A 270,450-nucleotide genomic window follows, 5' to 3' on the forward strand; every position below is an offset into this window, starting at 1 on the left:
GAAGAGGAGAGACACCAGCGCCTCCTGGTGGAGAATGAGGAACTAAAACAACACATAGCAGAGGTATGACATATCATAACTGTATTTATGTACAGACAGCAAGTCTTTGCAACTTATCATAATTGGTGGCTTTCTATCTGGTTGTACTCTCAGGTTTAACACCACGTTTTATGCCAGGGATTGAAATTAAGGTAGTGTGGAAGAGGGTTTTAAAATCTGTCATTCGTTTGTGTAGAAAGAACTTTGCTGCATTTTTTTTTTATGTTGAGATGGCTTACATAAGTATTTTTTCTTTTCATTTTTCATTCCTGTAATATCTTGGGAGTAGATAATAACATAACTTATTATTTACATATGTTGTCCATCTGAAAAGTACATTAGCTGAAAAAAAATCCAGTAATCATAAATTTTAAAATGGAATTCTGAGAGTGGTGTAGTAAACTTTTTTTCCATCAAAGGCTTGATAACATGGCTGGGTTTACTGAGGGTGATGGCTCAGTATTTTCTGGGGGAGATCAATTACACTGTAGCTACAAAACCAACCTTTAGTCGGAGATAAACTGGCTATTAAGGTTATGAACTTGCACTTGTGCACAGAACTAGGTTCACTGTGTGTAGGTTGTCCAGTTTTGTCTCACTGTATGTTGTGCCATTTTGTCCAACTCTAAGCTATGCTGTTTTATTCCAGTGTTTGCTCCACTGTTTTGTCCCACAGTAAGATGTGCCATGTTTTTCCCACAGCAAGATGTGTTATAATTTGTCCTACTGAAGTTTATGCTCTTTTGTCCCACTGTAGGTTGTGCCATTTTTTCCAGTTGTCAGTTCTGGCCTTTTGGCCCACCCTCAGTTGTGCCATTTTGTCCCACTGTCAGTTCTGGCCTTTTGGCCTATCATCAGCTGTGCCATATTTTGTCCCACTGTCAGTTCTGGCCTTTTGGCCTATCATCAGTTGTGCCATATTTTGTCCCACAGTCAGTTTTGGCCTTTTGGCTCACTCTCACTTGTGCCATTTTGTCCCACTGTCAGTTCTGGCCTTTTGGCCTATCATCAATTGTGCCATATTTTGTCCCACTGTCAGTTCTTGCCTTTTGGCCTATCATCAGTTGTGCCATATTTTGTCCCACTGTCAGTTCTGGCCTTTTGTGCCGTATTTTGTTCCACTGTAAGTGGTCCTGTTTTGTCCCAGTGTATCTTGTACCATGTTGTCCCACTGTAGGTTGTGAAGTTTTGTCCGACATATGTAGAGCAATTACTAACACTTTGTACTTTTCTTTGCAGAGAGAGGACAAAATCCGTGAGCTAAATCGGCGAGTGTTGAGCAAATCCCAGCCAAAGTGCGTCACAATACAGACAGAAGAGAGTTCTGACATCCTGGCAGATCACAACCCACACCCAGCCAAGACAAATGCCTGTGTTGTGTCTTTTACAAACTTATCTCCCTTGACAATAGGCGGTGGCTCGCCTGATGATTTAGGCGTATCGATCGACGCCGATTCGGGCCTCGCCAGCAGTTCAATGGCAAAGAGCTCCAAAAATTCTGCTTCAGATTCGGAGCCTTACTGCTGACTAGAGGCTGGGAATGTAGGACGGCTTCGGAAGGGTTGTGCGACATACAAGAATGAGACAATGGACGGTCTTTGTCTGACCCCAGGTTTCCGCACGCTCCACGAAACGGATCTCTGATGACACAGCGTTTATGATGAGCGCTCGCACAGCAGCAAGGTCTTACATTCCCACTCATATATAGGAGCTCAACAGTTGGGCAGAATAGCTCTTCAGGAATGAAGGTGGCAAAGGTTGATAGTACAAAATGTAACATTACCATGGCTTTATTGGAGAAAAAAAATGTTTTGCTAATATTCTGCAGATTCTTGATGAAAATTTTCTTGGTTTTTGGGTAGACCAAGACATCTCTCGTGAAATCTTGAATGATGTAAAATAACCAAGGGATAAAACTTCATTACAAGATCAACGAGTTGCAAACATGGATATTATTCAGTCTCAGAAAAGGGTTTTCACCTAATTTGATATAAATATTAGCATTCTTTCTTGTCAGTATTTTTTCACCAATTAAGCCTATGGGACAAAATGAGAACACTAGGGAAATTATCAGAGCATTTAGCAAAGAGGTTGTAACAGTGGTAATCAAATTTAGCAGACAAATTATGTTTGTACAGATATGTGGTAGACTGCACTACTATCTTCTTTGCATAAGTTGGCTATATGCCAATTCTTTCCACCTTCTTTACCTCCATCCCTGGAGAAGACCATTTGAGCCCAGTTGAGCGTTCCTGCCTAGGCGCATTTGTATTTAATGTAACGAGATTAAAGACTTGTACAGAATTGCCTTTTAATACCTAGCAGAATGTTGTCTACACAGTACGGAGTGTGTTTGATATTTCCTCCATCAACATCAATGTACAAAAACAACAAAGCGACACAATCACGACTTACAGCTACTTTGTTGCTTGGATACATTTTCTGGATGTGGCAAATGTGTTTAGAGCTGAGACATTTACCGTGTAACTTGTACTTGTATTAATTGGCAGTCATGTTTCTGTGTGCATGCCTATATATATATGTCGTAAAATGAATGAAGTATGAACGTGACCCTGTGCTTTCCAAGGGTCAGATGAGTCTGTCATAATAGGCTGAGTTTTTGGGATTTTATCCAGTTTTAGAATTCTAACTTAAATTTCAAAAATCCTTGTGGAAACCGCCTGTGAATTTTTGTGCATTTAGGAAGATAATATTTCATTGTGAAATGAAATTACCTTAGTCAGCTCAATACCTGCAACTATCCAAGAGTAGTTTTGTCTTTGTTCATGTGAGATGTTAAGAGTATTAAAAAAATAAAAATGTGTCCTTGTCAAAACTGCAAGTAGGAAAATTGGTACTAGCAACAAACGAAGAACAGCCTCATCTCCATGTATATAGGGATACAGAATATCTGCGTAGACCAATGCAAAATGGTTTGATTTTTTCTGTATGTCTTAACCCAGAAGACTACATCATTGTCAGAAAGGCTTAGTACATATAAATTGTGTTACATGGACTTTTTCGTCTTGAACAAAACTGATATCATTACGTGCAATTCCTCTGGTACTTGATTGTTCTGACTTGCAAACTTTTTTGTCAGTATTTGTTGTTAGCGGCCGCTTTTGAACCAAAGATAACATCTAGCCATCATTAATAATTTAAAAAAGAAGTGTTCACAAAATGTGTTGTGAGTGGCAAAACTTCTTGGCAATTATTAAAGATTAACAGAATTGACTCTCTGTTAACTAGCCTACCTGTCATGGTAGAAGCCTTCATTAATGTATAAAGAATAAAAGTCAGTCACACAATCATGTAATTGTTAATCCGGTTTCAGCTGGTACAGAACTGGTTGAATTCGGTCACAACCAGTATCACTTGTAATATTAACCTAGATATTTAACCTTTCATGCACTGAAATGGCTGCCCTGTGATGTATGCAGCAGCTGTTAAAGACTTCCCACTAAGATGAAGAAATGGGTAAAAATTGCTTGGAAATGGTGTAAAGTGGTCATCCTAAGGTACCATTAGTGTTGTAAGGTACTATTGCGGATGGTTAGATGTGCTATAATTGTTTGGATCCACGGTGAGTAATACACACATTCAGGTGGTAAAGAATGCGTATTTAATGTGTATTTAGACTCTAAATGTTTTGTAACCTTAACTGCTTTCAAACAGATTTGTGACTTTTCCTCTTTTTGAAGGAATTCATTACATGATGTTTTTTTTTTTTTTGTTTTTTTTTTTAAAGAAAAAAGGGTTCTGTATTTAACTTAGAACTTCTGTAAAGTTACAAAAGCATGGGGCGTATAAGGTAGATCCCTCTTTTAAATCCCAGTATCTGTCTCATCAGTGTCACTCAGCATTCTATATATCAGGTACATTGTAGACACTCCCATTAGTTCCGACCATAAAGCTTGAGGTACTAAACCCCCAAGGTAAGGGCTTTAATGCTTGGAGGATAATGTTGCATTCTTTGTTACCTGGTCATTATCCCATCCGGGAGCCCTAGCATGCAGACGTGGCATTTCCATGCCACTGTTTCATGACTCTTTAAAGACTGACCGGCTGATCAGAGCCCACCTCACCAGACCACTAATAACCGTCTTCTGGCACTCAGACTGGATTAAGACACGCGAGCTCTTTTCTGAAGTCCATTCGCAAGGCAGCGGGAGATTTAGGTAATGGAATGTAACACTGTTGCAATATGTATATTAGTAAATATGGATTTTTAGTGTGGATATGGACACGCCTCATTAACTAGCTTATAGAACATGAAACATCCCAGCTTTGCTTCCACATTAACATTGTATTTCTGAAAGCTAAGCTCGGGAAAATGGAACAGATGTCAGATCTAGCAGCATGTAAGTTTTGTTAACAGCATGCAAGCTACACTAGCAGCATGCAAGCTTTGAAAACAGCATGCAAGCTTTGAAAACAGCATGCAAGCTTTGTTAACAACAGGTAGGTTTTATCAAAAGCATGTAAGCTATATTAAAAGCTTACAAGCTTTGTTCTCGGCATGCAAGCTTGGTTAACAAGAAACAAGCAAGCGACAGGTATATTAACAGCAAGCAAGCTATACCAACAGCCAGCAATCTATCTTAACAGCATACAAGTTTTTTTAACATGCAAGTTTTAAAAGCATGTCAGCTTTAGCAGCACTCCTTCTTTAATGGAGTGCAAACTTATACAGTGTGCAAGCGCAGGCTTTAACAGAGTGCAAACTTTAAAAGCTTTTAACATGTAATACATCCATTTTAACATGTAATACATCCATTTTAACGTGTAATACATCCATTTTGACGCGTAATAAAATACCGTTTTTGTGGTAGGACTGGAAGAAGATGAACCACAGTCAAATTCACAAAGTTCTGTACGGAGATATTTTGTTTCCCTCTTGCATGAGGCCATCAGATAGCGCATGACGTCTTCTTGCTTGAAATTCTTGCAAGTTTTGTGACGGCGCAGTTTGATTTATACATTTTATTGTCGATAGCATCATTTTATCGCTGCAAGTAGGCCTATGAGAAACACGTAAGATTTCCACCTGACACCGGGCGATTTTTCATAGTATGTGTTGAGGTGTTTCTTTAATTTTATGAGACCCTGGGTTTTAATTCCAGGTAGGTAAGAAAAATCGTGAAATGTTTGGACCGCGATGAAATATTGATGCGATTACATTCTCCACAAATATTAACGATGACAAAAACAACAAAAATGGTGTTTTAGGCAAACTTGTAAAATTTTTCACTTTCATTCAGTGATAAGGTAAGTGTTACTGGTACTTCTTGCACCGGCTTCTTCATTTGGGGACTTGGTAGAGGCAGGACTAGAGAATTTGAAATTAGGGGTCGAATGCACATCCCAGCAGGAATTGTCACACAATAATTTTTTGAAGGCTTATTTTTTTTAAAACAGACAAACTCGTTATTAGGTTTATATCTAGACAAATCTGTCAAAATTTGATTCCAAGGAGGTAGGACGTCTAGCAGAACCAAAGCGTTAGAATGGAAATTTAAATTTTGAATTTTTTTTTGAAAGTCATAAATGGCCTGTTGGAATCGGCTGCATGTATCTGTTTTAGCTTGCATCAAAAGAATTCTTACACTTTAGAATTGAGTCAGGCTGTATTGTCAGAAAAATACTCCTGAATGGTCTTCTGGAGAAAAAGGTCTGAATTTATTTTTGTTTTCAGATTCTATTCTGAATTTGCTTCTCATGTGTTAATGTGTTGTATCAACATTTCATTCAACTGAGCACACTTTAAAAATTTAAAATTTAAAAAAAAGTCTCCCAAGCATGCATGCGGAGATCCTTACAGGCGGATCTTTTTAGTTCTCGTGTAACATCTAAGAAAAATCTGAGATATTTACGTTAATATAATACTTATATAATATTTGACGTTATCTCATGTGAGATATGATAATTTAATACATTACGTTATCTCATGTGAGATATACGACAAAGTAATACTTAACATTATCTCAGGTGAGATATACGATAATGTAATACTTAAGCGTAATTTCCAGGGTGTATCACTTTCATAAAAAAGAACTACATCAGCTATTGGTATCTATATTTTCTTTATTTGATTGTTGTTTTACGTCGTACTCAAGATTATTTCACTTATACTACGGCAGCCAGCGTTATGGTGGGAGGAAACCGGGCACAGCCCGGAGGAAACCCACAACCATCCACAGACCTTCCCCCGTACGGCCGGAGAGGAAGCCAACATGTGGTATCTCTAACAACTGGTCATTTTTTAAAAGGAGTAGCAGCGGAACATAACGGAGTAGTCAAATTTTGGTTATTATCGTTATTTTGTTGTTGTTGTTGCCTGAATGCGGAGATTGAGCATGATTTCTTAACCAGATCTTCATATTAGTGTAAGTTACATCAAAATGTCAATAATAGAGCAAGCTTTGGGCTCGTGAATTAAAACAAAGTATGAAATAAAATTTAAAAAATAAACGCTTTTAATACCGGTAATTTGGATATAACTCGTAAGTATATAGTGGGATTTTTGTCTGATATGGTTTCGTTACATTTATTTATTTTACAAGCTGCTCTTGTTACATTGTTACCTTGCTATAAATGTTACCTTGTTATGATTGGCTTTGTATACAACGTTATTTGTTGTAAATGTCTGCATTTACAGGAATTGTTTTGTGTCGACTAGTCTTTTGATGGTATTATTTCAGATATGTTTTAATATTTAAATATTTTATTGTTATCTATAAGTTTAATGGTCAGGTGTAAACTGTTTTTCCATATTGGGTGGGCAGTGCGATTTTACCCATAAAACCGTCGTGCAATATTGGAAACTTTTACGTCTTAATACAAAAAGCCAAATGTTTATGTAAGATGATAAAAATTTACACTTTTTGCATCCCTTATTTATGATGCAATCTCACTCTTTGTAATCAAGTTATTCAACCGTTTCTTCATTTGAACAAATGATTATGGTCTAACGTTGGGATTTTTCCAGCCATATTGTGGCGATTTATTACAGGCAAAACCGGATTGTGGATTCTTATATGGACAAGCAGCTTAGCGCCACTTGCCCTTCCTTCACCTAAAAATCTGAGTGCGGCTGTGTAAGTGTCAAATTCTTCAGTGCAGCGTTAAACATCTATTATATTTAGATATACCCAGTATACTGAGCTGATTTCCCTTATATAAACAGAGGAACTTGTGCTAACAAATCATGTTGTCTTGTTGTTCAAGACAGCATGAGATCCAGACTGGGAAGGATTTGGTTTGAATCTAGAATCAGAAACCTGGACAACATTGTGGACAATTGGCAAAAATGCTTTTTAGGGGTTCAAGTGCCACGGTTTTAAGTTTAGTGCTATACCTGTTTTATTTGGTGAAAGACTAGCCCAATCCTGTAAAATAGAGACGAAAAAAGAAATTATTCCAAGCTAAACCCTCGAATCAGTTTTACAATACTGTGATATTTCGTATCTGTTAACATCTATCCAGTGTGGAGTTCGGACCTGTAACTTTATTCGAGCTGTATTCCATGTGTTTCGTCATTTCGTAACCATGACCACAAAGAGGCACGACCTTCAAGAGCGAGGTAACGTGTACTAAGAAATGAACAATGTTTTAATAGATGATATGCAAAATTTCACTTTCATGCTAGTTTCGTGGAAGTGCAACGCAGGGCTAGTATACAAACAAGACAGAATTGAAAGGAAGCATCGCATTTCTAATGGATAACAACATTTTCGCTAGTAGAAAAGAAAACAGGGCATCTCTAGGTAAATTTTCTAATGTTCATCATGCCACGTTATCAAATGAATAACAAAAGTTGGAAGCCCCTTTGTGATGTGAAAGCTAGTTGTATATGAAAGCTGTCATAGACGCGTATATTAAACACAGTTTTCATTCAGTTGATAACGGTGTGCCGACCTTTGTATGATTCTGCATTAATTTCGTAATTTATAATTTAGTGGTGGTTTATGTTGAGCGCGGTTAATTCACTTTTTGGAATTGGTCTTGCTATTCACATGTTTATTATGACCCTTAGATTCTACATCGAAACTGTCCTGCAAAAAAACAATACTCAACTGTAGTTATCCTTCAGAAAATAAATTCCATTAAAATATGCTCAGATGAAAAAATGTCCCTGTTGTGAAGGCTACACTTGTGCAAAAAGGATACCTGCTGAATGAAAGCCAGCCATAAAAATAATGCTGTCAGTACAGTGTTACAAGTAATAGAGTGCGATGTTTTCATTTGAACTGTTTCAGTAAATATATTATTTTAATATAATCCCAGGCATAGACCCACGAACAGCTGAGATGTGTTGATGTAGTTGGGTGGACCCATATTTTTCAAACGTCTTAAGACATATGTCAAAATTTCAGACACAGCTACAATTAGAATGTTTCGCTCTAGAAAGTTTAAAATTTGTATACCGATTCTTTACTGCCGAGCAGTGTACAACGTGATTTTATGGCATGAATAGATGTGCTTCTAACACTTTTAGCTCATGTGTACACTCTTTACTTGATTTGATTTGATATTTGGACTATTTGTTGAATTTGTTTATCACATTTTCAGTTGTTACGTATGGTATGTGATTTTAATATATTTTTGTTTTCATTTTTAAAGTTTTACCGTGGTTGAATATTCTGGCTTACCTGTTATTGTAAATACCTATATATATATACCTATATATATATATATATATATATATATATATATATATATATATATATATATATATATATATATATATATGTCTTCGTAGCTTGATAGTTAAATTATTGTTATTATGTACACTGCTACCTTTTATGATATAAAAAAAAACCTGGTGTTGGAGTTCTATACATTGGGCAACATATGTTAATAAAGACATACGTTTTCATATCCTCTCGTGGATTGTCTTTTGTTCACTACCCTTTTATTTCTCTGTTTATTTAACTATTTATGTGATTGTTGTTCGACGCAGTACTCATACCTTTTACACTTAGCAGTAAGAGTCTGGCAACAACCTGCGAATGGTTGTGGGACTTACCGTACTTCTGCCAGGTTGAAAGAAAAAATGGGGTATAAACCATCAAGCTTTGGCAAGTAGCTAAGAGACTCCCCTACATACTTGCTAGCCATATGGGTGTTGGTGGAAGATGAGTGGTCTTAACCAAATCCAACGCTGTGCAAACAGCTCTACTCAGCACTGTTGACTAAGATTGGACAGTCAAGGAGCAATCGAAAAAACTCCCAAGACTGGGATTGGACAAGCAATCGAGAAACCTCCAAGACTGGGATTGGACAATTAAGGAGCAAACGAGAAGCCTCCAAGACTAGGATTGGACAATCAAGGAGCAATCGGGAAACCTCCAACACTGGGATTGGACAAGCAATCGAGAAACCTCCAACACTGGGATTGGACAATCAAGGAGCAATCGAAACCTCCAAGACTAGGATTTGACAATCAAGGAGCAATCCAGAAACCTCCAAGACTTGTATTGGACAATCCAGGAGCTATCGAGAAACCTCCAAGACTGGGATTGGACAATCCAGGAGCTATCGAGAAACCTCCAAGACTGGGATTGGACAATTAAGGAGCAAACGAGAAACCTCCAAGACTGGGATTTGACAATCAAGGAGCAATCGAGAAACCTCCAAGATTGGGATTAGACAATCAAGGAGCAATCGAGAAACCTCCAAGACAGGGATTGAACAATCAAGGCGCTATCGAGAAACCTCCAACACTGGGATTGGACAATCAAGGAGCAATCGAGAATCCTCCAACACTGAGATTGAACTTGCACCTCGTGTACTATAGCCGTTGGTGTATCGCTGGACATTCAATGTTGTTCCCAAACATCAGAAGACAAACGTCTGCATGCAACAGACATTGTCTCTCCCTCATTTCCTCTCACGATTGTTATTCATTTGGTTGTTCTTTGAATTACTAGTATCTATTCTACTCCATTTGTCTCTGAATTCTCATTTTCCATCCCCGTTATTTTGGCATTATTCTCTTCCATTCTAAAGTATTCGACTATTGTAGTCAATATTTTTCTATATGTAATAGCCTCTAGTTTTTTCTTAATAAAAAATTCCACTGTTTTGCTAATATAAGTAGAGTGTTTATTGTTGTTTCGTTGGCTATGCCTAAAAGTACTGTGGCATTGTTAATGTTGCACGTAAACTTGCATTCCTGCCTTCGCCACCTTTCAAAAGAGGACCAGAATATTTTAACTTTCACACTGGAGAACTAAATGTTCAAAGGTTTCTTATTCTTTGTTACAAAGTTCACAAACATCATCCTGTTTCCTACCAATTTTGTAAGGATACGATTTTGTAGGACATTTTGCACCGAAAATCTCTTAGTCTCGTACCTCCAGTACTTTTGAAACGAGAGAAAACACTCTATCATGTCCATGTAAATGCATGAATAGTGGCAATTTACACGACCCCTAGCACCATGGCTTAAGCAGAGTTAGGTTAAAAAAACATGCAGTGATGTTAATTGCGACTTATTAGATGTCACTGGTCTAGAAAATTAGACATACATACTTTGCCCTCTACATATGTTCGTTGGCTATTTGTTTTCCTATGATTTTTAAACCAAGGTTAACAACAATGCTCTTAAACATCATGTGTAGTTTGATCGACATTTTGGACAATTTAAGTGAGCGCAAAATAAATTTCAAGAAGAGTAGTGTTCTGCTGCCGACAATGAACGTCGATACTACTTCCCAAATAATCAAACGTCTTTGATTTTCAGCAATTAATGGCTTACGGTCGGGCCATGAATTGTCTGTAGGTTGCGGCAATAAACGGTCTGACCCAAGCAGTGTCCCGTTCGAGGTCAAAACAGCGTGTGGATCAAAATGGTTGCTTTTAGTTTACTTTGTGGTTTTCCACACTATTATAGTCAATGAGAAAGTCGACAAATATGGGGACAAAACTTTTGTCACCAGAATCTAGACGTCGAAACATTCGTAAACCAGCTGTCAACCATAAAGGACGTTCCTGTAGAAGTTCATTTGGTACGAGGAGTCATTAGATGTATCTACATACACTGTGTCTTCTTTTGGCAGGGCGAAAAAAGTGCCAAAGTGCCGTACAAGTTGGGGTAGATTGTGAAAGGCATTTTTGAGGCGTATTAAACGAAATAAAGTAAAACTAGAGCATCCACGACAGTGTGATAGTTGACAAATGGTCATACTTAACCGGTGAAATACGGCCTCTTGAAAAGTTACACGCCCTCGAGTACTTTGACTTAATAATGCGGTACAAATAACGCATAGATGTTAATTGCAATTTGTTACACGTCGCTGAGACGTCTAGAATTACTCCAAATGCCACGTTGTCATCACACTTAATAAGCAATACCATGAAAACAATGCAAAGGGACCAGGCCTTGGGGATGCCTACTTCACCAGGAATATAATATGAAGGCCAGCAGTCTAGAGAGTAAAAGTAGAGCAGTGACGACAGTGTGATAGTAGTACAGCATGGAGAGTAAAACCAGAGCAGCGACGACAGTGTGATAGTAGTACAGCATAGAGAGTAACACCAGAGCAGTGACGACAGTGTGATAGTAGTACAGCATAGAGAGTAAAACCAGAGCAGTGACGACAGTGTGATAGTAGTACAGCATAGAGAGTAAAACCAGAGCAGTGACGACAGTGTGATAGTAGTACAACATGGAGAGTAAAACCAGAGCAGTGACGACAGTGTGATAGTAGTAGAGCATAGAGAGTAAAACCAGGGCAGTAACGACAGTGTGATAGTGGTACAACATGGAGAGTAAAACCAGAGCAGTGACGACAGTGTGATAGTAGTACAGCATGGAGAGTAAAACCAGAGCAGTGACGACAGTGTGATAGTAGTACAGCATAGAGAGCAAAACCAGAGCAGTGACGACAGTGTGATAGTAGTACAGCATAGAGAGTAAAACCAGAGCAGTGGCGACAGTGTGATAGACGTACAGCATAGAGAGCAAAACCAGAGCAGTGACGACAGTGTGATAGTAGTACAGCATGGAGAGTAAAACCAGAGCAGTGACGACAGTGTGATAGTAGTACAGCATAGAGAGTAAAACCAGAGCAGTGACAACAGTGTGATAGTAGTACAGCATAGAGAGTAAAACCAGAGCAGTGGCGACAGTGTGATAGACGTACAGCATAGAGAGCAAAACCAGAGCAGTGACGACAGTGTGATAGTAGTACAGCATGGAGAGTAAAACCAGAGCAGTGACGACAGTGTGATAGTAGTACAGCATAGAGAGTAAAACCAGAGCAGTGACGACAGTGTGATAGTAGTACAGCATAGAGAGTAAAACCAGAGCAGTGACGACAGTGTGATAGTTGGCAAATGGTTAGACATATTACCAACGAACGGGGGGCAGGCTACAGTAAACTAAATATATACAAGCCAGGAGAGCATAAAGTCGGTCTATGCTGACAATTGATAGTACAGGTATAAAAAAAATATATAGGGAAGACAAAAGCAAATATATTTATAATATAATTAAAGACGTACAGTACATAGAGAAAAGCCAGAGCAGCGACGACAGTGCGATATCTGGCAAAAGGTCACATATTCCCAGATAAGCCAGTGAGTATAAACTTGACATCAAATAGCATTACACCACAATACTGTGTAAGCGTGATGTTAAAGCGTTTAATAAAATTAATAATTGTTAAATAAATCACGTTCGCCTTTCATTTTTGAACAAGTTACAGAAGAAACATTTTTTATATAGCGATGTGCATATAACTTTATATACGATGGAAACTGCCAAGATTAAAACATTCCTCTCATTGAAATGGTATTCAGTTGAAATGTCCGATTGTGAAACTAAGCCAAAATATTGTTAACGATTCTGCGTAAATCTTCATAAAAACTCGTATTCGCTTTGCCAACGAAAGCCGCCTCAAGCTAAAGGGGGCTTTTCAAAACGGACACGAATTACCCCTAGCCATCACTCAATACGTTTAGCCACCCACACCTCTTACAGAAGTCGCTCAGATCTGACTGGTTTATGGCACTTTCTATTGCCCCACTCTGAAAGGATGCCTAATTAACGAAGTGATAAATATCCAGATCAAAGAATACACCGCGCCTAAACCACGACACATTGCCGCGGGCAGTTTGAGCTAATCATTCGACGATTGAAATGAAGCTACCGAACCGAATAACGGTAAAAGCAATGAATTGTCAAATCCATTGATTTTTACGACTCCTTTTTTTTATCTTAGCAGTACTTTTATCACCTTCGCACGACCCTTGTCAGTTTGTGTTTTGTTATCTTTGTATTCTGCCGCTGGTTGTATGTGACAAACAAAATAACCTCATAGAATTAAAGCTAAGATCCAGAAATAAAGGAATGCAAACATCTCAGAAGCATGGAGAGTGCATGACCCATGTTAAATTAATGCTGCGTCCTTGTCGCAAAGAGCATCAAAGATTTTTAAAGTAACCCGAAAGTTGGCCAGCAGATAACTACAGGGCCGGTTTTTCAAAACTGGTTTAAGCCTTAATACCAGATTTAACTTAAGCCAAGCCGTCAATTTTGTAACATTATATTAAATAGAAGAATACATTCTAGCATTTACATAAGCAGTTAGCATAATATCCTAACGGAAGCAAATTAACAATAGGCTGGATTTCACCGGTTACTTGTGACAATTTGTCAACTATCACACTGACGTCAATAATCGCGAGGCGAAATTCCCAAAACGACGTCTAACACAAACCTCAGAAAACCTAAGAAAGTATATGAAATACGATATTAGGGCGAAATCCTACAAAGAGAAGCAGTCAGCAGCATTCACTGATGTTGGAAAAGCGCAAGGTATGTTCTGGGCGAATGAGTGAAATCAGTATTAAAATCGTGTGACATGCTATCATATAAGTTAAAAGTATATAATAGTATATAATAAATTACGTATCTCAGTAGCACTTTAATTGCAACTGTTCATATATCGAATGTGGCGATCTACTTCAAAACGTTGGAGATACGGTCCCTAGCCTTGGGTTAAGCCGAATTAGACACAATCATGAAGTAGAGTACCAGAGATTCTGGACGCTCTGTCTTATTTACTTACAAGAGAATTATACTCGTTGTAAAACTTAAGAAACTTAGAGTGAAGGCGATTGATTGAATATTTATTTATTTCATTCCATTGGTGTTTTACGCCGTAAGAATATTTCACTTATACGACGGCGGCCAGTATTATGGTGGGTGGAAACCGGGCAGAGCCCGGGGGAAACCCATGACCATCCGCAGATTGCTGCATGACCTTCCCACGTACGGCCGGAGAGGAAGCCAGCATGAGCTGGACTTGAACTCACATCGACCGCATTGAGTGAGAGACTCAAGGGTGATAACGCTGCGCTAGCGCGCTAACCAACTGGGCCCAGTTTTACAAAGATGTCGTGCATGTGCGATTATCGCACATATATAGGACTTAGGTACGATGAAAGTGACGTACAAAATACCGTACAACCAAGGTACGATAAAAAAAAAATGAAACTGGGCCCAGGTGAGGATTACTCCTTAACAGTTTCTGCATATAGTCGTATTCATACGAGTACAGGTATAGGTCAACCAAAAGAGGCACAATTTGTACCCATCTGAATTTCTATGACTACGATCAACATACGATTGACAATATCCTGATTAAGTACTAAAATCTAGACTTTGTTGTGTTTTCTTTAAGCCAAAATGTTATACTTACAGATCACATTGGTTTCTTCGAAACCAGTTTATCTTTAATTTCATAGAACGAATCAAGTTATTTGTTATCGCCGAATTCCACGAGGCGGGGTACTTTTTTCCATGTGTATGCTATACTTCTCGGTAGGCGTCGAAACTTTAACAAATCATTGAACTGCATGGTTAACGAAATTTCACACACGATCTTTTAACCCATAAGAACTATTTTCCTAGAAACCCTGTAAATTGCCGCCGTCTGTCTTTCTGTGATAAACAACGATGTCGGGGATGATTGCATGATAAATTATTTGTGCAACTTAGCGATCAAAACCTGAAGAGCTTTGCGTCGGTTTTGCGACGGCACAATTTCCTGACTCAAGTCGATCTTGTGGTGTCTGGCGTTATCTATTTGACAAATAGGAGAGGAATGCTGACAAGCCCTCGTTGGAAAATAACGGCCATTGCGCGAAAAAAAAATCATCCGCCTGTTATACAAAAGCCTTCACACAGCAGCATTGATTATCTCATAAATGAATCGGATGGAGAGAAAACACGCCATACGCTGCATGTAATTCGCAATTAAAATAACACGCGAGAAAACAAATGCGATATTGCCATTTAACTCAATCCTCACAAAGATAGCCCACTGTAAATGTCGAAGTCGAGGGACCGAGGATCAAACCCGGGTATGGTCGCACCAAAGTACATTCCTAGTTGTTGCTGTGTCGCTTGGCGCTCAGCTCTGAGAGGTTAGAGCAAGGAAACCAGTGTCATTATAATGTGACTATGTTGGGTGTCATGTCATGGTGTCTGTGGCATGATGCATGAGTGGCGACAGCACTTTGGCGGCCTGAACTCGCCCATCAACGCGAAGACGCAGTATATGTACTGGAGGGCCCAGTTGTGGGTTTGCTGTCATATAAACGTGACGTCAAAGAAGGTCAGTTAACTAATTTGGCTATATCTTGAAGTTTCATTACATGGTCCATTTGATTGGCGCGTTCGGAATCTTCCATTTGCATAAATAACAATTTGAGGAGGTGAGTATCTGACTGGTTAATGATGGGTTGGAATCAATGCGTCGAAAAAGACATTCGTATACCAGGCGTCAAGCAATAAGGAAGTTTCAGGTCAATAATCACAGGGACAATTCCCAAAACTTTCGAGTAGCCGTCGGATCAAGGTAGTCAACTAAGAGATATATAGCAGCTTAGAGATATGCGTAGTGCACGTGTGGCTTGATTTAATAAAACTTGTAGGTGACTTGCCAGATGAACACCCAATGATCATGGAATAGTCAGGATCGCTCGAGGCTGTATTGAGGTACAAGACTCGAATCCAACGCTCGCTGCAGCCTTATATCAGGAGGTTTGTTAAGCATATATTTTATTTCAGTTTGTAATATTCTTGAGTACGGCATAAAACACCAATCAGATAAATAAATAAATATTTCAGTTTGAACCGACCAATCAGTTGGGGAGGATTCTGTTCAAATCTGAAAATAAAGATGGAGTTTCTGAATGATATATACATCCTTATCAAAAAAGTCAAGAAGGCCATAAAGAATTTTTAAGAATGACAGGGTACTGTGTCCTTTGTTATTAATTTAGTTAACCGATTGAGATTGCTTTTTAAATATCATGTTGCTTTATGCCATTGATTTACATGGCTGAATTAGGGGGCCTCCGTGGCTCAGTTGGTTAGAGCGTAATGACCCAGGAGCCTCTCACTCAATGCGGTCGATGTGAGTTCAAGTCTAGCTCAGGCTGGCTTCCTCTCCGCCGTACGTGGGAAGGTCATGCAGCAACCTGCGGATGGTCGTGGGTTTCCCCCGGGCTCTGCCCGGTTTCCACCCACCATAATACAGGCCGCCGTAGTATAAGTGAAATATTCTTGAGTACGGCGTAAAACACCAATCAAATAAATAAATAAATACACGGCTGAATTAAATATATAGCCATTGTAAAAGTACGTGTCGACTTTTTGTTACTTCCATCGTGATGTTCTGAAAAATGTTTTCATCACTGAAAACTGTTGACTGCTTCTCTTTGCATCATTCCTTCTTATTTTCGTACTTTATATACTTTCTTAGTTCTTTGGTGGTTTGTGTTATACCTCGGTTTTGGGATTATTGAGCTGGAATGTTCTCATTGGTTAACGGCTGTTGGTTTTGACCAGCACCACACGACTCAGTACCTTTCAGCACACTACTCAGAATGAATGGACTTAAAAGTAAAGTTAAGAGCTGGAACACAACAAAGCTCCTATCACCAACTAGTGACCGGAGTATCGTATATGCAATGACAAAGATGTCCACCAGAACTTGACAATTAGCTTAAAGCTATCTCCATCTACTACCGGAAGTCAGGCGTGCTGGTCAGGAAAGCTTCACGCTGGTAGTGTTACTTAAGCTGTCCTGACTGACAAATCTCCGCATAAGCTGTCCCCCAAGGTTATCGACACCTGAATCGTCCATCTCTCTTTGTTCTCTTCCAGACAAGATAAGAGCTTGGCCCAACACAACACAATTATGTCGTCACTAATTGATCGATGGATTGATTTATGGCTTGATTGATTGAAGTTTAACGCCGTCACTTTGGGTCACGTTTTCCAGGCTTTTCTCACCTCAGACAAGTTGATGTGCTCACGAGAATAAATGGGTCAATTAAGCCTTTTGTAGTGAGGAAGGTCCATCGGTTTATCAGTCTGCAGGGTGATAGCTGGGTGAACCGTTAACTCACATCCCTGGCTTGTCTCTGATACGTCGGGTGTGGAAGCTCAGACTATGGAGTCAATTTATAGGCTTAAAATGAAACATTAGGCGGTAAAATATTCTTCCAAAATTTGTGTTTCATGATTTTAAACCAAACTAGTATAAAGATAACTCAAGGGAACCAAACCTATTACAGGAATGGACAAGCCAATATTTATTTATTTATTTATTTATTTATTCCATTGGTGTTATGCTGAACACCGTATGTTTTCACTCTGTCTTACATATCTGTTAATTTTTACACAAAGCCTGTTGCCAGTGAGGCTAGAATGCACTCTGTTATTGCAGCAGATTATTCCGTTAAATATAACACGCATATTCTATTAATTAAACACGCCGGCCTTCGACTGAAAAAATATTAATCGATGTCGCTGATGGCCGACGTAAAGACTCCACAAATCAACCAACAGAATATGGTTCAAACTACAAATACTCATTTGTGCTGACTATGTGTTAACATGTTATTGCATTAACATGTGTTATTGCTTCGAACACCAATAGACGTACATTTACAGCACAAAATATGATACAATGCTTTGTCCATGGGCATGTTATAAATAATATTTAAATACGTCGTAGAAGCTTTCTACAACGTCATAATAAGATCTGATGTCATTCCTGCCAGTCGTCTTAAACGCCTAAAACAGTATGTTTTCATGCCATAAATATCACGACTTTTGACGTCATAAAGTGTGAGACGAAATTATTGACGTAATAAATGTCGGACGTCATAAACGACTGACGTCATAAACATGTAGGTCTCGCTGAACAACCGAAACAGAGACCTCGAATTTGGGATCGAAACGTAACGACAGACGTGTGTTTACCTTCCACTACGACAAACAAAAAGGCTATGGAGAAAAAATTAAATCGAACAAATGAAAAAATTCCTGCGCCTTTACCTCGTAGAATCAGAGACCTGCGGCAGGAGTTCGATCACATCGACCGACCTGTGATGACGTGGAAGAGAAGGTGGAGCGTTAAAGGTAAGGTCAGATAATCGATGAATTGATCGGATCAGTGAGGGATAATACTTTGTGTACTAGTTATGTAAAGAACACACTGAAATGAAGTATATATCAGATGACAAATATTTCGATTTAGTTTTTTAGAATTTTTCCAACCGAGTAAAATGCCTAGAGTAAAATACCTAGAGTATATCGGTGACGTCACATCCTTATGTTTGGCATGAAAAAGTTCGTTTCAAGGTCCATTCGGTGAACGCGTTCATATTTCTGTATGTTTATGCATTTTGATTGATTATATCTAGCAGTTAATGTGTGTCACATGTCAAAAACGTGATGTGATGTCACTGGTCCCAATGTGTTCAGAAAAGGTCACCGTAGAATCCAAAGTTTCAAATGCAATGAAAAAAACGTCAAAACAAAAACAAAAAAAAAACAACTCCTTTCCTAACTAGTGTTCATTGGACTTCAATCTGACACACACTTCGTGTTAGTGTTGTCTTTGCCTTTAAGCTGAAACTCACTTACTTATCATAAATAATCTGCATTCTCTCGTCAGTCTTTCGTACATGTAAGCCTGTATATTTATTTATGTGATTGGTAATTTACGCCGCGTACTCAAGAATATTTCATACGGCGGTGGCCAACATTATAGTTGGAGGAAACCGGACAGAGCCCAGGGGAGACGCACGACCATCCACAGCTTGCTGACATGAGCTTTCATGCATGTAACTTACTTCTTTATTTCATTTGGTGTTAACACACTAATACAACTGTGTGTAGGCTGTTATACCAAGCAGCCTACCTAGATGTTCACTTTTGTCGAACTTTTGGTTTATATTGATTTTACATGATTTACTTTTTTTAACACAAAGAGACACATTAATGAAAGGAATTATTTATTATTAATCATTTCTTTTGATTTTTATTTGATTTAATCGTTTTCTTGAAGAACCGAGTCCGCTGTCGTTGCCCTCGAACCAAATTCAGTTTCCATTAAGATTGCCTCGTATCTCAAGTAGACCTAACTTACCGAAGCCACCCCCAAAAACCGAGTCACACGCACCTTTCAAAGGTAAGTGAAATAATGTGTGAGTAAAATTAACAATTCTAACCGTTACAAGACAAATGGTGAATCTTTCATGCCTGAATACGTCGGTTCCAAGCTGAACAAAAATCACACCATTCTCTACTGTTAGCAATAAACTAGCTATCTGTATCACTGTAACACAGCTACAGACATAGAGATAAAGTCACGTGTTAAAGAAAAGAATAGAATTGCACATGGGTCGGAACAACTTCGCTAAAAACATTAATCTGTTAATTTGGGACAGAAAGTCTGTTGTCTGTGTGATGTTAAAATAAGAAAAAAGTAACTCCAAATATTGAAGTGATATTATTAGTCTACATTTCGGTCACTATGCTGGTGCCATCATCAGTAAACATATATCGTGAAGAATATATAGGCTTATACACATTTAGCTGCGTAGGTATACAATGCATGCAGGCATAAAGACAAAACAAAGGATGGTAAGTTAGAAGAAAGGTAGGAATGTTTGAGCGTGAATTACATAATATTAAGCTGGTGTAAGAGGCATTGCATGAAATACTGAGGAAAGTAAAATAGAATGAATGGTTGAAGCCAGAGTTGAAATTGCCGGGGATTTGGGGGGTGGGTGCGTGTGTGTATCTGGGTGGGGGGAGGGGGGGTACAATGATGCAGAAATAACAAAATAAATAAAACAATAGGTATATGTGAAAAAAAAAAACAGGGAGAGTCAGGGAGACCCCCAGGTAAAACTGACAAAGGGCGATGGTTTCCTCTGGCCTCCAATTGCCCGGCTTTTCTCCACTATGATACATTCAGTGGGAAGGTCTACCAGCAACCTGCGTATGGTCGTGGGTTTCTGCCGGGCTCTGCCCGGTTTCCTCCCATCATAATGCTGGCCGCCGTCGTACGAGTGAAATATTCTTGAATACGGCGTAGAACATCAAATAAATAAATAAATAAATAAATATTATATCTTCATAATTGCTTGATTTCGTACCGGTAGTCAAGATTTTTTAAATTATATGATGGTGATCGTGTTAATGAAAACTTTAAAACATTCGACCTCAATCAAAAGTATATACTGCATTATGCCTTATTGTACAGCTCACAATTTGGGTTACACCATCTTACCGCCAATTCGAAAAGAGTCTAAACGGGACCCAAGGATGAGGAGAGAAAAGAGGGCTTATGTGGACAGATGGGATGCTAATACGGATGTAAGAGAGTCTGATACGGACGAGGAGGATCACGGCCCGACCACAGGTAAAAGCAATCAGATCAGTTCCTCTGTTTCATTCTCATTAGATACCGTGAGCAGATTTTCTTTCTCATTTGTTACTTTGATGATACCTTGGCTGGTTCCTGCATCTGACGTCGGATGCAGGCACGCAGAGTATTGTTTTTTTTTTTGTTTTTTTCCCCCTAATTATATACTTTGAGCAAATGCTCTGTTTAGTATGCCCTAGTATACTTTGAGCAGATCCTGTGTCTACGTTTCTCACATGATACTTTGAGCAGATCCTGTGTCTACGTTTACGCACCGTTTAGTCTCTTGATTCTGTTTTCTTTCTCACAGTATACTTTGAGTACAGCCTATTCCTATTGTTTATTTTCTGATGAGATACTTTGAACAGACACTTTGTTTAGTTTCTCACACCAGCTGATCTTAAGAAGAGAATCGGTTTTCTTTCTCCAAGTGTATCTTGAGAAACTATTATTTTCTAATTTATTATACTGGTTTCTCACGTCAGACTTCGAGCATTTCCTCTGTCTACATTCTCACAGCATTTGAACTTTAGAACAGAATCTCCTACCTTCCTGTTTGTTATTTCAGTTATCTCAAGGTTTTATATTTAAAACCTTTCTCTTTTCATTATTCGATACTATAAACACATCATTTGTTTGTTTTCTCGTTTGATACTTTGAGCAAATTCTTTGCTTACTTTGTCTTGTAATACTTTAAGCGGTTCATTTCTCGTTTGATACTTTTAGCACGTTATGTTTACGTTCGTGTTTGATGCTTTGGGCAAATTTTATGCTTAATTTCTCATTTGGTACTTTGGGCAAATCTTATATATGTTTTTTTCCTATTGATGAGCACGTCATTTGTTTACTTTTTCATTAGCCACTTTAAGCAGATTTTGATACTTTGATACTCTGAGCAAACTCTCTGCTTACTCTTGTCTCGGTGTTTACGCAGCACTCAAGAATATTTCACTGATACGGCGGTGGAAAGCATTAGGGTGAGATAAAACCGGGCTAATCCCGCTGTGCTGGTGGGCCTTCCTACGTACGACCAGAGAGGAAGCCAGCATAAGCCCTGGCACGCTAAGGTTCCACAAGTTCCATCTTCTTTTACCTACCATTCCATTTGAAACGTTAGGCAGTTCGTCAATTTATTTTCGATCTTGATACTTTGAACACATCCTCTGTTAATTTATATTTCATTTGATTTCTTGAGAATATCTTCTGATTAGGCTTTTTCACTCGTCCAAACTGGGCAAAATGAGTATTGTGGTTGCGCTCGGCGATTGCCCGTCTCGATAGTTGCTTTACACACTTTATAAGCGCGTTTAGTTTTGTATTTGATGCCTTGGGTTTTGTTTACTTTCTCATTTGATACCTTGGATTATGTTTACTCTTAAATTTGATACTTTGGATTTTGTTTACTTTCTCATTTGATACTCTGGGCTTTTCTATACTTTCTCTGTTTGATACTTTGGGTTTTGTTTACTTTCTCATTTGATACTTAGGGTTCTGTTTACTTTCTAACGTTTTCATTCGATGCTTTACGCTCTGCTTACCTTGTATTCCATAGTTTCAATAAATTGTGTCTACCTTTCCTTTACAAATGTAAATCAAAGTCTTTAACAATATTCTAAATTAAAACTTATTAATTTTCTTAAACGGTTTCTCATGTTCTTTCAACTTTCAAACATCCTTTGCAAATGCTGTTCACGGTATAGATTTCCATATTTACATACATATACAGTCATGAAATAAAATGGAAATTTTGTTTCTTTCAGGGCTATTTTGGGACAGAGATGACGGATAAGTATGCTGAGGACAACTGTATTGTTTATCCGTGTTTCATTTCAAAACATCCTGTGACTCGTGCGCCAATAAAAGAAGCTTCAACCCATTATACGCATCATGCGGCTTTGTCTTTACATTATATATATATATATATATATATATATATATATATATATATATATATATATATAGACAACTTTTAAACTAACATGTACAAGATTTGGATACTGATTTCATTTATTCATCTAGAAATTCCTTCGCCTTTCCAGCATCAATGGAAACTGTTGACTGCTTCTCTTTGTCTTAATTTCGTACTTCATATACTGTCTTAATTTTGGTTTTTGTTGAACACTGTTTTGGAAATCGATCTTGCGATTATTGACCGGGAACTTCCATTAACTGACGGCTGAAATACCCCTAGATTTATTTTAACGATGTTGAGCATTGACGATTTCAGGACAGTATCTGTGCATAAGAAATTTGACCATCCCATTTTTCATTTTCATTGGCTTATTTCTGAATTTGACTTTGATTCAAAGAACATGCATAGCATTAAAGAATTTTAAAAATACACGACAACGGTCATGTGCCCGGAGAGAACCACCGCACTTTGACTTGCATCTGACGTTATCTCCTGACTTGAAACAGCAACCAATCCGGTGAAAAATGATTGGTTTGTTTTGAGCCGGCGAAGATAGAACCGGAGGACATTATGAAAGCCATCACAGCTTGCAAAGTATGTAAAGTCATAACTATCTATATGACATTCTTTGTCACATGGTGCTTTAAAAAAAACATAGACAAAAACAGAGACTGGAAAATATCGTTGTTTAATGACGTTATCAGAATGGGTCTGCACATACATATTTTACACAGATGAAATCATGTACAACACAATTGTCTCCAAAGCTCTACCATAAGCTATATACTTCACGATCTTTATGGCAAGTAAAAAAAAGTTTACACGAAGTTTTTACAAATATACGATGCAGCAGTGTACCTTTCGCTCAAACTCCCACCCCTATACTTTCGAATGGACTCCTCCATAATGTGGTGACAACCAGAATATCCAATGTACTATGTGGAATAGATATCCCATGTGTAGGCCACCTGTTTACAGGTGTCCGTTTACAAAACACATGACACTGTATCATATCTCTAGCGAATGTGCAACACACAATCAAACAATGAATATTACAAGTTTTCTTTTCTTCTAGACTCTCATTCAAGGTCAAGTTTCTTGGAAAAAAAAAACAACTTGAAATTGAAACCGGTGTTAATTGATATTTTAATTGGGATGGACTTTTTTTTTTGGTAAATGTACATGTATTTAACAGCAGTTACAACTATGACTCCAATATACACTTATAGCCATATTGAAGATCGCCAACACAGAGCCACTAGTCAACATGCAGTTCATACAAACAGTTCATATTTATTTCATTTATTTGATTGGTGTTTTACACCGTACTCAAGAATATTTCACTTATACGAGGGCGGCCAGCTTTGTGGTGGGAGGAAACCGGGCAGAGCCCAAAGGGAAACCCACAACCATCCACATGTTGTTAGCCAAACAGCTCCTACAAACAGTTCATACACTGAGTAAAAACTACACATGCCTCCCGATTATAGACACGTGGATTCTTACAGAAAAGGCAATCCTGTAAATAGTAAATACATGGACAAGACTCTTTAAAGTTGCCACAGAATACTCCAAATATGTGTGTTCAAACTAACACGACAATTTTTCAAATAGTGAATACAGAGAGAAAGGTTTAAAGTTGCCACAGGCAATACATGCGTTCCTACCAAGAAGGCCATCTTGTAAACTGTGAATATGGACAGAAAGGTTTAAAGTTGCCACAGGCAATACATGCGTTCCTACCAGGAAGGCAACCTTGTAAACAGTGAACACGGACAGAAAGGTTAAAAGCTGCCACAGAAAATCCCTGTGTTCTTCCGCGAATACTTGGACAGGAAGGTATACGGTTGCAACAGACTCTTACACAATACGTGTGCTCCTACCAGGAAGTCAATGTTGTAAACAGTGAACACTGAAAAAAAATTTTACCACAGAAAAGGCATGTGTTCCTGCAGAAGAGTGAATAAATATAGGCTGGAAGGTTCAAAGTTGCCACAGACTGCACACAATGAAAGGTCTTAAACAGAGAAAGCAAACTTGCAAACACAGAATACATCATCAAAAAAAGTTCAATGTTGCCACATTGCCACGTTGTTCAATGACAGCACAAAACGTTTGTGCTCACAGACAGAGAAGGCAAACTTGCAAACGATGAATACCTCAACTGGATGGTTCACAGTTGCCACATAATATCCACAATGCAAGTGTCCATACAGACATGCCAGAGAAGGTAAACTTGCAAACGATGAATACCTCTACCGGATGGTTCAAAATTGCCACAGAATACCCACAATGCAAGTGTCCATACAGACATGCAGGAGACGGTAAACTTGCAAACAGTAAATACATAAAATACAGGTCGGAAAGTTCAATATTAAACGCCACCAAATATTTGCAATTAGAGGTCGTTACATGGCAACCAGTATTCCTTAGAACTAGCATACTAATTATGATATCGACTATACGTGATGACAATGTTGATATTGCATTCTTCCTACAGGTGAAACACTTATTAGCCCGAAATACATCGAATAGGGCCTTTATATCAGCAGAAATTAAGAACATGTATCTGACATTGCTCTTTTCAAACATGTATTAATTTTTACCACAACAATGAAGATAGCTCCCAACAATAGGCCATATCAAGATTATAAAAAAAAAGACTACGGCAAAACCAGAGCAGTGAAGATATTACGATAGTTGGCAAATGGTCTCAAAGAAGGATTTAGAAAGTTGCCATGTATATTTCGTTATAAGGTAAAAGCATAACCATATAAGGAAGTAACCAATGAAATAAACTTTCACTAACCATTTGGATTGAGCACGCATTTAATACTGGAGTGTATGGGGACCTGTCAAACACCTCGTAGCAGGACACTGCCATCATTTTACTAACGTCAATAGTTCCTCTTCCAGCTCACTGTACTGACGTCACATAAGAACAGAACGGTGTTACAGCAGAAACTGATACAATATAACATTGTAGACGTTAGGCCACAATCCAGTTTTGACATAACAATGGCTCAAAGCCCTGCTTTAAGCAAGCACCTTACGGGGTCCACCTGATGTAGACAACGCAGGGGGGTCCGCCTAATTTGGTTTCTTCCAATACTTTTAAGTTGTTTACAATGTTTTATCATCATTCAAGTGATTTTCTGAGAATTATATCATACACTTGAATACAAATTTGAAAAGAGCAAGGCCAAATCTATCAATATCTTGTTAAACAGTCTATAATTTTATTCGAAAAGGAGATAAAATTAAACCGTCCTTCAGATCTGCCAACTTCTTATCACAAAAACATGTTCACTTTGTACATACCACAAATTATAAAAATCAGCTGTAGCATAAACTTTTTCTCTAGCTGACATACATGTAAAAGAAAACACACCCCTCTATTCACCTGTCCTTGAAATGTGACAACTGATGTGTGCAAATCTGATTTAAACAGCTAGATGAAGGAAATGATCAGTATGATGAAATGGCAAGGAAATTAGAAAACGTGAGAATCTCATCTGAGGTAATTTACTGGATACAATTGTCATGCTTGTGCGATTCTCAGGTGAAAATGCATTTGGGAGTGCAGGGTAGGGGACTAGACTGAAATACATTGTATTTCCCTTTAAATACATGATTCCTCCTAAATTTGATGACACCTGTCAAGTGTTACTATGGCATCAATGACCCTGTTCCAGGTAATTTTTCTGTGATTTCGATCACCTGACTGCAAACATGTCTGAATGGTTGGATGAGTATTTCGTCAAAGCTATAAAAAAATCTCCATCTAGAGTTAGCGTTTTGATTCAGTGATTATGGATTAAAACCACTTTGGCAGTACTACAACCAAAGGATGGTGAAGCTTGTCAGCTTTTTGAAGCTTGTTTTCACCTTAACATGAAAGGCAATAACACAATAAATGATGTAAGCCCAAAACAGAATCCACACATTTTACTGCTCTTCACAAGGGATAGTGGTAGTGTGTTAGGTTTACATTGTCAAATACTGTTCTTCTCTATACATACATGTACCGGTAGATGATGACGTAATTGCACATTTAGTTTTCTAGTTCTGTCAAATTCTAACATGCCAAGAATATCTTGTGCAAAAAAGTGTTTGTTCAAGAACACAATTTAAATGATTTGTTTTAACCTGTATTAAGTGTTCACAAACATCTATTTTCCTAAAATCATTTTTTAAACTCTGACTTGTATTTTGTGGATGAAATGGCAAGATTTTATGAATCAATGAAAACTTACTACACATTTAAGCCTCATAATGAATTTAGGCTGTCCTTAAAATTATTTTCCTTGGATACAACCGAACCAACCTTCCAAAACAAGAGCCATGCTCTAAGTTTTTATTGGGTTTTTGACAAGTTTTTCTCCTAATGTTAATTTTTTAAAATTTCTGATCTTTTCCACTGGCCTTCAAAAGTTAACTACCCTACCGAGATACCTTACTTCTTCTGATAGTCAAGCAAGGAATTTGTTTTAAGAAAAGCCATAATATGTTGAGCCAATGATTTAAATATCAACTACTGTATGGGCATGTAAAATATACTTTCTGAAGAATAAAAAGGCCTTAAAATATTACTTGCATGCCAAATTAATCAAACTTCATAAAAAAACACTATTCAATGGCCATATAAAGTTGATGAGTTCATCATAATCAAGATTAAAATGTGTCACATGAAACATGCTAATCTTTCGGTGAAACATGGCAGTTCCATTCAGCCTGATGATGTCCTTCCAATATTAAACGAAAATATTTGAGTACATACATATCGCAATAATGCTGAAAAACAATAAATCATTACAAAATTGCTCAAAATATACAAACAATGCAAAAAACCTGTGTGAGTTATATATCAGCAAGTGATCAGACAAAACATACTATAAAAAAAGTCCTCACCAAAGTATGCAAATGCTTAAAACACAACCTGAGGTTTTACAGCAAAGTAATCTTTATGATCAAGCTCCTGTTGGCTGTTTCTCAAAAGGGACTTAAGACGGTCGTAGACTTACGCTCATCTTAAGTCATAACATTCACATCACCATTTCTCAAAACAAATTTACCACATGAGGCGTTGTAGGTCGGTCGTAACAATGAAAAATGTGCAAACATGGCCCACAGACGCCGAACTAAGCACCTGCCTGGACATTATATGCACGTTTCAGTTACCCGCCAGAGAGAATGGACCGGAGAAGTAGTCGCATATATAATCGCCTTTCGTCAAAGTTTATGATGTTGTTGTTGTTGTCACTACGTCAGTGCATGTATATTTTTTTACCTTTTTTCATTGAGTTTCATTTCTTGTCCAAAACTAAATCGCTGATAGGTTGTATCAGTTACACCCGTCGGAGATATTTAAGATGTGCTTTGAGGAACTGACGAAGTCAAAAACGTTAGTCCATCGTAAATACCGTACGCTGTTGTAAAGTTGTAAAGACACTTTTCAGAAACAGCCCAAAAGACAGGAGAAAAGGCCTACATGTAATTTCACTAAGAATAGGCCTACCGGTACATGAAATGTCTTAAAATTTTATAAAACAGGTCACAGCTATCAGGAATAGGGTTATAAATTTTAATGATTTGGATTTTTTTTTTTTTTAATGCTGTGCCAATCCAGCTTGGATCTGAGTCACCATTTCAGTTAGGGAAAAAAAAAAAAAAAGAGGTTCATTCACTGAGACACTTGGTATTATTACATCCTACGTGCAACACTGTCTAGGATTGAGAGCGCTAACATTACCACTATTTACTGCATGCATAATGGGATGATATGTATTCCAAATTTAATGCTTTTAAGATCACGAAGAAACCTGTTTTCATCCCGTACACCACACTTTTGACACTTTGAGTACAGCACAGGCGACAGGGCCGAGTTCCCGGTTAGAGAATGTAACGATTCAGAGCTGTTAATATGGACAAAATACGTATGCTGGGAACATCACCAAATGATCTCAGAGCTATGGTGCCTATTCGCATGCTATGTACAATGTAAGTCACAGTCTACAAGCCTCCAACAGCTAAGCGCTACAAAAACTGCACTACAAAATTGTTAGTAAAAAGTCTTCCAAATCATTTTTTGACCTACATGCACTGTCATTCTTAATCTTTTCTCAAGTTTGCAAGGAGTTTTACAGCATTTTGTGACGGTATTATTATCTGCAAACTAATAAAATTATACTTTTTTTGAAGCTCTAAGCTGAGCAACCCAACCAATACACTCTTGTCTTCAATACCAAATTGAAAAGGTGCTTAAATTCCACAAATAGTTTATCTTTCATATGGGAAAAGGTTGAGCAATTAAGGTACTTACTGTTAAGGTACTTAAAGCAATAACTTGACAGCAGCCGATTAAGCATAATACAACCATATACGTAAGTACGTGTCTAAAATGTACTTCCTGAAATCTGCAATAGCATTTCTTAGCTTACATATAGCACTGCATTCCCCTGCCCTAAATAACCTAAAATTTCGTCCATGGCTAAGTTGCTCATTTTTAGAGATTCTGGGAGTTGTATTGATTTTAGAAAGGTGCTGTGAGAAGGTAGGAAGGTATCTGGAAGGTAGGATGATATCACAATGGGAAGATGTAAATTTTAGCACCAGAAGTAATATCTCATTTGCCTTCAAAAATGCTCGTTTGTGGTTGAATTTTTAGGTCATTTAGGGTATATAGATGTAGCCATATAGATGGGTGTATAGAGATATAGATTAGTGTCATAATTAACTGGTGTTATTACTTTTTTAAGGAAAGCAGCATGAAGTTACAGACATGTAGGTACTGAATTTAGTGCATGTACATACAGCACTGGGGTACATGCAGTTCTGCATTTTTTCTCATAATTTTCAAATGGCTCCCTAGTCAGCTTTGTATAAATCTTCGTTCCTTTTTAGCTGAATAAGCTAATAGGAGCCACCAAAAGCACACTTTGATTACCCTTCCAGTTTACATGAATAGTTGGTATAAGACCAAGACAGACACCTCTGAATTGTCTTTGGTTAACCTATCAATTTGCTGAATGTACATTTCTGAGGTTGCATGAAGATAAAGACAAGACTGGGGAAAAAAACGGCCTTAATAATTCGGAGTTGTAACAAAAAATCCTTGTATAACAAATACTTTGTTACAATATATTCTGATACAATATACAACCAGTCAATTGTGTTGAACAATACAGATCATCAAATCAGTAGACGACTCTGGAAAACTAAACATCAGTCTTCAATGAAAATCTTCAAAAAGAAAACTTGCTTCGGGGAACATTCAAAAGAATCCAAAATCGGTGGAATTTTCACGTAGAACGCACAGTAATTGCATCACAGCAACATCAGGACACGCCACATGAAAAGTGCAACAAATAAAAAACACCCTTCCAAGTGAATATCACAGATGTATTTACAGGACAGAGACGGGGTCACAGAATGTGACAAACCCACATCATGCCAATTTGCTCTCGGGGTCTCTTCAGGTATCTAAGTGACATTGGTTTGAGTAAGATTTGAAGCACAGAAAGGTCTAGCCTTAATAGATGTCTGACAGCATCATTTATTCCAAGTAGACCACTCATCCAGGTCACCTCTGGACCTACATACAGACTCACTCACATAGGGGAATATTGCATTGCCCAGAATAAGCATAAGAAACGTTGATCTAAAACAAAACCTAAAAAAAAAAAACATTAACATGTTAAAAACATGTTAAGCAAATGAAGCACTGTATCGCCGCCTTATATTTACTTTCTGACTATGAGTTCCTGCAGGGCCCGTATGAAGGCGCGTTGTCAGCGCAGAACCCAGCGACAGTTTTGATGGTGCGCTGTTACCCCCTGGAAGGCGCAATATAACTGTTCCCACCGCGGCGATTCCATCGTCTGTGGGCTCCACAGCAATGGGGGCAAGGTTAAATGGGCACTCACGCCCGGGGGTTGGATTGCTCCCCGTATTCGACGGATCCACATGATTGGTGCGGATTTTGGGAAGCCGATTGTTTCTTCGTGTGAACGCTGGCTGTAGGCCTGTCACAGGTTCTTGTTCTATGTAAACGAGGACACGTGCAAATGGTCGCGACGCCATGTGTTTCATTTCCCGGGCGCGCTGCTGGCGTGTTCGCCTGGCGTCGAATGTCTGCTTCACTTTCCACAACAACACACATTTGGCCAAGAACAGGAAAAAACAGGAGAAAAACACTGAGAAGAACACGAAGAGATCTATATGGGGCTGATCCTGCCTGAAGTACAAGCTCCCGAATGTCTTGTTGCTGGAAGTGATGCCGCGGCTGCGCAAAATCACATAAAACCTAGAGGAACGTAAGTTATGGACGTCCAAGGGCAGTGTGATGACCAATCGGAAAGTGACGTTCTTGACCAGCAGCAGAGTCTTGGCGTAGTCCACTGTGACAAACGTGTTGAGCTCGTTAGCCTCCATCTCCAGCTTTCTATAACTGCTCTTGTCGTGAGAGCAGTTCACTATGTTTCGCCGCTGCCCATGGAAAACCGTGTTCTGACCGGACATTAAATGGTAGTTGGGGTCGATGAGAACTGTGTGAAACCCAAGAGGGTCAACGTCCACCAAGAATGTGTCTTCACACGGCGAGAAATACACATCTGCAGCTGAAAAGGAAAAGAAACAAACCCAAATCAGAAATGACAAGTACTTATGAGATTCTCTGATACCTGAATTGATGTACATGTAACCAAGTTTTCAGTGGCATGCCACTAGTTCTGTAGCAGATCTCTAGCATTCCACTGCTATTCACCTAGCCTTCATCTGCTGAGAGAGCAATAATACTGTAGATGGCCTTGGTGCCAATAAACAGTTAATGCCAACTGTGAGGCCATTTCTGCAGTCTATGTACTGATAATCACTCATCTTCCTCCAATATGGTTTACGGTTTCGTTGGCCCGGGGGTTAGAGCGTGCACCTCAAAGTCGGGAAATCCGGGATCAAACATGGGTGGTGTCATCCAAAATTTTACAAATGGTACTAGTTGCTGCCTGGCTTGGTGCTCAGCACTGATAGGTTAGAGCAAGGAAACAGGACTGGTTGGCACGGTGTCAGTATAATTTGACCGGGTAGGGTGTCACGTATGGCATGATAATTTGACCGGTCAGGGTGTCACGTATGGCATGATACATGTACTTCAGTGGCAGCAGAACTTTGGCGGCACTGGACGCTGGTGCTACAAGAAGATACAGTGTATGTACACACACCTAATGACTCGATGTCGTCATATGACTGAAATTGGGAAGTAGGACATTACACCCCAAGCATTCATTCCTCTCACATGATTTGCATATCTCTATACCACAAGTGGGAAAGTTTATCAGTTACTCGCCAAAGGTCAATGGTTTACCACTGAAACTTAAGTTTCTTCAACTCCTAAAGCAGTCATTCTATAAAAGACAAATTCCTAAGTATGGCATTAAACCACTATCAGAATAATTAATATGTAAGGGTAGCAGCTTTCCACTCCTCATGGGAATTTCACTTTAGCTCATCTAGTAGATCGATGAATTTTGAATGTGGAGAAAAATACCCACGTTGTCCTTGAGTATGGCATTAAACCACAATCAGATTAATAAATATGGCATGGGAGCATCTTTTCCAGCAGCAGCTAGTAGGGATTTTCATTGTGGCTCAGTTGTTAGAGTTAGAATCCTGTTGACGTGGTGACCATAGTTCAAATCCCGGTGTGACTCACACAGCAAATCTTTCAAATATGTCACAGTCGTTACTCACCTCCCATTGTGACGTCCACAGTGATGCGGATGTTCACATTAAGGTACTTGGGTTGCACCGAGAAGAAGACGGTGCGGCCCTGGTGCAGCGGTGGGGGTTCGGGATTGCACCGATTCTGTGTGACGGGATCAAAGCAGTAGTCTTGTTCCATGGTCATGTGACGATAACACTGGTGACCGTTGATTGGATGACCTAGGAAGTACTCCTTACAGCTCGAGCACTGGATAAAAAGAATGAAAACAATAGATATAACTATTTCTGAGTGCCCAAAATAAATAAATAAATAAATAACCACAATGGTGAAGCAGCATATGAGGTTGCACTATAGTGTGAAGTATTTATTTATTTCATTTCATTGGTATTTTACGCCGTACTCAAGAATATTTCACTTATACGACGATGGATAGTGTGAAGTAAGATCTGCTACATCAAGAACTGTTATTTATTTATTTATCTGATTGGTGTTTTACACCGTACTCAAGAATATTTCACTTATGTGACGGCGGCCAACATTATGGTGGGTGGCACAGGCCGGGGGAAACCCACGACCATCCGCAGGTTGCTTGCAGACCTTCCCACTTACGGCCAGAGAGGAAGCCAGCATGCGCTGGACTTGAACTCACAGCGACCGCATTGGTGAGAGGCTCCTGGGCCATTACGCTGCGCTAGCGCGCTAACCGACTGAGCCACGGAGGCCCCCTCAAGAACTGTTAGTAGTGCAATGCCCACAATGTTACAATGCACTGGTTTCTAATGTAAGAGCACACATGTATACTGGTTTTAATGTGATGTCATTATGATGAATTGAGAAAGGAACGTTTGATGTCAATAAAATGGCGACAGATCCTGCCTTTTGGCATACGCTGGGTTCTCAATAAAATGGCAACAGATCCTGCCGTTTGGCGTTTGCTGGGTTCTCAATAAAATGGCGACAGATTCTGCCGTTTGGCGTTCGCTGGGTTCTCAATAAAATGGCGACAGATTCTGCCGTTTGGCATTCGCTGGGTTCTCAATAAAATGGCGACAGATCCTGCCGTTTGGCATTTGCTGGGTTCCCAATAAAATGGCGACAGATCCTGCCGTTTGGCGTTTGTTGGGTTCTCAATAAAATGGCGACAGATCCTGCCGTTTGGCGTTCGCTGGGTTCCCAATAAAATGGCGACAGATCCTGTCGTTGGCGTTTGCTGGGTTCCCAATAAAATGGCGACAGATCCTGTCGTTGGCGTTTGCTGGGTTCCCAATAAAATGGCAACAGATCCTGTCGTTTGGCATACGCTGGGTTCCCAATAAAATGGCGACAGATCCTGCCGTTTGGCATTTGCTAGGTTCCCAATAAAATGGCAACAGATCCTGCCGTTTGGCATTTGCTAGGTTCCCAATAAAATGGCAACAGATCCTGCCGTTTGGCATTTGTTGGGTTCTCAATAAAATGGCGACAGATCCTGCCGTTTGGCGTTCGCTGGGTTCTCAATAAAATGGCAACAGATCCTGCCGTTTGGCGTTTGCTGGGTTCCCAATAAAATGGCAACAGATCCTGCCGTTTGGCGTTTGCTAGGTTCCCAATAAAATGGCAACAGATCCTGCCGTTTGGCGTTTGCTAGGTTCCCAATAAAATGGCGACAGATCCTGCCGTTTGGCGTTTGCTGGGTTCCCAATAAAATGGCGACAGATCCTGTCGTTTGGCGTTCGCTGGGTTCCCAATAAAATGGCAACAGATCCTGCCATTTGGCGTTTGCTGGGTTCTCAATAAAATGGCGACAGATCCTGCCGTTTGGCGTTTGCTGGGTTCCCAATAAAATGGCAACAGATCCTGCCGTTTGGCGTTTGCTAGGTTCCCAATAAAATGGCGACAGATCCTGTCGTTTGGCGTTCGCTGGGTTCCCAATAAAATGGCAACAGATCCTGCCGTTTGGCGTTTGCTAGGTTCCCAATAAAATGGCGACAGATCCTGTCGTTTGGCGTTCGCTGGGTTCCCAATAAAATGGCGGCAGATCCTGCCATTTGGCGTTTGCTGGGTTCCCAATAAAATGGAGACAGATCCTGCCGTTTGGCGTTTGCTAGGTTCCCAATAAAATGGCGACAGATCCTGCCGTTTGGCGTTCGCTGGGTTCTCAATAAAATGGCGGCAGATCCTGCCGTTTGGCGTTCACTGGGTTCCCAATAAAATGGCAACAGATCCTGTCGTTTGGCGTTCGCTGGGTTCTCAATAAATGGCAACAGATCCTGCTGTTTGGCGTTTGCTGGGTTCCCAATAAAATGGCAACAGATCCAGCTGTTTGGCGTTTGCTGGGTTCCCAATAAAATGGCGACAGATCCTGCCGTTTGGCGTTCGCTGGGTTCTCAAAAAAATGGCAACAGATCCTGTCGTTTGGCGTTTGCTAAGTTCCCAATAAAATCAGGATGACATTACAATCCAACTGATAAACGTGTTCCTGTACATGGGATGGTCTGGCAGCAATCTGTGGATGGTCATGGGTTTCCTCTGGGCTCTACCCAGTTTCCTCCCACAATAATGTTGGCTGTCATTGTATAAGTGAAATATTCTTGAGTATTCAGTGTAAAACACAAATCAAATATGTAAATAAATTAAAGCGCTTGCCCTTCAATCCCCAAGTCACAATCCCATTCTCAAACAGAGAATTTTTTCTTAGCATTCCTCTGCTTCAGAACCTTATCAGGTAAAAATCGGCCATTGATCAGATCTTGCATTTCACCAAAATAACATATGTCACAGGTGAGAAAGTTCACTAGTAAATCACCCTAGGTCTGCGGTTTACTCTAGTTACCTCATGATGTAAAACTGATCACGATGGCATGAACCTATAATTAGCTTCATTACTACTTCGCTGGACATTAGCTGTCTACCATCAGAAAAACAGGTTTCCTCTGATACAGCACACATGTACAATCTGATAGTGAGAATGGTCAGCAATCTGAGTAATTCTATACCTGTAATGTCTCACAACTTGCAGTTAACATCACAGCATTTTTTTTAACCTAATTCCGCATAAGCCATCGTGCTATGCTACTATACATACATGAAACAGAATAAAACCCTAACTGAGCTAAGCTGACAAGAGGCTATATTTCACTGGATACATCTGACAATTTGTCAACTATAACACTGCCGTTGATGCTCTGTTTTTACTCTCTTTGCTGTATTGTAAGTCTTTAATCATATGGAAAGAGTACCACACGAGTGTCTTTGACAAAGCATATCAACTGCAGGTGAGAATGGCAAGTCATGGAGAGAGTACCTCATGTCTAGCTCTTTACCTGTTTCTGCCAACACGGTTTCTTCTCCTTGCTATCCTTGTTGCAGCTCGTCTCTGTGTTGTTTCGGCAATCGCAGTCCTCACCTGTCAGCTCATTGCAGGTGGCGCTGTGCCCATTACACTGACACCTGCAATCAGGGGAGATAACAACTGCTGGTTAGCTTGATTGTTTTGGGGTTTCCAGTCGTTTTTAACATTATCTGGGTGACATAATTCCGTGAAGTATGGTATGCCAGTACTTAACCAGAAACAGGGCTGGATGAGTAGGTTATCTGAGTAAACACTTACTTGAGACAGGGCTGGATGGGTTTGTTATCTGAGTAAACACTTACTTGAGACAGGGCTGGATGGGTTTGTTATCTGAGTAAACACTTACTTGAGACAGGGCTGGATGGGTTTGTTATCTGAGTAAACACTTACTTGAGACAGGGCTGGATGGGTTTGTTATCTGAGGAAACACTTACTTGAGACAGGGCAGTCCGAGTTGGTTATCTGAGTAAACACTTACTTGAGACAGGTTGGATGAGTACATGCAGGTTATCTGAGTAAGCATTTAACTGAGACGGGGCTGTCCGAGTTGGTTATCTGAGTAAACACTTATTTGAGATGGGTTGGATGAGTAGGTTATCTAAGTAAAAATTTACTTGAGACAGGGCTGTCCATGTTGTCTCCCTCAGTAAACACTTACTTGAGACAGGGCTGTCTGGGTTGGGTATATGGGTAAACACTTACATGAGAAAGGGCTTTATGAGTTGATCCTCTGAGTAAACACTTACTTGAGACAGGGCTGTCTGAGTAAACACTTACTTGAGACGAACTGGATGAATAGGTCATCTGAGTAAACACTTATTTGAGACAGGTTGTATCATTAGGTTGTCCGAGTAAACACTTGCTAGACAGGGGTGGAGGAGTAGGTTATCTGAGTAAACACTTATTTGAGACAGGTTGGATCAGCAGGTTATCTGAGTAAACACTTATTTGAGACAGGTTGGATCAGTAGGTTATCTGAGTAAACACTTACTTGAGAGAGGCTGTATGAGTTAATTCTCTGAGTATACACTTGCTAGAGACAGGGGTGGAGGAGTAGGTAATCTGAGTAAACACTTATTTCAGACAGGTTGGATCAGCAGGTTATCTGAGTAAACACTTATTTGAGACAGGTTGGATCAGCAGGTTATCTGAGTAAACATTTACTTGAGAGAGGGCTGTATGAGTTGATTTTCTGAGTAAACACTTACCAGAGACAGGGGTGGAGGAGTAGGTTATCTGAGTAAACACTTATTTCAGACAGGTTGGATCACCAGGTTATCTGAGTAAACATTTACTTGAGAGAGGGCTGTATGAGTTGATTCTCTGAGTAAACACTTACCAGAGACAGGGGTGGAGGAGTAGGTTATCTGAGTAAACACTTATTTCAGACAGGTTGGATCACCAGGTTATCTGAGTAAACATTTACTTGAGAGAGGGCTGTATGAGTTGATTCTCTGAGTAAACACTTACCAGAGACAGGGGTGGAGGAGTAGGTTAATCTGCATAAACACCTATCTGAGACAGGTTGGATGAGTAGGTTATCTGAGTAAACACTTGAGAGAGGCTGTATGAGTAGATTCTCTGAGTAAACACTTACCAGAGACAGGGGTGGAAGAGTTAGTTGTTTGAGTGAGCGCTTACTTGAGACAGGGCTTCACGGGTTGGTTGTTTGAGTACTTACTTGAGACAGGGCTGGATGAGTTGGTTGTCCTGGCGTATCCTGAAGTATCCCACAAGGCACTTGTCACAATGTTCCATGGTTGTGTTGTGCTGACATGACAAACACACTGCATCTTCTTCCTTGGGGCCTGTCCTTATCTTGCTCAACTGCAACAACGACACCTATAATAATTGAACACCGCATCTCCGCATGCTGTTTCATGCAACTTGATCAGTTTTACGAATGTTCTATTCCATCAAATATCTTTCACTTATTGGTACTTAACACTAAACAACTAACATTTTCAAATAAATGTTGGCAACAGTTTTCTTCCTTCTTTTGTATATCTATTCATTTATTTGATTGTTGTTTTAGGCCATACTCAAAAATATTTCACTTATATAAAGGCTACCAGCCTTATGGTGGGAGAGTCTGGGGGAAACCCATGAACGTAAGTAGGCTGTTGGGAGGCCTTCCCAAGTTCGGGCGGGGTAAGAAGCCAGCATAAGCTGGAATTGGGAACTCATAGTGTCCGCATTGGTGGGAGACTCCTGGTTCATTGTCCCGTGCTGACGTGCTAACCCGATCAGCCACGGAGGCCCTCAGACACGGAGACCCTCAATTGAGCTTTAAGTGAATGGTCCAGATTCAAAAATTTGTTCGTTCGAAAAAGAGGCTCAAGTGATTTTACACAGATAGTGGTTGCTATTCAAATCTTGTTCTAACCAGCTTTGGGTAGACCACATTTTTTAAGTATACAGACCTGATTTTCACTAATTCTTTGTGAGGCATAGTCAAGGCCATATGCTATGCTCTCTTCATAGGTCACGCAGAAATCTGTATGGTTATTGCAGAACTCTCGACAAGAAATACACGACTTCCCATCTCTGGGATCGCCCACAAAAAATGGCTTACACAAGCTGCACTGGTGACCCTGTATTTAGAAGGATGTTCACAAAAAGGTTTAACTTCAAGAATCTAAAAATAAATGTTCTAATTTATGTTTATATTTGTTTATTTCATTGTTGCTTAATGCCACACTTAAGACTTTTTCACTTATATGATGCAAGTTTAATGGATAGAGGAAAGTAAAATACCTGGGAAATACCACAGGCCTTTGGCAAATTACTAATGAATTTTCTCACACATGATGAACGCAGTTATGCACACCATATTAATGGAGACATGTTTTTCTACTCCGTCAGTGACAAGTAAGCCCATGATGTACAAAGACACAAACATCTGTTACCCAAGGAGGACATGTAGTTTCTAGCTTCAGGACTGTCTTACAGAGTATAGCCCAAAGCTAACCTGGACACTCCTCCCGTAACCCCCAGCTTCGCTCATATGGACTTGCACGTGGACAATTTCAATAAAACAGTAATCCAGCCAATTAAACTTTTGAATTGGGCAAACCAAACTAACATCTGGCATGTTTAGAATTTTTTTTTTCAACTTGGGGCAGGGTGATAAGCCGTGAAAATTTGATCCCAGCCAACATTCTGTAACAGGGAATGCAATTCTTTTACATGCAGTTTACATACCAACATAGCAAAAATATTGTGTCCTTTAAGAATTGCATGCCCTGTAAACAGAATGTTTTCCGCAGCACATCACCCACCCTGAAGGTGACAAAAAAATTCCAAACATGGCGGACGTTAAATTGGTTTGCCAGATTCAAAAGTTTAAATGGCTGGATTAATATTGAAAGATTGTTTACCTATGCCGGCTTTCACGTTTACAGTCTGTTCAGTATGTTTACATCAGGGAATTGGTGGATAACAAAAATAAGGTAGGGTTCAAGCCATTGTTTTTATTGAAATTGTCTGCTGTGAAAGTCCACGTGACCCAAGCTGGGCGTTACAGTAGGAATGTCCAACTTAGCTTTGGTCTAATATAATACTGTAATTCTTCAACCTTTTCCTGTGATTGCAAGGTGCTTGTTCAAGCACATTCTGTGCAGGCTGATACAATTACACTTTTTGTAAAGCCCTGAAATTGGCCAACCTGACCAATGTAATTTTGCAGTCAATGTAGATAATGTTATGAAACAGATACAGCAGATAAATAAGCCACTGAGAAAAACTTGCACAACACAACAACAGCAGCAACTCTTACCATGGTATTGTTGGAACAGCCAGTACAAACAGTGGTTTCATTTTCACTTTTACAGTTGCTGTGCTTGTTACACTGACACTCCACGGAGCAGTTCCGTCCGACCCAGCCGAAGTCACAAGCGCAGTCGTCTGGGCGGACACATCGTCCCCGGATACAGCCTTGGTTACACTGGGGTACGCACTCCAATTGACTGCAAATTAACAAGCAAATTCAGAGCATTTAGTACATACTTGTTATATGTCAAATCTTTTGCATGGAGCAAGCTGGTTTTCAAACCTGATTTGAGGTGCTATAAAATGAACCAGAAAAAAACATGAACAAACAATTTCCTCTTTTGAGGCTCTCAAATATCGATCCATTCTAAACATATTTGCCGTCAACGGATGAAAACTATCATAGATCTTCAGATTTTTCTGAATTTCCTATTTTTTCAAAAGGTTTCTGATCATATAAATATGTCTTCAACAGGAAAACTTGCTTGTACAATTCAAATTTACCACAAATCAGATGATTTTTTTTTCTTTTATACCCTCCTTCGACATCGAAAAAAAAAATTGATTCTGTTCCAACAATTAAAACTGTTGTCTATAACATATTGTTTTTAATAGTGGAGCTGATGAGCCTAAAACAACAGATCACATTCAATTATGGCAGACACATTCACTGCCTACCCTTTTTACTTCCCATAACTCTCAAATACCCAGCCAGCTAGAAAGCTGCAGAGTTGTCTCCCTTACCCTCCGGCCTTTTCGTATCCTTGTTTACAGACACACTGGTAGGCTATGGGCGTGTCCTGGCAGTCTTCCGTTTCATTATTACAGTTATGATGGTTGTTCTCACACTCGTTCTCCGGCGGACATTTCATGAACGACCAGAATATGGGGTCAAGGAACTGTAGTGAGCGGTTTGTAGCCGCGACTGAAACATATTCCCGAACAACTTTTAAAAAACTACTGTATTCAGCAATAAAAAAAAAAATCCCCCATAAAGCACATTTTTAGAAGAAATAAGGTCATAGAATATTACTTTTGGTACTCAAACTTACATCTTCATAAAGTACAATATCACAATAAAACACCTTTTTTAAATCAATAAAGAAGCCATGGACCAAAATTCAGGTTCTTTCATGTTAAACATACAGCAACCTAAATTGGCCGTGGTGATAAACAATGTAATTCTGACATGCAACCATTTTGTTCATTCGACAAGGATGTGACAATAGTTGATGCAGTGCATTTTGTCATTGTGACACAAATTTTGAAAAAGGGAAGTAACTACTACAAATAAGGCCCCCATTCCACAAAGTGATCAAAGGCTAAGCTGAGGGTAACTACTTGGAGGGAAACAGGGCCTGGTTCCACAAAGTGAGCAAAGGCTAAGCTGAATGTAACTACTCGGAGGGAAACAGGGCCTGTTTCCACAAAGTGATCAAAGGCTAAGCTGAACGTAACTACTCGGAGGGAAACAGGGCCTGGTTCCACAAAGTGAGCAAAGGCTAAGCTGAATGTAACTACTCGGAGGGAAACAGGGCCTGGTTCCACAAATTGATCAAAGGCTAAGCTGAACGTAACTACTCAGAGGGAAACAGGGCCTGGTTCCACAAAGTGATCAAAGGCTAAGCTGAGGGTAACTACTCGGAGGGAAACAGGGCCTGGTTCCACAAAGTGAGCAAAGGCTAAGCTGAGTGTCACTACTCAGAGGGAACCAGGGCCTGGTTCCACAAAGTGATCAAAGGCTAAGCTGAACGTAACTACTCGGAGGGAAACAGGGCCTGGTTCCACAAAGTGATCAAAGGCTAAGCTGAACGTAACTACTCAGAGGGAAACAGGGCTTGGCTCCACAAAGTCATCAAAGGCTAAGCTGAACGTAACTACTCAGAGGGAAACAGGGCCTGGTTCCACAAAGTGAGCAAAGGCTAAGCTGAACGTAACTACTCAGAGGGAAATAGGGCTTGGTTCCACAAAGTCATCAAAGGCTAAGCCGAACGTAACCACTCGGAGGGAAACAGGGCCTGGTTCCACAAAGTGAGCAAAGGCTAAGCTGAATGTAACTACTCAGAGGGAAATAGGGCTTGGTTCCACAAAGTCATCAAAGGCTAAGCTGAACGTAACTACTCGGAGGGAAACAGGGCCTGGTTCCACAAAGTGATCAAAGGCTAAGCTGAACTTAACTACTCAGAGGGAAAAAGGGCCTGGTTCCACAAAGTGATCAAAGGCTAAGCTGAACGTAACTACTCGGAGGGAAACAGGGCCTGGTTCCACAAAGTGATCAAAGGCTAAGCTGAACGTAACTACTCAGAGGGAAATAGGGCTTGGTTCCACAAAGTCATCAAAGGCTAAGCTGAACGTAACTACTCAGAGGGAACCAGGGCCTGGTTCCACAAAGTGATCAAAGGCTAAGCTGAACGTAACTACTCAGACGGAAACAGGGCCTGGTTCCACAAAGTGATCAAAGGCTAAGCTGAGGGTAACTACTCGGAGGGAAACAGGGCCTGGTTCCACAAAGTGAGCAAAGGCTAAGCTGAGGGTAACTACTCGGAGGGAAACAGGGCCTGGTTCCACAAAGTGAGCAAAGGCTAAGCTGAGGGTAACTACTCGGAGGGAAACAGGGCCTGGTTCCACAAAGTGATCAAAGGCTAAGCTGAATGTAACCACTTGGAGTGGTGATAAACAATGTAATTCTGACATGCAACCATTTTGTTCATTCGACAAGGATGTGACAATAGTTGATGCAGTGCATTTTGTCATTGTGACACAAATTTTGAAAAAGGGAAGTAACTACTACAAATAAGGCCCCCATTCCACAAAGTGATCAAAGGCTAAGCTGAGGGTAACTACTTGGAGGGAAACAGGGCCTGGTTCCACAAAGTGAGCAAAGGCTAAGCTGAATGTAACTACTTGGAGGGAAACAGGGCCTGTTTCCACAAAGTGATCAAAGGCTAAGCTGAACGTAACTACTCGGAGGGAAACAGGGCCTGGTTCCACAAAGTGATCAAAGGCTAAGCTGAACGTAACTACTCAGAGGGAAACAGGGCTTGGTTCCACAAAGTCATCAAAGGCTAAGCTGAAAGTAACTACCCAGAGGGAAACAGGGCCTGGTTCCACAAAGTGATCAAAGGCTAAGCTGAATGTAACCACTTGGAGGGAAACAGGGCCTGGTTCCACAAAGTGATCAAAGGCTAAGCTGAACGTAACCACTCGGAGGGAAACAGGGCCTGGTTCCACAAAGTGATCAAAGGCTAAGCTGAACGTAACTACTCAGAGGGAAACAGGGCCTGGTTCCACAAAGTGATCAAAGGCTAAGCTGAGGGTAACTACTCGGAGGGAAACAGGGCCTGGTTCCACAAAGTGAGCAAAGGCTAAGCTGAGGGTAACTACTCGGAGGGAAACAGGGCCTGGTTCCACAAAGTGAGCAAAGGCTATGCTGAGGGTAACTACTCGGAGGGAAACAGGGCCTGGTTCCACAAAGTGAGCAAAGGCTAAGCTGAATGTAACCACTTGGAGGGAAACAGGGCCTGGTTCCACAAAGTGATCAAAGGCTAAGCTGAACGTAACTACTCAGAGGGAAACAGGGCCTGGTTCCACAAATTGATCAAAGGCTAAGCTGAACGTAACTACTCAGAGGGAAACAGGGCCTGGTTCCACAAAGTGAGCAAAGGCTAAGCTGAGGGTAACTACTCGGAGGGAAACAGGGCCTGGTTCCACAAAGTGATCAAAGGCTAAGCTGAGGGTAACTACTCGGAGGGAAACAGGGCCTGGTTCCACAAAGTGAGCAAAGGCTAAGCTGAGTGTAACTACTCAGAGGGAAACAGGGCCTGGTTCCACAAAGTGATCAAAGGCTAAGCTGAGGGTAACTACTCAGAGGGAAACAGGGCCTGGTTCCACAAAGTGATCAAAGGCTAAGCTGAATGTAACCACTCAGAGGGAAACAGGGCGTGGTTCCACAAAGTGAGCAAAGGCTAAGCTGAATGTAACTACTCAGAGGGAAACAGGGCCTGGTTTCACAAAGTGATCAAAGGCTAAGCTGAATGTAACTACTCGGAGGGAACCAGGGCCTGGTTCCACAAAGTGATCAAAGGCTAAGCTGAACGTAACTACTTGGAGGGAACCAGGGCTTGGTTCCACAAAGTGATCAAAGGCTAAGCCGAACGTAACTACTCAAAGGGAAAAAGGGCCTGGTTCTACAAAGTGAGCAAAGGCTAAGATGAATATAACTACTTGGAGGGAACCAGGGCCTGGTTCCACAAAGTGATCAAAGGCTAAGCTGAACGTAACTAGTTGGAGGGAACCAGGGCTTGGTTCCACAAAGTGATCAAAGGCTAAGCCGAACGTAACTACTCAAAGGGAACCAGGGCCTGGTTCCACAAAGTGAGCAAAGGCTAAGCTGAACATAACTACTTGGGAGGGAACCAGGGCTTGGTTCCACAAAGTGATCAAAGGCTAAGCCGAACGTAACTACTCAAAGGGAACCAGGGCCTGGTTCCACAAAGTGAGCAAAGGCTAAACTGAATGTAACTACTTGGAGGGAACCAGGGCCTGGTTCCACAAAGTGATCAAAGGCTAAGCTGAACGTAACTAGTTGGAGGGAACCAGGGCTTGGTTCCACAAAGTGATCAAAGGCTAAGCCGAACGTAACTACTCAAAGGGAACCAGGGCCTGCTTCCACAAAGTGAGCAAAGGCTAAGCTGAATGTAACCACTTGGAGGGAACCAGGGCTTGGTTCCACAAAGTGATCAAAGGCTAAGCCGAACATAGCTATTCAGAGGGAAACAGGGCCTGGTTCCACAAAGTGATCAAAGGCTAAGCTGAATGTAACTACTCAAAGGGAACCAGGGCCTGGTTCCACAAAGTGAGCAAAGGCTAAGCTGAGTGTAACTACTCAGAGGGAACCAGGGCCTGGTTCCACAAAGTGATCAAAGGCTAAGCTGAATGTAACTACTCAGAGGGAACCAGGGCCTGGTTCCACAAAGTGATCAAAGGCTAAGCTGAATGTAACTACTCGGAGGGAAACAGGGCCTGGTTCCATAAAGTGATCAAGGCTAACCTAAATGTAACTACTCGGAGGGAACCAGGGCCTGGTTCCACAAATTGATCAAAGGCTAAGCAAATGTAACTACTCGAAGGGAACCAGGGCCTGGTTCCACAAAGGCTAAGCTAAATGTAATTACTTGGAGGGAACCAAGGCCCAGTTTCAAGAAGTGGCGTATGACATTTTTTCTATCGTAAGATGTTTTGTACGTTTGTATTACTGTACAACAGTCCCATACATTGTCGTACATGTACCACATCTTTGTAAAGCTGGACCAAGTAAACTGCATCCTTCATTAAATATATCCATGGCCATGACAGAAACAATTAACTTTACCGCAAATGAGCCAAAATTTTGTCTGTTCTTAAGTTACTCATTTTGTCCGCTTCTAAGAGTTCTTCCGATCTATCTTAGAAAGGTTTGTTTGGAGGGTATGTGCACAGTAGCCTGATGTCCCATCAACAAAAATGTATGATTCAGCACGAAAGACAACAATGTATGGCTCTTATCTGCCTCTTAAAATAAACCTTTTCAGAGCAAAATTTTACATCATATCCTTGATGAAACAGAGCTCTGTGTAAATGGACGGAAAGGGTAACAACGAGTAATTTTGTGTGATAGCTTTCAATTGATTACTACAACAAAACCTATTCAAAGCAAAACAGCAGCCACAGACAATTAATGTGAACAGTTTTAATTTGGGCTGATCAATTGATTGACTGATTGAATGTTGTTTGATTTTTGGAGTAATGATGGACCCAACAAACTCTAGAATGGGTGATGCTATCTCAGAGTGGCTGTATGCATGTTATCTCCAGGAAACTTCATGTAAGCACACACAAGAGAGCATCACCAACACCTTACTGTCACCAAAAGACACCCTTGCTGTTCCGAAGACAAGACCAGGGAAATTACAGAAAAAAAAAAAAAAACAAAAACAGAAAGTCCTTTCCGACAATGCAATTGAAGAGAAGCCTCAAGTGATTTTGTGATTAAAAAGTAAACTCCTTGACAAGTGGGCTATGGCCTGCTCCCCAAAGGATTAAATTTGCGTGTGATATTTACTTCAGCCAAAAGAAACTTTGTGGAATTAGCTACAAAGCCACAGGCAGCACTACTATTGCTTCTGTGATCTGTCTTCACTCTCATAAAAACTCTCATGGTTTTTCTCAAAGATCAGCTACATACCTGGGACATAGCTAAATCATTAATTCCCACATAGATTACACCGATATAACACATGTGGATTGTATGTGGATAAATTTGCATGCCATGCGAAGGGTAATACACTGATTCAAGCTGACAAAAGACTTCACTGTTTCTAAATGATTTATCATCAACATAATCACATGCTGCTTCATTTAGCCTTTCTTTAATAAGCTGTTGACCCAGGAGCCTCTCCAGCGCGGTCACTGTGAGTTCAAGTCCAGATCATGCTGGCTTCCTCTCCGGCCATATGTGGAAATGTCTGTCAGCAATCTGCGGATGGTTGTGGGTTTCCCCCCTGGGCTGTGCCCAGTTTCTTCCCACCATAATGCTGGCCGCCGTTGTAAAAGTGAAGTATTCTTGAGTACAGCATTAAACACCAATCAAATAAATAAGTAAATAAAAAGCTGTTTGTCTTTGGTTACCAACCTACATGTCCTCACTAAAAAACCACCTAAGCAATTTTTTTTTCTTTCACAAAATCAGTACTTTAAAATATTTCACTTTTTTTTTCTTTTCCATTTAAAGCTTGAAGCTGTTGTGATATTATTCAACAAATGTGAAATGTAAATCTATATTAATTAATATATTTGGAGTTGGAGTATTTCAGAGAGGAATCCTTTGATAACTAAAACAATTTTCTCCCACACAGAATCCATTCTTTGGAGAATAAAATGGAATAGTGGGTGGGGGAGCCTGTCGACCTACCAACACAAAATTCACAAATTCGTCTTGTTACTCCACGCAAACAACTTTGTTTTGGCTCTCTGCTGTACGCCAGGTATAATAATAAAGATGGTATATACAATAATACTCAACTTTTTGTTTTACACTTTTTTCTATGTACAGCTTAGATTTGGTACCAAAATGCTCATCTGTAGAGGACATGAATGCAATACTACAGCTCAATACATAAAATACATTTACCTTAACATGGGTTTATGGTAATAAACACACAAGGAGAGCATTAACAACAGAATACTCCCTTGTGTTATCGGTGCTTTACATGTATGTAAACCTGAACTCAAAACATCAAGTACTTTTTTAAACACACCACTCCTAACATCAACACTGGAACATCCCCCTTGTGTTACTGTACTTTACATATATGCAAAACCTGATCTAAATAGATGTAGTCCTTTCTAAGATACCACACCTAACATTTATTGTAAACTTTACATTGATTTCCCTGTTAATTCATAATATGATAATAGCCTGCCTGTTAAGAGCTAAAAACTGAGAGAACACAAAAAAAAAAAAAGTGACCAGCAAATGAAACAAGTGGTTAAGAAAACGAAATAAAGGACCAAACAGATACAAAAATAAATGACAGCTAATTCTGACAATCATGATCAAAAAAAAAAAAAAACAGCATCAATCACTACTGCCACTCACAACATCGACTTACATTAGGTACCAGTTACATAACCAGGTAGTGGACTGCTCTTTATGTAGTTACTATTACAATTTGGTAGATCCAAAATAGTATACATATTAACACAGAAACATTATCGTCTGAACATATTGGTTATGTTCTGTCGTGTTCCTAACGTCAACGGTTCTTTTTAACTTCACTGCAGGCGATCCCTTGACTGTGTTTGACAATGCACCTAGTTACAGGTCAGTCTTAACTAGGTCATCCAATGAAATCTCTCAGAAAATATGCCAGGCTCAACCTAGAAGGCATAACTTGTTGTATTCATAGTATTGCAGTGACGTACTAACCACTCTGAGTGAAGTCTTTGGTCATGTGACTAGAGCAATGAAGGTGAAAACATAGCCACTTTAACCAAGCTGAGAAAGGCCTTGAATAAGATTTTACCCCCAGAAATGAAAACTATAGCTTTCAGGTAAGAAATATTTTCTCGAATGGTAATCGGAATGTGTCTAGCCTTGAAATATGATAGATAATACTTTAAGAATCAACAAAAATCAGCATTTTGCCCATTTAACTCCCATGTTATTTATCGCATCCTGGTCCTTGCAAGTAACCTGGATGATCAAAACTATGAACAAAGGGAGAATGTCTTCTATCTAATCTTTTTAATCCAAGGAACTCATTACAAGAGCACTACGGCACTAGTTGTCAAATTATGACATTTTGTACGTCAGATTATGACATTTTGTACTTCAGATGCTTTAATAACAAAACGCAAATTTACCATCTCATTCCCAATAAGATTTAAGAAATGTTGTATTGTTTTCCAAAAGGAAACCACTATATGTATCATAGCAGGATTGTACAAAAAAATTAAATTTATTTGTTTATTAATACTTTTACAAGGACGAAGGGCAAAGTATATAGCAACTGTCCTCAAGCCCCCTGCCCCTTCCTCACCAATAAAGGCAAAACCTACAACTTCACAGTATGTGAGAAGGTCTATCAGCAACCTGCGGATGGTCATGTGTCCCCCCGCACCCCCTGCTCAATGTCTTCCCACCATAATGCTGGCTGCCGTCGTATAAGTGAAATATTCTAGAGTACGGCATAAACCATCAATCAAATAAATAAATAAAATACATGTTTAAAACTCATCTCTCCTTAAAAATTCTTTTAGATATTCTGGGGTGACACTGTGGAATTGACGCCCTATACATGTTCAAAAATAACAAAATGTTTTTAAAAAAAAATGGAAATGTCAAAATATGCCTCTGTTCATTAAGCATAGAATTGTCTATGATATACTACACTGCATACACTCAGTCGTCACCTTATATCAGGTTAATCTATATTCTATTTATACTGTATAAATGAATTTTCTGTGTGAATGTGTTTATGTATGATGGACACAAGGTAGAACTAAATGATCTCCCTTAGAAAATAAAGTATTACTGGTTATGCAATTTGTGGGTGGGTGGGTGGGGGGTTATGGAGCAGGCCCTCCTTCTGGGCTCCTGGTTATGTGACTGAGAACCCAATTCTACAGGGTCGGGGTGAGTACTTACACTGCAGTAAAACAAACAAATGAGATACGGAATCTGGGCTAAACCCCAACCCTGAAACAGACGGGGAGTAGCGGGATCAAATGCCAGTCACATCGGAACAGTTTTCAACAGTTGTAACAGATTACAAGCCGCATGCACAGACAGACGTATTCAGGAAGCATTCGTTTGTCTTTAAACTTATCTCGTAGAATCTCTGTAGCTGTTTGTATTATCACCATGGCGTCCATTAAAAAATTTACTGCTAAGAAGCCAATCTTCTCCCTGTGCGATCGTGAGTGAGTGAGTGAGTGCTTGGGGTTTAACATCGTACTCAACAATTTTTCAGTCATATGACGACGACTGTGCAATCGTTTGCCCCAGGCCTCAGTATAAGTCAAGCAGCAGAGAAGCAATCAGAGTTCAGAGAATCAATGTGTAGAATAATTCCTCAACTTTTCACAAATAAAACAACAACTTCCAGTGCAATGTATGCACACTTTTAATTTGATTTTGGGACAAAACTACATACGCTGGATTGGCCAATTTCAAACAGTATCATTTTATCAGTCCACACAGAATAATGCCTTTACAATATGCTTGAATAATCACCTTGCAAACATGCAAAAAGGTTCAATAATTAGAGTGTGGTGTGCTGTACACAAAAGATTTCATCTGTTCCATTACAGACCATCTGCTGAACACAAGGTTACACAAGACAGCATGAGATCAAATGAGACTATTCAGAAACCTGTAAAACCACACATACACATGTGCTCTATCATTAAGTTCAAAGTTTGAGCAGCCGTAATAAATTCCACTCATAGAAACTATGTGGCAGACCATAAATTTCGGTGAAAGGCTGAAATCTGAAATCTCCTGAGCAGAAAGTATTAAGCCAATCAGAATTCACTTGTATCATATTGTTGAACTGCTGAAGTGTTGTTCGTGTATTCGAATGCGAAACATACCAGATTCTACAATAATGAAGCTTTGTATCTTTAACAGATTTTATTAACATATTTAACAGAAAAGCTCTCCAAATCAGGGGAGACAACATCACCAGACTTACCTTTCTGATTGGGAGTAACCAGCTCCACGTGGCTGCCGTGCAGACACCTACAGAAGGATGGTGCAGTCCACCAGCCATACACACACGCCTGACCCGTTCTTCCCCCGAAGGCGCACCAGCCACACCCAGGGGCTTTCAGACAGGTGGAACAGCGGGTATGGAAGGCACACTCAACCGGGCATCTGCCAGACTTCTCTAACGGGTTCGTTGATGAGGTAGCCGCATTGCCCCCCGGAGCAAACCAGAGGAACGGCAGCATATGGTAGACACTGAGGGATAACAGTAAATAATGTCTTAAACTCCAGTTTTAAACTTGAGTACGGTGTAAAGAGCAAATCAAACAAATCAATAAATAAATGAATCAATATCATGAAGTAGTAAGATACAAAGTAATGTTCAACAGTTTCACAGCACTGTGCAGTTACAACACGCACTGTGCCCTTACCATACAGCACAGTGAGTGAGTAAGTGCTTATGGTTTAACATCGTACTTAACAATTTTTCAGTCATATGACAACAAAGTAGTCCTTAGAATGCAAGTATTTTATTTGCTTCATTTTGATTGGTGTTTTACGCTGTACTCAAGAATATTTCACTTATAGGACGGCGGCCAGCATTATGGTGGGAGAAAACCGGGCAGATCCCAGGGGAGAAACCCACGACCAACCGCAGATTGCTGCCAGACCTTCCCACTTACGGCCAGAAAGGAAGCCAGCATTGGTGAGAGGCTCCTGGGTCATTATGCTATGCTAGCGTGCTAACCAACTGAGCCACAGAGGACCCCCTAGAATGCGTGTAATGTGCCTCCTTGTTGCAGAATGGATTTCCATGCCTCTTTAATCTAGTGCTGCTTCACGGAGATGACTTACTGAAGGCAAGTAAGCTGCCCCCCGCCTGAGCCTTTATACTGATATGAGTCAACCGGTCATTGCACTTTCTCATTAATGCTGAATGTCAAGGGGGAAACCTACAACTTCCTCTTTCAGGGTTTTAGGTATAAACACCCAACCCAGGATTGACGCCGAAGTGGACGCTCTACCAACTCATACAACACAACTGCTGTGTAATATCACAAGGTTTAATCTGTATAACAATGTGTACGTACGTATACCCTGTACACAACTGTACTTTACATGGCACAGAGCATGATCTTTTGATTGATTTATTTATTTGATTGGTGTTTTACGCCGTACTCAAGAATAATTAACTTATACTACGGCGGTCAGCATTATGGTGGGTGGAAACCGGGCAGAGCTCGGCGAAAAACCCACGACCATCCGCAGGTTGCTGGCAGACCTTCCCACCTATGGCCGGAGAGGAAGCCAGCATGAGCTGGACTTGAACTCACAGCAACCGCATTGGTGAGAGACTCCTGGTTCATTCCGCTGCGCTAGCGCGCTAACCAACTAAGCATGATCTTTTGTGATTTATTCCTGTCAATAGTATTCCAAACGTAATTATTTCAAGATTTATGATGTATAAATGAAAATGAAATGAGCGACTGGTGACTTCAAACTGAGTCTAGCTAGGTCACAATAATGACTTATGTACCACAGAAATATTCAGAATTTCAGACACATAAATGAGTGAGTGTTGTAATTCATCCATTTTAATGGAGTTTTACAATAATGTCAGTGGAATCTAATGCATGTACATGTGCATTTCACACAATCTTTAATACTAAATAAAAAATTTTCTCAAGGTCATCAGTATGATATTCGTCACCTTCATCACTATGAAGAGCTCAAAGTATCAAACAATGTAACACCTGCGAGGCAGTGTTTCATCCAAACATAAATCAGGACAATATTACAACATTTCTCAACTCTATATGGGTTTGAAGCTGAGCTCATACCGTACCTCTTGAAGCTTGTCACTCCAGACGCAGGTTTTAGCTCCGCCCTCAGCGCTCTCCGTATCCAGGCAGGTCTGACAGGTCGTGAAGGAGAAGCAACGGCGTGGACACTTTTGTTTGCCGGACAGCGGGTGGTTGAAGTTAATCGTATTCTCAACACAGTTACCTGAGTAACGAGCGACTGACGTTAACGACCTCATCACCTCACCTGTGGACAACAAGGTCAGAGTTAAAGGATACATGAACAGGTATCTTAAATCAAAGAGCATGGTTCTATGGAGGCTCACTTTTGAGGCACAGTTTATATTTCTTAATTACCCCTCCATTTTATGCACATTTTCTGTTATTTGGAAATGGTGCTTTGAAACCCCAATTCGAACTGGAAGACCATCCAAGATGTTTTTCAAGAAATCGACAATGCTAAGCCCATAAAGCTTGCAGATGTAACGACTGATGACAGGTTGTCCTGGGAGAAACAAACTGAGAATCAGTGTAAACTTACATCAAGCTCACATTGTTACAAAAGATCAAAAAATATTTTTTTAGCAGTTGCCTTGTTTATGTGGAACAATTCAGTCACCTTGTAGATTGGAACGAAGACACTTAAAAAAATCATTCCTTTGTTGATGAGAAAAAAATTAGTCACTTTGTTGATTGGTTCACTTTTATGTACAGGAGGGAAAATTTTGTCCCCTTATTGATGGCATAAAATTTAGTCAGTCTGTCTTGATGAGAGCACTCTGGTCACTTTGTCAAAAGGAGAAATTTGATCACTTTGTCAACAGGAGAAATTTGATCACTTCGTCAACTAGAGCAATGTGGTCACTTTGTCAACATAAGAAACTTGATCACTTTGTCAACAAGAGCAATTTGGTCACTTTGTCAACAGAAGAAACTTGATCACTTTGTCAACAAGAGCAATTTGGTCACTTTGTCAACAAGAGCAATTTGGTCACTTTGTCAACAGAAGAAACTTGATCACTTTGTCAACAAGAGCAATTTGGTCACTTTGTCAACAGAAGAAACTTGATCACTTTGTCAACAAGAGCAATTTTGTCACTTTGTCAACAGAAGAAACTTGATCACTTTGTCAACAAGAGCAATTTGGTCACTTTGTCAACAGGAGAAATTTGATCACTTTGTCAACAAGAGCAATTTGGTCACTTTGTCAACAGAAGAAACTTGATCACTTTGTCAACAAGAGCAATTTTGTCACTTTGTCAACAGAAGAAACTTGATCACTTTGTCAACAAGAGCAATTTGGTCACTTTGTCACAGAAGAAACTTGATCACTTTGTCAACAAGAGCAATTTGGTCACTTTGTCAGCAGGACAAATTTGATCACCTCATCAATGGGACAAATTTGATAATTTGGTACATATAGAACAATCTGGTCGCTTTGAACACTGGAACAGAGGGAACTTGTTGATGGTGAGAGCTTTGTGTACTTGACATGGAAACAATTCTGAAGGTTAAGGTCACTCACTTGTTCTTTTGGAGTGTGTTGTCCAAAGACACTTGGTCTCCAGATCTGAGCATTTGTCACAGTCTGCAGCCTGACATCTGGCCTCCACACAGCCCTTAGCCAGGCGGATCGGTGTTTGCTCCACCCCACGGCACTTCTTCTCTCCACAGCGATCATTAATGCTCACACACCGGCCAACATCACAGTTAGTACACCACATACACGCCTGACGAGAGAAACGGAAACAAATACAGAAAACTGTTATTCTTATTTTTAGCAACTTCTCACGAGACACATCAGAAGAAAAGAAAGAGATACAAAACTGTTAACTGTACAAAATCATTTTTCATATCATACATCGAAAAAAAGAAATAAGTACCAAATTTTTCAAATCATACCATTTAAGAAAGAAAACAAATACAAATACAGCTGCTAAAGAAGTCATGCCGGGGTTCAAGTCACTTCTGGTTGCCTTAATAGTGTCCATGTATACATACATAACCAACTTAATTAGAAAGCCTACATTCTTCGTAGTCATTAGTGCATTGTAAGTACACTGTATGTCATATGTATGTAGATGTGCCAAATGGAGTAAATCGACCTTTGGGCAATATTTGAATGCGTGCATGTCTCCCTTTTTTTTTTAACACAGCTTGTAATGTAACTCCTTGTTTTCAGCACTACTGATACCCGTCCTAAAAATTAGAAGAATTAGGGTGTGCATTAGGGTCATATTTACGGGTGGAGGAAACCAGAGTGCCGAGAGTAAACCACCAACCTTTGGCAAGTTAATGAGCAACTTTCCCATGTGTGACTCACATATCTGCATCCCATATTGATGGAAGTAAATCTCCAAAAAACTTGATATAAGACCACTTGGGAACAGGGAAGGAAGATGATTCTGGAAAATTTTTGCCGACTTTAAAGGAGAGGTAGACTTTCCCGCATACTCACCTTTGTGGCATTCTTGAACTGTGGGTAAACTGCCAGGCACTGACTACAATTAGTGAACTGCTCGCAGTCTGCAATATTCAGCCAGCGTTTTGTACACAACGCGCCTTGGCGCAGTGTGGCGTTGGAGGAGTCACAGCTGATAAAAGAAATACAGAAGAAATATGAGCACGACTCTTACTTATTAGTATGCTAAACTCAACTGCCCTAATTCTTCAACTTTTTCGAACGTCTATGTGACCAATACTTTTAAACATTTTGGGACGTAGAGAGATAATTCGCACAGTTTTACGAAGGTTGCATCTTTAATGACACAAATAAATCATGGCAGTGTCATTTTCATCATAACTGCCTGCATGAATTCCACTGACAAAAGAGCTGTAGAGGTTAAAAAGGTTGAACATTTACAGTAGTCAACACAAAATAAAAAAAGGCTTTGTGAAAGAAATGGCTTTGTGAAACAGGCCCCAGACGTACTTATCTAGAGAGAAATTTGCCACTGCGTTATATTTGATTTATTTATTTGATCTGTGTTTTACACCGTACTCAAGAATATTTGACTAATCAGCAGCAACTAGCATTATGGTGGGAGGAAACTGGGCACGGTTCAGGGGAAACCCACCAAAAGACCTTCCCAGACATTACGGCCAGAAAGCAAGCCAGCATGAGCTAGACTTGAACTCACACAGACCGCATTTCTGGAGACTCCTCCACGTTATATGGTAGTTTGTATATCTGTACAACCTCTTGTCTGATTGGTCACTGGGACGACGTTACTAAAAATACACTAGGCAATACTAAAGAATTATGGGAAATAATTTGTAGTCTGCATATCTCGATTAGCAATTACTGTCAGTTTCAGCAGAACGCAATGTGACACATTCATTTATAAATTAAAATGTCAGATTAGGAATTGCTGTGGCTGCATGCACCCATCTAAATGTCATATAGGTTATTGCTGTGGCTGTATGCAGCCATCTAAATGTCATATAGGTTATTGCTGTGGCTGTATGCACCCATCTAAATGTCATATAGGTTATTGCTGTGGCTGTATGCACCAATCAATGTGAAGTGAGTGAGAGCTTGGGGTTTAACATTATACTTAACGATTTTTCAGTCATATGACAACGAAGGAATCCTTTGAGTGCATGTAATGTGCCTCCTTGTTGCAGGACGGGTTTCCACCGCTCTTTTATCTAGTGCTGCTTCACTGAGACACCTTACCGAAGGCAAGCAAGCCGCCCTGCCCAAGCAATTATACTGCACTATACCCTTTAATGCTGAATGGCAAGCGAGGAAGTTACAACTTCTTCTTTAAAGGTCTTAGGTGTGACTCGACCCAGGATTGACCCTGGATCTACCGCCACTGTGGAGAGCGAGTACCAAGAATCATATGAAGATAGCTTGGCACACATTTCTCAACATATGCACTTCAGGTAGAATACGATAATGGGCTGTAAACTGCTCTTGTGTCATGGTTGTCGCATTGCTGCATAGCTTTGTACAAGTAGCTTTATAGCTTTTATATAAGCATAGCTTTATATAAATCAAACTCAATGAGCCCTTATTCACCTATCCCTTACCTATGAGGCGCTCTCAGTCCACTGGAGTAGCAGTAAGACAGATTGCCCGTGGGGGTGGGAACAATGCACCCAGAGCACCCAACTGTCCTCCTGCACATGCTACTGTCACGCAGTACCTGGCAGACATCACTGGGAATGGTCAGTTTTATCAAGGACCCCATGGACACACCATTGTAACCCCCAAATATGTACACAGAGTCGTTCATAGCCACCGCTGTCGATCCAATGGCTGGTTTTAATTTTCCCATCATATGCACATAATCTGACAAGAGAAATGCAAAATTGTGATGAACAATTATGGCTTAATGCCACATCGGCAATATTTCAGCCATATCGTGGCGAGCAAAATTAAGGACATGTGAGAGCCAAGTAAGCTTGGGTAAAAGACTCCATCTAACTAAATGAACTGCAGTACAATCATCCTCATGAGAAGAAGTTTCATGCAGAGGTAAATTTATCTAGTGTACATTGTATACAATGTAGAAAAACCAGTAAGGCCTGGATTAGAACTTGCAACCTCATTGGTCAGAGATAAATCAGCTGTGCAGAGTATCTACACAAAATCAATCACCAATGTCCATCAATGACACAATAAAAAAACAAAACAATAATAATTAAACTACAAAGATCTGCATTAAAGGAAAAACAACAGTAAAACAAACGTATATATGCATCAATAAAAGTATCCCACAGGAAGTTTAAAAAGCATAACTTTTTTATTTTTTTTGATGTTGCACAACCGAGATATCACACTACAAAGTAAGTAAAATCCCTTACATTGAGACATCAACAGCGCCGCCATGAGTTAGTCTCATGGCCATTTAACCATATCTACATAAGGTACGAATGATGCAACATCATGTTTAGTGTTGCTCCAACATGACGTATCCTGTGTGCTCATCAGACTTCCTAACTGGAAGTTGATTCACAAAGTGACCAAGCTCGTCAGAGTTCCTCTGTGACCATAAAGGTCAGTTTCCACCCCTCTTCCTAAATAACTTGAGTTACAATATTTGCTGTCTTTTCTTCTAAATCCCCTGACTCACCTGTATTGCTGACGGTTATCCAGGCATTACAGGTGTAACGGTATACCTGTATGCTGGCAGTCATCTCCCCGTTCTCTGTCATACCCCCGATAATCACCAGGTCACTCTCCCTACCAACCATGTTGTGGAAAAACCGGGGAATAGGCTGTGCAGAGAGGAAAGCAAGCACCTGAGTATCAAAACTATCTTTCCGTATTTATTTTTTTAAAGATTGGAAGTTTTTATTATGTCAAAATATGCCTCTGTTTATTAAGCGTAGAACTGTCTATGATACTCTACACTGCATACAGTCAGTGGCCTAATTATATCAGGTTGATCTATGTTCTATATAAACTGTACTTACACATACATGACTTTCTGAGCATGTGGGACTCAAGGAAGATTGGTTTGTAACTTATTAATTCATCTACATCAGAAAATAAAGTCTTAGTATTATTATTATTTTTATTATTATTATTTATTTATTTATTTGATTGGTCTGGCCTTTGAGTGCAAGACTACAAGCATTTTTCTGTTATGTTGCAGTTTTTGGAAATTTGCACTTGTTTGCTAACGAGACCTTGACCAGGTTTAGGAGAGGCGGAATCATCAACAAGTGACCCTGTAGTACCTTGTAATTCCTCAACATTTTCACATACAAAAGAGCAACTTTCAGCGCTATTTATGCACATTTTTAATTTGATTTTTGAGTCAAACCCACATGGTTGGATTGGCTAATGTCATGGACGAAAAAAAAAGTATAGTTTTATCAGTCTACACAGCCTAATGTTCTCAAAATTAGCTTGAATAAACACACTGCAAACATGCAGAAAGGTGGAAGAATTACAGTATCAAATTTTTTAGCCTCTGGTGAGAAACAAACGAAATTGTTGACTCACGTTTAGTAAATTTTATACTACGTGGTCACAAGTTGCGAGATTCTGTTCATCCCATAAAAGAAACATCGATAAAAAGTACAAAATCATGCCTCAAATGAGCAAGATTATTTTTTTCTCCTGTGTCTGTTTAGAGAATCGCAGGGTAATTTAAAGATGGGACATTCATTCATCCTCAGAGTAAAGCGCAACGTTTCTCCACAGGACAAAATATACACATCCGCCACACAAAAGTGCTCAACTTCGGAAATGAATGTATCTTACATGTTTGCACTCAATGCAGACAACAAAGTCACATAGTGAAAACAAAGTAGTTCTGCGATGAATTGTCTTCAGCCAATCAAGTCGCTATCAACACTGTTGATGAATCCCATCCTAATCCCATGTTCTGGGTCACCTTTAAGGGACAAATGTACTCAGTCTGTGGCTTTGTAGTTATTCACTGGTTATGCACTGAGTAAAACGCAGCAAGAAAGGTGATCAATAAATTAATGTCAACAAAACTTGTGTAACATTTTTCACCAGTCACATGATGCAGTAGGACTTTATTTTATCTTTAGTTGTTAAAGAGCTCCACTTGAAGAGTAAAATCCTACCTGTTCACCATTTTCTGGTTGTAAGATGGTCCACTCGTTTTTGTCCAGGTCAAAGGCGTACATTTCCCTGGATGGACCAAACGAGTCACTTTTGTAAACATACCCACCAAACACGTACACCGTATTGGACAGCTCATGAAAGACAGCAGTATGACCAAACAGCCCTGGAAGTACACACACAGCAGGTGTAAATATGGGGACAGCCACCATGGGACTCGTCGCTTTATAGGCTTATTTGTTTTTGGTTTTAAAGCACTACTCCTTTTCCCACAGAAACTGAATTAAATCTTTGTTGGGCATAAATTCCTCTAAAAACAACAGTGTTGGTCAGTTGAGAAAGGTGGATTTTCTTTCGTTTTTTTTCTAATTCTGCTTGTTAAAAAAAAAAAGAAAAAAAAATAGGGATTTTCCAGAAATTAAAATTGAGAAAGAAATAAAAAAAATCTTCTACCAAATTCTCAATATAAAGTTTAGTGCACCACCATTTTTTGGACACAGCTGCAAAGGAAGGGAGAGAACTTGTAGTTTTATTGTTTAGATTCTGGTGTGTAGAAAGATCAAGTAACTGTACACGAAGCACCAAGGACTTTGTTATCCAAGAATGTACAAGTACAAGGTCATTCTCACACTCATTTACATTACTGTTATACAATAAATGATTTCTGTGTCTAGCTGTGGGAGGGAGTGGGGATACGAAGTGTGCAGATAGCATGGGGGACCATGTTTTAGTCCTGAAACTTTATGTATGGCGACATGTACACAGACAAATTTGGGAATGTATGACTGCCATACCTTCCTGAGGAACAATTTGCAGCTTCTGAATAGAGTGATGTCACATAACTAGAGTTATTCCTGTTCCCAGGGAAAATGAAACCAAATCAAATCATTCTTAAAAAAGTCTTTCTTGGGAATGAAACTGATCCTCTAAAAAAAAGATGGTCGATAAAGAATTCTGCCATTTTTTTTTTTTTTTTTTTGGACTCTAGATAATGAAAAAGGACAGGGACAGAAATTAACACTGATAGAGAATAAAAGAAAATCATTATTCAACATAAACTTTAGTGTAGGGTCATTTTTTTGGTGTCTTGGTTGAGTTATGCCTTACAAACATATTTTTATATATTTTTTCCCTCTTGCATTAGTGTACTGTTGAATCAGGAAGAGATGACATTTCAGATTTCATAGCTATCCTGAAGTTGGTCTTTCTGGGAATATTTCACTAAGTATCCATGGATACCAGGGGTCTAGTGGTTATATTTAGTCCCTGGACAGCCATCCTAAAAAACTTTAAATTTAACTTTTCTTAAAGTGTTTGGCAATACATTTTTCCCAACAGGTTTAACCCGTCAGAAGAATAGCTACAAGTACGTGCATCGGACCAAAAACAGCCACAACTTTGTTTTGCTGAATGTACATACCTAGTTTTGTTTAGGGACTAATATGTTCATTTACTTATTTGATTGGTTTATTTGATTTGATGGTGTTTCACCCATGCTTCTCAAGAATATTTCACTTACATGACAGCGGCCAGCGTTATGGTGGGAGGAAACCAGGCATAGCGTGGGGGGAAAAAACGACCATCTGCAGGTTGCTGACAGACCTTCCCACTTACAGCTGGAGAGGGAGGAAGCATGAGCTGAACTTGAACTCACAGCGACCGCATACGTTGAAATAACTGAGATATTTGATTGGTGTTTTGCGTCGTACTAAGGGACTGATCAAATGTAACATCAAAATGGTCTGTAAGAATACAAGTCTAACATATGCAACATTTACTGACCAACTGGTGTGGCTCCATGCATTTCGTTACGGTCTGTGTACTCCTTCCATGCCATTAACCCTCCGCCGGTGTTGTATTCATACACTTTGTTGGAGAAGTAGTTCTGGATAGAGAAGCCTCCAATCAGCATGAGCTTGGTGTCGCTGATCTGGGTCATGGTGTGACCGGCTAACGTGTGTACCCACTTCGGACCCTGTGACACGTTCAGGTTAAACAAGACTTTATGACTGGATAATTATGTTTCATGGTTACAGTCACATGACAGGAGTATCAAGATCGGACTATTTTGTTGCTAAAGGTTAAAAAAAAACACCTACAGTGTCAAGTGACTTGACAAACTTGTTTGCAACTTTTGTCGACCAGTCAACTGTCTTGCCACGTTCAGTAGGCACACAGTAGGCACACGTTACAGTGCTTTCAGGAACTTCTTAACTTCACAGCCATTCAGCACCTCAGTTTTTTCCATTGTTCATCAACTCTAAATAACTTTTGTAAAACTTTTTTTCCATGCCCATGTTTATTTATTTATTTATTTATTTATTTACTCGATTGGTGTTTTGCGCCATACTAAAAAATATTTCACTTATATAACGGCGGCCAGCATTATGGTAGGAGGAAACCGGGCAGAGCCTGGAGGAAACCCACAACCATCCCCAGGTTACCAACAGACCTTCGTACCACATGCCCATGTTACAGTCAATGCAATAACATTTCTTCTCATAGGTTACATGGTACATGAACAAAGGAACTTTTTTTTTTACCTTAAGCAATAAAAGAGTTTTTAACTTGAAGCTTTTCTTGCAGGTTGTTGTGTATCATTGGCATGATGTTTTACAGCTTTTCTTGCAGGTTGTTGTGTATTATTGGCATGACGTTTTACAGCTTTTCTTGCAGGTTGTTGTGTATTATTGGCATGATGTTTCACAGCTTTTCTTGCACGTTGTTGTGTATTATTGGCATGATGTTTTACAGCTTTTCTTGCACGTTGTTGTGTATTATTGGCATGATGTTTTACAGCTTTTCTTGCACGTTGTTGTGTATTATTGGCATGATGTTTTACAGCTTTTCTTGCAGGTTGTTGTGTATTATTGGCATGATGTTTTAAAGCTTCTCTTGCACGTTGTTGTGTATTATTGGCATGATGTTTTATGCTGTGAAGCAGACTACATGTACTTCCAAGCTACAGTAAACTTCCTATAATTTCATGAAATTTTTCGTCAGCTTATTGTCGTGCTGCACATTCTGTGATTGGAGCACAGAAGTGCGATTGCAGTATTTCACTTAATGTTTGGCTTTTTCCAAGTGACACATGTGGCTTGATTCTGATGGATTCATTAGCTTTTACAGTCTTTTGTTTTTGTGATGTTCAGTTAATTTCCGAGAAAAGCTTATGTGTAGGCATCAAAAGTATCATGCGCTTCTGAAGTACATTTTCACGTACCAAACTTTAGGTGAAATACTGCACCGTAGTTTGTGAAAAATCATGTTTCTACGTGATTTATTGTAAACAAGCCTGTTATTTTTTCACCATCTTATGGCAACACGATGAAATGGGACAAATTCCATGAAGTAACAGGTTATTTACATGACATGCAGCACAAAACTATAGACTTGACTTGCAGGTATGAAGTACTGATTTCATTTGGTTCAGGAGTTCTAACTGTTGTTTTACACCATACTCACTAAATTTAAGAAATTTTTATTCTAATAATGGTTGAGGAAACCGGGATGCCTGGGATATATCTCTTACTAATGGACAGTAATGACGAACAACTAATTGATAATGCTCTTCAATCAAAATTTGTTGAGGTGTAACGAAACCAAACCCTGACCTCCTCTACTGCCCATAGCCGTGACTCCAGGTTAAATTTCCACATCTCCTGGCTAGCCTCGTACGTAGGAGTCACCGCCCCTTCTTGCTCCACCAGCCCACCGTAGACGTACAAGGCTTGCATGTTTGGTAAACACACAGCAGCATGAAAGTACCTAGGCAGCAGAAAATCAATTATATTCTCAATAACAGTATTTATTAAAAGCTGTGACAAACGTCCATTTAAAGTGAACATCAACAATGCAACCGTCAGCGCTATTCAAAGTGACGAATAAAACTGTCACCAAATCTATCTTTACTCTCTTATATTTTTTTTCAAATTTTTGCTGCTCTATAAAAAGCATGTCAAGTAGAATAATATAAGGGGACCTTTTCAAAACTGCATGTATGTAAGTGATGTGACATCACAGCGTTTTCTTCATAAGAATTTCCCTTGTTTGTCAAAAGAACATTTTGAAAATATCACCTCTCATAAGGATCACTCTAAAAAGTTTAAGGCAGTCATATCAGTCCTATATTTAGGCTGCTCACCCTCCTTGTGTCAGCTTACCTTGCCTTGGGCACACTCTCACTCTGTGGTTCAATCAGCGTCCATTTCCCAGAGGTTGTGTTGAGATGGTACAAATCTGCCAGAATGCCATATCGCAGGGAGTATCCACCGAATATGTACAGGCTGTCCTCGTCACATTTCGACATCGTGTGACCCATTCTTCCAAGGTCGCGATCCATGTTTGGGTCATCGTAGGTCGTGATCGGCTCAATAGCCACACCATTTGGGATGAGTTGAACCTCACAGCTAGGACCCACATATCCCGGCTTGCACACGCAGCCCTGAAGACAGTATCATAGGGTACATAAATGTGTGAACATTTAATAAACATCCCATTAACACCCCCATTATGTAGGCTGTAAAAGTTACATGGCTAGTAAGGAATTATAGTTCGAAGGAAAAAAAAAATAACAACATAACGTTTGAAGTTTCCATTATTTTAATAAGTTGTCTGCATGAGATCTTTGTTAAGTCAAGCGACTTAGTGAAGATCTTGTGCGCACGACTTAATACAGATCTCAAGAGTATGAGATAATTGACCAATAGAACTACACTATTGTGCCGTGAGCACCAGATCTTTGTTAACTTGTGTACTCGAGATCTTTACTAAGTCATGCAAACAACTGAAGAAATATCTTGTGGTGCTGCCATCACTAAAGTGTCATGCTAAAGACACCGGCTATGAAACACAACCCAGTCACATTATATTGACACCAGGCCAACCAGTCCTGTTTCCTTCAAAATGAGGCAGCAACAAGTAAAATTTTTTCATGTCCGGGGTATGACCCGACCCGGGGTTTGATCCCAGGTCTCCCAACTTCAAAACAGATGCTATAACCATTAGGCCACCAAAGCGGTCAAACAAGATAAGTGATTAGGAAAATCAGACCCTACATCACAAGGATAACAACTCCACTACAAACCTCATCACAGTAGCCCTGGTTTAGACTGGCCGAGCAGTTCTTGGGACAAATCTCCTCTTGACAGTTATCTCCCTTGAAGCCAGCCATGCACACACAATTGTTGTTGATGCACTCCCTGTTGCCATGGTCACAGTTATCAGGACATCCATTGACATGGTAACTGGCATTAAATCCATTGCTGGTCACACCTGTCGAGGGTCAAGAAATGGAGTTGTTTAACGCTCTACTCACTTGTGTGATAGCGTTCAGTTTTGTGGGTGGTGTTATTACCCAGAGCGCAACAGGTAAACTGCTGAGCATTGGCAAGTTAATGACAACCTTTCACATGTGTTACAAGTGGTCGCAAGTAGTCTACTCAATAAATGTTAGGCTGTGCAAAATGTCTACAACTGCTTACTGTCACCTAGTCTCTCTAAACCACACTGTCCCACCCTACCTGTTTTCAGTAGATTACGGCTACGGTTCTCTGCATAAGGAGAGTAACTGTCACCATAAAGGCCCCACAGAAAGTGCAGAAGAATGAATGACAACTAAAATGACATGATGAAAAACATCTTAATTACAGTTATGGGTAATCTTCAGGCTGCCTGAAATCTGTGGGCATCTTTAGACATCGTGTTGCACTCGATAAAAAAACCCCCATAATCCTGATGACACAATCGATGTCAACCGTTTTTAGAACTTCCCAGAACTGTATTTACATATATTTTGTGTATTCCAACACGTCAATATATTCTTTCGTCCTGTCATGCCCGCGTCCTTTCTTTGTCGAGACATTAAAACGTGTCGATTTGGTGTTGCCAATGGTGTTAGTTTTTAACATTTAAATCTAGTTCAGTTATCCAGTTATGATGGACATGGCCTTGACCTTGGCTGTGATAATGGACATGCCCTTGGCTGTGATAACAGACAGGATCTTGGTTGTGATAATCGACATCACCTTGGCTATGATGACGGACATGACATTGATGGAGGCTGTCATGTCTGTGATAATGGGAATGACTTTGGCTGACACTGCCATGTCTGTGATAATTATCAGTCATAATGGACATGACCTTGGCCGTGAAAATAGACATGACCTTGTCTGTGATAATGGGCCTGACCTTGACTATGATAGGAGACATGACCTTGGCTATGATAATGGGCAAGACCTTGGCTATGATAGGAGACATGACCTTGGCTGTGATAATGGACATGACCTTGGCTGTGATAATGAACATGACCTTGGCTATGATAGCAGACATGACCTTGGCTGTGATAATGGACATGACTAGTCTGTGATAGCAGACATGACCTTGGCTGTGATAATGGACATGACTAGTCTGTGATAGCAGACATGACCTTGGCTATGATAGCAGACATGACCTTAGATGTGATAATGGACATGACTAGTCTGTGATAGCAGACATGACCTTGGCTGTGATAATGGACATGACTAGTCTGTGATAGCAGACATGACCTTAGCTATGATAGCAGACATGACCTTGGCTGTGATAACAGACATGACCAGTCTGTGATAGTAGACATGACCTTGGCCGTGATAATGGACAAACCTTGCCTGTGATATCAGACATGACCTTGGATGTGATAATGGACAAAACCTTGCCTGTGATAATGGAGATGACCTTGGATACTGTGATAATATATGTGACTTTAAACACTCACCATGGCTGACATCTGACTGATAAAACACAGTGAGAATTCCAGAGCGAGCTGTCACAGCCATCAACTCCTTGTGACCTTGACCACAGAATGAACCCAACAGGCGAGAATTCGTTGGCTTTTTACCCGAGGCAAAATGGGGTAAACCGTCATACACAAATACATAGTCCTGTAGAGATAAATACAGAAAAAATTTTAAAAAATGAGACACTGACAAAACTGCATTAAATCAGTGTTTGCCTGTGTTCTTATAATCATTACAGATGTGTACATTGTTATCGGTTACCTGGAGCTTTTATGGACCCAATTAACCTTGTCCGCCCTTCAGACAACATGTTATGATTCATGTACTAGTGTTTGATTACACTTATATGACAGCGACCAGCATTATGGTGGGAGGAAACCGGACAGGGCACGGGGGATCCCGCAACCATCCACAGGTTGTTGGCAGATCTTCCCAAGTACAGCCAGAGAAACAAAATCTTTTAAGGTCGTAGTGAAAGCTGCAAGAGGCGGATTTGAACAAACGACCTCACTGTTCTAATAGCCGCATCAAGCCTAAGTAATTTCTTTACCCATCCAAGCCTGCAAGGCCCACTACTTTTAATATGTGGACTTGCACATGATGCTGTTGAGTTCAACTTACCTCCAGACACCTGACATCAATCTTGGGTTCAATCTCCAGTGTGATGCTGGGAATCACCTGATTGGTCAGCGGAGAATCTACATCAGAGAAGACTGTGAGAATCCAAAGGCAGTAGGCCCGGGGTCCTGACAGGGTGGGAGTCCAGCGCTTGTGGTAGGACCCCAGAGACCCCACCATGATGTCAGTCAAGATCTTACGGTCATCACAACCCATATAGCATTTCTGTCCTTTCCTGTCAGATAAAAAGGCAGAAACAAATGAATAACTGTACAGTGTTGGAATATGGATACAGAATGAATCCACCAGCCACAGCCAATCACTCTGGACTTGCTTACCTCTCACTCTGACACCAGCCAATCACTCTGGACTTCCTTACCTCTCACTCTGACACCAGCCAATCACTCTGGACTTGCTTACCTCTCACTCTGACACCAGCCAATCACTCTGGACTTGCTTACCTCTCACACCAGCCATAGCCAATCACTCTGGACTTGCTTATCTCTCACACCAGCCAATCACTCTGGACTTGCTTACCTCTCACACCAGCCATAGCCAATCACTCTGGACTTGCTTACCTCTCACACCAGCCATAGCCAATCACTCTGGACTTGCTTACCTCTAACACAAGCCAATCACCCTGGACTTGCTTACCTCTCACACCAGCCATAGCCAATCACTCTGGACTTGCTTACCTCTCACACAAGCCAATCACTCTGGACTTGCTTACCTCTCACACCAGCCAATCACTCTGGACTTGCTTACCTCTCACTCTGACACCAGCCAATCACTCTGGACTTGCTTACCTCTCACTCTGACACCAGCCAATCACTCTGGACTTGCTTACCTCTCACACCAGCCAATCACTCTGGACTTGCTTACCTCTCACACCAGCCATAGCCCATCACTCTGGACTTGCTTACCTCTCACACCAGCCAATCACTCTGGACTTGCTTACCTCTCACACCAGCCATAGCCCATCACTCTGGACTTGCTTTCCTCTCACACAAGCCAATCACTCTGGACTTGCTTAACTCTCACACCAGCCATAGCCAATCACTCTGGACTTGCTTAACTCTCACACCAGCCATAGCCAATCACTTTGGACTTGCTTACCCCTCACACCAGCCAATCACTCTGGACTTGCTTAACTCTCACACCAGCCATAGCCAATCACTCTGGACTTGCTTACCCCTCACACCAGCCAATCACTCTGGACTTGCTTACCTCTCACACCAGCCAATCACTCTGGACTTGCTTACCTCTCACACCAGCCATAGCCAATCACTCTGGACTTGCTTACCTCTCACACCAGCCAATCACTCTGGACTTGCTTACCTCTCACACCAGCCAATCACTCTGGACTTGCTTACCTCTCACACAAGCCCATCACTCTGGACTTGCTTACCTCTCACACAAGCCAATCACTCTGGACTTGCTTACCTCTCACACCAGCCAATCACTCTGGGCTTGCTTACCTCTCACACAAGCCAATCACTCTGGACTTGCTTACCTCTCACACAAGCCAATCACTCTGGACTTGCTTACCTCTCACACCAGCCAATCACTCTGGACTTGCTTAACTCTCACACAAGCCAATCACTCTGGACTTGCTTACCTCTCACACAAGCCAATCACTCTGGACTTGCTTAACTCTCACACCAGCCATAGCCAATCACTCTGGACTTGCTTACCTCTCACACCAGTCAATCAGGTGTGATTCTCTGTCCTTTAATGTCGCATAATCAATATTTATCGCTTCAAAGGACTGCTGTGATTAAGTTTAGCCATACAAATATGGGAAAGGTCACACTTGATGTTGAATGTTTCGTCACCATATTATTAATGACCTCTAAATGAGAAAAAAAGGTGCCTTTAAATTTTGGACGCGCTCTTCTGAAGACCAAAGTTACAAAACACTGTGCGCCCAAATTAATGTTAAAGCCAAGAGCCCACGTTCACAAAATTCTGTCACTCAGGTTTCTCAGAAATATGATTTTCAAAAATTTGTTAGAGTGACCACAGAAATCCTAAATTGTCATCTAGTTTTCATCAAATTTTGTGAGGGTTTACATGGATTCTGGCAAATTATTACCTGAGTGAATCCATTTCAGGATTCCCACCATTACGTTTCACAGGAATCCAAATCATTAGTCAAATAGAGGTGCCATTAATTTGTGTTTGTTATTCTTACTTGAAGTTCCCATGTAAAATAAGCAATGGCCTCCTGAAGACAAAACAAACCTCAAGTATGTTTTTTTCTGGTGGAACATTTGACCCCTTGCTTGCTGTACATTATGGTATGGTTGGCAAATCACACCCTCAAATCACAATCTGAAGAGTTGTTAAGTCATTAAATTTTGCCGCAATCCAACTGGATTTCCTGGGAGTTGAATTTATGGGAAACCGAGTCCCATCAAAAAGGAAGCCCTCACTCACCTTGGGTCACCATAGTAGCCATGTTGACAGTTCTCGCACTGGTCGCCGTCGGTATCATCCTGACAGAAACACTTGCCTGTAGCGTTGTGACATGTCCCTAGCAGCTCATTACCATGACCATTACACTCACATAGAAGACAGCCTGCACAACCACAATGATTGATTGATTGATTGATTGATCGATTGGTATTTAAGCCAACATTTATTTATTTTATTTGATTGGTGTATTTGATGTATATGGTGGCAGCCAGCATTATGGGATTAAACAAGGTAGAGCCCAGGGGAAACCCATGATCTTCCCACATACGGCTGGAGACGATGCCAGCATGAGCTGGACTTGAACTCACAGCGACCGCATTGGTGAGAGGCTCCTGGGTCATTGCGTTGTGCCAACCCCCTGAGCCACGGAGAAACATGTTAGTTTTCATGATTTGCCATCTTTTAATAACAACGGCTGTTTAATATGCATACTCTATATGTATTCCATTATTAGATAGGTAAAAAATGAATGATTACAAAAAATAACGGCGCCTTTTTGGGGGCAATGTTATAGCACCACATGGGGACCAGTTTTCAAAACATAGCCTACATGTAGTATTTATTCAATTATTCAGTAAGTCATTGTTAAAAATCACAAATATCACAACTGAGGCGCAATACTGACTACAAATTCATGAAAATTATCAATCCTGGATTTGACCAAAAAAAAAAAAAAAAGAATTCCATGAAATTAAAACAAATGAATGATTATAACCTTATGTCACAAAGCTTAAATTTTAGGAAAAGTCAAACGCCTGGTACAGTAATACATACATGTATTTATTTATTTGATTGGTGCCTTACGCTGTGCTCAAGACCATTTCATTTATACAACGGCAGCCAGCATTATGGTGGGAAGACCGGGCTTGGGGGAAACCCACGAACATCCACCGGCAAATGCTGGCAGACTTTCCCACATACGCCCGGACAGGAAGCTACATGTACACACATGTAGAGATAAGTTTTACAATGCATACAAAGCAAGCTAATGTTGCATGACCTGACCCCATATGACAATCTACCCTCCCCAAAACACTACCTGCTGGTAGCTGTGGATCTCCGTAGCTTCCCGGCTGGCAGATCTCGCAATGCTCGCCTGCTGTATTCTGCTGACAGGAATCACACGTGCCCACGCCGTTTTTCTTGCAAGTGCTGTGGTTGTTGCAGCCACAACTGATGTTGCAACTGTCCCCTGTCCACCCGAGTGAACAATTACACACGTAGTCAGGTGACCCCGAGCAGTTTCCCTTGTCACAGATGTGATAGCAGCTGTGAAATACACGCCAAACTTTTAACAAGATCTTTCCTACCGTTAAGATAGTAAAAATAAACTGACCATGCAACTAAATTTGAGGTTAATGATTTAAACACTCAGAATGTTCTCATTTTAATCTCTAAGTGAAGCAACTCTTCCAAATGCAGCCTTGACGAGAAAAGCTAAAATATGTATAATCAAAGGGGGAATAACTCTGTCAGTTATAAAGAGATGTGATGTATTTTCACTGGGTTCTGCTATGGTGGTGGAGACAAAAAGTTTACGAATACAATTCTATAATCCCAAATAAAGTGGCTCTGTAGTTACAGTGGTAAGACTATATTTTGTATATTTGATCAGTGTTTTACGCCGTACTCAAGAATATTTCACTTATACCACGGCAGCCAGCATTACAGTGGGAGGAAATCAAGAACAGCCTGGGGGAAGGCCATGACTATCCGCAGGTTACCTGCAGATCTTTCCACTTAACAGCCAGAGAGGAAGCCAGCATAACACTATAAAGTTTATGAACAGACAAACAGACAATGTCGTTCCATAATAAGGGCTAATAAAAAGAAAACTTTTATAAGCAAACGTGTACATCTTTAATCCAAATCAGACTGTGTTCACAAGAAGAAAAAAAAAACTCTGCTGCAAAAATCTAGGAATTACCTGATGGTAACACCATATCCTAAATATCTGTTAGCTAAACAAAATAGCTTAACCATATCAATAAATTTCATCTACAATGTCTTTAAAAAAAAACAAAATAAGACTAGTCTGTGTGAAATAATGAAATAATGTGAATTTGTTCTCAGGATATTTTTGTAACAGAATGATACAACAAGAGAAAGTGGATTTAATTTGTTAAAATGTTGTTAGTATTTTCACTTAATCATAGCAGTCAGTTTTGTGGGTAGAGTTTAAATCCAACAACCTTTGGCAAGTTACTGACTAACTTTCTCATGTGTGACATAGAGATATGCACACCAACTTGGTGGAAGACAATTGGTCTTCAATGAATGTCAAATTTAGTAAATGGCCAAACGAGCATGACTGATGTCTTATTTTCACCAAATCCTAACAAACAATGAATGGTTGAATTTTGGAATTCCGGGTCCGAGGCTGGGATTGAACTCACAGCTTTCATGTCCGAGCGACTGGCAATACAAGCATTTTAATCTCTCCACCTCAGATAGCTTCAGATCAAAATTGGGAAAAACAGGACAAGTGTGACAGTCAAAATGTCAATTTCTCCATTCACTGACTAAATCTTAAAAATATTCTAAAAATATCTGTCAACTCACGTCTTTTCACAGCTGTCTCTGCCATTCCCCAAGAACCCTCGATGACAGGTGCAGTTGTATCCATCTAGTGTGTTGATACAGGAGGCATTCTCGTGGCAGTCATCAAGCCCCAGCTCACACTCCTGGACGTCCGGGCAGACACTGTATGCCCAGCTAGCATTCTGTGTCTTGTTCCCAAGCAAAGCCATAACAGCAGAGCAGCTCTCACCAGATGTGGGACCTGGGCAAAACAGACAACAACAACATTAAAAACTGACAAAAAAATATATCTGAACCTTTCCTTCTCTAAAATGTATTTATTTATTTATTTATTTATTTGACTACTGTTTTACACTACACTCAAAAACACTTCAGTTATACAAGGGTGGCCAACATCATGGTGAGAAGAAACCAAGCAGAGAGACCATCTGCAGGCTGCTGATAAACCTCCCACACACAGCTCAAGAGGAAACCAGCATTAGGACTTTAACTCAGAGTGATCGCATTTGTGAGAGGCTCCTGGGTAATTGCGCCATGTTTGCGTGCTGGCCACCGAGGCCCCCTTAAAAAAATAATGATAATTTACATCTCAATCACATGTAATACAGAGACAGTAACAATCAAACAGCACCTGTTACAAAGGTCGATGGGCACCTAAGTTATTGACACAGACAGGAGTTCAAACAACAAGGCACTGGAAAGTGGCTGTAGTGACAAGTATGCTGAGTGTATTTCACAGTAGATGTAGAAGAAAGGTTTGCGCCAAATGTAACTCCCTGCACATCGACGTCTTAAAGATTATTGAGGAGGCCGTCATTTTGAAGCATGAAATTGGCAAGAAAGAAATTAGTGGTGAAACAACAACATAGTCTAGATTAGACGTTCAACCTCCTTTGGCTATCACCGGTATTGCTTGATAGCATATTGACTTTCTGCTGCTTGGTCATGTGGATAAAAACACATCAACATCATCCACAGCACTTCTTACTGCTGTTTTCTAATATTCGTTCAAGGAATAAAATGAGTCCGCGCATTGGTTTCAAAGCAAGGAACACACTTATATAGGGACATTCACTGATTGGCTGAAAAACACCTGGCGGAAGTACGTGGGGCACAAAGCCATTGGCTGTCGAAAGAGAAGGTTTCTAATCATTTTCATATGTACATTATGCAAGGGAGCCTACAAAGCCAAAAACGCACTATCAACCCTGCTGGTATTAAGATGGGGCAACCACATATTCATACTAGACAATATTTGGAGAACACACAGGTCTTGAAAGTGCTGACTCACCTCTGAAGTTGATGCACATGCCGACAGCTACACAACACAATAAGTAGCCAATGATAGCAGAGGTTGTACCGGACATGACAACGCACCCACAGCTTCACAATATCACCTTACCTGCAAAGTCGCCCTCGATACACCTGAAGATGGCCAAGTTTACACAACAAGTAACCAATGATAGCAGAGGTTGTAAATGACATGACAACGCACCCACACACTGACGTTCTAACCTTACCTGCAAAGTCGCCCTCGATACACCTGAAGATAGCCAAGTTTACACAACAGGTAACCAATGATAGCAGAGGTTGTATCTGACATGACAACGTACACCCACAGACTGACGTTTGTAACCTTACCTGCGAAGTCACCCTGCATGCACTTGCCGATGGCTGGGTTTTCATCGTTGCTGCACCAGCCGCAGCCAAAGTTCTGCATGCACTCCTTACAGGTGTTGTGTGACTGACAGCTGTTACACTTTAGCTGAAGTGTGCCCGTCTTGGCCTCCCAATCCAACCACTTGAGGCAGTGGCCATACATGAAGCGGGTTGTGTACTCGGAGAACGTGAAGCAGGTCTGCAGGTTTTCGCACCAGGCACACTCGTTCTGCACCCCTAGGCACGTCTCACAGGAAGTATGGCTGCAGAAAGGTGCAGTGGTTTGCTGTTAGGCCATGGTTAATTACTGTATTTATTTGATAGGTGTTTTTATGCCTTACCTGACAACATGGCGACACTTTCTCAATATGCACATTTTCGCTTTAATACTTTGAACTACCATATCTCAGTTAAGCAATATCACAAAGACAAAAAGTTATGCTTTTTAACCTTCAAAATAAAAATACATTCAAAAAATATATGTATAGTCCACAAGTTGTGTGAGATCCTGTAATCATGAACGTGGAGAAGTAGTAAAAGAAATAAAAGTACACCTTCTCAACTTGTCATCATATACTGCCAAATTACAATCATGTAAAAAGTTTGTTGACAACAAAACTTTTCTGATAATAAAAACTTTTCTGTCTTCTTGCACTTCTTGATACATGTAAGTAAATCGCAGACACAGAAAATCAGTTTGTACATTGGCACAAGCTTAGTTTTACTCTTTAACCCCCTCTGCAACCAATATTTTGAAACATTCGAGAGAACTACGGGGTGTAGAGAAATAATTTGCACCGTTTTATGAAGCTTTCATCTTCAAAGACGCAAAAAAATCATTTTAGGGTCATTTTCATAGCAATTATATTAAATTCCACTGAAAAAGACGTTGATTGAAAAGGTTGAAGATTTACAGTATGTGGCTCCTGAATCTTGCCACTTACATGCTTACATATATAGGTCTGCTTACCTCTTACAGGGCAAGTGGCAGGCACTGGTGTTGCGAATAGAATCAGAGAACCGTCCACGTCTAATACAGAAAAGGTAGTCCGGCACCCACTCACATAAATTGTCCTGAAAAACAAGCTCATCGATTTATTTATTTATTTATTTATTTAACAGATTGGTGTTTTATGCCATCCTCAAGAATATTTCACCGATGTGACTTAGGCCACCATTAAGGTGGAAGGGAACGAGACAGACCCCAGGGGAAACTTATGATTTCATTGATTTATGCATTTATTTGATTGATGTTTTTATACCCCGTGCACGAGAATATATACCTTCCCATGTATGACCAGGGAGGAAGGCACCATGAGCTGGGCTACACTGTTCACTGTTCTAACAAGTTCTGTTTACGCTACTATAACTGTACATCCCTGTACCCCAAATGATCTGACATTTACTCCTTGACCAAGATGCACATTTTTCCAGATTCTGGAAGTTCTGTTGATTTCAGAAAAGTGCTGTGAGAGTTGTTTGTAAGGTAGGATAATATCCTACTCGGAAAATGTAAATTTTAGCATCAGAAATAATATCTTATGAAATTTATTTCCCTCCAAAAATGTTCTTTTCAGGTTGAATTTTGAAAACATTTAGGGTATGTACCAAACACAAGGCACTCACCGACACGCAGCTATGACAGTCAACATGATCAACGCATGTGGGGCAGTCTGTGAAGGCCAACACCAGGTGGCGCTCCACTTCCTGCCCGCAGGTCGGCTGGCCAGTGCGCTGCGACGCTTCACGATGGTGGCAAGAGTTATCCTCCGTGCACCAGCCACAGGCGGTGTCTGCCATACACGCCAGACAGTTGTAATACTGGCTACAGTTGCCGCCGTGGAACGGCTCCAAAAACTCTTCGGTCCATGGCTCCCATTGGCTGTTTTGGTTTGAGCTGTTGCGCTGGAGGGTCAGCTCCGCACTCGGCTGCTTGTCCTTGCCCGTGATGAGCTGTGTGGCATTCAATTCCATGTAGTAGCGGTGCCCTCGTCCTACGTTTGGAAAGAGAGGGGTGTGGTCTGGCCGCGCGGCATTCAGCGTTGATGACGTCCCCCTGTAAGCCTGCTCAGCAACTATTTCCTACAGGACAGGTAACAGAATGAAATGTTTATTTCTTTATTTACCTGATTGGTGTTTAACGCCGTAGTCAAGAGTATTTCCCTTGACCTGAGGATCACACATGACAATCTGCAGGTTGCTGGAAAACTGTTCCAATGCACATATGGATCAAACGGATTAAGACTCAATTCCCGTACTTCACCCAAAGTCTGCATGTAAAAATGTGCATATAGAAAGCAGATAATACTTTTGTTGCCAAAACTTTATAAGAAATTACTCAAACTTCACAAACAAAAAAAAACCCCTCTTAAGTGGCCCAAAAAGGCAGATGAATCAAGTACAATAAAGCAAACTGTGTCACCTGAAAAAAGCTTAACTTCAGGCCATGGGATCATGAAGCAATCTTAGTCTTAAGTCAAAATTTCAATCATTCAAATTGGTATGTTCCTTTCCATTATTTCAGCTGAAATTTGTTTTACAATATCTTAGCCAGAATTCAACTTGTCAAACAGTATTTTGACTTTACTATGTAAGAAGTATCAGTTTTAGTGTGATTTACACATATGCCTTTTTTAAAATGTTAAATTAACACTTTTGTTGTCACCTTATTTTTGGGGTTGTCGTCTTTGCTGAGGTAGAAGGTTGCGCGGGACTGTGACGTGCTCATGGAGATATTGATGGCGTAACCTTTGCTGATGTTTAGTGGATAGATGTAGCCAACAAACTTTCCCGTGTAAGGGGCATCCTCTTTGTTCTCTTTCTCTATCCAGCTCCTAAACACCAGTTCCTGTTTGGTCTTTTTGATAATCTCCAACTGTAAAAAATGTCAAACAACGGAAAACTGGTAAAACTACTTCTCGTCTGTATTAAGACAGTGATGACAGTCCAAAGCTGTGAACTCATTTATTCTTTCCTTTATTTTACATCACATTTATCGGTTTACGTGTGCTCAGAAAACAGATATAAAGTACACAAATAATGCATCGTCACAGAAGAAAATGATGTGTTCAACTGTCATATGGACCTTCTGTGTAGCTCGTTCTCGAGTCTACCATTATGAGAATATCTGCAAATTTTTAACTTTTTGAGTTACATGTTTCCATGAACTTTTCAAGCAAGAAGCTATCCTGGAGGCTTAAGGGAAAAACAGACTTAAAAATCATGCCAAAATCAGATGAAAGTACAGGGAAAAATACTGTATGGTTTTCCATATTTTATTAGGTTTTTTTATTTCAGGAGAAAAGGGTATCTGAAAATATTTTTGTATAGTGGACATTTGAACCACCTCTCGGTGTATATCGTCTTTGCATAATATTAGTTCCTTCACATGAGAGGTTGAAACAAAATTCTACAGCCATGTTTTTGGCATGCCTCGTAGCTTTATAAATAAACTTTTATTCTGGAATGCTCCACAGCCATGAGATGTGCTATGCTTGAAAAACCAGAAACAGTATGTCCCATCACTTGTACTCAATACAAATATAGCTACAGGGAAAACCAGGGATTGTGTGACAGCTCGTGTTTGCACCTGACTGATTGAAATTGATAACATAGATGTGCTTTTGATTCTTTTGCTTACTATTTTTCTTACTTTGGATGGCCCAATTTCTGTTTGATTATGCAACACCACAAAAATAAAACTACACGTTTCATAAACTTTGTATGGGATACCTTTATCAATCCATACTCTATTTCTTCACATTTTGCATGTTAACCTGGTGTAGTTTTAATCTTATTTTGATAATATTTCTCTGCATAGGAACAAAAATTAAAACCTTTATTTTTCATGAACCCCTCATGTTGGCACACTCACCAAACATATTATAGACTAATCAAACGATAAAGGTAAACAACTTATCTTGAAAGATCAACAATGGCCTATTGTATGTCGATAGGTCCTCATACAAGCACATCAGCAAGACAACAATTCTCTGGCGAACTAAGACTATAATAATTGTGACTTGTACCTTTTCCAAGTACTTAGCCTTACCTCATCTGGGTACGTCTCATTGGGCGGGCTCCGATATCGCAGAAAATGAAGTCCCGCTGGGCGATCCTCGGTCAGACACTGTCGTAACTCTATCAAGTGAACACTCGGGCCGTTCCACCAGCCGAGGTTCCCCGAGGCTGTGTTATGGGAGGACTGCTTAGCACAGGTGTCTGACAAAGCTGCAATCAAAATAAATCACTGGTATTTCATACTCATAAAAAGCATTGTCTACAATGTGTAATTCTTCAACCTTGTAAACCAACAATTTGTCACATTCAGTTCTACGAAGCACAAATGAGTTTTCATAATAATTGTATGCAATTCAAAAAAATTCCATTAAAAAAAATGCTTTAGAAATCCCAAAATCTGAAGATTTACAGTACAAGCAATACAAAACCAAATTTACTTGAAGCTCTTACCATTTATAATGATGAATATTTTACATGACAGGCGAAAACACTCCCAGCCAAATGCTACCACATACTAGAAAAACATGTTCGCTAACAATGTCTGACAAAGACAACCATTGCAAACTGGGAAGTCCACTACACTTTCAGCCGATTGCTGCCACTCACCATTGGCCGGCTGACACTTGGCTTCTTTCACACACCAGGCACAGTACTGGAAGCTCTGGTAGTACCAGGAGTTGTCAGTGACGACAGTCGGGTAATGGCCACCCAGGTTCAGACACGAGTCACAGCTGTTTAACTTACGACAGAAGCCCTTACAAAGAGCGTCATTCCCACGCTGGGTACAGCTCTGACAGGTAACAAGAAAAACAGTGAAAGCTTTTACAATTATCAGATATAAACTAGTTCAGAAATTCGTAAAAATTGCACAAACATTTACGAGTATGTACATACAGTAGTAGTTCCTTCACACTGTTTTACGGTTGTACATGTATATTTGACCAATGCTATTCATGGTTTCTTGACTACATTTTAAATTGACCGTGTGAATTTGTTTTACATGTATTCATGTTCTTTTTTTCTATTTCTTAACTTCAGTGTCTGACCAGCTCAATTAATCGACGCACACAAGTACATTGTGATTTACTCTGTCCACACTGTTTCATTCCTACATTTGGCACTTAAACCATTTTATTCTTACCTTTCCCTTTGGCATGCTCTGTCAACAAAGCTGAATGTTACACACTTAACTTTTCACTTGGCATGCTCTGTCGACAAAGCTGAATGTTACACACTTAACTTTTCACTTGGCATGCTCTGTCGACAAAACTGAATGTTACACACTTAACTTTTCACTTGGCATGCTCTGTCGACAAAGCTGAATGTTACACACTTACCTTTTCACTTGGAATGCTCTGTCGACAAAGCTAAATGTTACACACTTACCTTTTCACTTGGTATGCTCTGTTGACAAAGCTGAATGTTACACACTTACCTTTTAACTTGGTATGCTCTGCTAACAAAGCTAAATGTTACACACTTACCTTTGCACTTGGTATGCTCTGCTGACAAAGCTGAATGTTACACACTTACCTTTGCACTTGGCATGCTCTGTTTACAAAGCCGAATGTTACACACATAACTTTTCACTTGGCATGCTCTGTCGACAAAGCTGAATGTTACACACTTACCTTTTCACTTGGCATGCTCTGTTGACAAAGTTGAATGTTACACACTTAACTTTTCACTTGGCATGCTCTGTTTACAAAGCTGAACGTTACACACATAACTTTTCACTTGGCATGCTCTCTTGACAAAGCTAAATGTTACACACTTAACTTTTAACTTGGTATGCTCTGTTGACAAAGCTGAATGTTACACACTTACCTTTTCACTTGCTCTGCTGACAATGTTTCATTCCTACATCATTTGACCTGCTCTGTTGACACTGTTTCACACTCTATAAACAAGCTTACACATTTCACACTTACATTCTGACTTGCTCTGCTGACATGCTTACACATTTTCAGACTTACAGGCTCTGTTGACAATGTTTCACAAGTATATTCTGATTTGCTTTGTTCACACTATTTCAATCTTACATTTTGATTTGCTCTGTAGACAATATGTCACACTTACATTTTGACTTGCTCCGTTGACAATGTGTCACATTTACATTTTGACATGCTATGCTGACAATGTGTCACACTTACATTCTGACTTGCTCTGTTGACACAAGTCAATGAGGTGGGCTTGATACAAACACTACAGGCTGGGTCCGAAGTACAGGTTTCTTTGCTGTACACATTGCAGTGGTCATAAACATCCAGGGAAATTGACTGAAATTAGAACATAAAGCCATCACTAAACCCTCCAAAAAGAGCCTTTCTCTATAGTAAACACCAATCAAATAAATCAATCAAATTAGAATGAGTTTTTTGTTGTTGTGATTGATGAATTTCTTATCAGAAAACCTTATCACAAAAGTATTGCTTTGAGGTTTTTATGTGCTTGTGAAAGTGAATTTTTACACTTCAAATACGGAAATAGTCTATACTAAATTTTTCTTCTGTTTCCATCATCATTGTATGTCTGCACGCACAAGCCTGTCACAAACTACACTGTAGTTGACCAAACTGGCCCCTATCAACATTACCTTGGCCTACATCAAAGAAAAAACATTTTAAATATAATTTTGGAAACAAAACTATTTTGATTGGGTGCAACCCATGCTGGCTTCCTCTCTGGCTCTACACTGAAAGGTCATCCAGCAACCTGCGGATGGTCGTGGGTTTCTCCCAGGCTCTGACCAGTTTCCTCACACCATAAATAATGCTGGCCGCAGTTGTATAAGTGAATATTCTAGAGTATCGCATAAAATACCAATCAAATAAATAAATTATAAATAAATACATAGTTTTAGTTCGCCAACTTCAAGGTTTCACAAAAACTAAAACTTTATCAGCATAGAATAATGCCCTCAGAACATGCCTGAATATTAACATCTTACAAACATGCATCAAGATTACTGTGTCAAGCATAATGTTAACTTTTTCTGACCTGGGCACAGGCATGCCATGTGCTTACCATCACAAGTTAACTTACGTGTGCTCTGTAGACACAACTGTGTATTATAACTGTTACATGTCATTAAATATAGAGATAATCTCTCTGTATGTATTACATGTAAGTTCTTCTAAGGGAGAAAACTTAGGTTTGGTAGCAGGGCTACCGAAGATCTTGCCTGTAAGAGACACATGAAATGCTAATCGGCCTTGTGTCAATGTGCTTTACACGCATGTAAAACTTCATATAAATACATGTTGTACTCTCTGAGATACCACCCCTAACACTTTGTTTAACATTGATTCTAATACACAATGCCCTATAAATCATGAATTTGGTAATTTACGGTACTTAATATGCAAACACCGTATCAACAATGGCACATCCCCCTTGTGTCACTGTTCTTCATATGCACGTGAAACGTCAGGTCATTACATGTTGTACTTTTTTTATACACAGCACACATATATTTCCTTATTTAAATGTTGAGCAATGTAGTGTTTTTCAATATTCAAACCAGTTAAATTGCATGAACAATTCTGTCCCTAGTTTTCCATATGTTCCTATTCCATCCCTGAACAAATATATACAATAAACACATTTTCTTATTTACTCTGGAGTCGTCGTTATTTTCCATGTATAATGTGCAACGCACAGTGTACAGTTTTAAAACTGCCTGGGCTATTAGAAAGGAAAACTCTCTTTATCTTTTGTTTAAAAGCCTGGCTAAAATGAAATGGATTTAAAGTTAGATATTTACCACGGCATTGTAAATCGGTATGCTGTGAGTGTACAATGACTTGCATTCATACGATTTCTTTATTCCTTTTTTTTTAAATGCGTTCTTCCCTCACATCTTTCCTCTTATCAATAAACAGCAGGATGATATGCTGGCACAGGTAGGACGAAGCAATGTCACAGTGACTGAACACTCTCTCAAGTGGAAAATTTCAGATTTTTTTTGTTCTTATTTAATTAATATGAGGCTGATCTTAAATAAAGGCATAGCACATACTCACATAACTCTAATGTGAATGTGTTATATAGCTGAATAACGATATGGAAATGTACAAACATGATAGATATCACGATACACAACAAGTGTACTCAAATGATCAAAGAAAACACTTGATTGCTGTAAATCCTCAGCGTTCAGTAATAAAGCACTTCTGATCAGTGGAATTTATGCAGAGTTACAATGAAAATGATGCCAGTATAAGTGAGCTAAAAGGAAGATTTTAACGCCATGAGAGTACACTGTACAATTAGGGACATCCTTATCAGTCAAAACGATGACTGTACACTATAGTAAAAAGTAGCATGATGCAACTATATAATGAGAGAGCTACATGTGATGTATTTGAAATATATATTCATATATAACAAAACTTCCAAAATCTATTTTCTCATAAGGCTATCATTAAAAATATGTTCATTGGGCGTACTCATTCGACTCTCAGAAAAAAAAAGGTCTCAGCATTTTTAAATGGGTCTGGGTTGGTGGGTTGTTTTTTTTTTCTTTGTGGTTTTCTCTCCATGGTAATTTATTTTCATGCCCCTATCTTTTTCATCAGAATAAAGAAAAGGAATTCGCTGGCTACAGCGGCTATCTCATGTTTTCTGATAGCGTCTTTTTTAAGGATGGCCCAATATTGTTGTAAAGGGTGTTACATATACATGGTGCTATACAGGGCACACAGCAAACCTGGTGTGATTTGTAAATGGTGTTATGTAGGACACACAGCAAGCCTGGTGTGATTTGTAAATGGTGTTATGTAGGGCAAACAGCAAACTGGGTGTGATTTGTAAATGGTGTTATGTAGGGCAAACAGCAAACCTGGTGCGATTTGTAAATGGTGTTATACAGGGCACACAGCAAACCTGGTGCGATTTGTAAATGGTGTTATGTAGGACACACAGCAAGCCTGGTGTGATTTGTAAATGGTGTTATGTAGGGCAAACAGCAAACTGGGTGTGATTTGTAAATGGTGTTATGTAGGGCAAACAGCAAACCTGGTGCGATTTGTAAATGGTGTTATACAGGGCACACAGCAAACCTGGTGCGATTTGTAAATGGTGTTATGTAGGGCAAACAGCAAACCTGGTGCGATTTGTAAATGGTGTTATGTAGGGCAAACAGCAAACCGGGTGTGATTTGTAAATGGTGTTATGTAGGACACACAGCAAGCCTGGTGTGATTTGTAAATGGTGTTATGTAGGGCACATAGCAAACCGTATGTGATTTGTACATGGTTTTATGTAGGGCACACAGCAAACCTGGTGGGTTTGTAAATGGTGTTATGTAGGACACACAGCAAACCTGGTGCGATTTGTAAATGGTGTTATGTAGGGCGCAAGGCAAACCTGGTTTAATTTGTAAATGATGTTATGTAGGGTACAAGGCAAACCTGGTGATTTGTACATGGTGTTATGTAGGGCACACAGCAAACCTGGTGATTTGTAAATGGTGTTATGTTGGGCACAAGGCAAACCTGGTATGATTTTTGAATGGCATTATGTAGGACACACAGCAAACCTAGTGTGATTTGTAAAGTGGTGTTATGTAGGACTCACAGCAAATCTGGTGTGATTTGTAAATGGTGTTATGTAGGGCACACAGCAAACCTTGTGTGATTTGCAAATGGTGTTATGTAGGGCACAAGGCAAACCTGGTGTGATTTTTAAATGGCATTGTGTAGGGCACAAGGCAAAGCTGTTGTGATCTGTAAATGGTGTTATGTAGGGCACAAGGCAAACCTGACTGCCCCAGTCTGCTTACACTCTATACCTCCAGTATCTTACCTTATGAACAGCAATGGCGGGTGCCACTTTGAATGCTAGGAGATCTCCTAACACATAGCCTGAATAACCACCAGATATCAGGAGAGTGTTTCCATACGCTACCATGGCAACATGGCCAAACCTCCTGCTTGGCTTTGTACTAGAGCTTAACCCTGTAATTATAAATGTACATGTTATTTTAAGACAGACAAAAGTAATTTCTTTTCGAATTCCGTGGACATCAGAACGCTCTCATGTTTTACTTGCATGGACACAGAAGTGAAAATATTTTCTAAATATTAAACATGGGAGATAATACAAACCTTCACAACCTTGTGACTCTAAAACTAGCGTTTGCTGACATTCACACTTTACACAGGTTGTACAGATTTTTCTTTTATGATTTTTTTTTTTTTTTTTTTTTTTGATTGGTGTTTTACGCCGTACTCAAGAATATTTCACTTATACGACGGCGGCCAGCATTATGGTGGGTGGAAACCGGGCAGAGCCCGGGGGAAACCCACGACCATCCGCAGGTTGCTGACAGACCTTCCCACTTACGGCCGGAGAGGAAGCCAGCATGAGCTGGACTTGAACTCACAGCGACCGCATTGGTGAGAGGCTCCTGGGTCATTACGCTGCGCTAGCGCGCTAACCGACTGAGTTTTCTTTTATGTAACATACATGTACTGTAATTATTATCCGCAGTAGTCCTCAAAGTTTTATCTTGTTGTTCAACTCCCTATACTTATTTACTTTACTTAACTGGTATTTTACATGTACACGTATGCCATATGCAAGACTATTTCACTTATACAATGGTGGCAAGCATTATATAGGATGGGGTGGGGTGGGGATGGGCGGATGAATGCCACTGTTGGTTTTCATTGCCCTACACATGTACACTGTTGGTCTTCATTGCCATACACATGTACACTATTGGTTTTCATTGCCATAACATGTACACTGTTGGATTTCATTGCCCTATACATGTACACTGTTGTTTTTCATTACCCTATACATGTACACTGTTAGTTTTCATTGCCATACACAGGTTTACTGTTGGTTTTCATTGCCATACACATGTACACTGTCGGTTTTCATTGCACATGTACACTGTTGGTTTTCATTCCCCAATACATGTACACTGTTGGTTTTCATTGCCATACACATGTGCACTGTTGGTTTTCATTGCCATACACATGTACACTGTTGGTTTTCATTGTCATTCACATGCACACTGTTGGTTTTCATTGCCATACACATGCACACTTGTTGGATTTCATTGCCGTACACATGTACACTGTTGGTTTTCATTGCCATTCACATGCACACTGTTGGTTTTCATTGCCATAACATGTACACTGTTGGATTTCATTGCCGTATCCATGTACACTGTCGGTTTTCATTGCACATGTACACTGTTGGTTTTCATTGCCTTATACATGTACACTATTGGTTTTCATTGCCCTATACATGGACACTGTTGGTTTTCATTGCCGTACACATGTACACTGTTGGGTTTTCATTGCCCTATACATGGACACTGTTGGTTTTCATTGCCGTACACATGTACACTGTTGGTTTTCATTGCCCTATACATGTACACTGTTGGTTTTCATTGCCCTATACATGTTATAATGTACAATGTACATGTGTTCTTTGTTCACCTTGTCGTCCACTTGCCAATGCCTCGCACCAGTGAAGTGGCTGGATAGGTACAGTCTTGAATTGTCTTTTTCGAGGGGAATTATGTTATATTATTATTACCTATATTTACCCTAATTTCTCAACCTTTTCGCATATGAAAAGGCACCTTTCAGTGCAATTTATGCACATTTTTATTAATTCAATTTTGGAGCCAAAACTACATTGGTTGGATAGGCCAGTTCAGGCCTTCACAAAAAGTGTACATGTAATTTTATCTGTGAACACAGGCTAATGCCTTCAGAATCTGCTTGAATAAAGACCTTGCAAAAGTGCAAAATGGTTGAAGAATTGCAGTCATGACAGTACAGTGTACATGTATCCAATAGCAAAGCTGTTTAGTCTAAAGGTTGAGGAAAATGGGCTATGAAAACCAAACACTTTTCAAAAGTGCCTTGCAAATTGGACAAAACTTCTTATATAAAGAAGATTATACATATAAAGAATAGAAATGTTCACAGTCAGAAGTCCCTGTACATCAATTAGGACATACAAATACTCCTCACGGCACATGTACCGCTCTCTGCTTGCTTTACATCACTGCCGTCATTGAATTTTGTACAAAATTCACGAACAATGCCAATGTCACCAGAGCAAAGGGTGAGAAAAAAATAAATTCTGTCTCAGCCTTTGTTTCAACAGCTGCAAATTCATGTAAATTGACATACATGTACATATCTTAAACGACCATAAATTTCGTCCATGACTAACTTGCTCATTTTTCCTGATTCTGAGAGTTCGATTGATTTTAGAAAGGTGTTGATATTCTACCAGAAAATTATAAGTTTCAGCACCAAAAATAGTATTTTGTGACATTGGTTGGCCTGTAAAAATGCATTTTTGGTGGGCGAAATTTTAGGTTATTTAGGGCATTCTTTACCTTTCATCTAAAGTACATGTATGCATAACATCTTTACAACAGACACCTAATGCATTTTTATTGATGAAAGTGGCTGATTTTTCCGTCCAAGGATATTAGATACAGTGGTGAAGTTTAGTCTAAAAACAAAATGTGCTAGTTCAACAGGGTCAGAGAGTCAAGCTTGTCAAATCGTGGCAGTGATGTAAAATGAGCACAGAGAGCAGCGTTAGGAGAAGTAAATGGATCCACGAAGTTGTAGCCACAGATTGGGAGGCATTCGTTAAAACTGATTCTAATACACTAACTCGTGAAGTTTGTAATGTCCACAGCGAAATGATGCAACTTCCCCCTCGTGTGATTGTGCCCTACATGTGTGCAAAACCTGAGTTCAATACATGCAGTGCTTTTTAAAATACCACCCCTAATATGTTGTTTACTACTATTTATTTATTTATATATTTATTTTTATATAAACACATTGGTGTTTTTACAGAAATTTACGCCGTAGTCAAGAATATTTCACTTATACGACGGCAGCCAGCCTTATGGTGGGAGGAAAACCGGGACATTTTGTTTAATATTGCTATCCCTGTTATTGAGCAACGACACTTGAAGTCTGACATGGGCTAAATGTGCTTCCAAAAGCGGAATAAAAATATAACAGAAAATCCACCTTTTTATTTTGTCTTCATGTTTTCATGGTTTTTTTAAGGTGTTCTGAACGTGTAGATTTGTCTCCAACAGGAAAAATTGCCAAATTAGTCAAACATACTTCCAAAAATTGGATAATTTTCAAGTTATCTTTTAAAATTCTCCTTTGACATTGATCATTCTGCTCGTAAAGAAACAGTTAAAACTGATGTGGCTTTATCTGATAAGAACAATCAACACTTACCGGGGAACTTCTTGACAAAATGTTGACTATTCATCCACTTGTAGCAGCCCAGATGATAGAAGTATATGGCTGCATCGTAACAAAGGTCGTATCCATCATGAAGCTGGGTGTTACCACCATATATAACCATGTAATCGCCGATAATCGCCGCTGAATGGTACGCACGCTGGGATGGTAGATTCTTTTCCTTCTGATCTTCGCTGACCAACGACCAGAAAGAATTATCTATGTGAAAGATATGAAGATCGTTACGTAGTTTGCTGAACTGTGCGGTGTTCGTTCTGTGACCTCCGAACACGAGAAGTGTGTTCGTCTGTTTGTGATACACTGTTGAATGGCCTGCCAACTGCCGTGAAGCAATTTGACCGCCTTTGATAAATATCCTTTGCGAATCTGACAGATTCTGTGCTCTAATCCTATACATATCCCCGGAGAAAAATCCGTCTTCCGTTTTACCACCAAACAAATAGATCCAATCTCTTCCTAGAGTCAAACTGTGACTTGCTAACTTAGGAAGTCGCTGAGCTTCAGGACTAGGCTGGACTAGATACCAAGACATTTTAAGTATATCGAAATACCACAATTCGTCGCTGAGTTCACTTGTGTCGAGCTGACCACCGTACATGGCAAATCCATCATTGAGGGCAACCATGGCATGTAAATATCGGCCAGCGGGCCATGGTGTGGATTTCTCGACTGTCTCCCACCGATTGCTCGTCATGTTGAACACAATAAGCTCATCCAAAACCTTGTTTAATGTGTAACCTCCAAATATCCAAATGCTTTCCAGACTTTCGATAAATACTCCTGCATGAGAGGTGCGACCCCGAAAGCCTGCAGTGTCTGACGCCAGTACATACCAGGTGTTGTTTCCTCGACCGTCATTTCGAGACATCGAACAGTCTTCACCGACAAAGCCGTTGGGACACTTACACCTTCCTGAAGGATCACATTTATCTGGATCTGCATTGTTATTACACCTATCCGGGCATTTCTCTTTTTCACAACCAACACCATAGTAGTGCGACTCACAATGACAACGGCCGTTTATACATGTGCCATGACCTGTGCAGTTATACGGGCAGTCCATGATTTCATACTTCGCGTCAAAACCTGCAAGCTCATAATTCCTGTCACTGTATAGGTACACCAGCATCTGGAAATGACAATAGTGATGTTCTTCAATAGTCAGAAAACTAAACAGCAAAGCTCACTTTATAAATTTATTTATTACTTTATTTGACTGGTCTGTTAACATTTTAACACCATTCTCAAGATTTTTTCAGTTACACAAGATCGGTCAGTTTTATTTATTTGGTTGGCATTTTACGTCAAACTCAAGAATATTTCACTACCCACGACCATCTGCGGGTTGCTGCAGACTTTCCCATGCAGGGCAGGAGAAGCAGTCAGGTTTGCGAGTGGAGGAAATCAAAGAGCCTAAAGCATGCCACTAACCTTTGCCTGGTACAGAACTTGACAAACCACCTCACTAAAAGCTGTATAAATGTTCGTCACATTATGAAACAATTTAACCCAATAATTTATCAGCTATAAATATAACAAAAACCAAAAAAAAAAAAATCCTCTTAAAGTATTTCCTTTCAAATTTCTATTCTCGGTAATTTATATCAATCTTTCAACGTTTTCACCTAATATCTCAGACCACTTTCCCCCACCTTTTCTCCAATAATCAGCTAGATTTCATGCATTCAACTTGAAGTCACATAAAATGACATAACAAACATTCAGAAACTTGAGTGTTGTGATAAAGCCAGGGTTCTATCCCAATGCAAATGAATATCATCATATTAGTACATTAAGTCATGATAAGTGGAAACAAATTTTGTCAGAAGACTTACGTATCCTGAGGTAGCTAAAAGTGGCTTGGGCAACTGATCCCCACTTAGGCTTGCTAGCAGCGGCATTTCGTATGAATCACCATCATAAACAAGAGAAAGTCATACGAGCATTCTGTGTTCATGGTGCTAAATGTCAGCAAAATGGATGAATTCCCATGGCCTGCAAGAAAGAAAGAAAGAAAATATGGAAAACACAGAACATTATAATTTTAATGCACTTATGTATGGATGGCTATGTATTATACAATTCATTATTCTGGCATAGAAGTCCTGTATGACATGCCACACGGTACAGCCAGGACCTCATAATTAACCTATCACTGCCTATCTCAGAAGTTGAACATATCCTAACTCTTCTACTTTTTGGGACATCTGGTCTGCTCTTTTAGCCAATTAATATGTACATAATTGTAGCAAGAATATTTAGTTTCCTCTAATGAACAACATATTCATACCTTCACTTTTCCAAAAAAACTGGGAGAAAAATTTAATCCTTAGCTTTCAGCTTGGAATTTTATGTAGTGCTTAACAATTTTCAGTTATACGATGATGAGGAGTATAATTTTACATGTAGGTGTGTGTACATATACTGTGTCTTCTTGTGGCAGGGAGAGTCCATGTCGCCAAAGTGAGGCTGCCACTGAAGTATCATGACGTAGACACCAGACATGACACCCCACCCACTCCCATTATACTGACACCGGCCAACCAGTCGTGTTTCCTTGCTATAACCTCTCAACATTGAGCACCAAGTGAAGAAGTGAGGCAGCAACAAGTACCATTTTTTCAATGTCTTCCATATGACCCTACCCAGGTTTATTTTTCACATTTGGTGGATCTTTCTGGTACATCAGTGAAGTCCACAACATGACGGACACATGGAATATTTTCGGTTACAAACAGGATTGATGGTAGGCTATATATCTGCATCAAGTCAGAAGTATATGTGCCCTACTTAACACCTTTAACTTTAGTCTATTTTTTTCAGACTTGTATTATACCACATGCATACTCTTGTCACTGGAAAAACTAGCCAAGAAATCGGCGGTGAACTTTTAATATTGGTAAGGTCTAGTTCACAGCTGAGAAGCTATCCATAGTAAAATATTTATATGGGAACAGAGCCTTCCACAGACTTATTCGGCGGAACGAAAATACAAGAAAACCTTGTAGTCACAGCATCAATTTCTTGTCATTTTAAAAACATCTGACCCTTCATACTTCTACTTTCCTCAACAAGTAGCTTTCAAAACAACATCGTCCTTCACCTTTGTGTGCTGAGCTGTTCTATAGATTGGAATACTTAAATAACATTGTGATGTAGTTTTACATGATGTCAGACTCTCAAAAGAACCCTACAGGATTGACGTTCCAATTTAGGTTAATCGAATTGAGGGCTTTACGAGATGAGTAGCTCAAAGCAGACCCTATTTTTGAATTCGACTGAGATTTTCTGAGGAAATATCAAATAAAGGCCAGTGCCAATGGTTGTAAAAGGTGCATAAATGTCTTAGTTTGCTGACAGGCCATGTATTAAGTGGATTTGGATATTAAGTATTGCATATGCAGCGAGATTTGCCGATGGGGTAGCTGAATACAGACAATGTCATAATCGGGTGCAAGTTGTCCAGGTTAAGGATGGCAGCAGTCCCCGAGTATGAGTCAACATAAGCCATCCTCAGACCGGATTTTCGGCTTATGGAATAACCAGTCACATTCAGCGTCACTTACCATTGATAAGCCACTCGCAGTGAGCCACGGGTGTGTAATTCCCTGGTCCGTCCGAAATGGTACCAGTTTTAGCTGTCAGAACTTTTCTGCCATTGCAATCGCAATAAACTTCGACCAGAAACAAACACAAGACAGCGCTTAAAACGCAAAACCCAGGGGTCCTCATGGCACCGCGTCCGGCCCAGTGCGGGGTTAAATATGTCTTTCAGAAGTCCGTGTTCTTCATTTTTTCATTTCACAAATAAGTCGTGAAATTCATCAAAATGCTAAACATCAGTCTCCTTTCCATCATTTCCATTTTCTTTCAAGGAAATTCGGATACCTGCCAAGTTACAGTACCGGGCTTATTTTTGTCTTTGTTATCAGAAATGCCATTTAAAACCAGTGCAGTCCTTCTAAATTTGTAAAAGATTTTTTGAACAAAATTTAATGAATTGTTCTCGTATTTAGTGTTGGAATTTTATCCAATTGCAAGCCGTCACGTTTTTCGTTTCCTCCAAAGTTGCCAGCATGGCGGACCTCTTCGGTCTGCTCATGTTTTTCTTACTCTATGTCGTAAGTATTTAAAAAATGTTACTGTGAATATCCGAAAAATCCTTGTTAAAATCTCAGCTCAGCACCGTCATTTGTAATCACAATTTGGGGAGATGAAATCCTTATTTTACTTCGAAATCACCATATCATGATCAGCAGATCCGTGGTGGTGCAACAACAACAACATAAACCACTAGCGCAATAAGTTAGACGTTTGTATACTAAAGATACAACAAGAGCTAAGATTCGAGGGTCGTAAAGTTGACGGTGTTGCTTTTTACATTCACGTTGGTATCTGGTGATCAGAATGATTTTTAATGTTTTAAAGTTCGAGTCTGTACCGCTAGTCTCTCCAAAAAATTGCTGCACATTTTGGATCTCCAACTTGATGGAACAGATCTCAATGAACTCCGCGCAAAGGACATTCAAACTTACCTACAGTAAAAATACAGGCTCTTTTTTTATTCCTTTCTGGGTTGAATTAAGAAGATGAAAGACAGCAATAATTTTGTAGACGATTTCAGTGCCCAGACTCAGACATGTCAGATACATTTCAGCCCACAAGTAGTCCTGGATGGCCAGCTTATAGGACCTCGCGTAGTCATGGATTGCTCCCATTGATCTCTGAAGTAACCATTGTAAAATTTTGGAAAGCAGTTAATTACTAACCTTTTGACCTGTCCTGTTACTCCTTTATAATGCTTAGCGTCCCGGGGCATCTGACTGCTAAAATTCGGAGCTGTCGATCATCTCGGGGTGCGTGAGTGATTGGGGGTTTAACGTCGTGCTCAACAGTTTTTCAGTCGAATGACGACGATTGATCATCCCGAAGGTAAATATCTGTCTATATTTCAGCAAGTTTAACGTCTCTGTTCACCTGAACTTCACAAAGATGGCAGCCCATCACATACACCATCAGAGTTCCTGGGACACACATGCCAATCGTTTGGCCCAGCCGCTATTTTGGCAACTTCAGCGCACAGGTTGAGGTTGCTGGAATATGGATGGATATTTACCATTGAGGTGATCCACAACTCAGGATTTAAAGTCTGAGTCATGCTCAAACCTAGTTTGAGCATGACGTTTGCCTTGGAAAGTACATGTGGTGCGTAATCTGAAGCCTCTCACCATGCTCGGGGTTGTTGCCAAATTTTAATGAGGACTGATTTGTTTTAATGTAAGGGAGGGGGGGGGGGGAGGCAACACCGCAGGGAACAGTAAATCAGGACATGCTTCTGTCATCATGGACGTGACATTCACTGACACCCCAGTGCCGGGGCTCCTCCGGTTGACAAACTTTTTAGGTTTGATTTTTCGTCTGCCAGAGGTTATTTTACACTTGTCTCATGGGCAAGCGAGACAGGTGTCTCTGATGAGCGGACGACTGTTGAAATTGAGACCTGGTTGAATGTTAGAATTTTAAAATAGTCCATCCAGATGAACTAGTTAGAGTTTAGCTAGCTCTGGCTCTGTTAGAATTTTAGAGCAGCACACCGAGCCCATCCGGATGGACTACTTCATGTTTAGCTAGCTCTGCCTCTGTTAGAATTTTAAAATGGCACACTGAGTCCATCTGGATGGACTAGTTCGTGTTTAGCTAGCTCTGGCTCTGTTAAAATTTTAAAATAGCACACTGAGTCCATCCGGATGGACTAGTTCAAGTTTATCTAGCTCTGGAGGACTATACATTATCATAGCCCTCTCTGGCTCCATAAGCTTACCTACCCCCAGATGGCTATTTGAACTCCCTTTATTCTTGATTGGCCATAGCCATGATTGAGTCCATAGCCATAGCGGCAACCAATGGTTAAGTGTATAGTGTTTCACACTTATGATGTCAAACTTTGATATTGTGACAGTACATACAAATTTTTTATAAAATGCTCAAAAATGACTTTTTTGAGAGCCCTTACGTCTGTGAAAGAAAATTGCATGACAAACTACATTTTTTAGTAATAAACCATATTTTTATTTTTTTGTTCCATGTACTTGTTAGTTTTAATACAACTTGATTAGTTTGGGTGCCCAACTAGTTCAGGAAAAATAAAATACCTCTACATATGGGCGTATTATAACTATCTTGGCCTGTTTGCAGTGCAGAAAAGTTGTAAAGGTAGAAGTGATGGTACATGTAGTCTCAGTGCTATCTTTTCTCTCTTGTTTTTCAGGTGTATTTTTGTGGATTGTCAAAGTTTGTCTGCTGACCTATGTAGACTGGAAGGCTTCTCCCCAAACCTCCTCTGTAGCTCATGTGATCTTCTCAGCTCGTATCAACTAGAGGGGCTACAGCCCCGCTGTCAGGAATGTTGCCAGGACGACAAGGATTCATCGCAATCAGTTGTGGTAAGCCATGATTCACAGTTGAAAATAATAAAATATTGAAGGAAACGCTATTGAACATAGCTAACATCATGGTTTAAAAAGATTTAAATTTAATAATACTGTTTAACACCTGTTACTGAAGAGCCTTCACAAACAAAATCTCTCCACAGTTTCTGTCAAATTTACGATACAATGCGTGTATTTCTTAATTGACGTCAGCAGATATGACATTGTGTGCCTTACTTGACGTCCTATTTGTCTGACTCAATCACTGTCAATCATGCTGGAGTGATGTCACCAAGTTTTAAAGTAAAGCATCGTTTGTGACAATACGTCAGCCATGGGTGATGCTATATGTGCTTGCCCGACAATCACACCTGGCAAACATACTTGTAGAAAACTACAGAAAACATCTTTCTGAGTGGTCCTATAAAAATCTGCAATAGCAGTGTTAAAATATAGCTTTTTAAACTAAATGTTATTTTCAAAAAAAACAGGAGCTAAGCTGAGCAAACAATTAGTCCTAGAACCAGTTAAAGGAGATGTTCAAATCCACTCTGGTTTTTTCCACCAGCACACTGCGCACTGTCATGCATATAAGTGAAAGGCAGCAAGTCATCATTCATAGCTGAACGTTCCATGTGCTTGAGTATCAGTAGCTTTATCAAACAAGGTGTGGGTTCAGTACCATACTTGGACAAAGAATTATCAAGAATCCCCATCTTTCTTTTTTGTTTTTTTTTCGTCTTGAGCCTAATGGTTAAAGTGTCCGCCTCGAAGTCAGGAGGCCCGTGATCAAACCTGAGTTGGGTCATACAAAGACTTTAAAAACATTTTATGTACACAAACCTAATGATTCGTCATTCTCATTTGCCTGAATTGTTAGGTATAATGTAAAATAACATTCATTCATTCATTCTTTTTTCTTGAGACAACGGTGGCTGTAAGTGCTTCTCTTGTGTCACCAAACTCACCAAAGATCGGTCGATGACTTTCAGGGCTCTCCTCTTTGGAAAATAGGAAACAAACTCTGTGCGTTAAACACCAATCAATCAAACTTGTGAAAATGGCTATAGTACACAAGTTACATTCAAGTTTTGTATTTGTCAGATTTCATTCCAAACATTCATGTATGTTTCTTGAACATTCTAGTCCGTCTTGCATGAACAGCATGCCGGCAACCTGGTCTCAAAGAGCATATTTGTTTTGTTAATGCTTCTTTTATTGTATCTGTTGCATTGTTTGTAGACATACCCATATGCGGAACTGGTTGTGTGTGGATGAAAATTGGGGAGGTATCCACAAGTCCAAGGTAACCACTGTCACCATTAATCACAGGCTACTCCTGTACGTACATTTATTTATTTGGTTGGTGTTTTACGCCATACTCAGGAATGTTTCACTTATACATCAGCAGCTAGCATTATGGTGGGAGAAAACAGGACAGAGCCAGGGGGAAACTCACTCGACCATCCGCAGATTGCTAGGAAACCTTGCACATTCCTGGGCCATTGTGCTGTGTTAGCACGATACCCACTAGGCTGCAGAGACCCTCATCTCTTCTTTTTATATAACTCCTGGTTAGGTTTGTTTTGTGATCCGCTCTGCTCCTAAAGGGGGAGCCCAATGTTAATAAATTGCAGTGGAAAATTGAAAAATATAGTGAAGACCACATTTAAATTGTCTGAACTCTGAAGTGCCCTTTATCATACAAGTGAAATATCATTATATATACTGTCTTTCACCTAATATTTGGAATGTAAAAATGCACTTCAGAAGCATGTAAGGCAAAACTTAGTGTGGTTAAGAACAAAGTTGCCTTATAGTGGATGAATCAATCCCAATCAGAGCCAAATGTGTCATTGTAAAACAATGAGACTGTAGGCTATATACCGTAATTAGGAGCATGGATTACTGTATTTCACCAGAAGCAGATAAAGGCCTTAAAATGATAGTTTTGATGCCAAAACTTTTTTTTGCATAAGAAATGAATCAAAGGTCAGGAAAAATACTCTTTACAGTGTCAGTGCTGAATTTTACATGAAATATAGTACTATATGATTACATTTACCTCTTTTTTTTTACACCGGCCCTAGGGATCTATTTCTCAATATTTTCACAGGGAATTTTTTTTTTTTTTTTTAATTTTCAGTAAAATATAGCTCTTTTTTTGTTTTTCTTTTTTTCAACAGCTTTTGTAAAGAGCGACAAAGTGAACCAGTTCCCAGGCCTGACAGTGAAATACACTCGTGGTGCCGACCCCATCATTCGACTCCTCAACGAAAACAAGCAGGTTGAAGAGACACTGGGAATTGAAAAGTGGAACACGGACTCTGTGGAAGCCTTTTTTCATGAGCGTCTTCGAAAGTAATCCTCTAAGGATGGGAAATGGTGACATCATTTGAAAGATTCCAGTGACATGTATTTTATTACTGTTGTCTATCGAGATGTAAAATCGTAATTAGCTGTCACAAGACTTGTCACTTTTCTCTATAACATGGATCACAAAAAGGCTTTTTCCTCTATAAATCTTGGAAAAAATTCTGCCCCGAATGGCTGATGTTCAAAAATGTGTGGATACCATTGTTTATACACATGGATATTGTAAATTTGTTTTCAAGGGGAATAACTCTTTCTGTGATTGGTTTTATAGTCAGCCTCTCTTGCCAACCATCCTCTCCATGATGACTTTACATTTAAACCTGTTGGCTTGTAAAGTTGGAAGATCGAAGGTGATTGGCAAATTCAAATGTTGTTACCATGATACATATATCAAATTATATTTTACACACCTTGCTAGAAATATATTTATTTATTAAGCAGAAGTTTTCAAGGTTTGTGTTCAGACATTATCATGTTTTATCATCAAATGTCTTTTTATTGTCACTTTTACTAAGTCACTGTGAATAAAACATGTGCATGTGGAAGTAAGAATAAGTTTTGGCTTTTTTTTTCTTGTGCATAAAATACTTATGTCAGGTTGAGGAACATGAAAAGTATTCAGTTGAAAGGTAAAAAGTCATTAGGAGGAAAAAAAAAGAAACCAATCTTAGGTCCGGTTGTTAAGAAATTATCAAAAGTTAAACCAGGCTACGTCTTAATACCTGTGGTGTTTTAATACAAAACTGATGGACTTCAGTCTAGACTAAAGCTAATGCTGGTCTTACCTGCTCATACACTTTAAAACAACTCGGGCCAGAGTTCCAGAAGGACAGAGATGTATTCCTCTCAGGCCATATGTGGGAAGCTTCCAGTAACCTGCAGATGGTCGTGGGTTTCCCCGCCATAATGCAGGCTGTCGTCATATAAGTGAAATATTCTTGAGTAAGACGTAAAACATCAATCAAATACATAATAAATAAGTAAATGACAAGATTTCCCATAGTTGTTTACGCTTTAGCACTGAAGAAAAAGATACCTATACCGTTACTTGAAGTAATTCAGTGAAAAAGGAAAATACGGAGTAGAGCCGATTAGGTGGTCTTACATGAAGTTTAAAGGAGATCATTTGCCTTCTGCAAATGTGACATACATGTTGAGCATGCTCCGCACATAGAAAGAAGTCCGTGTAACGTGGCTGAGTTTGTCACTTTTTTCCTCAGGTATCAGGTCCGTGGGTGAGTGGTTAGCCTGCGTGCCATCTCGGCACAATGGTTGAGAAGCCTCTCACCAATGCAGTCTCTGTGAGTTCAAGTCCAGCTCATGCTGACTTCCTCTCTGGCCGTACATATGAAGGTCTGCCTGCAGAAATCCTCACCTTTACCATATGATGAATAATAGAGGGCTTCATCTTTCTCAAATATCGTATATAAATGTGATTCTAGAGGTGAAATTCAGCTTGGATTTTCAGCCTGTTGCATTGAATGTATTGCGCTATTTTTTTTTATCTGATGGGTCTTATTCTACATTAGGTACCATATACGAGAACAATGGGGTGAAAAGAAATTAAAACAGACTTTGAAGACATCCCGGCAATATTTTCACTAAAAATTCAGCGTTTATTTTTAAGTAGATTAATGGAATGTAAAACTTTATTTTCATCTTGGCCTGATTAAAAATTGTTGCCCGTATAGTGTAGTGGAGTGAGATGAAGTGAAATCTTCACCTTCTGAGAACAATGGGGAAAGGGGGGTCTCCAAAACTGAACGATTTCAACATCTTAGTATCTTAACCTGCTCCCTTTTGTTCTTACTTTTTAAATTTCAGTAAAATGCTGTGAGAACCAATTTGTGAGTAGTTTTGGTCTGTCCAACAGTTGAGAGCATTACTGAAAAAAAAAATGTCGAACACTACATTGCTTAAATATGGGATACTAGTTCATGCGTAGTCCTATGCCTTTATTACACTGTTTAAATATGCGGGCTGACATTAGAAATAGCTTATAGATATTTCACTCGAGTCATTACTGTACATGTATAGACAAATTATCAGGCCGTCAATTACATACAAGCACAGAAATGTGAAAGTGTGTTTCTCGTAACTCTGACAAGAGTATGCGATACTCACTGGTGTCTTGAAGGGTTTTGGTTTCGAGGCTAACACCTCGCCATATGTGACCAGCTATATATTAGGCAACGGGCAATATTTATTAAAGAACCTTTGGTTTTTCTTTCTTAATATATACAGTTTAGGTTGTGACCTATCATGCAAGAGTACCACAACAGCGTTTCTGTGAAGAAATGGCTTCAGCGAAGAGAGAGAGAGAGAGAGATCGGGTGCGTGTGTGCGCGTGTGTAGTGGGCGGAGAGTAAGGTGGGTAGCTAAGCTACATGATCTCGCGTTCCCAGTATGTTCATCGATGACGTCATTTCCGGAAATTTCTCATCACTGACGAAAAATATGCATAAATTAGAGAGGTGATTAGGGCATATACCCCAAAGATTTTTAATTTTCATTTTTTGCATAACTTTGTTGATTTCGCTTAAAAGCATAATCTTCATTTTAGTCTTCCTTTTCACGCATCCTTTAAGTGGGTAAGGAGATTGTCGGATGTTGCTTTTTGTTTTCCCCCTTTTAAAATAAAGGATTCAGATTTTTTTAAAAAATGTTTATAACCGGACACAATTTTATTTCATCACCACAGAAAATAGCTGATGTCATAATTTCCACTAAGAATCAAGCAAAATTCTTGTACATGTGTCTCTTTAAAAACAATCATGATATACATGCGTCCAACACCGTACCTGTTTTAATGAAGTTCATCCCCTTTAATGGAACACAATTTTTTTAATTATGTGCTGGAAATGATCATAGGATGCGATGTTTTTTTGTTTTTCAATTTCGTTCGGTCTTCGGCTGGGTCGTCCATACAAGATTGTTAAAAATTACATCCACCAACAGGTGACTTTTAGATATATACCGTATATTTATGTAATTAAATAAGATTTTAATAATGGTTAGAGCGTCCGCCTCGAAGTCGGGAGACGCCTCGAAGTCGGGTCATATGAAAGACTTTAAAAATAGTATTTGTTGCTGCCTCGCTTGGCGCTCAGCACTGAGCGGTTACAGCTAGAAAACAGAACTAGTGGGCCCGTTTTCAGTATAATGTGACTGGGTGGACGTCATTGTGTGGTGTCTTCGGCATGGTACTTTAGTGGCGGCAGAATTTTGACCGCATGAACTGGTCCTGCTCGTCGTCATATGACTGAAATCTTAAGTACGACGTAAAACCTGAGCAATAACGATCTATTGCGCCCTGTATATATATATGGTTCTTTACGCCGTACTGTAGAATATTTCACTTATTTACGATGACGACCAGGGAAAACACACGACCATTCGCAGGTTGCTGGAAGACGTTCCCTCGTATGACCGGAGAGGAAGCCAGGATGAGCAGAACTTGAACCTACTGCATTGGTGATCTAGTTCAAGTAGAAACTCAAGTAGAATAAGGCATTGTTGAGAGGCTTCTGGGTCATTGTGCTGTGTTGCGGCACCACAACGTTAAAGGCCCCCCCCCCCCCCACAATTTTCATCTTCATCGATGGGCCATGTAAATACTTCTCAAAATCGGGTAATGTCACGATATGGCTGCCGATGTGGATATAAAGTCGCAATCATTCGCTCTAAAGCGGCTTCTGTACGCAGCGCTGTTTTCTAATTTTACTGCGACATGATTCCGCAGCCAGACAACCCAAAATAAACATGAAAGTCAGATGAAAATATCACACAATGTCCGCTTCTATCCGGAGATAATACTTTTTGTTCTGTTTATTGCCTGGTTAAATGATGAAACTGCGTCTTAAGCCGTTAATCTCCTTCGCTATAGCTCCCGGTCTCTTCGAGAATCTCAGCGCCTATTTTATACTTACTTACAATATGTCATTCGCTTCAACTATAATTGCGTAGGAAGATCTGCCAGCAATATGTGGATTTCCCTCGGGCTTTGCCTGGTTTCCTTCCACCATAATGCTGACCGCGGTCGTGTAAGTGAAAAACTACAGTGTACTAGTGGTACACAGTGTTCTCACAAAAATGCGCATCCACATTACGCTGTGTACCAGTAGTACACAAATTGTGTAATTCATGTAACACATCCACAGTGACGTGTGTGTGTGTGTGTGTGTGTGTGTGTGAGTGTGTGAGTGCGTGTGTGTGTGTGTGTGTGTGTGTGTGTGTGTGTGTACCGCTGATACACATGTCACTGTCGATATACAACTTTGTACACAATCGTTTTTAGAGAGAAGTCTTGAGTGCGGCGTAAAACGCCATGTAATCTAAGCATGGGAGCGTTAGCTACTTGGCAAAGATCGGTGCATGGTTCACTCTGGACACCCCCCGGCTTCCAGTACCTATAAACCTTACGACCGTCATGTACATGAGTGAAAAATCCTTGGAATTACCATGACATCAATAAATACCAGTCAATAAATTACTCACCCAACCGTATGTGAGAGGGATCGAAAGGAGCTCAGTGAGTTAGATATGCTACCTCAACAACGGCGAGCTGGGAGTTTTGATTAATTTTAGACCAGTGACATCTAATAAAGTGACATCTAATAAATTGCAATTAACATCAGCGCGTTTTTCCCCCACCTAATTCTGCTTAAGCCATGATGCGAGGGGACGTGTAATTTACTACTATTTATGCATATACATGAACAGTTAGAATAAAACGCTAACTGAGGTAAATTGACAAGAGGCCGTATTTCACCGGTTACGTAAGACCATTTGCCAGCTATCACACTGTCGTCGCTGCTCTGGTTTAACTCTCTATGCTGTACACCGATCACACTGTCGTCGCTGCTCTGTTTTTACTCGGTATCCTGTACGTCTATCACTCTGTCGTCGATGCTCTGGTTTTACTCTCCATGCTGTACGTCTATCACACTGTCGCCACTGCTCTGGCTTTACTCTCTATGCTGTACGTCTATCACACTGTCGTCGCTGCTCTGGCCTTACTCTCTATGCTGTACGTCTATCAAACTGTCGTCGCTGCTCTGAATTTACTCTCCATGCTGTACGTCTATCACACTGTCGTCGCTGCTCTGGTATTACTCTCTGTGTTGTACGTCTATCAAACTGTCGTCGCTGCTCTGAATTTACTTTCCATGCTGTACGTCTATCACACTGTCGTCGCTGCTCTGGCCTTACTCTCTATGCTGTACGTCTATCACACTGTCGTCGCTGCTCTGGTTTTACTCTCTATGCTGTACGTCTATCAAACTGTCGTCGCTGCTCTGGTTTTACTCTCCATGCTGTACGTCTATCACACTGTCGTCATTGCTCTGGTTTTACTCTCTAAGCCGTACGTTTATCACACTGTAACATTGACTCGAGGTCCTGCTTCACGCTAATGGCACCTCACGGGATTAAAAAATATGCCACTTCCTTATTGTTCGCGGAAACAATTTTTGTTAAACGACGTCTCTTTGTACTAAGGCAGGAATTAAAGTCCATCTTTGCTTGGAATGGATTCCACAATGTAGTAAAACATAATCTAATATAGGACTGCTTCGGTGGCCTAATGGTTAATGCGTCCGGCTCGAAAGTTGGAGACCCTGTATCAAAAACCCGGATACGAAAGACTTCAAAATGGTAATTGTTACCGCCTCGTTTAGCGCTCAGCACTGAGAGCTTAGAGCAAGGAAACAGGATTGGTTGGCCCAGTGTGAATATAATGTGACTTTGAAGGGTGTCGTGTGGCGTCTTCGGCGTGATACTTCAGTGGAGGCAGCACTTTGGCGGCAGGGACTCTCCCTGTCACCAGAAGACACAATGTATGTACACACGCCCAATGGTCCCTCATTGTTATGTGGCTGAATAATTGTTAAGGACGACGTTAAACCCCAAGCATTCACTCATTCATTTATTCATTGATTGATTCATTCAAAACGTATTATCTTGCATGGATCCATTTGATGAAGAACATTAAAAGATTTTAAGCCCGACTATTTTTACGTATTTCTTTTTCAAGGGGCGGCTTCCAAAATATTTCAAAGATGCTAGGTTGTCGAGCCAGCTATGATTGTCTTAGCTCTCAACAAGTTATACTTTTTTCCCACATTTAAGGTATTTATACAATTCGAATCTGGTTCTCATCTTTAAATGAGAGGAAAGACAAGGAAATGAAGAATCAAATTGTGAAATAAAAAACACACCGCCAAAAGTAACCCTTGTGGGTTCTATAATATCTTTAGTTTAATTATACCTATATGTATTTTATGGGTGCCTAACACACAGTGGGCAGGTGTACAGGTGTATATAGATGTATGTGAATAAGAAACCGGAGTGCCCTCAGCAGTGGACCGTCCTTTGCAAGTTACCTGACAAAAGCTCTTTGCAATCAAGCCGAAGCCAAGAAATAGCCAGTGCTGTATTAGAACTCTTGGGGATATAATTCTATTAGTCTTTGTGCCTATTTTAGACTTGTGAAGTAGGTTGCCTTTCTGCCAAGTTTACATGATCTTAGCTCCGTTTCTGGCTTCTTCCTTGTCATATTCTCAAGAAAGTTTCATTTTTACCACCGTGATAACCTGATGATCTGGGTGAAGCAAACAGTAGTAGCGCTATCCAGAGGCCCCACCGCCGACATATAAGTGAACGATTCTTGAGTAGGGCCTAAAACACCAATCAAATAACTAAATACAACCGTAGAAAGGATATCCAGTGGTCTGGTTGCAGCGAGACTATTGGGCATCCTTTCCTTACATAAAGTTCTTCGGGTCTGACATGCGCACTCTAATACTCATTCCAGTCATGGCACTGACGGTTTTTAGACAAACCGGTAACGTATTACTCATGCATTGCAACAAAACTATAGGTCAATCCAGTTTGAACCTGAGCTGTCATTGCTGGAAATTAAGGGTTTTATTATTGGTCAAATAAAGGACGTAAGACCCGGGAGCAAAAGCAACCTTTGTCGAAAAATAATAATGACAATTTCGACGAAAATAACAGCCATAACGGAGTTTTAAATTCTACTTCACCGCAATTAATGAATTATTGAAAACAATTGTATATCAGCTGCATGTAACAACAAAAAGATTCCCAAAAGTTTGTCATTCAATTTTATTTTATTGATGTCCATGCATGGACAAAACAAACATATCACAGCTAAACAAAAGTTTGGTGGGTGTAGTATTACGTATATCGTATACTGTGTATAACAACATTTATTTTTCAAGAGATGGCACTTTGAGTTCAAATATATACATATGTAAATATGTGTATATATACATATATACATACACATTACATTTTTAATAAATATGACATTTCCAAGTAATTCAAGGTTTCTTTGGATTCAAGCTATGTAAACGAAAAAAAAAACCTTTTATTAATTTTTCGTGAAAGTTTGGAAATGTTCTGAGTTTGAAGTAATACTGACGTCTTTAGTCGGCGAGATAAACTTGTATTTCATATATACATATACTTATGTATCTCAAATACATGTATGTATTTTAAATACATCAATACAGAGTGTAAAGCTTCAGTACAAAAAATAGACCCACCTTTACAATAATATGCATCCAAGCCCTTTGATATCAAACAAATAACAATTTAAAGCAGATCCAAAATGAGGACAACCATGTCTATTCCACGTTAGTAAGTTGATTTTGCACATTTAAGTCCCTGAGAATATGAAAGAAAAATAAATAAATAACTAATATCGCCTACGTCATAACCTGCTGTCAGGTTGGTGGTTGCTTGGTGACGGATCCAATGCTTTCTCTGTCCAAGAAGGTGGGATAATCACGAGCGGTTTTCCTTCGCATGGCCGCCAGACTAGCATCTGTGCACTGTTCGCATTAGGCGGCACTAAGGCACACTTTGGAATTGGAACATTCCTAGAGACGAGCTGAGGTTGCTCTGGCACTGGGTCGCTGACCAACTTCGCCCTGTGGCCGAGTGGCCGCTGGGGCTGGACCATAATGTCCAGTTTCATAGTCCACCGAATGGTCTTTAAGATGTAGGACCGGCGATCCGCCATGTTCCAAGCGACAAGCCAGACGTAGAAACTTTGGTCTCGCTGAACTCTCGTGAGATTCGGATCCTTTTGACCGCTATTGGCTGGATTTCGCCACGTGACGTGAGGATGGAAATTGTCATGCATTGCTACATAGGCCTCGCGTTCTTTGCAGGGCCCTTTGAAAATGGCCGTCTCATCGTTTGACCCGTACCATGGATAATGACGACCGTCACAATCGCTGATCATCGGCCGACCACTCTTCAGTTCTGGAAACTCCCAGCTCGTGCTGCAAACGGAAGTTTCGAAACCATTAAGTTTTGTTTTTTGTCAGTAAAACAGAACACCTAATGTGGTATAATGGAATCCCGATTAAACTTCCATAATACATGCATTAAATGGTACGATTGCCTGTTCAGAAAAGTATACATTTCTCACGAGCAGTTTTGATCAGTCGCCAGAAGTCAAAGGTTTACCACATCAGAACAATCTCCGCCAGGGTTTACCAAGTCACTACAATCTTCCCCAGGGTTTACCAAGTCAGTACATCCTCCCCCAGGGTTTACTAAGTCAGTACAACTTCCCCCAGGGTTTACCAAGTCAGTACAATCTCCCCCAGGATTTACAAAGTCAGTACAATCTCCCCCAGGGTTTACCAAGTCACTACAATCTCCCCACAGGGTTTACCAAGTCACTACAATCTCCCCCAGGGTTTACCGTCAATACAATTGCCGCCAGCATTTACCATGTCAATTCAACCGCCTAAGAGTTTACCAAGTCAGTACAACGATCTAAGGGTTTACCATGTCAGTACAACGGTCTAAGGGTTTACCAAATCAGTGTAACTGCCCAAGGTTTTACCATGTCAATACAATCGCCTAGGGGTTTACCGTCAATACAATTGCCGCCAGCATTTACCAGGTCATTTCAACCGCCTAAGAGTTTATCAAGTCAGTACAACGGTCTAAGGGTTTACCGAGTCAGTACAACGGTCCAAGGGTTTACCAAATCAGTGTAACTGCCCAAGGTTTTACCATGTCAATACAATCGCCTAGGGGTTTACCGTCAATACAATTGCCGCCAGCATTTACCAGGTCAATTCAACGGCCTAAGAGTTTACCAAGTCAGTACAACGGTCCAAGGGTTTACCAAGTCAGTACAACGGTTCAAGGGTTTACAAAGTCAGTGCAACCGCCCAAGGGTTTACAAAGTCAGTGCAACCGCCCAAGGTTTTACCATGTCGATACAATCGCCTCAGGCTTGACCGTGTCAGTACAATCGCCCAGTGGTTTAACAAGTCAGAACAGAGTGAAACACTTAGTGGAGGTCTCTGAAGATCCCCAAATTTGATTCACTGCATGAAAAATTGGCAACGTGCTATATGAAGGTCTCATCTATAAGATGTACTTACAATCCGTCTGCGCCGTAGGTATTGTGGAACATCATCTCGGTGCAGGCCTGGATCCAGCCGACCTTCCACTTTTCTCCCTCCTCAAGAGGGCCCATCTGGACAAGAGCACTGGCTCTGAAAACAAAACAGGGCTCACATGTATATTCGTCGCACACTGTGTTAATGTAATTGTTTATGAACGCATTGATAACACAGCGTTTTGAGTTATTCTAGAGCAGTGACGCGTCTAAAAAATTTCAATTAACGTCACTGCATTTTCTTCCCCCAGTTCTGCTTGAACCATGGTACCTCGGGGTGTGTAAAATGCTACTATATTTAAGCATTTACACGTAGCGTTAAAATAAAACCCTCACTGACGTAAACTGAGGCACATAACCATCATCTTATTTATATCTATATATTTACCTTAACATGCATTTGTAATTATACGAGCTACACAGACGGTCCAAATGACAGTAGAACGCATCATCTTCTTCTGTGACGTTGCAGTGCATGTATGTTTTATGAGTACGGGTGCAGCAATAATTGTGACACAATAAAGGAAAGAACGAATGCATGACACCTATTAATTAAATAACGAATACATGACCTAGCCTACATATCCGTCACCAGTTTGCTATAAGTACAAACCGTTTACCAAGAAACCGCATGATTAACCAAGAACAACTGGGTCATCCAACTCGGAGAGCTGTGTGTTCAAACATAATCAAACCTTGAACCTTGCTGGCTGGGGCAAATGTTCCTTGCAATTTTCCAAGAACTGTTATCAAGGGATCAATCATTGGAAAAATCGTGTGGTGTTATGCGGAGTTTCCCGGAACTCCGGGCATACAGCTCCCCCTTCCCCGCTACTGTATGTATGACACAGCTTTGAGAATCGGCTCTTCCAGGAAACGAAAGTCATATATATATATATATATATATATATATATATATATATATATATATATACAAAATTATGTATGTGTGTATTGTTGTCAACAATACACAAGGAAGGTTTGGTAGTTGTCCCTGGAGATACATAGTCATGTTTTATGCAGAGAATTCTATGCTTTTTTCCAAGACGTTATATATCTATGACTACATGCATGCATGGCAAACAGTGAAAGGCACGTTCGCCTCATACCTATATAGCCGTATGTGGATGCACATTGACAGAATGGAAAGAAAAAAGAAACAGTACAATCTTCATATCCACTTTGTGCTACACAACCGGGCACACCTTTACAGTGACATGAATATTTTTTTTTCGTAGCAATGCATTTCGATTCCTGATATGTACACATATCCCTGAGCACCCGTGTTTACTTGTGGATATGTGTTATATTTAAAACCCCGTGTTTTGAGAGCGACATCATGCACTCGCAATTACTAAAAGCAGCAGCTCTCACAATTCGACATGTGTATTCGATAACAGCTATAAACGGTAGTTTTATTATAGCCTTCACAGGAATCTGACTGTATAAATACAGAATATTCCTGTATCAAGGTGGCTTTGTTCAGGTTGCAATGACACACGAAGGGCATCTTGGTTGTATATATGACGTACACGCCGCACTTTCATCCCTGGAGATTATCCCGTATTCTGTATATAGGCTTATAGACCACGTTGAATTAACTGACGACTTACACTGTGCATAAATGACAGCTACGGGCAATCCAAATGTGAACTAAAATGGCGGTTGTTTGTTGTACACCATGCCTGTAGATGCGTTTACCTCAAATGCAGTTATGTTGTGATAACAACCTTGGCTTTCTTAACCCTACAGAAACTGCAGACACGGCATGCTGTAAATATAGACGCGATATGGCACCTGACGCTCTTCACAATTATCTAGGCAATCCGCTTACTAAGACGCGTGCACTGCACCAAATTCCAGTTATTCAGTAGACTTTGAGGAGTCCTTGCACCGAGTGATCTCGCTTATTCTCAAGAAAAAAAAATGGCCAACTCATTGGCCAACTCGCTTAGCGCATTCCCGTCGGCCAAACTAGGAACGTCCTGAAATGCATTCCCCTTCGCAGTTTCTCCATCACTCTCATCTGCTAATCGATTCCCATCGGTTAATTTTTGCTAAACGATTACATCCCTCGTTGTCCACGCAAATTTGTATCAAACATACTAATGTCTATCAGTTTTATTTCCTCTCAGGTCAGCACATTCCCGTTGGCCATTATCGCTTCCTATATACCACCTTCTCACCAACAGCTTTTCGCTTCTAAATCACATTCTCACGCATGGGACAGTTTTCGTCGTCTAGCATATAGTCCTCGAACACTTTCCCACTGAGCACATTTACATCGGCCATATTTCCTCTTTTGGCCCGTTTTCTCTTTATAGGACACTCTTAATGACCACCCTCTCTCTCCACGTTTATTGCACATTCCCATCGGCCACTTTCCCATTTAGGCAAATTTTCATCGGCCAATTTCCATTGGTCACATTCCCTTCCTAGCACATTCCCATTGTTTATTCCATGACCCCGCAACCCTCCCACCTCCTCCGACCTCATCTTACAAGTTTGAAAAATCCACTCTCCCATTATAACGCCAACCCATCCCTTTAGCAAATTCCCATCAGCCCCATTCCCAGTCTAGATATCACATTCCAACAAAGTTCCCGTCCGCCAAGTTACCATCATGCTGGCCAGGGCACATCTACCTGTCCCGCGTGGCTGATTTCGTCAAAGAAGCAGTATATTGCAAAAAGCAAAGTACCCCAAACCCATGCACCATTTAATACCACCCCAACCCACACGCGTTCCTTTTCTCGCGTGCACATCACACCAACATACCCTCTCCTGCAATTCCGCATATATCCACACACATTGACGGGAACCAGATGGAACCAGACTCGCTTTGTATCTTCGTATAGTCAATGCGTTGCCGAGCAACAGAATTGGTTTATTGCGTTTTTCTGGGAAGGCGGATTATTTTTGCTCCCGACTGTTTAGAATCAGGTGGGGTGACCTGTCCAGTCGAGAAGCTAATGACCGTTTCTCTGAAACAATAACAATTACTTGCAGACAGTCTTTGCAACCCAATCAGCCTGATGGTTCCAGGCTATACAAGCTATCGCCGCATGATGTTTTATTATCGATATTTCAAGGAAAACTGCAATGGAAGAAATGCGAAAGGCACGGCACATTTTTGTTTTCACCTGCACATATTCTTCATTCCAGTTCCAGATCTATACAGACACTAATTGCATCGTGTTTTGTTGTCGATTTAAAACAAAGGCGTTTAAAAGAAAACTGCAATGGAAACAATGCGAAAGTCAATGCACTTTCATTTCTTTTGTATTTCCGCTTGCAAGTATTTCCTCAATGTGAGGAAAAGCAATGTGAAAAAACCTTCATTTTTTTTATCTTTCCGCCTGCATCACCCCCCACCCCCCACCACACACACCATGAATCCAAACCCGCCAGCCCTCTATCCAACCAACCCATTCACCCCACTCCACCTTAATTGCTATGTAATGTTCGCTTAGACATCCATGCTTTTGTGTATTCCGTGTTCAAATACAGCTGTCGCTAGTTTGATTTCCTCTGCGGCTTTTAGCCCAGAGCTTTGTCAAGTACCTGGAGAAGGTATGTGTCCTTTTTTCCGGACAATCTGGTTTCCTCCACCCGCAAACCTGATTGTCGCCACATAAGTAAAAAGATTATTGGACAGCGGGAGGAAACCGCTTAGAATTTAATTAGCTGTTATCCATATGTGTCCAGGAGGTCAATGCGTACAGTACAGTGAACTCCACGATTTCTACGATAAAATACACTTTGCATTTAAAGGTCCAAAAATGCAAACTTGCGCCCTTTTGCTATTTTATTACTTTGACAAATAGATTTACGATCGCGATTAATATACCATTCATAACAGATTATGGATCATCATAAAAACATCAAATGTCCTGTTCCACGTAATTTGTTTTACTATCGTCGTGCAAAACGATATGTGAATGCTGTTTTTAAATCCAGTCTAGTACTGGAACCTGAGACTACATACAACTGCGTAATTAATGGGACTATATGCGTTTGAGAAAACATTATACGACGAATGCAGTGTTTCATTTCAGCTTTTTTTTTATCCAACAACTGTCAGATAATATATGTGCACATCATGTGTGATGCGGCCTATAATGACACCAGATTCTATATCGCGCATTGCCTCGGACTATAAACTATTTGCGAGGGTACAAAGCGACCAAAGGTTATATTTAGTTTCTATCGAAAGCAAACTACATGCGTATAAAGAAATTAGACATTTATATACTCCGGGGAACATCAACAACATTTTCCAAAGGAAATTCCTGAGCAGCTGTTACGTGTATATACATGAACTGTGTTGACCAAAAACAACGTGCAAGGTGTTCTGACAGACATTTTAATGTTTACAGTTCAAACAGCACGAATGATGCAAAATGTTTTGGTTCGCTGAGGAAAGGGGCGCCTTTCTTGGAGCAATGGTGACTGGTGTGCAAGCCTAGCTGATCATTACCCCTTTGTAATGCATGCGTTCTGTGTTTATACCACGGAATCCGCCCATAAATCGTCATCCTAAAAGTAGCAATGGACAATAGACTACGCAGTTTTGATCTGAATTACTTTATAAGAAGGAAACGTTCCCCACTGGGCCAAACCACTTTTCGTGATCTTCGATTTAAGAAAATAAGAATATAGTACAGAGTCTCAAACAGCCAGGAAAATGTCATCTTGGGAATAAAAAACATGCGTAATTAAACTGTACAGCATGCGCGGATTGGGCTTCATGGCCACGCCATTCTTATTTTTGGAGTTTGTTTCGAAGGATTTGGTGACATCGTGCGAGAAATGTTGCTCTATAATGGTAACTTATAATAATAATACTGGTTTTTAAACTCCCTCACACTCTCACGGCGGTTAAATTTATTGGCGGGGGATCAAGAGTGCCCAGAGTAAAAACTGCGCCCTCCCACAGGTGCTTGCGAAACCCCCTGTCTTAAAGCAGCAGTCGACCCAGCGAGAGCTGGATTCGAACTCGCGACCTCACAAGACGACAGGTCTTGGAATGAGAGAGTTGACATCAGAGGAATTAAAACGCTCAGAGAACTCCTTCTCTCGGTATTTGTGGCAGTGGAAGAAAACACCTCCAGGAAAATAAGATAAATCAGTTTGGTGTATATAATGTAAGCAATTACATACATGTCCTTGGAACAGATATAAATATGCAAATATGTTTAGACTATATGGTCTCTTTAGACCATATGTGGACTGAAATCAATATTTTCGCTAGTTCTAAGAAAAGGGACCTGTAATTGACGGTGAACTGCTTTGATGGCAAGAGATTATTATTCAAAAATGGTGTCAAAACAATGAAAGCATCAATGACGCACATGTACATCGGGTACTTCCTTTAGCAACTGCTCATGGTTACACAACATACATATGGGGTTATATATGGGGGTAGTTTCAGCGTTTCTATACTGAACCGATGCTATATCTGCATGCACAACACACGCAAAACTATAGTAGTATATAAATGACTCAAGGCAGTGTAACATCTAAACCTGTTTTTTTTTCCTTTGGAAGTTTTCGTGCGCTAAGGAATATTTCACTACGTGCCGGCTGTCAAGTTTAGGTGCCAATGGAGGAGCGCCAGAATGTCCCAGAGGAAATCGCCGCACCTCGTCAGGTGTATGTATGAGAAACCCACTCACGTAAGGCCGCAACTCGCCAGGTGTATATATGACAAACCCACTCACGTAAGGCCGCACCTCGTCAGGTGTATGTATGACAAACCCACTCACGTAAGGCCGTAACTCGCCAGGTGTATATATGACAAACTTACTCGCGTAAGGCCGCAACTCGCCAGGTGTATATATGACAAACTCATTCGCGTAAGGCCGCAACTCGCCAGGTGTGTATATGACAAACCCACTCACGTAAGGCCGCAACTCGCCAGGTGTATATATGATAAACCCACTCACGTAAGGCCGCTCCTCGTCAGGTTTATGTGTGACAAACCCACTCGCGTAAGCCCGCAACTCGCCAAGTGTGTATATGACAAACCCACTCGCGTGAGGCCGCAACTCACCGGGTGTAAACATGACAAACTCACTCACGTAAGGCCCCCCCTCGTTAGGTTTATGTATGACAAACCCACTCGCGTAAGCCCGCAAGTCGCCAAGTGTGTATATGACAAACCCACTCGCGTGAGGCCGCAACTCGCCGGGTGTAAACATGACAAACTCACTCACGTAAGGCCGCACCTCGTCAGGTGTATGTATGACAAACCCACTCGCGTAAGGCCGTACCTCGTCAGGTGTATGTATGGCAAACCCACTCGCGTAAGGCCGCAACTCGCCAGGTGTATACATGACAAACCCACTCACGTAAGGCAGCAGTCCAAATAATGACAATAATCTTATGCAAAGATTAGGCTGGTTTTCAGATTTGATCCTTCAAAGTGAGTCTATACAAACTTTCATCGAAATCGAACAATACTTGGGGTATATTTTGCAAGAAGCCAAGGCGCGACAGACAGACAGACCGACAGACAGGTATGCATATTCAGATTAATATCTCTCACTTTCGCGGAAGCGGGACACACATTTTTTTATCAAAAACAGCGAAGTTTAACAACCGTTTTCCTGTAAAACTGCAAACAACTGACGGAGGAGAATTAACGACTTAACACGACCGATAAATATTATACGCGAAATCTTCCTCGATTACGTGATTCCCGGATCATGTAAGCACATGTAAGTTTATTATAACTTAATCACGGTAGATATATTGATATCGCTGAAACAGTTTATATACCTGCTAGGTTTGGACTGTTACACTGTACATAGGTATTTACACCCATGTTTACATACAAATACATATGCTGCATTCAAAAGTTCAATACTGAATTATGATTATGTACAGAGGCATGAAAAGTATACGCGAGCCCTGGCCAGTACGTTCGTGGGTTCGAATCTGGCCTTAGACGTTAGCTTCGCGTTGAGGTTTTGCACATACAGGCGAGGTATATGTAGGCCTATGAGGATTTCTTCTGGGATGTGTAACCAATGTAACAATCTGTACGCAGATGGAAAGGAAAGGAATGGTCCGTCATGGCACCAATTAACATATTTGTGAAAGTTTGTCTGTGTGATCAAAATATAAAAATTCCATCCCTAAATTTCGTTTCATGAAAATTTCCCCAAATTGTTGTTTAAACAAGACTTGACGTGACGATTCAGTATGTGGTAATATATGCACTTTAGAAAAAATCTGGTAATCAGAATCTTCATGCTACACAACGTAGACCAAACAGTTTACACAAAAAGAAAATCGACATATAAACATCTGTGTAAGCTATGCAGTTTAGATGACACCATGTGTAACCTGATTCATGCGGATGACATTTCAGCTGAATGGAATACTGCTAAACGGGAACGTGATTATGAGAAGGCCTATACCCGTTTATGGTAGGAGGCGGTATACGCTGTAAAAGGTTAAGTAGGTCACCTATAACTTATTAAGTAGGTTGCCCTACCCGTCTTTTTTACTCCCAAACTAGGTCACTACATGGGCTACATCCTGACACATGTTGGTCTCTTCAGGCAGACAAACCCACGCTTTTCATCCTATATAGCGGTGACCCGCGTCCGTGGATACTCAACCGTGTCCGTGATGTGTCTTACTATAATGACGTGGATATATATTATACATTACAGGAGGGGTGGGGGTGGGGGGGTGTGAGGGGGAGAGTTCACATGTCTAAGTGGGCCTACTGATTTCGTTATGTGACCCTCCATGATGCGCCACAAATCCACACCCATACCTGTGGGCATTTCATCTGTCTGAGAATATATATGATTTGTGTGTATTCAAACTTACATGTATGCCAAGGGGTCAAACGATACATACATGTGGACTACGGGATATAATATTAAGAGATAGTCATCTGCCTATAGGCCAGCATCTGACACACATTTACTGTACAGGAGCCGAAACGAGATCCCACGTGGAGAAACGCTAGCCGGAATTAAAAAAGGGGGCGGGGCATATACATATGTATCTGTGGCGCGGTTTTGACGTGTAGCTCTTTTTAGAGAAGTACCGGCTCTTTAGTGTAAAGTGTAAACTGAAATTTTTAAGGAGCGTACCGAGGACGATAGCTTTTTGTTTCCTGTTGTTGACTTTTAACAATGAAGTTTTCCGCATCCTACAACGTCGTACTGAGTGCACTATGCCACACGCCGGCTTACCCCTTATAGGTCCACTATTTTCATGCCACATGCTATTCCTAATTAAATTCAAAAAAAAAAAAAAAAGACAAGATAAACAGATGTTAAAAAAAGCTTGACTGGATGTCCAGACACGCGCATAAATGCCGTATATTAACGTAAGGCTCGAAGATTTCAGCAAATGGGCTTAAAACGATATGCACCTAACGTCATGCCTGGTGTGTTATAATAACAGCGATATAACTGTAATTAGTCTGTTTAAAGTTATCAATTTCACCTTAATAATGGCAAAGTGCCTACTTCAGAGCTATGTATTTGTTTGCTTCATCGGCATATATGGCATGTGTGTAACCTAAAAAATAAATGTTGATTATATGGCTTAACGCCAATTGGCAGAATGACGGTGTCTGTAAACCAGTAAACGTTTTGCACTCAACGTGTTTGTCATGTGTGAGTGTAGAAAAAAAGTTTACCGCAGGTATACGCGTGCTAAGAAGTCAAATGATCACAGCATTCAGGTAATATGATGTCCTGATTTCGAAAAGAATGAACAAAAAACGTTTTAGTTTGTTTATGTATGTCAGATTGCAAATATGAAAATAAGGATGGGTTGTTGAAATTATGTTAAATCTATATGTAAAAATGGTGTGATAAAAATTAACAATGTATTTCCTGTGTGACAATTTATTGCAGGTCTAGTTGTCAAACGGTATCGTGTTACGTATCCTAAACATTTAATTGTTTGAAATTATTACTCAATATACGGTGTCGTTATATATATGTAGTATATGTCTGTAGGCCTGTCTGAACTTGTTCGCCAGTGCAGCTTCATGTGCGGGAAAGCATACATCTCTCAGGTGTCTATAATACGAGGAGTTGTGACATTTAAGATGTGAAATACAAGGGAAGTCACAGCGTATTACACTGTGCATCTATACATGCAATCGGCTGCCAGCATATGCGTCACTTCCGTCATGATGCAAAAAAAAAAAAAAAAAAAAACCCACATAAAACCCACATTTAATCTAAAAGGTATATCTTTTGTCGCGAGATTCTCTGAAATTTCCTGGTTTATTGTGTTCTTAGAATATATATAAACAGAAAATATATATATATATGTGTAATAACAGCTTACAGTTATCTATATATAGTCTGTGGACTTTCACGGAAACGATAAACGCCGCAGACTGGGGCCTATATAAACGGATCAGGAGTAGAGTAGGCTTCTACGTACTATATATATGATATTCTTTATCAGTCTGTCAAGTTATGGTGTGACTGGGATTATACATGTTCCAGCTGTCAGTTTATGATATAAAATATAATAGATAATCACAAGAATGAAGTAAGTAGTTCTGGTTATTATCATTCTATTTTTTTATATATATTCTTTCTGCCTGACAGGGGGCAGAAAGAAGAAAGACAGCCCCCCTCCCCCAAATATCCACACGCTCTCCTACCAAATCACTCACGTCCGACAGAAAAATATAAAACAAAATATACCCTATATATGAAAAAACGATGAGTGAGAAATAAAAATTAAAAATATATCGTATGTCAGGGTATATCATTTAGATGGCTGGAGATGAGATGCATGTTCACTGTTACAGTAACAACTCAGAGTTCTGCAGAATATTAGCTTACGTGACAAAAAAATATGCAGCATCATATAGTAAAATATGTATACAAACACTCTGTAGTATACAGGTGTTTCTGTCTGATCTGCCATCAAATCAGCGTGTAATTTATATGACACATTTCACACAATTCATAGAATTGATTGATTGATTTATTTCATTGTTTATTAATGCCATGCTCAATGTATCTCAGCATTGAACGCTATCGGAATATCTGAGTATGTACATTACTTATATATTTCAGGCATAACAATAGTAGTATAGGCTTCTGTGTACAGAGCATACTGGTATGCACGACGTGTTAAACGGGTCACGGTTTTATATGACGTTGATTAATTATACGAATGCTAAAATTCAAAGCGAGATACCTGTAATGCAGAGATATGTTGTTAAAGGTATATTCAAATTCACTCACCTGAAGTCCGGTGTTCTGTATTTGAGAACAGTTGGGGAAGTCTCATCTAGTTTTGTTGGTGCATTATCAATTTTTGCTGACACATTACTTATTCGAACCTTCCTATAAATATCTTGAACGGGCGACATTTCAGCAGTCTGAGTGGATGGATATTGCGCTCCAGGACGACTACTGGCTACTCCCATACTCTAACGCATCCTGACGAGGCCGTGCGGAGCTCATATCTGTCTGTGATATAAAAGGGCGAAATATAATACACCTTGAAACAAAAAAAAAAAGAAGGTAGTTAGGCTGCACGTATATGACGGGAAAACTGATAGATAGATACATAGGCCTTATACAGAATATTATGATCGAGCATTTCGTCGAAAAACACTTTAAAAAATATTTTTCAGAATAATGAGCTCGGATGTTTATTACCAGTAGCTGTGCCCAGGGTATATCCATCGTAAATAAAGAAAAAAATCACTAAAGAAGTAATTATGGATAGGTTTTACTTACACCTGTCGATGTTTCGTCGCCCTATGCCTTTCCTCGTGTAAGTGGCTTCTTTCTGTGGTGTGATGGACAGATACTGACAAGCTGATTGTTACGTCACGGCGCGAAGCGACCACGTTCCCACGTGCTTTGTGTTTACGCTGCCAGGAGTGACTCGTTGATGTATGAAGCTCCGGCTTCGTCATGGTGAGTCGACTAGCTACCCATCGGCGGAAGTGTAAAGTGGTATGAGCTCATTTAATCTACTTCTCGACCACATGCTATTTCCGGATGAAATGCAGTGAATTAAAAAAAAAAAAGAAGATAAAAACCAGGTTAGATTCATGTCACGTGACCGATGAACTGTCAACACGTTCTGTCAATCACGGAGACGGCTCAAAGGGTACAGCCTATCCCAGAATTCGCGTTGACCTGAAGGAAGAAGAAACTAAGAGGAAAGTGACCTTTGGATTTCATTTTCCCAGTTCGAGGAAAAGTGATATTTCATAATTCATGCACATGGTTGGTCCGAAGCAAAAGTGAAAAGCGAGTGCATGAGTTTTCACGAATTACAAGGCGGTTTGTGAGCAGGATATCCGAATGTTAGGCCTTGTTGAAATTCTAACAGCAACAACAACAACAGCAACAACAAAATAATTTCAGATTCTCACTGTTTGCAGGTGTCACCAAAGTTCGTTGACATTTTGATATTGAAAATTATTCACAGCCCTCGTCTGGACACAAGCCTATCCGTCAAAGGACGAAATGGCAGAAGGTGATAAAACTAAATCCTGTCTGAAAGAAGACGATGAAATGGTGGACATTATGTACAGCGGGAAGACTTTATGGAACAAAATCTTGCGTTTGGACGAGGAATGCACTAAAAAACTAAGCTTCTGCGCAATGTTAGACTCTAGCTTCGGACGTCTCAGGCCGTTCATGAAACTCCTAGAGATATCTTGTCACGGAATTCCCTGGTATCTTTGTACCATAGCTGGGCTAATGATGGCATACAGACCGGAAAATATTGAAGTTTTGATGAATTTATTAATAGGTTAGTGTACATAAAGTGACAGCTCAGTCGGTTAGCGCGCTAGCGCAGCGTAGTGACCCAGAAGCCTCTCACCAATGCAGTTGCTGTGAGTTCAAGTCCAGCTCATGCTGACTTCCTCTCCGACTGTACGTGGGAAGGTCTTCCAGCAACCTGCGCATGGTCGTGGGTTTCCCCTGGGCGGTGCCCGGTTTCCACTCACCATAATGCTGGCCGCCGTTGTATAAGTGAAATATTCTTGAGTACGGCGTAAAACACCAATCAAAAAAAATAAAGTGACAGCCACAAATATAAGAACATAAAGAAATTACCTTGAACATGAAGTCATACCTTAGTGCTACATTTCAAGTATGGCTTTAATTGTTGGCCTCACAAGCACATGAGTTCTAGGGGAATCTCGTAAGCCTGTAAACCTTATGCATGTGGAACATTTTTTGATATCATAAATTTTCGACATGTTCGCGATAAACCTAGCAAGAATGCAGTGTATCTTAGGGTAAAGCATTGATCTACATAGATGTCTTACTTTTCCATGCATATATATGTCCAAATTGTGCATTGGTACTTATTCATAGTTTTGAGCACTCGGGTTCCTGGCAAGGAAGAGGAGGTGATAAATAACATGGATCTAAATAGGCGAAATCCTGTTTTTTGCCGATTGATCACATTCTGATTACTTTTCCAGAAAGAATTTCTTACCCATAAGGTATATTTTTTATGCTAACGTGTTCCTCACTTGCCTATGTTACCTGGGTTAAATTTGGTGTGTTTTTACGGCTAATACTTAAGTCACGTGACTAAAGAGTGTGCTCATGATTGGCTCAGAGCAGCTATGCCATCACTGCAAAACTATGAACAGACATTTTTCATTGCCAAATGACAGAGGGTTTGAGAATACTGTTAAAGCGAATACTGTATTGCATGCGTGCTGAGAATAGTTTTTCCAAACAGATGCAAACTGTGTGCAGTGGCCATATCATCCAACATAAAACCGTTTACACCTTCGACTATCACTTGTGAAGATGTTAATTTGTTTGTTGGATGGTGTTGGAGAACGGCAGATTTTGGAGAAGGATGTTACATTGCTCATTCACGCAAGCAATTGTTCATGTAAGCTCTATGCATATAATTACATGATAGCTGGAAAAGATCCATAACATTGCTAATGTTGAAGGTCAGTGCATATGAAATGGTATATTTGCAAGTCTGAAGTAGAACTGAACATGTTGATTTCCAGCTGTCTTTGGGGTGCTAATTACCATGTTTTGTTGTCTATCCATACTTGTAAATGTGCTGCTAATTATCATAGTAATAACCAAAATGCTAACTGTCACGAATGTGCTCTTGTTGTGAAGTAGAAGATAAAGATCATGTAGGAACTAGGGCTGTCCTTAAAAAATTCATTGTTGAGGATAACCCAACCCTATCAAAACAAAAAAAGGGTAGGTTAGTAGAAATTTATTTTCTTTTTTTCTGGCTAATGAGGAAATAGGGATTTTGAAGAAGTTGATATTGAGAGAAAAAAAGCAGAAAAAAACCCCAAAACAAAACAAACAACAGCCTAAGGAAAATTTTAGAGTAGGGTACTTTTTGGATTTGGATTGATTAGTTTATCCCAGCAAATGGTTTATGGCCACATCAGGAATTACCTGCCATTATGTAAAATTGATCACAATTCCATGAAAAAAGCAGAAGACACAGAAATACACCTATATAGTGGTTAGCAAGAATAAGTAACCATATTATATTTTGTACTTCTATGTATGTATGACATTTATTATGTCATGGGTGTCCTTTGTGCTCTGCCTGGTTTCCTGTCACCACAGTGCTGGCCTTCAATCAAATAATTAAAGCAAATAAATAAGATTTAAGATGTGACATGCTCACAGGTGTCAAATATCTGTCATCTTTTGATTTTCCATAGATTGTTATTGAAACTTTTTGCATTTAGGTGCATTCAGATTAGCCTCTTTGGCCGTACGTGGGATAGTCTTCAAAGGAATCAGTATATTGCAAAATGACTGATCTGATTATTTTTATATTATTAATTTTCCATTGTTTTTTCTTTTTTTACCAGGTTTATTTCTGGACATCACAGTAGTTGGGCTTACCAAGGTGATAGTTCGTCGAGCACGACCCGCTCATAATCAGATGGACATGTTTGCCACAATATCCGTGGACAATTATTCCTTCCCATCAGGCCACGCGAGCAGAGCAGCCATGTTGTTGTTGTTTTTTGTAAAGAAAGTGTTTTCCCCAGGGTCCATGTGGTGTTACCTCATGTGGGTGTGGTCAGTCAGTGTTAGCGTCTCCAGGGTGATTCTCGGGCGTCATCATATATTGGATGTTGTTGCAGGATTTCTTATTGGGATATGTCAGTATTACGTTTTATTACAATTCTGGCTTCCGGCCTCGCTTTGTATAAGTATACTGGAGCCATATCTGGGCCATTTCCATTTGTAGTATACTGCAACTATAATAAGGCCACAGAAAAACATTACTTTTCCAATACAAACCCCCTGAATTAAAAGAAAAGAATGACTTTCTTTTGTAAAAATTGTTTTGTCTTTTTAAGAAATTTAAAAAACATCAGTGGATTGATAGAATAAGAAATGTGTAATTTTCGAGCATTACTTAACTACATGGTGAAGCTCAGGAATCTCAATAACTGGTCTATCATTAGAGCTGTAAAAGCAGTAGGCCTACCTGGTTTATAGCTGTCTTAATATGATATGCCTGTTGTCAGTCTACTCACCACAAAGTGTACTTTACCCACAACAACTGCAAAATAAAAATAGAAAAAAAAAAAAAACAAAACAAAACAAATCACGTTGACACATACAGTGGTAAACAAAAGCAAGCAATTTTTTTATGAGGCCTTGGATAGCGCTTTGAAGTGCTCATATAAAGGCGGATTATGGAAGCATCTTATGGCATCTTAATACAGGTATTTAGATTTTGACACCAAGTACTATATAGGGTAAAATGAAGCATTTAAGGCTACAGAAAAGACAAATACTGTGACAAGTTAGTAAAATGTATGCCCTGAAGACAATGCTAAAAGGCAGAAAAATGACACAGCATGTAGTTTTATTTTCGTCATATGTAATAGTGTTATAAATAATGTAGGTAGTAAATATAAAAAAAAATATGAAATTTTGAATTAATTTGCACTGATTTGAAGTGTTGTGTTGAAATGATGAAAAAATTTGTGGATTTCTTTAAAAATTTTAACATCAGTAAGGTGAAATTGAGAAAATGAGCAAGAACAGGTTAATCTGTTAAAATGAGTTTTGACAGAACATATTTTCAAGGGATTGTTTTGTGAAAATTTTTGCTGTTGCTTTGAAACAAGATTCTGTGTAATTTACGAATATGACCAGATCAGCATTTTGATATTTTTTCTAACCAGTTTGAACCAGATAGCTTATGCGAGTTCAATCATCAGGGGAGAGAACTGGCATATTGGTGTTGTAGAGTAGCTCCCCTTTATTGAAATCTAGTGGAAGACTGTGAAGTACTTTGTGTTTTCAAATCTCTCAGGGTCTTAATCTGTTTATTTAATGATAATCTGTTTATTTCATGATAATCTGTTTTTTCATGATATGCCAAAAATGATTTGTAGAGCTTGCCCCTCTTGCCATGTTGATCCGTAGTTTGCAAGGCTGAATAGAAATTTGCAACAGCAAGCGGCCCTTACGAGAAAATGCACACTGATTGATATTGGAAACCATGGACCTAAGATCTGGAACATAAAATGAATGAAATCTGTCAGATAGATAAACCCTTGGCAGTGTTTATACGAGAACTTTGGAACTCGTCAATGTGGACTGATGTAAGAGCACACTACAGAATCATCCTTTGCCACTGTATATATACAGTAGTATGTTAACATTCTCTAGAATATAAAAGATAACTGCTTACATAGTAAAACTAGAGCAGCAATGACAGTGTGAGGCAAGAGGTTACTCTTAATCGGTGAAATACAGCTTCTTGTCTGTTTATCTCTGAGTTCTTTTCCAATTGTTAAGGGACATTTACAGAAGAAATTTATTTTCCAACACATTTGAAATTGTATGAGGCACAGGTGTGATTATTTATAAATTCAAGTATTAAAATCAGTTACATTGCTTTAAGCAAGAAAAAATCATAAAATATTTATTCCGGGTAGAACGGAATATAAGAATGTGGACCTGGAAAATTGAAATCGTTCTAGGAACCTGTCCTAGTGTAATAGAACAGTTAGATTAGGAGCTCACCATAGCACAGTGATTGAGAAACTGGAAAAGTCCGCGTTTAAATCTAGGACATTACACAACTTCTGTTTTTCTTAGCTGCAGCAGCAGTGGGACTTCCTGTGTATGGTGTCTTTGCCATGGTATTCTAGTTGAACAGCACTGTAAATATGTCAGCGCTGAGTCTACCTGCTGCAAGGAAAAGTCATCATGATGTGACCAAAAATATCATGAAAGAGATATTGATCTCCAATTGAATCAAGCAACCAGACCATCAGTCAGTCTATCAATCACACCTCTCCGGTATTGGAAGCAGTTTCAGGTATTACTTAAGATTAATTATCTGTATTTTTGTAGTCTTTGAATGCAATTGGCACATTTTGGAATATTGTGTTGATTCTGGCAATGCAAAAACACTTCTTCATTTCTGTACATTGTCTATACCAGCACATTTATATGCATCCGTACCCATCATATCTCTGCTGGTTTTCAACAGACCAAACATTGATACAAAGGATATGAATTGAAATAGATATAGGAATAGATCATGTGTTTTAGTATATACTGTAATAGTTCATATTTGTAAGCTGTTACAATGATTTATTTTTGGATATCATATATATGCTGATTTTCCTCTTGACTTGGCAACTTCTGGTTCTTTAAACAGAGTGTTATTTTTGTCTATTAAGGGTTTCCACTAGGCATGTAGACGAAATTCTACAAAATGGCGAGTAACATTCTATTCGAGTGACTTTGAAGTTAGGTGTATTAAGTGTGGTTGTCATATCTAGTGGAAATTGGATTTATGTGGTTTTTAAGACAGGTTACCATTCCAGTAACATGTTAAAATTTTTTTGATCTCAAGCCTATTTTTTTGTGTGTTTGCTCAGTTGTTTGCTGTGTGAAATAGGCCCTATATTTGTTTTACACGTATAATTGTACAGATTTCAGACAGTTTCATGTAGTTACTTCTGTCTCATATCAGATGTAAAACAGGACCATTTTGTTATAATTAATGAATGGATGTATGCTACTGTATATTTTAAAAGTAATGAAACAAGAAAATTTCATTGTTGTTGATAGTGTACTGTAAAGGTTATTGCTTTAAGACTACACGAGGTACGAAATACTGCATATCATTAAAAATTGTATATTTACTGTGATATAATTTATGCTTTACTTGCAATAAAATGTAACATTTTGAAATTCCAGTTATCAGAATGTGCCTTAGCTTCATATGTGATAATTTCATTGTCCTGCAGCTCTTTAAACTTTGGAAATCGGTAAAAATCTGCCCATTTAGCCCCACGTTATCTATCAGCTCGGGTCCTTGCGAAAACCTCTGATGCTCAAAGCTATGAATCGTTACTAAGTTCCGAAACCAATGGAAACAGATCTCTTTAAAAACTCTGGCCAAGAATGGTATTGAGTGAGTGAGTGAGTACTTGGGGGTTTAACATTGTACTTAACAATTTTTCAGTCATATGGAGCGAAGGAATCCTTAGAATGTATGCAGTATGCTTCCTTTTTGCAAGACCGATTTCCACTACTCTTTTATCTAGTGCTGCTTCACTGAGAGGCCTTATCGAAGGGCAATTTAGTTGCCCTGCGTGAGTCATTATACTGATATGCGCCAACCAGTTGTTCCACTATCCTCTTTATGCTTAACGCCAAGCGAGGAAGTTACAACTTACTCTTTTAAGGTCTTAGGTGTGACTCAACCCAGGATTGACCTTGGATATACCGCTCCTGAAGCAGACGCTCAACCAACTGTGCTACTGGGGCCGGTAGAATGGTATTGAAGCCACTTCTCATACAACCATGAAAGTCAAGTCCGGAACCGTAATCCCTTGAATAAGACCAGCCACATGAACCCTGTTTCCTTGACGGTATCTGTTAGCTTAGTTTTTTGTTTTCTAATATTTCAGGGGGCCTCCGTGGCTCAGTCGGTTAGCACGCTAGCGCAGCGTAATGACCCAGGAGCCTCTCACCAATGCGGTCGCTGTGAGTTCAAGTCCAGCTCATGCTGGCTTTCTCTCCGGCCGTAAGTGGGAAGGTCTGCCAGCAACCTGCGCATGGTCGTGGGTTTCCCCCGGGCTGTGCCCGGTTTCCACCCACAATAATTCTGGCCGCCGTTGTATAAGTGAAATATTCTTGAGTACGGCGTAAAACACCAATCAAAAAAAAAAAAAAAAAAAAAAAATCTAATATTTCAGTGTTATCACAACAGTGTCTTGAGCAGAAGACACATGACACTGGGCCTACCCAAGTGTACAGAAAATCTCCTTGTTCTGAGCACCGAATAAGGATGTAAGAGTATGGCCAATTTAGGGATACGGAATCAGCACTAACTGGCTGACAGTGAAGATAGGTTTCATGGGTTAAACCGTCACACTTGAATAATTCTGCCCTACCGAAAATTCAACTTAACCTTGGCAGAGCCTGGTATTGCCTATCTCTCACATCAGCCAATCAGAATTGATTCTGTATCCCTTTAAGACATAGCATCTGTTGCAAGGCTGAACTTAGTCTTACACTTCAGAGACCTAGGAATGCAAACACAGTAAAGTACTGGGGTGCTGCAATGGCCTAGTGGTTAGCTTGCTAGTGCAGCACAATGACTCCGAAGCTTCTTATCAATGTGATCACTGGGAGTTCAAGCTGTGGGTTTGTCCTACCCAGTTTCCTCCTACCATAATGCTGGACGCCACCATTAAAATGAAATATTCTTGAGTACGCTGTGAAAACACCAATGAAATAAATAAATCAAAACACAGTAACAAAAGCTTCTTGGCAGTCTTTCTGCTCCCCATTTCTGGAAGAGATTCTTCATGTGTGTACACCATACACATCAAACAATGGACATACTGTCATTTCTGAACTGTTATTATTGATTTATTCACATGTTACAAGTTGACATATGGTCAAAGTATCGTACAGACGCGTGAGTTTTCTTCCAATCTTAAGTGAATATAGAACAAGCGTGATTTTGGCTACTATAAATAATACTAATACCACATGGACGCCTTCAGACCAGACTCATTTGAAGATTAAAAAGCAAAATACTAATAATAAAAAAATGCATTCTTATGCCTTAAATTTTTACTAACCTTTGCCATAACCTTTCATGACTCTGAACTAAGCTTAGGATAGTTCAAATAAGACAAAACAGACAATTTGTCCCAGTGTCTGCCAATTCATTCAAAAGTCAATGGCTTAAGTAGGGCCGACTTGCATGATAATTATCACACCATGTGCAAATACAACATTAAATATTTTGCTGTTTAATTTTTCGGGGGATCAACTCCACAAAACTCTCCTAGCCCTTAGATATTAACATCTAATCCCCATAGTAATCAGATTAATTAAGCTAATAAAGTTCTCTGTAAGATGGCCCTGGGTCCATACTTATCACACAAAATAAGACTTAAGTAATAAATTGCAAGTCATAAAAAGCCAAACTCAAACGGGAAAGAACTCATTTTGTCCTGCAGTAAAGAATCAGTGCACCGATTTTAAACATTCTACAGTGAAACATTTTAACTGTAGCTGTGTTTGAATTTTTGTGTGAAGTCTTTCAAGAGGTTTGATGAATACAGGCTCTTTAGAACAGCCAAAGGAAAACCAGGACTACCCATGACAATCCAGGACTACAAAGACAAACGGTCATGGGAGTTAACAGTAACTGCCTTAGGATGAGAGTCTTGTGCAAGTGAGCCTTAAACTGTCAAGGTACACATATAGTTCAAAGTTTTCAAGCTTTAGTAGGTTAATGGGTTAGTACAGGAGGGTCTTGGGCTTAGTCTGTAGGCCTTCAGAGTTCCCCTTAGTTTACACTGAAGCAGCTGTTTATTCACACTATTTTACATACAACCACAAAAATAGTTTGCAACCACAAGACATTAGCACTTCAGATAACGACTAGAATGCATCTATGCGCCTTCACTACCCAGGGATAACTTTACATGTACTTCAGTGTTGGGAGGAAGGGGGAGATAACTAGGAGCAAATGGAAATTCTTGTCAGAGAAACCGTTTCTACTTGATTGTATTGAATAACGAAGCTTCCCCACTTTAAATAAAAAAAAAAAAATTAAAATAACCACAGATTGCTTTTATCACTATTGTATACAAAAAGGAGAGCAGTCTATTTCAGAAGTTGTTTTTTTAAGAAAAAATAAAAACCAGTATGTGCTGTATAATGTAAGACTGAACACTCTGCTGTGACAAAAATACATGAGGTTTTTACCTCTGTCCTCAGACAAAATTGTGTCGGTCTACAGCAGCTCTCAATAAACATCAGGACAGATACCGGTATTGAATTTTGTGCCATTCGATGCTTACATACACTTTCAAAACTTATTCAAAATGATATCAGAATTACCCACACTCTTTTTTTCACACAAAATTTTTTTAAAAAGAGATGGCACAGTGTCAAATATCATTATTCTGTCCTAACAGCATCAAATGTATGCCAAACCTTATGCTGAGCTATTATTATGCAGATTTGGTTAACCAAACATTAGTTTACATGAGAAGTTGCTTGAAAACTTTTCACGTAACAAAATATCGTTGATATCTAGCGATTTACTCACAAGATCCCTAAATAAACACCATGTAACCATGCCAAAAGGTTATAAAGAATAATAGTAAAAATATTTAGCGTAACCACATTATTTTACATTCATTTTTAGAAAGCTATTAATACGGCACTGCTTTCGCAGCTCCAAAATACGTCTGTATCAGCATGTAGGAGAAGTTTCTGTTGGAAAATCACACGAACTCTCATTACCATAAATTAACTACAAGACTTCTCAACCCACATAGGAAAAACACAGGGCGTGCAACATACTGATCCACTGACAGAGTACATTTCTTAGGTTCACATTCATGATTTTTGTTTTTATACCTTCATAGTATAAATAGGATGTATACTGTGTTTTTATACCCTCATGGCCTTAATACGACGCATACTGTGTTTGTATACCTTTATGGCCAAAACACAATGTATCCTGTGTTTTTATACCTTCATGGCCTTAATACAATGCATACTGCGTTTGTATACCTCCACGGGCCAAAACACAATGTATACTGTGTTTTTATACCCTCATGGCCTTAATACGACGCATACTGTGTTTGTATACCTTTATGGCCAAAACACAATGTATCCTGTGTTTTTATACCTTCATGGCCTTAATACGATGCATACTTTGTTTTTATACCATTGTATACATACACAGTTCATCGCCAAACTCACATACTATGTTTTTATACCTTCATGGTTTTTAACACAATGCATTTCTTTATCTTCATGGTAATGATCTCACAATGCCTGTCTAAAACTTGGTGGTATCCAAAGAATGTACTCTTCACTTCTTGATGTTTTCATGTATTCGTTGCCTCTGTATTCATCTGACAGCTATATGAAAGTCTTATAGTTATAAAACTGTATTTGCATGGAGAGGTCAGTTATTAAACGCATTTGCTGAAGGATCTTATATGTACAAGCCTGCCAAAAATTTATTCTAAAGGTGAACAAATCCACATCAGGCTAAAACAGGACTAGCGATATATCTTACAACATTATCAACAAATCTAGAAGATTAGCAGTGCATTAGAATATAATTACATGTGTATTTATAGCTATTATAACACACTGGGTAATTTATTCATTGACACATTTTCTTGCGGTAGTGGTAGGAGGGTGGGGTGAATTCTTTATTTGTCTGACCAAGGAACAGTCAGTGTTTTATATCGAACATTCAACATTTAACTTCCGTATTTGACCTAAAGTTTAGCATCTAAAACTGAACATTCAGGAGCACATAATGACCTTATAAAGATATTTTTAATGCCAGCATGTTTTTTTTCTGATAAGAAATTTCACAAAAAACCTCTGAAGAACCATTTTATAGTGGATAAATCAATCTGAATCAATGGGTCACATGAAAAAAGTTAAACTTTAGATAAAATACAGAAGTGTAAATCGATCAGAAGAGAAATCAAACTCACTGGATCAGCATACGTGAATATGTAGCTAAAAATAACATATATTACAATGTAGGACTTATATGTGCAGAAGACAGCAAACTTTGCTATTTCTAGTTTGCCGGCCTTTTTTTCCGCCCAACATAAATCAGCACAGACTTTCAACACAAACAAGTCTTCAGGTGATTAAAACTGAAATGAAATGTATGTATATCAACTCTGTGTATCAGGGAAAATGTTATTGTCTTTTTTGTTATATGTACAGAAATATATATGAACATTCATGAAATTTGTACATTTGCTTTATCAATGACCTCTTGTAACGTTGTACAAATAAATATACAGTATTTTCATAGTTTGAGGGGAAAAAAAGAACAAAAAAAAAAAAACATATAACAAACAAAAGAGAACAAAGGTTGAACTACTGGTTGTTTTACTGTTACTACAGCAACACACATATGTGTGATTCATCAAAAGGAAACATTTAGATGGAAAGAAATAAAGTTCTATAATGTGATCAGTTTTCAAGTCAGCGGGACAAAACAGGAAAACGAAACGGCCTGATGTTAGATGTTGCAACAAAATGACTCACCATAAATGACCTAACACTTCGTCCATAAAAGTGCATTTTTAGAGGGAAATAAATGTCACAAAGTTTTATTCTCGATGCTAAAACAATTTTCCAGCAGAATATCATCCCATGTTCCCAAAAATTCTCAGAACACCTTTCTAAAATCAATAGAACTCTTTGAATCAGGAAAAATGGGCAAGTCAGTCATGGACGAAATTTATGGTCATTTAGGGTAATTTATTTTCTCAAGTGAAAAAAATCTAGATAAAAGTCTTCATTATGTGTACAACAACCTGTACATTGACACAAAAGTGCCATATTTCGGTAAATTTCCTAAAATCTTGAACTGAATAAAAATTCTTAAGTGATTCAAGCCCTAGGTCAAAAATAATCACACTTCCTTCAATGAAAACAAGGCATACACAGTAGCAAATATTTCACTGGATGATGGTGAATTTGAACAAGTTTCTTCTCCACTGATTGGTTTATGCAATCAAACCTAGCAATTAGTTGGCTAGTATATCCAAACTAAAAAAAAAAAAATTATACCTTCAGGTCGCAGAAAAAAGTCAACGTCCACTGCGCTGATTTTTCACTTAGTACAGGAATTTGAACTTTTCGTGAAAAACATTTTGAAAACATTTCACAACATGATCTGTATAAATGTTTTGATCATCTTGGCCTAAGCTACTCTGCAAAGAGAACTGTGAAGACTAAAAACGAAAAAAATTCAAATTCAAACAAATTCTGTAATGAGCAAAACATTGGTCTAGACGAACTTGTAGCAATGGCCCTTATTTACGCCCAATTCTGAAACTTCTAGCATAGCATTATTATTAATGCATACAACTACTGCTTAAAAGACTTGGAAGCTGTGTAGCTGTATACATCTAACATGCAAAAGGGGGTTTCACTGTAATGGATCCCCGAATGTTGCATTCTATTCGTAAACTTCAAGCAGCATGAACAGGGATGTAAAAGCAGCTAAAATGATACGATCAAAGCAAACATTGACACCTTTAACACGTGTATGAATACTAAACTTCAAAGATTTAACACTCAGATGATTCACTGACTGAAAAAACAAAAAAAAAACAAAACAAAAAAGGTCTCAGTATTTTGGAAAAAGTCACAGAACAGTTTGCCACGAATGAAACAAATGTGGAGGGAACTGATCTAAGATATTAGGATAACATACATGGATGTGTGCTGTTTATTCAAAGTGTTTATCCCAAACCACATGTGGCTAATACAAAACAGATTTGCAACAATACCATAAATGGCCTCCCTATGTTTAATTAAGGGGGGTAATTCAGAAGGTCTAGTATATGTACAACGCTTACAAACTCAACCTCCCCCTTGGGCTATTAGGGGAAGAAAATTACCTGTACACGGAAGAGGAGGAAGCAAGAAAATAAAACAAAGGAAAAAAAATTTGAGGGATATGGAATGGACCATTTTTTTTTGTACACCAATGTCATAAAACTACTCAACTGCATGAAAATATGCATTTGTCTGTCACCCCTCTTTGTCGCTAATGGAGGTGACCCTCCCCATCGCAATTCCAGATGAGAGCATTTCTGAGTGGCCTGAGGGAGGTGACAGGTCCAACAGTCACATGGTGTGTTTATTAGTTTCCTGTTGGTATAGGTGACATTTTAACAGGCACATCCCTCTTTAGATGGGGTCTGGTCAGTGTTCAACGCGTTTCGAGGAGTAGTGGGTTTGTGCTGCACACCTGATTCTGCAGCGTTGAGGTCGAGACTGAAACAAGGGAAATAACCATCAATACAGAGAAACACTGCTCACCATCTCTTGCTATATGTCTTTATTCATTTGACTGGTGTTTACTGCCAAACTCAATGCTTTTTTCACTTACATGACAGCAGATTGTATTTATTAGTCCGTTAATCTATTGCTAACTGAAGAATGCACAACTTTTTCACTTATACATGAATATAATAGCTGTCAGCCTTGAGAGGGGATGGACATATTCATTACTTCATTAAACTGGTGTTAACTGCCCCATTGAAGGATTTTTCGCTTTCATATACGTAACGGTAGTCAGATTTATGGATGGTGGAAACCACACTAAAACCACCGACCTTCAGCAGGTACAAAACAAACATCCTGACCTAAAGGCACAGCCCAAGCAGCTAGAGCTGGCATCAAACACACGACCTTATTCGCCGAGTGCCTGATGGTTGCAGTGAGCCAGCGCATTAACTGTCTGAGCCAGCATTTTGTTAACATGCCAGCCAATATTGTTTCCAGTCAAAAGGTTATACTTCGGTACTGCCTCATCAAAACCTTACAACATATTTATTTCAACCTTTTTATGCATGTACATGTGACAGTAAGGTACAATGTACTCACCTTCCATCTTGAATATTTTGATAAATTTTCTTGGCAGTGTCTAAAAACGCATCTTCTACATTTTCACCACTGAAAGTGCAAACAGAGATGAATTAAAATCCACTGACATGAAATGGAAACATTAACAAAAAGTTGAACATAAAATGACATCATGACATAATTAATATCTGGCAAATGAAGAAAATATTCATTTCTTTGAATGATAATTTTCGTCATCATCAAGAACTTCTCAAACATATCACAGTTACTAAGCTTACGAGTGAATAAAACTGGACATTGACAGTGGGAACCAGCCAAGAAATAGAAAACAGGACAAGGACAGAGTCCTGCACCAAACAGTATTTGACAGGGCCCAAATGTTTGTTACAGGACATAACTGTCATGAAAACAACACTGTAGGGAGATTTGCCATAATGTTCTGTGAATAGCTGGAAGATTTGCCATTTATGTTCTGTAAATAGCTGAAAGATTTGCCATTAATGTTCTGCGAATAGCTGAAAGATTTGCCATTAATGTTCTGCGAATAGCTGGAAGATTTGCCATTAATGTTCTGCGAATAGCTGGAAGATTTGCCATTAATGTTCTGCGAATAGCTGGAAGATTTGCCATTAATGTTCTGCGAATAGCTGAAAGATTTGCCATTAATGTTCTGCACCAACTTAACATTATATCCAGGCTTGTGGGAAATCAACATACACTGTCAGGTACTTATATATTTATTTGATTGGAGTTTCAGGCCATATTCAAGGAAATTTCACTTATATAACTGTGACCAGCATAATAGTGGAGGAAAACCAGGCAGAGCCCAGGGGAAACCCGCAACCATCCACAGGTTGCTGCCAGATATGGTCAGGTACCTGAAAAACCTGCAGACTTAAAGCTGCAATCAAACCAAAAGTAGCTGGACATGAATGGATTTATTTATTTATCTGATTGGTGTTTTACGCTGAACTCAAGAATATTTCACTTATACAACAGCCGTCAGCATTACAATGGGAGGAAACCGGGCAGAGCCCGCTGAAATCCCACGACCATCCGCAGGTTGCTGCAAGACCTTCCCATGTATGGGCCGGAGAGGAAGCCAGCCTGAGCTGGGGACATGAGTGAAATGTCTCCTGGGTTAGCACTTCCCATTCTTACTCAAAAAGTATTTACAGCACTCAACCTTCACTGTGCAACATCCTGTATATTATTTATGCTATTGTCATGAAGGTTTCACTGGTGCGGGTGGAGGAACATGGAGTGCCCAGAGTGAACGACAAGCCCTTAGCAAGCTTTACCAGGTTCCATGCTATCCAGCTAGGATAACAAATATATTTTAACTGAGGACTGCCCAGTAAAATCCCTAATACCGCTGAAAACCCACGACCATCCGCAGGTTGCTGCAAGACCTTCCCATGTATGGGCCGGAGAGGAAGCCAGCCTGAGCTGGGGACATGAGTGAAATGTCTCCTGGGTTAGCACTTCCCATTCTTACTCAAAAAGTATTTACAGCACTCAACCTTCACTGTGCAACATCCTGTATATTATTTATGCTATTGTCATGAAGGTTTCACTGGTGCGGGTGGAGGAACATGGAGTGCCCAGAGTGAACGACAAGCCCTTAGCAAGCTTTACCAGGTTCCATGCTATCCAGCTAGGATAACAAATATATTTTATCTGAGGACTGCCCAGTAAAATCACTAATGCCTTGATTATACTTACGTTTTGGCACTGCACTCTAGAAACATCAAACCTGAATGAGAAAACAGCATTGAAATTTACAATGAATCTACATGGGAAACCAAAAAATTCATAAGTTTGTATTTAATTTCCCTATTTCTATAAACATCTACACTCGTTATTTTGCACCTAGTTAAAATATATCAGAATTTTGTCCATTTTGGATAGAACTGATAGCTTTCTGCCCAGTGTTACTACCCATCCTCTTGAAGTGAGTGGGGTTTAATGTCGTGTTTAACAATTTTCCAGTAATATGGAGACGAAGGAATGCATGTATATGTAGGTCCTTGTTGCAGGACTTTTAAGGTCTTAGGGGTGACTCCACCCAGGATTGACCCTGGATCTCCCTTCCCCGAAGCAGGCGATATAACAACTGAGGTGTCGCAGGGATTCATACACGTCGATTTTAGACCCCACTATTCGGGTGTAAAATTGAGCTAAAAACTGAAAATATAGGTTAAAAAAAAAAACAAACCCAATTCTGTGTTTTTCTGGTACAAATACTCTAATTTTTCAATAAAAACTGAATGGCATTCGAAAATATATGTGTATCGATGAGTGGTCGACTTCAATCACCAACGGCTGCATTTAATCGTTTTAATCTCTGATCCAAGTTATGAGGATAGGCGACACCACAGGAAACAAACTAGGATATTACAGCCACTCTTGATAATACCTGTTTGACATGCTAGAGTAATTTCAGCCATATTATAACTTGGAAAATTGAGCAGTTTTAAGAATTTTTTCAGTATTATCCTGATCCCGCTTACCCATCTTTTCAGTAAATCCACGAAAATCAATTCCAGCGAATAATAAATTCTGTAAGACTGGTACAGAGAGTTTCGTGTTGAAAACAAAATGGCCGCCTAAAGTTAAAGCATTGGAGAAAAGGCAACTTTTTGCCACTTCGCTGGTTCAACCTAAACCTGAGTTTCCAGCTGTAAAAATTTGGACTTGTATGAATCCCTGTATCGGGGCCGGTCCCACCCCCTTGGAAGTTATCGATGTGACAAATGTCTTCATTTTTTGACGTTTTTTAAAGTATAAGAAATGTTCCTGCATGAGCAATTACATATATGTACAATCAAAATTTTATCAATTTTAAGTAAAATCAGTCAGATCTTCTATCATACTTATATCTTCCAGATCCACATGATGTGTACTTAGTTTTAAGCAGACCTTTAATAGTTAAGTGCACTTTATATCTCTACACCATAAGTTGTCATGATAGTTAAGGGCTTACTTAGCTAACTGAGCTTCGTGAAACTGGTCCCAGTTGTTTGATGAATGATGGAGTGTGTAAGTCAACAATATTTCTGCTTCACAGTGTATATTAAAATCCCAGTCTTTTAAAGAGGAGAATAATGGAGTATAATAATGAAACAATGTCGGGTAACACAGATTAGCTTACCGTTCTCTTCTGCAAATTGTTTAGCTTCTTCGTACGTTACATCTCTCTGAGCCTCAAGGTCTGACTTATTACCAATCAAAAATATAACCTGTCACAAAAATAATGAAACAGATTACCATCTTGTGAAGATAGAAAGATAACACTACGACCATTATGCGAATGATCAGCACATATGTCATTACAAATTAACTATCCAAGCTGCAGACAATGTCATAGCAAAGTTAACAAGATTTTAAAATGTTCACTCAATTCTATTTTTAATTTTAGGGGCAAGCCAACACTTTAAAAATGGAAAGAAACAGAAATTTAAAATCCAGCTTTTTTTACTGACCTAAATGACCTGTATCAGTTTCATGTTTTTCAAGAACTTCTGATCAAGTAAATATGTCTTCAAGAGGAAAAATGGCTGTGTTAGTCCAAAGTATCAGTTTCACTTTCATACCTTCCTCTGACAATGAAAAACAATTCACTATGCTTGTAAGTCAAACACATAAATTTGTTTAGCCTTATGTTTAGCAATGTGAATGCTACATGTTCAATGTTTCTACAATGTTAATAAAATGACTTAACCTAAAGGCATCATAATCAAATCATTAGCACACATAAAATGTCTTATAATACTGTAATTCTTCAACCTTTTCGCATGTTTGCAAGGTGTTTATTCAAGCACAACCTGAAGGCATTATTCTGTGCTGAATGGTACAATTATACCTTTAATCAAGCCCTGAAACTGGCCCATCCAACCAATGTCTCCAAAATCAAATTAAAAATGTGCATAAATTCCACTAAAAGCTGCTCTTTCATATGCGACAAAGTTGAGAAATTAGGGTAAAGATCAACTGCAGTAAATGTGTGCTCTTTAGAAGAAAGACATAAAAATATCCAAACCATATTCAGACTTTGCACACTGCCTAAGCAAGTTGGAACTCATTCAGAGGCAGACAGAGTTGTTGTTTCAAAAGTCTTTCGATCATATTCAAGGAAGGGTATACTAACTTTACCAGAAATAGAAAGACGTGTCAACTCACCGTATTTGGGTTGGTCAAATTTCTAGCATCTGTTAACCAGCTACTTAAATGATTGTATGTACTCCTCCTGTAAAGACCAAAACAGTTATAAACAGAAAGTGAAGGTCACTTAGGTCATACACAATTGAAATTGAATTATAGACTGAACCTAGAAAATCCCAAGATGGCATGGGGCGCTAGTTACTGTAATATAGCAACTAGATACAGCTTGTCAAATGCTGTAAATTTGTCTTTTTAATTAAATTTAAACTTAATTTAAAGTTTAGTAAGGTAGCTTTCAGCACTGTCGCCTCTCAAAGAGTAACAGGCCAGGGAATTTGGCATGAATGATCGTTTCGTTCAGGTGTGGGCAGCAGCTGTGGCTGACTGATTGAGCCGACCATGACTTACCTGGTGATATCATAGACCATAAGTGCCCCGGCTGCCCCCCGGTAGTAGCTCCTTGTCACTGCTCTGAATCTCTCCTGACCCGCTGTGTCCCATATCTGCAGCTTAATCTTCTGACCGGCAACCTCAATTATCCTGAAATTAACATTTGTTTATTTATTTGATTGGAGTGTTATGTTGTCCACATGACTATTTCGTTTAACGACATCGACCAGCATTATGGTGGGAGGAATCCAGAAAATATCAATATGAGAGAGTGTGCAAATCTACAATATAACCTATATATGAACATAAAATTTGTTACTCAGCATTAAAATTATGGAATTTACAAATTCACAATAACATTCAGGATTATAAAGGGATCTCAGGACAGTGGTAAAATAAATCTTGTAAGCCATTAAGGGATGCTGAAACTGAGTTTGGGAATGTTGAAACGCAGGTTATGAGTGCCACAGCATTTGCTTGGAGGTCACAGGACAGCGGTAACAATCCTGTCATGAAGATACGTGTTATTTTGAGGCATTTACGTGAAGCGTTTTGTAATGAAGGAGTGAAGTAATGAATTCTGATGCAAGGGATAAAATGATGTATGGCTGTGATAAGGAAACAAATGTGATTCCACTTTTGTGAAGGTAAAAAGTAAAGTTATTAAACCAATGAAGCAAAGACTTAAAACATTAAAAAAATAATAAAAAAAAAAAATAAAAAAAATAACAATAATTAGTCATACCTGGTTCCGAACTCAACACCAATTGTGTGTGGACAATCTGCCATAACTGAAAGCAAGAAAAAATTTTTTTAAATGCATTTCAATATCTTTAAAATTTCTTAAATCTCTAAAACCAATTTATTCGTAGTTGTTTTTGTTAGAAAGAAAAATACATCTAGTTGTAATCTATATAGCGCATTGAACTTTATATTTTTCAAACCCTCCGTTTTTGTTGACTTCTGGGTTTTGTAATATGTTCTCTCAACAATATTTTGCAGACAATTTTAGTGTATATGAAGTCTACATTTTGCAAATAGTTTTAGTGTATATGAAGTCTACAATTTCCTAAACAGAACATCATGCACCAATTAAAGAGGCAGAAAAACTGAGTGTACCACATTAAATTTGACATGTCCCACCTTTATATTTATTCGCATCCATTGGTGATTTACAACATACTCAAGAATATTTGACACTTTTTATGGGTGAAGAAAACTACAATGTCATTAAAATAATTTACCACAAACTACTGGCCAAAGAGAGTTATCTCCCCTCAACAGCCATACTGTCTACAATGTTACAACCTTAAAATATTCACACTCCAAAATGGTACTTACATTTTTTCTCTGTAAACTGATGAAGCAGGCATGATTTGCCAACTCCCATATCACCTATGATGATATATTTGAAGATGTAAGAGTAATTGTATGGCCCTGCTGCCATGGCGACCAGTAGCGTTTCAAATTAACCCACAATCTGCAACATTAGAAAACAAAGACAAGGAAATCAAGACATTCATGTTTAAATGGCAACCTCAGGGCCCCCTGAAATCAAGGAAATTAAATCAGCAAAGAGGTTTCAGCAAGCCAAAAATACTGTAGAGCCTAAGGAAGCTGTATATCTTAAACTGACCTATACGTGTGAAACCCGAAACAACTTAAACGAAATCTCTGACAATGGTTTTGGAATCATGTCACAAAATTAAACGATCTATAACTTGCCACATACTGGACTACATAAAATTCCACAGAAGCATTTTCAGACTAGTTAAAGACACATGACCGTCAACTTTGCTCTAGCTACCAGCAAAGCAGAATTTTCAGGATCTAGGCAGACCCAGAACTCTCACTTGTTGGGCTGGGACAGTATAGCTCTGCTGATTTAGTATGTAAACATTACAGAAAGTTTGTCCACTGAAACGAAAATAACTCAGTTTTCTCTGGTTTCCCACCTCACTTTCGTGACCAAAGATCACAAAAAACCCTTTCTCAGATGTTCACTGAGAAGAGCTGGTTCATCAATGAACTGGCGTCACAACCACTTGACAACAACCTCAGGTCAAAAATTCCCCTTAACCAATGTAAACTTTGCTGTTGCCTACAGACTGTCAGGTCTTGTGAAAAGGAAGAATTACTGTCCAATGGAGTGCAGATATTTACTTACGGGTCATCCAACATAGGTAAAATTATATGCAAAAGAAACTTGCAATCTAAGTGTATGTGCTTCTGGACATGTACCTGTACTGTAGACAACCTCCATAATCACCCTGACAATGTTCACGTGTGTTTATCTAGCAAAGCTGTGACATGGTGTGTTCAAAGTAATAATAAAACAGCTCAACTCAAGTAACTAAAATAATTCAACCCATTTCCACCTGAAACAACACTATTACCAAGACAAGCTGTTGACGACAGTGCGAAATATACCTTACAAAGTCGGACAGAAATGTAGGTGACAGCACAAAAAAATTGAGTTTAATAATGTAGGCTATATGTCATCACATGTGATGTATGCATGATTTCTCCTCATGGAAATTCAAATACCACTCGTTTCCACAAAACGTTATTAATTACCAAACAAGATAAGGTGAATAACTACAGAGTGGGTAACATAAGCTGTTAGGACACAAACGCCACACCCCTTTAAGATTTGAACAATCGGGGTGGGATGAAAATGACAAGCCAGCCATCATCATGTGAGTGTCAACAAGCCGAGCTGCAGACAACTGCGCATGTGACTCTCGCTTCTGTTCGCCGCGATCTGACCCAAGGACGTTCGAACTTCCAGTTCCACCGAAAGAATACCTTTTGTTGCGCCTATCAGCCTAGATTCCAACGATGAGGATGAGAATATTTCCCTCAGATACACCCTCTCAAAATATATTTACAATCTGGAAAGCTAACAAATATGGCGAACGATCATTGGATAAAATCGTCATCTTCCGTCTTCTTCCGTCATTAACGCGCCATCTAGTGGATGAATTGATATGTGCGGGAGAGAGACAAGGAGAAACGACTCTCGTAGAGATGGCCTAGTGTAGTTATCTCCCCTTGATTGCAAACACGCTAGCAGGCTTGTAATCAGAGCTAAGCGATGGGGCGATGGAATAAAGCGACAGAGCGATCCTGCGAAGTGATCATATCGTTCCATCGCTTCATTCCATCGTTTCATCGCTTCTTAGTATCTCCCCCCTCAACAAATCAGGTTTCTAGCTATTGTCATCTGTACCGATACTTAATACACGATATATAATAGAAAAATTAAAATGTTTTTCAAAAAGTTTTATATTTGTTAAGCCCCAACACGAAAATGTGTAACACGTCACTTTTGATTATATTATCATTTGATTGGTTGATTTTACGCCGTACCCAAGAATATTTCACTTATACGACGGCGGAAATCCACAACCATCCTCAGGTTGCAACACGACCTTCCCACGTTGCCTATGGCCGGAGGGGAAGCCATGATGCGCTAGACTTGAACTCAAGTGAACTTAGTGAGAGGTTCCCGGGTAGTTGCACCGCGCTGGTACGCTAACCACCTAGACCACGTCACATTTGAGTTTAAGACAACTTAAGCGAACTGGAAATGATAAACTCATGAGGCGAATCTATTTTTAGAATGTCTACTTTTTATTATCAATCAGTAAAATGCCCACTGCGGCCATAGCAAAAACTGTTACATTTGTAATGTGCATGTATGTACGCAGGCAAACTTCAGTGCAAGTTGTTATGGTCTGAAAAGCAACACAGTCTAAACATGGATAGTCTTTATTTTAACCTGGAGAATGGGTTTTAAAAAAGTGTGTCCTTTTATGTAGTCGTGTCAACTTTGATGGTAATAAATTATTACCAAAATGTCATTCATCCTATATACAGACATACAGACATGCAGACATGCAGACACAGACGTAACTCATATGTATGTCATATTCCTTTATTATTATTATTTAACATTATTTTGGTAATAATAACTTCACATATCTCCTAATGGTACGCTGGTCTCACTATCAGAATTTAGCGCTTCCCGCGCCCAGTCTCACAACGCAATGATTTCAGACAGCCGGGATAAAAAAGCAACGTTAAAGAAGACTAAATATCATCATGAAATATCAACTAATTTTTTTTATGAAAAGTTTCCGCTATACACATAATTTATTTATTTATTTTGATTGGTGTTTTACGCCGTACTCAAGAATATTTCACTTATACGAAAGCGGCAAGCATTATGGTGGGTGGAAACCGGGCAGAGTCGGGGGGGAAACCCACGACCATCCGCAAGTTGCTGGAGGATCTTCCCACGTGCGGCCGGAGAGAAAGTCAGCATGAGCTGAAACTCACAGCGACCGCATTGGTGAGAGACTCCTGGGTCATTATGCTACGCTGGCGGGCTAACCAACTGAGCCACGGAGGCCCCTATACACATAATAACGAGTAGAAAGGACTTTTGATTTATTTTTTTATTTGATTGGTGTTTTACGCCGTACGAAAGAATATTTCACTTATACGACGGCGGCCAGCATTATGGAGGGTGGAAACCGGGCAGAGTCCAGGGGAAAGTCACGACCATCCGCAGTTTGTTGACAGGCCTTCCCACGCACGGAAAGTACTTTTGAGTCAGCCAGATAAGTTGGTATATTCATACGGGCACTCTCCTTTGTAAACTCTCGTTTACACGCAGGTTTTTATGGCTCGAACACGGAGATGAAAGACAGTTGTGGATTTATGAAATCTTGAAGCTGAGTCTTGTATTAGCTGTTTTCACCTCCATATAGCTGTAAGAAAAGCTTGCAAAAGCGAGTTAAGCAACAAATGAGGCTGTCCACGGCCTCCAAATTTGCGTGAATTGCTACAGTTATTGACAATACAGATTTTTGTGGGTACACATTTGATGTCCTGTCACATTGTCGTCACACATCATCATTACAAATGGCTCCAGTTTGTGTCCACTCACGCATTTATACTTGGACATGTTAGCTGAAAGTGGAGAACATCTCAACTAATATTTCTCCGTATTACATAAATCGGGGTTTAATCATAAGTCATTGTATTGTTGATACATACAGACCAACAAACACTTCACGTAAGCAGTCGATCTAAACAGCCATTCAGCCATGTATCTAAATCCCATAATTCACCAATAATGTCACTTGTCGTAAGGCCGATGGAACGATGGGACGAAGCGATGACACGATGGAACGATAAGGCGAAACGATGACACGATAGTGCGAAGCGATGACACGATGGAACGAAGCGATGACACGATACTGCGAACTAATAGACCGATGCTAGTATCATTCCGTCACTTCGCAGTATCGCGTCATCGCTTCGTCATATCATTCCATCACTTTGTTCCATCGTCCAGTAATGAAACGATAGTATATACAATAGTACGCTGATGGCCTTTATTAATATGTAGACATACAGCATGAACATGCAATAACGGAGACTTTAAAATCAAGTTCCTAACTCTCCGTAAACATTAAAACAATCTTGTCATTAACAGTTTGTCTAAAAAAGATATATGAAAGTCACATCAGGCTGTTTTGTACAAGGAACTTCTGAATCTTTTACATACAGGGTTAACCGCCAAAAGTGCTCTCCCTTCGAACAATATGTTGCCTGCATGGTTGATCGATACTCCGGATTCTTGGCCCCAGAGGAATAATCGCAGCAAAACGTGGCACTCTGTTAATGCAGAAAGGCAACACAATCATATCATCCACACACAAAAAAAAATAATTTATTCTCTCTTCCTTAAAAATCATGGATTGAGCATATCTGTTTATATACATGTAAGCCTATAGGCAGCGATCATAAACTGAGCCGAGGTCATGATATACATCGGACGAGTATCATTGGAGAGGATTTTAGACTGAAAAATGAAAAATATAGCTTTTAGGTAAAACATTCATTATGGATATAGTACTTCAGATATAGTAATTTCAGTGTCATGTTGTAGTACTTGAACCTTAGGAATTAGCAAAAAAATCCGCATTTCATCCATTTAGTTCCTTGTTATTTGTCACCTGTTCCTTGCCATGCAGGAATTCGGGTACTCCAAACTATGAATAGAGGGAGAAGTTATACTGCGGACCTAGTTTGTTCTGTGATTACATCACTGTGATCTTCTGCTAGAATACATTTCAAGTTTTGAAACATATCATGTGCATCTGTCAAACATTCAGTCATGTATGACGTTTCAAATCTATATAAATAAGATAAATCCACCGCAAACATGCTAAAGGGGAAACAGAATTGGCGTCATTTAACCGTATACGCCACTTCCGGCCAGGTGCATTGCATATACTATGACGCCCTGATTGGTCAATATTTACAGAATCATCGACTAAGGGAGCCATCAGGTAACGACGTAGATCCAACAGGAATGTGTTGGATTCGCTGTCACATTGTAGAAAAAGTCGGGCGACTGGTCGCATAGGTCGTGCATAGGTAATTACCTCACGATCAACAGTGCGACCAGCCGCGATCTGGCCCTACTGGTTGCTCGACATTTACGATTGGTTGTATCAGTTGAAAGTACTGGTAGTATATTTGGAGCGGTTTCTGGGATTCAGCCCACTCTCCACTATATGATGGAAGGGAGGCGTAGCGGTTTGCGAAGCTGTAGTTCTGCAGTTGAAAATTTCGTCAAAGTGTGACCTCTGTGAGTTAAGGTTGGCGTACGCAGGAGCTTAATGCAATAAAAGGCATATCGAGTAAAATCAGGGCAGCGACGACAGTGTGGTTATTAGCAATTTAGTTGCAAGTTTTAACAGAATACATTCTTCCATCACTCCAACAATAGACTTTCTGTGAACACAAGAGGCCATATTTCACCACTTACATGTGACCATTTGCCAGCTAGCACAGTGTCGTTGCTGCTCTGGCTTTACTCTCTATGCCGTACGTCTATCACACTGTCGTCGCTGCTCTGTCTTTGCTCTCTATGTCTTAAAATCTGTCACACTGTCGTTGAGGCCCTGACTTTACTTTCTATGCCGTACGCCTATCACATTGTCGTCGCTCCACTGGCTTTACTCACGATGCTGTACATCTGTCACGCTGTTTTCGCTGCTCTGGTTTTACTCTCTATACTGTACGTCTATCACACTGTCGTCTCTGCTCTGGTTTTACTCTCTATGTTGTACGTCTATCACACTGTCGTCTCTGCTCTGGTTTTACTCTCTATGTTGTACGTCTATCACACTGTCGTCGCTGCTCTCTCTTTACCCTCTTAGCCGTACGTCTATTAGACTGTCGTCTCTGCTCTGGCTTTGCTCTTTATGCTGTACATCTATCAGACTGTCGTCTCTGCTTTGGTTTCACTCTATGCTGTGCGTCTATCACGCTTTGCTCTACACTGTACTAATCTTAATTATAGTCTTAATTATATTGAATATAATATAAGTCTTAATTATATTGAATATGATCAAGGCCGAGGTTGTCAAAATGGGTGGCATTTGAACATTTACTGTTCATAGAATTGCATTTATAGTGAACCGACGCTTTGTGCAGCGAGTCATGCGGTTATGTGAAGATTTGAAAACGGTGGTCTAAAAACCATAAAATGGATTTTTTTTTGTCGTGTAAGGCATCATTGAAAATCCCTGCAGTTGTACATTATAACGACGACTGACACAGACCTGCATAGCGGGTATGTATTATCGATTACACAGCACAAATATAGTAACATGTACATGTCTTCAACGCGCATAATTCCTTCACTAATGACATGTTTGCGAAGCTACTTACTAAGAGAGAGAGAGAGAGAGAGAGAGAGAGAGAGAGGCATATTAACCTCTTCGTCAAATCTTCAGATCAATTATTATAATTTGATTCGATTTGGTTAATGGGCAATTAACAAGCAAGTAAAACAATGGCTAACAGACCCGATCACTTCTGACGTGGGTATCAATTAATCAAGATTAAACTAACAATCGTTCGGGAGAAATATAAAGCTCTTAGTCCTGGAAATGCAAACACTTGAACAGCCGGCCACGTTTGAGGTTTCTAGAAATCCGAGGTGCAGCTGTAGGCTTTCGTGGCGGGCAGTCGATCCAATATGAGCAATGATGAATTGGGTCTGTAGAGAATTAGAACATGCTTAATCTCTTTAAGAAAAAAAACTTAATAATTAACTGTGCAGGAAATGTTAACTAACGAGACACCGAACATCAGCATTTGATCCGTCGCCATTTTCCACCGGCAGGAGTCCAGAGGTTGTCGTCAGCTCAGTGATTTTCTCGGCCGTAGGTCTTGACGTTACCACGGTGGCGCGGTTTCCCGCTGAATCAATTTACATCCATTGGCTTTGTTATGAAGGCAATAACCCGGAATATCTTAAATGACATAATTCATCATTCAGACAATCTGAATAAATGTCGCCTCAAATGGAGATAATGTTAACCGGATTCTAATGAAGACAATTTATCTGGTAGGCCTAACCGAGAGAATAACATGTGTTGCCTTCAAGCTTTGACTTCACTGGCGGGTCATTTACCCCTCATAATTACACATATGGGTGATGAATTGGAGAATCTCTGTACACAAATTGCTTTCTTTGGTTATCCTAACGTACCATATACATAGGGCTATGGCTGATATACGTCTCGGCTAATTGTGCATGAATTTACATCAAGAAATTTTTAGCCTGGATAGGCCTACATCACGGGCTGATTTCACATGAAGTGCACTAAACGAAAACCTTTAACTACCATAACGAGATGTGCATGTTGTAGAGATATTAGGTGCACTTAGCTAAGGGCTACTTAACCTAAGTACCGGTACGCTTCTTTTGTCCTTAATTTTCCACACACAAGAAAATAAAGTTACTAACTAGCTAATCAACAACTGACTGACGGATAAATTAACCAAATTAACTAAACATAACAAAGAAAGAAAAGAAAAAAATTAATACATTTGATTTATTTCAATTTGTTTTTCACACCATACTCAAGCAACCTGCTTCAGAATAATGGGAAATGATACTCAGTCATGGCCCATGACCAAGACAGACAAAGCGCCATCTGGATAAGGGAACATAACTCCTTGATATTTTCGCATGACTCATTGCTATAGCCCACAGAATTATATGACTGAGTTATCCTCCCTAAGACAGCATACAGATGGCGCTACGCCTGTCTTGGTTAGGGGCCATAACTCTGTTTTGTTTCCCATTACATGTTATCCTTTAACTGAAGCGCTTTTGTAGATTGAAAAAGTCAGACAGACAGTGAGTTCTACTACAGTAACGCCTGTTAAAGCCAGATAACTTTGAAATTTGCGATATAAAGGTAAGTAAGAAAACCAAGATTTGGTGCTTTAATTTGGTAAATGAGCAGTTTGTCTTTAGTTCTGCAGACGACACGATATGGATGGGCGCTTCCACTTGGAAACGGTCTATAGACTACGTCATCGATGACGTTGGTGATGTGTGCAAACCGGCAGTGGCTGTTCACAATTTGTGCATGGCTCAGTTGATTCTCTGAGCTTGACAGATACCAATCTGATGCCATCCGAGTTTTTAATCAAGTCGTATAACCGATATAAAGTGCGAAGTTGCCATTGCATGATATAGTTTTGCTTTTATGAGGAAAATATTGGGTACTTCTGACACCGCACAATTGACGAATCATATCAGAAATGCGACTCCCCTATGTGTGGGTCTTAGCCGGGAAACGTCGCTTGTCACACTTGACAGGTTATATGCCACCGCTTATGAAGGCTCTTATTAAAACTCACAAAATATCCACGTAATAATGTTGAATAACGGAATGAGGATCTTGAAGTTTAGGGACAGCAGAAGGCCTATAGATATGAAGGAATTACGCATGATATATGTCACACCGTGTACGATAAACCACTTTTATTGATTTGTAGTTGACATTATGAAACTGATTTCTGCGGCGTGAGTTTCACAACAATGTTTTTGAATCACATTTCTGAAGTTTGAAATGTACGACGGCATACTTAGGGATTTCTTGGACTGTATGAATAACAAAAAATTTGAGTTTAGGCGATACTGACAACTTCTTGCCCTCTATTTTGCTTTTATTTTACAATGCTATGATGAAAGGACAAAAATAATTTGCCTGTATTATTCAAATGTAACATCTTGCTTGCTGTCCGTTGAAAACAGGGTTTAATCTTCATTTATTTATTTGAGTGATGTTTTACGCCCTATTCAGGTTATCTTCATACGACATAGTCTTATGGTCGACTGGTTAACATACCTACCTTTCGATCTCATGCAGTCACATTAGTTTGAATATCTTTTTCAGCTGCCAATTTGTGTGTGTGTGTGGGGGGGGGGGGGAGGCATGTGACAGTGTTCTCTCGTGTAATCTAGCTTACAAAAAGTTCGATGGCCACTGGCCAGTTGTTCGAAATTGTATTAGCTGTATTAAATCATATTTTAAATTCAAAATTTTAGCCAAACCCTGCAGCTAACGCAGTTCAGTTGTCCGAAGTCAAAATATGAGAGCAGCAGATTTATTTCATATTTGGTATACTGTATGCAATTATTTTTGGGCTAAGTACAAACTTTAACACTTGGCTAAAAGGTAATCTGGTATTAAGTCTTAAAACAGTTTTGAACAACCGGGCTCAGTTGTCTTCCACCAACATGGTTTAAGCCACACGTAAAAGCAGCCAGTACAAGTAGCCTTAGGTGTGGTGATTTACACCAATCATGGGTTTACCGTCACCCAAAATGTACCGACCTCCATACATAAGTAAAGTAAGCATTTACCTCCATAGTAAAACTCTTTAAGTATGGCGTTAAGCAATTAACAATCGATCAATCAATCAATCAGTCACACGAAAAATTAATTAAGTCGCAATCATGTGTGTAGACGGCTATGTCTCAGGACCGAGGATCAATATTGTTTTTTGACCAATAACATCGTCCCAATTTTCAGTCTTCCACACGGCAGCTCAGCTCGCCATGGTCTCGTGTTATGAATCTGTGGGACCCAGTCCATTAAATTTAAAAAGGGTCATGAAGGTTTTCATGCCCATTGGTGGTAACCCATTTACAGATTGGCTGCTAGCTTCCATGCATAAAGACAATTGCACAGAGCGTAAAGTCAAGTTTGCGACTACAGTGTGGTAATTTGTCAAATGGTCACATCACGTAACTGGTGAAAAACGGCTCTTGTCAGTTTACCTCAGTATAAAGGGGTTTTTTTCTTATTGTTCGTGTAAATGTTTAAAAAGTAGCAAGTAACACGCCCTACCACGTTGGTTTCAGCCATTGATTAAAAAAATATGTAGTGATGTTAATACCAATATATTAGACATCACTGGTATACAGTTACACAAAATGGTGTACTGTTATCACATTTAATATACAAACACGTTAAACCAATACAAGTGACTCTTCAAGACATGGAATTCATTTATTTATTGATTATATAGTTAAAAGACAAAACAGCTGCATCCTCGGGTTATGGAAATAACTCACGCCTGATTGGTTAAAACTGAAAACAGCGGCCAGCATTGTGGAGCGAAGAAATCCAGTGCCGATTCCACAAAGCCATTTCTGACCCGAGTCAAAATTTGAAATACGATCTTCAAGGGATACAGAATCGACGCTGATTGCCTGACAGTGCCTTGGTCACGTTTGAATATGCCCATCTCTCACACCAATGCCCATCTCTCACACCAGCCAATCAGAATTGATTATGCGTCCCTTTAAAGCTTATTTTTCGGTTTTAGAAATCAAAACTTCATTAATATTAATTTCAGACAAATGTGTCAAAATTTCAACTTCCAGCACCAAAAATTAAGCACTGTGCAGATGTTTTAAATTTTGAGTTGAGTGAGAAATGGCGTCATGAAATCAGCCTCTGGTGCATGTGATTTTGTCGTATCTTTCAAGTTCTTGTAAAAGAGAAAAGACAGCATTCTGATTCTATACTAGTGACTTGTATGAAATTGTAACTAACATTACTGCATTCATTTTATACCTAATTCTGCTTGAGCCGTGCTAGGGGGCGTGTTATTTGCTACTATTTAAGCATTTACAAGAACAGTTACAGTAAATCATAAGCGGAGGTAAATTGACAAGAGGCTGTATTTCACCGGTTACGTGTGACCATTTGCCAGCTGCGACACTATCGTCGCTGTTCTGCATGGTTTTACTCTCAATATGTAAGTCTTTTATATATTTTACGTGGGTACCGGTGCCTTGACTTTTCTTCTGGCGGTTCTTTACTGAATCAGTAGGCATGTTAACTGAAGGCATAAGTGAATTAGACGGCTTCAGTGTCATTCCGTTTCTATATAGTGAAACCGCAGTGAGTCATTATGCTAAGGACACCAGATGAGATACATGAGCGCCTCCAATCGTTAACGTTAAGTATATTGACGTTGAATCATCGCAGCATCGCGGTCTGGGCGAAATTCGACCTTCCCATGCAATGTGGATAAAATAGCTGTCAGGGTTTTTTTTTTCAGGTACCTGGCTAAGGACGGTTACTCACTGAGCTACAGGTTACACATGCGCATTCGGCCGATTTGTTCAAGATTTGCCTCGGAACTGAAGAGTGAAGGAGCACTGATTGGATAATACAGCCACACAAACATTTTAGATTGTTGATGCACTATAAATTTCTGCACTGTTAATTTGCACCTTGTTAAAATATATCAGAATTTTGTTTGTTTTGAATAGAACTGAAAACTTTTTTTGCCGGTGTTACTTCCCACACTCCTGGAGGTTAACAGGGTAACAAAATACTAGGACTTCTCTTCCAGCAACTACAGCTCAAAGGAATGGTGATCATGTTAGGTTGATTTTTTAATATGTTGTAGAGAAAAGTGCAACCGGCATGTGGTGGTATACCATGGTACCACGCGAAAGTTAGGGCATATATATTTTTGAGGTTGAAATTGACAAATTTACTACATAAGTAGTAAGGAAAATCAAGGCGCTCGTGTAACCTACAAGCCACTCCCCTTTCAGAGAAATCCACCATGCGCATGACAGAGGCCTCTTTGCTAGATTACATGTTGTTTGTCAGGTATCTATCGAAGGTCAATGATTTACTTTGGGGAATCTGGTCTCCTCCACTCATTATCGAAGGTCACTGGTTTACTTTGGGAAATCCGATTTCCTCCACCCATTATCGAAGGTCAATGATTTACTATGAGAAATCTGGTTTCTTCCACCCCTTATCCAAGGCCAATGGTTTACTTTAGGAAATCTGGTTTCCTCATGGATGGTCATTGGCTTACTCTGAGAAATCCGATTTCCTCCACCCATTATTGAAGGTCAGTGGCTTACTATGAGAAATGTGGTTTCCTCCACTCATTATCGAAGGTCAATGGCTTACTTTGAGAGATGTGGTTTCTTCCATCCATTATCAAAGGTCATTGGTTTACTTTTGAAATCTGGTTTCCTCCACTCATTATCGAAGGTCAGTGGTTTAATCTGAGAAATCTGCTTTCCTCCACCCCTTATCCAAGGCCAATGGTTTACTGTGGGAAATCTGGTTTCCTCCACCCTTTATCGAAGGTCATTGGCTTACTTTGAGAAATCCGATTTCCTCCACCCATTATTGAAGGTCAGTGGCTTACTATGAAAAATGTGGTTTCCTCCACCCACTATTTTGAGAAATGTGATTTCCTCCACCCATTATCGAAGGTCAATGGTTTACTTTGGGAAATCTGATTTCCTCCACCCATTATTGAAGGTCAGTGGCTTACTTTGAGAAATGTGGTTTCCTCCACCCGTTATCGAAGGTCATTGGTTTACTTTGGGAAATCCGAATTCCTCCACCCTTATCGAAGGTCTGGTTTACTTTGGGAAATCTGGTTTACTCCACCCATGTCTCACAATCGTTGTACAAGTGAAACATTTATGAAACACCAACCACATTGATAAATGCAGTTTTAAACTGTCGTCTTCTTTTTTACTTAATTATTGTTTTCTAATGTAAGCCATGCTAGTGAAGCCAGTGTATTGCATTTCTGTATTTGTGTCTTAAATTCGCAATAATTATATTTCAGGCAATAATGATTGATTACCTATAAGGTAGAACACCAACTGTATATACTGACTGAAAATGTGAAGTTCGCTTTATCTGGTTGACAAGTGAGTAGAACGAGTTATATAAGAAAGCGGAGTTGTGTTATGGCGAAAAATATTTCTATATGTTAATATAGGTTAATATGTCAATCTAAAAGACTACAATTGTAGTTAACAAAACCAGAGCATCGACGACAGTATTATACCTGGTGAAAAACTGTAAGTTTACGTCATTTAGATATTTATTCTGTTTATGTGTAAATGCTTAAATAGTAACCTTCGTGGCCTAGTGATCAGCGTGCTAGTATTAGCGCAATGACCCACGAACCTCTCACCAATGCGGTCAGTGTGAGTACAAGTCCACCTCATGCTGGCTTCATCTCCGGTCGTACGTGGAAAGGTCTTCCAGCAACCTGCGGATTGTCGTGGGTTTTCCCTCGGCTCTGTCTGTTTTCATTTCTTCTTCTCTTTGAACATTCCACAAAAATAATCAAACCAATGAGGTATAGCTGATTGGATTCGTCTCGGATGTATTAGCATAGGCATATATGGGTGAATTCTTTTCGCATGCTTGCCTTTTTGTTCTAGAAGCGGCGAGAAATGGCGAGCATTTGGAATTGGGTTCTCTCTCCACATAGCTCGACTTTAACTTTTTGGAGCATCGCATTCGTCTGTCGGGTTAAGATGAGCTTGTCGGATTTTGACGCTGATAACTTTCACCCACATTTGGGGGATTTAATTAATTAACTGATCATTGCAATCATTTGATGATCTTCGATCTCTGTAATCCGATCAAGACGTGGAGCAGTCATCTTGATAATCATATTTACGTCGATGTATTTTAAGGTTGACAAACAGGGAGTGTGCCTGTAGTAAAATGTGAATTTACTGAGGCTTTAAATGAAATAACTGATGCAAATATGAAATGAAGTTGGAGGTTATCGGCTGAGGACGGTTTGATACTGGCCATAAATCTTAGGAATAGATTTTCGTAGGTTCCCGTCTTGAGACTGTGTCAGGCTGTTGGTAATCTATTAATTCTGTTAACTTAGGGAGGTTATATGTCTGTCTGTCTGTCTATCTACCTGCGTTTCATGTCAGCTACTTTATGTTAGATATGCAGGGATTTGGTTGAAATTTTGTCCACAAGTTGGTTTTCGACTAATGACCAATCTAATACAGCCTGGGGGTCATCGGGTATCAGCAGTTATAATGAACCATTGTGTATCACTGCCAGACATAAGGCAGACATGCAGAGTCGTGTCCCTTTTTGTGTAGTGCGGGAATTTGTATATTTAGCTGGGCATTGCGAAGGATTGGGCTTTAGGAGTGCCTTCTAGTGTATTTATTTATTTCTGGCCAGTTTTTCAAAAGTATATTAAAGTTAGGCTAGGTTTAAAACTTAACACCAGTCTCACCCCAATACAAAAGAAATGACACTTTGGTCTGGACTTAACTTAATACCGGGCTTAATTCATAATACACTTTTGAACAACTGGGCCTAGGTGTAATATACAGTTTGCTCAAGAATATCTCACTTTTGGCATACACTTTTAGTTTATGAATGAACCTAAATCAACGTGACATCAACGGATATACCAGACAACCCCGTGACATAAAGCCGCAGTTAAACCTGGATTCCTAGCCAACTGTCCCATGCATCAACTGTTATTTGTTCTCTTTCTACTATTTTACTTTGGGTTTAACGATTATAATTCGATGACATATGGTTTTCTCTTTTTATAGCAGGTTGGGTCAATCGTCTACATGGTTATAGTGCTGCATCACTTAATTACCATGCTGAAAACACTAGACATGACACCCCATCGAGTCACAATACATATTGACAACGTTTCGACCAATTCCTGTTCAGCTTTACCGAGCTGGGATTTGTTTCCTCCATCGATAAACTTTATATAAGTTAAATATTACTCAGTGTGGCATTGAACTCACATTTCAAATACAAAAATAAATAATGTATATAGGGAAAAAAAGTTTTCTTTATGTTTCGTGATACAAGTTCAAGAAACATATTGACTGTTGACCTACTTGTTTCTCTTTTGTTCTCAACGTATTGACATAATTTTACATGTATAAATTAATGTGTTCTCGAAAATTAAACTCTACTTTTGGAACAGCTCATTCATTCGCCTAGAGCATTCCTAGCCTCTTTCTGATATCATTGAAAATTGACCACTGATTCTTTATATTTTCTGATTTCTTTGGTTTCTTTGTGTTGAATGTTGTTTTGGGAAACTGACCATGCGATTATTGACCTGGAATGTCCATTCGGGTTGAATGTCTGTTTTGATGCCTAGTTTCATTTTATAAATAGAAAGTATTCAATGAGTAAACTCATTTCAAAGGGCCACGGACCGGCCCGGATAGCACAGTTGGTAGAGCGTCCGATTCGGGACCGGTAGATCCAGGATCAATCCTTGGTCGAGTCACACCTAAGACTTTAAAAGAGGAAGTTGTAACTTCCTTGCTTGGCGTTCAGCATAAAGGGGACAGTGCAACGACTGGTTGACCCGTATCAGTATAATGGCTCGGGCGGTGCGGCTTACTTGCCTTCGGTAAGTCGTCTCAGTGATGCAGCACTAAATAAAAGAGCGGTGGAAATCCGTCCTGCAACAAGGAGGCACATTACACGTGCATGCACCCTAATGATTCCTTCGTCGTCATATGACTGAAAAATTGTTGAGTACGACGTTAAACCCCAAGCACTCACTCACTCAAAGGGCCACGGTGTCCACTTTCGCATACCTTTACATTCTGACATTTCAAACTCACCTATATGGTCCTTAATGACACCGGTTTCAAACCGAGATGTCTGAGGGGCACTGAGGCCATCATTAGTCTAACGAAGATAATTTGATTTTCTTCCCTCGGCCATTACAGCTGCATTGACTGACGAAGGACTGTAAGCAATCTGTTTGGTGGTGATATTCTATACAGAAACTGTACCGTCGCCTTCTTGTCGAACGTTAGCTATACAAAGGCCCATGCTGCTAATAGTTGTGATCAGAGAAAGAAGCGATACTGGTTATCATGTTCAAGCCCATCCAGGAGCTATGGAAGCCTGATGGCGCCATGCAGCTTTTCCGTGGCGGTGTATGTGGTGACACCCTTCACAGAAAGTGCAATATGCAGGGTGAAACTGCTGTGGCAACATTGTTAAATAGAAAATGCGATTGTTAGATAGAAAATGCGATGTGCCGAGAGCCTTTTAACCATTGTTAAATAGAAAATGCGATGCGGCGTCTCGCGTGCGACACCATTGTTAAATAGAAAATGCAACATGGCGACTCCCTTGCGACATCATTGTTAAATAGAAAATGCAATATGGCAACTTCCTTGCGATACCATTGTTAAATAGAAAATGCAATATGGCAACTCGCTTGTGATTGACCCTTGTGGCAACATTGTTAAATAGAATATGGAATAGGTCAACTCCCTTGTGACACCATTGTTAAATATAAAATGCAGTGTGCATGGTGAAACCGCCGTGGCACCATTGTTACATAGAAAATGCGATGTGGCGACTCTTTTGCGACACCACTGTTAAATAGAAAATGCGATATGGCGACTCCCTTGCGACACCATTGTTGAATAGAAAATGAAATGTGGCTACTTCCTTGCAACATCATTTCTGAATAAAAATTGCGATGTGGCGAGACCCTTGCGACACCGTTGTTAAATGGAAAATGCGATGTGGCGAGACCCTTGTGACACCACTGTTAAATAGAAAATGCAATGCGGCGACACCGTTGCGACACCATTGTTAAATAAACGCAATATAGTGATAACTCGATAAAATCTTGTGAGCTGTGCGTGTCAACCATAGCGTCTTCGTTTACTGGCTTTGGCCCGTTCACCTACCCAATTAAAATGTAAATGTTACAATGCCAACAGTTTTTATGTCTTAAAATGGTACAACATGTTAACTGATGTGCAATATTAGTGCCAACGTCTAAAAAAATTTTACATTGCAGGATGACTGTTCGGAGACTGGTAACATAATGCCGAACTACAAGATTTTTAACATTTATATTGTGGAACACAACACCTAAAAATGTTCATTTGACATACGATAGTATTATATTACAACATGTTCTAATCATGTTTAATCATGTTTTAATGTCAAACACCTCAGAAAGCATTCACCTAGCACTATTTATGCTTTCAGTCCTCTACCACTGCTAAAATTTAGCATAATTTAACTCATATGTAACATATTGATTTCAAAACAGAATTGAATAACACTTATTTCTTACTATCGGTCAATAAGGTCATCCTATTGTATCTTCCGTATAACGATTGTGTCGTAAGGATGTCAAGTATTGCATTTTTATACAGCACTGGTCTCACCATATTTGATTTTTATGCAGCACTGGTCTCACCATATTGCATTTTTATCAACCCTGGTCTCACCATATTACATTTTTATACAATACTAGTCTCACCATATTGTATTTTTATACAAGACTTGTTTCATCATATTACATTTTATACAACACTGGTCTCACCATATTGCATTTTTATACAACGCTGGTCTCACCATATTGCATTTTTATACAACACTAGTCTCACCATATTGTATTTTTATACAAGACTTGTTTCACCATATTACATTTTATACAACACTGGTCTCACCATATTACATTTTTATACAACACTAGTCTCACCATATTGCATTTTTATACAACACTGGTCTCACCATATTGCATTTTTATACAGCACTGGTCTCACCGTATTGCATTTTTATACAACAATGGTCTCACCGTATTGCATTTTTATACAACACTAGTCTCACCATACTGCATTTTTATACAACACTTATTTCTTACTATCGGTCAATAAGGTCATCCTATTGTATCTTCCGTATAACGATTGTGTCGTAAGGATGTCAAGTATTGCATTTTTATACAGCACTGGTCTCACCATATTACATTTTTATGCAACACTGGTCTCACCATATTGCATTTTTATACAACACTGGTCTCGCCATATTACATTTTTATACAACACTGGTCTCACCATATTGCATTTTTACACAGCACTGGTCTCACCGTATTGCATTTTTATACAACACTGGTCTCACCGTATTGCATTTTTATACAACACTAGTCTCACCATACTGCATTTTTATACAACACTGGTCTCACCGTATTGCATTTTCTGCGAACAATGTTGTCGTAAGCATGTCTTATATTGTATTTTTATATAACACTGGTCTCACCATACTGCATTTTTGTACAACACTGGTCTCGCCGCATTGCATTTTCTGCGAACAATGTTGTCGTAAGGATGTCTTATATTGTACTTTTATATAACACTGGTCTCACCACATTGTATTTTTTTTAATTTAACAATGTTTTCGCAGGGATGTCGTGCTAGTATTGCATTTTTATAACACTGGGCTCACCATATTCTATTTTTTTATATAACAATGGTTTCGCAGGGCCGTCTCATGTTGCATTTTTATACTGGCCTCAACATATTGCATTTTCTCTATTACAATTTTGTCGCAACGATGTCACTATATTGATTTTTCAGTATAACAATCGTGTCTCACGGGAGTCACTATATTGCAGTTTTATACATTGTGTGTATAACAGTTGTGTTTGTTGCCATATTGCATTTTGTGTAAAGGGCGACACCACATTCGTATACTACGACGAATGATCTATACTAAGCGTTCTGTGGAAATCTTTTAAGCTAAAGCTGAGGGACATGGCCGAAACGGCTTTCCCTATAGAGGATCGAGCAAAGATATCATCGACGAGAGGTTTCGATAAGGCCATATGCTTGGAATTGTGCATAATTAAAAAAAATGCCACGCTCCGTCGTCTAATTATCATCGACGACTGGAATAATGAAGGAACGGAGACTGTCACTTGGCAAGTTTATAGGGCTAATTTTGTAGAGAGTCGATGTCATTACTGCAACAGGGGGTGTTAACCGGAACTTTACTGATCTTCTGTGGGCCCACGCAATCTCTTGGGAGGTCAGTGGCTTCTCGACACAGAGCTTGTAGGGGTAGCTGTCGTCCAGGGGTTACAGCTTACAGACCGTATCACGGTGGTGCTCTTTTGCCAAGATATGTTACCCGCCCATATATTGATACCTATACATTAAAAGCCAACAGCAATAATTTGTATAGATATGCTTATATATCACAGTTTTGCCAAAAGCCATATTCTCAAAATGGTTTTTAGGAAGTAAATTGACCAGATGCCGTAATTTACCGGTTACCCGTGACAATTTGAAAACTATCACATCGTCGTAGCTCCTCTATAGTCTTTTTATGTTATCATGAATGAAAGAATAAATTTGTATGGCTTAACACGTCCGGTGCAATACTTCAGCAATACCGATACGATCATTATTCCTACATTCTAAAATGTACGCATAAAATTATGTTTTCACAGTGATACTAGAATAGATAAAGCCATTGTATAGTATTAGGTCTTGGACAACACACTAATGTACTACATCGACAAAAGCATTCTGTTTGAATTACAGAATATGTATGATATACTAGATGATAGTTTGTACCGATAACAGATCAGTTTAGAGTTTATATGAGCTAGTGACTGCCAGTTGGTTTGGGATGGGTGCGATATATTCGACATAACTAACCACAAAAAGACAAATTGGCTGTAAAGTTGCACAGTCTGTCATCATGATCAATCAGTCAATCGATTAATCATTCACTGAACCAATCAATCGATCTATCAGTTCTCAGAAGCAATCAATCGTCTAAGCAATTGTACGAGAGCTTTGATGAATAACACATCGCAAGGGTCTTGTTGTTGTTGTTGTTATTCTATTTAATTGGGATGGGGATGGTGTTATCTTGCCCTTGGTCATGAACTGTATTATTGGAATACAAGCGTTAGTCGCAGCTTGCTCATCGGTTATTTTATTCCTTTTTTAATTTGTGAGAAGCTGTAAACTTCGTCATAATCTGGTGAGAAACTACAATATTGGTTAGTTATACATACTAGTAAACACCACTGCATTTTCTGAGATCCGCCACTGGTACCTTTTAATTAAGTTTTCAAACATTTTTTTCACCACAGTGTGTGCTAAATTTGGTATAACATCATGGCTGTTGACTATAAGATTTTAAATGGATGTTATAGTAATCCAACGCAGTCATACACAAACTGTGCTATTTCGATGGTCCAGTATGGCTGGCAACCTGTTGTTCTGCTAGCCTAATGACGCCACGTCCAAGTTTTCGTGCCCACAGAGCAGATTTCTGCGGGTAGCTACAGAAAGAGCTCTATTTCCGTTTTGTTTACATGACAGCAACTCTAGTATGACAACCCAGGATGCTTCAACCCCTATCAAAGGCTTAAATGAAAAACCAACAGCGTTTATTTGATTTAATGTGTTTTATTCTGATTTTTGACTAAAAATTAAACGAAATCGTGCCGCTTTAAAATTCTGATGTTGTTCCGCTTTTCGATGACATTAATTAAAATGGTCGCCGCTTTGACCAGAGATATAACTTGCAAGACCATTATACCGATCAGGAGTATGGCTACCATAATGTTTGCCGAGACGTAAATCTATAGAGTGGCAGAGGAATGGGGTTTTTTTTTGCGGCGTCGCGAGGAGTTCGCCATTCTCTTTGACAGACAGCCTTTTAGCAGGCTTGTGAAAACGCTCACTTGGAGTTTAACACACCTAATTGGTATATCTCGAAGACTACCCCCTGCTGAGTGACATATCTAATTAGTAAAATTGGTGCCTCGAAAAATGTCAGCAACACTGCGGGGTTGCGAGGTCTATGCTATTTGACACGCGCGCGGAAGACAGGTTGCCATCACAACATACCCTTAGTTAAAGTAATATATTGGGTTTGAGTCTCTTTCTTTCCTTTTTTTTTTTAACCCTTTACAGTTTCCCCATCTTGGACTTGCCGTTCTTGGGTAACATGTAAACACTCTGCTCTTTCACAGAAAAGCTCACAAGTTCTAAAACACATACTAAGATACGTGCCCTATATATTTATATACAGGGCAGAAGCACTTTGGTATTTACCCTTGTGCATTATACATGAGAAAATGTATTTATTCGTTTATTCACTATTTATTTATCTTGTTTCAGATAAGTATATTCACATGGATATATTTCAATGAATCTAACTTACGTACACTGATACATACACCTTAATCAATTGCGTATTGTCATGATCAATCAGACTAAACCATCAGCTGCAGTGAAAATGTACCAAGTTTGCTGTATATTTAACGGTTTCATCATGTGTCACCAGATGTCATTTTTCACACAGTCTATCTTTATTTCACCTTTCTCCGCCTGTAGCATGTCTTTCCGGTTTGTTTTACAATAGTTCAGCAGATGTATTTATTCATTTATTTATTTATTTGATTGGCGTTTTACGCAGTACTCAAGAATATTTCACTTAAACGACGGCGGCCATCATTATGGTGGGTGGAAACCGGGCAGAGCCCGGGGGAAACCCACGACCATCCGCAGGATGTTGGCAGGCCTTCCCACATACGGCCGGAGAGGAAGCCAGTATGAGCTGGACTTGAACTCACAGCGACAGTTCAGCAGATGTAAGATTATTGGCAATGTTATATACCTATTCCCCCATTTGATTACACATTTCTTTGTTTGACCAATGCTCAGTTTGTATTCAAATTGATAAATAGTTCAGCATTATCTTTCGGCACATTTCATTCATGGTATACAAACTGTCAACCAAGAATATGCAACTGACCAGTCATGTGCAGCATTGTTGCAATTAACTCAACCGGATGTCTCGCACATTGGTCACAAATGTTCAGTCTTTCTGTGACGTCATAGCGCCGCCGGGAATGAAATTGATAGTAACGTTGTCAAGAGAAGGGTGCATGGTGGGACCTCGGATGTGTTGGATCCATCCATTCCGCGGAGTATGTTATTTATTGATTTACTTGATTCATGTACAAATTCATCTGAAATCCATACAGGCTGATAAACTCAAGAATTTCATTTGGTGAATGGCTGTCTAAGTATCACTACTATATAATCATGCACATATATTATGACTTATCTCTACCAGACTGTCATATAGGTATATATTTGTACTTGACGTGGATACAGTGAATTAATCCCCGATTACTTTCTGAATTTTCACCTGAGCAAAACACCCCTAAGACATAAGCAAGATCTTTGGGGAACATAGTTTGTAATAAAATGAGAACGGTTAAGGGTGAATCAGCGTCTTTAAAAAGGTTATAGCGCAGACTTGCTGGCGAAATAGCCGTATTCACCAATAAAATCAATTTTCGGTATATATCCAGGATACCTCAAATTATCGCCTTTAACTGAAAATCATACAAGCTCCTGTACTATGTAATAGTGTTAAAATGATTCTAAAGGATAAAAATGTAAAGCCAATATTTTGTGAAAGGTATTATTTGGGTTATTTCAAAATAATAGCTAAAATTCAATTGGATTTGCATTGATCGATGTTTGATCAAAGTTCTCCGGTATAGCATCTTTGACTATTATATCTATATATACAGTGTATACAGCTCTGCAGGAAACTGTCGTTCCACGAGTCGACATCTGAAAGTCTGACAGGACTTCAGACACTGAATGTATATTACATCTGATGACAAAACAACACTGAGTAATTCTAGACCAGTAACGTCTAATACATTGCAAGTAACGTCACGGCATTTTTGTCATCTAATTCTACGTGAGTGAAAGTCGCTATTTTTGCAATTTCGTGAATGTTTATAGAATATACACTCCTAACTGCTATAAATATTTGATTGACAAGAGACAGTGTTTCACCGTTTACGTGTGACCATTTATCTTCTATCACACCATCGTCACTTCTCTGTTTTCACTGTGGATGCTGTAGTGTTTTGTAAGGTCAATACTGTAATAGATAACGAAACCTGTAACAACAAAGACGCGGTGAAACAAGCAATTTGCATGATGTTAAACACCCGGAATTTTGGACATTTTCTTAAATTCGTTAGTTTTGTTCGATGTGCAGGAGTGAAGAGACATTGATCAGTGTGTAAGGTTGAAATGATGGAGGCATAAAGAAAAATGTTTTCAAGGGGAAAATATTGAAGATTCAGGTTACGTTGAGTTTTCGAGTCCATGACCTCTTCGCGTGGCACCTAATTTATAACCACGTGTTCGAATCCCAGTAACTGTAACAGGTTCACGTTTGTCTTGTATCTTGCGAGGTCCAGTGATTGACTGGAAACGCTTTCCACTTTCCTCCAAAAAAAAAAAAAAGAAGATATTTAGGGCTGCGCTGCTAAACACATGCATTTGAAAATCAGATTGCATGTAATACGTGATACGAGAATACTATATCGGAAATGAATGGTGCGAGAAATCGATAATGTCTTAATTTACCTCAGCTAGGGTTTTATTTTAACTGTTCATGTAAATGCATAAAATAGTAACAAATTATACGCCCCCTATAACGTCATGGCTTAATCTGAAGTAGGTAAGAAGCGCAGTTATTGCAATTTATCAGATGTCGCTGACTTAGAAATAGCGAGAATATAAGCGCAAACATTCGTAAGGTCCTGATAAAATTCACTGGCGCTAAAACACAGTAATCTTACTAAATTTGGGTTTGTTTTAAACGGCCACTAAACCTGTCGCGTGGGTGAATCTTAAAATGCACTATTTCAAAAAGTATAAGCGATATGTTATATGCAAATCAACCACATCTATTAATATTCAGTATTTTTTATTTGATCAATGACGATAAATGGACAGGTTTTTGTTTTCGTGATTTAATCATTCAAATATGATTTAATTTTGAAATGTACATCCCAAACGGATTTACATGCATATCCTGTAGAACGTATGTACGATTTTGGTGTGTTCGTGACTATCTTCGTGAACAGACAAGCTATATTGCCCACATTAATTCATGCGCATGTAAGCAATCGAATTTTCGAGAAATAGCAACAGAAACTGAATTAATTTATCCTACGTGTAATTCAGCTGTACATATTTTCTAGCCTATATACGTAGTTACCTGGAAGTTGCTGTCATTTCTATGAAGATAACACGTACATATAAACTAGGCAGTTAGCTTACATAAAAATCTTAAAATTAAACACAGCAGATGTTGTCAGGAACATTATTTTCTATTAAAGATATTAATTTCCCTTGACAGTACATCTGAACCGCATGCGCCGTGTGTTTGAAGATTTATTGAGCTGTACAAATGCATTCCCAGCGAATCCCGCCCCACCAACACCCCATAAACACCCCCCTCTGTCGTGGACAGTAATGGACTCGTCCGATTTATTGGAGTTGGCACCAGGAGGAGATTGGTTAGCTTAAAATCGTTATAACACTGTTGGTCAACGTCGTATACCGTCTGTGTACGTGTCGGTGATGGACCCTTCCCGCGGGTTATAATGGTCGCATCGTGTCGCACCTACCAGTTCTCGGTCACACGGGGAAGCATAAAGAGACGCGTTGTGATAAGACCGAATGTCATGACCCTGGGAAGTTTTTAGGGTGGGGAGAATCGGCTGTAGTACTACTGGCTCGCGCGTGACACAGAGCAGCGGAGGTTGTACTCCGACAGTTGACTCGGTTTGCCGCGAGGTCCCGAGTCAAACCGAGTGATCGTTTGCACGCCGAGCGCCGTAACTTCTGAGCGCAAGCCACCGACGCGCGCAAGGCCAGGTTATCTGAGAGCATCTCCAAAAAGGATTGGACCTGGAAGTTTGAGGTTACATATATATATGGATTTTTGAGTGAGCATATCTATAAGCGGATGTGACACAGTGACTTTAGAACGCCCGGCTGGCCTGTCCCCCCGAGCTCACCCCAACGGGACCGATGGAGATATGGGGGATACCTTAATGAGAAGTGACCTCAACTCGACAGGTAAAAAGTTTACACTAGGCCTAGATTGTATTTATTCATTTCCTTTCTCCTTATGTAGTTATTTTTTGTTTGTTTGTTTATTTAATCGTTTGGTGACTTTGGTATATATCGGTGTGTCAGGTATAGAGGAAACCCAGGGAAAATCACCCACCCATTTTAGATTGGACCACTACTTTAGTCTTCCACTTTAAACCAGGGGACAACATGATAAGCCCAAACATGCATTGTGGTTTATATTTGCTCATCTTACCTCCTCAAACTAATTTATGAAACTGACAGGCCACATTGTTTTCTGAGTGATGGATTCATACACATCACGTTATTGTCAAAAACGATTATACTACATTTGACATATTTGATTTGATGTATCCCTATAACGTACTATTACGTTTGCTATGTTTGATTTGATATTTCCATATAAGGTAATATTACCTTGTAATAACAATATAGTTCTGTCTCACTCAGAAAACACAATATTGTGTTGCATTTAACCACTTAGTTTTTTTTAGTGTAATATATTCGATAATCGGGTATGTTTCAAGATGTGAATCTGTGGACAGAAAACAGAGTTATGGGAATATGGCTGTGGTTTTGAGTAACTGTTTAAACAACTCCAACATTTAATATGTAGACTACGATTTGTAAACTGAACGCGAATGCACGGTATATCGGCGGTTTCGTAAATTAATTCCTACCCTATTGGAAACTTGCGAATTCTTGATTTCCTGCATTTTCACTATATCACTAAATAAAATTCATTGCTCTGGTTTGGACTTCATTGCTCCTATATATACTGCTCGATATACTTGCTGTATGAGTCTTTAAAGCATGTCTGCAAATGCTTATTTCATAGAACAAAAAAATACAAAATGTCACTGCCCAAGGCCGGGATTGAACCCACACCTTACGTGTCATAATGAATAAAAAAGATAAACGTCTTAACAACCCGGCCATGGGGCGCTCTGATGGTTTGATGAGAGGATAATGTTGAGGCTTCCCAGGTCTAATAGCGCCCTTCATCTGAAATGTTGTCATCGTGCATGAAAAAAAAGCAATAATTTATCAAGGTATTAATTTGTCAATGTTTTTAATTAACGCTCATTAGGCCAAGCTGGGGATATCACAAGCATATTGTCACGAAGAACTATGGAAAATTACTTCAGAAGATCCATAGTTATAAACCAAAACTGTTGAACTATATCACTACATAGGCTTACCAATGTAATGACGTGATATTGAACTGCCTGCTCTTTATATCTGTGTGTACATTACTTATTGGTTTATTTAGTTGACTTACGTCTATCTTACTTGTCAGTTCTAAATGGACTTTTATAAGTAGCCGTCTGTAGAAAGTGATAATTTCATCGCGGTCGATTGGTCTCTTACCAGGCAACAAGGTCGCGTGTTCGAATGCAGCTTTCGCGGTTTGCCAGCAGTGGCTTTGTAAGTCCTGAGATTTGTCAGGTTCTTGATGGACGGTGGTTGTTAACTGATTTCTTTATCCATAAATACTATAACCGTCTTGTAAGTGTCATTCTTGAGTGCTACGTTAAATAAATAAATAAATAAATTAATAAATAAATGGAAAGGTTACTGGATAAATAAATATTTTTTTTACTATAGATATAAGAACAACGTAGATATTTCCAAGTAGAGGTGACGAGTGGGACAGCTCGGAAGCCGGACCGCGTGATGACCGACATCGTTCCACACATACATATATAGCGTGTACGGCGACTTCAGCACATTTTCTTTATCCCGACGTATATTTTATATGTTTGTGACAACGCCTAATTTATGTCATTGTGCCATACCCTGAACACACCACATGGTTTGAACAAAATCAAGTAAAAACATTGGATGAAAAATGCTTAAAGAAAATTAAATGTGTAGCACTTTGATTTCAGACAAGTTAAGTATGTATGTTTAGGAGATGTTAAACCCCAGTGTAGTCTGTATAACTATAGATTGGATTAAGAGACAATGTGAAAACGTGAAATGCACGTAAGATTTCACCCACGAAACACTGACCTCGAGATAATGACATCTTAGACGTGTTTAAACACCAGTTTTTAATAAGATATATTTGTTCAGAAATCGTCTTTTAAAATTAAATTTGATTTATTTCATTCTTGAGTGACACTATAAGTGGTGGACACTTTCGCAGTCTTACGTTCGTTGACGACCACTTGTATTCCAGCCATATGGAGTACGTTAAACGCGGTGTTAAAATTCCTCAGTAACTTCTTGAGTATAGCGTTAAGTAACAAATCAATTTAATTAAAATTAAATGTTTATTCTGACAAATTCAATATGATTTTATTTTAACTGTTTTTGTATTAACACTATAACGCTCGACTAAATTCATATGTCTGATCAAATTTGTTGTATTTCTGATGTCGATATATCCTCGAATAGCACCTTGATTTTTTTTTTTTTTTATTTGATTGGTGTTTTACGCCATACTCAAGAATATTTCACTTATACGACGGCAGCCAGCATTATTGTGGGAGGCAACCGGGCAGAGCCCGGGGAAAACCCACGACCAATAGAGCTCTGTTTTGTCCGTTAATCTTCTGAGGGGTTTATACATTTTCCCAAGTATTACAATAGGATGAAAAATCGAACCCTTGACATGAATTTGTCATTTTCTTAACCAATCACGAAAGGAATTACCAAACACATTAACTTCATAACTACTGTCAAGCCCACTATTATAACTTATAATGAATCTGTCATTTTACAAATGCCTGGAAATATCTATGCAATGTACTGATTACAAATAAAACAGTAAATTTCAGCTCTTCCTCGCATTTTCAAACTATCCGCTCATCGCCAGACAGTATCTTACACATATCGATGTGACGAAAACGAAGTGGCACCTACGCATTTTGAACCAATGTATATGGGAAATCATTGTATTGTTAAATAGGCGAAATGCTGTCTTAATTCAGTATGAACGATTCACGTACTTAGAAATGTATACACAAGCAAAATCTGTTGGGATACACAAACAAAAGCTGTTGGGATACACAAACAAAAGTTGCTGCATGGGGGGATTATGTGCTTAATGGCTAAAACGCCATTATGTGTATGCACTTGCTTATTTTAAAAGCATGCACATGTGGCTTCCGGGGCTCCAAATTGCTAAGTACATAAACTGCATGCATGTCTCTCTCCAACCTTTGGCACAGCTGGGAAAACTTTTTTTATTTGTTAATTCTGCTGCTTGTGCAGCACGCGTTATTCAAGATAATCTTACATAGGAGGGCTGATGGGTTTTAATCTGTAGACATATTTGTAGATATTGGACCTGTTTCAGAATTTACAAATTTTGGGCTGAATTCCCAAAGTTTAACTTTTTTTGCAAAAGAAAATATTTGAAACTGGATGCTCACAATAGGCAGAAATCGAATTCCTACAGCATAGAATCAGAGGTTAAAATTGTATTGATTTGTTTCATTCATTTAAGAGTTTAAAGGGAGTTTGGATTACAATTTTCAAATGAAGACCGAAGTCCCAGTTTGTGAAACGGCACCAGGTCTGCATGTTGAACAGTCGTTTATACCAGCAGACATCTGTTGGATGGGCAATTTCTTGTCAATACTAGCACTGAAAATGGGGACTTGGCTCAGTTGGCTAGCGCAGCCTATTGACACAGAGGCCTCTCACCAATGCGGTCGCTGTGAGTTCAAGCCCACTTCATGCTGACTTCATCTCCGATCGTACGTGGGAAGATCTGTAAGCAACCGGCGGATGGTCGTGGTTTTCCCCATAGCTCTGCCCGGTTTCCACACACCATAATGCTGACCGCCGTCGTGTAAGTGAAATATTCTTGAGTACAGCGTAAAAAACCAATCAAATAAATAAACAGCATTACAAGTTTCCCAGTCATCTTTCAACACATGACTAAAATAACTGAGGAAAAGATCTGCGTTATGCAACACGGAAGGTTTTATCTCTTATAGATGTCTATTGCAAGTTATTAATAATTTTATTTATTTATTTATTTTTTTGATTGGTGCTTAACGCCGTACTCAAGAATATTTCCCTTATACGACGGCGCCCAGCATTATGGTGGGAGGAAACTCACAACCATCCGCAGGTTTACGACAGACCTACCCAGGTACGGCCGGAGAGGAAGCCAGCATGAGCTCGACTTGAACATCACATCGACCGCATATGTGAAAGGCTCCTGGGTCATGAAGCTGCGCTAGCGCGCTAACCGAGACAAGGAGGCGCCCTATTATTTTACTAGGTGGCCAAGCACTCTGTGCTGGGACCTTAGCATCACTCAGGCCAGACATTCTGTTAAAATTAACAGATTAAGTTTTTGAGTGTACCACTTCTTTTTCTTTTATATCATAAGAAAGATTCTCTAACACAACTCACTGTTTACATTTTTTTTCCATTAATATGTTTTTGTCTCACGCCTGTAAAATATATTGCATCCCTAGAAATATAATTTTTGTGTGTACTTTCTGCAAAGAGATGTACATGCAAAGTTACAAGAACTTGTCCCTTGTCTCAACTAGCGCTTGTCAACAAAAATATCAGTTATCTTTATTAAACAAATATTCTTGCAGGGTGGCAGCGTGGCCTATATCGTTTCGCTAAACAGAGTCTATGAGCATTACATGCGAAAAGTTGTTCGTGAACGTCTATAATTCCATTAACTTTTATTTGATATTGGTTTCCCCCGGGCACTGTCCGGTTGCCTCCCATCACAATGCTAGCGGGTGTCGTATAAGTGACTTGTTCTTGAGTACGGCGTAAAACACCACTTAAATAAATAAATTTATTTGACATTTGTTGTCGGTTTCAAACTATGGCTTTAATCCTGCCAATGCTGCTATCTGTGGCTTACGTTTTGATCCCAAGTGCTCTTTCGAAGTGCATGGTAGAAAAAGTTCCTTGAGCGTGTGTAGATTAAAAACTATCACAATAGGGGAGGTTCGACTTCGAACTCTTGAATCGATGAAGGTAGAAAAAGCCCTACTGTATCATGTGACCTGCCAAAATGTTAGGCAACTATTTTTGATCACATTCACTATAACAAGCACGTCTGAAATAACAGTGATATAAAACGTAAAAAGTAATTTAGACAAGACGAATGATGGAGAAAACTGAGATTCTGAACGTTTGTGAACAGGAAAAGTTCCTGAAGGAAAGAACTTACATGTGCGCTTTTGGAAAACAGTGAGACAGGTGATCGGTAAATTAAGGTCAAGAAAGGTTGCTTAATACTTTTTACAAGTCACATGACACAGTAGGACTGTTTTAAACCTTTGACAACAAAAGAGTTCCAACCCGAAACTCCCTTATTAACCGTCTAGAGAATATTAAAGATTAAAGCTCAATCTTAAAAAAATACATATATGCCATCGAGCTTTGGATAGATGATAGGAGCATGTATCAGAAACAGACAGACTTGTTTGATGTTTTTTGCGCGTTTTGTTATTTCAGCCTTTACGCTAGGTTTTTGTATTGATATAGGCATTTACCTGGGTATATATTGATACAGACTATCAATCGATATCAGCGTCAGAGAACCATAAGGAATCTGATCATGTTATTTTACCAAAGGACAAAGATCTTCGTGCAATTAGTCAAAGAAAAGCCACTGGAGATCTCGGCGGGTGAGAGATTCACAAAGTGGCTCCCTCCAGCGAGCACAGAAACACACAGGGGGAGAGAATCCGTAGTTCATTTACCGAGGCCATTTTTACATTAAATGACTGTGTACATGCGTTATAGGAACACAGGGGATAACGATGTTGAAGGCAGGAGTCGACCCACGGGTTAATTGATTAAATAAGGCTAGACTACATTGGCCGGCCATCTGTTGATCAATATAGGGTAATAACGAGACTTGGTCGACGCTGCGAAGGCTACTTAAACCTTTCCATCTGCGCGGAATTAACTTAAAATCCCTTAATGGATTCGGTTTGGCTTTTCTTTCGTACGATATGGATTTTCCCCTCCTTATCAGAGATCAAGTTATCCGTGTTACACTTAGCTCCAACTGAATGGCCGTCTTTGATGACTGTTGGGAGTCAAAAACGTCAAGTAGGGATCGTATTCGCCTGTCATAGCAGTTTGCCTTTTGTCACATCAACTCGCACAACAGTCCCTTTCTGTTGTGCCGTCGTGTCGTTGTAATAGCGTAGATACATAGGGTGCACATCGACATGCCTTCATATATGTCGTACAAGGTGTGTATATCATCCTTTCTAACTTGTTCTTAATTTATTTACTTATTTTATTTATCTGTTTACTCTGATTTTAACCTTCCGACGTACGACTGGAGAGGAAGCCAGCATGAGCTAGACTTGAACTCAAAGTGAGTGGAAGAAAACAAAACAAAAAACAAAACAAAAACAAAACAAATAACAACAACAACAAAACGCAAAGACAGCGTGGACTGTAAAAGCCACCCAGAATAGTTAAACTCTAGGCATTGTAGAGATGACCTTCGGTGAGATGGAATAGTAACTCCATCCAAACAGTTAGAATAAAACCCTTACTGAGGTAAACTGACAAGAGGCAGTCTTTCTTCGGTTACGTGTGACCATTTGCATGCACCCTGCTGTCGCTTCTCTCGTCTTACTCTGTGCTGCACGTCTTTAATTATATTGATACCTACATTGGGCAGGAGATTTCTAAACACCAACGCCCTCAAAGATTGTGGGGATTTGTGTAAGCGGGCGAAAGACGCTCGTGTGATTGCCGTTCGCACGGTCTAACGTTTGCAGAAGGGCCTCGATCTTGTCTTTCACCAATATGGTCTGTATATCTTTAGGACGCAATCGGTAAGTACGTCAGTCACACGTCAAATGTCATTGGTTTACGCCATAAAGCCATAAAACTGTCAACTATCGCATACAAATGAAAACAAAATATCGAAACCATACACTCTATGCAAATGGTGGCGGGAAACCGGGTGACCGATATTTTGGGTGGTGCAGCAACGATTTTTGAAGAATTAGTGGCATTTAGGCTGGCTATTTACATGGAACTATCAACTTGTGACCTTGCAAATTCTGTCAAAACATGGGCAGTGGTGCACCACAAATGCCGTACTTAGGAATGTACGACTGTGCTCAGCCCTTCGCCCAGGTGCCTGACACAAGTCTGGCAACCAAAGCATGCATGGAGAGCTTACCAGTGGAAACCAGAGCAGCTACGACCCCGTGGTAGTTGGCAAATTGTCACACGTACCTGATGGAACCCAACATCTTGACAATCTATCTCCGTTAGGGTTTTATTATAATTGTTCCTGAATATGATTATAAAGTAGCAACTTACAAATTCCTAGCTAAACGCCATTAACAGAGGCACGCAAATAATAACCAATGTAGATTTGATATGGACGTGGTATCTCGAATAAATCTATGATGGTCTTATGGCTGCGAACATTTATTTAACAGTTCCATTTCTTTTACATCATATTCGATCTTTTGATAAATCACTATTAAGGTCATTCACGCTGACAAGTCTCCGAACAGCTGAGGAAACCTTTGAAAAACTTCAAATCTAAAGTTACCTGAATGGCCTCCAGCCAGCGAAACTCACCGTGGCCATAACTTTCGTTCCATGCTGCTTTCGTCGACTTTATGTTTGGATCTTTAAGTTGCAGTGAAAGCGCAATTCATGCTTGTACATGTACGTCTATCCCAGATTACAGATATTTCTCGTATTATTGAAGTCTGAAAACAGTTTCTCTTTTTCATGTTACAGTATTTGTTTTTTACGCTGTTTTGTGTGTGAATTGATGCTACGATAATGTCAGAAATGTTGTTTTTCTATTTTGTAGGTAACAAGTGGCATGAGGCCTACTAACACATTTGGACACTCTGATTCATTAATTCCTAAATTTCCTTGTTGACAGGATTTGGAGAAGATACCCACATTACTACAGCTTATTCCAGGATGCCTACGCCGTCGTCGACTTTGCTCAACAATAACAACAACAACAGTCTTAATTACAACAACAACAAGAACCATAACAACAACAACAGTATGCCGACGCCTAAATTGACTGTGTCGAACTCCACACGTGGTGTGAAGGCTTGTTCAGGATGCGGTGATGAAATCCTTGATCGCTATTTGCTACACGCTCTCGAACGATACTGGCATACTAACTGCTTAAAGTGCTCCTGTTGTAACGCCCACCTAGGAGAAATAGGATCATCGTGCTTTACGAAAAACGGACTGATTCTGTGTAAAAACGACTACATAAGGTAAGTCATTGACCGTTGTGTACCTAATCTGTTTCTTTCGAGTCTGTGTGACCAGATCTATCGTCTTCACAATGAGTTAATTGTTCTGTCACGCAAAAGCCGAATCCAAGTAAATGTCATCATGGAAAATATAACCGAGTGCGGCGAGCTGCACGAAACAACAAGGTCAGTGCGTTAATAGGTGATTGAAAGAGGAAAACCGACGTACTTTCTCGTATACATCTTCCTGTAAAGAGTGATGCTTCTTCGGAGTGGCTTCCAGGCAATCAAAACGCAGCTGAGATAGATATGTTTTATTATCGATACTGTATGTAAGCCCTACTAGCCTGATTTTTATTCAACACTTTTTGAATACTGATTTCACGCATTCGCTTAGAACACAGGCCTACCTTGCGCGTTTCCAACATCATTGAAAACTGCTGACTGGTTCTCTGTATGATTCCACTATAATTTTGTTCTGTATATATACTTTCTTACAACATTCTTTGGCGGTTTGTGTTTAAACGTTGTTTTGGGATGTGGTCATGCTGTTATTGACCATATTGGTTGACGGCTCGTATACGAATGTCTGTTTCGACGCATAGATTAAACAGGTTTTCGAGGTAAACACAAGAGCGCAGTACCTAAGCAAATTATACACGTGGCCATTTGTCAACTATCAGACTGCTGTCGTTGGTCTGGTTTTACTCTACGTGCTGTATGAAGTCTTTTTACATTGTGTTTGCTAATCTGGAACGTGTATTACAGTTGACTGTTGTTATACGAATGTCTGCTATACGATCGACGTCAATATTGTTGCTCTGATAAATTGTTTTTAAATTGTTGTATTTTGGGGGGGGGGGGGGGGGGGGCAAAAAGCGTTAATGTCTGCAATAACCTTGCAGACATTCACTATGAGACCAGCTCTCAGATATGTGTCGTTGAGATAAATGATGAATAATACCTCCAAGGTTATATCTATATTGGCGGAAATACAAGACCATGCAGGGTGTAATTTAATAAGTCATTGACAAAGGTCTGTTTCATACATACGGGCAATTGGAGGTGTTTACTACGGTACGTAAGCCATACCTGGCATAACTTTGTACCCTCATTTGTACTAATGTAAGATGTATTCAGAGGAGCGAGTCCTCTTGTCTTTGACACATAGACTTGAAATCGTACACGCGGGCCTAATTGAAAACCATGTGGTATAAGCCTCATCTGCTCTCCATCATTTAAGTGTCGCAGCGCTAACCTGGTTAGGATTTTTATCAAATTTGGCGCCACGCGGGTAGTGCGTTTTCGGATCGCGCGTTTAGCAAGCAGCTGCGGTACATATAGGGTTCCGGCACGCGTCTGGCCTGGACTCTTCAATAATAAGTTTCATAATTAATAAACGGAAAGACTGGCGTATAAACTAACGGTTCTTGTCAACGACCAGATGTCTCTGACCGATTGTCTTAGAAAGAAATAGCACATGGTTCAACACGGGAAACTGAGCCTATATACCGCCCTAATGACGTGTGGCCATTTCCTCGTCTTTGAGATTAGCGCTAGAGTGGTGATAGCAAAAGGCGATAGCGCATCGGTGCTTTCGGAATAACTGTGACCTTCTGATGATTAATAACCAGACAACATTATTGTCATTCAATCCTCGGGCTTAAATTATACCGAATTACCCCTCAATTAGAAGTTGTCAATCAAGGACAGCATTCTCTACGGTATCTTTTTTCACTAAGGCCGAAAATCGGCTTCAAGATGTTCATTTTGGCGATTTGTACAATTTAGAAATGTACTGGGGATTTAAGAAGTGTCATGAAAACAGTGTCCTTACCCTTTTCCGTCGGTAAATGCTGCAGTATACTATCAAGAAACCAACGCGCCAATGAAAATCTGTTGTCCGAAAACACGTAAATATCCACAGCATTTTTCAACAAGCAATTTTATTTATTTATTTATTTATTTATTAACTGGTGTTTTACGCCATACTCAAGAATATTTCACCAAAACGAGGACAACCAGCGTTATGTTGAGAGGAAACCTCGCAGAGCAAGGGAGAAACCCACAACCATCCGCCGGTTCCTGGCAGACCTTCCCACGTACGACCGGAGAGGAAGTCCGCATGAGTTGGACTTGAACTCACACCGACCACATAGATAAGAGTCATCGCGACGTGTTCGCACACTAACCGTCACGGCAACGGACACCCCGAAAGCAATTTTAGCCCAAGTTGATGATAATATTGTGGTTACATATGGCTAATCCAGGGCAAGTAGATGTATACGCATCAAGGTTTAATACACAAGTAAGGTGCTAAAAATCTCCCATTCAGTTGCACTGAAACCAATGTTTACATTTGACCTGCATTTAAATTATTCACGGGCTACGGGTTTGAAAATCGAATTGTATTTAATGGCTAAAATATTGTTTAGCCTGTATCGGATCCGGTAGATTTTTCCTTCTTCGTATAGAGTAAAAGTTTGAAATACAGCACTGATGACCGTTCTAGCAGCGATTTTTTTTTTTATCTGTGTTAATTCATAACATTCATGAATGAACATCTGAAAAATTCAAAACCTTCTTGGCTGGAATTGTGGTTTATACAGGCCTGTTTTATACATTCACATGTTGTCATGGTAAAAATGAGAGTAAGCATCCCCGATATCTGGCCATTTGCATTGTCTTAATATTATTGTGTGATAAATGTGGTGACAGCACAGTATTGTGAGTATTTCGAGTAATTCTAGACGAGTGACGTCTAACAAATTGCAATTAATATCTCTGCATTTTTTTTCTATCTAAACCATGGTGCAAGGGGGCGTGTGATTTGTTACTATTCATGCATTTACAGAGTAAAACCCTATCTGAGATAAACTCACAAAAGTCTATATTTCCCCGGTTACGTGTGATCATTTGTCAGTTATCACACTATCGTCGCTGCTCTGTTTTTTTTCTTTCTACATACTGTACGCGTCTTTAATTATATTATCATTATTAAAGAGCGTTTCGTGTAATGAGTCGGACTTTCATAACAGCCACGATGCCAATTAGTATCAAAGTCTAAGTACGTAACAAACATGGAGCACTATTATACAGTTAATTGAATACCAGATTTCATTTTTCATAACCGTTCTCTTCTTCAGTTGCGATTTTAAGTCAGGCCATAAGTTTGTGAGGTGCATGCCACAGGGCGGTGGTTTTACTCTATCAATTAGCTTGGTCGCTAAAGTGAAGATTCTTTAGTATTGCGTGAAGTCCCAATCAAATTAACCCTTTGCCTGACTACTTGTCCTCTGTATGATATACATATAATATAATTAAAGACGCACAACATTTAGAGAGTGTAACGGCTTCGGTGGTCAACTGGATAGAGCGTCAACCTCGAATCCGGGATCAAACCCGGGTTGCGTCATACCAGAGACTTTAAATGTCAGATCTGGTGTCTTCGGCGTGATAGTTCAGTGGCGGCTGCACTTTGGCGAGATGAACTCGTCCTTTCACAAAAAGACACACGAAAGCAAACATTTGCACACACTCACTTAATGACTCCTCCTTGTTAATTACGACCTAAAATAGATATTGTTAAATATGACGTAAACCTCCAAGCATTCATTCATTCAATCATTGATAGAAAGAGTAAGGCAAGAGCAGAGACGACATGCGACATTTTATTCTAGTTGTTCATTGTAAATGCTTAAATGTTAGCCCCCTGGCACCATGTCTTAAGCAGAATTAGGTCAAAAAAATATTCAGTGATGTTAATCGCAATTTGTTAGACATCACCGGTATAGAATTACTCAACATGCTGTGTTATCATCACATTTAACATACAATCATATTAAACAATGCAAAGGAATGAGATCTCAGGGATGCTTGGTCCACCAGCAGATATGCTTTCTTAATTTGTTTTTACTTGTCAGCTTTTTGCAACTTTTTGTAGCCATGAGATCATGATCTAATTATATATATGCCAGGGACCACACATCTATAAGTACACAGGTGCAGATAATTTAACATGTCGAACATTCCTTACAGCAAATCAGTTTTCTTGAGATTTTTGTATTACATGTATACAAATTTTACATATTCAGATTTAAGCTGTGTGTTTGGGTTTTTTTTCAAGGGTCAGTAGGCAAATATTTCTGTTTTTTACCACAAGAAGAATCGCACAATTCTGTTGTGTTCGTTGACAAATATATGTCGTTACTTTTTAAGCATTTGCATGAACAGTTGAAATACATCCCTATCTAAGGGTCATTAACCATAGAGGGTCATATTTCACCGGTTACGTGTGACCATTTGCTGATTATCACACTGCCGTCGCTGCTGTTTTTTTTTTTTTTTTTTTGCTCTCTGTGCTGTAGTCTTTCATACAGCTTTGTTAAGGCTACACGGTTGGCCTTTGACCCCTCAGCTCTGCAGTGAAGGCGGCTGTGTTGTAACTACTTAATCAATCATGATTACGCCTGGTGCTAATTAGTCATTAGTGACCTCTGGTATGCCACCTGGTGGCCTGTCAAGGGAAGTCACTCAGGTGGGCAACAGGTTAATTAAACACAAATGATTTCCTGCCTCGCTTTCTTCATTGACGCTCGATATGACCTGTGTTACCGTACAGGAGGTCCATGTAATGTTGCGACCGGCCAAACAACCTAACTGATCAATCAATCAACACATCAATCAGTCAGTCAATTGATTTTGAATAATTCTAGAAAAGTTTTTATTTCACATCTTTTTTTCTGTTCATTTTCCTGTCACCTTTGATCAATGTGTTATTTCGGCTCGGTTTCCTCTTATCTTTATCCGGCCTCCACCTATTTCTGTTCGGTTTCATGTCACCGTCGCTCAGTTTTCTATTTCTGCTCGGTTTTGTCTTACCTTTGCCTGGTCTCCACCTGTTTCTGTTTGGTTTCCTCCTATCTCTTCGTGTGGCCTACATCAATTGACCGAGTCATATAAATTTACATGTGATCCTCACAAATCGAATGGTGAATGCGAAATGGAAGTTGATGATGAAGAAAGAGAAGAATTTGTCAACAACAGAGTCTATAATGTAAAGGAAGAGTATGAGAATACATTATAAGAATAGACTTTTATAAGAATATAGAAGGAAAGGCACCTAGGTAAAATGTATATCCCTATGAGGATGATGTTTTTACCATCACGACTGGCAGTTGACAAAATTATTGAATAAATGAATAGTTATTAATATAAATACAGAGATATTCTAATCATAGTACAGCGTGTAGACAAACATCCGACAAAAGCTTGTGTCGTCACGAGCGCCCAACACCAATCGTGTATGAGTATGCTTCGTCATCTAAGCCAACTGTACCGACTGTCTTCCCGGTATCACTGGATCTATGCGTCGAAACAGACGTTCGTATACCAGCCGTCAACCAATTAGAACGTCCAAAAAGGAAACTGTTGACTGCTTTTCTGTTACATTCTATGCTAGGCTTATTTACTATTTACGAATTACTTCATTCATATCCCTGTGGCAACTGGTGTTTTCGGTTGTTTTGGACACAGGAAATGTGATTGTCAACTTGGACCCTTATGGTTTACAAGTGGAAAACAATTGTGGGAATTGACGTTGATATTCAAGTCTGACATAAAGCTCTTAAAGAAAGCAAAGTTATTTGAGATAAGCCCTCTCTGTGAACTCAAATGATGTTCGAATGCATTTATAATTCTGATCTACAAAAGTTCTAAAAGGAAGGCAAAGGTATTTTAGAAGCCCTCCTCTGAATTTAAATCATTTTGAATGCATTTAGTCTGATCTAAAAAAAATGCTAAAAAAAACAACAAAGGTACTTAAGCCCTCCTCATGAATTCAAAATGGTGATTAAAAGCATTTAATTCTAATCTAGAAAAGCTCTTGATGGAAGGCAAAGGTATATTAGATAAGCTCCCTCTTGAATTTAAAACATACTCTTGAATTTAAATCATGTTTGAATGCATTTAGTCTGATCTAAAAAAATACAAAAAAGACAACAAAGGTATTTAAGCCCTCTTCATGAATTTAAAATGGCGATTAAAAGCATTTAATTCTAATCTAGAAAAGTTCTTGAAGGAAGGCAAAGGTATTTTAGATAAGCCCTCCTCTTGAATTTAAAACATGCTCTTGAATTTAAATTATGTTTGAATACATTTAGTCTGATCCCAAAAAATGCTGAAAAGAAAACAAAGGATGCATTTAATTCTAATTCTAGAAAAGTTCTTGAAGGAAGGCAAATGTGTTGTAGATAAGCCCTCCTCTTGAATTTGAATCATGTTGGAATGCATTTTATTTAACATTATCTGTTATCTTTCTTTGCCTCGGTGCCTGCACGGAACCTGCGAGTGAATGCACATTACGTAAATGAGCATGCAAACGACTTTGGAAAGCTATAAAGAAGTTCGGTTATGAAACATCAAACGAGAATCAAGATTCAGCTAGATATAAGCTAATGTGATAGCCCATCGACTTAATGGAGTCTTTATTTCGCTTCCGCTTGTCTTACGAAACAAAGGGTATATTTTCTCACATTGCCTTTGACGTTTTTATCTTTTTTCTAGTAATACTGTGACATTTTGGGTTGTATGCAAAAACTGAACGCGTGTGAGTGTTCGGTTGATTTCAAAGACACTTCCGAAAAAAAGGAAATGCGTTTTTTACCCCCTTTTCCAGTATTCGTCTTTTCAAACGATCTGGTTTTTCCCTACATTCAACTGTTAAACAATAATGTTTGTTTAAGAAGGCAGCACTTATGCTCTATGGGACGGAGCGTGTCTTTCGACGCGTTGTTTTCAATGTTTGCCGAGGCATGTATATGGTATGGATTACATATTGATGTTGAGGAGAACAGTGGGTGTTATAGAATCGTTTGATAACTTCAGACTAATAGTGAGGATCTCTTAGAAAGGCTTGCGCTACACACGCTAATTCAAGACAAGTTTTACGAACACAAGACCAGGGTAAGGATATTAAAACCAGAGCGGGCGATTGAAACGACAGTGTGGTATATAGCTGGCAAATGATTACACGCAACAGGTGAAATTCGGCTTCTTGTCAGTTTAACGCATTTAGGATATTTAACTGTTTGTGTAAGTGATTAAAAGACACCAAATGCCCAAATGTGTATATACATCGATAAAGTATCCCACGGGGAGCTTAAAAGCATAGCTTAGTATTTCTGCAATGTTGCATATCGGAGATATCCCAGTTCAAAATCTCGCAATCAATTAAATTCTCGCAATTTAAGAAAATCGAAGGCGCCGTTGTTTTATCAATTTTTACCAATTAGGTGCGAGTTAGTTCAATAACCCGAGAACCCAGCCGTTTCCGCTCATGTCACTCAAACCTTGTGTTGCCTTTTAGTAATATGTACGTGGCGTATGAGTGACTCACCGTCGTGTTTCGGATTTCTTTATTTTACTATAATGGCTCATCCCATGGCCTAGTAAGAATTCAAGATTAGAATAAGATTTATGTGTTGCTGAACTTGAAATATCAAAAATGTAAGGCAGTGTTACTCAAGATTAATTTACCGATTTCCTGTCTTAAGGTGTTCTCAATTGGTAATGTAGTGCTTGTTTTGTCTTTGGCTATAGAAGAGCTCGAACTTGAAACTGCTCTATTAGGTAAAAAAGAACACAGTGGTGTTCATTGCAATGTAGTAGACATCGCTGGTTCACACGCTCTTATATATGGTTAAAAGGCATAGCTGTTCACGTGACGTCAACGGATGCACTAATTCTTGGTTATAATTGCTAACATGGCGGCGCTTTCGTACGGGTATATTCTCAACGTGCGCCAGTTTGCTTACTTTAGGCTGTGGTTTATTATACATGCAACATCACAAAAATAAGTTTGCTTTTTTCAAACTTGATGTGGAATACTTCGTCCTTACACATATAAAAACATTTTTTTCTAATGCTATATTATCTTTTGAAATATTCTTGAATACGGCGTAAAACACCAGTTAAATAAATAAATAAATAAGTATATTTTCTTTGAATTATCTTGCGGTAAGCTAAAATCATTCGTTCCTTTACACACGTTATTAATTAATTAAGTCATTCTCAAAGAAGGGTTGGCATAGTTGTTTCCTTACAGGGGCATCCGTGGCCCGGGTGGTTAGCACGTCATCGTGGCGCAATGGCCCAGAAGCCTCTTCACCAATGCGGTCGCTGTGAGTTCAAGTCCATCTCGTGCTGGCTTCCTCTCAGGTCGTACGTGGGAAAATCTTCCAGCAACCTGCTGATGGTCGTGGGTTTTCCTAGGGCTCCTCTCGCTATACTGATGACCGCTGTCGTAAGAATGAAATATTCTTGAGTACGGCGTAAACACCAATCAAATAAATAAATATATAAGTTATTTTCTAACGACTACAGAAGTGCATTGGTCAGGAGCTTAATTACGTCTTTGTGGACATCAGAGATCCGAAACGTTCCTTTCATATCGTGAGTGGTATGAGTGTTAAGCGTTGTGGAATATTTCCACGATGTACTTTACGCTTTTCAGTTCGGCTCACTTTTATTCGGTGCAAAATTTCAACGAGCTATTTCATTTAATCTCGAAAATTACTGATATCCTTCTCTTTTTGAACCCGACATCTGGCAGGGAATCCGAAACAAAAAACGCCGATTGGCCTGAAGGAGTATCGTGAATTGGGCTTGATTAATTTGATGTTAGAGTTACGCCCGAGGTTAGATTGCCTAACAAAGCAAATGTATTTTATCTCTAGTAGGCCCTGCGGTCATTCTAGTCAGCCTGATATTGTGGAGATAGGAAGAGTTTGCTTTTCGAGAGTGTGGGCCAAGTGACTTAGCGCTATTGATTCTTTATGCTATATTATATTGTGTTTAAACAGAATTGGTTAATTTGGAAGGCAGGCGAAGTAGGCTGTCGAAATTTGGTGTTACACTGATACCCCTGGTGTACGATGCCGAACGAGACTTGACAACTCTCTCTTAGAGAACGAAGGAGGCAAAAAGAAGTGTTGTGAGACTCAAGGCGTCGTGATCCCAACCGCTTTAATTGGTAAAGAGAGGGCCCATAATTCGTGACCCTGCTACTCCCTACAGCTTCAAATGTGAAAAATTCCATTGTCGAAGCGGTCTGGAGTGTTGACAAGAGAATAACCGTTATAATTATGCAGTCTCTCCCAGCGTTAACATCGCTCCTTAAATTCTATTAGCGAGGAGACAGGGACTGGAAATCAAATTACGAAAACAGGAAAAGAAACGCTTCGTTGCCCAGGGGAATACCGAGGTATTTTCTTCAAACTGAGACCTTGTAAATATTCGGGGTCAAACTGATTAATTAGTTAGGCACCAGACATTCAATTTCTCCTCAACGAACGAACGTGGAGTAAACTCTTCAGCGAACGGAGGGAGAAAAAGTCTTGACACGAGTTGCGGTAATGCCTCGCGAGATCTAAGACCGTGTCACGTGACCTTTTTCCAAAGACTCCTCACTGTAAACCGGCTAATAACTTGGCGGTGTAATAAATAAGCCGCTAATTAGGCACACCCGTTGGCAAGCCAATTAAAAAACTAATTTCGACCCTTCGTTCTTAATCCACTTATTTCCCTTTGTTGGCTCGCAATTAAGGAATGATTGGGAAGCCCTGTTAGCAAACGAACTCGACACGTAACGTAAAACTGGTCCGATGATTTAACGCAAGGGGCTCGACGCTAGCTGGCACACGAAACTTCCTGGCACGCCACTACTCCCTTCTGCCACACCTTTTCAAAATTAATCTCTCCACTTTCGTCATTTTGTTTAATTTGTCTTACACAACTGAAATTGTTTCGCACTTCCGGTGGCAAACACACAGCAAAACTTTAAACTGAAGATTCCAAATACATTGTGTTCTTGTAACTGATACAGACGAATCAGAAACAACTCAGGAATCCATTCAAGCAACCGTTCAAACCATTATTAAAACCATCTTTTATCCAGGATCTATACTTTTGCTATGAATTATTCCCAGATCTGTCAAATTATTGTTAAACACATGAATTATGTAACGTGTAATAAGTTCGCAGGATATGATATCGATGTATTTAACTTGTGTTTTACATCGCACTCAAGAACATTTCACTTATACGACGGAAACCACCATTAAGGTGGTAGGAAACGGGGAAAAGCTGTGGGAAACCATAGACACGTAGCAATATAGAATGAGGGCACCAAGAAGTTGATGATGAAATGAGGTGAATTACATCTTTTTTAATTGTAGCGACTTGCACGTTATACATTTATTTGTTTCACTGATGTTTTGCGTTATACTCAATGAAGATTATTTCATTCTTACGACGGCAGTCAGATGTATGCACTGGGTAATCTGGACAGAGCCTTAGGAAACCACATCATCTCAATGGATACCTGACAAAAGTCCTGACGCGAAGTGACTCTGGAGCTAACGGAAGCTGGATTCGAACTTGCGACCTCCCTGGCCAAATTCTAGTTGTCTAATTGGAGGCAGTCTAGATCGCTCGGCTAGAGACAATCCCTGAATATAACCATACCTTCATCTGTTGCATGGTTTAGATCCCTTGTGGGGACTGAAGCAATTCAAACCAGCTGTGCCCGATGTGCACATATGTTGATTTCGAATAAAGCACGCAAGGCTCTCCTGCATTGTTATCATTGGTGTGGACATATATTTACTTTAATAGTTTAATGCGGATGGAACGGATTTAATATAAATATATACCCGCTGAAAAAACATTGATAGCTTGCATAGTTTTTGTTTCAACTAGATGTTTTGTTTGAATGTGAAGCTAAAAAAGTTTTTAAAGAATTCATATTATGTCGGTGCATTTGAACAACTTCCACAGAATGCTGCGGGTTTCGTATTTAATTTCAACATTCAGTGTATACATAAAGAACGCATGGTCACTATGTACGTTTCCATTAAGAAATAGCTACGAATGGAATTCAATAAAAATAACAGTTGTGAATATGGCTGGTCAGAAACAGCTATTTGAGAATAAAGCTGGAATCCGTTCTGAACATATTTGGTAAGGATATCTCTCTGAATGGAAACACGGAGGAAATGAGTGAAAGGCCTGATATAATTGAAAATAAACGATAAACGAATTTTAAAAAGCGTTTCTATATTATATACATTAAACTCTGAAGAAAATGAAAACAGCGAATCATATTTTGGAGACCATTTCATAAAGTTCGATATGCGCGGTTGTCTTTAATTGTTACGCATGCGCAGTCCTTCTCCGGGACAACACGACATTTTAGGTGCTCCACAGACCGTGGCCAAACCACTTATGCTCAGTGTCAGACTAGTGTGTCTATCTGATGAGACTCTAACTTCACGGTGCTTGATATGAACTACTGATCCAAACAACAGACTGTTATCTGCCCAAGTAATCTGCTAGAGATCAAGTGTGGTGATAACCAAGGTAGATCATATACACAGATATGCCAGAAGCGGTTTTAATGGCTGTGTAAACCTCATGGTGGCTAAGCCCCATGTCCTAGCAAAACATCCTTTAAATGCTGTCACAAATGTCACCAACTTGCGTTTGTTAATCTCTGTGTTTGATTTCTTTGTCTTGTGTTTTTATGTCATGCGCTTGAGATGACATAAACTTTAATGGGGGTACCGTGTGCGGGTGGGGGATGGGTGGGCTTGAGTAGAGCTAAGAAACTGTTGTATTAAGGGAAAGAAATTAGAGACTATATACATGTATATCATACTCCTTGGTACGGGGTCAGGAAATGAGTTCGCCTCATAAGATCTGTGTTAACCTCTTATGGGCATGTTTGTCTCCAGATGGTATAGAAGTGAACTGCTAATTTATTCTTAGTCTTTTCCAACGATTTTACCCAACAGCAGTCTGAATATTTAATTTAAAAAAGAGAAGAAGTTCGTAACACTATCAAATTATGTCCAGCAATATATTTGTGTCTATTTTAATTTGAAAGTTTCAACAAATCAGTCTATAATTCATTATATATGTAATTCAGTCGTTCATTATTCATATAATTGTATGTAAATTATTTGAAATTTGTAACTTATTCTTTAAAAACAGTTTATGAATGTGGTTTCTGCCTAATAAGCTGCTGTCTTTTTGCTTACTTTGCGGTATGTGACCTGTATGGCGTTTTGTGATGCGTGGCAATTTAGCAAAACTATTTAACAGCAAGACAACTTGAAGCACCACTTATTATAATAGAAAGACGGCTTCAGTTAATAGCAAGACGAAATCTTTTCTTACTTCCGTTTAAATGATGCTATGTGCTGCAGCAGAGTCATGGACAGCTATATGCACATCGAGAATACTATTTATGACATAGCCACCAGGTTGTTTTATTTATTTATTTATTTATTAATTTGATTGGTGTTTTACACCGTACTCAAGAATATTTTACTTATACGACTCCGGCCAGCATTATGGTGGGAGGAAACCGGGCAGAGCCCCAGGGAAACCCACGACCATTCGCAGGTTGCTGGTAGACCCAGATTGTTTGAACAATGAACATATAGTCAGTCTCGAGATTAATATCCGCAACGCAACAAATGAATTAGTCAGCCAACTAATCGAGCCAACTAATTTGTCAGGAAATCGATCTTACAGTCAATCAACAATTCTGCAATTCGGCAGTTAATACGTTAACTAATCAAGAAGGGCAAACAGTTACTAAGAGTGAGCTATATCATCAGTCGAGGACAATCATGTGTAGGTAAAATACTGCAAACAGGTGCTGTCTCAGCTTGCAATTATGGACTTGGAGCCTCCCTTCATGTTATAACTGTGGTGCACGAATGTCAGACTTCGCGCGGCAATTGATAAAACAATCAGTAAAACAAGGTATTAATCAACAATTAAGTTTGTAAGTCAGTGACTTAATCAATTCTCTTTGTCCTCCTCAGATTGTTCGGTTCTGGCGGAAGCTGCAGCTCGTGTGGCCAGACGATTCCAGCCAGCGAGTTTGTGATGAAGGCTCAAGGGAACGTTTACCACCAGAAATGTTTCACCTGTGTGGTCTGTCAGTGTCAGCTCGTGCCAGGTGACCGGTACAGCATCCTTAACGGCAGTCTCGTGTGTGAGCAGGACTACCCCAAAGTCTTGAAAGGTCACGTGCCCTTACCCAACAGACCTGCGCACAAGGTGAGATAGTTCTACTAGGTTTGACATATTGATTTTTTTGATTCCTTGAACTATTGTTATGCTCCCTACTCACGTGAGATTATCACGTGTACGATAACGGTCAGTTTAATGGTTGGAGGAAACCAAAGTTAACTCGGGTTAAACTACCGACATTTGGCAAATTACTGATGTACTTTTATACGTGTAGCATACAGACATATTGGTGGAGGCCAAGTGGTGTTCAACGAAGTTTAAGACTTTGTGAACGACCATACGAGCGTCGCCGATCTACGAACTTTTAAAGCTAGGGAATAAGCAAATTCCATGTCCAAAGCCGGGATTGAACCAGTCCCTACGGGTTTTAGTTTAGATCTAGTTGGTAAGAAGAAAACTAGATCTAGCTTTAGTGACATTTACGCTAGTCTCAGAGCGGTTCATAGACATTGGATAGTCATTAGCTTATACTATTCCCAGGGTTCTTTTTACCCCAAAACGAATACACTTACAAACACGCTCCGTTGTTCTCGCAAAAATGCATTTCCTGACCAGCACTTTTTTGCGAAGCCAATTGGATGCCGGAAGCATCCGAACAATGCCGATTGCAAAGATGTCCGATAAGTGGAGGACTAGGAGAACTTCTGCCACGGACTTAGCTTTAAATCAATAAGGCGGCCTAATGTCTTCCGTTTCTAAATCGTTAATTTCTATAGTCTCCATTTTCACTGGAGCTAAACCAACTATTATAATCCAGCCGCAGCGAACTTAAAAGCCTAATGTTTGAGGAAGTTGTACGAGGCTGTCCGAGGAGCTTCCACGTCCCATCGACCCAGCCTGCTTAATGAGTTTGTTGAACCAGGAGAAGATCAAACTGCCATTAGGAGCAATTGAAGGGAATAAAAACAACTCATAGATTATCTTCGTGATCGTACGCGTTTTTTTTTCTCTTCCCTTTTTCTTATCAGATCAAGCCATCGTTATGATTGCCCGTTTACCAAAAAGCATTGTCAGTCTCGTACGTTGTATGTGCTGATGCAAGTTGCGTTGTCACTTCATGAGGTTTTGTTTTGTTGTCTTTCTCTTTGTCCAGATATCTATTTTAAAAGATGATTGATTTCCAGCCCTGTTCTACATCCTCTTGAGTTCATTAATACTGTTTTAGCGATGACTCAATCACCTTTTTATGGCGACAACGTTTTTAACGTTTTTGGACATGGACTGTCGGTAGTTCACGAAAACATCCACAGCTATTGATCCCATGGAAACTCTAGTTGGTTGATTTAGTTTAGTTGATTGGTGTTTTACGCCGTACTCAAGAATATTTCACTTATACGACCTCTATTTATCCTCCTTATTTCACTTATCCTCCCACCATTATGGTGGGAGGAAACCGGCAGAGCCCGCAGGAAACCCACGACCATCCGCAGGTTGCTGGAAGACCTTCCCACGTACGACCAGGGAGGAAGCATGGAGACTCTAAGATAGAAACTATAGTAGCAACCTAGACATGTTGGTATTCCCCAAGATGTGGATAAAATATTTAGACTCCATACAGTTTTATTTTCCATGCACTATATGGTTCAGTGAAATAAAGAATAAATTCTGGCGACTTTCAAAACCTTCTGGGTTCTATGCATCGAGTATACATAAACGTCATCTATGAAAGGCTGTACATATAGTAGATATGGGACAGCTTTGAAGAAACCATTTACAGTGAAGTGAACAAAAATGCAAAGAGGGAGAATATAGAACATTTTCTTTGTAGCAATGCTTCATTGTGGTTCTTGATGTGCAAACTTTGTCTTCTTGAAATCTGCCGTAGATGTAATGTAGTTAGAATGGCGTCCTTAACCAAACTCTGAGAGTTAATTTTTGTTCTTTTAAATTGAGGGAATTGCGGAAGATCAGTCATTTACTGTGGGTAACTGCATCGGGCTCTCTCAAGCAATAAAACTGACCGCTATCATATAAGTGAAATATCATGTAAATAAATAAAAATAAATAAATTAGCAGAAAACATCATGAGCCATTGTTCTCGTTCTGATTTCGTCAAAAAGTGAACAGCGGCAAGAGAACATAACTCTATACTTTCTCAGAAGGGCGGTCAATGTTTTAAGGTAAAAGAAGGTGGGTAGAGCTCAGGGGAAAGAAGTACACTTCATTTGTTGATTGACAAGCCTTCTGACTTGACTACCAAGGTCTAGATTCGATCCGTGCGACTTTTATTGGTCTGTGACTGCTGGTAGAAGTCACTCGACGAAATAAAATGGAAAAGGTACAATATAATAAAATACTGCAGTTTAGAGAGTAAAACCAGAGCTAAACCAATTTACCCCAAAAGAATGAAAATATAAAGTATTATTACTTCACCGTTATTATCAAAAGGTCTCATGCAGTTATTTAGTACATTAGGCTTAATGGCGTACACATATAGACGGGGTGCGCCAGGATCTGAGTGAAATCATATTACTATTCGTGTCGGGCCAAATTCGCCGGCAGTGATCTGCTCATCCCTCCTTAAACACCCCGGATACTCCTGTTGCTTCTAGTCGGCCCATTAGAGCTATTGCATTTCCCCGACACCACCCATTAATACCGGATCGATGCGCAGCCCGACAAAGGACCACTGGACTTGTAAACATAGCCTCTTACGGTAACTTTGTTGTCGGTCATCGTGCGTCTCCTTGGCCAACTGTCGCAAAACTGGCCTCCTGAGACTGAGGTGGTCGATCGTGCAGCCTTTACGATCAGGGATATGTCAACATGCTTAAACACAATAATGGTGCATTGCCTATTACCTTTATTCTTTACGCCACCCCACTTACCGCATCATCACTGCTTTCACAAAATCCTCCCCTCCTGCTCTTGTCGCAGGTGTGTGTCACAGAATTCTACGAGCGCAGCGTCTGCTATATGTACCGGACCATTATCTTATGAGCTATAGAATCTGCCCTCCGTTGATAGCTAATAGCCTTTTAATATTTTATACCTTAATCTTGAGAGAGGTTCCGGTCGAACGCCGCGATTAATACAATAGCCTTTCTAAAGGGCTCTTCTGTCTCGGAGGTAAAATGAGGCTAAGCTCTTCAGTGATGCACTGTTTAAATGGCCATTTTTGTTTCAAGTCATTGTGTGAAAACGATGTCATATAGTTTGCATCGCGCGTGCTCTCGAGACCTAAGTGAAAGCATTTTCTAGCTTTAGAGGAACGATTGTATTGTGATACCTAGCACGAGCTTGGGGGCCGGTCTATCTGATACTTCCCTGCGTGTGGAAAACGCGATGAGCTTGGCGTTTTTGTCATATAGTTATCAATGTATTGGTTTTGTTTTGAGGCATCCCGTCCTTTTTTATCTTATTGAAAGATATGTCTAATCAATAGAATCGGAATTAATGTTATAGCTTTTTCATTATTAGAGTTTAACAGTTGATCAGTAGAAATCCTTCAATGGATTTATGTTTAGGCACTAAGAAAACGTAGGTGAAGGGCAGTGTGTGTTGTAGACAGTTCGAAATCAAATCAAACGCATTAGAATGATGTGAGAAAATATTATTTTGTTTTGAAGACGTTACAGATATCTTCAACTGACAATCCTGTCACTTGTAAGCCATGATTGAGTAGTTTTGAAAGACAATGTACGAGCCCTCGCGTACCTTTCACCAGAACTGCGTAACCGCCTCTCGCCCGGAGAAGTGTCGTTCAGCGAAGTGTTACCTTGTTAGCTTGTGTAATGAATTAAATTAAAGCCAGCTCGCCTCGACGGAGTCTCCTGTGCCGGCGGAGATACGGCTGTTAGAGCAAGCATCGGGTCAAGAGAGGCGAGGAATTATTACAGGAAATATCCTTATATTTGCGGCAATTTTGCCCGGAGAATGCGGCCTATCTGGGCGGAGTAATCATATTGTCATGCACCTAGGTCCGGGCCCGTCAACCAATTTCCCCAGTCTCTGACCGAGCTTGAAAGCAATCCCCCAAACCCTCCTGGAGTCGCTTCAACAGCCAGCCAACTCTAATTCACTCATTTTCTTCTTTAAACAGAAATTATTAGAGCCGGCCTGTGGTCCGCCTTTTAGCGCGTTTCTATTTCAAAGGGGATTTATTAAATTATATCTCTGCTGCCGGCAATCCTCGCCACTTCTCCTAATTTGCAAACAATCCGTCGCAGCGTCTAATCCAATACTGCGCCATCTTCCGCCATTTTCCTGGAGTGCGCCAAATTGGAACTATCGACAGCTCTGGTTTGTTCTGTCGATCGAGTGACAACTTTCGCTCAAAGAGCTGTCTGCCGGGTCCCTTCACGATTCCCAGCCACTTTGAAGCCCTCGACAATAAATACTCCTTACATCCGCTCAATTATATCATCCCCAGATGAACAATTTCACCGTTTACAAATGCAATTATAAATCCGCTCCGGGCCAATTTTCGATGATGGATTGTGGGATTGAAGGAGTAATGGCGAAACGCTTCTTTTTGATTTGCAATGAAAGCCCCTCGTCTGGCGAACTCTTGTGAAATTCAGTAAACATTTGCGGCTATTATTTTTGAATATTGTATCGACTTTGGATAATGATGATCCCACCAGTCTTGTATTGGACTCCAAATTAAAGCACCAAACATGTGGCAGACATTTACAACGGTAAGAAGGCAACGTCAACTCCAGGGGTGCAACATATTTGGATATGATGCAGTGAAGTGTGTGGCTCTGCATGCATAGTTTAGCTTTCGTAAGTTTTAGTTTATCTGTGTATAAACAGATCTCCTTTACTCCGTGTCCTGGAGTAGCGCAGCACAAAGACCCAAAACCCTCTCACCAGTGCGGCTACTGGGAGTTCATCTCCAGCTCGTGCTGACTTCCTGACAGGTCATGTATGGGACAGTTAGTCAATAATCTACAGATGGGTTTTTCCCGAGCGCTGACTGGTTTCCTCCTGTTTAGGATTTCAGGAACAGTAAAACAGAATACAGAGGTATCCAGTATGTGACCTTCCTTTCTCTGCTCTTAGAACTCGTAGGTAGAAACGGTGCTTTGGTTTGGACAGATTAAGGTTTCCGTTAGATTTACACTCGACGTGGATTCATCACCTCATTTTTAGGGCAATTTAAATGTGAAACGAAGAACCATGTAATCTGTGCATCGAAACAAACATTCGTATACTAGCCGTTCCGGGTCAATAATCACAAAGCCAATTCCCATAACTACACAAACCACCTAAAAAAACTAGGGTAGTATGTAATGGGCAAAATGAGGACAGAATCGTGCAAAGAGGGCAACAGTTTTCAATGATGTTGGAAAAACGCAAGTTATCCCAGACGAATGGATGAAATCAGTACCCAAATCGTGTGCCGACCTATTTGTATCTAAGTGTCTTTGTGGCTAGTAACTATAACGCATACAGGTGGTATTGGCTAGTAACAGTAACTCACACAGGCAGTATTGGCTAGTAACTATAACTCATACAGGCAGTATTGGCTAGTAACTATACTTCCCACAGGCGGTATTGGCAAGTAACTATGACTCATATGGGCAGTATTGGCAAGCAACTATAACTCACACATGCGGAATTGGCTAGTAACTACAACTCACACAGGCGGTATTGGCGGGTACCTATACCTTACACAGGCGGTATTGGCGGGTAACTATAACTCTCACAGGCGGTATTGGCGGGTAACTATAGCTCATACAGGCAGTACTGGCCAGTAACTATAACTCACACAGGCAGTATTGGCTGGTAACTGTAACTCACACAGGCGGTATTGGCTGGTAACTATAACTCACACAGGCGGTATTGGCTAGTACCTATAACTCACACACGCGGTATTGGCGGGTAACTATAACTCCCACAGGCGGTATTGGCGGGTAACTATAGCTCACACAGGCGGTATTGGCGGGTAACTATAGCTCATACAGGCGGTATTGATTGGTACCTATAACTCACACAGGCGGAATTGGCGGGTAACTATAGCTCACACAGGCAGTATTCGCTAGTAACTATAACTCACACAGGCGGTATTGGTCTGGCAACTATGACTCACACAGGCGGCATTGACGGGTAACTATAGCTCATACAGGCGGTATTGCTGGAAACTATAACTCACACAGGCAGTATTGGCGGGTAACTATAACTCACACAGGCAGTATTGGCTGGCAACTATAACTCACACAGGCAGTATTGGCTAGTAACTATAACTCACACAGGCGGCATTGGCGGGTAACTATAACACACACAGGCAGTGTTGGCGGGTAACTATAGCTCATACAGGCGGTATTGGCTGGCAACTATAACTCACACAGGCAGTATTGGCTAGTAACTATAACTCACACAGGCGGTATTGGCGGGTAACTATAGCTTATACAGGCGGTATTGGCTAGTAACTATAACCCACACAGACGGTATTGGCGGGTAACTATAACTCATACAGGCGGTATTTGCGGGTAACTATAACTCACACAGGCGGTATTGGCGGGTAACTATAGCTCATACAGGCGGTATTGGCTGGCAACTATAACTCACACAGGCAGTATTGGCTAGTAACTATAACTCACACAGGCGGTATTGGCGGGTAACTATAGCTCACACAGGCGGTATTGGCGGGTAATTATAACTCCCACAGGCGGTATTGGCGGGTAACTATAACACACACAGGCGGTATTAGCTGGCAACTATAACTCACACAGGCAGTATTGGCTGGCAACTATAACTCACACAGGCGGTATTGGCTGGCAACTATAACTCACACAGGCAGTATTGGCAGGTAACTACAACTCACAGAGGCGGTATTGGCGGGTAACTATAGCTCATATAGGCGGTATTGGCTAGTAACTACAACTCACACAGGCGGTATTGGCTAGTAACTATAACTCATACAGGCGGTATTGGTGGGTAACTATAGCACATACAGGCGGTATTGGCTAGTAACTATAACTCACATAGGCGGTATTGGCTGGTAGCTAAAGCTCACACGGGCGGTATTGGCGGTAACTATAGCTCATATAGGCGGTATTGGCTAGTAACTATAACTCATACAGGCGGTATTGGCTGGTAAGTATAACTCACACAGGCGGTATTGGCGGGTAACTATAGCTCATACAGGCGGTATTGGCTAGTAACTATAACTCACACAGGCGGTATTGGCAGGTAACTATAGCTTATACAGGCGGTATTGGCTGGTAACTATAACTCACACAGGCGGTATTGGCTTGTAACTATAACTCGCACAGGCGTTATTGACGGGTAACTATAACTCTTACAGCCGGTTTTGTGTAGTAACTATAACTCCATCAGGCGGTATTGGCCAGTAACTATAGCTCATACAGTCGGTATTAGCTAGTAACTATAACCCACACAGGCGGTATTGGCGGGTAACTATAACTCACACAGGCGGTATTGGCGGGTAACTATAGCTCATACAGGCGGTATTGGCTGGCAACTATAACTCACACAGGCAGTATTGGCTAGTAACTATAACTCACACAGGCGGTATTGGCGGGTAACTATAGCTCACACAGGCGGTATTGGCGGGTAACTATAACTCCCACAGGCAGTATTGGCGGGTAACTATAACACACACAGGCGGTATTGGCTGGCAACTATAACTCACACAGGCAGTATAGGCTGGCAACTATAACACACACAGGCGGTATTGGGTGGCAACTATAACTCACACAGGCAGTATTGGCGGGTAACTACAACTCACACAGGCGGTATCGGCGGGTAACTATAACTCATACAGGCTGTATTGGCTAGTAACTATAACTCACACAGGCAGTATTGGCAGGCAACTATAACACACACAGACGGTATTGGCTGGCAACTATAACTCACACAGGCAGTATTGGCGGGTAACTACAACTCACACAGGGGGTATTGGCGGGTAACTATAACTCAAACAGGCGGTATTAGTGGGTAACTATAGCGCATACAGGCGGTATTGGCTAGTAACTATAACTCACATAGGCGGTATTGGCTGGTAACTATAGCTCACACGGGCGGTATTGGCGGGTAACTATAGCTCATATAGGCGGTATTGGCTAGTAACTATAACTCATACAGACGGTATTGGCTGGTAACTATAACTCACACAGGCGGTATTGGCGGGTAACTATAACTCGCACAGGCGGTATTGGCTAGTAACTATAACTCACACAGGCGGTATTGGCCAGTAACTGTAGCTCATACAGGCGGTATTGGCTGGTAACTATAACTCACACAGGCGGTATTGGCTTGTAACTATAACTCATACAGGCGGTATTGACGGGTAACTATAACTCATACAGGCGGTTTTGTGTAGTAACTATAACTCCATCAGGCGGTATTGGCGAGTAACTATAGCTCAAACAAGCGGTATTGGCTAGTAACTATAACCCACACAGACGGTATTGGCGGGTAACTATAACTCATACAGGCGGTATTGGCGGGTAACTATAACTCACACTGGCGGTATTGGCTGGTAACTATAACTCATACAGGCGGTATTGGTGGGTAACTATAGCCCATACAGGCGGTATTGGCTAGTAACTATAACTCACGCAGGCGGTACTGGCTAGTAACTATAACTCACACAGGCAGTATTAACCAGTAACTATAGCTGATACAGGCGGTATTGGCTAGTAACTATAACTCTTACAGGCGGAATTGGCCAGTAACTATAACCCACACAGGCGGTATTGGCTAGTAACTATAACTCACACAGGCGGTATTGACCAGTAACTTTAACTCACACAGGCGGTATTGGCTAGTAACTATAACCCATAGGCGGTACTGGCGAGTAACTATAATTTAAATTTTAATATATAATTATCTTTACAGAATTATTTACCTGGTATTTACACCATGCTCTTTTGTCTTTTCAGGTGTGTTGAATCTGAACTGTAAACATTTCAAGATGGCTGTCGAGTGCTGACGAACAAGATTGCTGGTGTTACGCAACAGATGGAAAAATGCGGAGCTAAACGACGTAAAATCCAAGGTGCACTTTTTGGACTTTGTCTGAGTGAAGCAGTGGATTTGTTGTACAGAACTTCTTAACTATTTGTGACACGATAAGCAGAAGTGCCTGTCACGGTTGTTATGAAAATTAATTTACGTGCGCTTTGTTTTCAACATGTTTTATTTCTTGAATAAGTAATTTTAAACTATGCGTATCGCCCACTCCCCAATGGGGTTCCATGTCTTAAATGCAGTTTTATTTACAAATTTCATTGACACTTTGTATTCCATCACTCAGTGGAATTGAATATATTTATCCAGTTCAAAATAAGTTATATTCCATTTATGTCATTTAAATTTCCCGTTGCTGTTTTGACGTTTATCAAATCTGGGTGTAATTTAATTGTAAAAATGTGTAAAAACTTTTGCAACAATGCTGTAAGTGTTTGTCGCAAAAAAGTTATTTTCATACTATCATGCATTTGTGGAGACGACCAGCAGCTGTATGTGTTATCATTTCTACTTCGCCAGTGTACATATTACCCATGTATTACTAGTATATCACACGTTTGCATACAGCAACCAGTTGGAGAATCAAGTACAAAGCGAACAAAATCAGACAACCGAAGAAAACGTGTGTTTGTCCGCACATGGGATTTTCAGTGGTTGGTTATTTGGAATGATCGATGCAGCGAGTTCTCTTTCATGGGTTGTGCTATGAGTCCCATCACGCTATGCGGAGTGTCTTAATCTTCATTTATTTTTAATCAATGCTTATCGTGCGTTGCCTGATCGGTATACCTACGCTCGGTGTTATCAAACGTTGGTTTGAAAGTGCAATGACTGTTGTAATGTCTTACTTTACAATAAATGTTAAAGTTCTTAAATAATCCCGTTTAGCGGTTAAGCTTTGTCGTTTATTTAACAGAGGAAGACAGGAAGATTCAGTTATACCACAGTCGAACCGCCGCCGTGCCGTTTCAAATGTGTCTTCCGCACCTGCGCCTGGTGTCTGCGTTGCTTCGGAACATTATCTGCGCGCATGTGCATTAGAAATCCAATCGTAAACTCAGTTCAAATCGGTTCACCCTGAACACAAGGTTTTACTTTGTCACTCTAAGCAAAGACTGGTTTGCTAGGTTTCTGTATAGATGGTGACTGATCGAGATGTTATGTGATGTTACTGATATGAACTGATTCTTTACGTAGTTAATATAATTAAATTGAATGGTCACACTTAACCGATGAAATGTCAGAAGACACCGTCTGTCAAAATTGGCGGGCAGTTTATGATGTGCCTTTGTGGGGTTGATTTCCCCAACACCCTAACTGGTTTCCTTTTTCCAGGTTTCCTCCACCTTTAGAATTTAACGAAAGAATTTGCTTTCTTGCTTAAAAGGTATAGTAACATGGACACCTCTTAGCACCATGGGTACAAAATGTAAAAACAGTCATCCTTTCATTTATTTATTTATTTGATTTGGTGTTATACGCCGTACTCAAGAATATTTCACTTATACGACGGCGGCCAGCATTATGGTGGGTGGAAACCGGGCAGAGCCTGGAGGAAACCCACGACCATCTGCAGGTTGCTGGAGAACTTCCCATGTACGGCCGGAGAGGAAGTCAGCATGAGCTGGACTTGAACTCACAGCGACCGCATTGGTGAGAGACTGCTGGGTCTGCTAGCGCGCTAACCAACTTAGCCCCGTCAACGTTTGAGGTAGGTTGTTTAAATCCAGATTGATCTTTCACTAGCTGTATATAACTAGAGGGTATGTCTAACTCTGAGATCGGTTGGCCATGTTTCCAGCTTAGCTTCCACATTGACCGCTCTGAATAGCTACATTCACTAATCTGAAACTTGGACCTGTCACCTGCGCTGTCCTGAAAGTGCCACTGCTGTACGACACAAGTACAAGTAATTCTGAATTCATATCATAACATCGCAAATAACACAAATGTAACCGACGCGCTCACTCAGACAGAATCAGAGCTTCGTCAACCATAACATAAAAAACATAATGCCGTTGCTGTGGACCCTGCTGCTCTTCCCAGAATTAAGATCATCTTTTTTTTACAATAGTTGATTATAGTTTCTTCCTGCTCATTTTTAAATCACAAATTAAAGTTTTCCAACACAATTTCCCAATCACCCTTTAGAGGTGTAAATCTCGTTGTTTTCAATCCAATCACTCCACGAGATATCCTTTTCCGGACGATGCCGAGTGTGGCCGACTCAGAATTGAAAATGGCGGTTAGCGAAATTTGGCTTGCTGCCGATGCGACAGGTACACTTGTGATAATTATGACGTTATGGACTTCACTATTCACGAACAATTAGGTAATATGAAGTCAGAATTACTTCAGTATTAGACAAAACATGTTTTATATCGTACAACTTTAGCATGTTGAGTACAGGACACTCGAAAAGAACGAGTTCCAGGTCAATGAATTGAAGAGTACAGATCTGTTTTTCTGAAAGGTAGGCTAAGAAGAATGAAAAAGATCTCAGATCTACGGTTTGTCGCACTTTGTGAAGTAAGTAACCTTTCCTGTGACCCTATCCTCTTTTTACACCATTAACACGAACACTAATGTCACTTTGAAAACTAGAAAGGATAACTAGAAATTGCATTCTACTTATATCCTATATAAATCAGATAGCAAATTTATTGCAAGAAAAACACATCACTGCGTTAAAATAATATTATTAGTTAAGTTAAGTGTGTAATTATTTAAAAATTCCATTCATGTCAACTAGAAGATTTCTTATGACTGAATAGCCTTTTGCTACCCCTGAGAAGAAAACCACTGTGTTGAAAGGAGGATGGGGAATTTATTTATCTATTTACTGAGTAACGCCATCTTTACGAATATTCTTTATCAGGTTTATGGATGTGGGGAATCGCCCAGCGACAGGTACCTGAGGGACGTACTGTTAATTTTAAAACGACGGCTTTGGTTAACATTTCTCGAGTTTACTTATTTATTTGATTGGTATTTTATGTCGTACTCAAGAATATTGCACTTATTCGACGGCAGCCGGCATTATGGTGAGAGGAAACCGGGCAGAGGCCGGGGGAAACCCACGACCATCCGCAGGTTGCTGGAAGACCTTCCACGTATGAGACCCCTCATACAACATTTGTATACCACTTTTAAACCACAAAAAGGGCACTCCACTGATGTCGGAAGGATCTCTAGTTTAAAACCGTTTTTTTGCCCCAAGAAGAAAGATGAGAACCCCTTTTGTACTTGTTCATATGTTAATGTATATCCTACAATGTTTGTCAGGGAAAAAAATCAAACGTTTCATTCACATTGAAATATTGATACGCCAAAACGCAACTTTGGATTTTTGAGGTACACCTGACGAAGGGCGTTGATTTCTACTGCGTTCTGTTCGGGTTTTTTTTTTTTGCAATGTGACAACCCGACCGCCTTCGCATCAGTGAGATACTGAACAAGGCCTTACGAGTCGAATAAATAAATATTACCTATGCATATTCGTTGTCTCATTTGAAAAGCGATACCGACCATTAAGTGTATGGGTTATTATCTGCAGAAATGGCAGTCAGTGTAACACCATTACACCAATACAGACACATGTAAATGCCACCAAACTGAACATGCATCCATTCGTGTACACATAACCCTTTTAATCTCATGAATACATGCTAAGGTTATTCGTTGTCGTTTATGCATTCCACAGTTTAGAAAAAAACTACTTTGTCTTCACCGACATACATTAAGTAAATGTTTGTACTCTATACAATAGCTCAAAGAATTATTGATTTTAGACAAATATAAAACTAAGGGAAATGTCACTATTTGCATGCATAAATACTGCGCATGGCAACGAGGCTTTCTTCCGGTTATTAGCCAAATGATGTGATGGCGATGTTCTATTTCAATTGCCAACAAAACCCATGGAGGACAATTGCAGGACAGAGTGGCCCATTTATGCGATGGTAAACAATATTAATTCTTGTCAACAGTTTAGAAATCAAAAAATTTCTCGTTAAAAGGCAGAAGAAAGAATAGCCGTTGCGACGGATTAATTTGCTTTGGGCATAAAGCGGCATACAGTATCATTGTAAAGAGTACAATTCGATGGTTTTTAGCTTGATTGGCATGGTTATATTGCTAGCCACTACTAATGGGCGATGTAATTATTGAAATTACTGGTTTACCCGGGAAAGAGAGTATCACTGCCTGTTACACGTCAAGAAACGAAACGAATTGAATAGGAGAGCTATTATACCGGGCTATTCCATATAATTACCCGTCTAAAAAGCTGTGACGTCTTCATCCGACACGATCGGGAAAGATGGTATCGCGAGACAAAGATGAAACTAATCGCTGTGTTTATCAACATATTCTCTTAATTGCTTTTTATCGGCGTGTAATGTCGACCGTGGCAGCTAATGAGCGGTTTTTGTGTGGCTATTATAATAGGGTTATTGTTTTTCTCCCGCGTATCTGTCGATCACTAAGCCCGACATGATGCATGCCCAGGGTCTTTTTTTTGTTCGGGTGCCATGCACCGAGGCTGATCAATACCTACAACAATTTGACATGACATATTACACACTTGTGATCGGCACTGCGTTTTGACATATGTTACATACAATGCCTGGGAATTCGCCTTTGCTGCTATTTCGAAATTACTCCTTGATTATGTAGAACAAGCTTGTATTTTATTAACATTGCAAACAAGACACGTCTGCTTTATTATTTTTGTCTGGAAATTCTTTATGGATCATTGGCGTTTCGTGCCTGGAAAATGCATCTTTTAAAACGCCTGACGACCTGTCATTGCACGTATATTACATATCTCCTCCGTTGCTTACATTTTAGTAGTATTTGCCTTGGATGGAACGATTACCCGTATCTCTCGGTTTCCCTATATTAATGACGTTTTAGCCTGATCGAGGTGATCTGGTTTCCCTGGTGAGATTAATCCAGTTGGGGTGGTTTTAGCATGGTCGACGTGAGGTGGTTTCCCTGGTGAGATTTCTCCACTGGAGGGTGTTTTATGCCTGGTCGACGTGAGGTGGTTTTCCTGGCGAGGTTTTTCTCAGTGGAGGGTGGTTTTAGCCTGGTCGACGTGAGGTGGTTTTCCTGGCGAGGTTTTTCTCAGTGGAGGGTGGTTTTAGCCTGGTCGACTTGACGTGGTTTTCCTGGCGAGGTTTTTCTCAGTGGAGGGTGTTTTTAGCCTGGTCGACTTGGCGTGGTTTTCCTAGGGAGGCTTTCTCAGTGGAGGGTGGTTTTAGCCTGGTCGACGTGGCCTGGTTTTTCTGGTAAGATTTCTCCAGTGAAGGGTGTTTTTAGCCTGGTCGACGTGGGGTGGTTTTCCTAGGGAGGCTTTCTCAGTGGAGGGTGGTTTTAGCCTGGTCGACGTGATGTGGTTTTCCTGGCGAAGTTTCCACGGTAGATAGGGGGTGTGTAATCTGGTCACAAAGTGGTTTCCCTGGTGAGGTTTCCCCGGTGGAGGGATATTTGAACCTGGTCAACGTGACAAAGTTTACCTTGTGAGGTTTTAAACTGGCGGAGGGGATGTTGCTGATTTCTTAATGATAATTTAGCCGGTCGAGAAACTGCGGTTTCCTCACTTAATGTTTTGTTTGTTCGAGGGTTTTCACAATGAGAGTTATGCATGGTCGAAATACTAATGTGGTTTCATTAGTAAGGTTTTCACTTGGCCGAGATGAACGGTGCTGAACGGTGCTGTTGTTTTCTAATGATTTCTTTTGCCTGTGTAATGCTTTTCAGGTTTCCTCAAAGGTATAGATTCAGCTATACCGTGCTGTGTTCTGAATAAAAATCTGGATAAAACACCTAGAGTAAGAAAATTTACTAAGTACCAGTAGTGGTTGAATATGATGTAAAATGTGTACTTGAAAGACTATTAATTTGAAAATAGGATTTCACAAGAGGACCAAAAGCTTGTGGAACCTTTGAAATTAATATAGCGATGCCATTACTCCTTCATTGTTAAAGGATACATGAAATGCTTTGGTTTTATTTCTTGATATACAGATTATCATGTGTAATAACATATAACAGTGCAAACAAAGTTTTCAGCTTTCACTTTCAAGGGTAAACATGGCTTCAAAGTACAGTTTTCTTACGCCCAGCAGTCACACCGGAAACTAAGTAGCTTGCATAGGTGACGTCAACGATGATCCTTGTTTAAAAGGAACTCTGTTGGGGACAGGCCGAAAGGGTGTGGGCGAATCGAGGCAGGGGTGTGGTGGACAAACCGAATGGGGGTGAGTGTAGGGGGCGCTAGGCTGGCCTGAAGAATAAGTGCAGTATTTGTGTACATGCCACCCTGCCCACACTGAAGCGACGCGGTTCACCGGGCTCGGGGCACTCGGGGGTGTTCACCGAGTTCCGAACAAGATCAACGATGACGTAATTTCTGAAAAAAAAAAAATCCGATCGTTGACGAAAAATATGCAAAATATAGGGAGGAAATTAACAGGTACAAAAATACCCACCAAATGAAATTTTTAAATAAAAATTCCTGGGCATACTTTTCATCCTTTGGACTACAAACAAAATCTTTGTTTCATAGTTCCTTTTCATGTATCCTTTAATGTCCTTCAGTTTCACGTTTTACAAGGTGATGTTATATCGTATACTAAAACGTACCAGTGACCCTTTAACGAGGTGTGGATGGATATAACCCGCGGATGCCCACGAAACCACATGTAGCTACCTGTTTGGTATAAGGTAAAAAGCACCGCAATCTTGTAATATGTGGAGTGTGAATTAGAGAACAAGAATAGGCTTAATTAATCTCCATATTGATTCATGAACAATATTGATCAGGATATCGACCACCTGCTGATATTTGTGAAAACACGGCACCCTTGACGGCACTCAGAATGAAGTAAAACAAAGTTCAGCAAAGTTCAAGTATTTGGTGGATCAAATAAAATCTTGATATCAGCACCAATTTTTTTTGTGGCTTGCCGAATCCCTCACGGAGCAGTCCGATAAGTGGCGAGCTGTGTCAGCGAGGAGGACCGGAGAAACTCGGCACGCGGGCTCATCAGTGGCGCCCTCTACTGGGAGCTATTATCCTGAGTCACTAATTGCGAGGATAATTGACCGAAATTATTGTGGAATGGGACGCAGCTATTTCCAAAGTACACAATGGCCGAGTGAAAATCGATCTTCTCCCAACAACTGTGGATAGAGAGAGGGAAGAGAGCGTCGAAGCAAAGAAGACGAGGGTTGCGTGCGCGCCGTGGACACCAGACCGACATCACGCCATGACACAAATTGTTTATCGGGCTGCCCGATATTGTTAAGGACACGTCAGGCAGGCAGGCAATGTTGCCCTCGGGTGGACGAAAGAAGGATTGGATGAGCTGGAAATGTGGGTGGGAGTTACGAGAGAAGGGGGTTTTGATTCAGGGGGTAGGTTGAGGTTAAAACTAAAGGTGAAGGGCGGAGATAAACAGCGGAACAAGAGAGGTGATACTAATAATACACCGGGTAGCGTGAGAGATGAACACGATGTAGTGTCTGGTGTTTGGTGGTACTGATTTACAGATCGGATTTAGGGGTAAATAGGTAACGATTTTGTAATCAGGTGACTATTAATGTTTATGCAGAGTTTTTACGTCTCTTGTCGGGAAAACGTAACGTTTCATTGGCTATCAATTGCGCCGTCTTGCATGAAGTCCCATTGGGTCGACCCATTTATAATTGCCTATGATTGGTCAAATGGATCTTGACTGATAAGTGTTGGAAAAGTTATACCTTGAATGCACGGTAAGTTGTTGCGGATGGCGGATATCTGTTGCACTGGATTTTGAACATATATTGCGTTAGTAAAAGTGAGAGTTGGTTTTTTGGTTGATGTAATCAAAATCAAAATGTAGCCATATATATATATATATATATATATATATATATATATATATATATATATATATATATATATATGGCTACATTTGTAAGGTGAGTATGTGTGGTAAGTCTACATTAGGTCATTTATTACAATACTTCATTTGAGTCTGAGGAGAAGCAGATCTGTTCACATTGTGCAGGCTGGTGAACTGATACACAGAATGGTCACGCGTTTAATCAAGGGAATGGTGTCAGCCAAAGTATTGTTGAGGTGGACGATATTTTTTGTACATGTTCACTTGTTTCAGTAGTGAAATTTTACTTACAGATGGATGTCAAGTTTATGGGGGCATTAATTGATTTGACTGATTGGTGTTTTTACGCCGTACTCAAGAATATTTCACTTATATGACGCCGTCAGCATTATGGTCGGAGGGAAACCGGACAGAGCCCGGGGAAACCCTCGACCATCCGCAGGCTGCTGGCAGGCCTTCCCAGTTACGGCCGGATGCATTAATTGATGGAAGCGAAGTGTCCCAGAGATAGCCGCATCTCCCGTTACATGAACTCCACCGATGCATGGCCTGAAAAAGTACTATAAAACGAAGAGTTTTAAGGTAAATGAAAAACGATATGCCAAATCAGTGAGACAAAAAAAAAATCATATTCAGTGCATATTTAATAATTCTTAATATCGCCTCTGTTTTATGTATAGGTCGGGAATGTACGGAAATGACGTCATCGATCAACAAATATATCGTGACGAGCTTTGCACCCAGTATTCGCTCTTCCCCGGAAACAAAGTTGTTTTAACCGCTATCAATCCAATTTTCTCCTCAAGAAAAAAACTGATAAGCTTTCTTTGTACTTTTGTGTGTTAAGTCCATCGTATACTCCATATTTAAGAAATGAAAATCAAGCGTGCAAAACAAGTTTAGGATATCTCGACCTAAAAATGCAGATGTTAGGCACAGGAGCCACAAATTCAGTCAGCAGTACTCTCCAACCTCCAGTCGACTGCCATTCAACACTCGCACCACGAGGAAACCAAGGGCAGGCGAACGGCTCACTACTGGGGCGACGCAAGAGAACTTTTGTCTGGTTTATGCTACAAAATTCTTGTTATTAAGTCCGAGAACCAAATAACCACAAAGTTGCGGGGAAGAACGTTAGTCCCTGCCTGGAAAGAGAGTTGCTACGTGACAAGTTTACAGGAAATCAGAGAGTGTAAGTTCATTTTCCTATCACAAATGGACATTAAACTCTTCCGAAATTTCTCTCGATTATCAGGCGAGTGTCTGTGCCATCTACACCTCCTTCCGGCGCCATTATCAGCACTGAAGGATATTAATCCCTAGCTGAATTTTCTCTTACTCTGCCCCCAGTGGTGGCGTATTCCCATCTTCGACCCGACTTCGCATAATTGAAGACGATTGTCCGAAACAATTACAAGTACTTTGATTGGGTCAGCGGTAAATGAATGGCTTGGCCAACGCAGGCCACCATTCGAGTCCCACAAGAAAGGACCACCAAGGGAAAAACTCTGAAACAAAAGGTGGCCATCTTATAGCAAATTTAGCGACCGTTTTGGGTATGGTAGAGATATAGGTTACAAATGCGCAATTCCCGCAATTCGGTGAAAGACTTGCCTCCAAATTGAAGAGTGAAGAGGCACTGATTGGATAATACTGCCACACAGACATTTGGCTGTTGATACACTATAAATTTCTTCCTTGTTAATTGCACCTAGAAAAATATATGCTAATTTTGTCTGTTTTGGATAGAAAACATTTGCCCAATGTTACTACCCAACCCCCTGAAGGTTACCAAGGTGACAAAATGCTATGACTTCACTTCCACCAGAAACAGCCTAAAAACTGGCGGTCAAGCTAGGTTGATTTCTTTTATATGTTGTAGACAAAATGCAACAAGCATGCCGTGGTATGGCTTTGTACCACGCCAAAATTAGGGCTACATATTTTAGGGTTGAATTTGAATAGTTTACTACACATATAGTATGAAAAACCAATGCGCTCGTGTAACATACAAGGTTTGCGCCACTTTTTTTCAAGATGGCGTTTATTTGCACCAGAGAGGCTGTTTGGCGTGGAGTTAGCCATTGGATGTTATGAGTGGCAGACTGCACCAGCCGGGGTAATCAAACGGGCTATCCCCCTGTGTCCGAAACTGACCTGATGGAATTGCCTTGACCACCACATGAGGTACAGTTAAACCAAGACTAACTCGTAGCTCATGCCAAACTGCGACGAGGTGAAACATTCTCAGCCGTTAATCGCAGTGAATGTCGAGACACAGCCTACATGATCTTATAGTTATCATGACATAACTTTATGAATATCACGATGGAATATTTCTTTTTTTTTGTTTGTTTACTTATTTACTCATTAATTTACTGTATCCTTTTAAACTTGTGTTTAAAGGGATACAGGATAGAAGTTAACTGGTTGACAGCGGAGATTGGGTTAAACCCTGTAGTTTCAGCCACGTTTGAATAAATATGCCCTACCTAAAACACAGCTTGAGATAAGCAAAGACTGGACTTGCCTATCTTTCAAACCAGCCAATTAGAAACGGTCCTATATCCCTTTACTGTCGTACTCAAGACTTTTTTCTATACTATGACGGTCAGTTTTATATCAGTGCAGGAAACGGAGTGCCTCGAGTAAAAGACCGCCCTTAGCTAGTTATCTGGCAAACCTCCTGTATGACTAAAACATGCATAGTGGAAAATGACGGAATGAATGAATGATTATGGTTTAAAGGGATACAAAATCGACGCTGATTGGCTGACAGAAGGATTAAGGGTTTACTGGGCTAAATCTTGCAGCCTTGGTCACGCTTGAATAAAATGTACCATATCTAAAATTCAGCTTAGGTAACGCATAGCCTAGACTTGCCTATCTCTCACCCTAGCCAATCATAATCGATTCCATATCCCTTTCACGCCACCTCGGCAATATTTAAACTATATCGTGAAATATATATATATATATATATATATATATACATATATATATATATATATATATATATATATATATATATATATATATATATATATATATATATATATATATATATTTCACTTTTATTCACTTTGATATAGAAAAATCCATCCATTTGCAAAATATACGGATGGAAGTATTGTGGTAGGGTTAAATGTCACAGAAAACACACATACACAATGTATAAAACCCGACAGTGTGATACATGGTTTGCAAATGGTCACACGTAACCGGTAGGTCTAAGCGTCGTGTCCAGTATTCGTAGCCTCTTGCCTGACTTTATCCTTTAGATTGTTTTGGAAATGGGTATTACCGACATGGAACTGCCTCTTTGTGGTGTGCGAATGATATACTAATATCCGACTGGACGCTTAGGCTCGTAGACCACAGAGAGGCGTTTCAATAATCGCAAGACCCATTTACAGAGCAGCCTTAAGACCGGACTTTTATCAAGTTGGGGGTTTTATTCTAACTGTTCATGTAAATACTTAAACAGCACCAATTTATATTTAAATGGTGAGATCCGCTTATATAACATTATATAAGAGCAGCTTTGTATCGGATGAAATAGACCTTTAATGCCCACGCTCCGTCTGCTCTTTGGATAGTCGATGAATCAGCTTAGCTAAGATCTAATTATAACTACAACTTCTTCTACCAATAATTACCGACCTTTAAATATCAAAGGTACTAATGCCGGTAGAGAGAAAATTAAGCAAGTGTGGAATTCAAAGAAAAATCAAACTCTTTTCAATCGGCCCTTCGAATATTGCGGATATCTAACGATACGAGCCATATCGAGAACAACAAAACGTAACTCGTACAAGAAAATAATAACCTCTCACAACGAGCCAGTGGGCTATTATAAAAAAAATCCCCCCAAAAAAACACACACACACGCACGCACACACCCCCTACATCGACTTCTATGTATAAAGTGGACATCAATAAATTAGTTTTATTATTCTGGGATTTTTAGATGATGAAGTGAATTCGTGTAACCCTCCTGTGTTATACAGTCAATTACTTTAATTGTGTGGCTAAGTACGTCAGCGAGCGCCCTTCACGAGACTGCGGGCTTTCATGCCGCACTTTCCTCACTGATTCTCTCCAGCTACAGCCCTGGAAAAAAGCGCTGTTCAGACGTGCTGTACTCCTGTAGCCTAGCCCTCATTAGGTTCTGAGTTGATAGCTTCGACAGAAACCCTCGCTTATTACGTGATGCCTATCTCGTTAAGTGATGTTCTTATGATAAATTGTACACGATTAGTTTCATCAGGTAAATGCATGGGATTTCGTTGAAAAGGAAGCCGGGTGAAGAGAGAGAAGTCTGCCTGCTGACAACCTGGCTTTTAGTGAGTGCATGTACAAATGGGAGATTACTCTGTTGTGTTCCACGAGGGACATTTACGTACAGTAAAATAATATTTCGTACACCAATCGTCGTCCATACTGACCGTTCCAGGTCAATAATCGCAAGACCGATTTCAAAACCAGTGTGTGACACGAACTATCAAAGAACTAAGAAAGTATATGAAGTGAAAAATTTGGACGGATTCACGTACGACATAAGCGGTATCACAGCACCGAGATAGGTTGGTCATATTCCCAACTTAGCATCCACACTAAACGGAATCCGAATGGTTAACTTCACTAACCTCGAACTCTATTCTGCTGCCGGCGCTGTCCATAAAATTAGAGGCTTTATTATCTCATCATGTTGGAATAATAAAGACCACAACATTGCTATTAACAGAAACATAAGCCACACCTCCACATTGTCAACATCCGAACTTCGCAGGCCGCCATTTTCGAATCACGTCTCCGTTGATACAGTGTGGACTATGCTCCTCTCCCGAAAATTGAGATCACTTCTTTTTAACAATAGTTGCTTATAATTCTTTCTGTTCATTATAAAAACAAATATTAACGTTGGTATTCCCACACAAGTTGATAATCGCGCTTTTAATGGTGTAATCTTTTTAGTTTCAAATCAAAAGTTCCACAAGTTTATTTTTTTTTCAGACGTTGTAATCTCTTGATGTTTAAAGACAGGTAATGGCCGTACGGGAGAAATACTTGCCTTGAAATTGTCGGAAAAATTGGGTATTGGCTCAATCTCGGGGATGTCAAGGACAGATTTTTCTCCGGTGTCCACTGTTTCGGGAGTTTGGATTCAGTGGATCGTGTCAGTTTAGATGGTCTTACAGCATTATTGAGCCAGACCGTCCATTGTGATCAACGACTAGTATACGAATGTCTATTTTGGCGCCTAGATTTACATCATTATTGTTCCGGATGTTCACTTTGGTTGACGACTTGTATGCGAATATTTGTTTTGAGGCCCAGATCTACATCATTAGTGCTTGGAACGTTCATTCTGGTTAACAACTGGTTCACGAATGTCTGTTTCTTTGTGCTCGTCCCAAATCATTTGCCTTAACAGCGTACACATTAAGCTCGTCCGTGGTTGAATTCATAGGTCGAAACAAACATTCGTATACCAGCCGTCAGCCAAAGGTCATCCAGGTCAATAATCGCAAGGCCAATTCGCAAATCGACATATAACACAAACCATCAAAGCGATAAGAAAGTATGAAAAGTACGAAAATAGGATGGAAACATGTAAAGAGAAGCAGTCAGTCATGTTTGAAAGACGCAAGGTGTGTTCTAGGCGACTGAGTGAAATCTGTATTCAAACCGTTTACCATGCTAGAATATCAGTTATCCCTGATGTGAGGACACATGCACCACATCCTTATTTAGCACATAATTATACATAAATTTGTTGAATTTCCCTTACACCAGGCGGCAGTTCCAAATGCCCACCACATACCAATAGCATTGTCGAGTGGCCACAGACTTGCCTATATTTGTAATATTTTAATCTCTTCTCTTTCCCAGTTTGAAGGAATTTGAAGTTAAGATAGTGCCATTTCTTTCTTTATCGTGCTATTTATTTAACTTTTGACCGTAAAAAGAACGGTTGTCTTTTGAATAGATTTAATTTTAAGATTCCGAGACAGACGACGCCTACATTTATTTATGTATTTGATTGATGTTTTACGCCATACTCGAGAATATTTTACTTATACGACGGCGACCAGAATTTAGGTGGGAGGAAACCTGTCAGAGCCCGAGGGAAACCCACGATTATCCGCAGGGTGCTGACAAACCTTCCCACGTACGGCCGGGAATGACGCGGACTTTGACACTTACATGCAGCGACCTCAGTATAAATGTCAAGGGTGTTTAAGAAAAAGTTTGGATTTTCTATCAGTTGTATTTATTGTTAAGTTTCATTTGGAAATGAGAGCGGCACTCTGGATTGTATAGACATGGACAACACGTTAAGCCAGGATCTATGGCGATGTGGGAATGTACATTGTGTCGGATTTAATCCAGCCTAGTTATAGATCCAACATGGTGCTGGTATAAACACGTTTGCACGCTGGACGTTTTCAAGGTTGAAGGAAAACTTTCTACTTTAACACAAATCTAAGTTTTTCAAAGCTTGTATTCAATGAAACATAACTTAAAAGCTGATTATTTATTTATATATATTTGTACAAAATAGCATTTTTAAACGACGGTGCAAAAGTTTGTGGGTGGAACAAATAGGATTAAAACATTGCCTTTCGCCAAATAATTGACAACCATTTTGGCTAAAAAGCTGCAGCAGAATGGGCGAGGCTTGGATTCGAACCTGTCACCCCATAATCTAAGGACGTAAACGTTGACTAGCGTGATAATATCCTATCGGCGCATGGTAAAGGGTCAACGCTTTAGTCAGCTGGGCTGACTGAGCCAAGTTTAGTGTGTAAGGAGATATACATCAGTGGTACAGTTATATAGAGCGGTTGACAGCGTGTCGCTGTATACCATGGATATATCGGCTTGGATAGTGTCACGTATTATATACTTCATAAATACGATGTTGACGTCCTAAATGGGGATATAGCTCAGTGGTAGAGCATTCGACTGCAGATCGAGAGGTCTCCGGTTCGATCCCGGATGTCCCCTGGTATTTTGTTTATGTTTGTTAAAGTAAAAAGGGTATAATCAATCCAGCCACAGTCCTTGTACTGTAATTACTGAATTGTTTTTTTAAAAACCCATTAAAATGAACTGTAATTATATTAGATATCATGTAAGCATGCAATTTGTTTATTCTGACAAGAAATGGTCAATTTAAAACAACAACAAAAAATAAAACAGCCAGCATATACATTCTTCTCTGAAGAAAATCAGTTAATTAGTTAATCAAATTATGTATCTCTTTTGCACTTTAATTGCATCTATCCATGTATGCAATGCTGAGATTTGGATAGGCACGATGCATAGGCAGCCCCTACAGCTCCGGGTACACCAAAATGTGACACAAAGATGAGACATGAAGCAGAGGGAAAGAGATTTCGGACTATGTGTGCATATTACTGATTATAAAATGCTGTGAAAAGTCGTGAAAATATATTATAGATATAGGGTATACTAAAGACAGTGTACCGATAAGCTGGCATTGAAATAACATTCTAAAACCCATCCCTATATGTGATTAGACTTATTTATGCGAAATATGAAAAGTCATGTAAAATTTTACGTAATTTTGTAGGCCTTTGGGATAGATTATCAAAAACATTTAGTTGCTGCCGTTGAGAGCTTGCCATTACATGATCAAATTCTTGTTAATGCTTCCTCTCCGACCCTACGTGGGAAGGTCTGCCAGCAACCTGCGGATGGCCGTGGGTTTCCGCAGGCTCTGCCCGATTTCCTCCCACCATGATGCTGACCGCCGTCGTATAAGTGAAATATTCTTGAGTACGGCGTAAAACATCAATGAAATAAATAAATTTTAAAAAATCATATTAAATGCCATAGGTGGGTGGGGTGTCAGGAGCTTGCTGGTTTATACTCAGCTGATTTTTCAGGCACAAATTCAACTATTCCGGAATTGGCTGGAGCTTTAAGTGCGGAGGTTTGTCAGTTACATGGCGGGGGCGTTGGTTTAGTCCGGGAACTCCAGTTTCCCCCGCCGATAAACGTGACAGGCACAACATGTGTTTATTTATTTATTTATTTATTTATAAGATTATTGTTTAAAACCACAATCAAGCAATTGTCAGTTATACAACAGGACCGCGCTAAACACCAATCAAATATATCAATCATTCAATGAGTCATTTATAACCTATGAAGCAGCTAACCTAGATTCATTTAAGAAACAAGCCCCATCACAGAGATGAACATGAAAGTTTCTCACATATATACTTTGTCCAGTCAGGGATAGTACATGTGGATCTAAACAGAAAACTTTGGGCTTATTTTGCAAATGTAAATGTTGTTAAGATTGCATTTTTCCTTTCAGATAAATGTGTCTTCTATATATGTTAGTAGTTAACGATTCTAGAATTTTCTCTTTCGACAAACATTGCTACATGTATTGGATAATCTGACTGCAACGGGAGCAAAAGGCTGATGGAAGTTCTAGTGAAATTACATCATCGCAGCTTGTATTGAACGTAAAATGTTCACGACTGTTAAGACATGAAATGGTCATTTGTGGGCCTTACGCAATGTAGGTTATTTTGTAGGATTAAACTGTTGCAGTGTATATACATAAGCCACGGCCCAAGGCTAGTTTTCCAGTATAACCACTTGAAATCCTCTGAACGGAAGTCAAGCTGAATATAACTCGAGAATGGACAAGATAAATAGAACTATTATACGCATTTGAATGAATGAATGGATTTCAGTTCATTGCTATCTGGACAGTATTGCAGACTTATTATGTCAAAAACATGATAGAACCAGAAAATATAGCTACGGCTTTCAACAGGAGAACGAAAACATTGCATAAAATCAAAACAAAATGGGGAAGGGCGGTTTTTTTAAAAATAAGTTCAAATTCAATGGCCAAACCAGATTTTAACAAAAAAAACGAAAACACTTGCCTACCAGCTGTCAACCAAAATGTACCTTCCACTTCAATAATTCCCACAACAACGGTCAACACAATCTACCAAAGAATTATGAATGTGTATTAAGTAAGCAATTAAGACAGATTTATACAAGGAGAAGCGGTCAACCATTTTCAATGATGTCATGAAGGCACAAGGAATGTTCCAGGCTAGTGAGTGGATTCGGTATTCACATAGTGTACTATGCTACTTTATAAGTTGTCAATAATCAAAGTATGTACCTCAGTTGCGCTTTCATTGCAACTGCTCATATTCTCTACGTGGTGATCAAATTCAACACGATGAATATACAGCCTCTAGCCCCAGGTTAAGCGGCGTAAGACACAGTTGTGAAGCAGAGTGCCAGAGATTCTCGGCATTTATTCACTTATAAATTGTGTGTGTTTATATATTTAATTGTAAAGCACTGTATTATACATATAGATAGGCAAATTAGAAAAAACGTCGTCGATGAAGCGACAAATATTGATTGATAGATGTCTTCAAATATGAAACTATGTGTTTAGGACGGTTAGTGAAATTCGCTTAAAACGTGAAGTGCCAAGAAACAGAGCCTGACAAATGTCTAGCGCCGCTTTATGTTTTCTACACTGGGCCAGTATTCGAGCTGAGAAACTTCAAAACCTACACGTATTAGTGGAAGAGGCGAAGCGGTAACTTTGACCACTGTTCTTATGCAGATGTTGGCATGAATTTACTCTTAGTATAACAAGAGCAGCATTTCAACCAGATGTCAATAAATATGAAACTGTACTGGCATCCACGAATAATGTGGACAGCGCCTCCACTGTGAGAAGATTGGAAGTGTGTCCGGAAATAACCGTCGTTGAAACCTGCGCTATGAGGAGTATGCACGCGTGGCCGAAGATTGTAGTTGTTCAAACCAAGACAGAAAAAGGACAGATAAATTAAGTCCAAAATCCAAAATCGTCTACAACAATTTAAATAATATGATTATATATCATATTTATCTTTCAGCATTATTTCTGTCTTGTCATCCCCGAATGTCTCTCCAATACCGACATATTTATGGTGCTACTTCCCTAGAACGCCATGCCAAAGACACCGAACCAGCGACGGTATACTGACACTATAAGCCCATCAAACTGATTCTCTTTGTTTGATTCCGTCATATTTCCATGCTTTATATACTGTCTTAGTTTTTTTGATTTGTGTCGTTTGTGTAAGACTGCTTCGACGCATAGGTTCATGTATGCTTTGCAAATGTATTACAGTGACTATATATTATCGACGTCATTCTTTGCTAAAACATGCACACATGGTAATGACACGCTCATTGATTCTATGCTCGGTGTAAAATGCAGGGCCCATTTGTTCGAAAGTGTATTGGCTAATACTTGTTTTAGGCCATTTTGTTATATTTAAGATTTTAGGCAAATTCAGCAGCCAATGCTGCTATCAAAATTCAGAGTATAACAATAGTAGATTTAGCTGATATTTAATATCAGTGACGCAATTATTTTTGGCCTAAGTACTAAATTGAAAACTTGGCTTAGAGTTAAATCTGTCATTAAATCCATTTCTGGATTATTTGTGGTAAAAAGTGTTATAACAGAAAAAAGGCAATATGTTTATCAAATGAATAATCACATTCATTTTCAAAATAGGTGGATTCACTTCGGGTATTTAGCCACAGCCTTAGTATTATCACAGTTTGAAATCAGGGCAGTACTTCATTTGCATAATATGAGTTTCACAAAAGTTGTTTTAAAGAAAGGAGGAGAATGCATATAAGAAAGGACATTTCTGTAACATCTGTATTTTTTTCACAAAATTAAAGAACTTCACACTTCAATTTAAGAATGCTAAGGTTCGCCTTTTAGACCAGACTGACACCTGTCAGATATCTAATTCTTGCCATTACACTGAAGTTGAAATTTAAGTTGAATAAAAAAATACGGCCAGGTCACTGGATTATCTGCGACAAAAACATCATAGTTTTACAACATAAACGTTGGAAATGATACTGTTCTTAAATACATAGACCAGTGGGCAAAAACAATGAGGGGACATCCGGGATCGAACCGGATACCTCTCGATCTGCAGTCGAATGCTCTACCACTGAGCTATATCCCCACATATTTCATGCTCCCGCTGTCAACAGCTATAGCATTACAAATCTAGAATTTGATAAGAGTGACTGTTAAGGGGTCAATAACGACAGTAACAGTTTAAAAAGAAACAACGTTCAGCACAAACCACAATGCAAAAAAAAATTAAGAAGATATATGAAGTAAGAAATTATGACTGTTCCACACAAAGTGAAGAAGCAGTCTTCAACTATGAGAAACTGCTGTGGTTTGCTATGCATATAAGAAAACACATGAAGGCATGTCTTTGCGAGATCTTTTCAATAGTGTTTTTCTCATAAATTCATGTATCTCCCATTTGAACTATCTGTTGAACATTGTACAGTTGCATAGATGGATACGTTTGTCAAGACTTGATTGTATAAAGATCGTATCCACCAGAAGCAACTTGGAAGCTTATTTTTTATGTATGTATGTGTGTATGTATGTGTGTATGTATGTGTGTATGTATGTATGTATGTATGTATGTATGTATGTATGTATGTATGTATGTATGTATGTATGTATGTATGTATGTATGGATGGATGGATGGATGTATGTATGCATGCATGTAAGCTTGGGGTTTAACGTCGAACTTAACAACTTTCATTCATTTGGCGACTAGGAGTCATTAGGTGTAGGTACTGTGTCTTCTTGTAGGAGGGCGAGTCCATTCCGCCAAAGTGCTGCCGCCACTGAAGTACCATGCCGAAGACACCAGACATGACATCCGGCCTAGTCACATTATACTGACACCGGGCAACCAGTCATGTTTCCTTGCTCTCAGTGCTGATCGCCAAGCCAGTACAATCGTTAAAGTCTTTGGTATGACTCGACCCGGAAGTTTTTTTTTTTGGTATGACATGTATTACAAATACATCAAATGCTAAGGTGTTAAAACACAAACCAAATAAATATGCATAATCATAGATTAAGATATAATTGTCGTTTCCAATAAAGTGTTAAGAACAGCATACAACAGAGGAAACACCCCTAAGTACTGTCCAGGAAATATTTTTCTGTCGTCTGGTTGGACCCAGTGGGTACCAGTGACATCAAAATACATGTGTTTTTGCTTGAAATACATGGTTTAAATTTAATTCGGCGAATGCATTTAAAGCTCTATATACATGTATATGTATATATTTTGAATGGAGGAGTCAAGCAGTGTGCCAGCAACCTGCTGATGGTTGTGGGTTTCCCCCGGGCTCTGCCCGGTTTACTCCCACCATGATGCTGGCCGCCGTCGTATAAGTGAAAGATACTTGAGTACTGCGTAAAACACCAATGAAATAAATAAATAAATAAATAAATAAATAAAGCAGCCTGAGTATTATTACTATAGCTAAAAGCTGGTATGACGTCACTAATCCTAATAATGTCAAAAATAGAATCCAGTGTTTCATTTGCATTTTACTCATTGGAAGGAAATTATCTTCCTGGACAGAATTTGTTGATCTTTTATCAGATATATACTTCAGGGGAAATGTTTTCTTTGCCTTTAATTCGCTTGAGGCTACACACTTTACTAATCAGAAGATAAATTTTTTTTCTCTCTCTGAGATTTACGATTTTCGTGGCCTTAGGTTTGTATGCTTCTCCAAGCATGTGACAAATCAAAGCACCGACGTAAATGTGCAGCGGAGCGAGCCACATCTGGATTCGAACTCTTGATCTCACTGAACTAGGTCTTCTTGACCTATAACAGTGCTGAACGCTTATCCACTTTGCCTCAGTAAATTAAGACATCGTCTGAGATTAGGGATTAAACAGTGTCGGTAAATATCGATCAGCAAATATCACGTCTTCATTTGTTTAGTAAAACATGCACATGTGTTAGTGACACCGACATCGACAGTGAATCTATTATAGTGATTACAAAAAAAAAAAAAACAAAAAAAAAAAAACCCATCTGACAATCACACATTTCTGTGACCATACACTGGCTGTTTCAACATAGAAATGTATAAGGCGTTATAGGTTAGTTTGTGAAAAGTGCGTGATTTTTGTTTACGGAAAATAAAATAAAAAACAGTTTTCTTTTCTGTAATTTTGTGGTCTCTGTTTACGTCATATATATTACAAATAGATATAATATATTATAAAACGCTCCACTAAAAAAACCTTAACTGGTGGATTAATACAAATGATGACATCACACGTTTGACCTAAGTCTGCTCAAGCCGTGGGGCCAGGGGATGTATAAGCTGCTAATTTTTAACCAATTGCGTGAACCATGAGAATAAAACTCGAAATGAGGTAAATTAACAAAGGACCGTATTTCACAGGTACCGTGTGATCATTTGCCAACAATCACACTGTACTATTTGGTTGTACTGTTGCACCCCTTTGCGAGATCAGAGATGTGAACCAGGAAAAGTATATCTCGAAGCCATCAGCCAATATTTCATTATATCTATATTTCCTCTTTTGTTGTGCGTGTAAATACTTTGTGCGTTACGTAATATTTTAACTTGCACTACTTAACAGCTGTACATAAGGCAGAAGTAATCAATAAGGTAAAAGTAGTTACTGTGGTTAATAAATGGTAAGTCAACTGTGGAAGAAGCCACGAATTCAGCAGTCAGTCATTCGATCAATACAATCTATTAACCAACCATCTATCCAGTCAATCACCACAAAAATTTCAAATACAAGCATGTTAGTAATTGAAGTCTAGTATTTATGACTGAACCAAAAATCACACACCTATATTTTAAAAAAGGGTTGTTTGAGTAAGGGAGCCTAGAGGAAAAACATGTTGTCGAATTCAATCAACGATACGGTTGGCTGATAGACAGGCACGGCCCAGGCCTACTGCATGAGAGACGTGTGCGTATACACATCGCAACCGTCACATTCATTTCACATATTTGCCCGCAAACAGTTTCTCTTCGCAAGATTTTGCAAAATCAATTCATTTTAACGCTCATGGACGTACTTCAATGTGTTGACTTTTGTGTCGAGTCAGCTAACAGCTGTGACATGGCTGTATAGTTTAAAGCCTGCGGGGCTTCCCAGCTGTCACCTATGTGTAACTGACATAGCACTAAGGTATATACATAAGAGTGCTGATAGGCAGGTTTCACAATGTGGGAAATAATAGTTTATATAGTATATGTTTATTCAAGGACACAGGCAGGGGATATAGCTCAGTGGTAGAGCATTCGACTGCAGATCGAGAGGTCTCCGGTTCGATCCCGGATGTCCCCTTATTTTGTAACTCCACTTCTTAGATACACTACAATTTTTATTCAAGCTTTTCTTAAGGTTCATTGCATTTAACGAATTTTAAAAAGAAGCAACGCATATTACAATCTTAATTATATAATCTTAGCGCTCGAGGTCAGAGGAAATGTGTGTTATTAGAATTAATTCTCGCCTGACTACTTAAAGTGATTTGATTTCTCAGTGTGCGCGGATTATTTTTAACTGCCAAAACAAAGGGTAAGCTTTCCAAGACGTTATGTGGGATACTTCATCGAATCATATATTCATTTGGTGTAGTATTTTGCAATTTGTTATAAATATTCTTTCTTCAAATTGTATGCATCAATGTTGAATTAGAGTGTTTTCCCATACTGAAGTGTTGCAATGAATTGCATCATAGCTTACTTCGTCTAATGCGGCTTAATTACGCGTTGCACAATCTACGCCAACTGAATACAAATTAGTTTGATGTTTACATCTGCCCATATCCGCATATCCACACTGGAGCATCGAAATTTCTAAGCGGGGATATAGCTCAGTGGTAGAGCATTCGACTGCAGATCGAGAGGTCTCCGGTTCGATCCCGGATGTCCCCTTCTATTTTCTCTTTTTATTCTGTTATGTACGTTTTCACTAAAAAGAAGTATATTATTTATTTATTTATTTATTTATTTAATTGACTGGTCTTTTATATCGTATATTCTTACTTTGTTGCATTGTGGTTTTTGTTAAACCTTGTTTTGGAAACTGTTCTTGCGATTATTGATGGGGAACTTCCATTGTGGTTGAGGACTGAATAAGTATTTCAAATATATCAATGTATGTTAGAAATATTTGTTTTCATTAACTGAGTATCATAACTATTGCTCTGCATTTATCTGCTAGCGTAACTACAGCTTTCAGTTTTTGGCTGTTAGATATGTTCCATATTGATTTTCCAGGGACAATTTTTAGATTTGTACTGCCTTTAGTGGTGAAAGAGTACACCAGTGTTGTGGGGATATAGCTCAGTGGTAGAGCATTCGACTGCAGATCGAGAGGTCTCCGGTTCGATCCCGGATGTCCCCTAATTTTGTAACTCCACTTCTTAGATACACTGCAATTTTTATTCAAGCGTTTCTTAAGGTTCATTGCATTTAACGAATTTAAAAAAAAGCAACGCATAGTACAATCTTAATTATATAATCTTAGCGCTCGAGGTCAGAGGAAATGTGTGTTATAGAATTAACTCTCGCCTGACTACTTAAAGTGAATTGATTTCTCAGTGTACGCGGATTATTTTTAACTGCCAAAACAAAGGGTAAGCTTTCCAAGACGTTATGTGGGATACTTCATCGAATCATATATACATTTGGTGTAGTATTTTGCAATTTGTTATAAATATTCTTTTGTCAAATTGTATGCATCAATATTGAATTAGAGTATTTTCCCATACTGAAGTGTTGCAATGAATTGCATCATAGCTTACTTCGTCTAATGCGGCTTAATTACGCGTTGCACAATCTACGCCAACTGAATATAAACTAGTTTGATGTTTACATCTGCCCATATCCGGATATCCACATTGGAGCATCGAATCGCCCAAGCGGGGATATAGCTCAGTGGTAGAGCATTCGACTGCAGATCGAGAGGTCTCCGGTTCGATCCCGGATGTCCCCTTCTATCTTCTTTTTTTTTATTCTGTTATGTACGTTTTCAATAAAAAAAAGTATATTATTTATTTATTTAATTGACTGGTGTTTTATATCGTACATTCTTACTTCGTTGCATTGTGGTTTTTGTTAAACCTTGTTTTGGAAATTGTTCTTGCGATTATTGATGGGGAACTTCCATTGTGGTTGAGAACTGATTAAGCATTTCAAGTATATCAATGTATGTTAGAAATATTTGTTTTCATTAACTGAGTATCATAACTATTGCTCTGCATTTATCTGCTAGCGTAACTACAGCTTTCAGTTTTTGGCTGTTAGATATGTTCCATATTGATTTTCCAGGGACAAAAAAAAAGTATATTATATGGGGGAAAACACCAGGGGAGGTGGAGTGAAGACGTGCTTTTTTACAGCGCAACAAATCGGTGGCATCCTTAGGTGTAGTGATTATTTTTGTACAATATTATTGTGCCATATTGTTGACAAGACTTAGCTGAGTTCGAGGGTGTCTTTATTTGTGGGATTTGGGCCGTGGCCCAGTCAAAATTCATGATAATGTCGAAGCCTGTTTATTTCCCTGTTCTGAACAAGCCGGACAGGCCATTGTCCGTAGCTATGTCTTCACGTAGCAGTGTAAGCTTTTCATCTGCCGTCCAAAGAGACTTTATTGGGGCTTTGTCAAGTGTGATTAACATCAAATCTGACTTAGTGTGTTTTCAAAAGAATTACCTGAAGAAGATTTTCTATGTTCGTGTTGCCACACAGGCTGCACATAGTGCTCTGTTAAAGCAGGAAAAGTTTGTTATTGGTGGCATCGTATGGAATATTACCCCGGCCAGTTCTGTGTTTATGAACCTTACTGCTCACTGGGCTCCTGATGAAATGTCGGATGATTTGATAGGGTCCGCTTTGAAACCATACGGAGAGTGCCTTAGTGTTACGAAATCGCGGTTTTCTGACAAGGAATTTGCGGGCGTGCGAACTGGTATTCGCGTATATCGGTTGAGGTGCCACAAAACGCGGTATGTGCCGAACTTAATTAACCTGGGGGGTGAGGTAGTAATGTTTACATACCCTGGGCAAATCTACGAATGTAGAAAGTGTGGACAAATGGGCATAAAGCCATGGAATGCTGTGCCTCATGGTGCGATAACTGTCCGGGGTTCTCCCCCCATGATGATCCCCACACTGTGAAGGATTGTACACGAGCGTGTCGTATGTGTGGCTCGATGGAACGGCGAGCGTGCAGGGCCCCGATCAGGACGTCATAATTGACGTTGACGTTGTTGGGGGCGGTAGCGGCGATGACTTAGAGTTTCCGCGTCCTGCCATGGAAATTGTTAAACTGGACAAGGACAACAACATAATTGACAACGAAGGAGAAGATGGTGATCATGTTGACGTAGATAGTGATGATGATGGTGATAGTGGTGATGGTGATGATGATGATAACGAAGAAATGGGCGCAGATGACGAAACTGAGATTGACGCTACCAGAGCGGAGGATAATCCAGTGGGTGACATGGAGTGTGACAGAGGTACGCGCGTTGTACCTAATGTCACCAAAGACCGTGATGGTGTGACCAGAGATTTGTCTGGTGCGATAAAAGTCGAGGCGGAAGTCCACTGCGTGCGATCTCCAGAGCCCGTTGAACAAAAGAGAGCAAAACTGGACAATGAACCGGAGGGGACGTCATCGGCATTATGGAGCACTCTACCGTCGGATTGCGTAATGTAGGGGCACTCGGACATATCTGAAATCATGACAACCACCCCCTCTCAAGGTACTGATAAAATGTTATTAGAGTATCGGCGCAGGAAATATTTCGCCTTTCGTTCGAGAGCGCGTAAAGACAATGAATAGATTTTACTAGGATATGTTCATGGATATGCTCCCACATGAAAAATGGGTATGTACCTTCATATTTTTCTTATCTGTTTAATGTCTCTCGTATCTAACATACGTTTTGGCAGTTTAAATGTTAATGGCCTGCGTGCTGTTACAAAGCAGGAGCAGGTACAACAATTTGTTTTTGATAACAATATTGATATTTTGTTCTTACAAGAAACACATTTTCAAGATTATAAGGACGCTAGGAATTTTAAAATTCCAGGGGATGCTAGGTGGGCCTACGGCTCAAATAAAAGTTGTGGGGTAGGGATTGTGATTAGATACACTGTTGACTGTGTAATACGTAATGTCGTTAGATGTCCTAACGGGCGTAACATAAGTGTTAAAGTGACAATTAATGACACGGCTCTTAATCTGATATGTATATATGCTCCTAATAATCCACAGGATAGGAAAGAATTCATTTCTAACTTAGACTGTGTAATGCGTGTGAGTGAATTAGTCATTCTTGGTGGGGATTTTAACTGCGTTGAAAATATTATATTGGATAGAAATGGGTCCGCAAATAATGTGAGAAATGTTGGTATTGATGAGATTAATAGTATTAAATATGATTTTGAGGTGTGTGATATTTTTGGGAAGTTTCATCCGGACAAACGGTGCTACACCTGGTCAAGAGGCCAGTGCGCTAGTCGACTTGATAGATTCTACCTTCCTAATGCTGTTCAGAGTTATGTAACCTTTTGTGATGTTAAACATGTCTCCTTTTCTGATCATTCTTGTCCTATTGTTGATGTAAATTTTACGGATGTAATTACTTGGGGTCCGTTTTATTGGAAATGTAACACTTCTGTTTTGTATGACGATGAACTTGCTGTACAAATAAATGATGTCTTTGTAAGTATTTTTTCTGATTGTGACATTTGTGATGATACCTTAGTGGACAGGTGGGAGGCTTTCAAAAAGGATTGCAAAGATGTAATACGTAATTATTTTTCCCAAGTTTCATTAAGGAAAAAGAGCCAGTTGTTGGATCTACAAGATGAAGTGAATGTATTAAAGACAAACCCTGTTGTAAATAGTGATAAGATTGATAATGTAAAGAAGACTATTAATTGTTTAAATAGAGACAGACAGGATCGGTTATTAGGGTTATGGCTGTTCACTTTGATAAGGGGGAAAAGCCTACGAAGTATTTTATTAGGAGGGAAGTGGGGAGGGGGAAAAAGAAAATGATAAAGAAAATTAGGTGTCATGGGAATGAGTCTCAGTCCCATAAATCCCAGCATGAAATTGCTAAATGTATCAGGTCATATTACAAACAATTGTACAGCAAGCAGGATACTGATTTTGTGTGTCAGAATTACCGAAGTTAAATGATAATTGTAAAGCTCAAATGTGAAGGCGCATTGACGGAACAAGAGCTCTTGTTTGCTGTAAATAATATGTGTAAATACCGTTCGCCTGGTTGTGATGGCTTACTGACCGAGTTTTATGTAACGTTCTGGCCTCTGATTGGCAATGTATTTACTGAAGTTGTCAATTGTTGTTTTCGCTCCGGCAGTTTAAGTCCGTCCCAGCGGAGTGGTTTTATCACCTTGCTATGTAAGGACCCCAATAATGCAACGGACATAAGGAATTGGAGGCCTATTAGTTTACTGAACGTAGATTACAAAATTGTGTCAAAAGCTTTGTGTAATCGTTTAAAATCTGTTATTGACAACGTGGTTAATCAGAACCAAACTTGTGGAATACCAGGTCGTAGTATATTCGACAATTTACATCTTTTACGTAATGTCTATGATTACGTGGAACAGAAAGATTTGAAGGCATGCTTTTTAAACTTAGATCAGGAGAAGGCTTTTGGCAGGATTCATGGGCCCTTTTTGTTCAAATGTTTAGAGATGTTTAATTTTGGGCCCGAATTTTGTGCATGGGTTAAATTACTGTACACAAATATCTCCAGCAGTGTGATTGTAAATGGACACATAAGTCAACAATTTAGTTTAAATAGAGGAGTCCGCCAGGGGTGTTCCGTATCTCCACTGTTGTGCGTTTTGTCTTTAGAGCCGTTTATATCGGCGCTTAGGAAGTCCAGTGTGATTAATGGTGTTGCCATGCCAGGAAAAACTAAGCTGGCTAAGGTTTCTGCCTTTGCGGATGACACTGCGGCAATTCTCTCAGATGAAAGTTCCGTGCAAGAAGTGGTTACTTTGACAGAAAATTACGGCAGGGCATCTGGGGCAAAACTGAATGTGTCCAAGACCACTGTCCTACCTATTGGGAATTGGGATAGTTCGTTAGTGCCTGATTTAGGGTTGAATACTGTTCAGAATTCCAAAATTTGTGGAATTTTTTTTTTGGAAAAGAGGAACTCAACTGTACTCGTGTCTTAAATAAAGTTAAGAAGAATGTAACTTCTTGGTGTGGAAGATATTTAACTCTTAGAGGGAGGGCTGTACTAATTAACACTGTCGCCCTAGCGGTTTTATGGTTCACAGCACAATGTACTTTGTTACCTGCTAAATGTGTCACCCAATGTACGCAGATAGTATTTAAATTTTTGTGAAATAATAAGCCTGAGAGTTTAAAGCGGGTTGTTGTACACAATAAATTTAAGAGTGGAGGTTTAAATGTTCATAATGTTGAGTGCAAAGCGAAAGCTTTAGACGTACGGCACGTATTAAAATTGGTTTATGGTACTGAGGCTGACTGGAAATATTTTGCGATTTACTGGTTAGGTTTATCTTTGAGGAGTGTTTGTCCTGAATTTGCCAGGCACAGTGTCCCACGCTCAGAACTTAGCACACCCTTCTACCAGTTTGCGATAAATGCTTTTAAGGAATTCTATAGTGGTCAAACGTTACCTTCTGTGATGTACCCTAGTAAAGTTATTTATGATCAGCTTGTCACGAAAGCCTTACAGGCGCCACGGGTGATGCTAACATCTCCGCAGTTGAGATGGGGTGTTGTTTGGAAAACGGTTTTCCACAAGTTTTTAGATCATAACTTGATCAATTTCTGTTTTAAGCTTGTTCATAATATTTTGCCCGTCAAAGAAAGACTACTGAGGCGTAATATCGCCACTGACGACTCCTGTGTATTTTGTTCTGGTTCGGAAACACAGTTTGTTGTCTCTCGGGTGTTGCAGGAATTCAGCCGGGTGTTTGTTCTTTATGGTTGCGTTTTGCCGAATTTACAAATCAGATAATTTTCCTCTTAGTTCGGAAGTGAGGGCTGTTGTGTTATATATAATTACAGTGTTACAATTTTCTACTTGGTGTGCAAGAAACGAAGTGGTGTTTCAGAATAAGCAAAGAGATGCAAGTACGATCGTTGCCGTGGCTAAAGGTATGATTAAGACAAGAGTTCATGTTGATTTCTATCGGTTAAATCGGTCAATGTTTCAAAAGTATTAGTGTCACAACGAAATCTTCTGACAAGCTAGTTTATTTACTCCGCTAACAAAGTGATTTGATGATTACAAGTCTCACACAGCAGCCCCAACTTGTCTGTGATATGTTTTGTTTTTAACTGGGTTGCGCTGTGAATCTCAATATTACTCTGTTACTGATATGTCATAGTGTATGTATGTTTTCGTTAACGTTTACTGGGAATAAATTCAATCTTTTCCAAAAAAAAAAATATTATTTATTTATTTATTTAATTGCGATTATTGATGGGGAACTTAATTGACTGGTGTTTTATATCGTACATTCTTACTTTGTTGCATTGGGGTTTTTGTTAAACGTTGTTTTGGAAATTGTTCTTGCGATTATTGATGGGGAACTTCCATTGTGGTTGAGGACTGAATAAGTATTTCAAATATATCAATGTATGTTAGAAATGTTTGTTTTCATTAACTGATTATCATAACTATTGCCATGCATTTATCTGCTAGCGTAACCTCAGCTTTCAGTTTTTGGCTGTTAGATATGTTCCATATTGATTTTCCAGGGACAATTTTTAGATTTGTACTGCCTTTAGTGGTGAAAGAGGAGAGCAGTTTTGTGTGGATATAGCTCAGTGGTAGAGCATTCGACTGCAGATCGAGAGGTCTCCGGTTCGATCCCGGATGTCCCCTAATTTTGTAACTCCACTTCTTAGATACACTACAATTTTTATTCAAGCGTTTCTCAAGGTTCATTGCATTTAACGAATTTTTAGAAAAGCGACACATAGTACAATCTTAATTATATAATCTTAGCGCTCGAGGTCAGAGGAAATGTGTGTTATAGAATTAACTCTCGCCTGACTACTTAAAGTGATTTGATTTCTCAGTGTACGCGGATTATTTTTTGCTGCCAAAACAAAGGGTAAGCTTTCCAAGACGTTATGTGAGTTACTTTATCAAATCATATATACATTTGGTGTAGTATTTTGCAATTTGTTATAAATATTCTTTTGTCAAATTGTATGTATCAATGTTGAATTAGAGTGTTTTCCCATACTGAAGTGTTGCAATGAATTGCATCACAGCTTACTTCGTCTAATGCGGCTTAATTACGCGTTGCACAATCTACGCCAACTAAATATAAAATGGTTTGATGTTTACATCCGCCCATATCTGAATACCCACATTGGAGCATCGAAACCCCCAAGCGGGGATATAGCTCAGTGGTAGAGCATTCGACTGCAGATCGAGAGGTCTCCGGTTCGATCCCGGATGTCCCCTACTGTTTTTACTTTTTATTCTGTTATATACGTTTGCACTACAAAACAGTATATTATTTGTTTTTTTAATTGACTGGTGTTTTATATCGTGCATTCTTACTTTTAACGCATTGGGGTTTTTGTTAAACCTTGTTTTGGAAACTGTTCCTGCGATTATTGATGGGGAACTTCCATTGTGGTTGAGGACTGAATAAGTATTTCAAATATATCAATGTATGTTAGAAATATTTGTTTTCATGAACTGAGTATCATAACTATTGCTCTGCATTTATCTGCTAGCGTAACTACAGCTTTCAGTTTTTGGCTGTAAGATATGTTCCATATTGATTTTCCAGGGACAATTTTTAGATTTGTACTGCTTTTAGTGGTGAAAGAGGAGAACAGTGTTGTGGGGATATAGCTCAGTGGTAGAGCATTCGACTGCAGATCGAGAGGTCTCCGGTTCGATCCCGGATGTTCCCTTAATTTTTTTTAATTGTATGTATTTAACAACATTTTTCTTCAAACGTTTGTGATATAAAACTATGTTTTTGTCACAAATAATCCAGTGATCTGGCCATATTTTTTTTATTTCTAATTACAATTTTACATTTGAATTTACGTTTTTATTTTAGATCTGAAAGTATATGCAAATCCGTTGTCATCAGTCGTAAGCGTTTAGTGAGTTAACCATAAGCACTGGAAATTGCAAGTTCGTGGAAACATTAGGCATGTCAAAATTCCCCTTTAAAACGTAGTAATTTCAACTTCAGTGTAAAGGCAAGAGTTAGATATTTGACGGGAGTCAATGTGGTCTGAAAAGCGAACCACAGAATTCTTAAATTGAACTGTGCTTGCTTTCATTTTGTGAAAAAAATACAATGAACTCTGGTTAAAGATGTTACAGAAATGTCCTTTCTTATATGCATTCTCCTTTTTCTTTAAAACAACTTTTGTGAAAACTCAAACGTACGTATTATGCAATTTAAATACTGCCCTGGTCCCAAACTGTGATAATACTGAGGTTGTGGCTAAATCCCCGAAGTGAATTCACGTATTTTGAAAATGAATGTGTCTTAGTCCAGATTTACATTACTATTGTACTGTTCTTGTCTTTATATATTAGCTTAATTATACATCAAGGGGAAATCAAATTGATTTCTAGATCTCTTCGAAATTGATTTTCGTACTGTGGACGAAGAGTTTGAATTTATCTCCATTTTTTGAATTTGACTGTTTACATGCAATATGGGGATATAGCTCAGTGGTAGAGCATTCGATCCAGAGGTCTCCGGTTCGATCCCGGATGTCTTTGCTCTTTTGTTATGTTTCTCTTTTATAAATAGCCGTTGTTTTTTTTTTTTTTCACCACAAATTTTTCCTTTAACGTGCCTAATTAACATATCTAATTACAATTCTACATTTTTACATTCACATTTTTACTGGAATCCTTTCTGTAGACGCCAATGCGGTGACAAACAACGTAAGATTTGGTTGTTTAACGTTGGCTGAGTGTTGAATTAGATCGTCGCGTTGGATATACGTACAGTTGCAATCACAGCGCAACTGGGTTACATACTCTGTTATCGACAAAAATATCTGTTTTGCTATTTGAGCTGAATTTTTTTTACTGTAACTTCCCCAGAATTTACGTTGTATAGAAATATTCTGACCTTGTTACATAAGAAATAACAATTTTAAAATGATTTAAAATTTTGGTTTAAATCTAAGGTCGCTTAGATTTCAACCTGAAAGTTTACCTTAAATACTATGAGCAGTAAGTATCCAAATCCCTATTCAGGCGGTCAACCGGTGAAACATTAATTCATTAGTTTTATGAATAAAAATTTTACATCACAATCTCCGAAAAAAAAATTTGCGTGAGTTAAACGTAAGCTAGTTACCTGAAAGAAGAAGCTGTCAGCAGTTTTCAGTGATGTGTAAAAGACGCCGTGCGTGTTTCATATCCAATATCTGAAATCAAGTACGTATACAGTCCGCGACACTGTAACTGAATACAGGCCCATATATGCATTATAGGTAATAGTAGGCTTTAACTACGACTGTTACTATTTTACATTACGCTGACATTACATCTACGCCATGTTTAAGCCCCTATATATCCCCAAGTTAATCAAAACTAGATGCATACTTACAAAGCATATATAGCCTCATAAATTACGTTACAGTGATATTACATCTATGCCATGTTTAAGGCCCTATATATCCCTGGGTAAAACGAAACTAGATACATACTTACAAAGCATATATAGCCTCATAAATTACATTACGGTGATATTACATCTATGCCATGTTTAAGGCCCTATATATCCCTGGGTAAAACGAAACTAGATACATACTTACAAAGCATATATAGCCTCATAAATTACATTACGGTGATATTACATCTACGCCAGGTTTAAGCCCCTATATATCCCCGGGTTAAGCGAAACTAGATACATACTTACAAAGCCTTATAGATCTTCCACCTTGTGGTATGTTTGGCAAAATTTAAGGAATTTTGAAACAGTCGACGTTAGTACAAAAGCTTGATTCACGTAATCATTAAAAGACAGACAATTAGAATCCATATGTGATGAAAAGAATTAAATACTACTGTATATGAGGAGCCTTAATGTTGGGTTTTCGTTGACAATACTGATACTGTAAACATGATGACGTCACTACTGTGTTTTTCTTTTAAGTTTTCTTGGAAAAGAAACTTCTTCTAAGTTTACCTATGGAAAGGTATATTTAAGCACAAATACTTTATCTGGGCTAAACGAAAATGATTGTGACGTTACTGAAGCAAACTGTGAACATTTCTAAATCCCACCTTATAATACAGATATTTTATTGACATATATCAAGTTCTGTGACAAAATAACTTAGATTTTGTAAGATGTGGCAAAGGTGTTTCTCTTTGAATAATTCCAAATAAACATAATGAAAACGCAGTTTTGTATATTAGCGAATTTAAACGTTGTCCTAAAATCAAACGTTGATAGTTATATGGATTGAGTCAAATCGGATAAATTTATCAATGATTGTTGTAAGCACATGTATCATTATTTGCTCATTATAATTGTAATAAAGTTAAACTAATTTGTAGAAACGGTTCTATACTGATTTTTTTTGGTACTCTTTAAATTAAAAGTGGCAGCTTTTTCTTTGTAGATTTGTCTGTGATAGTTGTGTATTGAAAATGCCTTTGTTGTTGAGATAATGTAGTTCACAAGGGGATATAGCTGCAGATCGAATGCAGATCGAGAGGCCTCCGGTTCGATCCCGGATGTCCCTTGAAATTTTCACATTTTTTGATTTTATGATATAAAACTTTGGTGGTTTTTACAAGAAGTACTTCCGTTATTCGTCCATAGCATTTGATATTTTCACTACAATTTTACTTTAAACATATCTGTTACTCTGATCCATTTCAATGTATACATCCTTTTAAGTTGCTTTATACTACCCCCTACTCCTCAACAAAGTTACGGGGTATACTGGACTCACCCTCCGCCCTCTGTCTGTCTGTCTGTCCGTCTGACTGTAGACAAAACTTTTGTCCATGCAACCCCTCCCAAACTACCGCGCCATTTTCGATGAAACTTACCATACACCTTGCCTACCATTTGAACTTGTGCATGCTTAAGTTCCGAAGCAAACGGGTAATTATTTTCATAATTGTGCCCATTTAGGATTTGTGTAAACTTGTGCATGCTCAAGGTACTTCGTGCAATACTGGATTTTCATTGCTACATTTCTCCATTCAAACTGGTTGTACCAGTACTAGCAATCAATGCACACTATGAATGGCCCTTGAAATAATTCATATAAAGCCAAACTAAGCAATATGGCGTTCTGTCATTTCTTTTAAAATTTTCTTGGCTTTCTTTTCATTTATTTTTGGAAATGTTTGGGGTATTTTTAGCAGCACTAGATAAAAGAGCCGTGGAAATCCGTCCTGCAACAAGGAGGTACATTACATACACCCTAAGGATTCCTTCGTCGTCATATGACTGAAAATTTGTTGAGCACGACGTTAAACCCTAAGCACTCACTCACTCACTCATTCATATGTAATAATAAAACGACGTATTATTTTTGTATAAGGATTAAGGGCTGCAAGAAATATCACAACTTCGTTTTTGTCACTTGCTTCTTTTTGTTAGAGAGAGCACGGCAGAAATGTTCTATTCTCCAAGATTAAGTCAAAGAATACCTTCAAAAAATAAGTATCAAGTCGCCAATGCAAAACCATGGAAATCTTTGACTCAAATCACCTTTATTCACATTATAAGATTTTCTTGCACTGAATACAAAGGAGTCTAAGGTATGTTTTCTTTATCCCAGATGGAATTGCTCACTTATTTAATATGGCGGTCAGTTTCAAGGGAGTAGAAACCACCGACCTTTGGTAAGTTACTGAAGACTTTTCTATGTGTTACGTACAAACTTGCACTCCAAATTGGTCGAAGACAAGAGGTCTGAGAAGGTTAGAGTGCGCGAACGCTTTATCGAGCTCTGTGGATGGCTTTACTGGTCACCAAGTCACCCAAGCGCAAATGTGAACGAGAGAAACTACAAATGCTTTGTCCAGGTAAGGCCATAGTAAAGTGCGCAAATATTCCAGCCCTCCCATTTTGAGAGGGTTCTGACCCAGAGAAATAAAAGGAACCAGGCTATATTTACTATATCTACTAGTTGCCTTATCCACTATGGACATGAAATTGGAGTCAACATTGGGGTGAAAATGTAACATTGAAATGCAGTTGCCTACCATGTAGATGTAAAATAGCCAGCCACCACACAGCCACTCCGTCAACAGTTAGCTATTAAAATTCCCTTAAAAATTTCTTTGATTACTGATCTATGCGATAGGCCAACTACTTTTTAAATTTAGGTCCCTGAATCAGACAGATTTTCAAATGACAGCGAAGATAAGGAATTTTTCCGGAAATCAACCATTAAATGCACTACTTGTAACAATTTTGGGTGTTTTTGAAATTATAACCCGTCACAAAAACGAACACATGTCGTTGATAAAGGGAATGACACTTGACTGACAACAAAAGAACAAAAAATATATAACTGTGTCACATTAACTTATTCTTATAAAATAAAACTTCCGAGTATGAAGATAGTTCCAATTTTAGGATCACCGTTAGCAGACAACATTCAAACTGAAATTTAAATGAAACCCGAACTACAAAACTGTTTCTTACTCATTTACTAAAGGCTCGATTTCTTTATTCTTAGTGATAAATGATGCACTGTATACTTAGGAGATGTCTTAGATGAAACTTGCCTTTCAAAATTGCCTAATGTCTTCATAATGCGCAGCTTTGTCAACATTCATCTACTCCTGCCAAAATGCGGCCGCATGACAAGATCTTCCCGTGCGATTTTTTCTTAGTCCACTTATGCAAATAGTCCATATGTTGGGCCAAATGTTCGCCTTTTTTGAGGCGATTTTTCAACAGCTACTGGTAAGTGTTGAGAAACTGACTGTGTGGTGGCTGGCGATTTTACGTCCACATGATAGGTAACTGCATTCAAATGTTGCCTTTTCACCCCAATGTTGACATATATTTCACGTTCATAGTGGATAAGGCATCTAGTGGTGTTCGTAAATGTGGTCTGCTTCTGTTTATTTCTCTATTTCAGGCCCACTCCCAAAATGGGAGGGCTGGAAAATTTGTGCACTTTACTATTGCTTTAAGGGTACACATTTCCTGTATTCACTTTTGCCCAGCTTCGCAACACCAGGCCTAAACTAGTGCCTGAGTGTGCATAATTTCCTTTCAAAAGTGAGAATTTACTGTTGTTAAAATCTGAACCATTACACCTGCGCGTCTCATAGTGAACCATATGATGCTAAACAGCAAAGACAAACCCTTCTCTTCAATTTAGTATCAAAACTTTCGTGGAAGGCTATTACAGTATGCATATTTGTTAATTATACGTGAGAAAGTCGATCAACAACGTGCCAAGGGTCGGTGGTTTACGCCTGGCACTAGGTCACTGGTTACCTCTAATCATAATACTGACGAACCATAAAATTTTGAGAGTGGCATTAAACAACAATGAAATAAACAAATTAATAATTACTGTGAACAACAAATTAAATTATTTAAATTTCAGGCCTGCAAAAAATAAGAAAGAAATTTGCTTCCAGTTGTTTTTGTGAAAAAAAAAATTTGTGTTCAGAATATGATATCCAGTGAATGTTATTTCAATAGCAGGTAATATTTTTATCTCGCTAGGAAACATTTTTTTAAATTTTTTTTCCGTTGGCCTGCTCACATATGTACTTAGCATGTAAGGGCATTGCAATATGCATGGCCTGTATTTCGCCTGAAACACGAAATTCGCTTTAAAAATTTAATTACACAGGAGGGAGAAAAAAGAATTAATTGCACAGTTTCAAGTGAATCCGCCCTTTCAGCGATATGAAGCGAAACTAATCAGAAATTGATTTCTCTCGCGGAGGCCGATTTGCACCAGCGAGTATGAATACAATATAACAGAGCGCCGGAATGAGTCAGCAGATTTGGAACTCAAAAGCGGACATGTTTTAGTCGTGTGACACAACGGCGACTGTCACCGAGCTTTGAATAGCTGATGGACGGTTGACGAGCAACTGACGTTTGGCCAATCAAAGAGGTTAATTGCAAGCATTGTATCACAAACAAGCTGTTGTAAAAACATGGAAAGTGGCCTCCAACTGAACCACTCAACCATCTGAGGGAAAATTCGATAGGAATTAAAATGGCCAATTTGCGCAAGTCGGTCAAGAGAGCGGTACACACGTTAATGATGTCCATCCTTTTTTTCATCTAATTTCTTTTTTTTAATAACCCTGTTCCCTTTTAGAAAACAAGGCAGTCTATTAGCGATTTTTATCTAACTAGTTTTTTTTTTCTTAACTCAGTTTTTTCCACCCCACACCATCCCTCACCCCTACACACACACTCACCACTCACCTTCACTCACCAAGTCTGTGGAAATGGCGGTGAAGGTCCACAGACAGTGAACTTAACGTCCATGCCCCGGTATCACGAAGCGATCTTATTCAAATCACTTTAAACTTCTGAGTTTCTGTGAAACAAATTTCAGCTAAAACAATAGAAAGGAACATAGCAAATTTAATCATTAAAATGCTTGCTTCTTGATCCCGGATACACGTGCTTAATCATTGTGAGATTCTATGCGTACCTACATGAAGAAAGTTAGACGTATGAGAGTTTTTCTAATCTAATTTATTGGCATATATATTTCATTGATAATTATGTCTTCTGTTTTCATACTGTAGCTAATTCTAAGGGGTTTTTCGCCTGCAATTTCGTGACAAAGTGAAAGTGACAAATCTACTGATTTGAAGCCGCATTCGTACCGCCGGGCTAAGGAAAACAGCCTGTGATCCCATTGAATAGGGCTCGACTGGTTGAAGCGAGAGTGACACGGTAGTCAGCTGAGCCAGAGAAGGCCATATCTCCACTTGCAAACTAAGGTACTAAAATATCATGCGAGATGAAACATTGTGGTTTCGTTCTATTCCTTCGCGTTACCTTATACAGCTTTAATAATAAGGGGTTTTTTGATGGAGTTGGTTTTTCTTTGTCGCCAGCATGCGCACGTTCTGATTGCTTGTCTGTTTCTTTTATTTTAAGGTCGTTATCATCAAACTCACGCGACGTGACTATTTGTATCAATCCTATCCGTAGTACGAAAAGTGTATCGAAACTGTTTTCTTATTTGTTATTAAAATAATGGTTGATTACAACATTATTCAAGAGGCTCATTTCAAGGCATGACGGTGCTTCCTACAGTGGTAGGACAGTACGATCAAATTAGTCACATATATAATCATCTGTATGCAATATTACATTAAATTTATCTAAAATCATGAAAGATTATCCAACCTCTAGTTGATATTAATTTGGGAGGGGCGGCGTTATATGTTAGAACAAGTGGAAAACGTCGTAGTGTGCAAAACTTGAAAAGTTTTGAAAGAAAGATCAACTTGGCCTACAAATTCTATAGAGGGTGAGTCAATGGGCATATGTTATAAATTGCTGACATTATACAAATTTTCTGCCCCCTCCCAATCCAAAAATCTCTCCCACTCTGCGCATCCTTTTTAAACCCCATCCTTCTGGACTCCAGTTTTAAACAAGTGATCGCAGTTGGAATCGGCATGTTGGTGATAGAAGCGAGTTTAATGAACGACAACACTATGTTATTCACAATTTCAATATTAGTTTTCCCTATTTCATGAAACATCCATTTTATGTAAGGGCTGTCGGGAGTCGAACGAGGAATTAGCGGCAATTTCGTGTAAACTGCGGCTCAATCTGTGTTCACTTGCCAATTTATGGCCGACTCGCGGAACAAAAGCGAGGCGCCTGCGAAGTGCGCCATGTGTTACCCAGCTAGACTCATCACGCATGCGCAATCGATCAGACGCTCCTCACTCAAAAACCACACGTAGGTTGATAATTGGCATTCGATTGGAGCCATCCTTTCCGAATCCAACTAATTCCAACTTAATTAGGACGGTGTTTGAATAAATGTTACACATCTCAAGCCTAGTCGTTACAAACAGCAGGGCGAAGCCAGAGGGGTGCGGATGGGGAGATGTTTGCAAAGAAAGATGGTGTGTGTGTGTGTGGGGGGGGGGGGGGATGGGTAAGTGGGGGAAACATAGAGCGAAGGACGAGTTGCTGAAGGCAGTTGGTTTAGAAAAAGTTCCCACGTCTGTTCTATAAGAACTATAAGAACACGTGACAGTGTATTTAATCTGATTTTCTGTCTGTATATCTAACTGCATTCAAAAGAACTACCACTAGGCAGAAAGCTTTGGCCGCAGTAGAATCTCATGTAGAGCTGTGTAAATGCTGATTATATTTTTCGATCTGCCCAAAAAATTTTCCTTCCAAAGATGTCTTCTCGATCACTTTATCACAACACACCGAGTCTGTTTGGTTTTTGTGCAAAGCAATATCTGCATAGCATAATTTAAACTGAAAAGTCTTTCTAAAAGCGTTTTCTTTTCTCTCTTGAAGTTCTGAGAAACGGAAAGGATTTGAAAATGAGGTTGACTTCCGGTGTTCGTGCCTTCGTAATAATGCAAGCTCACGCGCCTCTACGACAGGTCATGTAACAGTAACTGGTCTTTGTGTCTGAACTTTTGGAAATGCTTTTAACTCGACAAAGCCAGGGCTGTGTTTTTGTCCTCTATCAAAAAATGTGGGCTTCCTCAAGTTTACTTTTTGCTATTCGGTCGAGTTTGCTGAAAAAATTGCCAAATTCATATGTACTGCGGTTTCGTCCCACCATAATGCTGGTCACCCTCGTTTAAGTGAAATATTCTTGGTACGGTTTAACACACCAACATCAGATAAATCCAATATATCGTATGTAATGAACTTAACATAGAATTAATATCAGTTTGGTTTGTGATGTACATATGTGGTTTATATTTAACAGGGGCAGGCTTGTTATTCATTTTATCCGGGGAAAACAGTTTTGTTTTATAGTTCTGGGGAAAATACATACCAAGTGATGAATAGAATCTGGTCCTTCGTTATTCGAAGAGTGTGGAATAACACACTATTAAAAATTCAACAAGGCCATAATCAGTGATTTGGAATATTCGATTCAAACTCCTGTATCCGGACTTGGTTGCTATCTACCTAAGCAAGCAGAGTTGTGTCTTCACAAAGCTGTCTGTTTTTCTTTATTTGTCTCATTGTTATATATGTAACCGTTGGTTGACGCCTGGTATACGAATGACTGTTTTGATACATAAATTCTCACTATGTGGAAAGTCACTTGTAAATAATTCACTTTGTGCTTACCATTACATGACTCTGTACTAATTTCTTACTTTTTATACTTTCTTAGTTCTTTGGTGGTTTGTGTTGAACGTTGTTTTGGAAATTGGTCTTGGGATTACAGACCCGGTGGGCCCATTATTGTTTATGACGGGTTATAACTCCTACATTAACACAGATGCTTTCATCAGATTCACAGATAATATATGGCGTCATCGAAAGTAGCTAATTATATATTCCCTCAAAAAGAAAGAAAGAAAGAAAAACACATCATCGTCGTGTAGAAGTCCATCGGTCTCTGTCAATCTGCCTGTAACTTTCACCAAGGCTGAACACTCGGGTCGATGGATGCCATAGGATGTCGTATAGGATGCCGTACAATCCACCGATGAAATTATTTGCTGTAGATTAGTTGGAATCAATGTTTTCCATTTCGTTCAGATTAATTGCGTTTGATCAGAGCCGTCTTCGCTCGTTTGATCTAGCGGCTCAGCGAGTAGAAATCCCCCGGACTTCCAAGCTCTGTCCGCTGGTCTCTCCGGAATCGCTCAGGTCACGATTGAAACAATGCCAATCAACCATCTTTGCAAATAGTGCCATTAATTAGGGTAAGTTTGGGATCGGCTGTAACTTAATTGAGACATACACTGACATTACAGCTCAAATATACAGCCTTTTATGAACTTTTGTTAAATCAGTTTTCGACCCGCAGCATGTATGCATAGAAAGAACGTTGCTTCGTGATGGTCTCGTCGCTGGCCGAATAAGTAACAGTGTTACGTTCAAGCCCTAACTCCGATTTTAACCGCTATTAAGCTCTTGTAAATAGATGAAGGTTGCTTTATCCTGTGATAACAGGACTGCATACGAACAAAATGGTCGACAAAATTCATTAGATTTACGACGTGTTTCATTAGTGGATTATTATTTATTCTTCGACCGTGTCTTCCCTTTACTAATAATTCTCCACCTGCGGATGGTTTTCCCCGGGCTCGTACTATAATTCCTCCTACAATAATGCTGGCCGCCGTCGTATAAGTGAAATATTCTTGAGTATGGCGTAAAACACCAATCCAATAAATAAATCAGTTAAACATATAAATCCCGTCCTCTAGATATCTGTATGTTGGAATGAACGGAGTTCTATAAGTTGGTTAATTGATTAATTGATTGATTTAATTGCTGAGGAAGAGATTCCGTGACATCCGACGGAATCCGAATGGACTGTATCACCCCTAATGGTGAGAGTTCTACCACTTGACCAAACACTACTTGTAATTGCTAATGACGGGCCTTTGATTGGTATATCATCAGCATCGAGAACGGTTAGCTATATCGGTATCTCTGTCAAATACGCATTATATGCAGACTGCTCGATTTGCCGTGAGAGCGAAATCTGTCGGTGCGATGAATAAACATAACCTGTTCGGAGAAACGACTTAGTTCGTGTTGTTCTTGAAAACAGGCATTACCAGCATTATAATGGCCGACGCTATCAGCCGCGCATCTGTTTATAGAGATCCCACGGATTCGATGTCTTAAGCAAACACCATTTCTACAGGGTAACATGGGCATCTTTGCCATACTCAGATTTAATGCACTTGTATTTTTAGCTTCAATAAATATTCTATTTTACACCTGTATAAACTTAATGAATCCAACACAAAAGTTTTACCTGTGGCGAGATGATTCGGCAGGAAAAATCGTTGTGGAGACGTGACAAAAAGATGTGTAATTTGTCGACTAGAGCTTCAGGAAACTGATTTGATTCATGCATATTTCAACAGTTCCTGAGAGAGGACAGCTGGTTCGACTGGAAAACTGATAGTCTTCCCAGACTGAACGTACAATGGGCAATCAAGAGCGATTAAAATCGGGACAGGGGTAAAGCAATTTACTTAGAAGACTACCTCGGCTGTCAAGGTACGATTATAAAGAATGGGGTAACTTTACAAAGAGGATAGCATTTCGCGAAGCAATGTACTAGTCAGGGAACTGAAATAATGTTTTGTAGAGGGTACTTACCAAATTCCCAAGTATAGTGTTAAACAAGGAAAGGAATAGGGATTGCGCAAAGCCATGTGTGAGTGAAAAAACTGGCGTAACTTTCTAGTGAGGGCTCTTCGCAAAGTGAAAGAAGTTGACTTGTTGCAAAGTGAAGTGCCAATCAAAGAAGTAACTTTTAGGGAGAGGAGGCCCTTCGCAAACAAAGTGTTAATAAAGTAGGACAGCTTTTATGGAAGGTGCGTTGCAAAGCAAAGTGCTGGTCACTTATTTTATATAGGGAGAAAATAGCTTTTTATAGGGGATACTTTGCAAAGGAATGAACAAACCAAGAAGGGAAATAACTTTTTCACAGCGGTTACTTTGCAAAGCAATGCACTAACCAAAAAAGTGGAATAAATTTTTATATATTTGACACTTTGCAAAGCAATGAACTATGCAAAGAAATAGAATAAATTTTTATAGGAGACACTTTGCACAGCAATGCACTAGCTTTTTATAAGTGCCACTTTATTGCAAATCTATGTAATATAGGCAAACAAGGGCAATCGCTTTGTCCTCAGAACAAGAAGTATTCTTTAAGCTTCCTTTACTGATTGCTGTTTAACAGAAAAGAAAACAAAAGTGACAACTATATCAGAATCCACAATATTCGTGTAAATTATGACAATGTTGACATTCCCAAGCAAAGGAATATCACAAGTCAGGCAAATATATTTATTTATTTATGTGATTGGTGTTTTACGCCGTACTCAAGAATATTTCACTCATACGACGGCGGTCAGCATTATGGTGGGAGCAAGCCGGGCAGAGCGCGGGGGAAACCCACGACCATCCGCAGGTTACTGATCTTTCCACTTACGGCTGCATGCAGATCTCAGATGACGGCCCCTTTGCATTGTTTTAATGTGTTTTTATGTTAGAGGTGATGACAACACAGCCATTTGAGTAATTCTAGACCAGTGACTTATAAAATATTGCTATTAACATTACTGCATATTTTTCTTACCGGGCTCTGCTTTAAATAAGCCTTGGCTCTCAGCCGCGTGTAATTTGCTACAGTGTAAACATTTACATGAACAATTAGCATAAAACAAGAGACCCTATTTCATTTTATTTATTTAATGATGTGATTGGTGTTTTAAGCTGTACTCAAGAATATTTCACTTATACGACGGCGGCCAGCATTATGGTGGGTGGAAACCGGCCAGAGCCCACGACCATTCGCAGGTTACTGATAGACCTTCGTACTTAGGGTCGGAGAAGAAGCCAGCTTGAGTTGGACTAACAGCGACCGCATTCGTGTGAGGCTCCTGGATCGGGCTATTACACTGGATACGTGTAACCATATGCCACTACATCACACTGTCGAAACTGCTCTGTTTTTGCTCTCAGTCCTGTTGACCTTTTTTATATTGAATACATAGGCTTATTATTTCAAACACTGACTTTGGCTTTATTACTATCAATACCTTTTTTACGACAAACAATGTAAATAAATGTTTTCTTCATAACTAATACCCATACGGGATCTGTGAGTTGTCTTTTCCTGTAATTCATTCCTGATGCTTCCTTCTGTGAGACAATATTTGGAAAGAATATATATGCAATTGTTTAAATACATCTCACTGGTTCGTTGGCATAAAGTACGTTAAGAAAGGACATTTCAACTGCGTGAATGCCGTTCATATGAACAGTCACAGTAAAATTGCACCATGCTTATAATCCCTGCACGACCAAACTCGGGATCGAACCCCGGAACTCCACGCTTACGAGGCGGAGCATCTATAAGGGAAGTAACTCAAGATTTGTAGTTAAAACTGTAGTTTTATATAACGTACAATGGGCGATATAACAAATCCAGCTGACACGACACGTACAACACACATCATTGATGTTATCACTAGTGTAGGCTTGAGATAACCGGCCGTCTTTTTTCACCAACAGTATTTTTTCATCTGCATTGGATGTATAAATTACGGATTTTATACTACAACATGCCTGATGAAATTGACACCATGCAATTTCTCATTATCCCCATAACAGCATTCCTGGCCACGTTATCAGATTGTCTGAGTGACCTTGACAATTGTATGTCAAACGAAGGTATCCAATAAACTGGGAGAAAAGTCACCACTTTTGGGTAGGCAGGATTTGATATGGCTACGCACAGATCACCAGAGACCCTGGGCGTACTGTTTAGAACAAGTACATTTTAGAAAGGTTACTTTCATAAAACTGAAAAAATCCCTGCGTTTTCTATTAAGTTTCTTCAGGAGTAGCAATTGTTACGGTGTAACGCTTTAAGACGATGTCATTTAAATGAGAATTCGTACCTCAGTTCGTGCAAATTTTTGGGATGATAATAAATTAATGAAATCCAACATATCAGAAAGAAAAGGAAATATAAAGAAGTTATAATTAAAGTATAGAAAGAGAGTACATTGCGGTGACAAGATTACGTTGTAGCCGTCACATAAAGTTCGTAAGAAACCTGCATGAGGATAAAATAACTGCCGAACGAGTTTTATAAGAAATGCCAAACAAAATCCGCGTAAATAAAATGAATTCAAAACAAGTATACACTTATCGAGTTCATAAAACGAATCAACGTCCTCTTAATAAGGCAAGTTTTTCTTTCACTGAAATAATGTGGAGTAAAAACAATGCTTCCTACCCTGAATCACTGGCACATTTTTTTTCTATCTGGTGCATAATTTTGTGAGTCCATCGCGTCCTCCATCTTTAACACCATGTAATTTATGCTGGGGGTGTGTTGCCTCTCAGCCAATGACAGTCGTTAAAACTGCCGGCTTGTTCGTGTAAACTCTGAACCTACGTCCAACATTCCGGTTTCCCGATCGTCAAGCGGAAAACGAACTGTACTGTTCGCTAACTTCTGGGAAGAAGAGTTCAACCGAAAATGTACGAACTGGACTTCGGCGGTTTCCGACGGCAATTTTCCTCCTAACCCTGAAGACTTCAAGGCTAGTTCTTAGGCAAAATTGAATTGCCCACAGCGGATGTTGGTGCGGGCTTTATTTATAATTTATCACCTTGAGGTACATATTAGAATTTTTTTAAGGCAGGCACCTGCGAGGAAATGCATACTCTTTTCAATGGTATTTGATTGATATTTAAATTTTCTTCTCCTTTAAAATGATCCAAATGGGAAGTGCACAGGACAGCCAAAGCTTCTAGCCCAAATGTGAATCCGATGAGCCCAGTGTAAAGAGACTAGGGGCTGAACAATGCAGTCATTCTCGTCTTTTTTATTTCAGGGTTCTGCATAGAGAGCATCGCATTGTCAACGGAATGTCAACAATCTGTTGGCAGAATCTTCCCAGCTGAGAGAAAAAGTGCACGTCTTTACTGACATTTTCGGAATCCTGTAGTTCGTCTGCTAACACATAAGCCGCCACCAGATCGTCTCGGCAAACATGGCGGGTCCCTAATGGCCGTCTCTTAAGGATCATCGGCGGATTCTCGGCGGTTCGGATTATAGAAAGTGTATTGACCGAGCACACAGTAGATGTGACCCGATGTCCCATCGACTAACAATGACAAACCAGTCTCCATGTTTTCTTTCATGTAGAGGCTTTGTAGGCACGCGGGTTAACGACTGTATATAGAAGGCTCTTTCGCTGTGAGTTCAAGTCCAGCTCATGCTGGTTTCCTCTCCGGCCGTACGTGGGAAGGTCTCCCAGCAGCCTGCGGATGGTCTTGGGTTTCCTCCCACCATAATGCTGGCCGCCGTCGTATAAGTGAAATATTCTTGAGTACGGCGTAAAACACCAATCAAATAAATAAATAAATAAAGAAATAAAGAAATAAATAGAAGGCTCTTTCGTCACAGTTCGAGTTTTTCCGTGTTCGCAAATCATACCAAGATCATACTGGTAACCATATACATGGGCATCTGTGTTGCGTTTACAACTGATATATAACAATTGCGACTTTTTTTAAACAACAATATGTACGGAAGAGATGCAAACCAAATGAGATAATTTGTTGGCATGACATTCTTTGGGGGAGAGGGGGAGGGGGTGTTCGCTGCAGGAAAGATGGTTGGATTGTTCTTCCACGCTTTACACAAGAACTTCTCACTTCTACAATCTCAGCCAGTTTTATGGGTTTAGGAAATCGATTATGGCTTGGCATCATCACTGAAAAGCTTTTTCACGCGAGTCGAAGAATATTGGTAAAACTCAAGTGAATGATCTTCCAAGAACGTAAACGAACACACTAACTCCGCCCAGAGCTTACTGTCACCAAAACATTACGAACAATGACAGCTGGGAAACCTGCAAATCTTGCATTCATTAGAACCGCGTGAAAGACCAATCAAATATATACAGAGAAATCCCGCCCAGAGACGTAATAGTGCACCTTACCGATCGACAAAAAACAAACAATTAAAAAAAAATTAAATTTGAATTCATCACTCGCTGTTGTGTTTAGTTTTCGATTTCATGAACTCTTTGTCTTTTTCTATGAACAAAAGCGTCACATCGTACGTGATCCACTCAGAATCTGTGCTATATTCAGAAAGTTTAAATCCCCCCAAAAATTATAATGTTGTTATACTTAAACCATTTTTCAAACAGACTATTCCGATATGATCACGTACGTCAGCTGCATACATGAAGTTTTCGGTCACATGACTTATTTATTTATTTGATTGGTGTTTTATGCCGTACTCAAAAATATTTCACTTGTACCACGGCAGCAAGCATTATGGTAGGAGGAAACCGGGCAGAGCCCGGGGGAAACCAACAACATTCGTAGATTGCTGGAGGACCTCCCCACATCCGGGCGGAGGGACTCCCAGTGACCGCGTTGGTGACAAGCTCCTGGATCATTGCGCCGCGATGGCGTCCTAATCCCCTCCCCCTACCCTCCGTTTATAAGATGGACAATGCATACTCGGCCGTATGAAATTCATACCGTCATGTACTGATGGCGATTGCAGGTCGCCGACTATGTTGTTTAGAAAGTGGTCTCAGTGCAATATATACCCAGACAGTGTAAATCCAAAACAACTGTAATACTGCCAGCTTTTATCCTGTAACAGTGTTCTTACTTTAAATATCTCCAAAGACAGGGCTTAGAAGTTTTTTTATACCATTGTTATTTTAGGCCTACTTTAAGAATATTTAACCGGGCGGCCGTCAAATCTACAGACGGGACATCGACCAGAACCCTGTGGGAAATATCCAATATTTACAATTTCCGTTAGTCTAAGCTCGCCTGACTTTCACTAAGGCTTTAAAATGCTGCTAGTATAAGCAGTAGCTGTCACTGGAGATCTTGGTTGCCCTGTAGGCAGTTTTATGCTGTTGTCATCGCTGGTACGGCTATTTAAAGGTGGTCTTACGTACAAATTCGTTGGATATCACTTGTCTTACACCAGTATGACAAACACCTGTACGTCATAAGTGTGAAAGTTCGTCAATTACTTGCCATAGGTCGGTAGTTTAGTCCGGTTTCGCTCACACGTAAAACTGATGACCGCGGGATAAGCGAAATATATTTACTACAGCGTTTATACCCAACCAAGTATGAAGAAGTTTTACTTTTGACAAATGTAGTTTTTTTTATCTTAGTTTCAGCAAGTATGTGTGAGAAGCGGGCTGAACCATGTGGCAGATGAAACCAGAAACCGCAACGAGGAAACCTGAAACCGCAACGAGGAAACCTGAAAGCGCAACGAGGAAACAAGAAAGTGCCACGAAGAAACCAGGAAGCGCCCCGAGGAAACCAGAAATTTGGAACTTGAGAGACGTTATATATATCAGATATTTTTTAGCAAAAAATCCATATTCGCTAATGAAATCAAAATTTTATATCTCTGTATATGTCTGGCAAGAATAGCTCAAATTATAGCCTTGCGGGAAAGATCAGGCTTTTCAGAGCTGAAAAGAAAACGTTTCTTGGCACCAAAGCTGCTAAAATACAAAATCAAACAAAACAAGAAAAGGACAGGGTAATTGTGAAGAAAACGTCAGAAAACATATATTCCATGTTAAGTTGCAATCAACAAACGACCAAAATGGGTGACAAAAATAGAGCATCGTAACTGGAATATAGAATGAGGAAATTATTTACATATGGACAAACGATTTTACTTGTACGGACGTCAAACAGGGGACAGTTAGAAAGGCGTTACAGAAGGAGCGTTATTCCACAAAATAATGACAAGTCGGTGTCACATGCACCACATTCACGAAAGTGGGAACGGAATATTTTCCTCTTAAAGCCCGTGGCCATCTGGAGCTTTGACACTGGCTGTTTCCGTTTACAGAGAAAAAAAGTTCGCACAAAGTTTTTTTTCTGATGGTGATTTCTGAACTCTGCCTCCTGATACATCATGCACTATCAGTAACATTTTTTAAAAAATACCTCAAAACCTTAAAAAGGATGAAAAATACCAAATAATTTTACGAATTTTATGTGAAAAGATAATGTTAAAGGGAAAAGGAAGGCTTTGTTTCTCTGTAAGGCCACTTCGTACATATTGCCATCAACAGCTTCAAGGCTCAGTTATCCGTTTTCATGTCTAGATCTTCCGTATACCAGAAGGGTAGAAATGTTTAGCTGTCAAGATCAATTGCCATGGGATCTGTTTAGTTCATAACATATAGGGTGAAAGGAATCAGTACCACACTGGTAGACGGCACGCATTTCATTGGAGTTGATATTCACATCTGGACTTGAGTTTATGATGTAATATGTGCTTGCTTGATATTAAAAGGTTCCAATATCACTTCGGTGAATTTCACAATCGATCTGATCAGCACAAAATCACATCCGTCCTCCAATGATCGTTTAAGCGAAATAGAGTGTGATGGTCTATGATCGCTACACGAAATCTCCAAAACCAGATCGTCCTGCTGAAGACTTCCAGAAATCTAAGCTGTCTGTCTTCCGCCTAAAGTACCGTATGACCATACTATTCCCTAATATCATCGCAGAATAACACAAAGTTCCCTCAGTTTGTCATTCTGTAAGACAGCCCGGAAGTTGGAGATCATGTGACTGATCTAGAGTGGGCGAAAACAAAATAGCCACCCCACCTTGAAGCATATGGAAACAAGCTCATGATGCCACTCCGTCAGCGACCAGCACGCCGTGGCCGTACCAAAAAAAAAAAAAAAACACACCACGTAAGCTCTACAGGAAAAACTCCTCTGGAAAGCTCATATTATACAACCCTATCGAACACATCATCACTGACAGCTTTTCAAATACAGCCATTTCCTATGCACTAGCATTAAGGGGACAATTTTGTTTCGCCCACGCCGCCTGTTACTAAGGATACCACGTGGTCTCTAGCTTCCGGGCCTTCCTGCAGAATATAATCCGGAACTGCGAGGGTGGGGATGGAGTTAGGGGAGGTAGGATAACGGTGAGGGTGGGGTGAGGTTGAAAAGGGTGGGCATTTCATGAATGATCGGCGTCTAGATGGGAACAACAACTCATGGGGTTTCGTGATAGCAATCCCGTGTCACCACCATTGTTACCTCCATACAAGAGTGCTCAAATAAACCACGCCAAAATGACGTAATAATGAAAAACAAGGCACGAGTCTGTAGTTGTTCAGAGATTAACACCCTATTGGGGGGGATTAATTTCTCATGGGGATTCAGGTATGGACCAAATCCCTTAGCTGTTTTTTCTCTTAATTCGATGCAATATTTGCTAACGTTCAGCGCCAGATGAAGATTCGCTTTGAAGGCTTAGAGCGATCTGGGCTGGAATCACACAAAGCCTCTTCGTCCAGTGGTTATCGCCGTCCACTTCGAATGCAAATGACCATTGTCCGGCCCCCGCTCAAGTGTTGGCACTCAGTCCTTCAAGTTTCTTAACTCTCACCAACCACGTGCGGGTCAGGTAAACCAGAGCCTCGTCTTTTCAGGTCAACACACCTGTGCGAAGAAGAAAGATTGAGAGCTTTATCTCAATAAACAAATGACACTATGATTAATTGTCCTGCTATATGGTGTTTTGTTACACTCTCCTCTCTCCCACTTCGGCGACCCATCTGTGATTGAGAGGTTTTCAACAAAGAGACTCCAACACCCGTGACCCGGGTCAATTAATAATAAAATTAAATGTCGCTTCCACAAAGCCATTTTTAACTTAAGTTAAGGTTTCAAACATGGGCTATACAGTTGTTTAAGGATGAAATGAGTTATCGGGCTACTAATTAAAATGATATTGGAGGCCAATTCAGCAGCATAAAACCTCACATTAAGAAAAGTGTTCCACAACCTGAAACATAAACAAAGCACTATAACTTAGGTTTAAGTTTTAAATTTCTGAAAAATCTCCTCAATGGAAGCGGTCAAATATAGCATTCAAAATTCACCCACCTTAATTCTTTGAAATGATATAATCTGTTTATTTTTGGGAGATTGGTGTTAACAGCTGATCCAGATTAAGCTTTTTCCAATAATATACTGGGATAGATTCTATACAGGTGTACGAAATGTTCAGACATTCTTAAACCTTAATACACGAATTACACCCATACTATAACTACAAAACAAACACGATTGAAATTAATACTCTCTAATACTGGTAATGGGGGAACGTATCCAGTCTGCACAAGTCGATTTTAAGTTGTGTAAAAACACTTGATTCTCTGCTGTTACACTGCGGTGACTGAACAATCCCTTCGATTTAGGAGTACGACTATACAGAAACGGTGAGTTATGACAAAACAAACAAAAGAGTACACCGACTGGGACCGACCTCAGGCAGATTACGTTCCACACTGAACAACAAGGCCCGATATGCTTTTAATAACAACGAACGTTTTACTCACCTTGTGCGCAGGTCTGTTGGGTAAGGGCACATGGCCTTTCAAGACTTTGGGGTAGTCCTGCTCACACACGAGACTGCCGTTAAGGATGCTGTACCGGTTACCTGGCACGAGCTGACACTGACAGACCACACAGGTGAAACATTTCTGGTGGTAAACGTTCCCTTGAGCCTTCATCACAAACTCGCTGGCTGGAATCGTCTGGCCACACGAGCTGCAGCTTCCGCCAGAACCGAACAACCTGAGGAGGACAGAGAGAGTTGATTAAATCACTGACTTACAGATTTGATTGTTTGTTTATATTATATATCGGCGGCCAGCTATAAGGTCGGAGAAAACCGAGCACAGAACTGAAGGAATCAACGACCTGATTGTTGATTAATCAGCTACTGGATTGATGATTTGCATATTGACTTACTAGCTTGGTTTTTTTGTTGACTTTGATTTGTTTACTGACTGGCTGATTGATTTGTTTATTGACTGGCTGACTGATTTGTTTATTGACTGGCTGATTGATTTGTTTATTGACTGGCTGACTGATTTGTTTATGGACTCGCTGATTGATTTGTTTATTGACTGGCTGATTGATTTGTTTATTGACTGGCTGATTGATTTGTTTATTGACTGGCTGATTGATTTGTTTATTGACTGGCTGATTGATTTGTTTACGAACTCGCTGATTGATTTGTTTAATGACTGGCTGATTGATTTGTTTACGAACTCGCTGAATGATTTGTTTATTGACTGGCTGATTGATTTGTTTACGAACTCGCTGATTGATTTGTTTAATGACTGGCTGATTGATTTGTTTACGAACTCGCTGATTCATCCTGTTGACCAAATCATTGAGTGACTGATAATTAGCTGAGTGTTCAAAAATGTAATAATTATGAAAGAAGCCAACTGCCCGACACTGCCGAGATGATTCATTGATTTCCTGATTATGACGACCGCCGTTTTATTACCCGAATAAGCGATGTGTTAGTGTGAAGGTTATCAAGTTGATCTCCAAGTTGATCTCCATGTTGACTGGCTGACGGACTGAAACGGACTTGTTTAATGACAAACCGGGCTGACGAGCGGACTGACGGGCGGACTTACGGATGGACGGACAGATGGACAGGCTATCGATCTCATTTTATAATAAAGCAATGTACTTTAATCTACGTTAAACGGAGAAATTTTTATTAAACTTAAAAAACTTCCAAAAAATCATTACTTCAGGAACGGAGAAGATCGAGGTATGGTAAAATAGGACTTTAAATTAGAGGTGCATTAGAGTGCGAGTACTTTGCAACATTTACAGCTACATCCACGTATCAAAAATTTTCCCGTTTCCAACTCAGGCATGATTCTCAAAAGCTGACTACATCGAAACGTAACACCCTTTCACGCCTCCATTCCGAGAGAATTTTTTTTTTTTTTTTGTTATACATTCCGTTAACAAATGGATTTTTGTTTGAGTAAAGTCAAAGAGCGTGTCAGGGTGTTTTCCGACGCCTGTTTCTCAAATCGTGGTTTAGCTGGGAAGCACGCTTTTAATGTGCTGGAGTGTGTTTGCTTTTCCGCCATAAATACTCAGTTATAAGACATACAGCCCTCAGCTTGCGCTTGGTGGTCAACCAGGCGATTATTGTCTCCATCATGACAACGTTTGCGTAACGGGCGCCAGAGAGCGAGAGCGAGGCAGAAGAGAGTCCGGCCCGGGGCGGGGGGAGGGGGTGAGTGAGTTGGATGGGAGGGGACGCCGAGGGTAGAGGGGGTGTAACGAGAGAGGGAACTGTAACAAATTTACACATGGAGGAAAATTCGCATCGTAATATCTTAATCCTGTTGTATTCGACGAAGTATTTTACGCTTCAGCTTTACTGAGGAACAAAATGCTTCTGGGACGGCAGCGAGAGCAAAATTACAATGACCGGTTTTCGCTTGAGTGACATTCGCCATTTTGTGGCAGCTTTGGAACAATTACCACATTTCCTCCAATATCGTTTATCTTACTTCGGCAATGCTGCCTTGTCTCTGGCACGCACAGGTCTCCTCAGTCTGTTATAATTGCTGAGATAATGTGCCTTTAGGTGGCTTTTGTAAATCTCTAATAGCGCGCGGAGCTCAGTTAATGTGGTATTGTAACAGAGCCTGGGCTATTATGTGTGAATATATCCCATGGCATTCGCTACAGCTACTCAAACAGCCTTTCCCCGCGCGCCACCGCATTGAGAGGAATAGCCAATCGCGTGCGGGGCAAAGTACAATTATACATATATAAAAGAAAATAATAAATTACCCCCAAAAGATTAACTCTTCATAAACTTCAATTTGTCGATTATTTAAACTTCCTGTTGTAAATTATCCCATTAAATCCAAATAGGAGGCTATTTTCGATCCGATTTTAGCGTCATAAAGTGGCCTGCTCGCCCCTAATTGGCTTTAATGGTTGGTCCGCGTTGTTGGTGTGAGGCGCACGAGAGGGGGAGCCGTCAGCAAGAATGTGCGCGAAGACGGCACGGCTAAAAATCTATCGTCCCATCTGCTGAGGACCGAAGGCAATTGTAATGACCGAGTCAATTCGGATTTAATTTGAGGAGAGAAGAGAAAAATTGGTCGGTACTAAAGTCTTTGTTAATCTGTCCTTTTATCCCAGGCGGTCGGACTGGCGACAGACGCTCTTGTGTACACGAATAGAGTGGGCCTTAATGGCAGCACGGCTTTTTAATTTGGACCTAATTGAATCTCTTCTCTCGACAGACTAAGGTCTTATTGACGATGGGGAAAGAGGAAAATAATTGGGAAGATGAGTCCAGGCAAGGCGAGAGGAGTTTTACCAAACGCTTTGTTGCCTACACACACATAAAAACAGATGTATGCTTATATACAGTGTATAACCTATAAGAATATTATATTTTAATAACAAACTATAACAAGTTTTACGATTTTCAAATCGAATGACGTAAAATAAAATATTCCCATAAAGATGTTTTGTATTTTAAATAAAATCAAAGTCACCAAATATTTTCAATAACATCATGACAACGTACAATTCTAAAATCTACAACTTTCCATACATTTTATTACTGTATTTAGCTTATATCTGATTAAATGTAGAAATATTTAATATTTGTATTTCATGAATAAGCAAACTAGGAAGCTTAACTTTGATGTCGTTATTGATACAAAAACAAATGCTATCATGAGCGTTTATGACTTGAAGTAAAATCATCAGACAAACAATTAATTTAATTAATCAAGTTTGAATGTATACTTCCAGTGCTCCCATCAATGTACCATTACTAGCAGGGTCAACCAAGTGCATACATATAGAGTCATTGGAAACACAGACCCATACAGACCCGCCAAATAGTGAAATACCTCTGGCTATCAAGTGTATAGACCATACACCATGGCTGTAGCGTAATGGTGTCGATCACGTGGGCTATATAAGCATGTGGACATGTCATCGCTAACGCCATTAGACATATCCTAATGTAAAATACTTGTACAACCAGAAAAAAACATGCGCAGATCGTGTAATACTTCTCTTATTAGTCTCAAATAGTTGGTCAGATACCAAAATTTAAAAACTGAAATGTTCTCTCCTAAGAAGATTTTCGTATTAACGCATACACTCAGCATCGTGATCCCATTTAATATTGAATTTTTTTACTAGCGACCATCCGGGTTGAATACTCGATTCCTCAGGTCAGGTTAATGGATGCAAATGTGGTAAATACTTAAGATTTATTTAGTGACAAGCCAGCAATAGTTTGGTCGATTATGGGCGCTTTGTTCCTAAAATATTTTTATAAACTCAGCATAATCAGGGATACTATTAAATCATCAATAAAGAAATTATCCAATTTCTTTTGCGGCTTCTATAAAACTTACTTTTTAATTCCTTTAAATAATTATTGTTTACTTGTAGCTTTGCGTCGCTTTGTACAGTATTTGGTCATTTAAGGACGGTGTATATTCCAACGCCCACAGCAGAACTTTAACGTCATTTTGTTGGTGTCAGATGTTCCTTTCCCATCTAATCATGATGACGTCACATAAGATAATACGACGTTATAACAGAAACAAATACATCGTACCGTTGTGGACGTTGCACTGCAATCCAGTTTACACATAACATTTGCTCAAGGTCCTGCTTCACACTAGCGCCACCTCACGGGATTAAAAAAAATATGCCGCCTCCCCATTACAGCGCTACCTTACTGAAATGCCATGTCGAAGACATCAGCCAGCATATCTCTTTCCACTCAGCGCCAAGCCACAACGGCATTAAGATTTTATGACGATAAGTAGGCCTATAGAGCTAACCCTACTAGGACGCTTGAAGGTACAGTGAAAAGTCTCTTTCATAGAGCCACTACGTTGTATTTGAAATAACTGAGAACACGCTACTCCATGAAAAATAGGCAATTATATCAACAGCGTCTTTGTGTAGGCTGTATGGATTCACGCGAGATGCACGTGTAAGGAGACAAAATGGTGGCTGTGGTGTTCACAGAGCATCGTATCAGCTTGAGAGGAAAAAGCCGCTTCTTCCCAAGAATCCATGCCCGTCCAAATTTGACACGGACTTGCGAAGCGTTATTGACATACAGCCAATTATGTCGTTTCAGCACCAGGCTGGATAATCAAACTTAATTATACCCGGTTGTAAGCCATTTTCAGTTTTAATTGGCTTGAATGAAACGTACCACATGTGTTTACAATACAGCCTTGGTTATTCTGCGCCGTAATTAGATGTCGAGCGGCTTTAATTAAACTTATTGGCGGACTTGGGTTCAATTAGAGTGGGAACTATTTCACAAGATGGCAGGAAAGTTGACCATGGCGTCAGCCCGATACGTAATTAGGGCCTCGGATACATCATTAAAGCCCAACCGGTCGCGATTGCCCCTGATATGGTGACGGCTTCCGGTAAACGCGCCAGGCCACCATTGGACCCATTCCTTTAACAGCCTCCGCACGCTAAAGAGCGCGCTGTTTCACGACATGGCGGTTTGAACCCCGGTTTGAAACATTTCTTGGATTCGTTTAAGAGTTCTGATCGGTCAGATCATTATTGGGGGAATGGAAGTGATATCGTTAACGTCTTACAGATTCAAAGAGGACAGGATTTCCAACATAACTATCGGTTTCTTTTATGTAGGACATCACATATTAATTGCCCAAATAAACGCACGGCTATCGAAGATAATTAACGGTGCTTTGCTTTATAGCGACCACTCTTAATATTGCAATTCTCCATCATATATACATATATAAACCTATATGCCCCCCTCCCCACGACGGCTCCACCCAATCTTTCCTACTGTTGCATTTCCTACAAGGGCAAGGTGCTTTATGGAAGAGTTAGTACGAGTGGGCAAGGGAGGGACTCATTATACAGATACATCAAATTCCGGCCTCTCAAGATCGCACTCACATTATTAAAAGCTCACTCTGTATACCGCTTCCCCCACCCCAACTCTCGAAGCCTGCAACGTGGACACGTCAGTGTCTGGTTTTTTGAGCAGGCTTGTTAGTGTTAGAATATCACTACTTAGCCTCGTTATGAGCAAGGTGGACTTCAATTACCGGACCTGGGAAAAAAGCGGACTGGCGGCGTTCGATGTCGGCTCTCCGCCTCATTATAACTGCACCGATAGCCCATCGAGAGCCAACAGGCCTTATCGCAACGTCTCACTTTCAAGTCTACAGTAGCCTGCTATCTGCTTATCGCGGCCAAATTAAATTCATAGCGTTTCAATTAGTAGAAGGGGGTTGGGTTTAATTTGGGAGAGACATCGTTAGCTAAATGGGTCTGCCCGATAGCAAATGGATATCGTGTTACTTAAGATTCCCCTTACCCCACCCCCTATTCCCCCCCTCCTCCTACTTCTCCCCACCAGCTATACAACCGCCGTCTTTTCTTCAAAGATGCGCTTGCCTCATGCCACAGACGCATCCACATAGAAAGCAGACCCTGTCGACTTAAACACCAGCTCTACCCTGAAATCAAACTGTCAAAGCCTTTCAACCTACAGAGCATTATATTAGTATGTGCACGCACTATGTATCATGTTTCCAATGATTTTTGTCATTGTCCAAATCATTGTCCACAATAGTACATAAGACCTACTCTAAACTATTATCACGTCTGAGTGTTGGTTCAATACCAGGCATGTTCAGGCATTCCGAGAAAGTCTTCCGCTCAGACTCGGTGGCAACAAGCAGCCGATAGAAACAAATAGCAGCTAGTGGCAACAAATAACAGTGTGTCGATGACAACAATTAGCAGTCAATGGCATCAATCAGCGGTCGATGGCAACAATATGCTGTCGGTGGCAATAAGTGGTGGACAGTACTCTATATACTTGTACTTTGGGGATAACTTTTATCATATCACCACGCCCTCTGGGGCAGATTCCACAAAAACCACTTCTGACATTTACAATGATCCGATTTTTTTTACTGGAAGATGAGACCAAATATACGTTCTAAAATCGTATTTGAAATTTCCACTACAGGAACATGTAGGTTAGAATTGGCTTTGTTGACTCAAGCTTTAAGCTGAGTGTTACGCTAAACTTTTCCGACAGATGGCCGTGCAGTCTATGTCACATGGGATACCCACTTCTTTGTATGGCTGTTATTTTGCACTGCAATCAAAAATGTTTCAACGGCATAAAAGCGATTTACGTTGAAAGGATGAAAGGAATCGCCAAGAATAACACAACGCCATCTCAAGTAAGGTGCTTGACAATTCTTCGGATGTAAAAAGAAACATCTGAGCTAAGCAGCGATAGTTGGATTCGAACTTATCACTTCACTGAACTTGGGGCCCCACAGTTACAACGCAGATGCCACAGACCACTGAGTGTACAGGTTCGCTTAGTGCGCCTAGTTGTCCATCAGGAGATTAACTTCAATTATGGGCATGTCGCTATTAACTTAACATAGGTCTTGACAATCATTTACACAAAGATAAGTTTTTATCAAAGGACTGATATAAATGTCCGCTGTTTTCCTTTCAGTTAGATACGATAAAAAAAAAAGCACGGGAACAACAGCTGTGCTGATATAGGCCTACATGCCTATTTTCACACCGGGTGTTCGCCAGCACAGACATTGCAAACAATCATCTACTAAGATCTCGCATAAATGGACTCCACATTGAATTTTTAATTATGGGAAATAAATAAAATCCAATTTGCGCGCTTGATCAATGTTAATTTCACAAGCAATTAACCAGATAATCGACTTGCTGATTGCTATGGCAACACGAACTTTGCTTTCATCATGATCTTATATCCTTTACCCTATTTTTCATACCTTCTACACTAGAGAGCGTTTTTTTCTTTTTGGACGGGTGATCAAGTAGGCTTAATGGCATTATTATAATATGTTCTCGTTTAGATGTTCAATATGGCAAATGATCGCTCTCTTTTTATCACTGAGATAAAACAGTTAGAGTGGAACAAAGGATACATCTGTAAACATTCGGATGCATCTGAGCACGATTCATGTCGTTTTTTTTTTACAATTATTATTATTATTTTCATGTGAAGATAAAACGACTTTCCGGGAGCAGCATGACAAATGGCAATAATATAGCAATGCACGTAGGTAGGCACTATGTCTCTGTAAATTCTACCAGGAATTTTATCGCATGTCACTTTTGCTCGTTCGAATGTGGAATATTCGTAACAATAATTAAGGGCCACAGCTTGGCCATTTGTTAAATCGCTCTATACATGTAGGCGTAGGTCTACTAGCCCATATACGTACATTAAAACTGCGTGTGTGTGATTGGCAGGGAGAGGTGGGGTGGTTGTGGGGATCGGATAAGACTGGGGGGAGGGGATTTAAACGCATACACTTACATTTGCAGGTGATAGGATATGACCATAAATGTTAACACACATTCAGTAACATGTAACAAGGGCTACTCAGCTTTCTTCCGTTAGACACGAGTTGATGCTAGCATCCTATAAATGTAATATTAACTACACACTTATTAGGTAACAGTTTGAAATTCCAATCACAAAGAACTGATGTTATACCTCAATTCGTACTTACATTTTATATACTGTTCAAAGAATAGTTTTTAACCTGTCTTCAGATCAATCATTATCTACATGACAGTCTTACACCTATTACGAAACAGACACATTATAGAAGGTGATTGTGTCACAAAAAAAGATAAGTTTCAAGTTCAACCTGCTCCTCTTATGCCTCCGTTTAGGCCAAATTGAATAACCTAACAACCATTAATAATAGACACACAAATAAAGCAATTTAAAACACGAAAACAACAACTGGAAAGTGATAAAAACACCGATTAATCAAGCGAGCAGGTGCGAGTGAATGGATCAAAGGGAGACCGGTTATACGGGTAATGTACTTATATTTAGAGTTGGGAAAACCACAGAACGTTATATGTACTAGCATAATTATATGTTTTCATAATCAGTTTTTTCTCTATAATCATTTTTCTCTCTAATCAGCTGATGACGACCGTGTCATAATTACCACCTCCCGTTTCCTGTTCATTTTTCAGCGATAGCTATTACCCGTGTAGCAGACTTGTGATCCGACCCGTAATTTATCAGCAGGGTTTTAGATGTGTCATTTCCTAATGTTAATGTATAGTTATCATTTAAATAGAGGGCGATCTTTCATAACGTACATTGTAGTTACAGCACAGATATAGATCAATGTACATGACTTCAACTGTTATCAATCCATCTAATGTCGAACGTGCTGACTGCTTCTCTTTTCGCGAATACGCCTTAATTTCATACTTTATATACTTTCTTAGTTCTTTCGTGGTTTGTGTTTGCAGCTGGAATAAGAATGTGTGTTTTGACGCCTCGTTATATATTTCTCGGGGTTCTCGGGCATGCCCTCTCCACGATATGGCGTTAAAACCCATTCAATCATTCATTCATTCATTCATACAGTGCCAAACTTTTAATTACTGTGCTGATAATGATGCTGGCGTATAAATTGAAAGGTGTCGAATTTTCCAAAAATACTAATTTAATCTTATTTTCAGAATGTATACAACAGCAAACATTGACATTAAACTCGCTTTGTGGAGTCCTCTTACTTAATGCGTTTGGAGTAAATGCAAAGGGAATGTAGTTTACTTGAGCTTTGCCGTAAAACGGTTTACTTGACTAAATGTACTGGCAACATGGCGTTGAATCACAGTATTCTGATGAAACTTAACAATTAAGACCAGTATAGGGTTAAATTTCTTTTGCGCATCAGTGCGAATTTTATATTCGTGGACGTTTCGAGAACAGAATAACGAAATTCTATCAAATCTTTTTAAGACAACGTACACAATATCACATAATCATGCGGGTGACATCTAGCTCAAAGCGCCGTGACGTTTTTAATGTATGTATTGCCGTAATGAGGTTACCGTTTTCACACCATCCGAGGCAACAATGGCGGCTACAGAAGTTAACACGGGTCCGCAAGCTGAAGAGAGTCCGCCCGACCATTGCGGGGTTTTACGAGTAAATCGCCCATTGTAACCTACCTGGGGACGCCCTCTTTGTTAAAGCTACACTTCTACCCTCATTATAAGCCCGTTGAAAAACGCACGAGAAGACGGTGGTTAGAATTTCTTAATAAACGTACAAGTTAATATATTTGATAAAGTACGTGGTTGAGAACGGTCCGAAAGCGAGCCTAATTAGTTGCGGCTTCACCCGAGTAATCTTAGGTCTGGCGGTACGGTGAGCTGAGCGACTCGGGGGCAAAGGGGAGAGGCCGAGGGGGTGGAGGAATACAATGACACTACATACACCACTCCAAATGTCATTTATTAACTCATAATGCGGAACCCTTGCCTCTATTTGCTCCGGTAATAGTCCATTATCCAACCTGAATGAACGGTGGGTCTAGTACTGGCTCTCCACGAAGAGCTGTATGCACGGTGTCATCCAGTGTCAACAAGCTACTCTCTTCTCAGACAATAATACCTCAGTATTAACCCATAAATCTTAGCAAATATAGAGTAACTTAAAAAGTTTCCATTCTCATTTAATGACATTATAAGTGGCCTAGTTTCTAACGTACGGTTCAAACAAACAAAAATGAAGCCATTGTGGAATATGTTGATCCAAAGCGTTCACGCTAAGTTGGAGAAAACAGCGCAGTTAGAAAGAAGGTCCATTATTGGGTAGTTTAAAAGACATTTGTTCGACCACTGTCCCATCTTCCTAAAACATTCAGGGCCAAATCCAGTACCATATCTTATTTCATTCCTGGTTTTAAATAAACCGGTAATTGTTGATCTCATTTGCATAGCAAGGATAAACAGGAAGTTTGAATCTGCTGTTCTGAATAGATCAAGATTGCATATACATATCGGCTTTCCGGTGATTTATTTAAATATTTGGTATATAGAACGGTATATAGAATTTTTCAAGAATTTATGCTGTAAGGTTTGTGGAACACGGAGTGGTGGAACACGGAGCGAGCGAGGCAAACCACAGCCTGACACACCTCGCGACTTCAAACTGTAGAAGAGTATGAGAAAGCTTATTCCAGGCAAGAATTACGTTCATACATGCAGTAGGCAAAAACTCACTATCGGCAAAGTTTCAGACATTATATATAAGCAACAACGATAAAATCTACACTCTGGATATTTTTCTGCAGAGAGTTATCTTTGTCTATCACCTGGATACGGTTAAACTAACAGATTGGTCCTGTGACAAATAAATTTAAAGGATGTTTATGGTAGTTTTGTTAAAACGCACTCCTATGGCCGCCGCTTCAGCGGTTGGGCTTCAATGAATGCAGGGCCCCCTGCTGGGGATGTGCACCAGACGGTGGTTATACCCAAAACATTGAGTTGTATAGACTCATTGTGACTTAGAAATACGTCTATTCGCCAGTGGGAAAATCGAAGAGCAAATGTTAGTCACTGTGAAATTGTTACAAGTGCAAACTCGGTACAGGCGTCCACTTTCGCCACATGATGCACTCGAGTTCGTCAACAGGGGTAAGGATACATATATAGAATCTCCTTAATGCTCAGTACATAGCTGTACAAAGAGACTCATTTTAAACTGACTAGTTTCGCCTCGGTAGCCAGAATGAGGCTAAGCTTGTGCATGAAAGTGTCATTTAAAACACTTTATAAATCATTCCCTTTTTAAATCATTAAGAGTGCAACTCTTATTCAGTAAATACTTTATGCAATCGTACACGAAGGTAACGTACATGACGCACCCTCGAACGTCACTAACACGAGAGGCTGAACTAGTACAATCAGAGCAGGCTGACCTTCCCTAATATAAATCCTCGTGAATAAGTTTTGCAGGAATCGTTCACTGTTTATTACTTGTGCAAGAGGCTCGTCAGCTCAAAGTTGCGATCTTGCAGCAAACGGCACATTGTGTGGAGTGACGTCGCGATTGTATTTCTATGCTCGCTTGCTTGGTTTAGTTTAGTGATATGGTATGACGATGGTGCCGACGATGGTGCCGCCAATGTCATCCAGGACAAACACTTCAAATATGCACCATGTACAATTCAAAATGAATTTAATCTTTTTTTCGAAAAGGGGTTATTAGGATTTTCAGGTAATGTAAACTAAGTTGATTAAAACAGCGATTTGGGCAACAAACAATGGATTCCAACAGTCTATGAACTCCAGCAAAGTAAAAGAATCAGTGATGTAGATTTTTGAGAAAGCATCAGCCAGTTTTCAAAGTTTCATCACGTCTTCATCAGCTCACAGGCAAAGCATTATCTGGAATCACCTGATACGTCATCATTCTAACCTAACCAATAAAGCGTAGTTTCTCATCACAATTGTTCTATGACCGATTGAGCCAAGACACTATCATGTTTCTATGTAAAAGTCTGTACAGATTAGGAAATCATGACGTTATTAGTCACCTGCACTCTCGGCCATGTTGGATCTCCAATAACAGAATTCCATGGCCCGGCACAAACAGTGAAAGGCCACTCCAGCAAGAAGCATGGCGGGCCATGGAATTCTTCTGTTTTCAGACTGCAAACCATCTATGGGATTTATTAATTTATTTAAGTGACGTCACTCCAGAATATTTCACTTATACGACGGAGGCTAGCATTGGGGTGGGAGGGAAAAGGACAGAGCACTGGGGAAACGCACGACCACCAGAAGGTTGCTGCCAAACCTTCCCACTTACGACCGGAGAGGAACCCTTCATCTACATAGCAAACAGTCATGTAAAAATGGATGCAATACTGGTACAAAATGTACGATATATATGTGTGTATAAATGCAGGCAATATGTTACTGAATATATGCAACATAAATGCAGGAGGAATATATTCTACTCTCATATAGTTAATCCATGAAATATCAAAGAAATATCATCTCACCTCAAGTAGTCATTTTTGCAGTAGAGCATTTCCTTTTTGGTAAAGCACGATGTCCCGATGTTGCCTAGTTCGGCGTGACAGTAAGAACACTTGAGGCAAGCCGTGTGCCAAAAACGGTCCATAGCGTGCAGAAGAAACCGATCTAATATCTTCTCCCCACATCCTGAGCACGTCCTAAGGCCTCCCCCGGGGGTAGAGGACGTGGGTGTGGTCGTGATGGAATGGTTGGAGACAGAACTCATGTTGTTCACTGCCATTGTGTTGTTGTTGTTGTTGGCAGTTCCCGTTTTGTTGTTGTTGTTGGCAGACATGGGCATGCCATTCATATTCATGTTCATATTCTGACCAATCATCATCTGTGCACTGGAAGGGGGCGTGGCCCGCGTGGCGCTGCTTGTGGAGGATAGAAGTCCAGCCATTGTATCTTGAGGGTTTTCTGAAACAAGAAAATGGAGAATTATAAACTTGAGGGTTGTGTCACGTGGTAAAGTGACGTCAATTCATTGAAGAAACAGCTTTTCACAATGAACATCTGAGAAGGAACTCATTGACTAACAATAACCCTAGTCTCTACAACTACCCGAAAATGGGATTAACTCGAAGAATAAATGACTGATTTATAATGTTAGTTTCATTGGCTTCGTGAATTTGATTGGTGTTCGACCTGTCAATCACAAAAACATTTCAAATATATGAAGTAATTATAGTCACATTCCAAGGCAAACCAACACCCATTCAAACCACAGCCGAAAGAGTCACGACCAGATTCGAACGTCCGCCTTTTGACCTCCAATACCCTTTCTTTGTTATTTAACGTGGAATACTCAAGAAAGTTCCACTTATACCATGGCTTCCTTTATATTGTGGACGAAAGAAACTGTAGTGCCCAGAGTAATCCATCAACCTTCGGCAAGTTGTACTGGTGAACTGTTCCACGTGTGACAAGCATGTTATGCTGGTGGAAGGTGTGGGCTTCAACTAACTTCATGTAACACTACACGAAACAGAATACCGTCGATCACTTATTGCCACCGTGACCCAGCGTGTAATGGAGCTACGCCTGTAGTAATCCTGGTCAATGTGATCATTAATCATGGTGATGGTGATTACCAATCGTGTTCATTCCGATTACCAATCATGTTCATTCTGATTATCAATCATGTTCATTCTGATTATCAATCATGGTGATGGTGATTATTACCAAATTAAGACATTGGGCTTTTAACAGCTGAGCAAACATCCTCCTGAATATTGATCCCTTCTATCTCAATACCGATCCTTTTCAATGACAAATCGGTCGTGTATTTTTTAACTTCCTGGTTTAGTCAGGCTTCTAGTTCCTGATTTGCGCAAAGTGTAAATTACAGGGCGCGCTCTTGTACTAAATGTCATAGATTTATACACCCAACGAGAATAACGCCGTCGCCCTGGGAGGTGGGGGGGGGGGGGAGTAGGGCAGAGCAGGTAAACTTCTCACGAGATTCAGCAAAATAAACGGTATTTGTTCAACGTGGAAATCTGGTATCAAGAATGCGGTTATGATTAAAATGAGGAACAGATGCGAGGGCTTGTATAAGAGACTAGAAAAAAAAAAACGGATTATCACTGAAGTCGTCATTTCTCGGCTTATCGGCCAACACCATTAAGCAATAATGTCAAAAGTAATTCCATCAAACGCATTAAATAGGGGCGCCAATTCACGGCGGGGGAAATGAAAAGACAGAAGCGGTGTGGGTGCGGCGTCAGTCTTAATTCACCCACCAGCGGCTGGCTCGCCAGTCAGAACTGATAAGCCTAATGCTGTGGGACGGGGAAATTTCTGGCGCGCGGTGGAGGAAATATGGTGATTCATTCCGCATGTGGCTCAAGTGATCATTTTACAAACAACCGACATGCAATTATGACTTGTTCACTTGTCAGAACGAGAGTATTAAGCATTACACGGCGTATTAAGCGGACCTCCCGCGACGAAACGACGACAGCGAAGAAATTGTTCAACATGGGGAAAAATTACTATCGTTTGTCGTGTCAACAACAACGGTCTTTGAAAACTCACGAATATCGGCCCAATGTTACTAAACTTATATTTTATTTACTGCACCATTAGAGGAGGAGGTCTGGTTTAGCGAGCTATAACCAGTTAGATAGACTTGTATGAACCCTAGCAAAAAACTAGGCCTGTACATACCGCCATAGCAACATTGAAGGCACCCATACATATTAACCTACTTGCACTGGGTGACACTTGCTACACTGTAAATAAATGTAGTGGGAAACTAATTACCAGCCGGACCCCTATGTCCTGGTGGTGAGTAGTACGCTAAAACTTGTGTGTGTGTGTGGGGGGGGGGGGGGGGGGCGCTTATTATAGATAATAATACAGACGACAGCCAACAGCTGACTAACAGAGAGTATGCGCTTCATCGCCGCTACGCCAACACCGTGTCTGCCAAGGCAGACCGGAAGAAAGGCTCAACACGAATACAGATTATTTCATTTCCTTAGTCTAATAGGTTCATCGTGGTTTTGTGTTTGAGGTTATTTACGAGGCGATGATTTCATCACAGCGTATACACGTGAATCACCTCACATTTCCAAGTTTACAACTGACATCCGAAACTGTTAGTAATTCCTTTGTGAGCAATGATTGCATCACTTCGTATACATGTTCTCTATCTCACGATTCCAATCTTACAACTGAATCCCGAAACCACTGGTTGTTTCTTAAATGCGACACCCCTGTAACTGGTTTAGATAAATGCAGAGATGTTCCCCAAAGGCAATGTGTTTTTGGTGGCCGATTAACTGGTAATACCAATCAGGCTGAAAAACTGTCGTTTAGTGCCATGTTTGACAAAAAAGACCCAAATTAATATACAGACTGGAACCATGTTTGATTAAATACTTTGAGAATTAACCCTGTGCTTATTGATGTCAAAATCGACACCCCTGCAGATCGTATCATGAATACAAACCAAACATTATTCTGTCATTGGTTATCGGTTCTAAATTTCAAGTAAGAGTTCAAAAATCTTTAAAAAATTCTAAAAAATCGAGTAAGAGTTGAGTAAAGAGAAGCCAACATATCTGTTAAGGAAGAACAGACTTAAGGAAGAACAGACATCTGGGATTAGAGGCGTAAGGGCGGGAGGATGGACGAACACAATTACGGATGGACGGCCTGACAGACAGACAGACAGCGCCACAATTGCAATGTATCATCAAATACCTAAGTGTCTGTGTAAAGCGTTAGTGTCCGGACTACGTATGTGCCTTAATGTACAGGCCATCGTATAAGACCTGGCCAATCAGAAAGCACTAGGACAGGGAATGAAGAACGGCAAATCGCATACAGTTGGAAATATTATCAGAAACAACAGAACAGAGCGCAAGTCCATTAGTGGTACTGTAATCAAACGCTGATACCGTCAGCAATTCACCCACATTAACCCAACGACGGCCAGAGGTGGACAGAGCGCCGCAGTCAATCGTCGTCTCGTGGGAACTAACTGCAACTATAAGTGACCATACAACCCTCGAGTACAATTACCCGCCATAATGCGTAGTGGTCGTCATGTTTGTCCATATAGCTTTCCCTAATGATACAGACGGAAGGTAAATATACCGGAAAATTGATTATAGGCCTACGCGAAAACAAAACAGAAACGGAAAGTGTAAATGTGAATTACGGGGCTTGTGATTACTTCTAATACATACATGTGATGGCAGGTGTGAGGAAAAGACGGTTGGTGCGTGGCAACGTTATCTTACGCATACCAAGAATGTTCCGATCATATTGCGTAATTCTCATATACCCTCTCGCACCAAATATCATGGCTTGTAATTAGAACAAAGTTTCTTCTATACGCCTTGGCTATATCAGTCCGGGGTTTACGTAACAGAGCATATATATGCCTCTATCTTGCATCGGCTAGCCAGCTAGGTTGCCATTATAGCATAAAGCGAGTCACCAGAAAGTGCATGAGCTATAGAAGTTCTAATACGAGATAACCCTGGGATCAAGCAGATCGATATCAGTGATCAATGACGGTATGGACCGGTGATCGATCGGAATATGATTACAGTTTAAGCGGGACATAACTTATTCATTAAACGTTTGATTAGTCCGTCATCATGGACGACATTCCTACACGTGGTATGCAGGCAGTTAGCCCAGCACCATGGATATACGAGGCTACAATTCTATGTACGACTCTTGCCTACACACCAGTGTTGGTAGTTAATACATTGTTAATTTCTAATGTTAACCATAAACAGGTGCTTCAACATTTAACGTCTGTTTGTACATACGACTGCTGCATTTCAATAGTCAACGACGTTAACTCCGTTTTTTTTTTGTCCAGAAACGTCAGTTAGTTGTTTAACCATATCAAACATGGGGGGGGGGGGGGGGGGGGGGCACATTTATGCCTGTATAGTTTAACTTGGTCAATGTTTACCAATTCAGTCAATGTATATACTTCCACCCAATGATAGTTTTTAATGACTTACATATAGTCCCACGTATTAGCGTACTAAGAAATTCCTACAGGAAATGCACGTTGTCACAATACCTCACAAAAGTGAATCCATTACAGGCTCTCGTCAGTGACGTCGTAAGTTCGAATTAGACTTCATTTGATGTATAAGTACAATTGACCATGCACATGTATAAAAGCGTGCTCTCTCTCCCTCTCTCGCTTTTTAAAATTTTATTATATTTTTTTATATAGATTAGTGGAGTGACCGTATTAAAAGCATGACCAACATGGTGGTAATGCAATGTGAAGAGTCGGCATGATTAAAATTTCCCCTTTACTTGGCCATTTTTTCTCATGCGATCAAAATAGTATGTAGTTACGTACACCCTTTTAAGCAAGTACAGTGGGGACTTTTTTTTTTTTAAGTTTTCCTGTTTTGACGAACATGCTATTAAATTCTGTCTGGACCTCCTCCCGTGCTTTTTATTAGCAGTAAAATTCCGGCGTTTAAGTCCAATGCGGAAGATGTAATATAATTGTGTCAACGCGCTTGTTAGAGCATCTCAAATGCCAGGGGGTGGGATGGGGGGAAAGACATACGACGACTGACGTGGGCCTATACCATTTATAATCAGGACAATGCTGCGCAAAGCAACGACAAGCGTGCCAGTCACTAATGATGCGATACAACGACCACCCATTGTTATATGGGTATTTCGTCAGACTGAATTTTGCCGAAATTAAGTTATTTTCCTCAAAGAAGATCAACATCATCTCTTTTCAATCTCTAAGGAGCTTCACTGTGGTTTATTAGTTAATACAGTTTTGGAAGTTCAACTTCTGGCATGTACAGAAAGAAGCCTACTTTTATTCTAGGCCTACAGATTGAAGAAGAAAAAAAACCCAAAACATTAACGACTCACTTGTCTTTTTGTTCGTAGGCCTACAAATATAACACGGTGGTGCATATAAATATACACGGACTATACAAAACTGACAGTTTTAATTCATGACTGATATACTATGTCCACTGGTCTAATGTTGATTTCACGTCATGTTGTACATGTAGGCCTATAACATTGTATGTTATAGAGTACGGGCTCTATGTACACGTACATTCCCAGTGCGGATGTGAAATAAACATGTCTAGCTGACGCTCGCGTGTTCCTGATAGGCCCACAGTTGATGCCATAACATCGGATACAGACTTGTTAAATCTACACGGCTTACCCAGTAAATACGAAATAAAGCGATAAAACAATATGAGCCTAGATGGTTTGAACAGCGAGAGTATTGGCTATAGCGCCAGCAAGGTCGAAGTGTACTCACGGGCTACGGGCTGTCGGCTAAGCGTGCCTGCCTCCATAGTCGCTTCGCTTCCCCGGACCTCGTTCTTCGGTAGCAGTCCGTATATTAACACGGGGTAAACCTGTCAGCGTCACACACAGCACTGGTTAACCGTATAGAAACGCCGGCACAAAATCAAAGAAATGTGGTCGTTCCAAATGATCACAACAACACGTTCTGGTCACAGTCACCAGAGCTGGAGCTTTCTCACAGGTCCGCGCTGTATAGAACCGTTCAACCCTCTACCGCTCGGCAGCCGATATTTGTAAGCTTCCTTGAGTACTGCCCAGTAAGCCGAGCAAACTAGGGTATTCGAGTACACTGCGGTTCGCTGGATGGTCGACCGAGTTTTATGCCATTCTCCGCTCGCTTCTTGTCACTATGCCTCTTTTCAGACAACTTACTCGGTTCAAATCTTCCGTCCCGTCCCGTCACAGTCAACTAATATCTTCGGCATTAGGTGGAACCGAGCAACCCCTGCAGTTTTCTCTTCCGCACACCGCAACACTCTGTTGGTGTAATCAGAGACGACAACTTCGGACAGAGCTTGACCTTAGCACCGGGCCAAACCATTTTGCACTCGTGGGGGGCGATGGGCATGAATTGCTACTCTGCCATGTAACTCGTTGGTAGTTAGGTAAGCCTCGTCCGATAAAGAGTTTTATAATAGCCTGGAAATTTGCAAAAATGAACTAAGGCATTAACAGAAGTATTTCATAATGACCGCGCGCCTGACAAAAACGCAAACATAGATTTTATCTGGTTAATGAATGTCTAACACAAAGTTTAAAGAATAAATAAAAAAAAACTAACTCAATTTAACCAAGCTTCGGTTTTTAATCCTATGTATTCCTCTAAACGAATTGAATTTACTCGTTCTGATCGTTATCACGTTTTTTTTTCGAAATGGAAATACAGTGAAAGGCAGACTGGACTTATAATGAATGAAGATAATAAATAAATACATCATAATAAATTAGACAGAGGCACGTAGGGTTAAATATACATCCAAATTAACGGGAACAGTTGGCGAGTTAATTTAAACGCAATTAACGACGCGGGTTTCAATTACGACTGCTGTTTATTTTCGTTGTAATGAATACTAACCGTTAGATGACGATACTCATATGTACGTATGTATACACACGAGTAAAATGTAGCATTTGCCTGTTGTTTATAAATGGTTAGTATAGACATATAGGCTGACGCTTACGCGAGTGATTTGTGTGCTTTAACAGACGCCTTACCACCAATTTATGCAGAACTCTCACCGGCCGAGAGGTCTATACGCTATTTTGTTTTCTGTACGAACCATCAATTTTTTAGCAACGAGGTCGCGAGTTCAAATCCAGCTTCTTTTTGTTCTTGCGTGCCTACTTATGGGGCGAGTGCATTCCGTCACCCATATAAACCTACCTGCTGTTGTTTAAATAAAAATGTTATGTACTGTGCAAGATGCATAGCCTTTCCCACTCGAAATGAAAATAAATAAATAAATAAATAAGTGTCTGTTCGTGTCTACACTCACGCGCCAGTTCCCTTTCCCACTTTGTCTGTTTGTTTTATTTCGTTTTTTTTTTATCTAGCCCGAACTGACACATGCATATAGTGACTGACTGGCTAAAGTGAAGACTGTGTATATTGTCTCTATTTGATGATTCACCGAATGAGTTGATTACTAAGTAGCCAGACACGGAATTCTGTGACACAATGGGCCTGTAACAAAGACGTTAGCCGCCTGTATTAACCGACTTACTTAATTCTTGTGTGAAATATTTTGTTAGCTAGCAAACTGACTCACTTACCGACTTTTAGTTTTATTAACACCTGATACAGGTCAACGTGATTGATTACTTACAAACAAACAAAAGCGATGTTTATTATTTAACATTCCCGGTCTATATATTCCAAACGGCATCAATGTTTCCCAGGGCTTGCTGGCTGGCTTGTGTGACTGACTACATGAGTTGCAGACTTTCTAACAATATCTTTGATTATGCGGTTCTAATTAAGGTATTCTGCAAATTTTAAATCAGATGTGAACTTCCGTTCTACGCAATCTGCTTTTAGAGTGAAGTCATACGCTTTTAAGCACAAAACAAGGCATAATTAATTCCAAGAATGGATGAGTTATACGCTGCGCAGTATAGTGAAGATTTGTTGTTTTCTATCAAACAAATCCCTTTTTTTCCATTTAGCTGTATTTAATTAGCTTAGATTCTATGTTCACTTCTTAACATATATATATAGTCAACTTTGCAGTCGAATTTTGATAACGAATTGCAGTCGTTACAATCCCTGCCTTACACAGAAATATGAATCTTTTGTATTCAACCTAAAGTAAATAATTAAGTGTTTTAATTAATTCTTCACAGACCTGTCTCATCCGGGTTTGTATTCTAATAAAATGCAATTAATTTTACTAATATTTAACCGAGCCTAATTATATACTAACGAACTGGTCCACCTCGCTATAATGATTAAATCGCCAGGTGTTAATTTATTTTGGCTATATAGAAGCGAGCTGAGGGTTGATCCCTGTCGCACTCCAGTAAATAGCTGTTAATATTCACGGATCGCTTTGTTATATATGAGTTAGAATGGCTGAATAGATCGATACACTGGGCATGAATAAAGCATAAACAGTTTTGTTAATGATCTGTATACGCTTTAAATGTATATCTTTTCTGTTGATATGGCTCTTTTGTAAGAATTAATGAAACAGACCTCAGCGCAGGGCAGGGCCTAAACCTTGACCATTGTACGTCAAATATATTTCATCCACTGCAGACAACAATGGAAGCAATGATTTCAGTATTTCGCCGCAAAATCAGTTCGCGGGGCGTAACAATCCCAACTATATCAATGCATTAAACCAGTTAAAACGTAATAAATAACATGCCAAATGCTTGACTTCGAAACAAGTAACCTGCATGTATGCTGTCTATTTTATGTGTAGATGCCTACTCTCACATGCGTGGTTCCAGCAATGCACCCCTTCGCTTCATAAATAGACAAGCCTCGAGGGTTAAGAGATGGTTATCGTCCCATGGCGATCATTAGGACCACTCTGAGTGGGGTCAAGTTTTATCTTGGTCTCCCCCACCCCCACCTCCCCCCTCCACTGACTCCCACCGTCCACTCCCATTTACAGGGCACATTCTAAATCTCGGTGTCACTTTTCACAGGGAACGCTGGTTTCTGCGTGTGATAAGTGACTTCCTTCAGTGAAAAATCGCATCATTAACTTGTCCCTTTGGCAGTGGACAAACAAAACGCCTTTCGTATGCAGATGTCGCCCTTTCGTATTCGTGTCCACAGATGGTTCACGTCTTTGGGTGAAACGAGATGTGGAAAATGCTTTCTAAGATTTGCTTTTCATAAATCTTTCGCCTATCAGTATATTCATTGAAATTTGTCAGTCGGAAAAAGCTGGCATTGTCTGTATCATCACCCCTCCCGTTTATCAGACTGCACTTTATCGCTGTACAAAAGACCATTTCATTTACATACGACGTTGGCTTGTTTTGTGACGGAGTATATGTTATATCTTTTGGCTTGAACTGTATGCGTACAGACTTTCATATACCAGCCGTCAACCAAACTGAACGTTCCGGGTCAATAACTGCAAGACAGGCACAATAACGCCGTTCTCAACTTTTTGTTTGTTATTCGAGGGAGATAATAAGTTCTGGGTGGGTAAACCAGTTCGGCTCCGATAAAACTTAAACCAACATCTGGATTCGAACCCTTTCCTATTACAAAACAGACAGTTTTGAGTAAACGATGTCTGGTACACAGAAAGTTTGAATAAACGATTATGGTTTTGCACTGTACACAAAATCAGCATTATATAACTAAAGGAAAGTTTGACTACAGCCAAAAATGTTTACGTGAAGTCTGTATATGGCAGCGGTACCAGTTCGTCTGGACTGAAAAATGCTTAATTTCCAGTAACGTCAATCGACAGATAGCGGTCACCACAAGGAATCGTAACTCTGTCAACAGATGCTAATCTTCAGCAGTCCAGCAGCTGGTGGGAAGAAATGGTCCATCAAGCCGTGCCATTCCATTAGGCATACCCCCCCCCCCTCCTTACTATACACAAACTCTGTCTCAACGGTATTTAATGCGTCCCTTCTTTTACAGATGGTATAAATTAGCTGCTCTGGCATGTATATAGAGTCAAGTATGTCACATGAACGTTACAGTATGCAAAAGGATAGTTACCAACCCGATTTAACTCCGTCAATAAGATCTGCAACCATCGATTTTAATCATGGCTTTCCTCCAGTTAATTTGTAGTTTACGGCGAAGGCTGGGTATACAGAAAAATGAAGACACACAAACCAAGAAACCGTTTCTACCTCGATATGCACATGCCAGAAAACAGATACAGTGTCCTTGACATGCACACTGTATAGTATACAAAAGGCTACAGAATATACAGTAAAGGGGACTCTCTGGCCGAGGTGGTTAGCGTGCCAGCGCGGTGCAATGACCCCGGAGCCTGTCGCCAAGTCGCTGTGAGTTCAAGTTCAGCTCATGCTGGCTTTCTCTCCGGACAATAAAAGTAGCATTTTCTATGTGATAGAAGTTTGGATTTCATAAAACAGTTTGAAATCAGAAGGTTTGTTCCATGCACCCATTCACTTTACAGCTATCATATAAGTGAAAGAGTTTTGAGTACGGTGAAAAACACCAATCTATTTTAAAAAGATTTTAAAGAAAGTCAAATAAAAAATTGTGAGATTTATTGCTTATCCTGGCTCATTCTGACTTATCCTATCAGCATTATGTATATTGTTTCTGTCGTATGATTGCAAAGTTTAGTATCATTGTACAAGTGACTGGACAATCATAATGGCGTAATCAGTAACGTAATCAATGCCATGCTGCCTCACTAAAATATCTTGGCCATAATATTACAATCCAAAAATATTGTTGTATTTGAATAGAATAAAAAAAACAGTGTTAGGGTATCACATCCAAAAGGGGTTGTTGATAACTCTCATATATATCTCTTATGTAATGTGTCATCTGCGGAACTGATTTTTTTTGCGGCGAACATGCGTACGAAGAACGAAGAAATCTTTATGGAGGACACTCAGGTGAATGTGTACATGCTTGATTAAATAAATGAGAATACTTGAGGCAAGCAAACAACTCCCACTGTGTTCAGTGAGACGCGCTATTGGTAGCCTAACAAATCCGGTACTCAATGCTGTTGATCGGAACACAGGCCATAAAAAGCCATATAATAACAGTTAATGGAGTTTTGCTAGGTCATGGAGTGCAAGTTGTAATAGAGATTGGTGAGGATAAAATAAACCTGAGATTCGTTTTAAGATAAAACAAGTCTCTGTGATTTGCTACAAAGTGAAGGAAGGGAGTGTCGCAAATGATACACGGCGATGTCCAACCTTTGACCTCGGGCACGTGACAGATGACCCCTAATATCACTACTACATGTCCTGGGCGGTAAACTATTTGCGGAGTAAATTGGAGGGTCGCAGTGTTATGATGGCCCATGAGTGCTCTTAAGGCAAGAGTCAAAGTTGACTGGCCATTTAATCATCTGGACACATCAGTCCAGGAAATGAACATTAAAAACCAAGCGAGCTTTGTCCCCTAAGAAGACTCCTCCCGGGGCGGGGTCAGTCATAGAATCTGTCAGAGAGCGTATTATGGCTAAAAGCAGCCTTTTGTTTGCTCTGAAAAATTTCCGCGTCACTGATTCCTCGAATCTGTGTTTGCCCATAAAACCTATCCTTTTAACCGGCCTTCCCAGCACCCCTCTTCCTTTTCCAGTACCCTCAGCTTATCACTGATTCCACTCAATAATGTACGAGATGCATCAATCTTCCAGACCTCTTTTATTAGATAAAATCTAAAAGCAAACAATGCTGGGATTGCTTGGCCATAAATTTAAAATCACTCGGGTTGTTTTCGTTCCTGTGATATAGAAATAGTCCGCAGGAAGAGTTGGTTGTATTTAGAAGCTACCATAAGTGAGTGTGGGTGGTACTGCCCGGGGCAACGTAGAGGGCAGGGGAAGAAAATTACAGCATGCGAGCACGAAATAATGACAAGCAACTTAGCTATTACAGACAGTACCAAACATGGTCTTGCCATTCTACTCGCCCATACAAGCTTTACTCGCGCAGACACTGTGGTGAAAATGTCGTCTGAATTACATGGGAGTTAAGACTGAACTCCGCTTCAAACGCTCGCGTGGGTTCAAACCTACGTTTTTGTTGAGGTTCATAATGAACATGTGCTGTGCAGATTGTTCTGTTGTGCAACATGCTGTAATTTTTGGTTTTTATTATGCAGGCATATTTTGCAGAATTAATACTGTCCATTTTTGTTCATTTTAATCCTGTACCTCATTTCCCATGCTATCTTTCACCTAGTCATCTGCTAGCTACTGCCACGGGCTAGTGAAGTACCCGGATGTGCTTGGTCTCGAATTCATCCCTGGATGGAAAAGCACATAAATAGTATTGCACTGAATTGGCAGACTCTATGGCTTGCCGAGCGATAAAGAATGTTAACATGAGCAATATTATACTACTCCCCTTGATGAAAATTAAATTTAAGAGTTCGAATCCAGGTCTCGCTGGCTGAAGTATAGTTCCCTGTCGTTGCGAGATGGTGTCCACCAAACCCTTACCAATTGCCTTCCTGATCTATTCTAACACAGTCTTTATAACAAAACGGATATTTTAATTGTGAAATTTGTAATTACCTACACTCTGATAATAATGTACCAAAGGGTCCTACATATGGCATTTTCATATCTCACCTTATAGCATTTCGTTAGGTCTTGTGTAAAATCTTGGTTTGAATTTTGGTCTAAACTTATTTTTCAATAAAAACTGGTGTGTCACAGTCCATCAAACGTCTTCATGTTTTCAAGTTTCTCGAAATTCACGGTGAGTTACTGGCAAATATTGGTCTATGGCGATCTGTGTCATAAGATATACATGTATCTCATTTCGCTTTATCCATAGAACTACCTTATAGTTGTTCAAAACCCGTCGTTTTATCGTCGTTTTACAGAAAAGCATCTCGCGGTCAAAATGGGATGTTGTAGATGTAGGAATTATCCACGGAAAGGAAAGAACGGATACGCGGTTATCGGATCAAATGTAAGTAGCCCCCCCCCCCTATCTATACTATCTGTACACATACTGTGTCTTCTTAAATGTGGTAGGGCGAATCCATGCCGCCTAAGTGCTGCTCCAACTGAAGTTTCATGCCAAAGACACCATTGGGCCACCAAAACTGTCATTATGGGTTCGAAACCGCTTCGCGACGTAAATGTTTCTACTATCCACAGTTTACGTCATTAACCAACATCTCTATTACGTGCCTCGCCTATTAAAGATGGTCATTTTGGCACATGCTCTTCCCGATTTCCTCCCACCATGATGCTGGCCACCGTCGTATTATACAAGTGAAATTTCCTTGAGTACGCCGTAAAACACCAATCAAATATTGGTAAATCAAATATTGGTATATTAAATAAACAAATAAAATGGTCATTTCCCCTATAAAATGTAGGCCTATTCAACCAAACAACAGATTTATCTTTTCCTGGCGTCCGCTACGCCATTATTCATCCAGCTTTCTCGCCTGTCATGGGCGACTAGGCGTTGCGTGAAATCCGCAGTTTTTATCAGTTAACATCGTACCTGTTCCCGTCATTCCACCGGTTATCTGTCATATCATCATTCGTCACTTAAGAAAAAAACGGTGTACGTTTCACCATCTCATTTCACTATGCGTTTTTTTTTATTTAATGTACGCGTATATACACTCGTTGTACACATGTATCTACGCACGTTTCCTTGGCAGCCTTATCTTTATGATTTATAAGTAATTCCGCCAGGGTAGGTATTATACTAGATATGCTGGGAGAACATATGTGTCTGAAATAGTGGACACACATGTGTATTTAACAGTGCCGTTAACCAAGTATTAGGCCATTATCGTTATCAGAGATTAAGGCTATATCGTCTTTAATTTATCCCCTATACGTTATCACAAAATTTAATCTCCCGTGAATTCTTTGCGCGTAGTGAGTACAACTAGACCAACGACGACGGTGTGATGGGTGCATACATGGCTAAAAATACTCCCTCTTTTCAATTTACTTCAGTTAGGGTTTTATTCTAACAATTCATATAAATCCTAAATAGCAAAATTACCCCCCTCCCCAGCGCCATGGCTTAAGTAGAATTAAGTTAAAAAAAATATACAGTGATGTTAACTGCACCACGTTATAGAGGTCACCGGTCTAGAATTATTTGAAATGCGATGTCGCTCTGCTGCGTGGTCTTTCGTGAAGTTTACGGGAGGCTTTTAAGGTGTAGGTTCCATCCCGGCACTGGGCACTTCATTTTTTCGATTCCTTTACACTCACAGTTCTGGGGGTTAGGATGTTGGTGACAAAAGCTATGCAGGTTTACGTTTAAGACTTTTGGGCAGTTTTAAATTCATTGAAGATGCCATATCTACCAATATGACGTACATCAGTTCAGTTATATACAGGTGGAAAAAAAACAAAACGATATCAGATAATAAATGTATACAACGATCGTAACCAGCTTCAATTCTCGGTAGAAGCATGGAATGAAGTCAATTCTCGGTAGAACCATGCAATGAAGTCAATTCTCGGTAGAACCATGCAATGAAGAACATTTCATCTGATACATGTATCTGCAACATTTTGCTATACGGGAGTAGCCAGAGAGTTTTGCACAGCTAAATAAAGTTTCTCAAAACTGGTGTTAATCATAATAATTATATTGTCCTCTGCACTTTATGAAACGTTTTTTTTGATACCAGATAGTACATAAATATATACCCCATAAACATAAATACAGTATGTAGCTCCAGTATTCTGTACTTCTGCGCAACCAGTAATCCCAACTGCCTCCCACACTTGCCCATCATTATTTGAGAATAGCATAGCTTTTTTGTCTTCAAATCGCTCCATGTTTAGTTCCATAATCACATTTAGAAAATGCCATCGAACAGGTTATCGCGTGCGTCTATCAATTATTACTGTATCTATGCAGAGAAATCATTCAAAAGGCTATGTAGAAAAAAAGGCTGCCTAATGTATGATCATATTATGTCTATATAATCACACAGGAATGTCTGTGTTCAGCGAAGCGAATCACAGAACAGATATTATATCATTATCAAATCATACTAAGAGGACAAAAACTCACAGCAAGTCGTCCGTGCATCTCCCCCATATCTTTGTTCTGCTCCATGGAGCTGCGTATAAGTGTCCATACATGTAAGTACATATGCACACATGTAACGTATAATAAGACTTACAGCACAGACAGGTGAATTTCACCGAGGCGATGCCCGGTTCTCTCCCACCACAACACTGGCCGCCGACATATAAGTGAACTATTCTTGAGTACGACGAATAGCAATAATCAAATACATAAATAAATAAATGAATACGACATAGAGAGTAAAACCAGAGCAGTTACGCCAGTGTGATATGTTGGCAAATGGTCACACGTAACTGGTGAACTAAGGTTTCTTGTCAATTTACCTCAGGGTTTTATTCCATAACTGCTCATGTATATGCTGGAATAGTAGTAAATTACAGCCAATCCCTCCCCCCTCCCGCTCCAGCACCATGGCTTAAGCAGAATTAAATAAAACAATTAGAATTAAATAATACTCAATAAAATATATTTCACTTATACGACGGCGGCCAGCATTATGGTAAGAGGAAACCGGACAAAGTCCGGGCGAAACACGCGACCATCCGCATGTTGCTGAGAGAACTTTCTAGTTTTTTTCACATATACACGCCCATTTTGATTAATTGTTGTGTTCATTCATCCTTTTACTTGATAATTGCCCTGTTTTATTGCCCACATATACCCTTGGACATTCTACTTGGATGACTTCACCGCTATGGATAATATGACGATTCCTGGATTTGGATAATTACATATTTAATCTATATAATAGTAATAATTGATTAATACATAAACCCTCCATTTAATTTAATAATTGTCGTGTGGTTGTACAATTGGTAATATAGTTATTATAGTCAAATGGCTCATTGATTTACCCTGGCTGTATATGAGGTCTCTTTATGACGTCACACCAAGCATCCAACAATGTAGTATTCTATCTCTCCCACTGTTGCAATCCAAGCTGGAAAACACAGGTTTATTTCAAAACGTATTATACATGTGTCCCTAAATATACACTGGGGCCTCTGTGGACGAGGGGGTTAGCACGCCAGTACGGCGCAATGACCCAGGAGCCTTCCATCAATGCTGTCGCTATGAGATCAAGTCCAGGTAATGCTGGCTTCCTCTCCGGCCATACGTAGAAAGGTATGTCAGTAACATGCGGATGGTTGTGGGTTTTCCCCGGGTTCTGCCCAGTTTACTCCTACCATAATGCTGTCCATCGTACGGCGTAAAAGACCAATCAAATGAACAAAACAAATACACATACACTAGTAGGCTAAATGGGCAAGTACAGTTTCAGTATGTAAAACCTCCTGCTATCCCCCACTGGAAATATCTGCGTGTCGTATCCACGCTACAAAACCACTATTCTTTCCCACCAAAAGAAACACACATAGGTTGAGCATGGCGGTGACCCCATATGCCGAGAATAACGTCAACAGGCTTGTGATCGGCCTCATGGCGAGCTGAATTTGGTTTCTGTTGCGTATTTTATGATTACTGACACTGAGACTTTCACATTTCGAGGGGATTTATTATTCTGTTTATCCTACTTTATCTTGTGAAAATTAACCTATATGTGTTTTATTTTTTTACACCCTGTATATATAACGTAGGGAGAGAACATGACGTATGACAGATCATACATGTATGTCAGGTTTCAAAGAATTTAATTTAATTTTAAAAGGCGATCCACAAATTTGATTTTAAAATAATTCTTTCATTTCATTGAAAATGTTTATTATCTTCGTATACAAGAGAATGAGATGTCCCCATGTACTTGGAAGAAATTAATGAAGCTAACTTCTCATTTTAGCATTACTCAGCGTCATCTTGATTAATCCACTCTTTGTCTAAGCCATACAGTCTAAATTATTTTGGGGGGGATGAGGAGTGTGTGATATTAAAGACCGTTATCACTGTGAAAGGCCTATATATATGTATAACACTCGATCCTGTGGCCTAATTATATCCTCTGCGTGCACCGAGTGTCGCCGAAATTGAAGAATGAAGAGCTTATATTAAACGCATAATTATCACTTATATAGTATAGATGCTCAACCCTGGAGGCACCATCTGTCATCTTACCCCTGCCATTCAATTTAGCAGGCATCATATCCTGAACCCCCAGGCAAATTGTACGTACACGATGTACAGTGTTCAACGACGCTGTCATCTCTCTAATTTGAATCGCTCGCGCTAATCTGGACAATGCGCAGGAACAATCAACCGCTGATGGATCAAAATGGATTGCTTCATATGAGATGGGAGGACAAAAAATAATTAGTCGTTAGATTTATAGCAAAAGCGAATGTCAAGTAAGAGTTTTCATCACGAACCAAGATCCTCATTTGCGCTTGCCCGCCCGCGGCAAAAATGGTATCGGCCATGGTGGATCCTGAAGCCGTGTTATACGCCTATATAGATATATAAGAAAAAAGCGAGTGAATCTTCTAAATCTTCTGTTTCGTTGTATTCCTTATTAATTTGTTCCCTGTGCACAGTTAGTCTGTAGAGCGCAAATCTGTAGTGTGGCCAATGTATTTTTCTAACA

The 270,450-nt window shown here is 39.7% G+C and overlaps 9 protein-coding genes and 9 non-coding genes across 22 annotated transcripts in view; 13 read left to right on the plus strand and 5 right to left on the minus strand.

Moving 5' to 3' along the window:
* The window catches only part of LOC135480268 (gamma-aminobutyric acid type B receptor subunit 1-like), a 122,494-nt gene extending 118,724 nt beyond the window's left edge, over positions 1-3,770 (plus strand). The window contains exon 18 of the mRNA XM_064760062.1: positions 1,279-3,770. Coding sequence (XP_064616132.1) covers positions 1,279-1,566 — 288 coding nt within the window. The 3' untranslated portion in view covers positions 1,567-3,770. The remainder of the gene's footprint in view (positions 1-1,278) is intronic.
* Positions 3,771-18,367: 14,597 nt separating this feature from the next.
* Positions 18,368-22,655, plus strand: LOC135480250 (uncharacterized). The gene is made up of 4 exons (XM_064760035.1): positions 18,368-18,487; positions 19,419-19,541; positions 20,622-20,780; positions 22,544-22,655. The coding sequence occupies exons 1-4, from the start codon at positions 18,457-18,459 to the stop codon at positions 22,570-22,572; spliced, it is 342 nt and encodes a 113-aa protein (XP_064616105.1). The 5' UTR covers positions 18,368-18,456; the 3' UTR covers positions 22,573-22,655.
* Positions 22,656-30,402: 7,747 nt separating this feature from the next.
* On the minus strand, positions 30,403-89,221 carry LOC135481000 (multiple epidermal growth factor-like domains protein 8). Its single transcript, XM_064760931.1, is given in 36 exon segments — positions 30,403-31,313; positions 32,443-32,662; positions 35,719-35,845; positions 37,429-37,574; positions 38,171-38,341; positions 39,526-39,715; positions 40,263-40,443; positions 49,754-49,940; positions 49,942-50,022; positions 51,614-51,816; positions 53,095-53,299; positions 54,028-54,163; positions 55,608-55,869; positions 56,654-56,798; positions 58,125-58,288; positions 59,905-60,097; positions 61,737-61,890; positions 62,286-62,566; positions 63,209-63,396; positions 64,874-65,039; positions 65,517-65,748; positions 67,953-68,094; positions 69,031-69,260; positions 70,554-70,773; positions 72,174-72,454; positions 73,162-73,265; positions 73,818-74,273; positions 74,857-75,066; positions 76,243-76,421; positions 76,818-77,001; positions 78,365-78,490; positions 82,020-82,171; positions 85,463-86,618; positions 87,325-87,416; positions 87,419-87,484; positions 89,056-89,221. Coding segments are annotated over 36 exon segments (8,307 nt in total).
* Positions 89,222-89,565: 344 nt separating this feature from the next.
* LOC135481002 (selenoprotein F-like) lies at positions 89,566-94,839 on the plus strand. The gene is made up of 4 exons (XM_064760932.1): positions 89,566-89,610; positions 91,606-91,932; positions 93,160-93,223; positions 94,104-94,839. Exons 1-4 carry the CDS (start codon positions 89,566-89,568, stop codon positions 94,280-94,282), a joined length of 615 nt encoding a protein of 204 aa, XP_064617002.1. The 3' UTR covers positions 94,283-94,839.
* Positions 94,840-101,658: 6,819 nt separating this feature from the next.
* Positions 101,659-114,617, minus strand: LOC135480613 (protein FAM78B-like). Its single transcript, XM_064760497.1, has 4 exons — positions 114,499-114,617; positions 113,998-114,225; positions 103,731-103,844; positions 101,659-102,608 (listed from the first exon to the last, which is right to left on the minus strand). The coding sequence occupies exons 2-4, from the start codon at positions 114,180-114,182 to the stop codon at positions 102,032-102,034; spliced, it is 876 nt and encodes a 291-aa protein (XP_064616567.1). The 5' UTR covers positions 114,183-114,225; positions 114,499-114,617; the 3' UTR covers positions 101,659-102,031.
* A 339-nt stretch (positions 114,618-114,956) lies between these two features.
* LOC135480674 (polyisoprenoid diphosphate/phosphate phosphohydrolase PLPP6-like) lies at positions 114,957-118,298 on the plus strand. The gene is made up of 2 exons (XM_064760571.1): positions 114,957-115,528; positions 117,603-118,298. The coding sequence occupies exons 1-2, from the start codon at positions 115,240-115,242 to the stop codon at positions 117,986-117,988; spliced, it is 675 nt and encodes a 224-aa protein (XP_064616641.1). The 5' UTR covers positions 114,957-115,239; the 3' UTR covers positions 117,989-118,298.
* A 9,133-nt stretch (positions 118,299-127,431) lies between these two features.
* On the minus strand, positions 127,432-136,175 carry LOC135480359 (ras-related protein Rab-14). Its single transcript, XM_064760188.1, has 9 exons — positions 136,036-136,175; positions 134,569-134,707; positions 133,973-134,018; positions 133,246-133,377; positions 132,856-132,922; positions 131,828-131,915; positions 130,399-130,429; positions 128,695-128,763; positions 127,432-128,082 (listed from the first exon to the last, which is right to left on the minus strand). Exons 2-9 carry the CDS (start codon positions 134,672-134,674, stop codon positions 127,977-127,979), a joined length of 645 nt encoding a protein of 214 aa, XP_064616258.1. The 5' UTR covers positions 134,675-134,707; positions 136,036-136,175; the 3' UTR covers positions 127,432-127,976.
* Positions 136,176-142,401: 6,226 nt separating this feature from the next.
* On the plus strand, positions 142,402-190,261 carry LOC135480560 (LIM domain transcription factor LMO4.1-like). 4 transcript variants are annotated; one of them, XM_064760420.1, is made up of 5 exons: positions 142,402-142,526; positions 147,244-147,328; positions 167,064-167,415; positions 180,288-180,525; positions 189,354-190,261. In XM_064760420.1, exons 3-5 carry the CDS (start codon positions 167,105-167,107, stop codon positions 189,360-189,362), a joined length of 558 nt encoding a protein of 185 aa, XP_064616490.1. In that variant the 5' UTR covers positions 142,402-142,526; positions 147,244-147,328; positions 167,064-167,104; the 3' UTR covers positions 189,363-190,261. The 4 variants fall into 4 exon arrangements, with proteins under 4 accessions (XP_064616490.1, XP_064616489.1, XP_064616492.1 ...); XM_064760419.1 differs by lacking the exon at positions 147,244-147,328 and adding an exon at positions 158,448-159,172 and having other exon boundaries at positions 142,409-142,526; XM_064760421.1 differs by lacking the exon at positions 142,402-142,526 and adding an exon at positions 146,127-146,255.
* Positions 190,262-204,278: 14,017 nt separating this feature from the next.
* On the plus strand, positions 204,279-204,350 carry Trnac-gca (transfer RNA cysteine (anticodon GCA)). The gene has a single exon. It is a non-coding gene; the product is annotated as a tRNA-Cys (tRNA).
* Positions 204,351-208,330: 3,980 nt separating this feature from the next.
* Trnac-gca (transfer RNA cysteine (anticodon GCA)) lies at positions 208,331-208,402 on the minus strand. Its single transcript has one exon. It is a non-coding gene; the product is annotated as a tRNA-Cys (tRNA).
* Positions 208,403-211,537: 3,135 nt separating this feature from the next.
* Trnac-gca (transfer RNA cysteine (anticodon GCA)) lies at positions 211,538-211,609 on the plus strand. The gene has a single exon. It is a non-coding gene; the product is annotated as a tRNA-Cys (tRNA).
* Positions 211,610-212,130: 521 nt separating this feature from the next.
* Positions 212,131-212,202, plus strand: Trnac-gca (transfer RNA cysteine (anticodon GCA)). The gene has a single exon. It is a non-coding gene; the product is annotated as a tRNA-Cys (tRNA).
* Positions 212,203-212,602: 400 nt separating this feature from the next.
* Positions 212,603-212,674, plus strand: Trnac-gca (transfer RNA cysteine (anticodon GCA)). The gene has a single exon. It is a non-coding gene; the product is annotated as a tRNA-Cys (tRNA).
* A 519-nt stretch (positions 212,675-213,193) lies between these two features.
* On the plus strand, positions 213,194-213,265 carry Trnac-gca (transfer RNA cysteine (anticodon GCA)). The gene has a single exon. It is a non-coding gene; the product is annotated as a tRNA-Cys (tRNA).
* Positions 213,266-219,122: 5,857 nt separating this feature from the next.
* On the plus strand, positions 219,123-219,194 carry Trnac-gca (transfer RNA cysteine (anticodon GCA)). The gene has a single exon. It is a non-coding gene; the product is annotated as a tRNA-Cys (tRNA).
* Positions 219,195-219,713: 519 nt separating this feature from the next.
* On the plus strand, positions 219,714-219,785 carry Trnac-gca (transfer RNA cysteine (anticodon GCA)). Its single transcript has one exon. It is a non-coding gene; the product is annotated as a tRNA-Cys (tRNA).
* A 389-nt stretch (positions 219,786-220,174) lies between these two features.
* On the plus strand, positions 220,175-220,246 carry Trnac-gca (transfer RNA cysteine (anticodon GCA)). Its single transcript has one exon. It is a non-coding gene; the product is annotated as a tRNA-Cys (tRNA).
* Positions 220,247-237,602: 17,356 nt separating this feature from the next.
* On the minus strand, positions 237,603-259,144 carry LOC135480289 (LIM domain transcription factor LMO4.1-like). Of its 2 annotated transcripts, none has more exons than XM_064760089.1 (4): positions 259,056-259,144; positions 252,824-253,259; positions 240,437-240,674; positions 237,603-239,534 (listed from the first exon to the last, which is right to left on the minus strand). In XM_064760089.1, the coding sequence occupies exons 2-4, from the start codon at positions 253,240-253,242 to the stop codon at positions 239,526-239,528; spliced, it is 666 nt and encodes a 221-aa protein (XP_064616159.1). In that variant the 5' UTR covers positions 253,243-253,259; positions 259,056-259,144; the 3' UTR covers positions 237,603-239,525. The 2 variants fall into 2 exon arrangements, with proteins under 2 accessions (XP_064616159.1, XP_064616158.1); XM_064760088.1 differs by having other exon boundaries at positions 258,634-259,138.
* Between the last annotated feature and the right edge of the window lie 11,306 nt (positions 259,145-270,450).

Source organism: Liolophura sinensis, chromosome 13 (genome assembly GCF_032854445.1).
Source record: "Liolophura sinensis isolate JHLJ2023 chromosome 13, CUHK_Ljap_v2, whole genome shotgun sequence".
Lineage (NCBI taxonomy): Eukaryota > Metazoa > Mollusca > Polyplacophora > Chitonida > Chitonidae > Liolophura > Liolophura sinensis.

Bases quoted from the DNA above. Each gene is read 5' to 3' on its own strand.
- LOC135480250 (XM_064760035.1), top strand. From the start codon at position 18,457: ATGACGTGGAAGAGAAGGTGGAGCGTTAAAG. The intron at 18,488-19,418 runs GTAAGGTCAGAT...GTTTTCTTGAAG, and splicing joins GAGAAGGTGGAGCGTTAAAG to AACCGAGTCCGCTGTCGTTG. The intron at 20,781-22,543 runs GTAAAAGCAATC...TGTTTCTTTCAG, and splicing joins GGATCACGGCCCGACCACAG to GGCTATTTTGGGACAGAGAT.
- LOC135480613 (XM_064760497.1), bottom strand. From the start codon at position 114,182: ATGGGAGTAGCCAGTAGTCGTCCTGGAGCGCAATATCCATCCACTCAG. The intron at 103,845-113,997 runs GTGAGTGAATTT...TTTTGTTTTCAG, and splicing joins TACAGAACACCGGACTTCAG to AGCCAGTGCTCTTGTCCAGA. The intron at 102,609-103,730 runs GTAAGTACATCT...TTCCGTTTGCAG, and splicing joins ACCTACGGCGCAGACGGATT to CACGAGCTGGGAGTTTCCAG.
- LOC135480674 (XM_064760571.1), top strand. From the start codon at position 115,240: ATGGCAGAAGGTGATAAAACTAAATCCTGTCTGAAAGAAGACGATGAA. The intron at 115,529-117,602 runs GTTAGTGTACAT...TTTTTTTACCAG, and splicing joins TTTGATGAATTTATTAATAG to GTTTATTTCTGGACATCACA.
- LOC135480359 (XM_064760188.1), bottom strand. From the start codon at position 134,674: ATGGCAGCAGGGCCATACAATTACTCTTACATCTTCAAATATATCATC. The intron at 134,019-134,568 runs GTAAGTACCATT...TCTTGCTTTCAG, and splicing joins TCAGTTTACAGAGAAAAAAT to TTATGGCAGATTGTCCACAC. The intron at 132,923-133,245 runs GTAAGTCATGGT...TGGTCTTTACAG, and splicing joins ATGGTCTATGATATCACCAG to GAGGAGTACATACAATCATT.
- LOC135480560 (XM_064760419.1), top strand. From the start codon at position 159,133: ATGGGGGATACCTTAATGAGAAGTGACCTCAACTCGACAG. The intron at 159,173-167,063 runs GTAAAAAGTTTA...CCTTGTTGACAG, and splicing joins AAGTGACCTCAACTCGACAG to GATTTGGAGAAGATACCCAC. The intron at 167,416-180,287 runs GTAAGTCATTGA...TGTCCTCCTCAG, and splicing joins TGTAAAAACGACTACATAAG to ATTGTTCGGTTCTGGCGGAA.
- LOC135480289 (XM_064760088.1), bottom strand. From the start codon at position 258,670: ATGGAGGCAGGCACGCTTAGCCGACAGCCCGTAGCCC. The intron at 253,260-258,633 runs GTGAGTACACTT...TTCTTGTTTCAG, and splicing joins TAGCCGACAGCCCGTAGCCC to AAAACCCTCAAGATACAATG. The intron at 240,675-252,823 runs GTGAGATGATAT...TGTCCTCCTCAG, and splicing joins TGCAAAAATGACTACTTGAG to GTTGTTCGGTTCTGGCGGAA.